The following is a 288,358-nucleotide window of genomic DNA, read 5'->3' on the forward strand; positions in this document are numbered from 1 at the left end:
ATTCCATCCATCCATCCATCCATCCATCCATCCATCCATCCATCCATCCATCCATCACCTAATCTTCGATAAAGGCCCAAGTCCATCAAATGGGGAAAAGCACTCTTTTTAAGAAATGGTGCTGGCAAAACTGATGTCCATCTGCAAAAAAATGAAACAAGACCCACACTTCACACCACATACAAAAAAAAATTCAAAATGGATCAAAGACCTAAATATAAAACCAAAACTACAAAGATCATAGAAGGAAAAATAGGGTCAACTCTAGAGGCTGTGATACACACTAACAGGATACAAATCCTAATTAACAATATACAAACACCAGAAGACAGAAGATAAGCTAGATAACTGGGATCGTCTAAACATTAAACACTTATGCTTATCAAAAGACTTCACCAAAAGAATAAAAAGAGAACCCACAGACTGGGAAAAAAATTTTGGCTTTGACAAATCAGACAAAGGTCTAATCTCTGAAATCTATAGGAAAATCCAACACCTCTACTGCAACGAAAAGACAAATAATCCAATTAAAAATGGGCAAAGGAAATGAACAGACACTTCCCCAGAGAAGACATTCAAGTGGCCAACAGACACATGAGGAAATGCTCACAATCACTAGCCATTAAAAAAAAAAAAAATGAAAGGGCTGACTCAAGACGGGGAGAGTAAGTGGGAGTAGGGAGTGAGATGTATGTAAACTTATATGTGACAGACTGATTGGATTTGTAAACGTTCACTTGAAGCTTAATAAAAGTTATTATAAAAAAAAAAAAAAAGACAAATGCAAATCAAAACCACAATGAGATACCGTCTCACCCCAACATTACTGGCACGAGTCAAAAAAATAGAAAATAACAAATGTTGGAGAGACTGTGAGAAGATTCGAACTCTTATGCACTGCTAGTGGGAATGCAAAATGGTACAACCATTTCAGAAAATGATATGATGCTTCCTTAAAAAGCTAGAAATAGAAATACCATATGGTCCAGCAATCCCCCTCATAGGACTATACCTAGAGAAATAAAAGCTGTCACACAAATAGACATATGCACGCTCATATTCACTGCAGCCTTGTTCACAACAGTGAAAAGATGGAAACAACATAGATGCCCATCAACAGATGAATGGATAAACAAACTATGGTACATACACACAACGCAATACCACATAATCATAAAGGACAATGATGAATCTGCGAAGCATGTCACAACATGGATGAATCTGGAGGGCATTATGCTGAGTGAAATAAGTCAATCACAAAAGGACAAATATTGTATGAGACCACGACTATAAAAACTCATGAAAAGGGGGCGGGGCCAAGATGGCTGACTAGGTAGAAACTACCACGGATCTCTCTTGCAACAAAGGCTCGGAAAAACAAGTGAATCAATCACATACATGACAATCTAAGAACGCTGACCATCAAACACAGAACTAAAGAGTTGACCTAAGTGACAGGGGAGCAAAAAGCCGCTCCCTGAAGCAGTGACTGCTTCTGGAACTGGTTTCCCGCTCCACAGCCTTGAGCCCTCATGGTTCCCCGGTGCCAAGTGGCAGGGCTGATTGCGGCTTGCTGAGGTGGGGCAGGCACGGGACACAGCCGTAACCCCTAGCCCCCTGGGGTAACCTTGGTAGAGACTCAGCCAGTGCAAGCAGCCTGCATACTGACACGGCTAATGAGAGAACAAGCAACCACGGGAAGCCTGGAGCCAGTGTCCCAGTCAGAAAACCTTGGCACTGGGCTTTGGACTGGGCACAGGGAAGCTGAGCACGGCTTCCTGACATGGCACAAGCACAGGACACAGCCCTAGCACCGTGAAGTGACCTCGGGGGAAACCCAGCCAGTGCATACAGGCGGAGCAACGACGCGGCTGACAGGAGGAGAACTCACAGGGAGGCAGTGACTGGTTTTGAAGCCTGAAGTGCGGTGTCCCAGCCGGGGAACCTTGGCGTTGGGCTTTGGAGTGGGAGCGGAGGAGCTGACCACGGCTTCTGAGACAGCACAAGCACGGGACCAGGGCCTGACCCTCGGGGGCAGTCTCGACCCAGCCAGTGCACACAGGCTACATGCCCCTCAGGAATCTCAGATAAAACAGTCATCACCAAGCAGGATAAGTAACTTTGTCTATATTCCTGGGTGCTACTCTCTCCTATCTATCTGACCCCTCCTCTCCCTGCCCCAGGCAGCTTCATTAACATTGGAATTTCCTGGGCCAGAGAGTGAAGCGCTCCGCGCGTTTTTTTTTTTCCTAACCCATTCTACTGGCCTGAGAGAAGCAGCTACTAACAACCCAGGGACGAAAAATCCTTCCCTGACTTCCCTACACTGGAATAAAAATACAGAACCAGCTCCAACCAAGCATATGAGATCCACAGTCTTGGGCTTTTATTCATACAGAGAACAAGGTGGCAATTATAATGAAAAGGCAATTCTGACAGAGATCTGACTGTAATTGTTTTAGCAGATCACTGGAAAGACAAGTTTTCCAGGTCTGATCTCTCTACCTAATAAACAGAGCCCTCACTGATCCACAGCGGGGAACTGAGTGCTGAAGCTCCACGCAACCTACGTAGCCACCTGCCAAAGGGGTCTGAGGATAGTGACGCCTACCAATCTTAAGAGGTACAAGCATTGGGTGCCTAAGGTACAGCTGCAGAGCCCACCCACCAAAGTGCTTTAGGAATAGAGACACATCTACCTCACTGGCATGTGGGGGAAGGCTGTCAGCATCCTGCCCCCCCCCGGAGTGTGACCCCCTGCTGCTACTAGAATCTGGTGCACACAACTATCACCACTACTCCTCTAAGTTAATAGGTGACAGTCTACACCACACACTTGGTGACCCAAAATCAGAACACCTAAGCTGATTCTATTCAAGAAGAGTGAATGGACTCTTAGGCTTAGATATCTGGTAACAGCCCAAACCAGCTGGTAATAGGACATAAGTGATTCAAAGGCTACAACAACCAAGACAGCGCATCTAGTAGCCCATCTGCGTATATTGAAACAAAACAAAAGAAGGTAAGACTCACTGAGCAAATATAAAATAAATCATTACAATATCTTATAGATGGCTCAGAGACAGCAGTCGATATCAAACCACATAAAGAAGCAGACCATGGTTGCTTCTACAACTCTCCAAATTAAAGAATCAAAATCTTTCCCAAATGAAGATATAATCCTGGAATTGCCAGATGCAGAATATCAAAAACTAATATACAGAATGCTTCAAGACATCAGGGATGACCTCAGAAATGAAATAAGGCAATCTACAGAAAAAGCCAAGGAACACACTGATAAAGCTGTTGAAGAAATCAAAAAGATTATTCAGGAGGCGGGGCCAAGATGGCGGACTAGGTAGACGCTACCTCGGATCCCTCTTGCAACAAAGACTCGGAAAAACAAGTGAATCGATCATGTACACAACAATCTACGAACCCTGAACAACAAACACAGATTTAGAGATGGAAAACGAACAAATACAGGGAAGCAGCAATTGTTTTTGGAGCCTGGAGCCAGTGTCCCAGTTAGGTAATTTTTGGCGCCCGACTTAGGGCAGAGCCCAGGGGAGCTGACGGTGCAAACAAGGGGCCCAGCCCTACCCCCCTGAACTCACCCCGGGAGGGGGCCCAGCCGGTTCGCGCGGGCGGCGTGGCGACGCAGCCGGTGGCAGAAGTCCCCGGCAGGCAGTGTCTGGTCTTGGAGCTGGGAGAGCAGCATCCCAGCCGGGGAATCATGCCGCCGGGCATTTGACTGGGCGCTGTCACAACACAAGCACGGGGAGCTGCTCCACTCCCCTGAACTAACACCAGGAGGGGGCCCAGCCGGTTAGCGACGGCGGCGCGGCAACGCGGCTGGTGTGACGAGAAGTCCCCGGGAGGCAGCGACTGATTTCGGAGCCGGGAGTAAAGCGTCCCAGCAGGGGAACCTTTACGCTAGGATTTGGACTGGCAGTGGGTGGCTTCAGAGGGCCAGACCCCCAGGGGCAATCTCCACACAGCCAGCACACTTAGGCGACATGCCCTGTGGGAATCTCAGATATAATAGTCATTCCAAGCAAGACAAGCAACTCTGGCTATATTCTGAGGTGCTACTCTCCTATCTCTCTGATCCCTCCCTCACCCTCCCCAGGAGGCTTCATTAATATTGGAATTGCCTGAGCCAGAGGGAGAACGGCTCCGGCTCCGAGACGGCTTTGCTTTCTCCCCCCCCCCCCTTTTTTTTTTCTTTTGGTCTTTTCCTAATCCACTCTTTCGGCCTGAGAGAAGGAACAAAAAAACAAAAACAAAAACAAAAAAACCCAGGGACCAAAAATCCACCCCTAATTGGACTAAAAACACAGAACCAGCTACAGCCAAGCATATATGATCCAAATCTCAGACTTTCATCCTTACAGGGAACAAGGTGGCGGTTATAATCCAAAGGCAATTCTGATAGGGATCTGACTGCATTTTTTTTTTAGTGGATTTTCTGGAAAAACTAGTTTCCCAGTGATGGCTCGGAGACAGCAGTCCATATCAAACCACATAAAGAAGCAGACCATGACAGCTTCTACAACCCCCCAAACAAAAGAATCAAAATCTTTCCCAAATGAAGATACAATCCTAGAATTATCAGATACAGAATATAAAAAACTAATTTACAGAATGCTTCAAGACATCACAAATGAAATAAGGCAAACTGCAGAAAAAGCCAAGGAACACACTGATAAAACAGTTGAAGAACTCAAAAAGATTATTCAAGAACATAGTGGAAAAATTAATAAGTTGCTAGAATCCATAGAGAGACAGCATGTAGAAATCCAAAAGATCAACAATAAAATTACAGAATTAGACAACGCAATAGGAAGTCAGAGGAGCAGACTCGAGCAATTAGAATGCAGACTGGGACATCTGGAGGACCAGGGAATTAACACCAACATACCTGGAAAAAAAATCAGATAAAAGAATTTAAAAAGATGAAGAAACCCTAAGAATCATCTATCTATCAAGAAGGATAACTTGCGTGTGATTGGAGTCCCAGAACAGGGAGGGAAGACAGAAAACACAGAGAAAATAGTTAAAGAACTCCTGACACAAAACTTCCCTGACATCATGAAAGACGAAAGGATATCTATCCAAGATGCTCATCGAACCCCATTTAAGATTGATCCAAAAAGAAAAACACCAAGACATATTATCATCAAACTCGCCAAAACCAAAGATAAAGAGAAAATTTTAAAAGCAGCCAGGGAGAAAAGAAAGGTTTCCTTCAAGGGAGAATCAATAAGAAAAAGTTCAGACTACTCAGCAGAAACCATGCAGGCAAGAAGGGAATGGGACGACATATAAAGAGCACTGAAGGAGAAAAACTGCCAGCCAAGGACCATATATCCAGCAAAACTCTCTCTGAAATATGAAGGAGAAATTAAGATATTTACAGATAAACACAAGTTTAGAGAATTTGCAAAAACCAAACCAAAGCTACAAGAAATACTAAAGGATATTGTTTGGTCAGAAAACGAATAATATCAGATACCAGCACAACACAAGGTCACAAAACAGAACATCCTGATATCAACTCAAATAGGGAAATCACAAAAACAAATTAAGATCAATTAAAAAAAAAAATACTCAAAACAGGGAATCATGGAAGTCAATAGGTAAAAGATGACAATAATCAAAAAGAGGGACTAAATACAGGTGGCGTAGAACTGCCATATGGAGAGTGATACAAGGCAATATAGAACAATACAAGTTAGGTTTTTACTTAGAAAAATAGGGGTAAATAATAAGGTAACCACAAAGAGGTATAACAACTCCATAACTCAAGATAAAAGCCAAGAAAAACGTAACGACTCAACAAACATAAAGTCAAACACTACGAAAATGAGGATCTCACAATTTGCTAAGAAAAACGACTCAGCACAAAAAAAGTATGTGGAAAAATGAAATTGTCAACAACACACATAAAAAGGCATCAAAATGACAACACTAAACACTTATTTATCTATAATTACGCTGAATGTAAATGGACTAAATGCACCAATAAAGAGACAGAGAGTCTCGGACTGGATAAAGAAACACGATCCGTCTATATGCTGCCCTACAAGAGACACACCTTAGACTTAGAGACACAAACAAACTAAAACTCAAAGGATGGAAAAAAATATATCAAGCAAACAATAAGCAAAAAAGAAGAGGAGTAGCAATATTAATTTCTGACAAAATAGACTTTAGACTTAAGTCCACCACAAAGGATAAAGAAGGACACTACATAATGATAAAAGGGACAATTGATCAGGAAGACATAACCATATTAAATATTTATGCACCCAATGACAGGGCTGCAACATACATAAATCAAATTTTAACAGAACTGAAAAGTGAGATAGACACCTCCACAATTATAGTAGGAGACTTCAACACACCACTTTCGGAGAAGGACAGGACATCCAGTAAGAAGCTCAATAGAGACACGGAAAACCTGCTTACAACAATCAACCAACTTGACCTCATTGACTTCTACAGAACTCTCCACCGAACTGCTGCAAAGTATACTTTCTTTTCTAGCACACATGGAACATTCTCTAGAATAGACCACATATTAGGTCATAAAACAAACTTGCAGAATCCAAAACATCAAAATATTACAAAGCATCTTCTCAGACCACAAGGCAATAAAACTAGAAATCAATAACAGAAAAACTAGGGAAAAGAAATCAAATACTTGGAAAATGAACAATACCCTCCTGAAAAAAGACTGGGTTATAGAAGACATCAAGGAGGGAATAAGGAAATTCTTAGAAAGCAACGAGAATGAAAATACTTCCTATCAAAACCTCTGGGACACAGCAAAAGCAGTGCTCAGAGGCCAATTTATATCGATAAATGCACACATACAAAAAGAAGAAAGAGCCAAAAGCAGAGAACTGTCCCTACAACTTGAAGAAATAGAAAGTGAGCAACAAAAGAATCCATCAGGCACCAGAAGAAAACAAATAATAAAAATTAGAGCTGAACTAAATGAATTAGAGAACAGAAAAACAATTGAAAGAATTAACAAAGCCAAAAGCTGGTTCTTTGAAAAAATTAACAAAATTGATAAACCATTGGCTAGACTGACTAAAGAAATACAGGAAAGGAAACAAATAACCCGAATAAGAAACGAGAAGGTCCACATCACAACAGACCCAACTGAAATTAAAAGAATCATATCAGATTATTACGAAAAATTGTACTCTAACAAATTTGCAAACCTAGAAGAAATGGATGAATTCCTGGAAAAACACTACCTACCTAAACTAACACATTCAGAAGTAGAACAACTAAATAGACCCATAACAAAAAAAGAGATTGAAACGGTAATCAAAAAACTTCCAACAAAAAAAAGCCCTGGCCCGGACGGCTTCACTGCAGAGTTCTACCAAACTTTCAGAGAAGAGTTAACACCACTACTTCTGAAGGTATTCCAAAGCATAGAAAATGACGGAATACTACCCAACTCATTCCATGAAGCCACCATCTCCCTGATACCAAAACCAGGTAAAGACATTACAAAAAAAGAAAATTATAGACCTATATCCCTCATGAACATAGATGCAAAAACCCTCAACAAAATTCTAGCAGATAGAATCCAACAACACATCAAAAAAATAATTCCCCATGATCAAGTGGGATTTATACCAGGTATGCAAGGCTGGTTTAATATCAGAAAAACCATTAATGTAATCCATCACATAAATAAAACAAAACAGAAAAACCACATGATCTTATCAATTGATGCAGAAAAGGCATTTGACAAAGTCCAACACCCATTTATGATAAAAACTCTTACCAAAATACGAATTGAAGGAAAATTCCTCAACATAATAAAGGGCATCTATGCAAAGCCAACAGCCAATATCACTCTAAATGGAGAGAACCTGAAAGCATTTCCCTTGAGAACGGGAACCAGACAAGGATGCCCTTTATCACCGCTCTTAGTCAACATCGTGCTGGAAGTCCTAGCCAGGGCAATTAGGCTAGACAAAGAAATAAAAGGTATCCGGATTGGCAAGGAGGAAGTAAAATTATCTCTATTTGCAGATGACATGATCTTATACACAGAAAACCCTAAGGAATCCTCCAGAAAACTACTGAAACTAATAGAAGGGTTTGGCCGAGTCTCAGGTTACAAAATAAACATACAAAAATTACTTGGATTACTCTACATCAACAAAAACAACACCAAAGAGGAAATAACCAAATCAATACCATTCACAGTAGCCCCCAAGAAGATAAGATACTTAGGAATAAATCTTACCAAGGATGTAAAAGACCTATACAAAGAAAACTACAAAGCTCTACTACAAGAAATTCAAAAGGACATACTTAAGCTGAAAAACATACCTTGCTCATGGATAGGAAGACTTAACATAGTAAAAATGTCTGTTCTACCAAAAGCCGTCTATACATACAATGCACTTCCGATCCAAATTCCAATGTCATTTTTTAATGTGTTGGAGAAACAAATCACCAACTTCATATGGAAGGGAAAGAAGCCTCGGATAAGTAAAGCATTACTGAAAAAGAAGAAGAAAGTGGGAGGTCTCACTCTACCTGATTTCAGAACCTATTATACAGCCACAGTAGTCAAAACAGCCTGGTACTGGTACAATAACAGGCACATAGACCAATGGAACAGAATTGAGAACCCAGACATAGATCCATCCACGTATGAGCAGCTGATATTTGACAAAGGACCAGAGTCAGTGAATTGGGGAAAAGATACCCTTTTTAACAAATGGTGCTGGCATAACTGGATATCCATTTGCAAAAAAATGAAACAGGACCCATACCTTACACCATGCACAAAAACTAACTCCAAGTGGATCAAAGACCTAAACATAAAGACTAAAACGATAAAGATCATGGAAGAAAAAATAGGGACAACCTTAGGAGCCCTAATACAAGGCATAAACAGAATACAAAACATTACCAAAAATGATGAAGAGAAACCAGATAACTGGGAGCTCGTAAAAATCAAACACCTATGCTCATCTAAAGACTTCACCAAAAGAGTAAAAAGACCACCTACAGACTGGGAAAGAATTTTCAGCTATGACATCTCCGACCAGCTCTTGATCTCTAAAATCTACATGATTCTGTTAAAATTCAACCACAAAAAGACAAACAACCCAATCAAAAAGTGGGCAAAGGATATGAACACACATTTCACTAAAGAAGATATTCAGGCAGCCAACAGATACATGAGAAAATGCTCTCGATCATTAGCCATTAGAGAAATGCAAATTAAAACTACGATGAGATTCCATCTCACTCCACCAAGGCTGGCATTAATCCAAAAAACACAAAATAATAAATGTTGGAGAGGCTGCGGACAGATTGGAACTCTTATACACTGCTGGTGGGAATATAAAATGGTACAAGCACTTTGGAAATCTATCTGGCGTTATCTTAAACAGTTAGAAATAGAACTACCATACAACCCAGAAATCCCACTCCTCGGAATATACCCTAGAGATACAAGAGCCTTCACACAAACAGATATATGCACACCCATGTTTATTGCAGCTCTGTTTACAATAGCAAAATGTTGGAAGCAACCAAGGTCTCCATCAAGAGATGAATGGGTAAATAAATTGTGGTATATTCACACGATGGAATATTACGCATCGATAAAGAACAGTGACGAATCTGTGAAACACTTCATAACATGGAGGAACCTGGAAGGCATTATGCTGAGTGAAATTAGTCAGAGGCAAAAGGACAAATATTGTATAAGACCACTATTATAAGATCTTGAGAAATAGTAAACCTGAGAAGAACACATACTTTTGTGGTTACGAGGGGGGGATGGAGGGAGGGTGGGAGAGGGTTTTTCATTGAATAATCAGTAGATAAGAACTGCTTTAGGTGAAGGGAAAGACAACACTCAATACATGGAAGGCCAGCTCAGTTGGAACGGACCAAAAGCAAAGAGGTTTCTGGGATAAAATGAATGCTGCAAAGGTCAGCGGAGCAGGGGCGGGGGTCTGGGGAACATGGTTTGAGGGGACTTCTAAGTTAATTGGCAAAATAATTCTATTATGAAATCATTCTGCATCCCACTTTGAAGTGTGGCGTCTGGGGTATTAAATGCTAACAAGCGGCCATCTAACATGCATCAATTGGTCTCAACCCACCTGGAGCAAAGGAAAATGAAGGACACCAAGGCCACACGACAACTAAGAGCCCAAGAGACAGAAAGGGCCACATGAACCAGAGACCTACATCACTCTGAGACCAGAAGAACTAGTTGGTGCCCGGCCACAATCGATGACTGCCCTGACAGGTAGCACAGCAGAGGACCCCTGAGGGAGCAGGAGATCAGTGGGATGCAGACCCCAAATTCTCATAAAAAGACCAAACTTAATGGTCTGACTGAGACTAGAGGAATCCCGGCGGCCATGGTCCCCAGACCTTCTGTTGGCACAGAACAGGAATCATCCCCGAAGACAACTCATCAGACATGAAAGGGACTGGTCAGCGGGTGGGAGAGAGACGCTGATGAAGAGTGAGCTAATTATATCAGGTGGACACTTGAGATTGTGTTGGCAACTCTTGTCTGGAGGGGGGATGGGAGGATACAGAGAGAGGGAAGCCAGCAAAATTCTCACGAAAGGAGAGACTGAAAGGGCTGACTCAAGAGGGGGAGAGCAGATGGGAGTACGGAGTAAGATGTATGTAAACTTATATATGACAGACTGATTGGATTTGTAAACGTTCACTTGAAGCTTAATAAAAGTTAATAAAAAAAAAAAAGAGGAAAAAGACCACCTACAGATTGGGAAAAAATTTTCAGCTATGACATCTCCCACCAGCACCTGATCTCTAAAATCTATATGATTCTGTTAAAACTCAACCACGAAAAGACAAAAAACGCAATTAAAAATTGGGCAAAGGACCTAATACAAGGCATAAACAGAATACAAAACATTACCAAAAATGACAAAGAAAAACCAGATAACTGGGAGCTCGTAAAAATCAAACACCTATGCTCATCTAAAGACTTCACCAAAAGAGTAAAAAGACCACCTACAGACTGGGAAAGAATTTTCAGCTATGACATCTCCGACCAGCGCCTGATCTCTAAAATCTGTATGATTCTTTTAAAACTCAACCACAAAAAGACAAACACCCAATCAAAAAGTGGGCAAAGGATATGAACACGCACTTCACTAAAGAAGATATTCAGGCAGCTAACAGATACTTGACAAAATGCTCTCACTCATTAGCCATTAGAGAAATGCAAATTAAAACTATGATGAGATTCCATCTCACTCCAACAAGGCTGACATTAATCCAAAAAACACAAAAGAATAAATGTTGGAGAGGCTGTGGAGAGATTGGAACTCTTATACACTGCTGGTGGGAATGTAAAATGGTACAACCACTTTGGAGATCTATCTGGCGTTTTCTTAAAATGTTAGAAATAGAACTACCATACAACCCAGAAATCCCACTCCTTGGAATATACCCTAGAGAAGTAAGAGCCTTCACACAAGTAGATATATGCACACCCATGTTTATTGCAGCTCTGTTTACAATAGCAAAAAGCTGGAAGCAACCAAGGTGTCCATCAACGGATGAATGATTAAATAAATTGTGGTATATTCACACAATGGAATACTATGCATCGATAAAGAACAGTGAGGAATCTGTGAAACATTTCATAACATGGAGGAACCTGGAAGGCATTATGCTGAGCGAAATTAGTCAGAGGCAAAAGGACAAATATTGTATAAGACCACTATTATAAGATCTTGAGAAATACTATAAACTGGGAAGAACGCATACTTTTGTGGTTACAAGGGAGGGAGGGAGGGAGGGTGGGAGAGGTTTATTTACTGATTAGTTAGTAGATAAGAACTACTTTAGGTGAAGGGAAGGACAATACTCAATACATGGAAGGTCAGCTCAACTGGACTGGACCAAAAGCAGTTTCCAGGATAAACTGAATGCGTCAAAGGTCAGCGGAGCAAGGGCGGGGGTTTGGGGACTATGGCTTAAGGGGACTTCTAAGTCAATTGGCAAAATAATTCTATTATGAAAACATTCTGCATCCCACTTTGAAATGTGGCGTCTGTGGTCTTAAATCTTAACAAGTGGCCATCTAAGATGCATCAATTGGTCTCAACCCACCTGGATCAAAGGAAAATGAAGAACACCAATGTCACATGATAACTATGAGCCCAAGAGACAGAAAGGGCCACATGAACCAGAGACTTACATCATCCTGAGACCAGAAGAAGTAGATGGTGCCTGGCCACAACCGATGACTGCCCTGACAGGGAGCATAACAGAGCACCCCTGAGGGCGCAGGAGATCAGTGGGATGCAGACCCCAAATTCTCATAAAAAGACCAGACTTAATGGTCTGACTGAGACTAGAGGAATCCCGGGGGTCATGGTCCCCAAACCTTCTGTTGGCCCAGGACAGGAACCATTCCCGAATACAACTCATCAGACATGGAAGGGACTGGACAATGGGTAGGGGAGAGAAGCTGATGAAGAGTGAGCTACTTGTATCAGGTGGATACTTGAGACTGTGTTGGCATCTCCTGTCTGGAGGGGAGATAGGAGGGTAGAGAGGGTTAGAAACTGGCAAAATTGTCACGAAAGGAGAGACTGGAAGGCCTGACTCATTAGGGGGAGAGTAAGTGGGAGTACGGAGCAAGGTGTATATAAGCTTATATGTGACAGACTGACTTGATTTGTAAACGTTCACTTAAAGCTCAATAAAAATTTTTGAAAAAAAAGACTACGAGGTGCAAAAAAGGTTATACAACTAAAGACAAATTCACGTCTGTGTCTTGATATAGAAAAATCTGCAAGTTTTAAAAAACAAAGTTCAGCAAGTGTGTAGAATATGTGCTTATCTGTAAAATAAGAAGGATATTATCAGGAGCTCCGACCTTGGCTCCTGATCCCATTCTCCAGTAAAATGAAGCAAGCCTCTTTGGAGAAATGGCTTAATCTAGGGCAGGAAATGTACGAGATGAGCCTAGAGCAGAAAGTTCAAAAAAGGAAAAAATGCTTCCAAAAACAGAACACATTGATGGGTTCACAAGAACCCAAGGGACACAAGAACCAAGTGAGAGTTCCCAATGCACAAAGCTGGAACAATTTAAGCAGCAAACTAAATCAAGGAAAGGAACATAAATCCCCACTCCTTAACTGTGGGCTGCAAATAGTGATTCCTTCCAAAGAGTACAGTATGGAAAGGAGGGAAAAAAAGAGTAACTTTACGGTGGAGAAACCTGACAACACTCCCTCAGCCAGGTGATCGAAGTCAACGTTAGCAGTGATAAGTCATGCTGATACTATGCACCTTGATATGATGTGATGGAAATGGCAATTTACCTCTGTGGTTTTCCTCCCTCAAATCCATAACTCTGGCTTAATCATGAGAAAAACATTAAACAAATTCTAATAGAGGGGGAGCCTACAAAATACCTGATCAATATTCCTCAAAACTGCCAAGGTCATCAAAAACAAGGGAAATCTGAAAAACTGTCACAACCAAAAGGAACCGAAGGAGACATGACAGCTAAACGTAATGAGGTATCTTAGATGGGATCCTGAAACAGAAAAAGACATTAGATAACACTAAGGAAATCTGAATTCAGTATGGGCTTTAATTAATACTAATGTATCAATAAAACGAACAAACCCCCCCCCCCGCAAAAAAAAATTGGGCAAAGGATATGAACATGCACTTCACTAAAGAAGATATTCAGGCAGCTAACAGATACATGAGAAAATGCTCTCACTCATTAGCCATTAGAGAAATGCAAATTAAAACTACGATGAGATTCCATCTCACTCCACCAAGGCTGACATTAATCCAAAAAACACAAAAGAATAAATGTTGGAGAGGCTGTGGAGAGATTGGAACTCTTATACACTGCTGGTGGGAATGTAAAATGTAAAATGGTACAACCACTTTGGAGATCTATCTGGCGTTTTCTTAAAATGTTAGAAATAGAACTACCATACAACCCAGAAATCCCACTCCTCGGAATATATCCTAGAGAAATAAGAGCCTTTACACAAATAGATATATGCACACCCATGTTTATTGCAGCTCTGTTTACAATAGCAAAAAGCTGGAGGCAACCAAGGTGTCCATCAACAGATGAATGGATAAATAAATTATGGTATATTCACACAATGGAATACTACGCATCGATAAAGAACAGTGAGGAATCTGTGAAACATTTCATAACATGGAGGAACCTGGAAGGCATTATGCTGAGTGAAATTAGTCGCAAAAGGACAAATATTGTATAAGACCACTATTATAAGAATTTGAGAAATAGTTTGAACTGAGAAGAACACATTCTTTTGTGGTTACAAGAGGGGGAGGGAGGGAGGGTAGGAGAGGGTTATTTACTGATTAGATCGTAGATAAGAACTACATTAGGCGAAGGGAAGGACAACACTCAATACAGAGAAGGTCAGCTCAACTGGACTGAACCAAAAGCAAAGATGTTTCCTGAATAAACTGAATGCTTCGAAAGTCAGCGGAGCATGGGTGGAGGTTTGGGGACTACGGCTTCAGGGGACATCTAAGTCAATTGGCAAAACAAATTCTAATAAGAAAACATTCTGCATCCCACTTTGAAATGTGGTGTCTGGGGTCTTAAATGCTAACAAGTGGCCATCTAAGATGCATCAATTGGTCTCAACCCACCTGGATCAAAGGAGAGTGAAGAACACCAAGGTCACGAGATAATTATAAGCCCAAGAGATAGAAAGGGCCACATGAACTAGAGACTTACATTATCCTGAGACCAGAAGAAGTAGATGGTGCCCGGCCACAACCCGATGACTGCCCTGACAGGGAGCACAACAGAGAACCCCTGAGGAAGCAGGAGAACAGTGGGAGGCAGACCCCAAATTCTCATAAAAAGACCAGACTTAATGGTCTGACTGAGACTAGAAGAATCCTGGTGGTCACGGTCCCCAAACCTTCTGTTGGCCCAGGACAGGAACCATTTCTGAAGACAACTCATCGGACATGGATTGGGTTGGCGAGAGATGCTGATGAAGAGTGAGCTACTTGTATCAGGGGGACACTTGAGACTGTGTTGGCATCTCCTGTGTAGAAGGCAGATGGGAGGGTAGAGAGGGTTAGAAACTGGCAAAACGGTCACGAAAGTAGAGACTGGAAGGAGGGAGGGGGCTGACTCATTAGGGGGAGAGTAAATGGGAGTATGTAGTAAGGTGTATATAGGTCTATATGTGAGAAACTGACTTGATTTGTAAACTTGCAGTTAAAGCACCATAAAAACTATTAAAAAAAAACTCATGAAAAGGTTTACCCACAAAAAGAAATAATCTTTGATGGTTATGCGGGAGGGGAGGGGTGGGAGGGAAAAACACTAAGTAGACAATAGATAAGTGGTAACTTTGGTGAAGGGTAAGACAGTACACAATACTGGGGAAGCCAGCACAGCTTGTCCAAGGCAAGGTCATGAAAGCTCCACGGACACATCCAAACTCCCTGAGGGACCAAATTACTGGGCTGAGGACTGTGGGGCCATGGTCTCGGGGAACATCTAGCTCAATTGGCATAACACAGTTAATAAAGAAAATATTCTGCATTCTACTTGGTAAGTAGCATCTGGGGTCTTAAAAGTTTGTGAACGGCTTTGGAGAGTGGTGTCTGGGGTCTTAAACGCTAGCAAGTGGCCATCTAAGATGCATCAATTGGTCTCAACCCACCTGGAGCAAAGGAGAACGAAGAACACCAAAGACACAAGGTAATTATGAGCCCAAGAGACAGAAAGGGCCACATAAACCAGAGACTACATCAGCCTGAGACCAGAAAAACTAGATGGTGCCTGGCTACAACCAATGACTGCCCTGACAGGGAACACAACAGAGAACCCCTGAGGGAGCAGGAGAGCAGTGGGATGCAGACCCCATATTTTCATAAAAAGACCAGACTTAATGGTCTGATTGAGATTGGAAGGACCCTGGTAGTCATGGTCCCCAGATCTTCTGTTAGCCCAAGACAGGAACCATTCCCAAAGCTAACTGTTCAGACAGGGATTGGACTGGACAATAGGATAGAAAATGATGCTGGTGAAGAATGAGCTTCTTGGATCAAGCAGACACATGAGACTATGTTGGCATCTCCTATCTGGATGGGAGATGATAGGGCAGAGGGGGTCAGAAGCTGGTGGAGTGGACATGAAAAGAGAGAGTGAAGGGAAGGAGTGTGCTGTCTCATTAAGGGGAGAGCAATTAGGAGTATATAGCAAGGTGTATATAAATTTTTGTATGAGAGACTAACTTGATCTGTAAACTTTCACTTAAAGCACAATAAAAAGTTTGTGAACAGTCATCTAAGATACTCCACTGGTCCCACCCCATCTGGAGCAAGGAAGAATGAAGGAAACCAAAGACGCAAGGGAAAGATTAGTCCAAAGGACTAATGGACCACAACTACCACGGCCTCCATCAGACTGAGCCCAGCACAACCAAATGGTACCTGGCTACCACCACCGATACAGGGTCCCGGACAGAGCTGGAGAAAAATGTAGGACAAAATTCTAACTCAAAAAAACAAAAAACAGACTTACTGGTCTGACAGAGACTGGTGAAACCCTGAAAGTATAGCCCCCGGATATACTTACAGCTCAGTACTGAAGTCAGTCCTCAGGTTCACCCTTCAGCCAAAGGTTAGACAGGCCTATAAAACAAAATGAGATTAGATGGGCACACTAGCCCAGGGGCAAGGACGAGAGGGCAGGAGAAGACAGGAAAGCTGGTAATGGGGAGCCCAAGGTCGAGAAGAGGAGAGTGTTGACATGTTGGGAGGTTGAGAACCAGTGTCACAAAACAATATGTGTATTAATTTCTTAATAAGAAACTAGTTTGCTAAATTAAAAAAAAAAATTATTGTCTGACTCACTTGTTAAAAAAAAAAATCTGTATATGTAGTATACCACATTAATAGAGCAAAGGAAAAGAGTAACTTGATCATGACAATTGATGCAAAAAAAAGGGGGATGGGCATTTGATAAAATCCAGCACCCTTTCTTCATAAAAACTCTTAACAAGACAGCAATAAAAGCTCCTTAACACAATTAAGCGCATTAATGAAAAACCAACAGCCAAGATTATACTCAATGAAGAAAGTTTGAGAAGTTTCCCTTGAAAACGAGAACTAGACAAGAATGTCCACTCTCACCACTGCTATTCAATATTGTCCTGGAAGACCTAGGCAGAGCAATGAGGTAAAAAAATAAATAAATAAAAGATATCCAAATTGGAAAGGAAGAGGTAAAACTACCTCTATTCAAAGATAACATGATCCTATATATGTAAAAAATCCCAAAAAATCTACTGAAAACCTTCTAGAACTAATCAAGGAGTTTAGCAAAATTGCAGGATACAAGATCAACACACAAAAATCAGTTGGGTTTCTATATACCATCGATGAGAAATCTGAAAAGGAGATTAAGAAAACAACTCATTTACAATAGCATCTAAGCATCTAAGAGAAAAAAAAATCTAGGAATAAATTTACTCAGGGATGTGAAAGACTTAACGTTTATTGGTGGTTACCAGGGATGGATGGGAGAGGGGGATTCACTCTCTATAGATAGTGGACAGTTGTTATAACTGGTGATGGGAAAGTAACACCTAATGAGGATGAAGTGTACACAGCTTGACGAAGGTAAATGATGTCACTAAAAAGTACACAAGAAAAAAGGACCAGTTGGCAGTACTATAAAAAAAAACTATAGCATACACAATTTTGAAACAATAGCAAAAACAGCCAAAAAATATATGTGTAGGTATATATGTATGTATGTAGGCATATACATATACAGGTATGTATATATAGGTGTATGCATGTGTATACGTACATGCATCTATGTGACTGTATGCACATACCTTCATATATATAATAAAGCACATAGAGGGCACAGATATGAAAACTTCTCAGACATAACCAAACACCTTACAGGATTGAAGGATTAGGACCATGGTCTCATGGGACGTCTCAGTCAGTTGGCAGAGTTCGTAAAGTTATGTTTTACATCCTAGTTTGGTGAGTAGCATCTGGGGTCTTAAAAGCTTGCAAGCAGCCATCGAAGATACAACCATTGGTCTCTACTCATCCAGAGCAAAAGAAGGAAACCAAAGATTCAATGAAGATGCTAGTCTACAGACAAATAGTCTACACAAATCATGGCCTCATCTACCCCGGAACCAGAAGAACTAGATGGTGCCTGGCTATAACTACCAACTATTCTAATCAGGGACACAATAAATGGACCCTGATAGAATGGGAGAAAAATATGGAACAGAATCTCAAATTCCTAAAAACAAAATAAATGAAAACAAAACAAAACAAAAAAAACAGACCTACTGGACTGGTTGCCCTGAGATACTCTTCAAACTTTGAACAGAAACTAACGCCGGAGGTCATTTGGTAGCTAAATAACTAATCGGCTCAAAAAACAATATCACCCATAAGTACTGTACTCCTTTAAAAAATTACCTATATGAGCCCAAATGGTCAACAACTACTTCAAAAGAAAGATAAGACTGTAAGGGGGGCAGGGAAACTAGATTAAATGGAAATGGAACAACGAGCACGGAAATAATGAGAATGGTCATACATCGTGGAGAATGTAACCAATGTCACTGTGTAGAAATTGTTGAATGGGAACCTAAGCTGCTGTGTAAACCTTCACCAAAAACACAGTAACATATTAAAAACAAAACAACAACAACAAAAAAAAACCTCCAGGGGAAGGCAGGAACCCAGAGACACCAGGGACACCCTGAATCCAGCTCTTGCACTGAGGGCAGAGACCATGAGCTTCCTTTTCAGGTCCACAGGGGGATAGAGAATGTCCAGGGCCTACTCAAGGTGAGGAGTTAAATAGGAGAACACAGCCCATAAAACTTGTATCATGAATAACCACTCTTCAGCTTAACAGTGAACTTCAAATGATCCATCCCTTAACCCACCAGTGGGCTGCAGGGAAATCTGTCTGCTTTGAACCTCACCACTTAATGGTCAACTCACCACTGAATGGGGCAAATTTGCCCATGATATTTGTAACCACAAGCAGTGAGGCTCACAGAGTTTTGTAATACAAATTCACACTGGTCCAAAATACTTCAAGCTGAGTTTAGTTTAACATGGCCCTGAACAGGTGGTACTGTCCCTAAGTCCTCAGCAGAAGCAAACATACTGACCTACATTCCAATTGAAAGTCTCTCCTAAAGCCAAAACCTGCTGATGTTGAGTTGATTCCGACTCATAGTGACCCTAGAGGACAGAGTAGAGCTTCCCCATAGGGTTTCCAAAGAGCAGCTGGTGGATTCTAACTGCCGACCTTTTGGTTAGCAGCCAAAAGTTCAACCACTGCGCCACCAGGGCTCTAGTAAAGCTGTGTCTAATTTATTAGATCCATCTGTTGGGTTTTTAAAATTCGATTATTGTAGTTTTCATTTCTAAATGATCTATTTGGCTTTTCCAAATCTCAGAAAGATTTGGAAAAGCCAGAATTGTGACCAGTAGTCACAATTCCAAAGAAATCATCAGAATGTAACATAGACAGAGCTGAAAAATATTAAACAGGTTAAGAGACAGAGGATACAAGCAATCCAACAGATATCAGAGCTACAGAAGGAAAGAGAGAATGGGGCAGAGAGTAGAAAATATTACAGCTGAGAATTTTTCAGAACCAATAAAAGACAACAATCCAAAAAGCCCAAAGAATCTCAAGCAGGCTCAGTAAAAATAACCCCGCCCCCCACAGACTTGTACTACAGCACAAAGATAAACAGAAGATTTTAAAATCATCCAGAGAAAAAGAAGGCTGATCACCTTCAAAGGAGTGTCAGCTGTTAAACTGATAGTTCACTTCTCAACAGAAAGCACTGAATCCAGGATGCGGTGGAATAATAATGTCAATATGCTAAAAGAAAAATAATTGCCAGGACAGAATTCTATGCCCTTCAAAATATTTAAAATGAAAGAAAATAAAGACATTTATAGATAAACTAGAGGAGCCCTGGGGGCACAATTGTTAAAGCACTTGGCTGCTAACCAGAAGGATCAGTGGTTCCAATTCAACAGGCACTCTGCAGTTTGCTTCTGTAAATAAGTACAGCGTTGGAAACACTATGATTATTGAAAACCAAACCGAACCTGTTGCCGTCAAATTGATTCCGACTCATAGTGACCCTAAAGGTCAGAGCAGAGCTGCCCCATAGGGTTTCCAAGGAGCAGCTGGTGGATTTGAACTGCCAACCTCTTGGTGAGCAGCTGTAGCTCTTAACCACTATCCCACCACGGTTTCCTCTACAATTACAGATAATCTAAACACTTTGTCATGAGCAGATCTTCACTAAAAGAAATTCTAAATGATTACGCTTTTATTCCTACTGCATACCATATACAAAAATTATTTTTAGATGAATCATAGATCTAAATATGAAAGGTAATACAATAAAGTGTCTGTCTTAGTTTCCTAGGGCTGCTGTAACAGAAATATCACAAGGGGGTGGTTTTAAAGAGCAGAAATTTATTTTCTTACAATTTTGGTCAGGGATTTCCTTAAAGTGACTAGTTTTGTGGGTAAGAAAACCTCAACATCAAAGCAAGATACCTGCTCTCAATCTCTTTGACAAAGGGAATACCGCCCCTCCCCGCCCCGCCCCATCCAACCCCAACAGCATTGAGGATGAATTTCCTGGGTGTAGTGTGTGAATTGGAGTCCTGATGGTAAAGAGCCCTGCTGCTAACCAAAGGTCAGCAGTTTGAATCCACCAGCTACTCCTTGGAAACCCTATGAGGCAGTTCTGCTCTGTCCTTAGGGTCACTATGAGTCGACTCAGCTGTAAATTTTTTTTTTTTTTTTTTTTTTGGTTTTTAGTATGTGAACTGGGAACCGTAAACTATGAATTGCTTGCCAGTGGCCCAAGAATGTGGCGAAAGAAGTTACTTTTTGCTGATTCCTACTGTGCAGTCAGAAAAATTCCTATCTGCCTGAGTGTATCAGAAAAACTGCTGAGAAACTAGGTACTCCCTTCTAGGTTGGACTAAGGAAAAACAAAAAAAGAAACAGCTTCTGCCTCCAGCCTCCATGAAACAAAGATTAGTTTAAACTTAACAACTGCATAACAATAGGTATCCAAGGGAGCTGAGAAGAACTTGTTTCTGAAGCCTGAAACTTAAAACACAAAGGTAGATAAGAAGGTAAAAAAAGTAGTTGAGATCAATTTAAAGCCCACAAAGGGCCTATGCAAAACCAAAAACCAAACCCATTGCCACTGAGTCAATTCTGACTCATAGGGACCCTATGGGACACAGTAGAACTGCCCCCAGGGTTTCCAAGGAGCACCTGGTGGATTCGAACTGCCAACCTTTTGGTTAGCAGCCAAACTCTTAACCATATCAGGTATATTAAAAAGCTCAGGAAGCCAACTAGACACTTAAACAATAAAGTGCTAGACAGAGAAAAATAGCTGCTCATCCTGCTTAGGTGAGCTAGTACACCAAGTGACCAGCACTCTGCACTCCTCAGCCCTAAAACAGAACAGCCAGTTGGCACCAGCGCAGGCAGTGGGGACCTTCTCTAAGGCTTGGGGCTCTCAGCGCTTGTTAAAAAAAAAAAGGCTTGGTCCAGTGGCACCCTGAAGCACCAAGTCAATTTGCATGATAAGGCCTCTCCATAACTGAGTCAGTGCCAACAGAATCAAAGGGTCAGATCAACCTCTAGTGGAACTTTGGAGGAAAAAAAAAAAAAAAAAAGATTGAAAACACACAGAATCACAATCCTTTGGGAAAGAGAAGATTCTGAGTTACAGAGATATCAAAATATCACACTCAAATAAGACATACAAGGAAGTAAGAAATGATGGCCCAACTGAAAGAACAATATGGAGAAAGAGAAGTCAGCCCTATGGAAGGAAGTCCAGATAATGTACAAAACAGACAACTATCAAACAATAACCTTAAATACACTCAAAGATTTTAAAGAACATACAGACAACAAACTAAAAGAAAGGGAAACAAAATGAGATTCTTAAGAATGAGACAGAAAAAAAAAAAACAAAGAATCAAAATCCAACAGCCTTCTTTATAGAAATGGAAAACTCAATCCTCAATTTTATATGGCATGGCAAGAGGCCCTGAATAGTTAAAGCAATTTTGAAGAAGAACAAAGTAGGAGGACTCACACTCCCTGATTCCAAAATACACCATAAAAACTGCTTGAACTGGTATAATAGACATATAGGCCAATGGAATATAATTTAAAGTCCAGAAATAATCCCGCACATATACGGTCAACTGATTTTTGACAAGGGTGCTAAGAGAATTCAATAGGAAGAAAAATCCTCTTCAATCAATGGTGCTGGGAAAATTGAATATCCGCATGCAGAAGAATGAATCAGGATCCATATCTCGAACCCTACATAAAAACCAATTCAAAATGGAGTAAGAACTTACCTCAATGTGAAAACTAAAACCATAAAGTTCTCAGAAGAAAATACAGGGACATGGATGTTGGGCCTAGCTTTTAACAAAGGACTATTGTCTGGATTGACATAATAACAAAAGCATGAACAGCAAAAGATGAAATACACAAATGGGATCTCATGGAAATTAAAAACTTTTGTTCATTGAAGGACTTTATCAAAAAAGTGAAAAGACAACATAAAGATTGGGAGAATATTTTTGGGAACCATATATTCTGCAAGAATCTAATACCCAAAATATAAATAAAACTTCCACGACTTAACAACAATGACAAAATCAAAAAATGGGCAAAGGACTTGAATAGATATTGCACCAAACAGGATTATTCAAATGGCCAACACACACATGAAAAGATGCTCAATGTCTTTAACCATCGGAGAGATGCAAATCAAAAGCACAATGAGACACCACTTCACTCCTACTACAGTCACTAAGAAAAAAAAAACAGAAAATAAATGTTGCCGAGATGTGATGAAATTGCTGGTGCAAATGCAAAATGGTACAGCTGTTGTGGAAAACTGTGGCAATTCCTTAAAAACTAAAAATAGAACTACCATATGACCTGGCAATTCCACTCCTAGGTATATAACCAAAAGACTTGAAAATAGAGACACACAGATTTGCACACCCATGTTCATTGCAGGATATTCACAATAGCCAAAAGGTGGAAACAACCTAAAAGCCCATCAACAGATGAATGGATAAGCAAACTGTGGTACATACATACAATGGAATACTACTTAGCCAGTAAGAGAAATGAAGTCTTGATACATGCTACAATATGGATGGAGCTTGAAGACAATATGCTGAGTGAAATAAGTCAATCACAAAAGGTCAAATATTGTATGTCTTCACTTACATAAAAAGACAAGAAAAGGCAAATATATAGAGACCAAAGTTTATTAGTAGATACCAGAGGCAGGAGGGAGGGAGAAAAAGAGGATGACTTCTTATGGAGTACTGATTTTCTGTTTACGGTGATGGAAAAATGCGTTAAGGGTAAGGTTGCACAGCCGATTACTGTAATTTCTGTCAATAAGTTGTACAACTGTAAAAAGATGAAGTGGCAAAAGTTGTGTGATAGATATATGTCTTAGCCATCTAGTGCTGCCATAACAGAAATACCACAAGTGGATGGCTTTAACAAAGAGAAATTAATTTTCTCAAAGTCTAGTAGGTTACAAGTCCAAATTCAGGGCATCAGCTCCAGGGGAGGGCTTTCTCAGCTGTGGAAGAAGGTCCTTCTCGTCAATCTTCCCCTGGACCAGGAGCTTTTCTGCACAGGAACCCTGGGTCTAAAAGACACACTCTGTTCCTGGTGCTTCTTTCTTGGTGGTATGAGGTCCCCAACTCTGCTTGCTTCCTTTTCCTTTTCTCTCTTGAGAGATAAAAGGTGGTGCAGGCCACACCCCAGGAAAACTCCCTTTACCTTGGATCAGGGAGGTGATCTGAGTAAGGGTGGTATTATAATCCCACCCTAATCCTCTCAACACAAAATTACAATCACAAAATGGAGGACAACCACACAATACTGGGAATCGTGGCCTAAACAAGTTGATACACACATTTTTAGGGGGACATAATTCAATCCATGACAACACATTAACAACAATGACCGAAAAGGAAAAAAAAAAGTAGCTGCTGAGGCTGCTTATGTACAACCAAACACCTCATGAGATTTGTTTTCCTGGTTCAAGATTTAGGAGCATGGTCTTATAGTACATTCCAGTCAATTGGTCTAATATCGTTTTTAGTCTTTCTGTTCTGCCTCCTAGTTTTTTGCATAAGGCCGGGGTCTTAAAACTTTGTGAGCAGCCATCTAAGGTACAATTGGTCTCTACTCACCTGGAGCAGCAAGGAAGTAGAGGCAGGGGTTGGAGGAGGAACTGGAATGCATATCTAAATGCCTTCCATGAACAACTGCCTCCTTTGCCATGAGACTAGAAGAACTGGAGGATGTCCAGCTACCATTACAGAACGTTCTGATGATAGATTCCACAGGAGAATCCTGATCAAAAGGGGGTAAAATGTGGAATAGAATTTAAAGTTCTCTGGGAATACAGACATTCTGGGATCACTGAGGTTGGGTGACTTGCGTTAATCTTCAAACCTTAAGCCAAAACTATCCCCTGAAGTCATCTTTAAACCAAACAATAAAATCCCCTGAAGTCATCTTTAAACCAAACAATAGTTTAGCTTAATTAGTAAAGAAGGTATGCCCTGAGGATTGTGCTGTTTTAAAGAATTATCTATATAGGATCAAAAGGACAACAGCAACTCCAACGGTTAGATGACAAGCTAAGGGGGCAGTGAGTTTATCTTAATGGCGGTGGAATAATTTGGCAAAGGGTAACAAGAATGGCTACACAACTCGAAGAATGTAATCAATGTAATTGTGTATGTAGAAACTGTTGAAAGGGAGTATGTTTTGTGTATATTTTTTACCAAAAAAAAAAAAAAAAGCAGCCTATGATGAAAAAAAGGAAGAAAGGGAAAAGACAAGCCACATTCTCAGAAAAGATATTTGCAAACATTTAACCAACAAGAGCTGGTATCCAGAATACATGAAGAAGTCCTATAAGCTGATAAAAATGGGCAAAAAAGGCCATAAATGCAAATTACAACTATAATTCATGTCTAGAATGGCCAGATTGGCAAGAATTAAATAAGCCTAACAACACTAAACATTGCCAAGGATGCACATGACCAATGACTTAGCATTTTACTCCTTGAGAAAAACCTGCATACTTGTAAGAGACACGCACAGTGGTGTTCATAACACTGCTTATAAAAACAAAATGAAGCAAACGATAATGGGGGGGGGTGGAATCACAACTAGAAACAACCCAAATATCTATCAACTGTAGAATAACAAAAAACTGGAAATAATTCAGACACTGTCAACAGTAGAATGAATATTGTAGTGTTCATACCGTGGAATACTACTTTTCTTAGTTGTCTAGTGTTGCTATAACAGAAATACCACAAGTGGGCAGCTTTAACAAATTTCTCAGTGGGTGGATTTAATGAAGAGAAATTTCTCATTATTTAGCAGAATTCTGAATTCAGGGTACCGGCTCTAGGGGAAGGCTTTCTCTATTAGCTCTGGAGGAGGGTCCTTGTCTCTTCAGCTTCTGTTTCTTCGTGATCTTCATGTGGTGTGGCATCTATATTTCCACATTTGTGCTTGCTTCTCTCTATGCCTAATCTGGTCTTTTTATATCTCAAAAGTGATTAGGTCCAAGAGACACTCTACATTGTTATGGCCTCATTCATAACCAAGAACCCTACTGCCAAATGGGATTATGTCCACAGGTACAGAGGTTAGGATTCCAACACATATTTTCGGGAGACACAACCTAATCCATTACAACTATTCAGAATAAAAATGAATTAATTTTAAGATTAACATGGTGAACCTGAAAAACAATACCGAATGAAAGTAAGTTAGGGAAAAATATATAATGAAATCATAATGTATATGAATTCAAAAACAGGCAAACTATATATTAAGAATGGATATATACACAAGTGGGAAAACTATGAACAAGAGAATAATCATCACAAATGTCAGTACAGTGACTCTCATGGACAGAGTGAGGGCATGTGATCATGAATGGGCACACGGGGGCCTGTCGCTAATAACGCTGGATCGTCATCTGGGTACTTGCTGCATTAGCGTTTGCTTATTATTCTTTAAAGTGTCCAATTATGTTACACATATTTTCCTGTATTTATGATGTTTTATAATAGAAAATAGAAAATTAACACATTTTCATTTAATATTTGGTAATAAAATACTTTATTGGTTCCATTTAAAGTCAAAGCATAATGTTTCCATTGCTTAATTTCCAACCTTCAATAAAAAGCTGGTTTGAGAAAATAGGAAAAAAGGTAAAATCATTTGATTCTGTCAAAAAACAAACTGCAACGTACCTTGCAAATAATTATTCTCTCACTTTAAATACCATAATTATCTGGTCTTTGTAATAAATAACAAAGGAAACCTTGTATATAAAAAAGGATGACTGCCTGAATAATTTTGTAGAGAACATTTTACACACCTTAAAAACATGCCTAAATGTTATCCCAATTAAAAGTTCTAAGAATAATTAGTAAGAATTATTATAAAATTGAACTCAAGTGGCACCCCCAAATTTGGAATTCATAATATTTCAAATGATATGATTTACTGAACAAAAAGTGTGATGTGTTTTCTTCTGTGAATTTTTAGAGGTTTATATACGAACGGAAGGAATTCAATACAGGTGTCTTTTAAAAGCCAAAGGTTCAAAAACTTACGCATGTCTTTGACTGTATCTCCAATTTCTGATTTAGGTAAAAGATCCACGTGTGATAAGTAATACAGTACAATCCTCTCTGAATATAATTATCCCCCTTATCTCACTAATATAATTTAAGCCTCAATTAAAACATTATACTATCTGCAAGCAAGACAATGTATTCCTCTAATCTGTAATTCAAATTTCCATACAGACTAGCTTCCCCCTCCTTGCCTTTTATTCAAATCAGTGATCTTAGGATATATCTCATTAATTTTTTTCTCTCCAGAGTGAAACTCTCTCAACTCAAAATATTATTACAATGCAAACATTTTCCCCACAGACATATCATATTAGAAAATAAAGGATAATATATATGAATCCATGTTAAATGAGACAATATAAAGCAAAACAAACCATGCTACGCTCAACTATTTTGAACTGCCATAAGAAGGCCCAGATGCTCCCAGATACAGCAGTATATGTCAACATAATCAAATGTTCTATTAAAAACATTTCCGTTTTTATGTTTATATTAATATTTTTATATCAATATATTTATATTAATCCTGAACATGATAATGTAATAACACATTTTCAACCAAGCCACGGGCTCTAATCTAAATATTTTCTACTATTACTCATCTGTTTAAGAACAAACATTCAGGGGGCCAAGCAACATTAGGTTAAGGGGTTTTGGCTTCTGCCTTGTCTTGGCTAGAGAGATTTCAGATGTGTCATTTGATTATCCTCAGCTTCAGTAAGAAAGGGATTCTTCAAGCCATTAAGCAAAGACGTTCGTTAAAAATTAAGCAGGCTTCCGAAGGGGGCAGCGCATGAAGAATATGCGTCCACTTCCTGCCCCTGCAGAACGCCGTCCTCTCGGGAGGATTCCATGCCCCTGGCCGCCATCAGCACTGCACGTTCAGTCAACCAGATGCAATCAGGACACACCCAGCACTCGACACACTAGGGCAGAAACAAACTCGAGGCTACTTTCGGGATAAACACCAGATTTCAGTATGTCAAGTATTCTATAGTGCAGTGTTCACAAAACAGAGGCTTTGTATTCTGAAACACTTGATTTTTCTTCTCATATCAAGATGAACTGGTAAAGACATGTCTGAAGGAACATGAAAAATACTTACTTCTTCCCTGAAAGAGGCACTGCATCTGGACTTGGAATTAAGGCTAAATAAACGGTGCTGGTTTGTGGTTCAGACAACATTGCGTTAACGACATCAACCAAGAGCTTCACTGTTGGTCCGGAATGCCTGTTTACGGAGGTGCACCTCTATCTCCTCCCTGAAGACCAGCATCCCCAGGTGGGAATGCGAGGCCTCATTCATAGCTTTGGACTGGATGCACATACGGTACTGCTCCGGAGTCAACTCATCCGCGCAGCGCTTCTCATGCCAGAGGTGGAAGAGACCAGGGACAGGGGTCCGAACCACAATCAGGTCCCCGTGTAAGTATTTTCTGTAAAGATGAACGTCTTCTCCACCCCAACCTTTGACTTCTATGTCAAATCCACCTGTAGGATCAAAACAGATACTATAAGTAACTGTAAGGAAGCTGGAACAGTGAAACACAATGAAGATTTAAATGTTGTGCTTCAAATGAGATGGCATGGAACAGCATAAAGACACTTGACTTAAGAGGAGTGATTTCCTAGATTGGAAGTCCAGTTACCACCTGACATTTCAATCCGAGGAGCTTAAGATAGGGTTGTTAAGAAAATCAAAATGAGATTAAATATCTGAGGTTGTTTTGTAAACTTCAGAGTTCTATCAAAATTCAAATAAAATAGAAGGAAATATAAATCACCCATACCCACCAACATTAATATTTTATTGTATTTTCTATCTTTCTTCTAGGCACAAGTTTTTCTGGATCACATACATAGACAAAGAAACTAACTAGAGGGGAAATCAGAAGAGCCAACATGGAAATAAAATTTGAGAACACACAAATGACTTAAATGTCAGGAATGAATGAAATTACTGAAAGAATTTAGAGGTCTAAACACTAAGAACTGCCAATATCTCAAGGTTAAACAGAGACAGAGCAGAAAAAGTCATTAAAAGAGAGGGACATGGCCCGAGAGGAGGAGTAGCCAAACGAAGAAAACATCTCAAAGAAGCAGTCAACTGCACGCGGCTCAATTAAGAATCAAGGGGACCTGGCAACATACACGTCATGATCTACCCCAAGGTAAATGTGACAGGCTGACACACGAAATGGGAAGAAAACTTGAGGCTATTTTAGAACTGGATTTAAGATGAACAACTTACTTTTTAAAGTATGAAGAAAACAGACCATTTGGAGTTTTAGTTTAGTTTTGTTTTTAATGTGCTAAAAACGTATACAGGCAGTCACTGTGTTACGAACAAAATCTGTTCCTCAGTGTGTTTCTATGTCAAATTTGTAGGTCAAGTCAGAGCAAATGCATACGGCTCTCATTTAGCCTTACTTTAGTGCAAGAGGAAACCCTGGTGGCGTAGTGGTTAAGTGCTATGGCTGCTAACCAAAGGGTCGGGGGTTCAAATCCGCCAGGCCCTCCTTGGAAACTCTATGGGGCAGTTCTACTCTGTCCTACACGGTCGCTGTGAGTCGGAATCGACTCAATGGCACTGGGTTTGGTTTTTTTGGGTTTAGTGCAAGAAAAGGCTCAAAGCCTTTTCAATGATTTAAAAGCTGCACATGTAGCAAGTGAAGGTGATCGTGATGAAGAATTTGCTGTGAGCAGAGGTTGTTTCAGAGCCCTGGTGATACAGTGGTTAAGTGATAAGGCTGCTAACCAAAAGGGTGGCAGTTCAGATCCACCAGGGTTCTTTGGAGACCCTATGAAGCAGTTCTACCCAGTCACTATGGGTTGAAAGGGACTCAGCTCAAGGGCAAGGGGTTTTTTAGGAGTTGGTTCAATTGTCTCAAAGTGAGGGCAAATTTACATAATATTAAAGGGGCAAGTATGAGCTGTCTGTAATTCTTTTGGTCCTTCAAACCTGGGGACTTGCTGTATAACAAAACATTTGGCATTTCAACATTTTTCACCTGTATGATTCAGTAACAAATACGTTCCTCATGTTGGGCAACCATCAACACTACCCATTTCCAAACTTTTCCACCACTTTTAATACAAACTCAGTGCTCCCTAAGCAATGACTCCCTCTTCCCCCTCCATCCTGCCCCTAGTGACCACTAATGAACTTTGGTCTGTCTACACTTGCCTATTCTGATATGTCATATATGTGGGATCGTATATTTCTTTGTGACTGATTTATTTCACTCAGAATCATGTTTTCAAGGTTCATTCATGCCGTAGTACGTACCAGGACTTCATTTCTCTTTAGAGTTAGGTAACAGTCTACCGTATGTGAACACATTTTGTTCATCCATTTATTTGCTGATGGACATTCGTTTCCACCTTTTGGCTACTCTAAGGAGTGCTGCAGTGATCATGGGTGTACCTGTTTCTGCGTGCATTCTTGTTTTCACTTGTTTTGAGGATTTACCTAGGAGTAGAATTACTGGGTCGAATGATAATTCTATGTTTAACTTTCTGAAGAATCCAAACTGCTTTACACAGTAGCTGAATCATTTCACAATCCCATAAGCAACAGATGAGGGAACAATTTCTTCACATCCCTGCCAACACCTGTCGTTTCCTTTTTTTTTTTGGACCATAGGCGCCCTAGTGGGAGTGAAGCAGTATTTCATTGTGGTTTTGATTTGCAGTTCCCTAAAGAATACAGACATTGAGCCATCTTTTCATGTGCTCATTGACCATTTGTATATCTTCTTTGGTGAAATGTTTATTCAAGTCCTTGTCCCCCACCCCCTTTTTTAAATTTAGTTGTCTTTTGTTAAGTTGTAGGAGTTCTATATATATTCTGGATATTAAACCCTTTTCTGATGTAGGTTATATCTTCATTTTGCTGTAAAGACATTCGTTAAACTATAGTTTTTATTTTTTAAGAAGTCCAATATATCTATTTTGTCTTCGGTTGCTAGTATTTTTGGTGTCAAATCTAAGAATCTATTGTTAAAAACTAGGTCCCAAAATCGTGCCCCCTTATGTTTTCTTCTACCAGTTTTGTGGTTATAGTTCTTACATTTAGGTCTTTGATCCACTTTAGGTCTTGATCCAATTTTTGTACATAGTGTGAGATATGAGCTGTTTCATCCTATTGCAAGTTGATATCCATTTATCCCAGCACCATTTATTAAAGAGATTATTCTTTCCCAATTTCATGGACTTTGCACTCTTGTCAAAAACCAATTGGATGTAGATGTATGGGTTTATTTCTGGACTTTCAATTCTATTTCACTGGTCTATGTGTCTATTATTACACCAGCACCAGGCTGTTTTGGTTACTGTAGCTGCATACTATGTTCTCAAACAAGGAAGTGAGAGTCCTCCTACTTTGTTGTTCTTCTTCAACATTGCTTTGGCTATTCAAGGCCCCTAGCCATTCAATATAAATTTGAGGATTGCTTTTCCTGAAAACAAGACTGTTGGAAATCTAATCAAGATTGTATTGAATCTATAGATTGCTTTGGGTAGTACTGACATCTTAACAACATTAAGCCTTCCAATTCATGAACACAGAGTGCCTTTTCATTTATTTAGGTCTTCTATAACCTCTTTTCAGTAATGTTTGATAATGTTCACTGTATATGTCTTTCACATCCCTGATTAAATTTATTTCTAGGTATTCCATTCTCCTAGATAGTATGAGAAATGGAATTAACTTCATTTTTAGACTGTTCATTTCTGTTGTATAGAAACTCAACAAATTTTTGTGTGTTGACCTTATACTCTGCAAAGTTGCTGAATGCCTCTATCAGCTGTAGAAGCTTTCTGTGGATTCTTTGCGATCTTCTACATATAGGATCATGTCATCTATGAATAGTGATAGTTTTACTTCTTCCTTTCTGACTTGGATACTTTTTATTTCTTTTTATTGCTTTATTGCTCTGGCGAGGGCTTCTAGTACAATACTGAAGAGCAGTGGTGAGAGTGGGCATCCTTGTCTTGTTCCTGATCTTAAAGCGGAAAGCTCTCAATCTTTCTCCACTGAGTATAATCTTGGCTGTTGGTTTTCATAAATGCCCTTAATCATACAAAGGAATTTCCCTTTTATTCCTAGAATCTTTTTTTTTCCTGTGTATTTTTTTTTTTTAATCAAAAAGGGGTATTGGATTTTATCGAATGCCTTTTATGTGTCAACTGAGATGACCATGTGGTTCTTTTCCTTTGTTCTATTAATGTGTTTTTTTTTTTTACATTGATTGATTTTCTAATGTTGAACTGCCCTGCATTCCTGGGATAAATCCCACTTGATCATGGTAATTCCTGTAATATGCTTTGGATTCTGTTTGCTAATATTTTGTTGTGGAATTCTACATCTATATTCATAAGGGATATTGATCTGCAATTTTTTTGTGGTGCTTTTGTCTGGTTTTGGTTTCAGGGTAATGCTGGCTTCATAGAATGAGTTAGGGAATGTTCCTTCCTTCTCTACTTTTGGGAAGAGTTTTAGCAGGATTTGTATTAATTCTTTAAACATTTGGTACCATTCCTGTGAAGCCACTGGTCCAGGACTTTTTTTGTTGTTGGGAGGCTTTTAATTACTGATTCAATCTCTTCACTTGTTATGGGTCTATTGAGATTTTCTATTTCTCCTTGAGTCAGTTTAGGTAGATTATGTGTTTCTGGGAATCTGTTCATTTCATCTAAGTTACCAAGTTTGCTGGCACACAGTTGTTCCTAGTATTCTGTTATGATCCTCATTTTTATTGGGTCAGTTCTAATGTCTCCACTTTTGTTTCACATTTTGGTTATTTGCATCCTCTTTTTCTCCATCTAGCTAGAGGTTTGTCAGTTTTACTGACCGTTTCAAAGAACCAACTTTTGGTTTTGTTGATTCTACTGTTCTTCTATTCTCTATTTCATATTTCTGCTCTGATCTTTGTTATTTCCTTTCTTCTGGTAGTTTCAGGCTTAGTTTTTTCTTTTTCTAGTTCCTCAAGTTGTAGAGTTAGGCTATTGATTTCAGATCTTTCTTCTCTTAAGATGTAATTGTAGACTCTATAAATTTCCCTGTTAGCACTGCCTTTGCTGTATCCAATTAGTTTTGGTACGTTGTGCTTTCATTTTCGTTTGACATTTTTTTTTCCTCCCTCTTGATTTCTTCCTTGAACCATTGGTTGTTTAATAGTGTGTTAATTTCCATGTACTTGCATGTTTTCCTCTTTACCTTCTGTTATCAATTTCTAGTATCATTCCCTTGTGCAAATACCTTGTATAATTTAAATCTCCTTAAATTTACTGATACCTATTTTGTGACCTCACATATGGTCTGTCCTGGAGAATGACTCACGTGCACTGGAGAATACGTACTGTTCGATCGTTGGGTGGACTATTCTATGTCTTTTAGGTCTAACTGGTTTATAGTGTTGTTCAAGTACTCTAAAACCCGTTGCCATCAAATCGATTCTGACTCATAGTGACCCAATAGGATGGAGTAGAACTGCCCCAGAGGGTCTCGAAGGCTATAATCTTTATGGAAGCAGATTGCCACATTTTTCTCCTCCAGAGCAGCTGGTGGGTTTGAACCACCGACCTTTCAGTCAGCAGGGAAATCCTTTAAAACTGCACCACCGGGGCTCCTCAAGTCCTCTGTTTCCTTACTAATCTTCTTTCTAGATATTCTGTCCAATATTGATATTGGTATGTTGAAGTCCTCAACTATTACTGTAGAGCTATTACTCCCTTCAGGTCTGTCAGAGTCTGCTTTATATACTTACAGCTTGATATTAGGTGTATATATAATTTTATCTTTTTGATGAACCAACACTTTAAACATTGTATAATGTCCTTCTTCATCTCTTAGAACAGATTTTGACTTGAAATCTACTTTTTCTGATATCCATATGGACACCCCTGCTCTCTTTTGGTTACTATACACATGGATTATTCTTTTCCATCCTTTCACTTTGGGCCTGTTTGTGTCCTTGGCCTAAGATATGCCTCTTACAAAAAATGGGACAGCATATATGGATGGATCATTATTCTTTATCCATTCTTTCACTGTCTGCCTTTTGCTGGGAGTGTTTAATCCATTTACATTTAAGGCAATTACTGTTAGAGACTTCTGTCATTTTGCTGATTTCATTTGTGTGTCTTGTACCTTCTCTGTCCCTCATTTCCTGCAATTTTGTCATTATTTGTTTGCAGTTTTTTTTTTTTTTTGTAATGAACTCTTGATTTCTTTCCTCCATGTACATTTTTTAGTTATTTCCCTTGTGATGGCCATGAAGATTATATTTAACAACTTACATTTACAGCATTCTAGTTTAACTTGATATAAATAAGATGCAAACAAGTAACACAGAATGTAACATGCAAGAAACTCTACTCCTATTTTGCTCTTTCCACCTCCCTGTTACCACTTACATCATATACCATAAAAAAATTTTTTTCATACCCATTTATAAACTTGTATTTCTTATGTATCTGTTGCTATAAAGCTTGTAAAACATAACTTAATTTGCCAACCAAAAATACCATAAATGGCCCTTTTATTTCCCCATGCCCATTACCTTTCCTGGAGATCACCCAACTCCCTCCCAGCGTACGACTTCAAATAGCTGTCTGGCGCCCTTTCCTTTATATCTGAAGAACTCCTTTTAGCATTTCTTACAAAGCAGATCTGGTGGTAACAAATACCCACAGCTTTTGATTATCTGGGAATGTCCTGATTTTACTTTTTTTTTTTTTAATTTTTATTGTGCTTTAAGTGCAAGTTTACAAATCAAGGCAGTCTATCACAAAAAAATTTACATACACCTTGCTACATAACCCCAACTGCTCTCCCCCTAATGAGACAGCCCACTCCCTCCACTCTTTTCATGTCCATTTCACCAGCTTCTAACCCCCCTACCCTCTCATCTCCCCTCCAGACAGGAGATGCCAACTTAGTTTCAAGTGTCCACCTGATCCAAGAAGTTCACTCCTCACCAATGACCCTCTCCAACCCATTGTCCAGTCCAATCCCCATCTGAAGACTTGGCCTTGGAAATGGTTCCTGTCCTGGGCCAGCAGAAGCTCTGGGGGCCATGACCACCAGGGTCCTTCCAGTCTGTCAGACCATTAAGTCTAGTCTTTTTATGTGAATTTGGGGTCTGCATCCCACTGCTCTTCTGCTGCCTCAGGGGTTCTCTGCTGCACTCCCTGTTAGGGCAGTCATCTGTTGTAGCCAGGCAGCATCTAGCACTTCTGGTCTCAGGCTGAGAGACTCTCTGGATTATGTGGCCCTTTCTGTCTCTTGGGCCCATAATTACCTTGTGTCCTTGGTGTCCATTATCCTTTGATCCAGGTGGGTTGAAACCAATTGATGTATCTTAGATGGCTGATTGCTAGCATTTAAGACCCCAGATGCCACTCTCTCAACTGGGAAGCAGAATGATTTCTTAAAAGATTTTATTATGCCGATTGACTTAGATGTCCCCAGAAACCATGGTCCCCAAACCCCCACCCCTGATACTTTGGCCTTCGAAGCAGTTTATTCAGGAAACTTCATTGCTTTTGGTTTAGTCCAGTTATGCTGACTTCCCCTGTATTGTGTGTTGTCTTTCCTGTCACCTAAAGTAGTTCTTATCTACTATCTAATTAGTGAATACCCCTCTCCCACCCTCTCCCTCCTCCCTCCCATAACCATCAAAGAATATTTCCTGTTTAAAATATTTCTCGAGTTCTTGTAATAGTGGTCTTATACAATATTTGTCCTTTTGCAACTAATTTCACTGAGCATAATGCTTTCCAGATTCCTCAATGTTAAGAAAAGTTTCACAGATTCATCACTGTTCTTTATAGATGAATAGTATTCCACTGTGTGAATATACCATTTTTTTTTTATTTATCCATTCATCCATTGATGGGCTCCTTGGTTGATTCCATCTTTTTGCTATTGTAAACAGTGCTGAAAAGAACACGGGCGTGCATATATCTGTTCAAGTAAAGGCTCTTCCTTCTCTAGGATATATTCAAAGGAGAGGGGTTGCTGGATCGTAGGGTAGTTCTATTTCTAGCATTTTAAGGAAGCACCAAATCGATTTCCAAAGTGGTTGTACCATTCTACATTCCCACCAGCAGTGTACAAGTGTTCCAACCTCTCTATGGCCTCCCCAACATTTATTGTTTTGTGTTTTGTGGATTAATGCCAGCCTTATTTGAGATGAAATCTCATTGTAGTTTGGATATGCATTTCTCTAATGACTAATGACCTTGAGCATTTCCTCATGTGTCTGTTAGCTACCTGAATGTCTTCTTTAGTGAAGTGTCTCTATCTTTGGCCCATTTTTTAATTGGGTTATTTGTCTTTTTGCAGTTGAGTTTTTGCAGTATCATGTAGATTTTAGAGATCAGGCACTGATCAGAAATATCATAGCTAAAAACTTTTCCCCAGTCTATAGGTAACCTTTTTACTCTTTTGGTGATGTCTTTGGATGAGCATAAGTGTTTGCTTTTTAGGACCTCCCAGTTATCCAGTTCTTCTTCTGCTTTGTTAGTAATGTTTTACATAATCTTTATGCCACGTATTAGGGCTCCTGGCGTTGTTCCTATTTTCTCTTCCATGATCGTTTTCATTTTAGATTATATACTTAGGTCTTTGATCCATTTTGAGCTTATTTTTGTGTGTGGAGTGAGGTATGGGTATTGTTTCATTTCTTTTGCAGATGGATATCCAGTTACACCAGCACCATTTAGTAAAAAGACTATTTTCCCCCCTTGACTGTTTTGGGGCCTTTGATAAATATCAACTGCTCATATGTGGAAGGATTAATGTCTGGATTCTCAATTCTGTTCCATTGGTCTATGTATCTGTTGTTCTACCAGTACCAAGCTGTTTTGACTACTATGGTGGTATAATAGGTTCTAAAATCAGGGAGTGTTAGGCCTCCAACATTGTTCTCCTTTTTCAGTAATGCTTTAATTATCCGGGGCCTCTTTCCCTTCCATATGAAGTTGGTGATTTGTTTCTCCCTCTCATTAAACAATGTTCTGGAATTACGTTAAATGTATAGATCGCTTTTGGTAGAATAGACATTTTTATGACGTTAAGGTTTTTTTTCTACTTATGTAGGTCTCTTTCGATTTCTTGCAGAACAGTTTTGTAGTTTTCCTTGTATAAGTCTTTTACATCATTGGTAAGATTGATTCCTAAGTATTTTATCTTCTTGGGGGCTACTGTAAATGGTATTGATTTGGTGATTTTTCCCCTCCAAGGTTTTTTTGGTGGTGTATGTTTATCTTATAACCTGATACTCTGCTGAACTCTTCTATTAGTTTCAGTAGTTTTCTGGAGAATTCCTTAGGGTTTTCTATGTATAAGATCACATCATCTGCAAACAGAGATACTTTTACTTCTCCCTTGCCAGTCTGGATGCCCTATATTTCTTTATCTAGCCTAATTGCTCTGGCTAGGACCTCCAGCACAATGTTGAATAAGAGTGGTAATAAAGGGCATTCTTGTCTGGTTCCCAATCTCAAGGGGAATGCTTTCAGGATCTCTCCATTTAGGATGATGTTGGCTATTGGCTTTGTATAAATGCCCTTTATTATGCTGAGGAACTTTCCTTCTATTCCTATTTTGTTGAGAGTTTTTATCATGAATGAGTGTTGAACTTTGTCAAATGCCTTTTCTGCATCAATTGATAAGATCATCTGATTCTTGTCTTTTGTTTTATTTATTTATATGATGGATTACATTAATTGTTTTTCTAATGTTGAACCATCCCTGCATACCTGGTATGGATCCCACTTGGTCAGAGTGAATTATTTTTTGGATATGTTATTGAATTCTATTGGCTAGAATTTTGTTGATGATTTTTGCATCTAAGTTCATGTGGGATATAGGTCTGTAGTATTCTTTTTTAGTGGCATCTTTACCTCATTTTGGTATCAGGGATGTGGTGGGTTCACAGAATAAGTTTGGGAGTATTCCGTCCTTTTCTATGCTCGGAAATACCTTTAGTAGTAGTGGTGTTAACTCTTCTCTGAAAATTTGGTAGAACTCTGCAGTGAAGTCGTCCGGGCCAGGGCTTTTTTTGTTGTGAGTTTTCTGATTACCTTTTCAATCTCTTCTTTTGTTATGGGTCTACTTAGTTGTTCTACCTGTTTGTTATGATCCACACAGTCAAATGCCTTTGCATACTCAATAAAACACAGGTAAACATCCTTCTGGTATTCTTTGCTTTCAGCCAGGATCCATCTGACTTCAGCAATGATATCCCTGGTTCCACATCCTTTTCTGACACTGTCCTGAATTTCTGGCAGTTCCTTGTCAATATACTGCTGCAGCCGTTTTTGAATGATCTTCAGCAAAATTTTGCTTGTGTGTGATATTAATGATATTGTTCTGTAATTTCCACATTCGGTTGGATCGCCTTTCTTGGGAATAGGCATAAATATGGGTCTCTTCCAGTCAGTTGGCCAGGAAGCTGTCTTCCATATTTCTTGGCATAGACGAGTGAGCACCTCCAGTGCTGCATCTGTTTGTTGAAACATCTCAATTGATATTCCATCAATTCCTGGAGCCTTGTTTTTCTCAAGTGCCTTCAGAGCAGCTTGGACTTCTTCCTTCAGTACCATCGGTTCCTGATCATATGCCACCTCTTGAAATGGTTCAATATTGACTAATTCTTTTTGGTATAATGACTCTGTGTATTCCTTCCATCTTCTTTTGATGCTTCCTGCATCGTTTAATGTTTTCCCCACGGAATCCTTCACTATCACAACTCGAGGTTGGAATTTTTTCTTCACTTTTTTCAACTTGAGAAACGCCGAGCATGTTCTTCCCTTTTGGTTTTCCATCTCCAGCTCTTTGCATATGTCATTATGATACTTTACATCTTCTCGAGAGGCCCTTTGAAATCTTCTGTTCAGTTCTTCTGCTTCATCAGTTCTTCCTTTTGCTTTAGCTGCTCGACTCTCAAGAGCAAGTTTCAGAGTCTCCTCTGACATCCATCTTGGTCTTTTCTTTCTTTCTTTTCAGTGACCTCTTGCTTTCTTCATGGATGATGTCCTTGATGTCATTCCACAACTCATCTGGTCTTTGGTCACTAGTGTTCAATGTGTGAAATCTATTCTTGAGATGGTCTCTAAATTCAGGTGGGATATACTCAAGGTCATATTTTGGCTCTTGTGGACTTGCTCTGATTTTCTTCAGTTTCAGCTTGAACTTGCATATGAGCAATTGATGGTCTGTTCCACAGTCGGCCCCTGGCCTTGTTCTGACTGATGATATTGAGCTTTTCCATCGTCTCTTTCCATAGATGTAGTCAATTTGATTTCTGTGTGTCCCATTTGGTGAGGTACATGTGTATAGTCGCTGTTTATGTTGGTGAAAGAAGGTATTCACAATGAAGAAGTCGTTGGTCTTGCAAAATTCGAGCATTCGATCTCTAGCATTGTTTCTAACACCAAGGCCGTATTTTCCACACACAAAAAATTTTTTTTGTTTTTTGTTTTTTTGATCCTTCTTAGTTTCCAACTTTCACATTTCAATCACCAGCAATTATCAATGCATCTTGATTGCGTGTTCGATCAATTTCAGACTTCGGCAGCTGATAAAAATCTATTTCTTCATCTTTGGCCCTAGTGGTTGGTGCCTAAATTTGAATAACAGTCATATTAACTGGTCTTCCTTGTAGGCATATGGATATTATCCTACCACTGACAGCATTGTACTTCAGGATACATCTTGAAATGCTCTTTTTGACGATGAATGCAACACCATTCCTCTTCGAGTTGTCATTCCCAGCATAGTAGACTATATGATTGTCTGACTCAAAATGGCCAATACCAGTCCATTTCAGCTCACTAATGCCTAGGATATCGATGTTTATGCGTTCCATTTCATTTTTGACGATTTCCAATTTCCCTAGATTCATACTTCATACATTCCAGGTTCCGATTATTAATGGATGTTTGCAGCTGTTTCTTCCCGTTTTGAGTCATGCCACATCAGCAAACAAAGTCCCGAAAGCTTTACTCCATGCACGTCATTAAAGTCGACACTACTTTGAGGAGGCAGCTCTTCCCCAGTCATCTTTTGAGTGCCTTCCAACTTGGGGGGCTCATCTTCCAGCACTGTATCAGAAAATGTTCTGCTGCTATTCATAAGGTTTTCACCGGCTAATGCTTTTCAGAAGTAGACTGCCAGGTCCTTCTTCCTAGTCTGCCTTAGTCTGGAAGCTCAGCTGAAACCTGTCTTCCATGGGTGACCCTGCTGGTATCTGAATACCAGTGGCATAGCTTCCAGCATCACAGCAACACACAAGCCCCCACAGTACGACAAACTGAATTCCAGAACACTTAATTGTGCTCATGAGGAACCTTTACACAGATCAAGAGGCAGTTGTTCAGACAGAACAAGGGGATACTGATTGGTTTAAAGTCAGGAAAGGTGTGCGCCAGGGTTGTGTTCTTTCACCATACCTATTGGAATCGACTCGATGGCACTGGGTATTTAATCTGTATGCTGAACAAATAATACGAGAAGCTGGTCTATATGAAGAACAGGGCATCAGGATTGGAGGAAGACTCATTAACAACTTGCGTTACGCAGATGACACAACCTTGCTTGCTCAAAGTGAAGAGGACTTGAAGCACTTACTAATGAAGATCAAAGACCACAGCCTTCAGTATGGGTTACACCTCAACATAACGAAAACAAAAATCCTCACCACTGCAGCAATGAGCAACATCATGATAAACGGAGAAAAGATTGAAGTTGTCAAGGATTTCTTTTTACTTGGATCCATAATCAACAGCCATGGAAGCAGCAGTCAAGAACTCAAAAGACGCATTGCATTGGGCAAATTGGCTGCAAAGGACCTCTTCAAAGTGTTGAAGAGCAAAGACGTCACCTTGAAGACTAAGGTGTGCCTGACCCAAGCTATGGTATTTTCAATCACATCATATGCATGTGAAAGCTGGACAATGAATAAGGGAGACTGAAAAAGAGTTGGTGCCTTTGAATTGTGGTGTTGGCGAAGAATATTGAATATACCATGGACTGGCAAAAGAACGAACAAATCTGTCTTGGAAGAAGTCCGGCCACAATGCTCCTTAGAAGCAAGGATGGCGAGACTGCGTCTTACATACTTTGGACATGTCGTCAGGAGGGATCAGTCCCTGGAGAATGACAACATGCTTGGCAGAGTACAGGGTCAGCAGAAAAGAGGAAAACCCTCAACGAGATGGGTTGACACAGTGGCTGCAACAATGAGCTCAAGCATAACGATTGTAAGGATGGCGCAGGACTGGGCAGTGTTTTGTTCTGTTGTGCACAGGGTCGCTGTGAGTCGGAACCGACTAGACGGCACCTAACAACAACAAACCTCTGTATTAGTTTAGGCAGGTAATGTGTTTCTAGGAATTCCACCATTTCTTCTAGGTTTTCAAATTTGTTAGAGTACAATTTTTGATAGTAATCCAATATGATTCTTTTAATTTCAGTCGGGTCTGTTGTAATATCACCCATTTCATTTCTTATTCAGGTTATTTGCTGCCTCTCCTGCTTTTCTTTTGTCAGTTTGGCCAATGGTTTATCAGTTTTGCTACTTTTTTCAAAGAACCAGCTTTTGGTTTTGTTTATTCTTTCAATTGTTTTTGTCTTCTATTTTATTTAGTTCTGCTCTAATTTTTATTATGGGTTTTCTCTGGTGCCCGAGGGTTTCTTTCATTGCTCCCTTTCTATGTGTTCAAGTTGTAGGGATAATTCTCTGATTTTGGCCCTTTCTTCTTTTTGGATGTGTGCATTTATTAGTATAAATAGACCTTTGATCACTGTTTTTGCTGTGTCCCAAAGGTTCTGATAGGAAGTGTTTTCACTCTCATTGGATTCTATGAATTTCTTTATTCCATCCTTAATGTCTTCTATAATCCAGTCTGTTTTGAGCAGGGTATTGCTCACTTTCCAAGTGTTTGATTTCTTGTCCCTGCTTTTTCTGTTATTGAGTTCTAATTTTATGGCCTTATAGTCAGAGAAGATGCTTTGTAATATTTCAATGTTTTGGATTCTGCTAAGGCTTGCTTTATGACCTAATATGTGGTCTACTCTAGGGAATGTTCCATGTGCACTAAAAAAGGAAGTATACTTGGTTGCTGTTCTGTGGAGTATTCTGTATATGTCTATGGGGTGAAGTTGGTTTACTGTGGCATTCAGATCTTCCATGTCTTTATTGAGCTTCATTCTGGATGTCCTGTCCTTCACCAAAAGTGGTGTGTTGAAGTCTCCTACTATTATTGTGGAGCTGTCTATCTCACTTTTCAATGCTGATGGTTTGTTTTATGGATTTGAAGCTGTCGTTGGGTGCATGTTTAACATGGTTATAGCTTCTTGGTATACTGTCCCTTTAATCATTATGTGCTGTCCTTCCTTATTCTTTATGATGGAGTTAACTTTAAAGTCTATTTTGTCAGAAATTAATATTGCCACTCCTCTTTTTTGATTGCTTGATTAATTTTTTCCATCCTTTGAGCTTTAGTTTGTTTGTCTCTCTCTAAGGTGTGTCTCTTGTAGGCAGCACATAGACGGATCTTGTTTTTTAATCCATTCTGCCACTCTCCATCTCTTTATAGGTGCACTTAGTCCAACATTTTGATGTCTTTTTTTATGTGTTGACAGTTTGGTTTTCCCATTTAATTTTATGTGCTGAGTAGATTACCTTTATATATTGTCCTTTCCTCCTATTCGTTGTTGTTGATTTTGTTTCTGCTGAGTCTCTATTTTTTTCTCGTATTTTATTTTGATGTGTAGGATAGTTTGTCTCCTTTGTGGTCACCGTATTATTTACCTGTATTTTTCTAAATTTAAACCTAACTTTTACTCCTTTGTATCACCTTATCTTCTTCTCCATATGGAAGATCTATGACTACATTTCTTAGTCCCTCTTTATTGTTTTAATGTTGTCTTCTTTTACATAATAACATCACTGCTATCCTGTTTTGAGCTCTTTTCTTTATCTTGCTTTGTTTTTTTTTTTATTTGTGTGTGTAGGTTCGCTTTTGATTGCTCAGCCCAGTGTTCTAGCCTTGGGTTGATAGCTGATGATATGGATTTTCTAACCAAAGAACTCCCTTTAGTATTTCTTGCAGTTTTGGTTTGGTTTTTATGAATTCCCTAAACTTCTGCTTATCTGGAAATGTCCTAATTTCACCTTCACATATACAGTTTTGCTGTATATGCGAATCCTGGCAGGCAATTTTTTCCTTTAATTTTTTAAATAAGTCATCCCATTGCCTTCTGGCCTGCATGGTTTCTGCCGAGTAGTCTGAGATTATTCTTATTGGCTCTCCTTTGTAGGTGACTTTTCGCTCATCCCTAGCTGCTCTTAAAATTCTCCCTTTATCTTTGGTTTTGACAAGTTTGATTACAATATGTCTTGGTGACTTTCTTTTATAATCTACCATATGTGGAGTTTGATGAGCATCTAGGATAGATATCTTCTCATCTTTCACGATATCAGGGGAGTTTTCCGCCAACAAATCTTCAACAACTCTCCCTGTATTTTCTGTTATCCCTCCCTGTTCTGGTACTCCAATCACTCGTAGGTTATTTCTCTTGATGGAGTCCCACGATTCTTAAGGTTTCTTCATTTTTTTAATTCTTTTATCTGAATTTTCTTCAAATATATTAGTGCCAAGTGGTTTACCTTCAAGTTCAGAAATTCTGGCTTCCACTTGCTCAATTTTGCTCCTCTTACTATTGAGTTGTCTACTTCTGTAATTTTATTGTTCATCTTCTGAATTTCTGATTGCTATCTATGGACTTTTCCAGCTTATTAAATTTTTCATTGTGTTCCTGAATAATCTTTTTAATTTCTTCAATTGCTTTATGTGTGTGTTCACTGGCTCGTTCTTCACATTGCCTCGTTTGCTTCCCGATGTCTTGAAGCATTCTATATATTAAACTTTTGTATTCTGCATCTGGTAATTCCAGGAATGCACTTTCATCTAGAAGATCCCTGGATTTTTTGTTTTGAGAGCTTGTTGAAGCGATCATCATCCTTTTCTTTATGTGACTTGATACTGACTGTTGTCTCTGAGCCATCTATAAGTTATTGTATTAGTTTATTTTATGTTTGCTTACTGTATCCTAGCTTCTTGCTTTCTTTTGTTTTGATATGCCCAAATGGGTTGCTTTAGTGAGCTATCTTGATTATTTTCACCTTTGGAACTCTGACGTCCTGTCGCCCAATGGCTATAGCTGTTATCAGTTGTATCAGTCTAGGAGTCCATTCACTTTTCTTGTATGAATTCAGCTCAGGTGTCCAGGTAGCTGATCATCAAGTATGTGGTACAGGCTCTGTCCTACAGCCTTAGAGGGGCAGGGGTGATTCATATAGGTACCGGTATCTGGTTGCAGCAGGGGGTCGCACTCTGAACAAGGCAAGGGGCTAGAATCCTCCCCCAAGTGTCTCTGAGGAAAGCGTTTCTCTGATCCCTAGTGCATACAAGTGGGTGGGTTCTGCAGATAGACCATGGGCACTCAATATTTTTGGCTGTAAGGACTGGGAGGTACCAGTTATCCTTGGACCCCTGTTGCGCGTGGCTGGTTAACCTGAGTGGAGCTACCAGTCCTTAGGCCCCCGATGTGGGTAGGTGAGGACCCTGGTTAGTAGGGAAAGCAATGTCAAACATCAAACACCCAACTCTCCACCAGAGAGCTGAAACAGTTGGGAGTCTGCCTACAAGGGCCTAGTCTCCTGAAATAGGCCCACACATGTCCGTGCAGAGGGGACAGGTACTCAAAGTTCACAGAGTGTTTTTGCCTGGACAGGAGCTGCTTCTGTCCTGAGCTCTCCCGGTTAATGGAGCTGGCAAATTATCTTCTCCCCCAATTACAAATTTCTTCTTTCTCCAAGGCCAGGAGGATGGCTCTATGCGCTCAACAGGGCCCATCAGGAATTCAGCCACTGAAGCTGGCTTGGGGGTGGGGTGAGGGGAGTGGTAAAATATACGCAAGTACTTAGCTTTCGCCGAGAGCACCATACTTCTCTGGTTCCACAGGTGTGCTTAGGCTGTGTGACTGGATGGCTCTCCCTGAGGAAACTGCAGCCGAACTCTAGTACCAGCCAGCCACTGCCGATCTGGGAATTGTGCCTGAGGGGTCCCCACGATTTAGGTCTGGTAACTCCTCTCCACTTCTGAACCATCTCTTCCTCTCCCTGCCCCTCTGTTCATTTTCTAAGCTTGCCTTTGAAGGTCAGGGCTCCTAGCTTCTCATAAATATATCATTTCACTTGTCTTTTCAGGTCTTTGTTGTAAAGAGGGCTCGCCGGAAGCGTCTGTCTATTCCGCCATCTTGGCTCCGCCTCTTTACCCTCTTTCTTAAATTTTATTTTTGGTGAAAATATTCACAGCAAATTATACCCGCATTGAACTATTTCTATTTGTACAGTTCAACAGCAATGGTTACATTCTTCAAGTTGTGTCACCAGTCTCACTCTCTCTATTTCCATTACCACTGACTTAGACTCACTGCCCCATAAAATACTCACCTATGCTTTAAGAGTTACTGGTGTTTGATCTGATATCGATAAATCTTCAAAAGAGTACAATGCTCAAGACAAACATTCTTTACTAACTCAGAAAAATCTAGTTAGTCTGAAGATGACTTCAGGGAATAGTTTTGATTCAAGGTTCAATAATTCTCAGGGCAACATATTCAGGGGTCCCTCAAAACTCAATGGGTCCAGTAAGTCTGGATTCTGTAAGAAATTTGAAATTCTCTTCTACAATTTGATTAGGATACACCTACTGAGACCTTGAAGAAAACATTCAGTAATGGTAGCCAGGCACTGCCCAGTTCTTTTGGTCTCGTGGCTAAGGAAGAGTTCTAGTTCCTTCTCCAATTCCTGGGTCTCCTCCTTCCTCGGCTGCTCCAGGTGAACAGAGAGCAATCATTTTATCTTGGATAGCCACTTGCAAAAAAAGACCCCACACAATACTCACTGAACCCTAAGGAGTAAAACAGAAACTCTAAAAACTGTTAGGCCAATTGGTTTTACAGTCCCACAATTTCATGACCCCAAGCCTTCAAACCAAGAGAACTAACTCATGAGGTGTTTGGTTGCACTTCAGTAGCATCAGCAACATCCTTTCTTTTTTTTTTGGTTGCTATTGTGGTGGTAAAAGTACACCACAACATCTACCACTCTATCCTCTTTCTAGTATACAACTTAGTGCTATCAGTTGTACTCATCAAGTTGTGCAAACATTACTTTTGATGCCAATTTCCCCACCACCATAAACATAAACCCACTACTTCACAGAGACTGATTTCTCTCTCCCTCCCCCTTCCCGTCCCAGTCTTTCTCCACTGACTATAATGTTGGCTGTTGATTATTCATAAAAACCAAACCCACCGTGGTCGAGCCGATTCTGACTCATAGTGACCCTATACGAGAGTAGAACTGCCCCACAGTTTCCAAGGAGTTCCCAGTGGATTCAAACTGCCAACCTTTTGTTTAGCAGCCATAGCTCTTAACCACCACACCACGAGGGTTTCCTGATTATTTATCATGCTGAGGACCTTCCCTTCTATTCCTCTTGCTGAGAGTTTTCAATCGTGAGAGGGTGTTGGATTTTATCAAATGTCTTTTCTGTATCTACTGAGATGATCATGTGGTTCTCTTTTAATCTATTAATGTGGTGTGTTACGCTGATAAGATTTTCAATGTTGAATCACCTTTACTTTTCTGGAATAAATCAAAGTTGGTCATGGTATAATTCTTTCAATACTGGTGGATTCTGTTTGCTAGTATTTTGTTGAGAATTTTTGCATTTGTATTCTATAGTTTTCTTTGCTGTAATGTCTTTGTCTGGCTTTGGTATCAAGGTAACACTGGCTTTACAAAATAAGTTAGGGAGTATTCCTTCCTCTTCTATATTTTGGGAGAGTTTAAGCAGGATTGGTGTAAATTCTTCCCCAGTGAAGCTATCTGGTCCAGGGCCTTTCTTCTTATTGTTGTTGGGAGGTTTTCCATTACTGATCAATCTCTTCTCGTTATGGGTCTGTTCAGATTTTCTGTCTTTTTGTGTTGGTTTAGGTAGGTTATGTTTTTCTAGAAATTCGTCCATCTTCTCTAAGTTTTCAAATTTGTTGGAGTACAACTTTTCATAAAATTCTGTACTGATCCTTTTTATTTCTGTTGGATCAGTCGTAATGCTCCAATTTCATTTCTTATTTTGATTGCTTCCTCTTGTTCTTTTTTGGTCTAGCTAAAGATTTGTCATTTTTTTTGATCTTTTCAAAGACCCAACTTTTGGTTTTGTTGATTGCTTTCATTGTTCTTCTAGTCTCTATTTCATTTATTTCTGATCTTTATTATTTCCTTTCTTTTGGTAAGTCTGGGCTTACTTAGCTTGCCCTACTTTTTCTAGTTCCTCAAGTTATAGAGTTAAACTGTTGATTTGAGATCTTTTAGTGCTATCAATTTCCCTCTGATGACTGCCTTCACTGTATCCCATTGGTTTTGGTATGCTGTGTTTTCATTTTTGTTTAACTGCAAGTATATATTTTTTATTTCACTCTTGATTTCTTCTTTGACCCATCAGTTGTTTAATACGTGTGTTAGTTTCACATTTAATGTGCTATTTTTCCTTGTATTATTAATTTCTAATATTATTCCTTTGTAGTCAGAGAAGATACTTTGCATCACTTTAATCTTAAAATTTGTCTAGGTTTGTTTCATGACCTAACATATGGCCTATCCTGGAGAATGTCTCATGTGTACTGGACAAAAATGTGTATTGTTCTGATGCTCAGTGGAGAGGTCTATATATGTCTACCAGATCTACTTTGCTTATTGTATTGTTCAAGTCCTCTATCTCCTTTGATCATCCTTCTCGAAGTTGTCAGTATTGACAATAGTGTAGTAAAGTCTGTTAGTATTGTCTATAGCTCCTTTCAGTTCTGTATTTGCTTTATGTATTTTGGTGTATTGATATTGGATACACATATATTTATGATTGTAATATTTTTTTGCCATGTTGTACCTTTTATTAATATATAATGTCCCTCTTCATGTCTTATAGTAGATTTTGACTTAAAGTCTATTTTGGTTACCCCTGGCTCTCTTTTGGCTATGATTTGCATGGAATATTCTTTTCCACCCTTCCAATTTCAGTCTGTTGATGTCCTTGGGCCTAAAAAGTGTCTTCTGTAGATAGCATATGGATGGGTCATGTTTTCTTACCCATCTGTCACTTATCCATTTACATTAATTATTGATAAGGAAGAATTACTTCTGTCATTTTGTTACTTGTGTTCTGGGTATCTTATACTTTATTTGTAGGAGCTCTGGTGGCACAAGTGGTTAAGTGCTTGGCTGCTAACCAAAAGGCCAGTGATTTGAATCCACCAGCCACTCTGCAGGAGAAAGATGTAGTCTGCTTCCATAAAGATTACAGCCTTGGAAACCCTGTGGGGCAGTTCTGCTGGGTTCTATAGTGTCACTATGAGTTAGAATTAACTCAACAGCAACAGGGTTTTTAGTTTGTATAGTTTATTTCTCCTATCATTTTTTACAATTTTGTCATTCTTTGTGTTAAGCTGCTATCTTGTGTTATGTTTATTTGGTTTCTTCCTTCTTACCTTCTGGGTGTATTTTCCAAGTATTTTCTTAATGGTTACCATGAAAATTACATTTGAGACCCTGCATTTACAATGATCCATTTTACCTACATACCAATGATTAATAAATAGCAAGTAACATGCAAACAGCAAGTAACATTTATAAAATATTAATATTCTTAAATTCTAATCCTAATTCTCTCCTCCCTCTCCATCTCTATTATTGTATCATTTTTTAATTAAATTTTATTGAGCTTCAAGTGAACGTTTACAAATCAAGTCAGACTGTCACATATAAGTTTATATACACCTTACTCTGTTCTCCCACTTGCTCTCCCTCTAATGAGTCAGCCCTTCCAGTCTCTCCTTTCGTGACAATTTTGGCAGCTTCCAACTCTCTCTATCCTCCCATCCTCCCTCCAGACAGGAGATGCCAACACAGTCTCAAGTGTCCACCTGATATCATTAGCTCACTCTTCATCAGCATCTCTCTCCTACCCACTGTCCAGTCCCTTTCATGTCTGATGAGTTGTCTTCGGGAATGGTTCCTGTCCTGGGCCAACAGAAGGTTTGGGGACCATGACCCCCGGGATTCCTCTAGTCTCAGTCAGACCATTAAGTATGGTCTTTTTGTGAGAATTTGGGGTCTGCATCCCACTGATCTCCTGCTCCCTCAGGGGTTCTCTGATGTGCTCCCTGCCAGGGCAGTCATCGGTTGTAGCCAGGCACCATCTAGTTCTTCTGGTCTCAGGATGATGTAAGTCTCTAGTTCATGTGGCCCTTTCTGTCTCTTGGGCTCTTAGTTATCATGTGACCTCGGTGTTCTTCATTCTCCTTTGATCCAGGTGGGTTGAGACCAATTGATGCATCTTAGATGGCCGCTTGTTAGCATTTAAGACCCCAGATGCCACATTTCAAAGTGGGATGCAGAATGTTTTCATAATAGAATTATTTTGCCAGTTGACATAGAAGTCCCCTTAAGCCATAGTCCTATTGTATCACTTTTTACACCACGATACATTCTGTGTCTGCTAGGATAACTTTGTACTTATTTCTTATACAGTTGATACGAGGCTTGTAGCACCTAACTAAATTTACCCACTGAAAATACCCTGAAACAAGCCATTTTGTTTGCCCGTGCCGTTACCTTTATTGGAAATCTCTCTCTTATTTTTTAATGTTCTTCCCTTGAACTAGATCAGATAGTTGTCTCGTGTTCTTTCCTTTCCGTTTGAAGGACATACTATAGAAGTTCTTGCAAAGCACGCCCGGTAATAACAAATTCCTACAACTTTTGCTTATCTGGGACTGTCTTTAATTCAACCCTTTTTTCCCTCACCTTCATTTTTGAGGAATAGTTTTGCTGGATTAAAAATTCTTGGTTGACAGTTCTTTATTTTTCAGTACTTTATATATATATATGTGTAATACACACACACATATATATTTCCATTGTCTTTTGGTCTCTGATGAAAAACCGGCACTTAATCTTACTGAGGGTCTCTTATTTTCTTATTTGTCATGCTGGGCTTCTTTCTTGCTGCTTTCTGGATTCTCTCCTTAGGTTTGGTTTTCCGGAGTTTGATTACAATGTGCCCCAGAATGGAAATCTTTTGGCATATTCTACTTGGGGTTTGTTGGGTTTCCTAGATTTGCAGATTCGGTTCCTTAAACAATTCTGGATCGTTTTCTACTATTATTTCCGCAGTCTTTCTTTCCCTTTCTTTCACTCCTTTCCTTCTGGGATAGCCATGCTGTGTATTTGTTTGATGGTGTCCCAGATTTTTATTCGGCTTTGGTCATTATTCTTTTCTCCTGTTTCTCTTGAACCTCAGTAAGTTTGACTACTTTGTATTCTAGTTCACTTATCTGTTCTGCCGGCTGAAATCTATTGCTGAATTCCTCCAATGTCTTTTTCATTTCAGTTATTGTATTCTTCCATTCCAGTATCTGGTTGGTAGTTTTTTTTTTTCTTCCTATCTCCTTATTAAGATTCGCATTTTTGCTTCCTGATTTCCTTTAGTTTGTTGTCCATGTGTTCTTTAAATTCTTTGACATATTTAATATTGTTGTTTGAAAGTCTTCCATTTTGCCAATTATTTGCGCTTCCATAGGGCTGACTTTTATCTCTTCGTATTCTTTTGATTGGGCCACGCTTTCTTGCTTCTTGGTATGCCTTGTAATTTTTACTGGACCTGGAACATTTCGATATTATACTATGGTAACTCTGGAACTCAGCATCTTCTCCTTTCCCAGGGGTTGTAAATAACTGCAATAGTCCATCTGCTCAGTAATCTCTTAGTATTGTCAAAAGGACTTTCCTCCAGAATTTGAGTAGATATCAAGGACTCTGATCCTTGTTTTCCTAGTGTATGGAAGAAGATTTTATTGCACTTCGGGGAGAAAAACAAACAGCAGAGTATAGAAAATGCCTGATTCTCCTACTTGTCAGTGATTGCTGTTAGCACTTGATGTACACTGTAGTCAATTGTTTAGTACCTTTTCCAAGCTACCTTTTTTATAGTGAGTTCCAATTCTATTATCTTTGCAGTCAGTGATCACGCTTATCCCACTACAGGACTCTGAGGCCCTCTGACTCTACCTGCAATGACACAGTGCTACAAAAATGCCAAAATCTCCACTCGTCTGAACGTTTCATAGCACTCCTGGACCAAACCTTCTCTACAAACTGCAGGTTCCTCCCTGCCTACTCTATCACCAGCCAGCTTGATCTGAGAACTCAGGCCACCATCCTCACCTCTGTGGTGGGGCTGAGGATTGGGGCATGTTTGCTGAGCACTTTGCTGGTTGATTTAAATATCCAATCTGCTTCCAGAGAACCCAAATAGTTGGAGGAGCTCTTCTGTGGGTAGTATATGATTTGGTGGAGAGGTGATTCTTAACTTTTAAATATGTCTTTTTGTTTTTTGAGTTTTAAGTTCTACATTAAACTTTCCCCTCCTAGCATAGGCCTTTCTCAGATTTCAGCCTTTGGAATGCCTATTGTTTGTACCTGTTACGGTAAACTGCTCACAACCGACTCATGGTGCCTAGAAGCACTGTAGATATTTTCTTTTTTTCTCAACAATTCTTCCAGAATACTGAGGTGGCTTTTCTGTGAGGATCCTGTCTCTCCTCAGTTTTTCTGGCTGCCCCTAAACAGATATGAAGAATGTGATACGACCACCCGCCACCAAAACCTAAGCCTATTCCCAATAGTCCAGGGCCAAAGGGGAGCATGGTTCACAAGTTGCAGTTCACAACCCATTGATCCAGGAGTTGCTGCTGCTGTGGAAGCTGGGAGTTTAAAGGATTTATACTACAGACAAACTTTCCTACCTTGTTGGCTTGTTTTTTGTTCAGCTTTCAGTTAGATGCCGTATCTCTGACTGGTTTCCAGAATTCTGAGTCCATTAGTTCTACATTGTTTATCTGTTTTATTTTTCTATAACTGTTGTGAGAGGATGGGAGTGTTCATCTGCTTATGCCTCCACCTTGCTCCAGTCTCCAATGTTAGTTTTTATTTGATTTCTTACATCTCCCTTTAAGAACTTTTGCTATCTTTGACTTTAAAATGAATTACTACCCTGAACATTTATTTCACATGACATGCTAATCACTTCATAGATATTAATAAAATGTAATCCAAGGAAAAAGAAACACTGCAAGGAAATGATTTCAGCATTAGTTTAAAGTAAGCGTACCAGTTTCCAGCTTCATTTCTGGCAAAATTGTTTTAATTCTCCTGGAATCCAGATTTTGGGGCTCAAGGAATTGGGGTGACTCAGCCAGGCCATCCACCTTTAGGTGTCCTTTTGAACCTTGAAGAAACTGGTTCCCTAGAATCACCTTCAGGTCAAACAATACCTTAGAGTTAGCAGCTTAGAAGACGGCGTTTTGTCTTAGGCATGAGGTTCTTTGGAAAATTATGAGCAGCCAGCTCCTAGAAACAGGAACTCCGAGGTCTGACCAGAGGTTGTTTTAGGATATGTGGCATGTCCTTAATGACTGTTTCTGTAACCTGCCCTGTGCTTTGATGCTATCTCTTGAAAAATTAATGTAACAATGAACTATATAACCTGCTTTCACTTTCCCCTCTTTGGAGTGTCTTCCCAATATGTTCGGGTGATGCTGTCTGATTCAAATCTTATCTACTCACGATAAAGATGCTATACTACCTATTGGTGTTTCCCTAAGCAATTTAGGTTTCAGGCAATTTTTGGCATCAGAAGTCAGGTGCGTAGCGGCTGACTGATGTCCCTCGGAACTCTCGCTGGACACAGGTGTGACTTCTGCAAGAGCCCTTTCAGCTTACTGTCTCCACAGAGCCTCTGGAGGCCACCTTGGTAAGCCCTCATGGATTCTTGAGCTCCACTCCATTTGCGTTTTTAGCTTGAATCCAATATTTATTGTGAGTTCGGTGAACTTATTGTTTCGTAGCACTTAGGACTGTCTCAAATGGGCTATGCCAAATCAAATAAAGCACTGGAATTTCCTAGTGGAACTCCATGCCACTACATGGCCAAGAACTACGAGTCTAGGTCTTGTTTGTATTTGGATTTTTGTTTGAACTTCCTAACGACAGTTTGGCAAATCAGTGGCCACTTTAGGATACTTTCTAATTGGAGAGACTAGTATATTTAAGGTTTAAATTAGACAATAAAAAATAGTGGTGTCAAAACCAAATAACAGTAATGGGATGCTTATTTTGATTGGTGTTCTAAATTTTCCAAATGTATTGATTCTAAAATAGTCTCTCTAAAAGACCGTTTCAAAAAAAAAAAAAAAATTACTGTAAGTTCTAAGAGACTACGTCTCTAGCCGGCAGAATTAACCAGGTTTAGAAAGAACAAACCTAAGTTTTATATGGTTGTTACAAAGGAATCCCAGGATTTTTTTAAGCCACAAAAATACGTGGGCATGAGTTTGAGCACCTTAAGAGCCTCTAGGGTGCTCACCACCAACAGAAAGACACTCATGAAAGGATAAGATGGAACATGAAATGGGCTAGAGCATTAGGCTGCCCATCAGCCACAAGAAAACTTTCACGCAACGGAGGTACACGGCAAAAGAAAACACTCACCAAACCCCATGGCAGACTCCCTGATAGGAATGACTCTGGGAAAACTGTTTCAACCTAAGGGAACAGGATCCTTGACAGCTAAGTGATGTGAGCTTGGAGCTCCCCTCTACCAAGATGCTGGTTTGGGGTTCATGCTCAAAAACACTATAAAGTAATTTGGAATCTCAGTGACCGTTTTGGGAAAATGAGTTCCCATCTGCTCTTTTTCCTTCTACTTTGGGAAAATGAGTTCCCATTTGTGTTGTTTTCTTTCCTCTTTGGGGAATTTTTGTTTGATGCTCAGGTTTTGTCAGAGGGTCTAATAGCCCTCCATTTGGGACGCTAGCAAGTTAATAACGTTTTGGTTGGTCTTACCAAAGAATTGCTGTAGACATTTTAAGAAACTAAGTCCCCTATTTGCTTTGTTTTATAAGCTTGGTTTATGAGCTGGCCTCACGGACTGGTATGTTTATGTGGTTCTTCTGTCTTGTTTTGTTCTGAGCTTGCCTCTGGTCTAGAGTGTTGTGTGTGAGTTTCTATCCTGTATCAGGTTGGAAGCCATGGCTGGCAGTTGCTCTTTTTTCATGAGGCCATCTTAAATCTGTTTTTTTTTTTTTTTTCCACTTTTATCCTGTCCATTAAGTGTGGTCTTTTTAGGAGAATTTGGGGTTTGCATCCCACTGCTCTCCTGCTCCCTCAGGGGTTCTCTGCTGAGTTCCCTGTCCCCTGTCAGGGTAGACATCGGTTGTGGCCGAGCACCATCTAGTTCTTCTGGTCTCAGGCTGCTGTAGTTTCTAGTTTATGTGGCCCTTTCTCTTAGGCTCATAATTAACTTGTGTCTTTGGTGTTCTTCATTCTTCCTTGCTCCAGGTGGGCTGAGACCAATTGATGCATCTCAGATGGCCACTTGCTAGCATTTAAGACCCCAGATGCCACTCACCAAAGTGGGACGCAGAATGTTTTCTTAATAGATTTTATTATGCCAACTGACTTAGATGTCGCCAGAAACCATGGTCCTCAAACCCCTGCCCCGCTTTGCTGGCCTTTGAAGCATTCAGTTTATTCAGAAAACTGCTTTTGGTTTAGTCCAGTTGTGTTGACCACTCCTGTATTGTGCACTGTCTTTCCCTTCACCTAAAATAAAACTTATCTACTATCTAATTAGTGAATACTCCTCTCCCTCCATCCCTCCCTCTCCCCTCTTTTAACCATCAAAGAATATTTTCTTCTCTGTTTAAACTGTTTCTCCAGTTCTTATAATGGTGGTCTTATACAATATTTGTCCTTTTGCAACTGACTAATTTCAGTCAGCATGTCTTCCAGATTTCTTCACGTTATGAAACGTTTCACGGATCATCATTGTTCTTTATCGATGTGTAGTATTCCATTGTGTGAATATACCATGATTTATTTATCAATTCATCCGTGGATGGGCACCTTGGTTGCTTTCAATTTTTTGCTGTTGTAAGCAGTACTGCAATGAACATTGGTGTGCTTATATCTGTTCGTGTAAAGGCTCTTATTTCTCTAGGATATATTCCAAGGAGTGGGACTGCTGGATTGTATGGTAGTTCTTTTCTAGTTTTTTAAATCTCAGATCTTTACTCATCCAAGAAAAACTGCTTCTGCGCCTCTCTTATAATCTGGGTTTTCAGTAGCTATTCTGAGAAACTTTGATATAAATTGGTCTATTTGAAAAGTGAACTGAAAAAGGATGGATTGTTTATTTTGATTGATATAACAATGCCTTAAAAAGGACAAATTATTCTAAATTGCTTTTCTAAAGAATTCTTTAAAGCACACAGAAGATACAGTTACGACAATGTAATAATTTCCTACCTCCAAATGGTATTATATTAGATTAGAACTTTATTCTGATCGGTTTAGTGATAAATAAGCATTTATATAAACTTAATAGGCCGAATATTTCCAGGAATTAAAGTTCATTTGTTCTGACAAAGATTTTTATGTTCTGTACTATGTCAATCTTTAAAGCAAACCCTTTCTAGGAACTTAAGCTAGATACTACATGACGTGTTTTACTTAGGGAAAAGGGAGCAATTTTTATTAGTTTCAGAATGAGAAGTGGGAGGCATAGGCCAAACCTAGAGAAGGTAAAAAAAAAAAAAAAAGCTAGCCAAGAACTGATGGATTTATTTGCAGACTTGCTAAAGAGCTTTGGTAGTTACTGGGCAGATAAAAGGTTGTGACAAAGGCAAAACTGCTTGCCAAGAGAATAAATCAAAAACCAAACCCAGTGCCGTCGAGTTGATTCTGACTCATAGCAACCCTATAGGACAGAGTAGAACTGCCCCCATAGAGTTTCCAAGGAGCGCCTGGCGGATTTGAACTGCCGACCCTTTGGTTAGCAGCCATAGCATTTAACCACTACACCACCAGGGTTTCCACCAAGAGAATAGTAATGGGTAAATGGAAAATAATTTGGCTATCACTTGTCTTTCTAAATACCCAAGCCAACCTAAACACATGTAAATGAACTGAGATTGATCCATTCTTTTCTTTGACAACTAGCCAGAGAGAAGGAGGCCAGGGCAGGATCAGGCGTCCTTGGCACACACCCCCTGAGGCCAATGTTACTCCATGGGATCTTCTTGAAGAAAGAGCCCCACCAACCAGGTGAAGACTTTTTAAGACAAAAGAAAACAATAATGCAGACACTGATGAAGTTTAAAATAAGAAAAATCCTGTCTTAATACAAATTATCAGAAATTGGGTGGATCATCATAAAAAAACTGTAAACAAGTCCTCTCTAATGTACAGGAATTTTAAGAAGCCAAATGACAGAAATCACAATGAGACACACCTGAAATTAAATGGTAAGGTGGAATAAAGACATCTTTTATACCAAAAACCAGTCAATAAAATCTAAAGTTAGAGGAGGATAACACAGGAAATGGTAAAGGTTTGAATGAAAACATAAGACTATTTAAACAAACTTTATTTCAACAGTAATTATGTTCTGTAGTATACTCATTGCTGTTGAGTACATCTCAACTCATAGCTACCCTACAGGACAGAGCAAAACTGCCCCATATGGTTTCCAAGGAGTGGCTGGTGGATTTGAACTGCTGACCTTTTGGTTTGCAGCCGAGCTCTTAACCACTGTGCCAACAGGGCTCCTTGTGATATATAGGCTTAAAATAATTTCCAAGATCTTTAGGTAATTTACTGATATTGAGTTCATAGATATTCATTTATAATTTAAGTTTATATACTTTTGTTTTTTATGCCACAGAAAAAGAAAAAAATATATATATGTATGTATGCATATATATTTGGGCCTACTGAGCGTGTTCATTTTTGCCACTTAAAGGGTTATACTATAAGACATATGTGACAAAAATAGAAAACTTAAAATATTTATTAAAAGGGAATTTATTTGATACGGTCAAAGTTTTCATCTACCATGGCTTAAGTCTGACGTGTTAATTTATAAGATTTTTAAGAGCTTTAGTGTCAAAAGCATATAAAGCAAAAAAAAAAATTGGGTTTCTTGCTAACAAAATTTTCTTTACTGAAGAACGGATTTATTTTTTGTGTAATCTGCCTTGAAAGCAAGGGTTCGGTGCCTCATTCTTGGGTTCATGCTGAGCCACAAGTATTGTTTCTTAGTGACCTATAATAAACTCCTGACAACTCTGAAACTTTGTGGAAAGCCACCAAAGATTTGTTTTTGGTTTATAAAGGGAAAAGTGTTAAAAGGGAAAGGTGTATTTAATGTGTTATGAGTTACACACCAAATTTTCTTGGGGTTAAAAATACGTCATTGATGTTTGTCTGATATTAGACAACACAAACGTAGTATTATCAGTCACAATTTTAGTTATTTTAATTGCAAACTCGGTCACAATTTTGTTCCTTTTGAATCTAACAATGGTTTTAATGGGCATTCATATCATTTACCCATGGACTTTTTTTTTTTAAACTATTCAGATGTTTACAGGCTTGATAATCTTGGTATATCCTGACTATAATCTGACACCTCATGATTATTATGAGTTATATCTGAAGCTCTTTGAAAACCTTCATCATGTTTAGAGATATTTTTGTAAGTTTTTTTTAATTTGACTTTATTTGCCTTTGCATTACTTTTGTAATTAACTCTCATCATTTCTTCCACTTTTAAGAATTATTATTGTAAGTTAATCATAGGCATATCAAGTTTTGTCATCTGCAGATAAGGTTTTACTTTGCTGACTCACTGAAAACGCCTCACCAAAATATTTCAACAAAAGACGGGCTATCTGGATAAGTAAAGCATTACTGAAAAAGAAGAAGAAAGTGGGAGGCCTCACTCTAACTGATTTTAGAACATATTATATAGCCACAGTAGTCAAAACAGCCTGGTACTGGTACAACAACAGGCACATAGACCAATGGAACAGAATTGAGAACCCAGATATAAATCCATCCACATATGAGCAGCTGATATTTGAAAAAGGCCCAGTGTCAGTTAATTGGGGAAAAGATAGTTTTTTTAACAAATGGTGCTGGCATAACTGGATATCCATTTGCAAAAAAATGAAACAGGACTAATATTGTTCTATCTCCTAGTTCATTATGTAGCCCATGGGTACTTAAAAGCTTGCAAGGGGTCATCCAAGGTGCAACAATTAGTCTCTGCTCCTCTAGAGCACCAGAAGAAAGGAAAGCCAGGGAGCGGAGGAACTAGACTCCATGTCTGATTACCTCCATTAACAGTTGTCTCACTTGCCAAGAGGCTAGAGGAATCAATGGTACCCAGCTACCATTACTGAACATTTGTGATCAAAGATTCTATAGCAGAATCATGATCAGATGGCAGGAATGACAAAATTATTTTGATTCTCCTGGAATCCAGATTACTGGGTTCACGGAACTGGGGTGACCTACCCAGGCCATGTGCCTTAGGTGCTGTTATGGACTGAATTGTGTCCCCCAGAAATACATGTATCAATTTAGTAGGCCATGATTCCCAGTATGTGTGATTAGCCACCATTTTGTCATCTGATGTGATTTTCCTACTTGTTGTAAATCCTGTCTCTGACATTGATGAAACGGAACTAGTGGCAGATATGGTAATGAGGCAAGACTCTATGTACAAAATCGGACTGTGTCTTGAGCCAATCTCTTTTGAAATACAAAATAGAGAAGTGAGCAGAGAGACACGGGTGCCTCATACCACCAAGAAAGCTGCACCAGGAGCAGAGTGTGTACTTTGGATCTGGGATCTCCGTGCCTTAGAGGTTCCCAGTCAGGGGAAGATTGAGGACAAGGACCTTCCTCCAGAGCCGACAGAGAAAGACCTCCCCTGAAGCTGGCACTCTGAATTTGGACTTCTAGCCTCCTAGACTGTGAAAGAACAAATGTCTGTGTATTAATGCCATCTACTTCTGGTATTTCTGTTATAGCAGCCCTAGATAACTAAGACGGATATACTTTTGAGCCATGAAGAACCTGGTTCCCTGGAGTCACCTTCAGGTCAAAAAACAGCTTAGCATGGAGCTTAGCACAGCACTTTTTGCTTTAGGAACTGGGTTCTTTAATTATGTCCAGCCAGCTTTGAGAAGTAGGAATGCCAGGGTCTGACTAGAGCCTGTTTTAGAATGTATGGCATGTCCTGGCGACTGCTTCTGTAACCTATCCTGGGCTTTGATGCTACCTCTTGAGAAATTAACATAACAATGACCTATATAACCTACTTTCACTGCCCCTCTTTGGAGCACCTTCCTGACATGTTCAGGTGATGCTGCCCAATTCAAGTTACATATACTCACAATAAATATATTCTGTTAAACTAATTTTTGGTGTTTTTCTAAGCAGTTTAGGTTTTTGACTATTCTAAAATTAAAAATGATAAAATGCAATGCCCATATAATTGTGTATAAAAATAATTTGGCTTTTGTAATATTCGTAAACGTACAAAATTCTAGCTTCCACTTTTGAATGGCTGTATGAAGTGCTCCTCAGACTCACCCACCACTGAAACAAACATAATAAATGAAAACTGTTTAAAAATCAACCATTTATAAGTCTCTGAAAATTGTCCTAAGAGCATATAGCAAATAAATATTTATGTAAGAAAATCAACTAAATTTCAGTAAGAACAGTGAGAGTTACTTCAGGCATGATCCACTGACTCCCCACCCCACACCCAATCGCAGCTCAGCATGATGAACACTCCCTCCTCTTAACTCCTAGTCAACGGATACAGTATCTCACGTTGAGGGAAGGCCACCAGCATTCCTCAAGCCTCCCACCCTGCTCCAAACTACAGAGACTAAATACCAGGATAGTGAAGTTCAGATGCTGGGGGCCCCCTTCCTCCTCATAGAGTGGAGGCTCCACCCCAGATGTGGCAGGCTGAGAATACTGGGGCTCCATCACTCTTGCCTCACCTTGCTCATAAGGCAAAGGTTCCACAGTGGGAGACGAAAGGCAAAAAGTCCAGAGGCTACTGTACCTACCCAGAAAGCTGCTCATAGGAGTATCACTCTGAGAGAAGCGTGGCACTGTCCTTACCCTTAGCTCTGGAACATGGTCTCAGAGATTTTGCCCAGGGGAAAAGGCAAGTCTTAAGAACCGGGAGCTTCAAAGTCATCCCCAAAGGAACTGACTTTATTGGAATCAGAGTGTGAGGAAGTTCAAGCCTAAAGGAGCTCTCAATAATAATGGAGACTTTGGTAGTAAGAAATTAAGAGGAGATTGGTAGCTCCATTAGAGCAACAAGATAAACTGTATCCCAACAAGTTAATCAGAGAAAACCAGGAAAAGAGGCAGCTAAGAAGAGCCCACCTGGGGGTAAAGAGGCCTGTAAAATAGTCAAAAACCTAAATTGCTTAGAAAACTCCAAAAGAGCTCCAATTTAACTGGGTTAGATGGTGAAGCAGTTTATGCTCCAGGTTATCATCAAAGACAATACAGCAATCAACCAGAAATTAATGGAACCTAACAGCTGGGAATTATGCCAACAGCGGTAAACAGCTTAACAGAGAAATAACAGAAGGAGACAAAGAAAGCTGTAGCCAAAATCACTGTCATACCACGCTGACGGTGCACATGTCCTAGGAGTGACATCAGGGCCTCATATTGCAGAGGGCAAGAGAGAAGATAAATTTCACTAAAATAGTCTAGCCAAGAGCCAAGTCAATAAATAAAAAAACAACCCACTTTCACTGTCCCCTCTTCAGAGTGCATTCCTGACATGTTCAGGTGATGCTGCCCAATTCAAGTTGTATATACTCACAATAAATATATTCTATTAAACTAATTTTTGGTGTTTTTCTAAGCAATTTAGGTTTTTGACTATTCCAAAATTTAAAATGATAAAATGCAATGTCCATATAATTGTGTATAACAATACTTGGCTTTTGCAATATTCAGAAATGTACAAAATTCTAGGTTCCACTTCTGAATGGCAGTATGAGGTGCTCCTCAGACTCACCCCCCACTGACAAGAACCATAATTGATGAAAAGTGTTTTTAAAATTCAACCATTTAAAGTGTCTGGAAATTGTTCTAACAGCATATAGCAAATAAGCAACAAAAAGAAGCCTGGGAGGGGGTCAGTATCCAGAATACATTGCCTAAAATGTCCAGTTTAAAAAAGAAAATTACAAGGCATCCAAAGAAACAGGAAAAGTGTGACCCATATGCTAAAATTAAGCAAGCAACAAAAACTGCCTGTGAGAAGGTCCAGATGTCAGACTTAACAAAGATTCCAAATCAGACATTATCAACATATGCAAAGAGCTAAAGAAACCAGGCTTGAAGTAAAGGTAGGTATGATGACACTGTCTCATCACACAGAATACATTAATGAAAAGAAAGACATTACGTTAAAAAGAACCAAGATATTCTGGAGTTAAGAAGTACATCACAGAAATAAAAAATTCATGGCAGGGGTCAACAGTAGATCTGAACTAAAAGAATCAGTGAATTGCAACACAGGTTCGTAGAGATTATAAAATCTGAACAAGAGAGGGAAAGAATGAAGAAAAACAAATAGTGCCTCAGAGAAATGTAGGGCACCAAAAAGCACACTAAAAAACACTATGAAAATACCAGAAGAGGATAGTACAAAAGGAGCATAAAAATATTCAAAGAAATAACAGCTGAAAATCTCCATATGTGAACAAAACACTAATCTACATATCAAAGAATCTAAAGGAACTCCAGAAAAGATAAAAGTAGTGATTCACATCCAGACACATCATAGTAAAATTACTGAAAGAAAAAATTTTAAAAGCAGCAAAGAAAAATGACTCATCATGAATAAGAGAAGCAAAATAAGATTAAACAGCTGACTTCTCATCAGAAACAATAAAGGAAAGAAGGCAATGAAATGGCATATTGAAAATCCTAAATGAAAAAAAATCTATCAGCCAAGAAACTATAGCCATCAAAACCATCTTTCAAAAATGAAGGTGAAATGAAAACATTTCCAGATAAACAACTGAAAGAATCTGTGTCCAGCTGACCTGCCTTTTAAAGCTGAAAGAAAGTATCCCCAGATGGCAATTCAAATCCACATTTAAAGAAAAAAGCCAGTAAAGGTAATTATATGATTATAAATACAGTATAAAAGCATTTATTCTTCCTTAACTATAACTTTAAAAGCAACTGTATAAAACAACATGTACATACAGCCCCAGTATGACGAACAAGTTCCATTCCTAAGTCTGTGTTTAAAAAAAATTAAAAAAGGGGGAGGCGGGGCCAGATGGCAGAATAGCCAGACACTTCCAGCTAGTCCCTCTTACAACAAAGACCCGAAAAAACAAGTGAAACAATTGTGTTTATGACAACATAAGAGTGCAGAACATCAAAGGAAAAGGTAGAAAACAGACTGTGGAAGATTCAGTACACAAGAGAGGAGCTGACGGACTTAAATCGCTGGGATTCCTCAGGAACAATTCCTGGGAGCAGCTGGGGCGGGTTGGTAGTAGCCTTTGGCCGTAGTTTCCTCAGGAAGCAGCCAGTTGCACAGCCTACTCACACCTCCAGAACCAGAGAAGAATGGTGCTTTTGGCAAAAGCTAACTTCTTGCTTATATTCTACCACACCCCCCGCCCCAAGCCATCTTAAGTGGCTATTGATTTCCCTGGGCCTCAGACAGGCCCTGCTGAGCACCAGGAGCCATCCTCCTGGCCTTGGAGAAGGAATAAATTTGCAATTGGGGGAAAAGATAATTTGCCAGCTCTACTAATGTGGAGGACTCAGGAGAGAAGCACCTCCTGTCCAGGCATAAACGGTCCATGGACTTTGAATACCTTCCCCCCCCCCCCATGGACCTGTGTGGGCCTATTTCAGGAGAATAGGCCCTTGCAGGCAGACTACAACTGTTTCAGCTGTGCAGTGAAGAGGTGGGTGTTTGATGTTTTAAACCATTTTACCAATTAAACAGGGTCCTCACGTACCCACATCAGGGGCCTAAGGACTGGTGGCTCCACTCAGGTCTCCCAGCCACCAACGACAAGGTTCTAAGGATAACTGGTACCTCCCAGTTCTTACAACCAAAAACACTGGGTGCCCACGGTCTGTCAGCAGAACCCACACACCTGTACACTCTAGGGAGCAGGGACACAATTTCCTCAGAGACACCTGGGGGACGATTCTCATCCCCATGCCTTGTTAACCGTGTGACCCCCTGCTGCAACCAGATACTGGAACCTACACCAATCCCCCCTGCCCCCTAATACTGCAGGACAGAACCAGTACCACACACTTGATGATCAGCTACCTGGACACCTGAGCTGAATTCACCTAGGAAAAGTGAATGGGCTCCTAGACTGATACACCTGATAACAGTTCTAGCCATCTGGGGACAGGACGTTTGAGCTTCAAAGGCAAAAATAATTAAGCTAGCTCACTCAAGCAACCCATTTAGGCACAGCAAAACAAAACAAAGCAAGAAGCTACGATATAGTAAGCAAACATAAAATAAACTAATACGATAACTTATAGATGGCTTGGAGACAACAGTCAATATCAAGTCACCTAAAGAAACAGAACATGATTGCCTCAACAAGCTCTCAAAACAAAGAATCAATGCATCTTCTGGATGAAGGTGCCTGCCTGGAATTATTGGATGCAGAATTCAAAAGATTACCATACAAAACTCTTCAAGACATCAGGAATGAGATTAGGAAACAGATCAGGAAATATGCAGAACAAGCCAAGTAACACAAAGATAAAGTAGTTGACGAAATTAAAAAGGTTATTCAAGAACACAGTAAAAAATTTAATAAGCTGCAAGAATCCACAGAGACAGCATTCAGAAATTCCTAAGATTAACAATAAAATTACAGAATTAGACAACTCAAAGAAAGTCAAAGCAGCAGAACTGAGCAAGTGGAAAGCAGAATTGGTGAACTTGAAGATAAAGCACTTGGCACCAATATATTTGAAGAAAAATCAGATAAAAGAATTTAAAAAATTGAAAAAACTTAAGAATCATGTGAGACTCCATCAAGAGAAAGAACCTATGAGTGATGGGAGTACCAGAACAGGGAGGGATAACAGAAAATACAGGGAGAATTGTTGAAGATTTGTTGGCAGAAAACTTCTATGATATTGTGAAAGATGAGAAGGTATCTACCCAAGATGCTCATTGAACTCCACATCACGTAGATTTCAGAAGAAAGTCACCAAGACATATTATAATCAAACTTGTCAGAACCAAAGATAAAGAGAGAATTTCAAGAGCAGCTAGAGATAAACGAAAAGTCATCTACAAAGGAGAATCAATAAGAATAAGCTTGGACTACCCGGCAGAAACCAGGCAGGCAAAAAGGCAATGGGATGACTTATATAAAGCATTGAAGGAAAAAATTGCCAGCCAAGAATCATATATCCAGAAAAACTGACTCTCAAATATGAAGGCAAAATTAGGGCATTTCCGGATAAACAAAAGTTTAGGGAATTTGTAAAAACCAAACCAAAACTACAAGAAATACTAAAGGGACTTCTTTGGTTAGAAGATCAACAATATCAGGTATCAACCCAAGACTAAAACACTGGACAGGGTACTCAGAGTACTCAACCCAGACAGGAAACTCAAAAAAATCAATCAAGATTAAAAAATGCTCAAAACAGGAAAACACCAATGTTATTACTTAAAGAGGACATTAAAACAATTGAGAGAATAAGAAATGTAGTCATAGATCTTTCATATGCAGATGAAGACGAGGCGATATGAAGAAATAAAAGTTAGGTTTGAACTTAGAAAAATACGGGTAAATATTGAGGTAACCACAAGGGAGACTAACTGTTCTACTCATCAAAATAAAATGCAAGAAAAAAAAAAATACTCAGCAGAAACAAAATCAACAACAACGAATAAGAGGAAAAGACAATATATAAACTTCTCAGCACAAAAAATTAAGCAGGAAAAAGAAACAGTAAACAACACACAAAAAAGACATCAAAATGACAGCAGTAATCTCATATCTATAATTACACTGAATGTAAATGCACTAAATGCACCAATAAAGGGACAGAGAGTGGCAGGATGGATTCAAAAAAGACGACCCGTCCATACGCTGCCTGCAAGAGTCACACCTTAGATTTAGAGACACAAAGTGAAGTTCAAAGGATGGAAAAAAATACAGCAAGCAAACAACAACCAAAAAAGAGCAGGAGTGGTAGTATTAATTTCCAACAAAATAAACTTTAAATCCACCAAAAAGGATACAGAAGGACAGTATATAATGATTAAAGGGACAATATACCAGAAGGATATGACCATATTAAATATTTATGCACCCAATGACAGGGCTGCTAGATACATGAAACAAACTCTAACAGCACTGAAAAGTGAGATAGAAAGCTCTACAATTATAGTAGGAGACTTCAACAGACCACTTCTGGTAAAGGACACGACGTCCAAAAAGAAGCTCAATAAAAACACTGAAGATCTAAATGCCATAATCAACCAACTTGACCTTATAGACATATACAGAACACTCCCCCAACAGCAGCCAAGTATACTTTCTTTTCTAGTGCACATGGAGCAGTCTCTAAAATAGACCACATATTAGGTCATAAAGCAAGCCTTAGCAGAATCCAGAACATCGAAATATTACAAAGCAACTTCTCTGACCATAAGGCCATAAAAGTAGAAATCAATAATAGGAAAAGCAGGGAAAAGAAATCAAACACATGGAAACTGAACAATACCCTGCTCAAAAAAGACTGGATTATAGAAGACATTAAGGATGGAATAAAGAAATTCGGAGAATGAAAACACTTCCTAGCAGAACCTTTGGGACACAGCAAAAGCACTGCTCAGAGGTCAATTTATATCAATAAATGCGCACATACAAAAAGAAGAAAGGGCCAAAATCAGAGACTTATCCCTACAACTTGAAGAAATAGAGAGCAACAAAAGAAACCCTCAGGCACCAGAAGAAAGCAAATAATAAATATTAGGGCAGAATTAAATGAAACAGAAAACAGCTGAAAGAGTTAACGAGACCCAAAGCTGGCTCTTGGAAAAAATTAACAAAATTGATAAACCATTGGCCAAACTGACAAAAGAAAAACAGGAGAGGAAGCAAATAACCTGAATAAGAAATGGGATGAGTGAAATTAAAACAGGCCCAACTGAAATTAAAAGAATCGCACCGGATCACTATGAAAAATCGTACTCTAACAAATCTGAAAACCTAGAAGAAATGGATGAATTCCTAGACACACACTACCTACCTAAACTAACACAAACAGAGGTAGAACAACTAAATAGACCCATAACAAAAGAGATTGAAAAGGTAATCAAAAAACTCCCAACCAAAAAAAAGCCCTTGCCCAGGCAGCTTCACCACAGAGTTCTACCAAACTTTCAGAGAAGAGTTAACACCACTACTACTAAAGGTATTTCAGAGCATAGAAAAGGATGGAATACTCCCAAACTCATTCTATGAAGCCAGCATATCTCTGATACCAGAACTAAAGATACCACTAAAAAAGAAAATTACAGACCGTATCCCCCATGAATTCATATGCAAAAATCCTCAACACAATTCTAGCCAATAGAATTCAACAACACACGAAAAAAATAATTCACCATGACCAAGTGGGATTCACAGCAGGTACAGAGAGATGCTTCAGCATTAGAGAAACAATTAATGTAATCCATCATACAAATAAAACAAAAGACAAGAACCAACCACATGATCTTATCAATTGATGCAGAAAAGGCATTTGATGAAGTTTAACACCCATTCATGATAAAAACTCTCAGCAAAACAGGAATAGAAGGAAAATTTCTCAACACAATAAAGGGCATTTATACAAAGCCAATAGCCAACATCATCCTAAATGGAGAGACCCTGAAAGCATTCCCCTTGAGACTGGGAACCAGGCAAGAATACGTTTTATCACCACTCTTATTGAACATTGTGCTGGAGGTCCTAGCTAGAGCAATTAGGCTAGATAAAGAAATAAAGGGCATCCAGACTGGCAAGGAAGAAGTAAAAGTATCTCTATTTGCAGATGACATCATCTTATACACAGAAAACCCTAAGGAATCCTCCAGAAAACTGCTGAAACAAATAAAAGAGTTCTGCAGTTTATCGGGATACAAGATAAACTTACAAAAATCAGTTGGATTCCTCTACACCAACAAAAAGAACATCGAAGAGGAAATCACCAAATCAATACCACTCGCAGTAGCCCCCAAGAAGATAAAATACTTAGGAATAAATCTTACCAGAAATGTTAAAGACCTATACAAAGAAAACTACAGTACACTTCTGCAAGAAACCAAAAGAGCCCTACATAAGTGGAAAGACATACCTTGCTCATGGATAGGAAGACTTAACATTGTAAAAATATCTATTCTACCAAAAGCGATCTATACATTTAATGCAATTCCGACCCAAATTCCAACAACATTCTTTAGTGAGGTGCAGAAACAAATCACCAACTTCATATGGAAGGGAAAGAGGCCCAGGATAAGTAAAGCATTACTGAAAAAGAAGAACAAAATGAAAGGCCTCACTCTACCTGATTTTAGAACCTATTGTACCGCCACAGCAATCAAAACAACCTGGTACTGGCACAAGAACAGATACATAGACCAATGGAACAAAATTGAGAATGCAGACATAAATCCATCCACATGTGAGCAGCTGATATTTGACAAAGGCCCCAAGTCAGTTAAATTGGGAAAAGACAGTCTCTTTAACAAATGGTGCTGGCATAACTGGATATCCATCTGCAAAAAAATAAAACAAGACCCATACCTCATACCATGCACAAAAATGAACTCAAAATGGATCAAAGACCTAAATATAAAATCTAAAACGATAAAGATCATGGAAGACAAAATAGGAACAACATTAGGAGCCCCAATACATGGCTTAAACAGTATATAAAACATTACTAACAATGCAGAAGAGAAACCAGATAATGGGGAGCTCCTAAAAATAAAACACCTATGCTCATCCAAAGACTTCACCAAAAGAATAAAAAGATTACCTACAGACAGGGAAAAAGTTTTTAGCTATGACATTTCTGATCAGTGTCTGATCTCTAAAATCTACACGATACTACAAAAACTCAACAAGAAAAAGACAAATAATCCATTTAAAAAATGGGCAAAAGTATATGAACAGGTATTTCACTAAAGTAGACATTCAGGTTGCTAACACATACATGAGTAAATGCTCATGATCATTAGTCATTAGAGAAATGCAAATTAAAACTACAATGAGATTCTACCTCACCTCAACAAGGCTGGCATTAATCCAAAAAACACAAAATAATGAATGTTGGAGAGGTTGTAGAGACTGGAACACTTATACACTGCTGGAGGGAATGTAAAATGGTACAACCACTTTAGAAATCGATTTGGTGCTTCCTTAAAAAGCTAGAAAAAGAACTACCATAGGATCCAGCAATCTCACTCCCTGGAATATATCCTAGAGAAACAAGGGCCTGTACACGAACAGATAAATGCACACCCATGTTCACTGCAGCATTGTTCACGATAGCATAAAGATGCCAGCAACCAAAATGCCTATGAACAGATGAATGGATAAATAAATTATGTATATTCACACAGTGCAACAGTACGCATCAATAAAGAACAATGATGAATCTGTGAAACATTTCATAACACGGAGGAATCAGGAAGACATTATGGTGTGTGAAATTAGTCAGTTGCAAAAGGACAAATATTATATTAGACCACTATTATAAGAACTCGAAAAATAGTTTAAAGAGAGAAAAGGATATTCTTTCATGGTTACGAGAGCAGGGAGGGATGGAGGGAGAGGGTTTTTCACTAATTAGATAGTAGGTAACAAACTATTTTAGGTGAAGGGAAAGACAACACATAACACGGGAGAGTTAGCACAATGGACTAAATAAACCAAAAGCAAAGAAGTTTCCTGAATAAACTGAATGCTTCAAAGGCCAGCATAGCAGGGGCGGGGGTTTGCGGGCCATGGTTTCAGGGAACATCTAAGTGATCTGGCATAATAAAATCTATTAAGAAAACATTCTGCACCCCAATTTGAAGAGTGGCATCTAGGGTCTTAAAACACTACCAAGCAGCCATGCAAGGTGCAGTAATTGGTCTCAACCCACCTGAAGCAAAGGAGAATGAAGAACACCAAAGACACAAGGTAATTATGAGCCCAAGGGACAGGAAGAGCCACAAAACCCAGAGATGACTACAGCCTGAGACCAGAACAACTAGATGGTGCCTGGCTATAACCAATGACTGCCCTGACAGGGAATACAATAGAGAACCCCTGAGGAAACAAAAACAGCAGTGGGATGCAGACCCCAAATTCTTGTAAAAAGACCAGACGTAATGGTCTGACTGAGACTAGAAGGACCCCAGAGGTCATGGTCCCCAGACCTTCTGTTAGCAGGAACTATGCCCAAAGCCAACTCTTTAGACAGGGACTGGAGTGGACTGTGGGATAGAAAACGATAGTGGTGATGAGTAAGCATCTTGGATCAAGTAGACACATGAGACTATGTGGGCAGCTCCTGTCTGGTGGGGAGATGAGTGGGCAGAGGGTGTTAGAAGTTGGCTGAGAGGACACGAAAACAGGGAGTGGAAGGAAGGAGTGGGCTGTCTCATCAGAGGGAGAGCAACGAGGAGTATATAGCAAGGTGTATGTAACTTTTTATATGAGACTGACTTAGTTTGTAAACTTGCACTTAAAGCACAATTTTAAAAATGAAAAAAAGTTTAATTAAAAAAAAAGTGGAATGGCTATGCTAATATCAGAGAAAACAGATCTAGAACAACAAGTGTTACTAGAGATAAGGAGGAACATTTTAAAACAATAATAGGGTCAATCCATTGGGAAGATATAACACCTATAAACAGATATGCATGTAACGACAAAGCACCAAAATATGTGAAGCTTTTCAAAAACTAATAGAATTAAAGGGAGAAATAGGCAATTTAACAAAAATAGTTGGAAACTTCAATATCCCACTTTCAATAATAAATAGGATAGTGCACATCAGCGGGTGAATGGATAAACAACTTATACTATATTCACATAATGGAATACTACGCAACAGTAAAGAACAATGACGAATCTGTGAAACATCTCCTAATATGGAGGAATCTGGAAGGCATTATGCTGAGTGAAATTAGTCAGTCGCAAAAGGACAAACATTGTATGAGATCGTTATTGTAAAAACTCAAGAAAAGGTTTAAACACAAGAAGACATTCTTTGATGGTTATGAGTGTAGGGAGGAAGGGGGAGGGTAGGAGTATTCACTAATTAGTAGGCAAGAATTATTTTCTATGAAGGGAAGGAAAACACACAATACAGGGGAAGTCACCACAACTGGACTAATCCAAAAGCTAAGAAGTTTCATGAATACAACCAAAGACTTCGAGGAACCAAGTAGCCAGGGCGGGGTCTAGGGACCATGGTTTCAGGGACATCTAGGTCAACTGGCATAACAAAGTGTATTAAGAAAACGTTCTGCATCCCATTTTGGTGAGTGGTGTCTGGGGTCTTAAAAGTAACAAGCAGCCACCTAAAATGCATCAATGAGTCTCAACCCACTTGGTGCAAAGGAGAATGAAGAACACCAAAGGCTCAAGGAAAATATGATCCCAAGAGAAAGAAAGGGTCACATAAACCAGCCTGAGATCGGAAGAACTAGATGGTGCCCGGCTACCACCAATGACTGCCCTGACAGGGAACACAATAGAGAATCCCTGACAGAGCAAGAGACAAATGGGATGCAGATCTTAAATTCTAGTAAAAAGACCAGACTTAATGGTCTGGCTGAGACTGGAGAGACCCCAGAGGTCATGGCCCCTGGGCTCTCTGTTAGCCTAAAACTAAAACCATTCTTGAAGCCAACTCTTCAGACAAAGATTAGCCTGGACTATGAGACATAAAATAATACTGGTGAGGAGTGTGCTTCTTAACTCAAGTAGACACATAAGACTATGTGGGCAGCTCCTGTCTGGAGGCGAGATGAGAACGCCGAGGGGGACAGAAGCTGGTTGAATGGACACAGACAATACAGGGTGGAGAGAAGGAGTGTGCTGTCACATTGTAGGGAGAGCTACTGGGGTCACATAACTATGTGTGTATAAGTTTTTGCATGAGAAACTGACTTGAATTGTAAACTTTCACTTAAAGCACACACAAAAAATAAGATAAAATAACGAATAGGATAACTAGGCAGAAGATCAACAAGGAAACAGATACCTTGAACAACTCTATAAACTAACCGGACCTAACAGACATCTATAGAACACTGCATGCAAAAACAGCAGAATATACACATTTTTCTCAACTGCACATGGAATATTCTTCAGGATAGACTATGTATGCTAGACCATAAAACAACCTCGATAAATATAAAAGGACTGAAATCATACAGAGTGTGTCTCATTCACAGTGGAATGAAACTGGCAATAACAGAAATTTGGGAAATTCACAAATTTGTGAAAATGAAAAACAACCCAAAATAACCAGTTAGTCAAAGAATAAAAAAATCACAAGGAAAATTAAAAATTACTTTGAGGTAAATAAAAATGAACACACAACGTATCAAAACTTACAGCATGAACCTAAGGCAATCCTTAGAGGCAAATTTATACCCATAAACGCCTTTATTAAAAAAGAAGAAAAATCCCAAATTGATAACCTAAGCTTTTGCCTTAAAATATTGAAAAAAGAAGTCCAAACTAAACACAAAGTAATCAAAAAGAAGTAAATAGCAAAGATTAGAGAGGAAATCAATGAAATAGAAAATACAAAAGCGACAGAGAAAAGCAATGAAAACAAAAGTTGGTTCTTTGAAAAGATCAACAAAGTTGACAAATCTTTAGTAGGAATGACCAAGAAAAAAAAAGACTGAAATTACTAAAATCAAATAATGAAAGAGGGATCAGTACTTACAGAAGTAAAAAGATTATGAGAGATTACTATGAAGTATAAATCAATAAATTAAAAAAAATAATTTAAATACATGGACAGATTTCTAGAGAGACAAAAAATACTGAAACTGACTGAAGAGGAAATAAAAAATGTGAATAGACTTATAACAAGAAAAGAGACTGAATTACCATTAAAAAAAAAAAATACCCACAAAGAAAAGCCTAGGTACAGATGTCTTCACTGGTGAGTTCTTAAAGAAGAATACCAATTCCTCATAAACACTTGCAAAATATAAAAGAGGAGAACAAATAAACCAGATATGTTAGACTAGAAAAATTCACTTAATGCAAAAAAAATCAGTAAAGCTCATTCTATGACTCTAGTATCACCCTGATATCAAAACCAGACAAAAAAAAATCAGAAGGAAAGAAAACAGATCATTGCCTCTTACAAAAAGAGACATAAAAATCCTCAAAAACAAAAACACCAACCAAATCCAGCAATATTAAAAGATTATACAATATGACCAAATGAAATTTATCCCAGTAATCCAAAGTGCATTTGATACCTGAAAATCAATTAATGTAATAGACCATATTAATGAAACAAAGGACAACAACCACAGGATTTTCTCAAGAGATGCAGAAAAAGCATGTGCCAAAATACACATATCTCTTCATGATAAAAACACTTGACAAACTGGAAACAGACAGGAACATCTTCAACTGATAAAAGGCATCAATGACAAACCCGCAGCTAACACCATACTTAATGGTGAAAGCCTACATGCTTTCCACCTAAGATCAAGAAGAAGACAAGGATGTCTGCTCTTGCCACTTCTATTCAACACTGTACTATAGGTTCCAGCATGGACAATTAAGCAAGAAAATGAAATAAAAGGCATACGAACACGAAAGGAAGAAGTAAAATGACCTCTATTCACAGATGCCATGATCATCTATATAGCAAATCCCAAGATTTGCTATATACATAGCAATAAACTAATAGAATAAACAAATTCAGCAAGATTGCAAGATAGAAGATAAATATACAAAATTCAATTGCATTTCTATGTACTTTCAATGAATGATCCAAAGATGAAATTTAGAAAACAATTCCATTTATAATAGCATCAAAAAGATATTTAGAAATAATTTTAACAAGTGTAAGACCTGTGCTCTAAAAACTACAAAATACTGAGAAAGAAACAATAAAAAGATGATAACGTTCTAAAAGGCCAAAATCAATCTCGTAAAAAAAACTCTAAATCTTGCTCTTGAGTGCAGAGTAACAATAGCAAACAGAAGAAACAATGAAGTAAAAGAGCTAAATAGAAGACTTTAAAGGGTGACTCAAGAAACCAAAGCATTATAACGAAATGTGCAATGACCTGGAGTTACAAACCCAAAAGAGAAGAAAAAGCTGAAAGAACTGAAGAAAAACTACAAGCCTAGAGTTGCAATATTGGATTTTTATGGACAAAAAGCTGAATGGCACAGGAAGCATCATAAGAAGATGGAAGGAATACATAGAGTCACTGTATCAGAAAGAATTGGTTGATGTTTAACCATTTCAAGAGGTAGCATATAATCAAGAACCAACGGTGCTGAAGGAAGACGACACTGGTGAAAAACAAGACTCCAGGAATTGATGGAATGCCAATCGAGATGCTTCAGCAAATGGACGCAACGCTGGAAGCACTTGCTCATCTATGCCAAGAGATTTAGAAGACAGCTACTAGGCCAACTGCCTGGGAGAGATCCATATTTGTGCCCATTCCAAAGAAAGGCGATCAAAGTGGCATGTGAAAATTATCAAACAATACCATTAATATCACATGCCAAGTAAAATTTTGCTGAAGATAACTCAAAAACAGCTTCAGCAAAACGTCGACAGGGAACTGCCAGAAATTCAAGCTGGATTCAGAAGATATTCAAGCTGGATTCAGAAGATGATGTGGAACAAAGGGTATGACTGCTGATGTCAGATGGATCTTGGCTGAAAGCAGAGAACACCAGAAAGATGTTTACCTGTGTTTTACTGACTACACAAAGGCATTCAACTATGTAGATTATAACAAATTACGGGTAACAGTGAGAAGAACAGGAACTCCAGAACACTTAATTGTGCTCATGTGTAACTTGTACATAGATCAAGAGGCAGTTGTTTGTACAAAACAAGGGGATACTCAGTGGTTTAAAATTGGAAAAAGTGTGTGGCAGGGTTTTATCCTTTTACCTTACTTATCCAATCTGTGTGCTGAGCAAATAATCCCAGAAGCTGGTCTATACAAAGAAGAATGAAGCATTAGGAATGGAAAAAGACTCATTAACAACCTGCGATATTCAGATGGCACAACCTTGCCTGCTGAAGTGAAGAGGACTTGAAGCACTTACTGATGAAGATCAAAGACTACAACCTTCAGTATGGATTACACCTGAACATAAAGAAAACAAAAATCCTCACAACTAGACCAGTAAACAACATCATGATAACCAGAGAAAAGACTGAATATTGTCAAGGATTTCATTACACTCCAATCAACAATCAACCTCCATGGAAGCAGCAGTCAAGAAAATCAGACAATGTATTTCACTAGGCAGATCTGCTGCAAAAAACCTCTTTAAAATCTAAAAAACAAAGATGTCACTTTAAGGACTAAGGTGCACTTGGCCCAAGCCATGGTATTTTCAATTGCCTCGTATGCATGCGTAAGTGGGACAATGAAAAAAGATCAAAGAAGAACTGATGTATTTGAATTACGGTGTAGGTGAAGAATACTGAATTCTGCCAGAAGAACGAACAAATCTGTCTTGGAGGAAGTGCATACAGGATGCTCCTTAGAAGTGAGGATAGTAAGACTTTGTTTCACTTACTTTGGATGCATTATCAGAAGAGACGAATCTCTGGAGAAGGATATCAGGCTTGGTAAAGTAGAGGGTCAGTGTAAAAGAGGAAGACCCTTAATGAGATGGACTGACACAGTGGCTGCAACAATGGGCTCAAACTTATCTACTATTGTGAGGATGGCACAGGATAGGGCAACATTTTGTTCTGTTATACATGAGGTTGTTATGAGTCAGAGCCAACTCGACAGCACCTAACAACATTCTAAATAAATAAATAAAATTGTGTATGGATTGGAAGACAATACTGTTAAGATGACAATAATAACAAAGCAATCGCAGATTCAACGAAATCCCGAACAAATTCCAATGACCTTTTTTGCAGAAATTGACAAGCTGCTCTTAAAATTGATAAGATTTTAAAATACATAAGAGACAAGGGATATGGAATAGTCAAAACAATGATAAAAAATAAGAACGAAATTGGAGGACTCACACTTTCCCATTTCAAAACTTAATACAAAGCTACAGTGATCAAGACAGTGAGGAATGGCATAAGGAGAGAAGTATAGATCAATGGAGCAGAATTGAGAGTTCAGAAATAAACCCATCTATCTACAGTCAGCTGATTTTTGACAAAGGTGCCATGATAATTCAAAGCGAAAAAATATTCTTTTTAACAAATGGTGGTGGGATGAGTGGATAACCACATGGGAAGGAATGAAGTCGGAATCCTGCCTCACATCATATACAAAAATTAACTGAAGATGGATTTGCTGTTGTTGTTGTCAGGTGCCATCAAGTCAGTTCTGACTCATAGCGACCCTATGCACAACAGAACGAAATGTTGTCCGGTCCTGAGCCATCCTTACAATCATTGTTATGCTTGAGCTCATTGTTGCAGCCACTGTGTCAATCTACCTCGTTGGGGGTCTTCCTCTTTTCCGCTGACCCGGTACTCTGCCAAGCATGATGTCCTTCTCCCGGGACTGGTCCCTCCTGAAGACATGTCCAAAGTATGTAAGACACAGTCTTGCCATCCTTGCTTCTAAGGAGCATTCTGGTTGTACTTCTTCTAAGACAGATTTGTTCGTTCTTTTGGCAGTCCATGGTATATTCAATATTCTTCGCCAACGCCACAATTCAAAGGTGTCAATTCTTCTTCGGTCATCCTTATTCACTGTCCAGCTTTCACATGCATATGATGCAATTGAAAATACCATGGCTAAAAGTATAAAGCTCTTAGAAGAAAATACAGGCATAAATCTTCATAACCTGATTAGGCAATGATTTCTTAGATATGACACCAGAAGAAAAACTACAAAAAAGACTGGATATCATCAAAACTAAAAACTTCTTTGTTTCAAAGGATAGCATCAAAGAAGTGAAAAAACAACTCATGGAATGGGAGAAGATGTTTGTAAGTCATGTATCTCATAAGAGACTATCTAGAATAAAAGTACTCTATTCTAAAAAATACAGATAATGGCATAAACTGGCAAGGATACAAAGAAATGAGAAGCCTCATTCACTGCTGCTAGGAAATGCAAGCTGATGCAGCCTCTATGGAAAACAGTGCAGCATATCCTCTAAAGGGTAAATACAGCTACTCCATGACCCAGCCGTTCTATTCCTAGGTATAAAACCCAAGAGAAATGGAAACCTAGGCCTACACAGAAACTTAAACATGAATGTTCATGGAAGCAGTATTCAGAACAGTCAAAACGTGGAAAAAACTCAAATGTCCATGAACTGATAAACTGAAAGAAAATGCAGTATAGCCATACAACAAACATTATTCGCTAATAAAAAGAAATAAAGTTCTGATAAATGCTACAACATGGATGAACCTTGAAAATATTATGCTAAGTCAAAGAAGTTAGTCATAAAATACCATATATTGTATGATTCCATTATTATGAAATATCTAGAAGAAGCAAATCAATAGAAGTGAAAAGTGAGTTAGTGGTTGCCTAGCTGTGAGTGGAAAAGGTGGATAGTGGGAAATGGAGTGACGGCTGATGGGTATAGCGTTTCTTCTTGGGGTGATGATAATGTTCTATGCTTGACTGTGGTGACAGCTATACAATTCTGTCAATGATACACCTTAAATAGGTGAATTTTAGGGTATGTGAATTATATCTCAATAAAGTTACTATTTAAAAAAAAGAAAGCGACAGGAATGCCAAGCATTCAAGATACTGCTAAAAAAAAAAAAGGCATAAAAATCTGTTTTTGAGGGATTCTGAATGCTTGCTGTTTCATTAAGCAAGAAATTGGGAAAGGGTCATTAGTTTCATTTAATGTCTTTTTGTCATTTGCCGATTCTCCATTATAGAAATATTACAATGATAAAGAGATAAAAGGAGAAGATTTCCAAAACAGATGGCCGATTATAAAAATGAATGTAATATGGATATAAAATGCACATAAAATGTATTCTATGACTTCTAGTATAATGTGGAAAGGTAGCCAGGGAATCAGGAGACCTGGAACCAGGTTTCAGCTCTGCTTTATCAAACTATTCTCTGACACTTTTTTTTTTGCCAGATAAGACTGAAGCTAGGGTGAGGAAGGGAGCTTAGACCAGGTTCTCTGGGCCATCTTTAGGCTTAGGTGAATGGACAACCAGTGGCATCACTAGAGAGATGCTAGGGGTGTGGAATGCACTGGGTCATGCTGTCAGAGGGGATGACACCAAAGTGACAATAAAACCTGTGTGCAGTGTTTCAGCAGAAATTTATTATTTTTTATAAAAATATTCCTGTAATATGAACAGGGACTTCACCAAAGAAGACATTCAGGCACCTAACAGATACATGAGGAAATGTTCATAATCATTAGCCGTTAGAGAAATGCAAAACAAAACTACAATAAGACTATCTCACTCCAACAAGGTTGACATTAATCCAAAAAACACAAAATAATAAATGTTGGAGAGGTTGTGGAGAGACAAGAACACTTATACACTGCTGGAGGGAATGTAAAATGGTACAACCACTTTGGGAATCGATTTGGTGCTTCCTTAAAAAGCTAGAAATAGAACTATCATATGATCCAGCAATCCCACTCCTTGGAATATATCCTAGAAAAATAAGAGCCTTCACATGAACAGATATATGCACACCCATGTTCACTGCAGCACTGTTTACAACAGCAAAAAGATGGAGGAAGCAACCAAGGTGCCCCTCAACGGATGAATGGATAAATTATGGTATATTCACACAGTGGAATACTACACAACGATGAAGAACAATGATGAATCCGTGAAACATTTCATAACACGGAGGAATCTGGAAGGCATTATGCTGAGAAAAATTAGTCAGCTGCAAAAGGACAAATATTGTATGAGACCACTATTATAAGAACTCAGAGAATAGTTTAAACACAGAAGAAAATATTTTTTGATGGTTACAGAGTAGGGAGGGAGGGAGAGGGGTGTTCATTAATTAGATAGCACACAAGAATTATTTTAGGTGAAGGGAAAGGCAACACACACTACAGGAGAGGTCAACACAACTGGACTAAACCAACAGCTAAGAAGTTTCCTGAATATGCCTGAACACTTCGAGGAACAGAGTAGCAGGGGCAGGGGTCTGGGGACCATGGTTTCAGGGGACATCTAGGTCAACAAGCATAACAGAATGTATTAAGAAAACATTCTGCATCCCACTTTGGTGAGTGGTGTCTGGGGTCTTAAATGCTAGCAAGTGGCCACCTAAGATGCATCAATTGGTCTCAGCCCACCTGGAGCAAAGGAGAATGAAGAACACCAAAGACACAAGGTAATGATGAGCCCAAGAGACAGAATGGGCCACATAAACTGGAGACTACATCAGCCTGAGACCAGAAAAACTAAATGGTGCTCGGCTACAACCAATGACTGCCCTGACAGGGAACACAACAGAGAATCCCTGATGGAGCACAAGAACAGTGGGATGCAGATCTCAAATTCTCGTAAAAAGACCAGACTTAATGGTCTGACTGAAACTAGAAGGACCCCAGAGGTCATGGTCCCCAGACCTTCTGTTAGCCCAAGACTGGAACCATTCCTAAAGCCAACTCTTCAGACAGGGATTGGACCAGACCATAAAACAGAAAATGATACTGGTGAGAAGTGAGTTTCTTGACTCAAGTAGACACATGAGAGCATGTGGGCAACTCTTGTCTAGAGGTGAGAGCAACTCTTGTCTAGAGGTGAGATGAGAAGGCAGAGGGGGACAGGAGTTGGTTGAATGGACACGGGAAATACAGGGTGGAGAGGAAGAGTATGCTGTCTCATTAGGGAGAGACCAACTAGGAGTACATAGCAAGGTGTATGTAACTTTTTGTACGAGAGACTGACTTGATTTGTAAACTTTCACTTAAAGCACAGTAAAAAAAAATTTAAAAAAAGAACAAACAAAAAAAATCCCTGTAGTAGGGTCGCTATGAGTCGGAATCGACTCGATGGCACTGGGTTTTGGAGTTATAACAACGAAAACATTTTTTGTAAGCCCAGCTTACATGCATCAATGTATCTATAAGGCTAAACCTCTAGTTTAATTTACTTTCTGAACCTTCTAATGCACCCCGGTCTAGCTGTCATCATTACCCAATTGCAATGATGCTTGGAACCATGTAGTTTCGTCTGCACAAGCTACAAGGACGTGCTGTTGTTTCTGCTTCTGCCAGTGTTTTTATATTTGCTGATTTTATCAAATTTTCTGGTGTTTGAGCTACAATATTCTGGTTAATTAGCATTTGTGAATCTATTAAAGGAAAAGATGGAATGATACACAGGAATTACAATTTACAAGTAACATCAGCACAGAAAAACATTACTAAGGATTCCGTATGGTCTGGCACAGGAGAAGGTCACTATGGACAATTAAGCAAGTATCTCAACCCTCACTCCAACTTCTACCACAGTTAATAGAGAAGCTCTTCTTTCATTTATTTTCAAAACTGAGGTATTGCATAATAGTTCAATAGACAATTAACGGGAGCTTCATTAAAAAAAAAAAAATTTTTTTTTTTTCTTCATCTCTACATAAAATGTAATTTATGAAAGCCCTGGACTAGATAATCCAGCTGTAACAATCCAGGTATATAATATTAAAGTATGTAGAAATCTCCTGTAAGCATACCCAAAACAATTGCACACATCGGTACAAATCAAATGAGTGTTTCTAAAAACTAGTGATGTTTCAATTTTAAAGAAAATGGTGTCAAGTAAATATTATATTTTTATCTTTCTGACCTCATTTTTGCTATTCAAAGACATTAGTTACAAACTCACTTTGTCTTTCCTATCACCAGACTCGTCTTTCTTTTCAAATAACCTCAAGCATTCATAATAGGAGAACACTCAAATCTGAGACCTAGAACAAGCATGAGAGATCCTGTCCTTAAACGTAAGGTATACTTACCAACAGTCAGGAAATCTGATCGATACTGACAAGTCATTCCAAAGCCAAAATCTCGCCAAAAGCCAGAATCTTTTTTGTGAACCTTAAAAAAAAAAAAAAAAGGCTTCAATTAATCCCTCAAGAACTAGAAGTTTTAATTAACAATGAAACAAATTAAAATATTTTCCCCCAATTTTTTCCTGCCATTTATGTGACTGCTAAAGGACCACATGCATTTGTTATTAAATCCTTACCAAAAGTATACTAATCCCCAGGAGCAAAGGATCCCACCACTTTCTCAACCCCTGCACAAGGTGGGTGATGAGGTTACTAATGAATCTATCTGGTGCCTGACCTCAGCAACTTGCATTCTAGGGAGGATGACCGTTACACAAACACAAACTGTAATACACTGTGCGAAGTTCTACACAGTAGGGCTTTCTTGGGTGCCTATCCAGCATCGATTCCCCAACAGTTCTTCCTGATTGTGTGCAGAATTTCATTCTGTTAATTACCTGGCCCCATGCAGCCCAGAGCTTCAGGGAAAGCTTTCACCCACAGCTTTAAGGTGGGTTAGTTCTTGGGTTACCAATGACCCACCTACTGACAACTCATCCTTGCCCTTTAATGTTATATAAATTTGCCCTCACTTTGAAATGATGAAATCAGCCCCTACTAGCAACAAATTCTTCATCACAATCCCCTTCACTTGCTGATGTGCAGCTTATAAATCAGTGAAAAGGCTTCGACCCCTTCCTTGCACTAAACCAAAAAAACCCGTTGCTGTCGGGTTTATAACCTCGGGAATGATCTGGTTTATAACCTCGAGAATGCCTGTACTTTACACCAGTGAGGGAGTCTCACCCCACTTGTTGTAGGAACTGATTCAGTAACAGGCACTAGACCCAATTCAGGTCAATAAGCTATAAGGGAAGGTTTGCTGGGAACTTTGGAAAACAAAGCCTCTTTGTTTTCGAGTTTCTGAATCAGACACTTGCTCTTTTAACATGGTGTAGGGCAGGAGTCAGCAAACTGGGGCCCACAGGTAAAATCCGGCCTGCAGCTTCCTTTTGTAAACACTTTTATTGGAACACAGTGACGCTCATTTTTTTACAGATTGTCTTAAGACTGCTTTCACCCTATGAGGCAGAGTAGTTGTGACATGGAATGAAAACATAAAATATTTCCTATCTAGCTGTTTACAAAAACAGCTTGCCAGTGTGTTACAGGGTGCAGGTATGAAGCTTCCAACTGCTGCAGTCCTTTTGCAACCATGAGGATAACCAGCTTTAAAACGAAGCCATAACCACAGCAGTCCAAGGAGAGAAGAAAAAAAGAAAATAAGGACTTGGATGACATTGAGCCACAGAATCAAGAAAAAGTTGAAGCCTGATAAATACCCTTTATTTTATTCATATACTCAACAAGTGTTTATTATCTGTTAAATATGGTTCCTGGAGCTGGAACAGAGCTGACAAACTCCCTGTCATCACACATAAATATGCATTTCAGATGGTGATACACGCCTTGAAGAAAAATGCAACAGGATGAGAAGAGAGCCTGACAGAGGGGCAGGCCTGTTTGGGATATAACAGCCACAAACAGCCTCTCAGACGGTGACATTTAAGCAGGCACCCAAAATAAATGAAGGAGTGGGCTATGTAAGGAATAGGAGACCACCTCCAGGCAAAGCAGCAGGAGCTTGAAGTGTTTAACAAGCAGCGAGGAAGCGACTGTGACTAGAGCAGTGAGCAAGGGAAGAACAGAAAGAATGAGGCCCAGAGGTCAAGAGAGGGCTTTCAGTATTTTCTAAAGGTAAGTCATATTACAGTGTGTTTGTTTGCTGATGAGAATGATCTACAAGAGGCAAAATGTTACGTCAGGAGAGAATAAGAAGGATAATTGGACGGACATCTTTGTTTAGGCACAAGGATATGAGCTCTAGTTTACAAAGGTCTGGGCTGGCCTTACAAAAAGGCATTCCCAGCTTCTCTCCTGCGAACAGAGAGAGGGCTGAAGCTACAGTTCAGAAGCACTGAATCTGACAGGTTTCATGACAGGAGAATAAGGAATTTATCTTCTAAGTGAAGTAAGATAAACAGAGAATAAGGAGTGGTGAGGGGGTGTTGGGAAGTATTAGAAGGCTAGCTGGCTTGGAAAATGGGAGAATGGGTGGACTAGATAAGGTGCAGGACTTTACGGCAGTGCCAGGGCTCTTGAGGTCTAAGGTCATAAAGTGAAACTGAGTAGTGGTGCTGTGTGTTTCTCACCCTCCACAGTCTGCCGCTCTAGGGCCTGGCTAACAGTTGCCCTTAGGCAGGTTGAAGGTTCTACAAAAGAAGGAGTGAGGGATGACAGGGGTACTATGCATAAAGCTGTGAATAATGACTGAACAGGTAGCCTGAAGTAGGTAACGAGAAAGTGAGGACCTGGACACAAGTGGGCGAATAAAGGAAATAAAAGTCCTTCCTGCATGAAAAGGAGAGGCACCTGACCCCAACTGGAGGGTCTGAGACAGCTTCCTCCAAGAAATGAAGGCTAAGTTAGAATCTGATAGATGAACAGGAGTTAGCCAAGTTATCTAGGGGAGGGTTCCTGGCAAAAGAAGAGCATGCGTGGAGGCCTGGAGATGGTCAGAGCATGTGGGCATGGATGGCGGGATTCAACACCAGAGTCAGAAGTAGAGGGTACCCACAAAGGAAGTGTGCCAGGGCTCAGCACATCATTCCTGTAACGGCCAGCTAGTAAATATTTTAGGCTTTGTGAACCTTACGGTCTTTATCAAAACTACTCAATCTTTGTAGTGTGAAAGGAGTCACTGACAATAAATAATCAAATGAACATGGCTGTGTCCCAGTAAATTTCCTCTACGGACACTGAAATTTGAATTTCATATAATTTTCATGTGTCATGAAATATTATCGTTTTTTTCCCCAAACATTTAAAAATGTAAACACCATTCTTAGCTTGTGGGCAGTACAAAACCAGGTGGCAGGCCAGATTTGGCCTGCAGGCCCCAGCTTGTTGATCTCTAGCCTAGAGAGACACTCAGGGCCCCATCACAGAGAACCACCTGTGCCTTGTCATGCAGGTGGGCTTTATCCTAATGACAAGGGGCATTCTTTGAAAAGTCATTCAGAGGAGAAATGGGATCAGATGATGTCTTGGAAGGCTGGGGTATACAGAAGAGATTAGGATGGAGGAGAAGGGAGGTGGGGAGGCAATAAAGAGACAACAGTTGCAACCTGGGCATAGGAAGCTAGTGCTGTATGCTATGATGGCATGTACGTACAAAAAGAAAGAAATGTGGGTAGATGTGGAAAAGATTTAGGACACAGAACTGACAAAAGCGAGCAAGTGACTGATGGGACTGGGTGGACGGGGGCAATGACAGGGAGGGATAACTCAAGAATGAAAGCCAAGTTTCATTCTTGACAGATGGTATATGGGTGCCATTCCCAAAGTCTAGAAGCACAGGAGAAAGGGCTGGCACAGCAAGACGGCGCAAGGAGGAGCTTGGTTCTGGGTATGAATCTGAGGTAATCTGTAGGGCAGTCACATGGAAATTCCTGAAGATAACAGGAATGTAAGGGTCTGTAGAGGTGGAAATTTTGAGGAGAGCAGTGATGGTCTGAAAAAGTTGCTGTGCAGAATGAGAGAAATGACTGGAAAAAACAGAATTAATCAGGTAGCACTGGGGACTCAATGAAGTTGGACCTGATAAATGAGGTATATATTTTCCATTTCCATTTTTTATTTTTATTGTGGGGAAAATATACACACAAAAACTTTCACCAATTCAACAATTTCTACATGCATTTGTGACCATTCCACTATTCAGCCCACTGAGTTTTATATTTTCACAATTTTTAGCTGATTTTTTAGCAACATATCTTGTTTACAAATTTAATGTTTTCTCTAATCTCCAGATGTTTCCTATCTATATTCATGTTCTCATGTGTTAAGTTTTGTTTATTAAAATTTGGTGCCTTTCTCAAAGTGCTGGCTTTCCTTAAATGTTTGGTTAGTCTTAGTTAACTGGTACTCATTTTTACTTCAAAAATCATTATTCAAAAATCCAAGGCTGTTGGCTACGATGACAAGGGCTTATCTCCAGTAACAATGGAAGAGGGGCAGACGTGGTCTCAGGCAGTATGCACCAGCAGCTCATGTTCTGAGTCCAGGGGTTCCCAGGACATCCTGCAATGCACTAGCTTCCTAGGATCCTGCCCTGCCTCTCCAGCTCCAGTAACCACACACACTGCCTAGCCTGGGAGTCGATCCCTGTGGCACCCGCTGCTCAGCACTCCCCAGAGAAGCACACAGACTCCATGGCTCCATCCCACTCCCAGTCTTCTATGAATTCAGAGGATGCAAAGCAGCCCCATCTTCACTCAGGGATCTGCACATGCTCCAGACTGTTCTCTTCTGCTTGCTATCCCTCCATCAGCTCTATGCTGTTTCTACCTTAGAGAAATTTCTCAAAACTACATCTGCTAAAGGCATTTCTCTCATTTTTTATACACTATTGTGGGTTTTCCTTTTTAATAATTCATTTTTACAAAGGATTCTGCATGTGAGGTAAGGCAGATGTGGGTGCTCAGTCTGCTATTTTGAGCCCCTTTATATTTATATTCCTAAGGAGCACTGACTACAGGTAAGTTAGAGGGGTGTGTGTACACACATATGTGCTCACATGCTTTGCCAGGTGTTTGTATCGAGATAATGCTGGTCTTAAGAAATATATTAAATAAATCCTATGGCACTAAGATTACCTGCTCTCTGAAAGTGTGGGGAAACTTGGTAAAATTTTTGATAACTTCTGGTCTCTTCAATGCTTCTATTTCTTCTTAGCTCATGTTAGTATTTTATAAATTCTCAAATCTTGTCTTGAATTTACAACTTTAAAATTTTATTATATATAATTAATTTCTCAGTGCTTTCATGTCTTAATTTCCAATGTTATCTTTTTATACCCTGAATCTATCCATTTAATGATTTAAATGAAAATTTTTTTTTGCACATAAAGAATTTTTGTTTCATTAATTTCTGTCTTTATGTTTGTTTTCTCCTTCTCTCCTGGGTTTTCTTATTTTTTTTTAACATATTAAATTTACTTCTTAGTTCACGCCATTCTTTATTCATGTTAACACCAAAAGATTATACTAAATGCAATGCGGTACCCTGGCCTGGAATCTGGAATAGAAAAAGGACATCAGTGGAAAAACTAATGAAATTCTAATAAAATCTGTAGTATACTTAACAGTAACATAAACAACAAAACCCACTACCATCTAGTCGATTCCAACTCATAGCAACCTGTAGGACAAGGCAGAACTGCCCCATGGGTTTCCAAGGCTGTAATCTTTATGGAAGCAGACTGCTACCTCTTTCTCACTAGGAATGGCTGGTGGATTTGAACCACCAGCCTTTGGGTTAGCAGCCCATCTGCTTAACCATTGCCTTCGAGTCGATTCCAACTCTCGGCAACCCTGTAGGACAAAGTAGAACTGCACCATGGAAGCAGACTGCCACATCTTTCTATGTGGAGCGGCTGATGAGTTTGAACCATCAACCTTTCAGTTAGCAGCCAAATGCTTAATCACTGTACCACCGGAGCTCCTTAACAGTAACATACCAATGTTAATTTCTTAATTTTGATGAATGTACAATGGTTATGTAGATGTTAACATTGATCAAACATGCACTCAAGATGCACTGGTGATTGGAATGTGAAAGCCAGAAACGAAGGATCTGTAGTTGGAAAATATGGCCTTGGGGATGGAAATGAAGCCAGAGACTGCATGATAGAACTTTCCAAGACCAACAACTTCTTCATTGCAAATACCTTTTCAACAACATAAATGGCGACTATACACATGGACCTCACCAGATGGAAAACACAGGAATCAAATCAATTACATCTGTGGAAAGAGATGATGGAAAAGCTCAAAATCATTAGTCAGAACAAGGCCAAGGACTGACTGCAGAATAGATCATCAATCGCTCATGCAAGTTCAAGCTGAAGGTGAAGAAAATTAAAACAAGTCCATGACAGCCAAAATTCAAGTTTGAGTATATTCCACCTGAATATGGAGACCACTTCAAGAACAGATTTGATGCACTGAACACTAATGACCAAAGGCCAGAAGAGCTGTGGAATGACATCAAAGACATCATACACGAAAAAAAGAAAAAGGTCAACAAAAAGACAGGAAGAAAAGACCAAAATGTAAGTCAAAAGAGAGTGACTCTAAAACTTACCCTTGAATGGAACGGAAGAATGAATGGAAGAAATAATGAAGTAAAAGAGCCGAACAGAAGATTTCAAAGGGTATCTCAGGAAGACAAAAGTATCGTAACGAGATGTGCAAAGGCCTGAAGTTAGAAAACAAAAAGGGAAGAACATACTCAGCATTTTTCAAACTGAAAGAACTAAAGAAAAAATTTAAGCCTTAAATTACAATTTTGAAGGGTCCTATAGGCAAAATATTTAACGAAACAGGAAGCATCAAAAGAAAATGGCCGAAGCCAACACTGCAGACATGAATTGGACCAGACAATGGGTTGGAGAGGGATGCTGGTGAGGAGTGAGCTTCCTGGATCAGGTGGACACTTGAGACTATGCTGGCATCTCCTGCCTGGAGGGGAGATGAGAGGGTGGAGGGGGTTAGAAGCTGGCGAAATGGACACGAAAAGAGAGAGTGTAGGGAGAAAGCGGGCTGTCTCACTAGGGGGAAAGTAATTGGGAGTGTGTAGCAAGGCATATATGGGTTTTTGTGAGAGACTGACTTGATTTGTAAACTTTCACTTAAAGCACAATAAAAATTATAAAAAAAAGAAAGAAAGAAAATGGAAGGAATATACACAGTCACTGTACCAAAAAGAATTGGTCAACATTCAACCATTTCGAATGGCAGCATATGACTAAGAACCGATGGTATCAAAGGAAGAAGTCCAAGCTGCACTGAAGGCAGCGGCAAAAAACAAGGCTCCAGGAATTCACAGGATGTTTCAACAGCTGAGATGTTTCAACAAACAAATGTAGCACTGGAGGTGTTCACTCCTCTATGCCAAGAAATTTGGAAGACAGCTGCCTGGCCAACTGACTAGAAGAGATCTACATCTGTGCCCATTCCAAAAAACGATAATCCAACAGAATGTGGAAATTATCAAAATTATTGCTGTCAGATGGATCTTGGCTGAAAGCACAGAATACCAGAAAGATGTTTACCTCTGTTTTATTGACTATGCAAAGGCATTTCAACTGTGTGGATCTTGGCAAATTACAGATAACACTGTGAAGAATGGGAATTCCAGAACACTTAACTGTGCTCATGAGGAACCTGTACATAGATCAAGAGGCAGCTGTTCAAACAGAACAATGGGATACTGTATGGTTTGAGATCAGGAAAGGTGTGCGGCAGGGTTGTTTCCTGTCACCGTACATATTCAATCTGCTGAGCAAATAATCTAGGAAGCCAGACTAAATGAAGAGATACATGGCATCAGGATTAGGGGAAGACTCATTAACAACCTGTGAAATGCAGAGGACACAACCTTGATTGCTGAAAGTGAAGAGAACTTGAAGCACTTAATCATAAAGATCAAAGACTAGAGCCTTCAGTATGGATTACATCTCAACACAAAGAAAACAAAAATCTTCACAACTGGACCAATAAACAATGAACAAATAAATCATGATAAACAGAGAAATATTGAAGCTGTCAAGGATGTCACTTTACTTGGATCAATAATCAACATCCACAGAAGCAACAGTCAAGAAATCAAACGATGTATTGCATTGCTGCAAAATCTGCTGCAAAAGACCTCTTTAAAGTTTTGAAACGCAAAGATGTCACTTTGAGGACTAAGGTGCACCTGATCCCAAGCCATGGTGTTTTCAACTGCCTCATATGCATGCAAAAGCTGGACAATGAAAGAGGAAGACCGAAGAAGAAATGACACCTTTGTATTAAGGTGCTGGTAGAGAATATTGAACATGCCATGGACTGCCAAAAGAACGAACAAGTCTGTCTTGGAAGAAGTACAGCCACAATGCTCCTTGGAAGTGAGGATGATGAGACTTCATTTCAGGTACTTTGGACATTTTATCAGGAGGGACCAGGCCCTGGAGAAGGACGTCATGCTTGGTAAAATGTAGGGTCAGCGAAAAAGAGGAAGATTCTGGACAAGATGGACTGACACAATGGCTGCAACAATGGGCTCAAACGTAGCAATGATTGTGGAAATGGCACAGAACCAAGCAGTATTTCACTCTGTTGTACACAAGGTTGCTATGAGTCGGAACTGACTCAACAGCACCTAACAACAACAAAGATGTTAACATCTGGGGAAACTGGGTGAAATACAGGAATTTTCTGCACTATCTTTGTAACTTTTTTATATAAATTTTAAGTTTGTAAAAAATTTTTTTTAAAGCTTATATAAATAAAGCTTTGGTAATAACTGCAAGCTTTGATATATGACATTCCCATTCCATGACTTTCTGAGTAATTTCCTATCATATTTTATTCCTCTTATTTATTAGAATAGTTCTGATTTCTAGTTAGTAGGTTTTTAATTAAATCTAAAATTTATTTTTATTACTACTAAAAATAAGTTCCCCATGTGTCTGTCAGTTTGTCATACCGTGGGGGCTTGCATGTTGCTGTGATGCCGGAAGCTATGCCACTGGTATTCAAATACCAGCAGGGTCACCCATGGCGGACAGGTTTCAGCTGAGCTTCCAAACTAAGACTAGGAAGAAGGACCTGGCAGTCTACCTCTGGAAAGAATTAGCCAGTGAAAACCTTCTTAATAGCAGCGGAACATTTGTCTGATATAGTGCCAGAAGATGAGCCCCTCAGGTTGGAAAGCACTCAAAAGATGACTGGGGAAGAGCTGCCTCCTCAAGGTAGAGGAGGTACAAGACTGGGCAGTGCTTCGTTCTGTTGTATGTGGGGTCGCTATGAGTCAGAACCCACTCGAAGGCACGTAACAATAACAACAAAAATAAGTAGGCAGAAATGATTGTACAATTTCCACATTCTGGAACATGAGGTTTTTCTTTGTGGCCTAGATTCAGAAGGACACTTAATTCTGAAACAGTAAGTATGAAAGTATTTTATGGGGGAAGAAGAGGCTACGGAAATATGTAAATAATAACTATAATTTTTTATTGAAATTTTTTTTCTACTTGTATAACAAACATGAAAGAATCTAGGAAAAGCCTTTCAAACTTTCCACAGTTGACAAGCACAAGTCTTACCAGTTGCTGCTCCACAGGTGGTGGCCCATCCTGATTGGCATAAACAACAGCAGGATTGTAAAGACTGAACACCACAGGGTAAAACACCTTTTTACCTATAAATTAAAATATATGTTTTATATTACACAAAGAAATTATAAAATGAAGGGCTGATCTTCAGTGTAATCTTTGTTAAGGCTTTATTAACCTTTCTTATCACCTATGACAATTTTATTTACAACTTGTCGATCCATATTTAGGCTACTGAGCAGCCTGTTAATTTGATGAACATGCTGATAACTTTGTAACTTATTAGTAGGTCAGTCCACAAAACTATAACCTTGCCAAAAATAAAAAATAAAAAACCCCAGAAAAACCAGATTAAAGGGTGCTCTACATATTTTCTACATATTTACTCCCTTTGACTATGAGGAGATACACTAGGGTATTCTCTCAGATATTTATTAGGTGAGCCATTCATTGCTCCTTATTTCATCTATCAGCAGTAACGGAAGGAAGTTAACCTCTGACAATTACCAAAAAATCCAGAGACTCCTGTTAAATACACCCTTCAAAATGAAGCATTAGAAACAGTAAATCCAAAGAATTCTGTACAATGAATAGATATGTAGTGAATAATTAAAATACAGAACTATAAACTGATTTGAACCAAGGTCTGGAAAAGTTAAGGGTTCAAAATGCCTGAAATGGTAAGCAGAAGCCCTTGTTATTAGCATTCAAGTGGCCAGCACTGAGGGGCCTGAAAGTCTAACTAGCTCAACTACCGCTCAGCAGAGAAGCCCTTTTCATGATTGGCCTCAATCAAACCTGGTCAGAGAAAGCGTCCGGTAACCTGGAGAGCACTGCGTAGGTAACGCAGTAGCATTTTTATTATAAGGATCCCAGCAGATGCTCATGTCACCTTCCTTAAAACCCACTTAGGGACAGGGAGCTCAAATTCCCTGAGGCAAACCTGATTTATTTCTGGATAGTAGAACATTTATTTTACATTGAGCAAATACCTGTCTTCTCCAACTTCCACATTTTGGATTTCATGCTTTCTGGAGTTACAAAAGTAAGCTTAAATCCTCGTTTACTCACCAGGCTTTCAGAGAATTCCCGGCAACTATCTCCAACCAAACTGACTAATAAAAAAGTAATCATTTGCATGATATGAATAGTCTACATTAAAAAAAAATTTTGCTATGAGATTCTTTAATACAGAACACTTCCTTTTCACGTTTAAAATAAAACTTGATTTATAAAAATGCCATTTGCTCATATATTAAATCTACGACATAAGCAAAGTATATATAGTAAGTCACCCCAAAATGCATACTTCTTGAGATCACGCAATTCATGTAGATTCTTGCATATGTGTCTGTAACCTTAGCCTGAAGTTGGACACTTCTGATTTGCACATATTTCCAAACCACCTGGACATCTCTTTTCTGACCAGTGAAGCTTCCTCCTTGTTAATTTCACACTTTTTATTCCTTTTTATTTATTTGGCTTTAAAGCCATTAGAATTTGGCCTCAAGAAGAAGGAATATGAGCTTCAGAGTGGCAAATTTTCTACTTAGTATTCCAATTAAATTGTGCCTAATATAATGTTAAAAGAAAAAGACAAAACAAAACTAGACTTTAATTAAAACTTCTTTTCCCTCAAATCAATCTGACTCAAAATATAGGGTATGCTGACAGTGTTTGAAATTCTAAACTCAGATCACCTACCAATGTTTTACGCACCTGGCTCAGCATTTAATCGGCAGCTGTTAAGGAACTCGGCTGAGAAATATATATCAACATCACAGAAAAACATCAAGACCTCTCCCTTGTCCCAAGCTCGGGCACCCACATTTAGTCCTCGTCCACGATTAAATTCTTCATCCAATGAGACCACGGTGTAATTGTGAAAATTAGACTCACTGTGAGGAAACAACATACAACAAACGATAAGTCCCACTAATTATAACAACTCTCTTCCTTCAACACAATTTACAAAATATGTTTTACACTTCAAACCTTTTTATTATGTTGGTTCTACATTCATAACAGGGAAAGGAAACCACCAGCTTCACATGTATAACCATCACCAGGGACAGACATTCACTAAACGCCCGAATCTGAGGTAACATGCTGGTGGTGTTACTATTTCTCTGCCCCTTCTTTGCTACCGGTGTTGTGAGGTTTACAGTGTTAAGTAATGGCCACTGTCCTTCAGGATCTTAAAAACCTACTGGGGAAATAAGAAATATCCACACAGGAAAAAACTGCCATGCTGTTGGTTAATAAAGAATGCAACTGCATGAATGATACGGAAAAAGAACACTCTTCACTCACGCCCTTTGATCTTTGGTCAAAGGTCCCCTAATCAGAGGGGTCCTCCCTGACTACCACATGTGAAGCAGCACTGGCCTATTTCTTTATTCAGCTTTATTTTCCTTAATACCACCAGATATGTTACATATTTGTTCATATGTCTCCCCTAACTGGAAGGTAAGCTCCATGAAAACAGGGATTTTGTTGTGTTCATTAGTTTGGACACACTATATCTCATAGAGTAGGAGTTCAATAAATATTTGCTGAATGAATGAATGAACAGCAGTACAGAGAAAAGAGATCATTTTTGCCTGGAGTAGTCTGAGAAGATGTTAGAAGTGGAACTTGAGTTATGCTCTGGTTAAAATCTTGAATTCAGTGGTGAGTGTACAGGTCATTGCAATTTTCTAATCATTCTAAAAGGCAAAGAGAAAGTAGAAAGCATTTAGGGAACAGGGATCATACAAATCAGGTTGGAAAAAAGTATGGAAACACTGTGAAGACCAGAAAAGGGTCAAACTGAATGCACCTTTCATGAGAGGCTTAAGAATTTGGCCAGTATCCTAAAGGCAAGGAGGTGTCAGCAAGGTTTTTCTGTTAGGGCAGTGGTTCTCATAGTTAGGTCCCCAAATCTGCAGCATCAAGTCCCCTTGGGAATGTGTTAGAAATGCAAATGCTCAGGGCCCACCCCAACCCGCTGAACTAGATGCCTAGGTGGGAACATCAGGTGAGGCTCAGGGTGGAGAACTTCAGGGTATAGCTGGATCAAAAAAGGTTAGTCTCCTAGTAGTACAGAATGAGTAATGGAGACACGGGAGCACAGGCTCAAATTATCCATGGAGTGGACACCGAGTAGTCAGGGCACCCATGACTCCTCTCCCCTTCTTCCAAACCAAACCTGTTGCTGTTGAGTCGATTCTGACTCATAGTGACCCTACAGGACAGAGTAAAACTGCCCCATAGGGTTTCCAAGAAGCACCTGGTGGATTCTAACTGCTGACCTTTTGGTTAGCAGCTAAGTTCTTAACCACTGCACCACCAGGGCTCCCTCCCCTTCTTTTAGACAACTGCCGATCACCTCCTCCTCACACCCCCTTATCTCCTACTACCCCCAGCACCAAGTAGAGGAACTGATCACAGAGTATTCCTCACTCTCTACCCACCCCAATCACAATAATCTTCTAGGGGTGGGGACCAGACTCAAGTTAGGCCAATCACAATACCCTCACCCCACCTGGCCATAGTGATTGGCTCAAAAGTGGGCAAAAAGTCCTTCCCTGAGATTTTCTCAACTGCAGGTGGGAGAAAGCTCTTTCTTCTCTGATGGCAAAGCTGAGAAGTTGTGAGCCCAGAGCCGCCAACAGCCATATCCCTCACCACGTGGAAGAAGCCAATCTGCAATAGGAGAATCAGGTCAACATGCAGAGAAAAACAGACAAGAAGATGACAAGAGAATTTTGATGGTATTCAAGTTTCTGGTTCTAGTTCCCTGAGATGCCAAAGCTGTTTTGTTATACTTTCAAAAATTTGGTGGAAATAATCCCTTTAATTTTGGGAGCTAGCCAATATTCTTCAGTAATGTTCCTATTTCCTTAAGAGAGCTCAAGGTAGGTTTCCATCTTTGCCACAGAGGAGCCCTGAATAATACAAGGATGAATTCAATAAACTAACGTAAATAAATACTTGGCACTAAGAAAGTGACTGAAAAATGGTAAAGAGAGGAGGAAAGGAAGAAATGGAGGGAGGAAGAATATGCACTAGGGTGGTTGGCAGCAGCAAGGAAAGGATAGAGAAGAGGTCCTATGAAGTAGGTAAGAACTGACTTATTAGTGGTATATGGCAAACAACGAGTAAGACTCTGACTCTCAGAGAATTCGTAAGAATGGTTTTACTCTGAACTAAAAGAGGGCTATTAGAAGGAGGAGCTGGTGTAAAGAAGAAGACAATGACCTGTGCTTATATATACCAATGCTGTCAGAGTCCCTTCAAGGTAGGAACAGCATCTCACTCATTTGTGCCCAATTTTCTTCTAGCTGCCCCAGTCAGATTCCAAAGGAGTGTACCTGGAACACAGCAGGTAGGACTCAACAAATGTTAGTTGGATGATTTAAGAAGAATGGCTTCTGAGAACATAGCCTCTAAAGGAATGGCCACAATGGGTAGGCAGGTAAAGAAGAAATTAAAGACACAGAGTTGGCAGAGTCAGAAAAGCTCACGTGCTACACTATAATAATCTTACATTAACGAAGTATTGACCTTTTACAAAATACAGAATGCTTCAAGGAGGAAGTATTGGTTAGGTGTCAAACACAAAAATGAGATGAAAAAGGATGATAAAGAGAAGGCTGAATTGGCAGCAGGCCATAACTTTGGGCCTACAATTTAGTGAAGACTGAGAAGCTACAGAATTCATAAGCATTAAGGAATTACTAATTTATTCATTCATTCAAACATCTGAGCACCTACTATGTGCCAGATACTATATAAGTTGCTTGGTTACAACATTACTATCTTGTGAGGTTTAGCTGTGAAAGGACAGAAATGTGAAAGTACTACTGGGTACTGGAGAGTCAGCTGGGGGTTCTTAAAGATATGGGAGACCTAAGCATCATTTGCAGGGTAAGACAGAAGAGCTTGGGAAAACAGAAAACAAACAAAGATGACAAGCAAGACAAAGGCTCAGATGATGGTATCAAAGAGAATTACACATAGAAAAAGGGAAAGAGTTCATCAGAAGAAAATAAACAATAAATGGAAACAAACATAAAAAGGTGGTGGGCCCTAGAGTGAGAGTGCCCTAATCATGCCAGGCTGTTTGCAAAGAGTTTAAGGGAAGATGAGTTATTTAGGGTTGCATGTGAAATCAGGAATTTATGATCACCACCATACACATGCTAAGCCAACTTCTAAACAGCAGTTATTCAAAATTATTAACTCATTAAATACAGATATTCTCATTCTTCTCATGTTAAATATCAAGGACTTCAATGTGGACAATGGCTCACCAACCTTGTGACAGATTCTAGGATAGACTTGACTTTAGACAGTCCTTCTTTACCAAAATACACCACTGTGAGGTGAATCCTCTTGTCCTGATGAATACATACATCCCTAACAGAATTGAAGAACAAAGTTTGTTCAAGAAAACATGTGAGGCACTACTTATTCAGAAAGCAATAGCGACGTATTACTCACTTAGAAACTCAACACAAAGCTTTAAGTGAATATAAAAGCGGCAATACTGCTGAAATGTTAAAGGCATTACAGCAAACGCATTCCAACAACATTGCCATGTTTCAAAATATTTTTGAAATTTTGGCTTTGGTATTGCCTTTAGAAGCAAGTTACAAGCTACTCAAATGAGTAAGTCCAATTAGTTCAGAACCAAATATTCAAGCTTTGGATTAAGAGTCTTTTGTCCTCAGGCTGACTAATTCCGGAAAGTGTATCTACTACCAAAGAATATATTTGCCATGACTGAGATTACTCAGCATTAAGAACAATATAGGCTTTGATGGCAATTCCAAGAAAGGCAGTCTAAAAAATGCTTTAGGAAATCAGGTCTCAAACAAACAATTTCAAATAGGTAAAACTCATTTGGAAGCACGGCTTTTTGATATTTTGCTAAAAAATAGTGCTAACTTTTATATCTAACAATTTCATTATGAGAATTAAGATCAGGATTACAAAGCATTAAAACTAGGATATTAGTCTAGAATACTTAGTTTGACATTTATAACACTTCGAAATACAAAAGGTCACTTAAAAAGCATTAACAGAAGAATAAGTTTTGTTTGGCCTACTTTTAAATATCTAAAAGTAATTGAAACATGGCAATTCTTAAATTAAAACAAAAAAGCAGTACTTTCCTCACTTACAAAAACCCAAACCATTGCTCTTAAGTCAATTCCAACTCACAGTGACCCCACAGGACAGGGAAAACTGCCCCAGAGGGCTTCCGAGCCTGTAAACTTTACGGAAGTAGACTGCCACATCTTTCTCCTGCATTCCTCATACAGTTACCTTAATAGTTATTAACTAACACTTCCACATTTTGAAATATACAAATTCAGTGACAAAAAAGTGAAAAAGTCTTTGCTTCCCAAGATGGAATAATTTCTTTCCCATTTTTAGCTGAATATTTGTCCTTCTAAAATTTATTTTAATTTTAAAACTCAATTTGTTCTGCAGGGAATTTTCTGGGGAGAGAGCAATGTTCTATACTTTGATTGGGATGCTGATTACATGAGTGTAAATATCTGCCAAAGGTCTGGGGACCTGTATACTTAAAGTGAATTTTATTGTGTGGAGATTATGCCTCATTAAAGTTAATTTTTAAAACTTTGTTCTAAAATGAGTTCACATATAATTGTAAAGGCCATCAAATTTAGTTTCTAATAGTTGTCATTCTTGATTTACTTCCAGATTCAAACTCTCAATAAAACAACATACTACTCATGTTTTACAATAAATGACAATATCAAAAATAAAAAAGTTCCCTTAAAGCTTATAAAATTATTCTGTAATTCTAAGTACCCAATAAAGATAAATTAAGTAAATCTGCACGAAATGTGACTTCTGGCAGGACTTAACCAAAGACTTAAGCCCTGAGAGTTACCTGAAGTTCTGCATGAACTGTGCAAATGCTTCAGTTCTTTCAGCAAGAGGCACAATGATATTAATGACGGATCTAGTGATGTCGATCATCTCGCTCTTTACTTTCATGAGAGGTCCAAAAGGGCGGAAGAGGGTCACATGTCTATATTCCACCAGGTCTGCTTTCTTAAAAAAGAGTTCGTACTGGGTGCCCTTATCTCTCTCAGTGCGATAGTAACCTACAAGACAGAGTTAGGAACAAAGATGCCTCCATGTCAAAATGTGTAAATCAATGGGAATACGGATTTTACTCAGTCAGAGTATTAAACCAGACCTGTAGGATATTTATTTATTTGTAAAAATAGATATCACCACTATACAGTCTGTTGCAACTATTCCTTAAAAGGAGAGGTTAAAAAAAAAAAAAAAAAAGTCACCGCTTTGCTATATTATCATTCAATCCATAAAATATGCTCCAAATTACTGTTTTTTATGTACTTTTTTTTTTTCATAATAAAGCCATCAACACATATTACAATCAACTATATTTCAAAGGTAAGGAAATTACTTCTAGTAATACTAAATTCTAGCTCCAAGAGTCGAAACATCTACTACTTGGTTCAATTCAACAAAAGCAAATACAGTGCCTTCGTGTCTGTCACTGGTGATATAAAGAAGCCTACTGATATGGTCCTGGTTTTGAAGAAGGGTCAGTCAAACAAGAGAGACAAAAATAAACAAATAGTAACAATACAGTGTTTTATATATATATGTATATATATATAAAATTAGCATAGATTTAAACACAGGAATTTGAGATGAGTTTGGGAGAAAAGTACAGAAGTCTACTAGGCTATCTGATTTTAAAGTGTGATCATCAAGAGACAGAAGATTAGACCACAAGACATAACGACTACTCCCAGTTAATATCTGGGAATAGTGGTGAACAACCCTCAGCAGGCTGCCCTCCTGATCTAACGGTCTGGAAGGAACTACAAATCAGTAAGTGGGCAATTCCATATAAAGCAACTAGAGCCCTGAGAGGGGAAGTAAAGATCAGTGACTTTTAAGAGCATTCAGGAAGCCCTGCTGTCTTAAATCTGCAGGGTTGGAGATGACTTCTTAGAAGTGACATCTAAGCTAAAGTCTGAAACACAAATAGCAGTTACTCAGTTGTTTGCTGTCAGTAATTATTAAGTGGCGGAGGGGAACGGCACAGTAGAAGGATAATGAAGGACAGAATATGCAGAGAAAAATCCTGTGAGAGAATCGAAGGAGACTGATAAGATAAGCAGAAGCTGCAGGACATAAAAGTGGCAGTTCTCTTTCTTTTTAGGCACAGCTGATGTGAGGGTAGTTTACACATGTTAACTAGTTACCTTATTTCCTCTGCAGCTTTCAATCCTGCCACAAGCTAGAATAAAAAGACAAAAAGCTGAGCCAGCAGAAACGTTAGAAGTTTCTAGAAAAACAACTGATCAAAAATGGCGGGATATGACAGCAGAAAAGAGGTCGCCACAGGGCGAGAATAGCTGAAATGCCACTGAAAAGCACAGTGCCCTCCCTGATGGCCTCCAAAGGCCTCAATCTATTATAGTACATTAAGCAATATTCATGAGAACTCAAGGTCAACAAAAACTACATGTGGTATACTTTTTATAGAATCAGGCAAAGAGAACTTTAAAAAAATGACATTCAAAATGGTTTTAGGTCTGCAATTTAATATCTACATCTAGCAAGGGGACTGTCTGTATATAATAGTGTTTGCAGAACATCCAAGTCACGTAATACCTTATTTCACAGAACATACCGTGGGCATTACGTGACGCGTGGCTGTATGTGACTCCCTGATGTTGGGACACGTACTTCTTCCTCCAAAATGAAGAATAATCACTAATCTAGTTTTTTCTTTATCAAATGGTTTTCAAATTTTGTGCCTTAGTTCATATTTTTTTAAAAAACATAAAACACAGAACATGAAGACCAGATAAGAGGAATGCAAGATATATACACAGCCCACAAGAGTCTGCTTCAACCTCAGTAATAATGGTATTACAAGCTTAAACCAAAAAAAACAAAAACAAAAACCCACTGCCGTTGAGCTGATTCTGACTCATAACGACCCTATAGGACAGGGTAGAACTGCCACACCGGATTTCCAAGGCTGTAAATCTTTACAGAAGCAGCTTGCCCCATCTTTCTCCTGTGGAGTGGCTGGTGAGTTTGAACCACCAACCTTACCATTAGCAGTTCAGCACTTATCCACTGCGCCACCAGGGAAATATACCCAAGCAATATAAGCTTAGATATATTATATTTCCCTGGTCCATATTCTCCATTTTATTATGATCTCATTGTAACTTTTTCTAAAACAAAATTAAAACCAAACCTGTTACCATCGATTCTGACTCACAGTGACCTTATAGGACAGAGTAGAACTGGCCCATAGGGTTTCCAAGGCTGTAAATCTCAACGGAAGCAGAATGCCACATCTTTCTCCCACAAAGTGACGGGTGGTTTCAAACCTCTAACCTTTCGGTTAACAGCCAAGCACACTTCAAATTCTTGGTGGAATGAAATGGGTAAAAGCTTAAATGTTTTTATACTGTGGATAATAACTGATATATTACCAGTATACAATATTAGCATTTTGTCATACAACTATAACTATAAATCAACACATTTCTCACATTACCTTCTATGAAGTCATTTTCATTAAATATCAGCTTCTCTCCAAGGGGATTATCCTCATCTTCCTGATCATCATCTTCATCAGGATTATTAATGACCTCCAACCCAGCTTCAATAACCTCTACCAATTCATCTCGCTTGTCCTTTCTAACTGGCTTTTCCTCAGGATGGCGAGTGAGACCCATTTCCAATTGGAATACTTTCATTAAGGTAAAACTCTCAAAGGGAATGACCCCATATTCACTTGGCAGTTTGGCTCCTATGCTAACTTCAGCTTTGTCAACTTGGGAATGAAGAAACTCTAAAAGATCAGTAGGTGCTAGTTCTTTGTTGCCTTGAAAGCCTATGCCATTAGTCCCTCCACTCTTCCTCTCTTGTAATGATCTCATCCTCTCGCTCATTTCTTGTAATTCCTGTTTCAGCTGGGCAATCTGGCGTTTCAGACTGGTTGCCCTGGTTTGATACTGTTCTTCTTGCTCCTGTAGGAGGGCTTGATAATACTCTTTACCATAATTCTCCCCAATAACACCCGGAAGAGATGCATTTCCATCAGTCTGGGGGGCACATTCCAGAAGGTACATAAATAATACCAAACTGCAGAGTAAAGCCAGGCCCAGCAGCAGCCAATGGGTCCGGGTCTGAAGGATCAATCCTCTTCTAGGCATTCTTATTAATGTATACTTGCCCAAAGAGGTAAGTTCTTTACTTGTTCATCTCTTTAGCAAAAGGTTATCAAAATTTAAAAAATTCAAATTTCCATAAAAGGTGCCAAGATAAATTCTCTCTTCAGTACTTTTCTGCAGTAGTCATAACTACTTGTAGAAATGAGAAATTATACACAGTTCCTGTGCTGTTACCATGACATCCAAAATAAAACAATCTGATCTATAGAATCAGATAAAATCCATTATATGGTGATGACTTACCTGAAAGAAACAGATCAGAATCAATCAGAATTTTGTATCTTAAATACATCAGACTGTAGACAGCTTCAGTAAACTGAGCTACGAGCACCATGAAAGCACTGAGAACACCGTGAGAAGTGCTAATAGAACCTAAAATATTCAGTAAATAACAGGAGGTAGTATTAAGAAAAATACCTCACAAAACACTAAAATATTATGCAAAATACTTTTAACCAGCATGTCTACACATTCATAACCTCCTGAATCAAAGAAACACTAAGATTATATTCACCATAGTTTGTGCAACATAGACTCTACTGTTGTCTAATTACCTAAAAATTATATTCCTTGTAACTATTAACATAATATTTTGATTAACATGCCATTTCCCAGCTGCAGCATATGACCATTTGGGAATTGAGTTTCTATAAATTATTTTTATTATATTAATAATGGAGAAAGCTATTTTCTTCAAGTTTATTCAAAGCAAGCATTCCACTTCATTAATTTCTATGCTTTAATCGGTTCAACTTAAAAATTGTCTTAAAATTAAGTGGAGAGAAAAAAAATTTTTTTCCAAGAGGTCACAGATATCTGGAAAGCACATTAAAATCTTTTTTTTTTTTTTTAATATCCAAAGTCCTCCATTAGATTATTTGAGCATTAGATCACATAACTGTTTCCATTGTACCACACAGCAACAGATTCCCTACAAGTCTGGGAACGCTGGGGGTCCTCATAAAGGAAAAAGATACATGTTTTAATGTTTACCTGGAGAGAAAAATATTAAAAAACTACTAGTGACTTACAAAATTATATACTATCTTTCATGAAACAACCTCCTGTGTGAGCTCTTCTGTGTCTCTTTCCAAACTAAGCAGTCTTAACTGTCGAACTAAAGGTTAAACTTAGGAGAAGGGGAGCACGGGAGGACTCCACTGGAGAGAGAACTTCTACTCTAACGAAGTGTTGGTTAGGAAGGGTATGTGACATGACAGTACATTTTTAAAATTGAACTTTAGATGAAGGTTTACAGAGCAAATTAGTTTCTTATCAAATAATTAATACACATATTGTTTTGTGACATTGGTTGTCAACCCCAAGACATGTCAACAATCTCCCCGTCTTGACCTTGAGCTCCCCATTACCTGCTTTCCTGTCCCCTTCTGTCTTCTTATTCTTGCCCCTGGGCTGATGTGCCATTTAGTCTCCTTTTGTTTTATGGGCCTGTTTAATCTTTGACTGAAGGGTGAACCTCAGGAGTGAGACTTCAGTACTGAGTTAAAAGGGTGTTCAAAGGCTATACTCTTGGGGATTCTCCAGTCTCTGTCAGACCAGTAAGTGGTTTTTTTTTTTTTTTTGAAAGTTAGAATTTTGTTCTACATCTTCCTCCAGCTCTGTCTGGGACCCTCTATTGTGATCCCTGACAGAGCAGTCAGTGGTGGTAGCCAGGCACCATCTAGTTGTGCTGGACTCAGTCTGGTGGTGGCTGTGGTAGTTGCGGTCCATGAGTTCTTTGGGCTAATCTTTCCCTTGTGTCTTTGGTTTTCTTCATTCTCCCTTGTTCCACATGGGTGACACCAGTGAAGTACCTTAGATGGCTGCTCACAAGCTTTTGAGACCCCAACTACAGTACATTTTTAACAGAGATGGTTTCTACCAGCAGAATCTATGGATGAAGATGAGGGAACATCCATCCTAGGAAAGCCTGGATGCCTTCTGTGGAAAATGCTGCAGTGAGTGTTTTTGTGGCAAATGTTTGTATGAAATGTATGACAGATTCAAACTTCTTATGGCTAAACCCGTTACCAAACCTGCTGCCATTGAGTCTGACTCAAAACGACCCTATAGGACATAGTAAAACTGCCCAATAGGGTTTCCAAGGCTGTAATCTTTTAGGGAAGTAGACTGCCACATCTTTCTCCTATGGAGTGGCTGGTGGGTTTGAATTGCTGACCTTTTGGTTAGCAGCCAAGTGCTTTAACCACTGCACCACCAGGCCTCTTTTTTTTACAGTTAGTAGGCCACAAATTAGAGGCTTTACTAGCCTTGGCCATTTATTGCTTTAGTAGCTAAATGATACCCAAGTGTCCTGAAGTTTTTAATTCATCACAAGCGTGTCTTTTATTATGACAGCATCTGTCTCACTAATTGTAAATCTTGTTTTATTTTTAAGTGATATAGGAAAAATGTGGGAAAATTTCAGTTTGAAGAAATGTTATCTAATTAAGAATAACGATGCAAATGCAACATTAGTTGCAAGATTTCACCACGCCTCAAAACTAAAATCCTTATCCTGAGACACTACTTGAATTTCATTACTTAAAAGATAAAACTTAGGAGCTTCTCTTTTTAATTATTTCCAAGTTATTACTAGCCCACCATTAGGGAAAAGAAAAGCTAAAACTGAAAATATGAAGACAATCTTCCATACTTATTAATAAAGGTATATGTCTTTAACCACATTACACCGAACTGTTTTGAAGTGAAACTTGACAGTAGAACTAGCAGTATGTAATGTAAGCACTACTAAACCTTCTATTAATATGGTACCTCGTAGTTTTTTCTTATATAGGCAATGTTTTTTAAACTGAGAGGTATAATTCACTAATGGGACCCATTAATTATAACTCTCAGCCTGAGCCCTGGTGGGGCAATGGTTAAGTGCTCAGCTAGTAACTGGAAAGTGGGTGGTTCAAGCCCCCCTCCCCGCCCCCGCCACTCTGCACAAGAAGGACCTGAGGATCTGCTCCCATAAAGGTTACCTGCTGCCATGGAGTTGATTCTGACTCGCAGCAACCCTACGGGACAGAGCTGTGATCTTATTGGAAGCAGACTGCCATGTCTTTCTCCTGTGGAGCAGCTGGTGGGCTTGAACTGCTGACCTTTCACTTAGCAGCTAAGTGCTTAGCCACCATGGTTCCTTCCCATAAAGATTACAGCCTAGCAAACTGATGGGGCAGTTCTACTCTGTCATTCAGGGCTGCTGTGAGTCAGAACCAACTCCACTGCACACAACAACAAACAAGAGCAACAGTTTATTTTCTGATTAAACAGAATAGAAAATATCAGTGTGTATCACATATTTTTTTTATCACATATAGCAGCAAGTTTTGAGCTGCAACTATATATAAACATACACATATATATACATACATATGCATATGTGTATGTATAAGATCTCCACAAAAAATGTATTTCTAAGTGGGTTGTGGTCCAAAAACCTTGAAAAACATTAGTTTAGTAAGTATTTTTATGCACATCCTATGCCATACTTTCAGAATAGTGCTGATATTATCTTCATCTCATAATAGGCTCAGAAGTGGAAACACTTAAAGTTATAAAACTATTAAGTGGTAGCATTAAAGCTAAAGTCTTCTTTCTCCTGCCTTAAGTAAACTATAGGTTTTAAGATCTCTTATATGCTATCGGGAAACCCTGGTGACATAGTGGTTAAGAGCTCAGCTGCTAATCAAAAGGGTCGAATCCACCAGGGGCTCCTTGGAAACCGCATGGGGCAGTTCTACTCTGTCCTGTAGGGTCGCTATGAGTCGAAATCAACTCGATGGCAACGGGTTTGGGTTTTATATGCTATTGGAAACCCTGGTGGTATAGTGGTTAAGAACTACAGCTGCCAACCAAAAGGCTGGCAGTTCAAAGTCATCAGGTGCTCCTTGGAAACCCTATGGGGCAGGTCTACTCTGCCCTATAGGGTCACTATAAGTCGGATAGCAATGGGTTTATTTATTTTTTATATGCTATTTAATATTACCGTTACATATTTCTTCACTGATATGAAAGTAAAGTTATTGTAATTACTTTAGAATATAAAGGTTAGCTACACAGTTCTTGGCTGCTAAAAATACAAGATTTCAATTAAAGTCTTACTTGCTTAGTTCCTGAAGGGAACTCTTTGGACACATCCTGGGAGAGCAGGCTATGATAGTTCCAAATAGATTAATAATCTTAGAGAAAATATCTACTTTCTGCTGTTACACCTCGACTGCCATCATTCTATGTAATGTCTCTGTATTCATAAATAAGGTTCATTGCCAACCCAAAGTTAATTAATTCCAACCAACTTTCTGAGCACAAACAGCAAATAGCTGAGTGCTGTGAGGAGACAAAGGGATACTGTGGAGGCAGGAAAATGAGATGTTAAAGGCATATAATGCAAAACGAAAATCTCAGAGTTGAAAGAAACCTTAGAACTATCAATTTTAAATCTCTAAAACAGAGTAAGGGGAGTCTGGCTTACAGTCAAGATGGAGGAACAGGATTTACTCTCCTGTGTGACACAAACAAAAAACAACAAAGTACATGAAGCAAGTGTTCAAGAACTGAACATCAGGTAACAAAGAACAGTGACCCCTAGAGAGAGAAGAAACAAACAACGACCCTTAGTTTCTAGGCCTTAGCGCATGTAGGAGAGCCTAAGCAGAGCCCAGCAGTCCCCCCGAGTTGATGAGATGGAGCCTAAGCGGTGCCCAGCAGTCCCCCCGAGTTGATGAGATGGAGCCTAAGCGGAGCCCAGCAGTCCCCCCCGAGTTGATGAGATGGAGCCTAAGCGGAGCCCAGCAGTCCCCCCGAGTTGATGAGATGGAGCCTAAGCGGTGCCCAGCAGTCCCCCCGAGTTGATGAGATGGAGCCTAAGCAGAGCCCAGCAGTCCCCCCGAGTTGATGAGATGGAGCCTAAGCGGAGCTCAGCAGTCCCCGCCAGTTGATGAGATGGAGCCTAAGCGGAGCCCAGCAGTCCCCCTGAGTTGATGAGATGGAGCCTAAGCGGAGCTCAGCAGTCCCCCCGAGTTGATGAGATGGAGCCTAAGCGGTGCCCAGCAGTCCCCCCGAGTTGATGAGATGGAGCCTAAGCGGAGCCCAGCAGTCCCCCCGAGTTGATGAGATGGAGCCTAAGCGGAGCTCAGCAGTCCCCCCGAGTTGATGAGATGGAGCCTAAGCGGAGCTCAGCAGTCCCCCCGAGTTGATGAGATGGAGCCTAAGCGGAGCCCAGCAGTCCCCCTGAGTTGATGAGATGGAGCCTAAGCGGAGCTCAGCAGTCCCCCTGAGTTGATGAGATGGAGCCTAAGCGGAGCCCAGCAGTCCCCCTGAGTTGATGAGATGGAGCCTAAGCGGAGCCCAGCAGTCCCCCTGAGTTGATGAGATGGAGCCTAAGCAGAGCTCAGGAGTCCCCCTGAGTTGATGAGATGGAGCCTAAGCGGAGCTCAGGAGTCCCCCTGAGTTGATGAGATGGAGCCTAAGCGGAGCTCAGGAGTCCCCCTGAGTTGATGAGATGGAGCCTAAGCAGAGCCCAGCAGTCCCCCCGAGTTGATGAGATGGAGCCTAAGCGGTGCCCAGCAGTCCCCCCGAGTTGATGAGATGGAGCCTAAGCGGTGCCCAGCAGTCCCCCCGAGTTGATGAGATGGAGCCTAAGCAGAGCTCAGCAGTCCCCCCGAGTTGATGAGATGGAGCCTAAGCGGAGCTCAGGAGTCCCCCCGAGTTGATGAGATGGAGCCTAAGCGGAGCTCAGCAGTCCCCCTGAGTTGATGAGATGGAGCCTTAGCGGAGCCCAGCAGTCCCCCTGAGTTGATGAGATGGAGCCCAAGCGGAGCTCAGCAGTCCCCCCGAGTTGATGAGATGGAGCCTAAGCGGAGCTCAGGAGTCCCCCTGAGTTGATGAGATGGAGCCTAAGCGGAGCTCAGGAGTCCCCCTGAGTTGATGAGATGGAGCCTAAGCGGAGCTCAGGAGTCCCCCCGAGTTGATGAGATGGAGCCTAAGCGGAGCTCAGGAGTCCCCCCGAGTTGATGAGATGGAGCCTAAGCGGAGCCCAGCAGTCCCCCCGAGTTGATGAGATGGAGCCTAAGCGGAGCCCAGCAGTCCCCCCGAGTTGATGAGATGGAGCCTAAGCAGAGCTCAGCAGTCCCCCCGAGTTGATGAGATGGAGCCTAAGCGGAGCCCAGCAGTCCCCCCGAGTTGATGAGATGGAGCCTAAGCGGAGCTCAGGAGTCCCCCCGAGTTGATGAGATGGAGCCTAAGCGGAGCCCAGCAGTCCCCCCGAGTTGATGAGATGGAGCCTAAGCGGAGCTCAGCTGTCCCCCCGAGTTGATGAGACGGAGCCTAAGCGGAGCTCAGCAGTCCCCCTGAGTTGATGAGATGGAGCCTAAGCGGAGCCCAGCAGTCCCCCTGAGTTGATGAGATGGAGCCTAAGCGGAGCTCAGGAGTCCCCCCGAGTTGATGAGATGGAGCCTAAGCGGAGCCCAGCAGTCCCCCCGAGTTGATGAGATGGAGCCTAAGCGGAGCCCAGCAGTCCCCCTGAGTTGATGAGATGGAGCCTAAGCGGAGCTCAGGAGTCCCCCCGAGTTGATGAGATGGAGCCTAAGCGGAGCCCAGCAGTCCCCCCGAGTTGATGAGATGGAGCCTAAGTGGAGCCCAGCAGTCCCCCCGAGTTGATGAGATGGAGCCTAAGCGGAGCCCAGCAGTCCCCCCGAGTTGATGAGATGGAGCCTAAGCGGAGCCCAGCAGTCTCCCCGAGTTGATGAGATGGAGCCTAAGCGGAGCTCAGGAGTCCCCCCGAGTTGATGAGATGGAGCCTAAGCGGAGCCCAGCAGTCTCCCCGAGTTGATGAGATGGAGCCTAAGCGGAGCTCAGGAGTCCCCCCGAGTTGATGAGATGGAGCCTAAGCGGAGCTCAGGAGTCCCCCCGAGTTGATGAGATGGAGCCTAAGCGGAGCCCAGCAGTCCCCCTCAACTGATGAGATGGAGCCTAAGCGGAGCTCAGGAGTCCCCCCGAGTTGATGAGATGGAGCCTAAGCGGAGCTCAGGAGTCCCCCCGAGTTGATGAGATGGAGCCTAAGCGGAGCCCAGCAGTCCCCCCGAGTTGATGAGATGGAGCCTAAGCGGAGCCCAGCAGTCCCCCCGAGTTGATGAGATGGAGCCTAAGCGGAGCTCAGCAGTCCCCCCGAGTTGATGAGATGGAGCCTAAGCGGAGCCCAGCAGTCCCCCCGAGTTGATGAGATGGAGCCTAAGCGGAGCCCAGCAGTCCCCCCGAGTTGATGAGATGGAGCCTAAGCGGAGCTCAGCAGTCCCCCCGAGTTGATGAGATGGAGCCTAAGCGGAGCCCAGCAGTCCCCCCGAGTTGATGAGATGGAGCCTAAGCGGAGCCCAGCAGTCCCCCCGAGTTGATGAGATGGAGCCTAAGCGGAGCCCAGCAGTCCCCCCGAGTTGATGAGATGGAGCCTAAGCGGAGCCCAGCAGTCTCCCCGAGTTGATGAGATGGAGCCTAAGCGGAGCTCAGGAGTCCCCCCGAGTTGATGAGATGGAGCCTAAGCGGAGCCCAGCAGTCTCCCCGAGTTGATGAGATGGAGCCTAAGCGGAGCTCAGGAGTCCCCCCGAGTTGATGAGATGGAGCCTAAGCGGAGCTCAGGAGTCCCCCCGAGTTGATGAGATGGAGCCTAAGCGGAGCCCAGCAGTCCCCCTCAACTGATGAGATGGAGCCTAAGCGGAGCTCAGGAGTCCCCCCGAGTTGATGAGATGGAGCCTAAGCGGAGCTCAGGAGTCCCCCCGAGTTGATGAGATGGAGCCTAAGCAGAGCCCAGCAGTCCCCCCGAGTTGATGAGATGGAGCCTAAGCGGAGCCCAGCAGTCCCCCCGAGTTGATGAGATGGAGCCTAAGCGGAGCCCAGCAGTCCCCCCGAGTTGATGAGATGGAGCCTAAGCGGAGCCCAGCAGTGCCCCCGAGTTGATGAGATGGAGCCTAAGCGGAGCCCAGCAGTCCCCCCGAGTTGATGAGATGGAGCCTAAGCGGAGCCCAGCAGTCCCCCCGAGTTGATGAGATGGAGCCTAAGCGGAGCCCAGCAGTCCCCTCGAGTTGACGAGATGGAACTGAGAGTCCAAGGAGACCAAGGCAGCTAGGATTCAAAGGCAAATAAACACCCTAGAGAAGACAGCTGCACAGAGAACTGCAGAGATCTGAAGAGGGCACCCTTTGGCCATGCAGCAGAATGCCGATCAGTGAATGCACCGAGGAAACTAACTCTGTCTAAGAAAGAACCACCCAAAAAATGAGAGGGTTAGAACCCAGAAAACCCTGGTGGCGTAGTGGATAAGAGCTATGTCTGCTAATCAAAAGGTCTGCAATTCAAATCCACCAGGTGCTCCTTGGAAACCCTATGGGGCAGTTCTGTTCTGTCCTAGAAGGTCACTATGAGTCAAAATCGACTCGATGGCAATGGGTTTGGTTTTTTTTTTTTTAATAGAACCCTGCATTCACACAGGGCCAGGAATTGGGCACCACAGACTGAAAAACCTCAAAATTCGTGGGACACTGGATAGAGTACTCAGCAGAGTCTTTTATCTGTACTGGGAAATAATTAGCTCTAGGCTAAAAAAAAAAAAAAAATTTTTTTTTTTTTTTTTTTAGGCTAAACGTGGAGCTAAGTGGTTAAGAGCTCCGCTGCTGACCAAAAGGTCAGCAGTTCATATCTATCTACCAGCTGGTCCTTGGAAACCCTATGAGGCAATTCTACTCTGTCCTATAGGGTCACTATGAGTCAGAATTGACTTGACAGCCCCTAACAATGACAACAACGACGACAAGCTAAACTTATCTTTGGCCCCATCTAACAAATCTTAAAAGCAAGGCCTGAAAGAATCAAATTGTTTTCAAGCAACTGAACTGTGTTACACGACAAACCTCAAATATGTTTATAGGAATATAAAAATATCTAGCACCCAACAAGGTAAAATTCAGTCTGGCATACAAAGAAAAATTACCAGACATGCAAAGAAACAGAAAAATATAACACATAATGAGAAAAATGAATCAACTGAAACTGACCTACAACAGATGTTGTTGTTGTTAAGTGCTATTGAGTAGGTTCCGACTCATAGCGACCTTATGTACCATAGAATGGACCATTGCCCAGTCCTGTGCCAACCTCACCACTGTTGCTATGCTTCAGTCCATTGTTGCTGCCACTGTGTCAATCCATCTAGGTGAGGGTCTTCCTCTACTTTACCTTCTCCAGGGACTAGTCCCTCCTGGTAACATGTTCAAAGTACTTGAGACGAAGGCTCACCATCCTTTATTCTAAGGAGCATTGTGGCTGTACTTCTCCCAAGAAAGATTTGTTCGTTCTTCTGCAGTCCATGATATATTCAATATTCTTCGCCAACACCACAACTTAAAGGTGTCAATTCTTCTTCAGTCTTCCCTATTCATTGTCCAGCTTTCCCATGGATATGAGACCATTGAAAATACCATGGCTTGGGTCAGGTGCACTTTAGGCCTTGTCTTAGAAATACCACAAGTAGATGGCTTTAACAAAAAGAAATTTATTCTCACAGTCTAGCAGGTTCTCAGCCCAAATTCAGGGCTTCAGCTTCAGGGGAAGGCTTTCTCTCTCTGTCAGCTCTGGAGGAAGGTCCTTCACCTCAATCTTCCCCTGGTTGAGGAGCTTCTCAGGTGCAGGGACCTTATGTCCAAACAATGCACTCTGCTCCTGGTGCTGCTTTCTTGGTGGTATGAGGTCCCCAACTCTCTGCTTGCTTCCCTTTCCTTTTATCTCTTGAGAGATAAAAGCTGGTGCAGGCCATACCCCAGGGTAACTTCCTCTACCTTGGATCAGGGAGGTGACCTGAGTAAGGGTGGTTACAGTCCCACCCTAATCCTCTCAACATAAAATTACAATAACAAAATGGAGGACAACCACACAATACTGGGAATCATGGCCTAACCAAGTTGACCCGTATTGTTTGGGGGACACAATTCAATCCATGTCAGTCCTCAAGGTAACATCTTGGCTTTTTAAACACTTTAAAGAGGTCTTTTGAAGCAGATATACCCAATGCAATACGTCCTCTGATTTCCTGACTGCTGCTTCCATGGACGTTGATTGTGTATCCAAGTAAAATGACAACTTCAATCTTCTGTCCATTTATCACGATGTTGCTTATGGGTCCAGTTTTGAGGATTTTTGTTTTATGTTGAGGTGTAATCCATACTGAAGGCTGTAGTCTGACCTTCATCATTAAGTGTTTCATGTCCTCTTCGCTTTCAGCAAGCAAGGTTGTGTCATCTGCCAATCACAGGCTGTTAATGAGTCTACCTCCAATCCTGATACCACGTTCTTCTTCATATAGTCCAGCTTCTCGGATTATGTGCTCAGCATACAGAATGAATAAGTATGGTAAACACTGCAGGCATAAGAATTCACAAAAAGGACATTAAAACAGTTACTATAACTGTATTTCATATGTTCAAAAGTGAAGTGGAGACACATGATATAAAAAAGATCCAAGCTGAATTAACAGGAGAAGAAAACCAATGTCTCAGATGAAAAATACACTGGTTGGAACTAAGCAGCAGACTGGATATCTTAGAAGAAAAAAGTAGTGAATTGAAAATGCAACAATAGAAGCTTGAGATGGAGCTGACAGTCCAAGGCAGCTAGGATTCATAAGAAAGTGTTCCAGAGAGAAAACAGCTGCATGGAGAGAGAGCTCCAGAGATTTGAAGTGGGCACCCTTTGGATATGCAGCAGAACACTGATGAGTGAATGCATCAGAAAGCCATGTGACAACTTCAAGCAGTCTCATATACACAAACCGCAGTCTCATATACAAGAACCGGAGTCTCCAAAGAAGGGGGAGGGGGCAGGAAAAATATTTAAAGAAATAAGGCCGAAAATTTTCCAAATCTGATTTAAAGTATAAACCCACAGTTTCAAAAAGCTCAATGAATACCAAAACAAGAACCATAACAAAAACTGCACCAGGGCCCATGATAATCAAATTGCACAAACCCAGCGATAAAGAGAAAATCTTAAAAGTGGTCAGAAGAAAAATACATTACATACAAAGGAGCAAAGATAGTAACAATAGCAGATTACTCATTTGAAACAATACAAGTAAGAAGACAGGGCAGCCATGTCTTTAAAGAGCTGGAAGAAAAAAATACGTCAACCAAGAATTCTATACATAACAAAAGCATCTTTCAAAAACAAAGGTAAAATACTTTTCCAAACATACAAAAGCTAAAAGAATTCATCACCACTGGATCCATGATACAAGTCCTTTAGGCAGAAGGAAAATAATACCAGATAGATATATGAATCTACACAAAGCAATAAAGAAAACTCTACTGTATGTATAATTACAAGATTTTTGTTATTATTGAAATAATAAAAATAAGATAGTTATCTCTAAACGGTAACTAAATGAAATGGACAAATTCCTAGAAAGACAAAACTACCAAAACTGAATTAAGAAATAGAAAATCTAAACAGACATATAGCAAGAGATTGAATTAGTAATCAAAAAATTACTAAGTCCAAGCACAGATGCCTTCACTGGTAAATTCTACCAAATACTTAAATAAGAATATCAATTCCTCACAAACTCTTCCACAGAAGAGAAGAGGAAGGAACACTTTCAAAGTCATTCTACGAGGCCAGTGTTACCCTGATACGAGAACCAGACAGTGACACTAACGGCACAACCTATAAAAGAACAAACTGAACTTCACGAAAGTTGGTAACTTGTGCTCCCTGAAAGCCACTGTTCACAGAATGAAAAGGCAAGTCACAGGCCTGGAGAAAATCTGTGCAAAGCATGCATCTGACAGAGGACTTGTACTACGAATACATAAAGGACTACCAAAATGCAAAAACAAATGCAACTCAATTTAAAAATGGGCAAAAGACCTGAAAAAACATTTCAAATATTCACATGAAAAAGAAGCTCAATATTGTTAAGTCAATAGGGAAATGCAAGTTCAAACCACAATGAGGTACCACTACACATCTATTAGAATGGTTAAAATTAAAAAGACTAACTTTACCGAGTGTTGGTGACCGGTGACCGTATGATGGAACTGAAACATTCACAATCTGTTGGTGGGAATATAAACAGCTCCTTAACAAGTTACTTTTGTTACCATTGGGTTAACGGTATATCAGCCACTTTTATGCCTCTGGACCTCAGAGGTTAAGGCATTATTCTCATTGTAATGCATTTAGCATCAAGATGGATCCCTTCTGAAATGCATGAAGCTCAGCAGACCTGAGTTGGAGCCCTAGGGTTGTATAGATTGAGCATTCTATTAGGTGATGCTTCCTGAATGTGTTAGTTTTGTAAACTTTTACCTTTTTTCCCTTTATTTCTGTGAGATAAGGCTTGTAAAGCTTAATTATCACTTCTCTGTGTGGTAGGGAGCGCTGGTGGTTTGTTTTTTCTCTGTCATATTTGGAAAACCAGAGGTTCCCCATGTAACCTAATGCCAAGGTGCCCTCAACAAATTATTTATATAGTTCTCATTGGTATACTGTCATACCACAGATCGGTAGTACCACAGTGCCACTAGCCTCAGGGATGGTTTGTATCACCAGATCATATTTCTAAAAATCCGTATTACCAACCAAAAATTTAAACACAATCAGTAAGCATGCATTCTAATTCTGAAGAAAAAAAAAATTAAGGAGAAAAAAAATGTAGGAACAAAAGGGTTATGTACGCCTACCGTATGATCCAGACATTCCACTCCTAGGCATTTACCCAAGAGGAACGAAAGCATATGACCACATGAAAACTTTTATACAAATGTTTATAGCAGCTTTATACGTAACCGTCAAAAACTGGAAACAGCCCAAATGCCCATCAACAGGTAAATGGATAAACGGTGGTATATCCATACAGTGGAATACTGCTCAGCAATAAAAAGGAATAAACTATAGATACACACTACAACATGGATGAACCTCAATAATTAAGCTGAGTGAAAGAAACTCAACAAAAAGAAGAGTACATACGGCTCCATTTATATAAAATTCTAGAAAATGCAAAGTAATTTGTAGTGACAGAAAGCAGGTTCATCAGGCAGATCCATGAGGATGCGGTGGGGAGAGGATGGTATGAAGAAGGAATTATAAAAGGACAGGAGGAAACTTTTGTGAGTGATAGATATGCTCATTATCTTGATTGTAGTGAATTGCACAGGTGTATTTTTGGGTTTTTTGGGATACATGTGTATACATATGTATACATATTCTGGAGCCCTGGCACAGTGGTTAAGAGCTTTGCTGCTAACCAAAAGGTCTGCAGTTCAAATCCACCAGCAGCTCCTTGGAAACCCTATGGGGCAGTTTTACTCTGTCCTATAGGGTCACTATGAATCAGAATTGACACGATAGCAATGGGTTTGAGTTTTTTTTTCTTATATATATATGCACATATTAAAACTCATCATACTGTATACTTTAAATATGTGTAGTTTATTTTTGTTCTTAGGTGCTGTCGAGTTGGTTCTGACTCATAGCGATCCTACGCACAAGAGAACAAAATACTGCCCAGTCCTGCGCCATCTTCACAATTGCTGTGCTTGAGCCCACTGTTGCAGCCACTGTGTCAATCCATGTTGTTGAGGGTCTTCTTCTTTTCCGCTGACCCTCTACTTTACACCAAGCATGATATCCTTCTCCAGGGACTGATCCCTCCTGATAACATGTCTAAAGTATGTGAGACGTAGTCTCACCAACCTTCCTTCTGAGAAGCATTCTGGCTGTACTTCTTCCAAGACAGATTTGTTTGTTCTTTTCACAGTCCATGGTATATTCTTCACCAACACCACAATTAAAAGGCATCAATTTTTCTTCAGTCTTCCTTTGTCACTGTCTAGTTTTCGCATGCATACAAGGTGATTGAAAACACCATGGCTTGGGTCAGGAACACCTTAGTCCTCAAGGTGACATCTTTGCTTTTCAATTTTCAACACTTTAAAGAGGTTTTTTGCAGCAGATTTGTCCAATGCAATGCATCTTTTGATTTCTTGACTGCTGCTTCCATGGGTGTTCATTGTAGATCCAAGTAAAATGAAATCCTTGACAACTTCAATCTTTCCTCTGTTTATTATGATGTTGCTTATTGGTCCAGTAAGGACAATTTCTGTTTTCTTTATGTTGAGGTGTAATCCATACTGAAGGCCGTGGTCTTTGATCTTCATTAGTAAGTGCTTCAAGTCCTCTTCACTTTCAGCAAGCAAGGTTGTATCATCTGCATAACGTAGGTCATTAATGAGTCTTCCTCCAATCCCAACACCCCGTTCTTCTTCATATAGTCCAGCTTCTCAGGTTATTTGTTCAGCATACAGACTGAATAAGTATGGTGAAAAGATACAACCCTGATGCACACCTTTCCTGGCTTTAAACCATGCAGTATCCCCTTGTTCTCTTCGAACAACTGTGTAGTTTATATTTCCTGTCAATCATACCTTAATAAAGCTGTTAAAAAGCAAAAAACTAGATTTAGTTTTAGTAGTAGCTCCAGTGAGGTATTTGGAAGAAAACTCCAATTTGTTCATTAAGAAGGCAAGTGTTAAGACTTGTCGATCACAGGTTTAGATTTAAAAAACAAACCTGAGTGGGGAAGGTGAAAAAAACAATGTAGAGTCCCTACGATTCTAAACATCTCTTGCTACATCACTTCTATTTGTCTTGTGATTTGAGGACAATATCAGAGTGTTGCTGGGAGTTGCTGTTGACTCATCTCCAACTTATTTCTAGAGACCCCATGTACAACAGAACAAAACATTCCCCAGTCGTGCACCATCATAATGATTACTGGTATGCTCAAGGCCACTGCTGTCGCCACTGTGTACTGCATGCTTTCCAACGTGGCGGGGGGGGGGGGGCGGGGGTAATCTTCCAGCACTACACTGAACAATATTTTGTTGTGAACCAGAGGGTTTTCATGGCTAAATTCTGGACGTAGATGGCCAGGACTTTCTTCCTAGTCTGTTTTAGTATGGAAGCTCCACCGAAACCTGGCTACTATACGTGACCCTACTGGTGTGTGAAATATTTGTAGCATAGCTTCCAGCACCATAGCAACACACAAGCCACCATGGTACAGCAAACTGGCTACAGCACTAATCTCTTACATATAACCTTTAAGCAGTTTCTACTCAATCTTTTGACTTTATAATTTCACCAAACTACAAATACATATTTTATGCATCATTTCAGGATATTTACAGTGTGCCAAACAAACTTCTGCAATAAGAGTAACCTACTGTCCTCTGCAAAATACAATCTTGATTCTACTTATCTTTAGAGTTTTATTCTGTATAATCTTCCTAAATTTTCTATACAGAATGATCTCAATATTTTCAAAAACAGTATTTATAGTCTTGAGTTCATTTTTACACAAACAGCAAACAAAAATAAGGTCATGAAATTATGTGGAAAACATATCCACTGTCAAAAATATAAGACTGCCCAGTGATTAAAGCAATCAACTGCTAACCAAAAGGTCGGCGGTTTGCAACCACCAGCAGCTCTGTGGGAGAAAGATGGGGCAGTCTGCTTCCGTAGAGATTTACAGCCTTGGACACTTACCAGGTCTCTGCGAGTCAGAATTGACTTGACTACAGTGGGTATCAGAAATATGAAACTAGAACATTATGAAGAATAAATGTTTGAGGAGGGGGAATTAGAACTTTTCATTTCTAGAGTACTTAATGAGTATTACAACAATACATGGATTCTTAAATGGGTTATTAGGTAAGTGGTTTGTGAATATTTAGAAATAAGAGTACTAACCACCAGGAGACAGCATTCGTTCAATAAATATTTGAGCACCTATTGTGTGTCAGGGACTGTGTTGGGTGCCAAGAACAAGTAATATCAGATGGATCCTTTTGCAAGTGTTTCTGGAGAAACACTTATTCATGGTACCTGGGTGGCAATACTGCTCATGATATATTTATAGGTAAAACAGGAAAATCTGCCAAAGGCAGCCTGTAACACAGTAGGAACAACTTAAAGAGCCAATTGTAAATAGCTACTTAATAGCTATGTAATCATGGGCACGATACTTAACTCTCAGGGCTTCATCTATACAATGAGATAGTTTCCCTGGATATCCAAGGCTCCTTCTGAGATATTTTGATTCCTTTGATTAAAAATATACACACACATGCATGCAAATACAAACACACACACACACAATTTGGAAGGTGTAACGGATTGAATTGTGTCCCCCAAAAATATCCACCAACTTGGCTAGGTCATGATTCCCTTATATGATTGTGTACCATTTTATCTTCTGATGTGATTTGCCTAGGTGTTGTAAATCGTATCACTAAGATGTAATAAGATGGATTAGCAGCAGTTATACTGATGGGATTTACAAGATTAGATAGTGTCATAAGCCAATCTCTTGAGATATAAAAGAGAGAAGCAGGCAGAGAGACATGGGAACCTCATATCACCAAGAACGCAGTGCCAGGAGCAGAGTGTGTTCTTTGGACCTGAGGTTCCTGTGCTGAGATGCCCCCAGACGAAGGAAGATTTAACACAAGGACCTTCCTCCAGAGCTGATACAGAGAGAGACGGCCTTTCCGGGAGCCGGTGACCTGAATTCAGACTTCTAGCCTACTGGACTCTGAGAGAATAAATTTTGTTTGTTAACGTCATCCACTTACAGTATTTCTGTTACAGCAACACTAGACAACAAGAGAGACCTGATAGAATTGGGGGAAAATGAGGAATAGAACCTCAAATTCCTAAGCTACAACAACAAAAAACCAGGCCTACTGGACTGGATGAGACTGGAGGACTCCGGAGGCTACTGCCCTGAGATACTCTTCAAATTTTGAACTGAAACTAACCCCTGAGATCACCTTGTAGCTAAATAACTAATTAGCTCAAAAAATAATATTACCCGTAAGTACTATGCTCCTTTAAAAAAACACCTATTATGTGACCAAATGGTCAACAATTACTTTAAAAGAAAGATGAGCATGTAAGGGGGCAGGAAAACAGAACAACCAGAATGGAAATAATGAGAATCTTCACACGCGTAAAGAATATAACCAATGTCACTGAAAACTTGCGTAGAAATCGTTGAATGGGAACCTACACTGCTGTGTAAACCTTCACCAGAACACAATAAAATATTTTTAAGGAAAAAAAAAAGGAAGACCTATGTTGGTTAAAATGTAATTTTCAGCCTACCCTATGACCCAGTTCTACTCTGTCCTATAGGGCTGCTCGACAGCAACAGGTTCCATGACCCAGCAATTCCACACCTGACAGAAATGTATACATTCACTGAGACATGTACACAAATTTTCACAGCATCGTTCATATCCAAAATTTATAACATGGAAAAGTCGGAAACTTGGATGCCTACCAACAGAAGTCTCATATTATACAATGGAATATTATACACCAATAAAAAAGGATGATAATGCAAAACAACACGGTTAAGTCTCAAAAGCAATATGCTTAGCATACTGTATGATTCCACTAATATCAAGCTCAAAATAGGCAAACCTAATAGATAACAAAAGTCAGACTACTGCTGTGGGACTGGGAAGGAATGAAGACAACCTCCTGGGAGGATGAAATGTTCTACAGGTGATCTAGGTGGTGGATCACAAATTAGCAAAAATGTAAAAATTCACTGAGTTCTACAACTAGGATTTATGTACTTAATGACTTCACTATATGTATTTTATACCTCAGTAAAACTTAAAGGAAAAAAATCTAATTTTCAAACTGTTTAGAACTAAAATTGTGCTTATTTAAGTCAAAATTGTCTGAGTCATAAGGATTAGAAATCCTCTTTATCATTTCTTTAGTTACACGTAACGATTTTAAACAAATGGTATCAGAATGAGAGTATAAAACGAACATTAACACCCCCAGTCATAAAATACTACAATTATAATACAATATTAAAAGACAGTATGATTTCCTCCAGAAAAGAAGGCCCAGTTCCTTAGAATATTCAATGATGGTTAAATGTTAAAACATTACATGTAGGAGGCAATGCAAGATGGTGGGGTAAACAGTCAATCCCATTTATCCTTGCAACTAATCTACTTAACAATAAAAACAAGCACAAACTGAGATTTCAGAGCTCTGAACTGCAGCTGAAACATAGGAGAGTTGCAGTGAGTCTAGAAACAGTGAAGAGGAGGAGCAGAGTCAGCACAGAAGCTAGGAGATTCTAGCCACTGGCATCAGGGGGACTTGGGCCATTACGGGCATTTTTGGGCAAGGACAGGCAACCACCTGAACAAAGAACACAGGATAGAAGCTAAACTGTGGAGGTGTAGTCTGATTAAGGTGGTGCACATTGGCTGTGGGAGTTCACAGGCCACGCACTTGGGAGGAGGCACAGGGAGGCCAGGGAGTATTACTGAATCTTGCTGAGACTCAAGGCTGATAGGCACTAGGATCCAGGTACACTGAAGAGCCCTGGGACCCATCCTTCAGCCAGGGTGAGAAAAATACATGAAACAGGCAATACAGCAAAAAACAATTGGCTCTTTGCCCATAATTGGTCACTGCAGGAAAGCCTGCACAGACTCGGGAGCAAGGGAAGGACATTAAGTACTCCCCACCCTCTCCTCAGGAAAGCTGAGGCCCACCACTTCCACCCACGAGGCCAGTGGAAAAGTCCCATGCAGGTACAATAAGCCACAGAGGGAAATCCATGCTACAATCCTACAAAGAGAAAGGAAGGAACCCAGCTTCAGGAGTGCATCCTGGGCTACTGCCAAACCCACAGAAAACAGAGGGCTCCTCGTACACCAGCAAAGTCAGTCACCTGTGGAGAACCAGCCAGAAAAAGCACTCAGAGTCTTAAAACTTTTCAAAACACTAAAAAGCTGTGGTAATAGATTAGGAGCCATGAAAAACAGAGATAAATCCTCAGACACTATTCTTGACTCAGCATTGGAAAAAAAAAAGCCTAAGGACAAGAGTGCCCTCTACTGGAACTCAGACAATGGAGAAGGTAAGTCTAAAAATTCCCTTGAAAACCAGAAAACTCCAAATATCAAAATATCACAATTAGATATTAAAATGTCCCATATTCAACAAAAAACATTAAAACACACAAAATCACAAGAGAAGGACCAATCAAAAGAAAACATGAAGAAGCGAACATTTCTCCTATTGAGACCAAAATAATGGAAAAAATAGAAGACTTCCAGACGATAGCGTTAAATATGTTTAAAGACAGCAAAAAACACACAGAAAATAAACTAACAGAGATCAGGAAACAAACTGAGGAACAAAATGAGAAACTCGGTAAGGAGATAGAAGATATTAGAGAAAAAAAAATTACTGGAACTGAAGAATAAAATAACTGAATTAAAAAACACAAAGAGAAACATTAACAACAGTTGAACAGACAGAAGACAGAATAAGCGAACTAGAAGACAGAGTATCTGAACTTATTAAGTATCAAGAAAAGAGAAATGAACAAGGAAAAGCGAACAAAGCCAAATGGAAATTAAGGGATTCAATTAAGAAATCAAACATTAGAATTATTTGAATTCCAGGGCACCATGATAATAATAAAGGCATAGAAAGAATCTTCCAGGACATAATCATAGAGAATTTCCCAGACCTGAATAGGCAATCAAGCTTGCAAATACAGGAATCTATAAACTCCGATTAGGAGAAATACAAAGAGAGCCAACCCATGTCATATTCTAATAAAATTCCTGAAAACCAAAGACAAGGAGAGAATTTTTGAAAGCAGCAAGAGAAAAACATATCAGGGTCCTTCATAAGAATTAATGAGGATTTCTCCCCAGAAAAGCTGGAAGCCAGAAGACAGTGGAGCGACATATATAAAATATTGAAAAACAACTGCCATCAAGAATTATTTACGCAGAAAAGTTCTCATTCAAAAATAGGGGGGGAAAAGACATTTCCAAATAAACAGAAGCTCTGGGACTATGCCACTACTGGATCAGCTCTGCAAGTATTACTTAAGGGACTTCTCCAAATGGAAATGAAAGAACATTAAACAAATACATGAATCTACGCATGAGAAATAAAAATGAATAAGCAAAAAAAAGAGCTCTCCAAATAATGCAACAGCATGGGCAAATATAAGAACAAAGCATATATTTTCAGGGAATAAGTTCAATATAGGTAGTCTCCGACTTACGATGGAGTTCTGTTCCAATGACTCCGGCTATGTCGGTTCTGGCAGAGTTGAACACATCTTTTTTTTTTTTTTTAGTTTTCATTATTATTGACTTTTATTATCTTTATAAATCTGATCTTCATTTGTCTTTGGGGATTGAAAACATTACATATAAACTTACAGACATATTTTAATACATACATAAAAAAAGTACACAAATCATAATAATTTACTCCAATGATGAAGAGTTGGGCAACGGCATTTTGTCAGCTGCAGAAATAACTTCACTTGTGGAAGGTTCTGCATCATCTGGATTATCCCTGGGAATGAGGATGGCATTTCTAGTCAGAAAATTAGTGAGAGTTGCCTGTATGGTTATTTTCTTTTTTCCTTCATACATTTCATGATAACATCTCACTGCTTTCCAAATCTGCGTATCGACTCTAGCAAAGCAATTGGCGTTTGGGTCCATGTCTTCAAGTTTAGAAAACTAAATCTATATGGTACTGTTTTGAACAGTAAATGATGAAATTGAACATTTGCAAGTAAACATCTGACAATGATAACATCAGCAAATTATGTGCTGAAACACTGTATGCAGGACATGTTACTGACGATAAGATTTACAAAGAAAAACCAAAATCAAAAACAAAAGATGGACAGGTTTAAGTGCAGTTCGTCATAACTCAAAAGATGTTTTAAGTCGCAACTACCTGTACTTAAGTTTCACAAGTAATACGACATTAAATGTATTAAGAAATAAATAGTAATTAAACCTATCAGATCTATAATGATGTCAATAGAGGCTCACCAACAGAAGAGCGGGAGAGAAGAGCAAAACGGGGATAGTTTTTTTTTCTTTTTTTAAATTGTGCTTCAGGTGAAAGTTTACAAGTCAAGTTAATTTCTCATACAAAAATGTACATATATATAGTTTTGTGGCATTACTTGCAATCACCACAGTGTGATAGCACACTCCCCCTTTCCACCCTGGGTTCCATGTCCATCCGACCGGTTCCTGTCCCTTCCTGCCTTCTCTTCCTGCCCATTTGGTCTCATGTATCTAACTGAACTAAGAAGCATACTCCTCACATGTATTCTTTTTTGTTTTATAGTCCTGTCTAATCTTTGTCTGAAGAGTAGGCTTCCGGAATGGTTTCAATTCTGGGTTAAAGGGGCGTCTTAATTATCTAGTGCTGCCATAACAGAAATACCATAAGTGTACGGCTTTAACAAACAGAAATTTATTTTCTCACAGTCTAGTAGGTTACAAGTCCAAACTCAGGGCGCCGGCTCCAGGGGAAGGCTTTATCTCTCTGTTGGCTCTGGAGGAAGCCCCTTGTCCTCAATCTTCCCCTGGTTAAAGAGCTTCTCAGGTGTAGGGACCCGTGTCCAAAGGACGCGCTCTGCTCCTGGTGCTGCTTTCTTGGTGGTATGAGGTCCCCAACTCTCTGTTGCTTCCCTTTCCTTTTATCTCTTGAGAGATAAAAGGTGATGCAGGTCACACCCCAGGAAAACTCCCTTTACCTTGGATCAGGGAGGTGACCTGAGTAAGGATGGTGTTACAATCCCACCCTAATCCTCTCAACATAAAATTACAATCACAAAATAGAGGACAACCACACAATACTGGAAATCATGGCCTAACCAAGATGATGCATAATTTTTTAGGGGATACAATTCAATCCACGACACAGGGCATCCGGGGTCCATAGTTTCAGGGGTTCCACTAGTAACTGTCAGACCATTAAGTTTGGTCTTTTATGGGAATTTGAGTTCTGCTCCAAACTTTTCTCCTGCTTCATCTGGGACTCTCTGTTGTGTTCCCTGTCAGGGTAGTCATTGGTGGTAGCCGGGCACCATCTAGTTCTTCTGGTCTCAGCCTGGTGGAGTCTCTGGTTCATGTGGTCCTGTGGTCTCTTGGGAGGAACAGTTTTAATATGTTAATGCATATTACTCGCCTGTATATTAAATGTTGCTGTAACTACAAGTTGTGTAATGTATTACATGTGGTAACCACTAAGAAATCACCTAGAAAAAATACACAGAAGCAGAGAGAAATCAAAATGGCTCATCATAAAAATGCAGCCAAACACAAAAATAACAGAAAAATGAGAATAAAAAGACAAATCTAAGACTCAAAAAACATAGAAAAATAAGCGAAGTACAATTTGTTTTCAGTAATAACCTTAAATGTAAATGGTCTAAACTCCCCATGCAAAAGGCAGAGAGTGACAGAACAGATTAAAAAACATGACCCATCCTTTGGCTGCCTACAAAAAAACACACCTTAGACATAGGACACAAATACGCTGAAAATAAAAACATGGAAAAAAACATTTCCTGCAACCAGTAACCAAAAAAGAACAGGGGTGGCCATACTTATATCAAATAAAACAGGCTTTAAACCGAAATCTATTACAAGAGATAAAGAAGGACACTGTTGTTGTTGGATGTCGTCAAGTTGGTTCCAACTCACAGCCACCCCAGGTACAACAGAACGAGATACTGTCCCGTCCTGCGCCATCCTCACAATTGTTGTTATGCTTGAGCCCAGAGTTGCAGCTATTGTGTCAGTCCATCTCATAGAAGGTCTTCCTCTTTTTCACAGACCCTCTACTTTACCAAGCATGTTGTCCTTCTCCAGGGACTGGTCTCTCCTGACAACATGTCCAAAGTACATGAGACAAAGTTTCACTGTCCTTGCTTCTAAGAAACATTCTGGCTGTACTTCCAAGACAGATTTGTTCATCCTTCTGGCAGTCCATGTATATTCAATATTCTTCACCAACAAGGACATTATATAATAATAAAAAGGTCAGTTTGTCAAGAAGACGTAACAATCTTGAACATATACGCACCTAACACCAATGCTCCGAAATACATAAAAAAATACTGACTAATGTGAAAAAGGAGAAACACACAACTCCATCATAGGGGACTTCAACACACCACTTTCAATTCTGGACAGAACATCTGAAAAAGATCAGTAAAGACACTGAGGACTTAAACTCCAAAGCCAATCTGACCTAAAGGACATATATAGGACACTCCACCTATCGTCACCTATCATTAGAATATACATTTTTTTCCAGTGCTTATGAATCATTTTTCAGACTAAGCCATATGCTACAACACAAAACAAGTCTCAACAAATTTTAGAAAGGTTGAAATCATGCAAAGCATCTTCTCTGACCATAATGGTATGAAGCTGGAGATCACCATAAATAAAAAATAAGGAAAAAGAAATTACATGGAAAACTAAATAACACACTGCTTAAAGACTATTGGGTCACAGAAGAAATCAAAAGTGAAATTTAAAAAATACTTAGAATCAGACAAAAACGAAAACATATCAAAACCTTTGGGATACAGCAAAAGAAGACTCAGAGGAAAATTCAAAGCAGTAAATGCCTAAATTAAAAAAGAAAGATCCAAAATCAATAGCTTAAACCAGTAACTTGAACAAATAGAAAAGCAAGAGCAAAAGAAGATCAAAGCTACCAGAAGAAAGGAAATAACAAAGATCAGAGCAGAAATCAATGAAATAGGAAACAGAAAAACAACAGAATCAAGAACATGAGTTGGTTTTTTGAAAGACCTTTACTGATTTTGTTATAGCAAATCACTGGCTAGACTGACAAAATAAAAATACAAGAGGCAAATAACCAAAATAAGAAATGAAACTGGAGACACGACAACAGATCCAACTGAGATAAATAGGATCATAACAGAACTCTATGAAAAACTGTACTCCAACAAACCTGAAAACCTAGATGAAATGAACATATTCCTAGAAACACAATACCTACCCAAACTAACATAAACAGAGGTAGAAAATTTAAACAGACCCATTACAAAAGAAGAGATTGAAGATGTCACCAGAAAACTGTCAACAACAACAAAAAGCCAAGGACCAGATAGCTTCACTGGGCAATTCTACCAAACATTTAAAGAGCTGGCACCAATTCTACTCAAACTCTTCAAAAACACAGAAAAGAATATTCCTTAACTCATTCTATGAAACCAGCATCACCCTGATAATCAGGCAAATATATCACACACACACACACACAAAAATTACAGACCAATACCCCTCATGAATATAAATGTAAAATTTTCAACAAAATTCTAGTGAACACAATTCCATAACATACGAAAAAAAATCATATGCCACAACCAAATGGCATTAATACCAGGATTGCAAGAGTGGTTCAACGTTAGAAAATCAATGTAATTCACCACATAAATAAAACAATGGAAAAGAGCCATATGATCATATCAATTGATGCAGAAAATGCATTTGCTAAAACCCAATATACCCTTTCCTGATTAAAAAAAAAAAAAACTCTCACCAAAATAGGAATAGAAGGGAAATTTCTCAACATAATTAACCACATATATGCCACACCAATAGCCAACATTATTCTCAATGGAGAAAGACTGAGAGACTTCCCCTTGAAAATGGGAATGAAGACAAGGATGCTCATTATCACCACTCGTATTCAATACTGTACTAAAAGTCCTAGCCAGAGCTATAAGGTAAGAAAGAGAAATAAAAGGTATCCAAATCAGAGAAGAAGTAAAACTATATTCACAGATGACATGATCCTATACACAGAAAACCCTAAGATTCCACAAGAAAGCTGCTGGAATTAATAGCAGAATTCAGCAACACTGCAGGTTACAAGTTCAACACACAAAAATCTGTTGGTTTCCTCAACATTAACAAGTATCCAGAAAAGGAAATCAAAACAACAGTACCATTTACAATAGCCCCCAAAACAATGACATACTTAGGAATTATTAACCTAGCCAGGTACATAAAAGACTTATTCAATGAAAATTATAAACTACTAGTAAAAGAGACCTACATTCCATGCTCATGGATTCAAAAACTTAATATAGTGAAAATGTGAATACTACTGTGATGATTAAGGTTGTGTCAACTTGGCTGGGCCATGATTCTCAGTGGTCTGGCAGTTATGTAATGATTTAGTTTGGCAGTTGTGTAATGATGCAATTTGGCAGTTATGTAACGTCTTAGTCATCAAGTGCTGCTATAACAGAAATACCACAAGTGGATGGCTTTAACAAAGAAAAATTTATTTCCTCACAGTCTAGTAGGCTAGAAATCCAAATTCAGGACACCAGCACCAGGGGAAGGCTTTCTCTCTGTTGGCTCTGGAGGAAGGTCCTTGTCATCAATCTTCCCCTGGACTAGGAGCTTCTCTGCAGAGGAACCCTGGGTCCAAAGGATGTGCTCTGCTCCCGGCACTGCTTTCTTGGTGTTATGAGGTCCAAATTCTCTGCTTGCTCCCTTTTCCTTTTATTTCTTGTATGACAAAAGGTGGTGCAGGCCACACTCCAGGAAAACTCCCTTTACTCTGGATCAGGGATGTCACCTGAGAAAATCACAAAATGGAAGACAACCGTGCAATACTGGGAACCATGGTCTAATCAAATTGACACATATTTTGGGGGGACACAGTTCAATCCATGACAGTAATGATGTAGTTATTCTCCATTTTGTCATCTAATGTAATCACTTCCATGATGTGATCTGATGTGATCAGCCAATCAGTTGTAAGGGGAGTTTCCTCAGGGGTGTGCTTCTGGCAAAGTTTGCTGGCTGTTGCCTACTCTGAATCCTGCATCTGCCCATCATTATTTCACCTCTGGTTCTTGGGACTTAAACTAGCAGCCTGCCGTCCAATCTGCTGATCTTAGGTTCATCGGCCTCTGTAGCTACATGAGCCACACACACACATATATAAAAATAAACCCACACCCACTGCCATTGAGTCGATTTAGACTGCCCCATAGAGTTTCTAAAGAGAGCCTGGTGGATTCAAACTACCAACCTTTTGGTTAGCACCCATAGAACTTAACCACTATACCACTACCAGGGCTTCCTGGTGTATGTATACATTTATATAAATATATACACACACACACATATATATACACACACACATATATGCACACACATACATATATGCTTCATTGGTTTTGCTTCTCTATAGAGAACCCAGCCTGACAACTACCTAAAGCAATCTACAGATACAAATCCAACAACATTCTATACAGAAATGGAAAAACTAGTGACCAACTTTATACGAAAGGAAAGACACCCTGAATAGCCAAAGCAAAATTGAAGAACAACAACAAAGTAGGAGGCCTCACACATGCTGGTATCAAAACATACTATACAGCCACCATAATCAAAACAGCCTGGTATTGGTTCAATGACAGACACATAGACCAGTGGAACAGAACTGGGAACCCAGAAATAAATCCATTTATGGACAGCTGATTTTTGACAAGGGGTCAAAGTCCATTCAACGAGAAAGAAACAGTCTCTTTAATAAATGGTGCTGGCAAAACTGGATATCCACTTGCAGAAAAATGAAACAAGTCCGATACTTCACACCATATACAAAAACTAACTCAGAATGGATCAAAGACCTAAATGGTAAAGATAAAACTATAAGGTTCCTGAAAGAAAACGTAAGGAGAAAGTTGTGGGACCTTATCTTTTGTGAAAATAGGATAACAAATCCACAAATAGCAGAAGACAAATTAGATGAATGGGACCTTACATAAACTGAAAAATTATGCTCATCAAAAGAGTAAAAAGACAACCTACAGACTAGGAAAAAATCTTCGGAAATGACATATCCGATAAGGGTCTAATCTCTAAAATTTATAGAAAAGTTCAACAACTCAACAACAAAAAGATAACCCAATTATAAAATGGGCAAAGGACATGAACAGAAACTTCACCAAAGAGGACAGACATTCAAGTGGCCAACAAACACATGAAAAGATGCTCACAATCATTAGCCATTATCCACTGCCATTGAGTCGATTTTGACTCATAGAGACCCTACAGGACAGAGCAGAACTGGCCCATAGAGTTTCCAAGGAGTGTCTGGTGGATTCGAACTGCCAACCTATTGGTTAGCAGCCATAGCACTTAACCACTACGCCACCAGGGTTTCCAAAATCAAACCTGTTGCCATCAAGTCGATTCCGACTCATGGCAACCCTACAGGACAGGGTAGAACTGTCCCATAGGGTTTCCAAGGAGCAGCTGGTGGATTCGAACTGCCAACCTTTTGGTTAGCAGCCAAATGCTTAACCACTGTGCCACTAGGACCCCATCATTATCCATTACAGAGATGCAAATCAAAACTACAAGATACCATCTCACCCCAGCTAAAATGGCACTGATGGAAAAAAAAAAAGGTAGATAACAACAAATGTCGGTGAGGATGTGGTGAGACTGGAACCCTTATCCACTGCTGGTGGGACTGTAAAATGGTACAAGCAGTATGGAAAATGGTATGGTACTTCCTAAAAAAGCCAGAAATAGAAACATCTTATGTGATGGTTAAGATTGTGTGCCAACTTGGCTGGGCCATGATTCTCAGCATTTATATTCATCACTCCCATGATCGAATCTGCTGTCAGTAGCCAATCAATTGAAAGGGAGTTTCCGTGGAGGTGTGGCCTGCATCTGAAAATAAGAAGACATTCTGCCGTTTTTGCTCACTCTGGATCCTGCAGCTGCCTCCTGTTTGTTTGACCTCTGGTTCTTGGGACTTGAGCTATCAGCTTATCTGCCAATCTTGGGATTTGTTAATCTTCACAACCTGTGAGCAGCAGCTCTGCTCTCTGACCTACCAATCTTGGGTTCCCCAGCCCCTGCAGCTATATGAATCAAGAAAAGCCTCTATACTGATCCACAGACTTGGGACGTTCCAGCCTCTACAATCGCGTGAGCTGTTTCCTTGATATAAAATCTATATATATATTTATACACTTTATAGCTTTTGCTTCTCTAGAGAACCCAGCCTAAGGCACCTTATGATCCAACAACCCCACTCCTAGGTATATACCCTAGAGATCTAAATAAAAGAGACATGGGCAGACACGCACACCTTTGTTCACTGCGATATTCACAATAGCAAAAAAATGGAAACAACCTAAGTGTCCATCAATGAATGAAGGGATAAGCAAAATGTGGTACATACATACAATGGAATACTATGCAACCACAAGGAACAATGATGAGTTCGTGGAACACATTATGCTATGGATAGGCTGGAGAACATAATGCTAAGTGAAATAAGTCAGCCACATAGGCACAAATATTGTATGATCCTCCTTTTATAAGAAGACAAGAATAAATATAGAGAGACAGACCAATGTTCACTGGTGGTTACCAGAGAGGGGTGGGGAGCAGGGGGAATCATGTTCTAGATCACAGATACTTGTTACTTTTGGTGATGGGAATAGTACCATGGAATGTGGGTGTAGCGAGCAAAGCCTGACGACAGCAATGTCATTAAGTGCTCAACAGAAAAGGATGTTTGTACTTAAGAATTTTGCATACATAATATGGCAACAACACCAACAATGCCCAAAACATAAGTGTATGGTCACATATGTATGTGTATAGGAATATAGGAATAAGGGTAGGTACAGGTGTATACCCACGTGTGTGCAAATACAAGTACGTCTAAGTACTGACATGTGTATGCAAGCATATATATTCACAGAAGACACAATTACAGATATCTCTCAGACACAACCAAATACCTTGTGTGACTGATTTTCTAGGTTTGAAGGCTTATGACCTTAGTCTCATACGGCAACTCAGTTAATTAACAGAATACAGCCCCTGGAGAAGGACATCATGCTTGGCAGAGTACAGGGTCAGCGGAAAAGATGAAGACCCTCAAGGAGGTGGATTGATACAGTGGCTGCAACAATGAGCTCAAGCATAACAATGATTGTAAGGATGGCGCAGGACCAGGCATTGTTTTGTTCTGTTGTGCATAGGGTTGCTATGAGTCGGAACCGACTCGACGGCACCTAACAACAACGGTTGAAAAAGTTGATGTTCTGCATCCTAGTGAGGTGAATAGCGTCTGGGGTCTTAAAAGCTTGTGAGCCACCATCTAAGATACAACTATTGGTCTCTACTCGTCAGGAGCAAACGAGAAATAAGGAAACCAAATACTCAAAAAAAACTACCAGTCTCCAGGGCTAATGGCCTACACAGGCCTCGGTCTCATCTACCCTGAGACCAGAAGAACAGTGGTGCCCAGCTACCACTACTGACGGTTCTGATTAGGGCCAAAATAGATGGACCCTGATAAAAAGGGAGAAAAACGCGGAACAGAACTCAAATTCTTATCAAGTCCAGACTTGCTGGACCAGTTGAGACCAGAAGACCCCCTTAGATATCGCCCTGAGATACCCTTTAAGCCCTGAACCAAAGCAATCCCCTGAGATCACCTTTTAGCAAAATAACAGAGTGGCACACAAAATAAAGGAAATTACCCATAAGTATGGTGCTCTACTAAAAAACCATCTATGAGACCAAAAAGTCAACAACTACTCTAAAGCAAAGATGAGAAAATAAGTGGAGCAGGGAAACCAGAGCACTGGAAACGGAACCAACACAACGCAATTAAAGAAAATGTTGACACACTGTGAAAAATGTAACTAATGTCACTGAATGATCTGTGGGAAAATTCTCAAATGGGAACTTAATGTATAAGCTTTCACCAAAATCTCAATAAGAGATTTTTTTTTAATTGCCTGCGTATCTAAAAACCAGGCTAAGAAAATACGTCTAAGTTTATCAAGTCCAGGGCTTAAGAATAGTTCAAGTTTAAGATTTACAGCAAAATTTTCATTCTGCCAATAAGATCATCACAAATAAAAGTATTGCTACTGTTTTACAAATTATTCCTCAGTAACGTGTTAAAGGAAGAGTGTAATTTTCAAAATGAATTCTCTGAACAACAGGGGATGGGGGAGATACTACAACTCTATACTTTTTGCACAATTTTTTTTCTGTAAGCCTAAAACTGCCCTTAAAAAAAAGTCTATTAAAAAAAAAAGATCTAAAAATGCAAAAGGCTCCCCGTCCCAGCGTCTCATCGCCGACGAGACGTACACATAGGAATGAATGCATCTTTTAAAGACGTTCTGCGTGCTGGTTTGGCAGAATCAGAGGATGCTATCAGAAAACACTTTTCTAAAGCAATAAAGAGGTAACAGCTAACTAAAAGCTTGCCCACGGAGAGGAGCAGAAAAGGTGTGAGCTTTTCTTTTAAGTGATAAAAATAAAACACTGACACACAAACCAACAGTCTGGCTTCACCGTTCTCGAAACAAAATTCAAGCCCCGACAACCTAAAAGCTTCTCCCTGAAGCCAGAGCAGATTCCGGTGACAGAACCTGCCAGCCCGGCCCGCGCCCCGCGCCCCGCGCCGCGCTGCCCAGCCAAGCCGACCGGAGCCGAGGGCGAGGCTGGGCGAGGATCGTGTCGGCCGGTACTCACCGTGTCCACCGGCGCCGAGCAGCGCGGGCACACCCCGCCGGCGCCACCGCCGCAGCAGCCTCTGCCGCCAGCCTCCCCGAGCACCGCCAAGTCGACAACGGCCACTTCCGGCGCGCGCGAGGAAACGAGGCCGCCGCCCCGCCGCGCTCGCCGTGCCTGGCTGCGCCCCGCCCACGCCTCGCCCCCGTCCCGCCCGCGCCCTGTCTCCTCGCCCTGTCCGCCTGTGCCACGCCAACGTCACGCCCAGTACGCCCATGCCCCGCCCAGCGGCTCGCCCGCAGCTGCTGGCGCAGTGGTTCGGAGCTCGGCTACCAACCCAAAGGCAGGCAGTTCGAATCTACCAGCCGCTCTCTTACAATATTGATGAATCGATTATCTGCTTAAAATGTGTGTGTGTGTGTATGCGCGCACTTAAACCTTTGTGTGATGCCTAAAAGGATGTGTGAGACTGAATGGCGGGTGGCCAGCAGATGTCGGAGGCAGGGCGCTGATCCTGCCTGCATCGTGGCGGGAGTGACTGGAGAGTAGGCGAGCACCGCTCTGCCCACATGCACGCCAAAATAAGCGCAGGTGACCAGGCCCAGAGGAGCCGTGAGAGGTTAAATGGTCCCTCGCCATTTAACTGCTTATCCCTGGGCTGTCCCCAAGGTACTGACCCAGGTGAGCCACATCTGCCCTCCAGCAGGCAGTCCAATGCCCAACCTGTCTAGGTGGAGCTCAGTGGTGCTAAGAACTGGTGCTCCAGGGCCTGGCGGCCTGCTTCAGCCCAGGCCTCTTCTCCTTCCCAGCTTCTCCACAGGGTCTCTGGACTTAGACTCTCTAAACCTGTTTCCTCAGCTGTGTTCTGGGAACAGTAAAAATAGTATGTGCTTCATAAGGTGGTTGTGAGGTTGCAACTTTGTATTGGAAGGTCTGAGGCTGTGCCTGGCAGGTTGTTATCATTACTAAATGTCTTAGTTAGAGCCAAAGGCTGGGGTTTCTGTGGGTGCGTTCCAGGACTGTACTATAGGGCGGCTTTGAGTCGCAATCAACTCAACAACAACGGGTTTGGTTTGGACTTTAAGTGTTTAAAGCAGCTAGCAACAACAAGTGTTCAATGAAAGTGAGTTGAATTGATTAAGAATGTGTAAGGAACCCTCCTTTGCCGAGCCAGAGTCTGTCACCTGACCAGCTCATGAGCAGATGGCATGCCTGATTAAATTTACTGCATGTCATAATTAAACTTTTCATTTGATTGGGTGGATCTGTTCTCGCCTGGAGATTAGTCTGTGCAAGCTTGGTTAGTGTAAATCGCTTCTCTAGTGTCTGAACCTACCGTGATTGTTTATCCTGCAAGTCTGAGGATCCAATTTGGGGGCATGGATTAAATTGTGTCCCCAAAAAATGTGTGTATAATTTGATTAGACCATGATTCCCAGTACGTATGATTGTCCACCATTTTGTCATCTCATGTGATTTTCCCATGTATTGTAAATCCAGAAACCCTGGTGGCGTAGTGGTTAAGTGCTACAGCTGCTAACCAAGAGGTAGGCAGTTCGAATCCACCAGGCGCTCCTTGGGAACTCTATCGGGCAGTTCTACTCTGTCCTATAGGGTTGCTATGAGTCGGAATTGACTCAATGGCAGCAGGTGGGGTTTTATTGTAAATCCTGCCTCTATGATGTTAATGAGGGGGAATGGGCGGTAGTTTTGTTAATGAGACAGGACTCAATCTACAAGATTGGATTGTGCCTTGAGCCAATCTCTTTTGAGATATAAAAGAGAGAAGTGAGCAGAGAGACAGGAGGACCTCATACCACCAGGAAAGCAGTGCCAGGAGCAGAGCGTGTCCTTTGGACCTGGGGTTCCTGTGCAGAGAAGCTCCTAGTCCAGGGGAAGATTGATGACAAGGACCTTCCTCCAGAGCCAACAGAGAGAAAAAGCCTTCCCCTGGAGCTGACGCCCTGAATTTGGACTTCTAGCCTACTAGACTGTGAGAAAATAAATTTCTCCTTGTTAAAGCCATCCACTTGTGGTATTTCTATTATAGCAGCACTAGATGACTAAGACAGAGCATGAATGAAAGGTGAATTATTCTCTCTTGGGAGAATTAGAGTGAGGAAATTGGCAAATAGTTCAGGGCATAGAATCGGTCAATTTAAGAGAATAAAACAGAAGTTTTTTAAAAGTACTTTTAAGTCATTCTTTCAAATATAAATGGCAGATCACTGAATTGTGGTGTTGGTGAAGAATATTGAATATACCATGGACTGCCAAAAGAACAAACAAATGTGTCTTAGAAGAAGTACAGCAAGAATTATCCTTAGAAGCAAGGATGGCAAGACTTCATCTCACATACTTTGGACATGTTATCAGGAGGGACCAGTCCCTGGAGAATGACCTACTGGGTAAAGAGTCAGTGAAAAAGAGGAAGATCCTCAACAAGATGGATTGACACAGTAGCTGCAACAATGGGCTCAAGCATAACAATGATTATGAGGATGGCGTGGGACCGGGCAGTGTTTGGTTCTGTTGTATATAGGATCGCTATGAGTCGGAACCGACTCTACGGCATCTGAAAACAACAACAACTGAACTGTCATGGAATTATGTCTCCAGGTTGGAAGCTTTGAAGTTCTAAATCTAAGTCTGTCAGATGTTCCTTACTGAAGATACTGTAATTCCAGCCTATACCTACCCCCTGCTGATGGTCATTAGGAAGTCTACAAAATGCAGGGGCATCTAGACCTTGTCCTCTAGCCTCATGTCCAGTAATGGCAAATGCTTAGGCTGTTCTCTCCTTCTGCTGTCATTACACACTTTAAGTTGGACAGGACGGTCTGCTCCATGAGGACAGGGACATGACCTCTCCTATTCTCTCTGGCATCCACTCAGCCAGGCACTGTACCTGACCCCTTATGGTGCTCCCTGCGCATACATTCAATATGTGAATGAATGAGTGCTTGTAAACCCTACAGCACTAACTTTCACAGAGTGGAAACCAAAGTGAGAGCAAAGATAACTCTGTATCTCTACTCAACCAAATTCGAAACAGCCTCACCTCCTAATGTGTTGCAGGACACAATGGAGGTACTGCCCTGTATGTTAAACATACTGTTCTTTGTCTTCCTTAGCTAGCCCTGCAAACACTGAATTTCCTTTTTATTTCTAGCATTTGTGTTTCTCTCCATATCCTACTTCTTCCTTATTGCTCATACCTTGTGGACATAATTCTGACATGTACAGGGTATGCACTTGGCAGTAGGCACTGCTTCTAACACGCTCTTTGTATTAACCCTCTTAATCCTCCTAATAGCCCTATAAGGTAGGTTACGATCCTCAGTTTACAGTTAAGAAAACGGAAACGCAGAAAGGAAACTTCCAGGGGCTTTTCCAGGACAGGGCCTAGCGTGAAATTGAAGCAGCAGCGTTCATTGTCATTTTTTCTAAACTACTGTTTGAATCCTCCATTAGAACAGTTGTTTTTATAATGTAATTGAGGTCCTCCCATCAATGGGTTTAAGTTGTTAGCTTTTTAGTATTTTTTAACAGCGAGTCAAATAATAAATGTATGTAATTTGAATTTAGAGAGAAGATAATGCACAGTTCATGTGCTGTGGCGGGTAACTGATGATATACTGGGGATCATAAAACCAAGTAGTTGCTTTGGAGAAAATTCTAAAGTACACCTGTGGTATGTGCAATATCAAAAGAATGTAATTAAAAAACAAACAAACAAAACATTAACTATTTTTCCCCCAACAACCTCCAATTAGGATATACCTGAAGCCTTCCCTTTTTTTCACCATAAAGCTTTCCTACTCCCCTGCCTGCCTTTGGTCTTTGTCAAATGCATGCGATGGTACCTAACCCTTGGGTAGTGTTCGTTTATTTCCAGTTTTCCTGGAGGTCCCACCAAGACATAGTCTGCACTGCCCATCGCAGCAGACTCCAGCCTTCAACTGTGTGCAGTACCCAAAGAGGAGCCTCTGCTTTGTTTGAAGCTTGTCAAGACCTCAACAATGTGGTAAGTTAGCACCAGGTCTGAACTCTGCTCTTTTTGCATTGAGCTGCTGGGATGTTTTCTCAGTTTGGTCCCATCAGTGTAGAGTCAGGCCATTCTTTTTCACTCTCTTTTGTGTTTCTGTTTTGTGTTGTAGTGTCTAAAAGTGCTGTTTGTCATAAGAAGGAGAATCACAGGGTAGCACACAGCACTAGGCCTATAAACCATGTTCAAGCCATCCTCACAGATCATTTCTTCTCATTTCTCTCCTTCTGCACCTCCATTGACTCCACCCTCCTCTTCTCTGTGTCCAGACCTTTACCCAAATATTCTACTAGGACACCAAAATGCTAGTTTCCTGTAAAGATTCATCCCTTCTATGAACCAGGTGACCAGGTATGTAGGCAACTGTAGAATTTAAATCTTGGACTTGAGCTGAATTAAGAGCTATAATTAAGAATTTCCCTAAACCCAGATAAGACCAGCAACTATTCATAGAAGAGCTTAAGATTATTTTGGGTGCATACAACCTAAGGTTACCTGACCTATATAAACTTGTGTGCATGTTAATCAGAACCTCAGATGCTAAATTCTGTATGACAAAAACTGATTGGACTGACCTGGAAAAGGACCTACAGGATCCCTCTTCTACAATAAACCTGAGGGTTAAAAAAAAAAAAAAAGGCCTGGAAAGTGGGGCAAAGTGCTCTAAAAGCCATACTTGAAACATTTCCAATAGAAATTGTTTGAACCATAATTCAATAATGCAAATGGAGAAAATATGAAACTATAGGAGATTTGGGGGATAAACAAAAAATACTTTGACAATTTTTGGAAGTTAAAAAAGGTGCTGATTAGAACAAAAGTAGAAGACTCATGCTTCCTGATTTTAAAGCTTCCTACAACCTTTTACAACCCCAGGAAGATAAAGCACTTAAGAATAAATCTAACCAGGGATGTAAAAGACCTATACAAGGAAAACTACAAAACACTACAGCAAAAAAACAAAAGAGACCTACATAAGTGGAAAAACATACCATGCTCATGGATAGGAAGACTCAACATTGTGAGAATGTCAATTGTACCCAAAGCTATCTATAAAAAATAGATACAATATAATCCCAATCCAAATTCCAACAGCATTTTTTAACAAGATGGAGAAACAAATCACCAATTTTGTATGGGAAGGGAAGAGGCCCTGGATAAGTAAAGCATTACTGAAGAGGAACAAAGTGAAAGGTCTCACACTACCTGATTTTAGAGCCTATTATACTGCCATGGTAGTCAAAACAGCCTGGTGCTGGTACAACAGACACATAGACCGATGGAACAAAACTGAGAACCCAGACATAAATCCAACCACCTATGAGCAGCTTGTATTTGACAAAGGCCCAAAGTCCATTAAATGGGGAAAAGACAGTCTCTTTAACAAATGTGCCACTGGCATAACTGGATATTCATCTGTAAAAAAATGAAACGGGACCCATACCTCACACCATACACAAAAGCTAACTCAAAATAGATCAAAGACCTACATATAAAATCTAAAACAATAAGATCATGGAAGAAAAAATAGAACGCTAGGGGCCCTAATACATGGCATAAATAGTATATAAACCATAACTAACAATGCACAAACACCAGAAGAGAAACTAGAAAATTGGGAGCGCCTAAAAATAAAACACTAACGTTCATCAAAAGACTTCACCAAAAGAGTAAAAAGAGAACCTACAGACTGGGAAAAAGTTTTTGGCTACAACATATCCAATAAGGGTCTAATTCCTAAAATCTATAAGATACTGCAACACCTCAACAACAAAAGGACAAATAATCCAATTAAAAAATGGGCAAAGGATATGAACAGACACTTCCCCAAAGAAGACATTCAGGAGGCTAGCAGGAGGAAATGCTTACAATCATTAGCCATTGGAGAAATGTCATCTCACCCCAACAATGCTGGCACTAACCCAAAAAACTCAAAATAACAAATGTTGGAGAGGTTGTGGGGAGATTGGAACTCTTATGCACTGTTGGTGGGAATATAGAATGGTACAACCATTTTGGAAAACTATATGGTGCTTCCTTAAAAAGCTAGAAATAGAAATACCACATGATCTAGCAACCCCGCTCCTTGGAATACACCCGGGAGAAAAAAGACCCAGCACATGAATAGACATATACACACCCATGTTCACTGCAGCATTGTTCACAATAACAAAAAGATAGAAACAACCTAAATGCCCATCAACAGATGAATGGATAAACAAACTATGGTACATACACACAATGGAATACTATGCAACGATAAAGAACAATGATGAATCCGCAAAACATCTCACGACATGGATGAATCTGGAGGGCACTATGCTGAGTGAAATCAGTCAGTCACAAAAGTACAAATACTGTATGAGACCACTATTAATAAGAAAAGGTTTACACACAGAAAAAAGCATTCTTTGATGGTTACAAGGGTGGGAAGGGGAGAAAGGGAATCACTAATTAGATAGACAAATATCAACTTCGGTGAAGAGAAGGACAACACACAATACAGGGGAAGTCAGCACAGCTGGACCAAAGTGAAAGCAAAGATGTTTCCTAGACACATCCAAACACTTGGAGGGACCGAGTAGCTAGGGCTGTGGCCTGGGCACCATAATTTTGGGGGACATCTAGGTCAGGCATAACATAGTTTATAAAGAAAATGTTCTACATCCCACTTTAGTGATTAGTATCTGGAGCCTTAAATGTTTGTGAGCGGCCATCTAAGATACATCTATGTGTCCCATACCGCCTGGAGCAAAGAAGAATGAAGAAAACCAAAGGCACAAGGAAAAAACGAGCCCAAAGGACTAAAGGACCAGATAAGCCACAGACTCCACCAGCCTGAGACCAGAAGAACTAGATGGTGCCCAGCTACTACCAATGACTGCCCTGACAGAGAACACAACACAGAGTCCCAGACTGAGCAGGAGAAAAATGTAGAACAGAATTCAAATTCACGTAAAAAGACCAGACTTAATCGTCTGACAGAGATTAGAGGAACCCCCGAAACTGTGACCCCCACATGCTCTGTTAACCCAGAACTGAAACCATTCCTGGAGCCCACTTTTCAGGCAAAGATTAGACAGGCCTATAAAACAAAAAATAGTACACGTAAAGACCATGTTCCTTAGTTCAGTCAAATATATGAGACCAAGTGGGCAGCTCCTGTCCAAAAGCAGGGTGACAAGGCAGGAAGGGACAGGAACTGGATGAATGGACCCAGGGATCCTGGAGTGGAAAGGGAGAGTGTGCTGTCACATTGTGGGGATTGCAACTAATGTCACAAAACAATATGTGTATAAATTTTTGAATGAGAAATTAACTTGAGCTGTAAACTATCACCTAATGTACAATTAAAACAACTTCCTACAAAGCTATAGTAATCAAAACAGTCTGGAACTGGCATAAGGATAGACATAGATAGCAATGGGATAGAATCAAGGGACCACATATAAACCTATACAACTATTGAAATTGATTTTTGACAAGAGTGCCAAGTTCATTCAATGGAGAAAGAATAGTCTTTTCAATAAATTGTGCTGTAACAAATAAATTTACACGTGCAAAAGAATTAAGGATACCTCCCTCACATCATATACAAAATTTAACTCAAAATGGGTCAACAACCTAAATATAAGAGCTAAACCACAATGAGATGCAACTTTACACCTACTAAGTTAGTTATAATTAAAAAAAAAAAAGAAAAGGAAAATAGCGAGGGTTGGCAAGAATGTGAGAAATTGGAACATTTGTCCATTGCTGGTGGGAATGTTAATGGTGCAGCCACTGTGGAAACTGTGGAAAATAACTTGGTGGTTCCTCAAAAAGTTAAAGATAGAATTACCATACCCAAAACCAAAACCAAACCCAGTGCTCTCGAGTCGATTCTGACTCATAGCAAATTATCATATGACCCAGCAATTCCACTCCTAGATATATTACAGGAACTCAAACAAATACTTGTATGCCAATGTTCATTGCAACATTACTTGCAGTTGCCAAAAGGTAGAAGTAATCCAAGTGCTAATTAATAGATGAATGAATAAACAAAATGTAGCATGTCACACAATGGAGTATTATTCTGCCATTAAAAGGAATGAAGTTCTGATACATGCTACAATATGGATGAACCTTGAAAATACGCTATGTGAAATAAGCCAGATATAAAAGGGCAAATAGTGTATGATTCCATTTATATAAAATATCAGAATGGGCAAATTCATAGAGATAGAAAGTACTTAGAGGTTACCATAGAGACAGAAAGTAGATTAGAAGTTACCAGGGACTGGGAGGAGAGGGGAAGGGGCAGCTATCGCTTAATGGGTACAGATTTTCTGTTTGGAGTGATAAAAAGTTTTGGAAATAGATAGTGGTGATGGTTCACAGTATTGTGAATGTAATTAATGCAACTTGGGCCATATGATCCAGTGGATCCAATAGCAGTCGAAGTGTCATTGGCAGATAGATCTGCTGTTTAGAGCCCTTTGCAGATCCCTATAGGAGAATCACAGCACAGACCCTTAGCATTTTGGAGCAAAGCTCTTCCATCCTCTGCAGATAACTGCTCTCCTTTTGACAAGCAGCTTCTGGCTTGCTACTGAGTCTAGTAGAGACTGAACCTTCAATCATGAGCTGCCATGTTACTTGTGACCTGAGTTTCCCATGTTGTCTGGCCCAACAAGCCATAACATTGGGCATGCAATGTAGCACTCCATTATCAAATGGAAGTGGTGTATATGAGATTGGGCTCAAGCAGGCCCTGAAGGCACAAGTAAGTTACATAAGGAAGTGACCCAAATGCCTGTGGTCCCCACTCCTGCTACATTATCGTTTCTCCCCCAGCCTGCATCTATGGCCTCATAGGGAGTTCCCTACGATCAGTTGACTGAGGAAGAGAAAACCTGGGCCTGATTTACAGATGGTTCAGTGTGATATGTGGATACCACCGAAAGTAGACAGCTATAGCACTACAGCCTCTTTCTGAAACTTCCCTGAAGGACAGCGGTAAAGAGGAATCCTCCCAATGGGCAGAACTTCGAGCAGTGCAACCTGGTTGCTCATTTTCTTGGGAGGAGCATAGCCAAATGTGTGATTATATACCAATTCATGGGCTGTGGTACATGGTTTGGCTGGATGGTCAGGGACTTGGAAGGAACATGATTGGAAAATTGGTGACAGGGAGGTCTGAGGTCTGTGGATATACCTTAAAAAAAAAAAAGTAAACATATTTGTGTCCCATGTGAATGCTTACCAAAGGATGACCCCTGAAGAGAATACTTTAATAATCAAGTGTACAGGATGACCTGTTCTGTGGATACCAGTCAGTCTCTTTCCCCAGCCTTCCCTGCATGTAATGATTCTGTCAAAACTACCGTTCTGGATTTATAGAATGCCTTATCCACTATTATAGTATTCCACACACCATTGTCTTGGATCAAGGAACTCACTTCACAGCAAATGAAGTGCAAAAATGGGCCTGTGCTTATAGAATTTATCAGTCTTACTATATTCCTCATCATCCTGAAGCAGCTAGCTTGATGGGATGGTGGAATGGCCTTCTGAAGACTCAGTTATTAAGAGCCGGCTAGCTGGCAGTACCTGGCAGAGCTAGGTTAATGTTTTCCAGAAGACCGTATATGCTATAAGTTACCATCTATGGTAAAATGATTTCCTTTATACGAATAAGAATTGCCTTGATTCTTTGGAAAAACAGCTTGGGAGAATTTCCCCCAAGCCCTGAGGAGTCCTGGTGGTACAATGGTTAAACACTCAGCTGCTAACTGAAAGTTGGGTGGTTCAAACCCACCAGTGGCTCCACAGGAGAAAAGAACTGGAAGTCTGCTTCTGTAAAGATTATAGCCTAGAAAACCCTATGGGGCAGTTCTATTCTGTCCTATAGAGTTGCTGTGAGTTGGAATGGTCTCTATGGCACACAACAATAATTAACAAGCCCTGAGGAGATGTTACCTTTACCCTAGTTCTTTGGAGAAACTATTTGGGGGGGCATCTCCCAGGTTGCTTTCTACCTCAAAGGTTGTTACTTTTGACCAGGGAAGAAGCTAGTTTCTCCTGGCAGAAAATGTTACTTTTGTATAAGACCTGAGTTGATTGACATCTCATGAGGTTGTGATTCTCCCAAAATGATTGGCTGGGCCACAATCTTGCAAGGAATTGGTTGATTTGTTATTCAGACAGTGGCTTGAAAATCCATCCAATAGGACTCAATGACTTACACTTCACCAAGGGAATTGGTCAGTTTGTGGTCCTGCTGGGAGGGCCATGCCTTGAAATTGATAAGGTGTTTGCTTATACAAGTGGCCAATCCCACAGAGGAAAAGAGAAGAGAGGCAAGGAGGTGTCTTAGTCATCTAGTGCTGCTGTAATAGAAATACCACAAGTGGATGGCTTTAACAAAGAGAAGATTATTCTCTCACAGTCCAGTAGGCTACAAGTCTGAATTCAAGGTGTCAGCTTCAGGGGAAGGCTTCTCTGTTGGCTCTGGAGGAAGGTCCTTGTCATCAGTCTTCCCTTGGTCTGGGAGCATCTCAGCACAGGAAACTTAGGTCCAAAGGACACGCTTTGCTCCCATCACTGCATCCTTGGTAATATGAGGTTCCCAACTCTCTTCTTGCTTCTATTTCATCTCTTGAGAGATAAAAGGTGGTACAGGCCACACCCCAGGGAAACTCCCTTTATATTGGATCAGAGAGGTGACCTGAGTAAGAGTAGTGTTACAATCCCACCCTAATCCTTTTACTGTAAATTACAATCACAAAATGGAGGAGAACCACACAATACTGGGAACCATGGCTCAACCAAATTGATACACACAATTTTGGGGGGGACATAATTCAATTCATGACAGGAGGGAACCTTAAGACCAAGAAAAGCATGGTGCAGAGTGGTCTGGGTCTAGAGTTCCCGTGAAGGGAACTTCCTAAAGAGAGCTGTAATAGGGGTCAAGGGTTTTAACACTGAAGATGAGGAGGAGCCCAGAAGGGGCCCAGTGGGAGTGAGCCAGCGGCAAGAGGCCCAGAAGGGGGCCTGACACCAGAGCCAGTGGTGACGTTGGAAAGCTACTGCTAGGAATGCAGCTGAGAGAGCTGAGCAAGCTGCTACACTGGCTATGAGCTGGGCCAGTCAACGGAAGAGAGGCTGACAACAGGGAGGCTGAAAGCAGAGAGGCTTGCACACTAAGAGGGGGCGTGCATAGAGTCAAGAGAGGGCCTGCCTGCTTGCACAGTTGAGAGGGGATCTTCTTGTTTGCACAGCCAAGAAGTTGGCCTTCCCACTTGCATGGCCGAGAAGGGCCTGCTTGCATGGCTGAGAGCAGCTGAGAAACTGGAAGCTGTCCTTAATTGAAGAAGGGTGGGATGTGCTTTCCACCTTGGGGGAGCCTTCCAAAACGTCATCTGTGTGCTTCTTGATCCCGATCTCCAGTTGTTCCTGTTACTTCCAAGTTGATCCTGGTCCCGAGCTGTAGCCTGTTACATCCCTAATAAACCACATAGCCGTGAATATGATCTGTGAGCTCTGTGTGGCCGTTGCAATGAATTATTGAATTAGGCAGATGAGAGTGTCACGGGGGGAACAATTAGTGTCAGGACTGGTGAAAAAGTTGGAGAGTGGAGGCATCTCTGACCTCTACTTCATAGGAACCAGCTTTGTACTAATCCTGGGGGAACATCATATTACAGCATCCAATATATGGTGCTGTTTCCCCCATAGCCAGGATTCTAGGTACAGGAATCAAGGAGTGAAATGGAAGGGCCGTCACTCACTATTGGCCCTAATAATTCACTAGCAAAATTTTTCCTTCCCGTCCTGTGACCTTATGCTCTGCTGATCTAGAGGTCTTAGTTTCAAAAAGAGGAATACTCCCAACAGGAGATACAACACTGATTCCATTGAACTGGAAGTTAAGACTGCTACTTTGGGCTCCTCATGCCTGTGAATCAACAGGCAAAGAAAGGAGTTACTATACTGGCTGGGGTGACTGATTCTAATTACCAATATTGGACTGCTCTACACAATGGAGGTACTGAAGGGTACGTCTGGAATCCAAGAGATCCCTTAGTACTACCATGCCCTGTGATTAGAGTCAGTGGAGAACTACAACAACCCAATTATAATGGGAGAACTTTCTTGAACACCAACTGAAAGGACAACCCTGGCTATAAGAATCAGCACTGTGCTGGTTCCTATGAGGCAGAGGTCAGGTATACTCCTATTCTTTGACTTCTCTACCATTTCTGACATCAGCTGTTCTTCCCACAGAACTCTTTCTCTATTGGGTTCAATAATTCATTGGAACAGTCACAAAGAACTCATGGAAACATTAGAACTACAATAACAACTTTTAATAACAGACAATGATATAAACGATATAAACAGGAATGGAGATATACAAAGGACAAGGTTTGGGAGGGGTCCCAACATGAAGCCTCAATGTCTAAAAGGAGATCTGCTGTAACAGAAATACCACAAGTGGATGGCTTTAATAAACAGGAATTTATTTTTTCAGTTTAGGAGGCTAGAAGTGTGAATTCAAGGCACCATCTCTAGGGGAAGGCTTTCTCTCTCTGTTGGCTCTGGGGGAAGGTCCTTGTCATCAGTCTTGGTTTAGGAGCTTCTCAGAAAAGGGAACCTGGGTCCAAAGGACATGCTCCGATCCTGGCTCTACTTGCTGGGTGATAATGAGGTCCTTCTCTTCCCTTTTCACCTCTCCTTTTATATCTCAAAAGAGATTGACTCAAAATACAACCTAATCCTATAGATTGCATCCTGACTCATTAATATAACTGCCTCTAATTCTGCCTCATGAACGTCATACAGGTTAGGATTTACAACACATAGGATAATCACATCATATCACAAAATGGTGGACAACCACACAATACTGGGAATCATGGCCTAGGCAAGTTGACACATATTTTGGGGGGACACAATTCAATCTATAACACTGCCTTACATCTCATAGGGAACCTGCTTATCCTTCCCAAAAACCAATGTTCATTCTCACCCATCTGGAAACTTTCAAACAGGAAAGTCAGTGATATCACTTGGCAGGCTTGGCTATTGGTCACTCCTCTCAGCTCTCGGCCAGGGTTCAGTCTTCCCACTCTGCTGCTACTGTCTGGGTCTGCTTGTTGTCTCCACTTCTTCTGGTACCACCACAGCCACTCCCTCCATTGCCACTGCAGGCTTATTTGGTCTGGGAGGGTCATAGCACAGGGCCTCATGTCCAAATGACGTGTCCTCTCCTGGCTCTTGTTGATCAGGAAATCCTATCTGGGTCTCTGTGTTCTAGGGTTTTTAATCAATTGCTTCTTGGGCCACCAACCAATCCCAGTGAAGATCAACTACTGGTTGAGGCTTTGGAACCAGGTCCAAAAGGCCAATTTTTTTTTTTAAGATATTCCATACCATGCACCAATTCAGGCAGGACTACTAATGGCACAGTACCTTCAGGAATGATGGTTTGGGTCACCTCACCAGGCAAAGAACCACAGCCAGCTGAGGTGCTTGCTGAGGGCAAGGGGAATTTGGAATTGGTAATGGAATTACCAATAGCTATAACCATGTAATCTGTTGAAAAAATGAGGACTGTAATTATTATTATTTTTCCTTATTTTGTTTTTAATGTTTGTGTGTGTATTTGTTTTCTTCCCTATCCCATCCCCTTATTATATAAGATGTACTAGCTTTACATCATAGTATTTAAGTATGTTAAATTTACATCATAGTATTTAAGTTACAGGATATCAAGGAGAAGAGTAAACATCACCTAAGGACTTTGCATCCTCTTCTGGGGAAAGGGTTAGTGCATTATCAGTTGTATGCTGGGTACTTACATCATGTTAAGTGGAAGCATGATTTTGTAATTCTCTTCATTTGCACATTAAGTATGATTTAAGGAAATATGTATGGGTACCAAGTTAACAAGGGTTGAATTGTAATGGTTAATTTTAATGTGTCAACTTGGCTAGGCTATGGAGCCCAGTTGTTTGTCAAACACTAGTCTAGATGTTGCTGTGAAGGTATTCTGTAGATGTGATTAACACAATTAGTTGACTCTAAGTAAAGGAGACTGTTGTTACTATGTGCCATCAAGTCAATTCCAATTCACAGTGAACCTACAGGAGAGTAGAACTACCCCATGGGGCTTCCTAAGCTGCAATCTCTATGGGAGTAGATCACCGTCTTTTATGTATATATATACACACACATATATAATTTTTATTGTGCTTTAAGTGAAAGTTTACAAATCAAATCAGTCTCTCACACAAAAACCCATATACACCTTGCTACACACTCCCAATTACTCTCCCCCTAAGGAGACAGCCCGCTCTCTCCCTCCACTCTCTTTTCATGTCCATTTTGCCAGCTTCTAACCCCCTCCACCCTCTCATCTCCCCTCCAGGCAGGAGATCCCAACATAGTCTCAAGTGTCCACCTGATCCAGGAAGCTCACTCCTCACCAGCACCCCTCTCCAACCCATTGTCCAGTCCAATCCATGTCTGAAGAGTTGGCTTCAGGAATGTTTCCTGTCCTGGGCCAATAGAAGGCCTGGGGGCCATGACCACCAGGGTCCTTCTAGTCTCAGACCATTAAGTCTGGTCTTATGAGAATTTGGGGTCTGCATCCCACTGCTCTCCTGCTCCCTCAGGGGTTCTCTGTTGTGTTCCCTGTCAGGGCAGTCATCGGTTGTAGCCAGGCACCATCTAGTTCTTCTGGTCTCAGGATGATGTAGTCTCTGGTTCATGTGGCCCTTTCTGTCTCTTGGGCTTGTAATCGCCTTGTGTCCGTGGTGTTCTTCATTCTCCTTTGATCCAGGTGGGTTGAGACCAATTTATGCATCTAGATGGCTGCTTGCTAGCGTTTAAGACCCCAGACACCACTCTTCAAAGTGGGATGGAGAATGTTTTCTTAATAGATTTTATTATGCCAATTGACTTAGATGTCCCCTGAAACCATGGTCACCAGACCCCTGCCCCTGCTACGCTGGCCTTCGAAGCATTCAGCTTATTCAGGAAACTTCTTTGCTTTTGATTTAATCCAATTGTGCTGACCTCCCCTGTATTGTGTGCTGTCTTTCCCTTCACCTAAAGTTGTTCTTATCTACTAATTAGTGAATGCCTCTCTCCCACCCTCCCTCCCTCCCCCCTCACGTAACCACAAAAGAATGTTTTCTTCTCAGTTTAAACTATTTCTCAAGTTCTTATAATAGTGGTCTTATACAATATTTGTCCTTTTGCAACTGACTCATTTCACCCAGCATAATGCCTTCCAGGTTCCTCAATGTTATGAAATGTTTCACAGATTCCTCACTGTTCTTCATCGATGCGTAATATTCCATTGTGTGCATATACCATAATTTATCCATTCATCCGTTGATGGGCACCTTGGTTGCATCCATCTTCTTGCTATTGTAAACAGCGCTGCAGTAAGTATAGATGTGCATATGTTTGTGTAGAGGCTCTTATTTCTCTAGGATATATTCCAAGGAGTGGGATTGCTGGATCGTATGATAGTTCTATTTCTAGCTTTTTTAACGAAGGGCCAAATTGATTTCCAAAGTGGTTGTACCATTTTACATTCCCACCAGCAGTATATAAGTGTTCCAATCTCTCCATAGCCTCGCCAACATTCATTATTTTGTGTTTTTTGGATTAATGCCAGCCTTGTTAGCGTGAGATGAAATCTCATTGTAGTTTTCATCTGCATTTCTCTAATGGCTAATGATTGTGAACACTTCCTCATGTATCTGCTAGCTACCTGAATGTCTTCTTTAGTGAAGTGTCTATTCATATCTTTTGCCCATTTTTTAATTGGGTTATTTGTCTTTTTGCAGTTGAGTTTTTGCAGTATCATTTAGATTTTAGAGATCAGGAGCTGATCAGAAATGTCATAGCTAAAAAATTTTCCCAGTCTGTAGGTAGTCTTTTTACTCTTTTGGTGAAGTCTTTGGATGAGCACAGGTGTTTGATTTTTAGGAGCTCCCAGTTATCTAGTTTTTCTTCTACATTCTTCATAATGTTTTGTATACTGTTTATGCCATGTATTAGGGCTCCTAACATTGTCCCTATTTTTTCTTCCATGGTCTTTATTGTTTTAGATTTTATATTTAGGTCTTTGATCCATTTTGAGCTCCTTTTTGTGCATGGAGTGAGGTATGGGTCTTGTTTCATGTTTTTGCAGATGGATATCCAGTTATGCCAGCACCATTTATTAAAAAGACTGTCTTTTCCCCATTTAACTGTTTTGGAGCCTCTGTCAAATATCAACTCACCTAGTCTTTTATCCAACAGAGCAGCTGGTAGGTTTCAACCACCACTGAGCTTTCAATTAGCAGCTAAATGTTTTCTCTTAATAATGTAGATAGGCCTCATACACATTATCTTGATAATGTGGAAGGCCTTAAGAGAAAAACCTGAGGTTTCTGGGAGAAGAAGGAATTCTGCTTCAAGACTGTAACATAGAAATGGTGCCTGAGTAGCCAGCCTGCCACCCTGCCCTACAGATTTCATACTGAAGACTGTAAGAGCTAACATAATAACCAAAATATATATAAAACTTTGACAACTAAACAACAAAAAGACAACCCAATCATAAAAGAAAGAAAAAACAACAAATGTTGGTAATGATGTGGGAAAACTGGAACCCTTACCCATTGCTGGTGGGAATGCAAATTGGCACAGCTTTTGTGGAAAACAGGGTAGCAGGTCCTCAAAAAACTAAAAACAGAATTACCATAAAAAATTACCATATGAGCCAGCAATTCCACACCTAGGTATATACCCAAAAGACTTGAAAGTAGAGACTCAAACAGAGACTTGCGCACCAATGTTCATTGAAACACTATTCACAATAGCCAAAATGTAGAAACAACCTAACACCCATCAACAGGTGAATGGATAAATAAAATGTGGTACAATGGAATATGACTTGCCATTAGGAGAAACGAAGTCCTGGTACATGCTACAATATGGATAGATCTGGAAGACATTATGCTGAGTGAAATAAATTAATCATAAAAGGACAAATATTGTATGACCTCATTTATATAAACAAACAAGGAAAGACAAACACAGAGAGAACAAAGTTTATTAGTGGTTACCAGGGGTGGGAGGGAGGGGGGAAAGAGGGAGTTAATGGTGATGGACATATCACATTGATTAAGGGTACAGTTGCAAAGCCGATTATTGTAATTACTGCCCATAAGTTGCACACCTATAAAAGTTAACTGGCAAAAGTTGTGCTATATATTTAATGTAATGATAAAACAGTAACTGTTGAAGCTGATTATGTATAACCAAAAACCTCATGGGATTTGTTGTCTTGGTTTGGAAGTTTAAGGTCATAGTTTCATGGGCCATACCAGTTAACTGGCCTAGTAACATGTTTAGTGCCTCTGTTCTACCTCCTAGTTCGATGCATAGTGCCTGGGATCATAAGAGATGGCAAGTGGCCATCCAAGGCACAACGATTGGTCTCTATGTGCCTGGAACAACAGAGGAAGGAAAGTCATCAATAGGAGGAGAATGTGGGATCTGAAGCTAACTGCCTCCATGAACAGCTGCCTCCTTTGCCATGAGGCCAGAAGAACTGGACGGTGCCCAGCTACTATTACTGAATATTTTGATCAAAGAGTCTACAGAAGAATCCCGATCAAAGGGGGGAAAATGCAGTACAGAATTTAAAAATTCTCATGGACTCTAGACTTTTTGGAACCATGGAAGGTAGAAGAACCCTTGAAACTACTGCCCTCAGAATTTAAACCTTAAACCAAAAATATCCCTGAAATCATCCTAAAACTGAACGGTCTCTCCTAACAGACTAAAGACTATCCAAATGAATCCTAGGCCCCTCACAAAATGACAAGCGAGAGCATTTATAGATTTAACACAGACAATGGAGGCCAAATTTTTCTGAGATTGAGACACCTCTTTATGAAATGACTGTCTTCAGCAAGAGACCCTCTCCTCTGTGACTCCAAACATGAGCAGGCCATCTGTAACCTGAAAAAGGATCTTCAGTGGCTTCCTTACTTAGGTATCTCTAGCTACAGAAAGCCTTTTTGTCTACTTGTGCAGGAGCTATCTGGACAAGCCCTTGGACTTTTAACTCAACTTGACAGGAACCATCCAAGACCCGTTGCTTACTAGCGCCTGCTCTTGACCCAGGTGCAAAGGCTTATTCCGTTTTTCTTGGATCAACAGCTGCCACTGCAAAAACTTGTCAGTGCTTCTGCTAAACTAGTTGTAGTCTTTCTGCTTGGGCTCGTGGATCCTCACGTGATACAGACGTTACTACTATCATGGGTTGAATTATGTCCCCCCAAAAATGTGTGTATTAACTTGGTTAGGCCATGATTCCCAGTATTGTGTGGTTGCCCTCCGTTTTGTGATTCTAATTTTATGTTAAAAAGATTAGGGTGGGATTGTAACATCACCCTTACTCAGGTCAGGCCCCTGATCCAATGTAAAGGGAATTTCCCTGGGGTGTGGCCTGCACCACCTTTTATCTCTTAAGAGAGAAAAGGAAAGGGAAGCAAGCAGTGAGGGACCTCATACCACCAAGAAGCAGCACCAGGAGCAAAGCATGTCCTTTGAGCCCAGGGTCCCTGTACCTGAGAAACTTCTCGACCAGGAGAAGATTAAGGACAAGGATCTTCCTCCAGAGCTGACAGAGAGAGAAAGGCTTCCCCTGGAGCTGACACCCTGAATCTGGACTTTCAGCCTACTTTACTATGAGGAAATAAATTCTTCTTTGTTAAAGCCCTCCATTTGTGGTATTTCTGTTATAGCAGCACTAGGTAACTAAAACAACTACTGAGAACATATAGCACTTTTTAGCAGCCAATTAACCTCTTAAAAGATTTCATTAACTCTCTCTCTCACGTTACTATTCACTGTTGCAACGCCCTGAAACCTGCCACTCTCCTGCCCAGAAGGGCAACCTCATCATTGTCTTACCTCAGTTAGGGCAATTTCGGTACCTTGCTCAGATTCATTAGTGACTCCTATTGAGAACCCTGACCTTGTATTATTTGTTTATGGATCATACCTCAAAACTGAAAATTATCAAGCAGAATATGGTATTCCTAATCTAAGCTCTCCTTTAGCATATATTCCTCTACCTGAGGTAAAAACCAGCTCAGATGGCAGAACATATTTAATAAACCAAAACCCACTGCCGTCGAGTAGATTCCAAACTCCATAACCTCACAGGATTCCCAGAGCTGTAAATATCTATGGAAGCAGACTGCCACATCTTTCTCCTGCAGAGCTGCTGGTGGTTTCAAACCACTGACCTTCTGGTTAAAAACCAAAAAACCAAACCCGTTGCCATTAAGTGGATTCCGACTCAGAGGTTAGAGCTTGTTAATTAGCCAAAGACCAGAAAGTAAACATATATACTGACATGAGGTATGTTCCTGAAGTAGTAGATGACTTTGGAATGCTTCGAGAACAATGACGGTTTCTCATCTCTACTGGAACTCCTACCAGAATGGACAGCAAGTTAACAAACTTTTAGATGTACTCTTACCTCCTAGATAGATGGGTATTTAAAGATTGAGGCCCAAGCAAAAAGAGAGAATACGGAAACTAAAGGAGATGCTCTGGCAGATCATTGTGTCAGACAAGCAGCCTTAACCAAAGTCATGATCCTAACTAAACCCTCTAAGGATAAATCTCTGGAAATATTCAAAGAGACCTTTATAAAGTGTCATTTAGTCCCTGATTCTGTACAGGAAGAATGGAAAAAATCTGGTTATATCCTTCATTCACAAGAAAGCTACTTATTGGCACCAGACGATCTCAAATGGGTATTAGCTAAATTTCTCCATGAAGCTACTGATAAAGTACAAATTTATTATTTTTTTAAGTCAACATTAGAGAGGAAACTTTAAAAAGACAGATGAAATTATTTTTAAGTAATGTGTCACCTGTCAACAACACGATCTTGGAAAAACCGTAAAGGTAGGATGTGGCTAGGAACCAAAGCTTCAAGGCCCTTTAAACACCTTCAGATAGATGTTATCCATCTTCCACCCTCCATGAGATTTGAATATGTTTTAGTTATCATATGCCTGTTTTCAGGGAAACCATGGTGGTGTAGTGGTTAAGTGCTACGGCTGCTAACCAAAGGGTGGACACTTCGAATCCACCAGGTGCTCCTAGGAAACTCTATGGGGCAGTTCTACTCTGTCCTATATAGAGGCACTGAGTCAGAATCAACTCGATGGCACTGGGTTATTCCTGTCTTCAGGATGGTCGAAGCCCATCCCCTTACTGAAAAGACATCCCTTATAGTAACTGAAAAGCTTTGTTTTATATTTCCAACTTGGGGCATCTCAACTTTTTTATCAAGTGATTGAGGCACACATTTTATGGGAACTATTATAAAAGAACTCTCTCAGACATTACCCCTTACTGAAAAAACTTAGCACCCACAGTCTTATGGAAAGGTTGGAAGGACCAATGGCATCCTTAAATGAGCTAAACTTTCAGAAGTCCTTGAACTCCTTGGCCAAAGGTACTTCCATTACCTCTTATGTTCTACTCTCTCGAGGTTATCCTCCTATGAGTTGGTAACTAGAAGGCCCATATATTTAGAGATTTCATCAGCCTGGGAAACCAAACCACGACTTCTGCAGAATGGTCAGGAAGTCATTGAAAAGTGATCAGTGATCAGGGACTGCCAGCTTCCCTATTTTTTTTGCCCCAGCTTCCAACTCAGGACCAAACCAGAGAAAGCCAAATATATTCTCCAAACCAATCACATAGGATGCCCTACTTCTAGTTAACCCACCTCCAGCTTCCCCAGGCTAAAAGCCTCCAATCAGGGCATAACTGAAGCCTTCCTATTTTTTGCTATAAACTTTTCCCACTCACCGCACCTGCCTTTGAGTCTCTTTCAAAAACAAATGGTAGCTGATTCCCTTGCTACAGGAAGCTCTGAATAAATAGCTCCTGCTTGTGTTTATTTGAGTCATAAAAAAATTAAATTAAATTAAAAAAAATTTTTTATTTTTTATTTTCATTTCATTGCCACTATGGTAAAGATTATAAATAATTGTTTGGACACCGCTTAAAAGTAATTTTCTACCATAGCACTTCTTTTACTTCTTCCAATAGCTATTGTGTGAGAGAATAGAATCTTTCCATCCTCTGTGTCTTTTCTATTCTTGAAAGTCACTTCCTATCTTCTCACTTTTCCTTTCTAGATACTGATGAAGCCCTCCAACCCCTCAGTGAGTTTCTTTACCCTGGATGCTGAGCAATCTGAGAGCTTCGGCTTCTCAGGCCCTGTGACCACAGAGTCTCCAGAAAAATTTTCAAGCTCTTTAACTTTTTCAAAATCAAGGCACAGAGCATGGAGCAAGCCTTCTGCCCTGGGTTAAAGGGGACACTCCCAAGGACACAGCTGTGGATGGACGGGCACCAAGGGGGCTCCCTGCAGGCCTTGGCCAAAGTCCTTGCCTTAGTCAGTAAAAGGTAACCTTATATTCTTCCTCTGGACTGGACACTTCCTAGCCCATACAGACACTCTGCTCTACAGGGGAAATGACAAGTGTAGAAAAGGACAAGTGTAGAAAAGGACAGGAATATGGATGAGAAAGAAAAGCAGTCAAAAATTATTCATTTGCCCTGTTACTGTTCACAAAAGTAGCATGGGTTTCTACACATATGGAGGTGAAGCCTGGAGGAAATATCTGACCCTAGAAATTCCATTTATTTCCTGAAGTCTGGTCAGAAAGAGAAAGCGGATGGCAGACCCGGCACCGCAGGCCAGGAGGTGAGGCACTGCAGGCCCCTGGTGGCCAGCAGCAGAGCGTTGGTGTACGTGAACACACGCTGTGTGCACACCCTCGAGATGACACAGGCCCTCAGGTAGGCAATGCACAAGACCATCCCCAATCAGCTTATGTTGTTAAAAGCTCACGTTCACTACTGACCCACCTGCTCCTTCTCAAGGTATCAGAAGACCTCTCAGAATTCCCACGCAACCCAACAGGAAGACATGACACATCTGCACTTAGTATTTTAAGCTTCACAGGGGTTCAGGGCAAATTTTTTCTTCTGTCTTCTGATGGAACTTCACTCATGACTACACATTTTACGTTCTCTCCTCCACAACTCTCCAACTCCATCTTCAAGAAATAAACAGCAAGCAAATTACTAGAGAACTGTGAACACCTGAACTCAACATGGCGGTTGCTCTAGTCTAGGGAAGGGGGACTTGAAGGAAGGAATCCCTTGAATGACAGGATTAACTGAGTTTTTAATAGTTGCTATAAGTGTGCATACTCACATACTTTTTTTTAAAAAATAAGTCAGTAATATCATCAAGAGCCTTCTAGCCCTTCCATCACGATTAATTCCCCAGTGGTTACCATGATAGATTCTCTTGTTATATTTTAATCTTTGTATTGAAACTTCAAAATCTGAAATCTGATGTTTCCAACTAGGAAGTTAAGAAGAGAAAGTAAGTTTACACATTTCATGATACATGATTTTATTTACATAATTGAAATTGTTCTCTTAGTCACCTTGATTACAAAAACAAATTACCTTCCACAGATAGGTTTTACAACTTTTAATAAATGAAACATTGCTACTAATTACTCAGTAATATTTAGTACTTCTATAACTTCTGCATATATGCCTATGAAAAGTCTGCCTGATAGGACTGATACATATGGGTATGTTTACAACTTAGAAATAGATAACTAGATTATTAGTCGAGGGCTAACTCCCCATTACTGGGTCAGCGGTAAAGACATGGGGTTTCCACCTCACTAAGAACAAACCTGCTGCAGCAATTCACACTCACTTAGTAGGCATTTCAAATAATTTCAGAGAGTTTATCATTATTTCTGCATTTAACAAGACTGTCATTAAACACATCTGAAAACCAAAAGTTTACTACAATTGTAGGTATTTGTAAAAGAACTATCACAGTGTATCTCAAAAGTGGTTGAAACTAAAGCCATGTTGCATCCCCAGTAAGTATTTTCCACCTCTCTGGCCATGTGTGCATGCACACATGAGTCTCCATCACATATTCATCCAAGTCTTCCTGCTTTTGTGAAACGTCTATAAAATACAGCAATTCAGTAAAACTATTTTAAGTCCTATCACAGTGCTTTAAATTTGAAGATCAGGCAGTGTTTTGGTAACCCAACCCTTTCCTGCAGAATTACAGAAAGGAGCAGGCTGTGTGGACAAAGGCAGGGCTCCTGAGACTCCCTGAAGGCCACCCCACAAGACTGAAGTGCGTGTGACCACTAGCAAACCCTGAAGAATAACAAAAAGCATGTGGTCATGGTCAGAATCTAAGAAACAAAAACCTCTGGCTATAGCAGCAGTGAATTACAAACACAGGAGGAGCTAATACATATGCCTTTTCATACAAGCTCTCTAAGAGCCAAAACATTGTCTTTTCCACGTCAGAACTGTGATCACAGGTATAGCAATCCTTGGTCGCTGTTAATGCTACTTCTAACAACTAGCTGAACTGTCCCTTTTAAAACGCAGTTGATGAGATACAAATTACACTGAGCCCAGGCCCCACCTCCTCCTCAGGTACAGAATGTGCCACCACTTTTGGAGGCTGGCAGCCAGCGAGCGGAAACCTGATGAGGATGGGCTGCTGTCAGCGGTTCTCAGGAGGCCACTCTGCTCACACGCCCACTTCCCCCATGCCGTCCCCGGGCCAGGGTAATGGTCACTAGTGCTGAATATGCAACGATGCTGCAGTGGTCTAATTGGGACAAATGCATCTTGTGAGCCCTCTCCTCATGTCAGCCTGTCTGAATAGTAAATACGGTATCAAATCTCTCCATTGTGCTAAATCTATGAATCATTTTAAACATGATCAAAATCAAATGTCTTCCTAAGATAAGGTGACATGATTTTTAAAAAAAATCACCTTCAAGATATCAAACGTTGGGGCGAGGACTGTCCTGAGGTTCCCCTTATCCTCTCCATCCTTGGCAAGGCTTTGACACCACTATTAAGACCTTGCTGGGTTCTGATTCTGAAACGAGTGCAGGACATTTTGGCCCGTTTTTTTCCTGCTGCCTTTTTGAGAGTGTGCTTCACGGTTGAATCTTGTTGCCTTGTTTGGTGGCAACCAGAAAAATCAAACAGTTCAGGTACATATTTTTAGACAAGGGACAAACCCAAACACTTATAAGTGTGAAGTGTGTGGTCTCTACTGATAAACACATAGCAACCCTGGACTCTGCGGGGAACTGAATAAGAAAGAATAAATAAACACTTGACTTAGAACTCTTATCCAGTTTGATGTGTTTCCCAGGAGGGAAAATTACCAGCTATCATAAGTAATGCCACTTTGGAAAGCAGTTAAAACAAACTACTGAAAACGAGTTTGCCACCTTGGAAATTAACGTTGGCTTTTTTTAACCAGCTTGAATGCACAAAGAAGGAGCCGGTGGCCTCTCCATTCCTGGCATGTTGCATCCCCTTATGAGTCCATCACCTTTCACAAGGAAACGTTAACTATCAAACTTGTCCATTAATTTTGCCGCTGAGGGTGAAACCATCCAGTTAGCATATACACTATCATTTGCATATCTTGGGAACACAGTGTTAGTGCCATCGAATCTTGTGAGTGGTAGAGGACTCTCTTCAGGCCAGTTCGGGTCTGACATGCCTAAAAATGAAAACAGATAATTTGTTCTGCACTGAAGAACCAAAACTCCATTGTGCAGACAGTAAGGCCTTGGCAAAACTCCCTTTGATGTCCAAACCAAACTTCTAGTTTCTGTGCCAATGACATTAACGATTGCGCTCCAGGTTTCCAAAACACTGTTACATTTAGGGGAAATAGCAAGTGCTCTCTTAGTAAAAATGTAAACTGAACAGGAACTACCAAATTTGACTTTTATGGGCTTCAAACTCTCATATCTGTTGTCTCTTCGTTGAATTATTTTCTTCTGTTTCTAAGGCAGCGTAAAGTTTCAGCACACTGCTGTACTAAGTGAATAACTGCAACAGGAAGCTTCTGCACTATTGAAAAATCCTATAACTTAAAGGAGCCTGCTCATCTGCTGTCCATGTCTACCACGGTGAGAGGACCTTCCCAATCGAGGGCACATGCAGGCAAGCCCGCAGCATCCTTAGACAAATGCAAAATAGCACTAGACCCACAGCCAGCAAGTAATCACTGATTCAGGAGGCATGCAGAAAGGAACAGTCTCTGCTGAAAAATAAACTCCAAGATCTTAAAACAACTGATGAAAATAGGAAAAAATTCAAATATGTAATCGAAGACAAAAGGAGGAGTTTTGGCAAGAACCGTATTTACTGTCCATCTCACAGCCACAACACCACAGACTACACTCTTTAAAAAGCATTTGCTCCAGCTGTCAGCACTGATTTCACAGACGGCAATCATCATGACAGTGGGTGATTCAAAGGATGTGAAAACGGTAGCATGTGTTTGTCCTCCAGAGATCCTGCTTACCGCCCCGCAGTGGACATGAGGCCAGGCCAGGCTGCTGCTCACCTAGCACAGGGCACCATGCCCTTGGTGCAGGCCAGGTGGTTGCTTCTTTTGTAAAGAAATGCCTCCCCAAATCTGGCAAATTTATCCAAGTAGTTAAATTAGAAGTGCGTGCACTTAATACCACCCAGAAGTGATTCAGTCATCATTTTTTCAATATCCCCTGAGAGTTCTGCCCTGGTCTCTTTCTCCTTGATCGTCTTAAGTTTCTGGGTGTTGTGGTATTTACACTTATTTTCACATCCTTTTTTAAAAAACGTACTTGCAAAATGCCTAAATATAAACTTGATGCAAAGTCACACATTTACAAATGAAAAAGCTTCAGAGTGGACTTTGGCTTCATTCAGACCAGAAACACTCTCAAAAAAGCATCACAGAGTATAAGGATAGTGCAGAGGGAAAACGAATCGGGTTTGGTGTTGCTAGAATCTAGTAAATGCATGTGAAATTCTACCATAGAGTTTGTTTTCAATCCATGTGGAAGGGAGGGTTCGAGGGAGGGGAGCATTATTACAGTCCACGAGGGGCGTCTCCTCTTCCGAGAGGCTGTCGTCATAGAGCAGTGCATCAGATGGGGTGGATGCAGCAAGATCCAAGTAGTCCTGTGAAGACAGGGGCGCCAGTCACTGCAGCCCTGGACCATTCTTGGAGCCGTCCCAGGGTAGGAGCCCTGCTCCCCTTCCTGCCAGGCCACCTTCCAGTGTCCCCTCAGACCACGCCCACACCGGTGAGGGCCTCCCAGCCCTGTGCCCACCACTTGCCCTGCCCCCAGTCCTTATCACTTCTCCTGCATGTCTCTATCTCTTCCACCAGAAAGGCACCTGCCCAGGCCAGGAGTGTACCCCTTCACTGGCCAAAGCAAAAAAACTAAGCTAGTCAACGCTGAGTCGATTCCAGCTCGCAGCACCCCCGTGTATATCAGAGTAGCACTGTGCTCCACAGGGTTTTCAATTGCTGATTTTTCGGAAGTAGACCACCAGGTCTTTCTTCTAAGATGCCTCTGGGTGGACTCAAACTGCCAATCTTTCAGTTAGCAGCCAACTGTGTTAACTGTGCCATCCAGGGCTCCCTTCACTGTGAGGGCCCCCAAAAAACAATGGGTATGGGGGCCTAGCCAGGCTGGCCCCATGCTCAGTGTGCCCCGTCTCTATCAACAACTGGTAACTCACTATTTAAAGAAACTCTCAGGTTCCAGGGAGCTCATTGCCTCCTACAGCTCACACTGAAACATGGCTTGGCAAGAAGTACATGGCCAGCACCCCCAGATCTGCAGGACACTTCAGCTTTCCTTGAAGGCCGTGCCATCTAGAACACCGTGGCAGGATCTAGGAAGCTTATGAAGTCAACGATGCTGGTCTTACACCTGGCGCAGTGACTGACTCTGGTGTCCAAGCACATGGATTCCCATATACTACAAATCACAAGGCTCAAAATGACAGGAAACAGCTGCAAATATGCATTAATAATTGGAATGTGGAATGTAAGAAGTATGAATCTAGGAGAATTGATGTCATCAAAAATGAAATGGAACATAGGAAGATCAAATTTCTAGGCACTAATGAGCTGAAATGGACTGGTATTAGCCATTTTCAACTGGACAATCATATGGTCTACTATGCCTAGAAGGACAAACTAAAGAGGAATGGTGTTACATTCATTGTCAAAAAGAACATTTCAAGATCTGTCCTAAAGTACGGAGCCCTGGTGGTGCAGTGGTTAAGAGTTACGGCTGCTAACCAAGAGGTCGGCAGTTCAAAGCCACCAGCTGCTCTTTGTCCTATAGGGTCACTATGAGTCAGAATAAACTCAATGGTATTAGGTTTCAATGTGTAATCTTGAAATACAATGCTGTCAATGATAAGATAATATCCATATGCCTACAGGGAAGACCAGTTAATATGACTATTATTCAAATTCATGCACCAACCACTAATGCCAAAGATGAGGGAATTGAAGATTTTTACCAACTTCTGCAGTCTGGAATTGACCAAACATGCAATCAAGATGCATTAATAATTACTGGTGATTGGAATGCAAAAGTTAGAAACAAAGAAGAAGGATTGGTAGTTGGAAAATATGGCCTTGGTGATAGAAATGACGCTGGAGATCATGTGATAGAATTTTGGAAGACCAACGACTTTTTCATTGCAAATACCTTTTTCAACAACATAAATTGCAACTATACACGTGGACCTCACCAGATGGAATACACAGGAATCAAATCGACTACATCTGTGGAAAGAGATGTTGGAAAAGCTCTATATCATTAGTGAGAACAAGACCTGGAGCCGACTGAGGTACAGACCACCAATTTCTCATATGTAAGCTAAAGAAAATTAAAACAAGCCCATGAGAGCCAAAGTACGACCTTGAGTATATCCCACCTGAATTGAGAGACCATCTCAAAAATACAGTTGATGCATTAAACACTAACGACTGAAGACCAGTAGAGTTGTGGGATGACACCAAGGACATCATGCATAAAGAATGCAAAAGGTCATTAAAAAGGCAGGAAAGAAAAAAAAAAAAAAAAAGAACAAAATGGTTGTCAAAAGATACTCTGAACCTTGCTCTTAAATGTAGAGTAACTAAAGTGAATGGAAGAAATGATGAAGTAAAAGAGCTGAACAGAAGATTTCAAAGGATGGCTCCTGAAAACAAAGTACTATAATGAGATGTGCAAAGACCTTGACTTAAAAAACCAAAAGGGAAGAACACTCTTTGCATTCCTCAAGCTGAAAGAACTGAAGAAAAAATATAAGCCTTGAGTTTCAATATTGAAAGATTCTACAGACAAAATACTGAATGATACATGAAGCATCAAAAGAAGATGGAAGGAATACACAGAGTCACTGTACCAAAAAGAATTGGTCGATATTCAACCATTTCAGGAGGTAGCAGATGATTAAGAGCCAATGGTATTGAAGGAAGAAGTCCAAGCTGTACTAAAGGCATTGGTGAAAAAAAAAAAACAAGGCTCCAGGAATTAAAGGAATATCAATTAAGATGTTTCAACAAAGAGATGCAACGCTGGAAGCCAAGAAATCTGGAAGACAGCCTCCTGACCAACCAACTGGAAGATTCATATGTGTCCATTCCAAAGAAAGGTGATCCAACAGAATGTGTAAATTATCAAACAATATCATTAATATCACACACAAGTAAAATTTTGAAGATAATTCAAAAATGGTTACGGCAGTACATCAACAGGGAACTACCAGAAATTCAAGCCGGATTCAGAAAAGGACATGGAATGAGGGCTATCACTGCTGATGTCAGATGGATCCTGGCTGAAAGCAGAGAATACCAGAAAGATGTTTAGCTGTGTTCTATTGACTATGCAAAGGCATTCGACTGTGTGGATCATAACAAACTATGGATAACACTGCAAAAAATGGGAATTCCAGAGCACTTAATTGTGATCATGAGGAATCTATAGGTAGACCAAGAGGCAGTTGTTCAAACAGAGCAAAGGGACACTATGTGGTTTAAGATCAGGAAAGGTGTGTGGCAAGGCTGTATCCTTTCACCATACTTAATCAATCTGTATGCTGAGCAAGTAACTTGAGAAGATGGACTATATGAAGAATGCCGCATCAGGATTAGAGAAAGACTCATTAACAACCTGTGATATGCAGACGACACAACCTTGCTTGCTGAAAGTGAAGAGGACTTCAAGCACTAATGAAGATCGAATACAGCCTTCAGTATGGATTGCAAGTCAACATAAAGAAAACAAAAATCCTCACAGCTGGACTGATAAGCAAAATCATGATAAACGGAAACAACACTGAAGTTGTCAAGGATTTCATTTTACTTGGATTCATAATCAGCACCCACAGAAGCAGTAGTCAAGAAATCAAGGGACGTATTGCACTGGGCAAATCTGCTGCAAAAGACCTCTTTAAAGTGTTAAAAAGCAAACATGTCACTTTGAGGACTAAGATGCACATGTCCCAAGCCAGGGGTATTCTCACTTGCCTTATATACACGTGAAAGCTGGCAAATGAATAAGGAAGACTGAAGAAGAATTGATGCCTTTGAATTATGGTGTTGATGAAGAATACTGAATATGCCATGGACTGTCAGAAGAATGAACAAATCTGTCTTGGAAGAAGTACAGTCAGAATGCTCCTTAGAAGCGAGGATGGTGAGACTGTTGTCTCAGGTACCTCGGACATGTTATCAGGAGGGACCAGTCCCTGCAGAAGGACGTCATGCTTGAGGGTCAACAAAAAATGAAAACCCTCAATGAGATGGATTGACAAGATGAACTGCCTGCAACAATGGGCTGAAACATAGCAATGATTGTGATGATGGCTCAGAACTGGGCAATGTTTTATTCTGTTGTACGTAGGACCGCTGAGTCGGAACTGACTTGATGACACTTGAAACAACTCATATGGCCCTAGTTTAACCTACAGAGAATGGTCTTAGTGTTGTTCTGGGTGCTTCTCGTCAATGTTCCGTGAAGGCCAGATCTCAGCGTTGGCTGTTATTTTTGCTTAGGGTAACTCTGCATTCATAGGACCCATAGGTTTTGCTCAAGCAATCTACTCATGTTAAATGTCATTACAAGGCCTAGATCATGCATCGTGCTTTTTGTGTTTGAAGAAATGACAACCTTTAGTCAATATGCCAATGTTAAAATGAGGCATCTATGTAAGTATGACAAGGGCTGGTTGATCCTGTCTTGTTTACTTGTAGCCCCAGAGTCTAAGACAGGATACACAATATGGTATATGGCTGTTGCTCAAAAAATACTATTCAAAAATTTATTGACTTTCTCTCTCTACAGAAATGTGAGCTGGAGGTATACAGGCTGACTGTGGCCCCAGATACATTTTTTTTTGGCTCACACTGGGGTTTTAAAATTTTTGATGAGTTGCTAACATTAAAAACTGGGCAACTTAACATAAACATCTCTTAAAATTCAGAAGTTCTGATCTCACATTCTCATAGGCCACATGTGGCTATAGGTGCCCTTGAGAAGGGGTGCGTGCCAGTCTCCACCACTCCCTAATCACTCCCACTCCAGCCTGGCTGCTCAGGGTGTGAATTTATGATGCCTGCTTCCACTCTATTCCATCATGTTCTGTTATTGACACAGGTTCACATAGCTGTGGAATACCTTCTCTCATACATGCTTGTGGAGTGCTCTTCCCAAGGGTCAAGCTAAGAATCTTGCTTTCCTGGAGTAGGGTTCAGTCCGCTGCCTGCCCTTAGGGAACGGCATGCCAGCTCCCTCTGCAGGAGTGTTGGGAAGCCTCGGCACTAGCTCTGCCTGCACACTGGGAACTCCCTCTGTCCAAACCTACTGCCCCTCCCCCCCCCCCCGGGTGATGCTGGACTCCCTGGAGTGCCATGCTCAGCCCACAGGAGGCCAGCTCCTGGGGTTCGGCTCAGGAACTCACTCTGCTCTTAACCATCATCTTCTCCAGGTCTTTGCTTATGTCGGCAAACACCGGCCTCTTGTCTGGTTCCTGCTTCCAGCACTGCAACATCAGACTATACCTGGGGGGCAGAGCAGATGGAGAGTTATGCAACGCCCAGCTGGCCACGGCCTTGAGCCCTGGCCCCAAAGCTGCCTCTGCACTGAGCTCTGCTGAGTAGGTACCAGGCCAGGTTCTGAGGGCCGGGTCCCAGAATCCTGTAAGCTTCCTTCCCTCTAAGAGGGGGGTCTATTTTACTTCCCTTTCAAAGACACTGTCAGCAGCTGGTCAGATATATGCCCACTACTGTGGCTGAGGTAGAAATGTCAGTCCCTATAACTCTCAAAAAGGATAAACCGACAAAGGAGTTTTAGGTGTGGAAAGAAACAAAAACACAAAAAGAAAAAAATCTTTTTGCAAATCACACCTGTGTTTTACATGATTGGCACCTTCCTTGTGGGTTTCCTGGCATGGCTTACTGGGCCTCCAGGGCTGCTGTGTGGATATGCGATGGGCCATCTGGCCTCGGTCTCTGTGGTGCCACTGTGGCCCCTCACCTTCACACTACCCTGCCCAGCCCTGGCCTCCCACCTTCTGGAATGGAGGGGCCCAGGCTTCTCTGCCTTCGAGTAGCCCTTTCTAACCTCCTCTCAACCTGGCCCTTAGAGCAGTCTGTAAAGTGTGTTGCTTTTGGGCCAGAGCCCAGGTTCCTTAGCATGGCCATCAAAGCCCTGCTGGCCCTTGTGTCTCAGCTTGGCACGAGCCAACATGTACTACATGGGCCATTCTGAACCACCTGCCCTTCCTCAACATATCCTGCCTGAAAGTCAGGGTCCCACCCTTGAGTCCTTCCCACTGACTTACCCCTGGTTCCCCATCCCCTCCTCCTGTTCATCCTGAGGAGGGCTGGGTCCTCCTCAGCATCCTCTTACTTCTTCCCCATTAGACTCTGCCCCCACCCCCAAACTGCTTGGGGGCATGGAGTGCAGGAGTGCACATCTTCCCCGAGCCCAGCACGCCCAAGGCTGGACCAAAGCAAGCTCTGCTCACATCTCCTCGCTGCAGTTGTCGGGCCTCTCCATCCGGTAGCCTGTCTTCAGAAGGTTAAAGAGCCGCTCTGGGGGGATCCCTGGGTAGGGGTTCCCCCCCAGGGTCACAATTTCCCATAGTAGGACACCAAAGGACCACCTGCAGAGAGCACGGGAGAGTGAGTGGCTGTGCCTGAGGCCCATGTGCTCTCTGCTGGAGACGCCATTCCATCCACCTCCCTGTCTGACCCCAAGCGAAGACGGCAGCGGTCAGCGCCCCAACAACCTGTCCCCCAAAGCTTGGTCAGCAAGCTCCACCTGGGTGTGAAAGTGTGGGTAGATGCAAAATGGAGTTGGAGAAAAAGGCCTCCACCTGCTCAGCCCCTCACTCCTGCCATGGCCAGGAGGCATGTTCCAGCCTCTACCCCTGTCCACACTCCCTGAGCACCACCTCTACACCCACAGGGGCGCAGCAGAGCAAAGGCACTATGGACACCTAATGTGACCGAGTCGTGCGACAGGACGGACAGAAAGATGGGCAAAGTGTGATCAAGTATCACATGCAGAATCCAGGCCAGCGGCTTCGGGGGTTCCCTGTACAACTCTTTGACCTTTTCTCTGTGTTTGAAATTTTTCATAAATTCTTAAAAGAAAAAAAAAAAATGCAGTACTACTGAAAATATTTGACTCTGAGGGAAAACTTACTGTTCCGTGAGAACAAAATCACGTCACAAAACAGGCTGTATGAACAAGCCTCAGAATGGAAATAGAAGTATACAGCATAGCATGGAACACGGTGCCTTTCGGCAGCAGCAGTCATGACTTGAGTGTGGTGTGGTGCAAACGATTCTTAGTCTCTTCTGCTTTCCTCTGCATTTCCCAATTCTCCTACAGCCAACACCCACATTACTTCCGTAATCTGGAAGCAGCTGTTTAAAATTAAGAATTGTCTCTCACAACCCACATTATTCAAGATACGCTCATCTGTGGACTGCAGAGCACTTCAGAAACAAGTTGGTGGTAATTTTCAAACAGTTCAGGTCTTGTCACTCAACCGTGAAAACCAAGTTCTGGTTCCAGCCCTCAAGTGGTTTGGGGTGTGGTGGCCCACAGACCTCCACACAGGCTATCTCTGGAGCCCAGTGTTCCCCAAGGCGGGCTGGAAATAGTAGTGCCCCGCGCTCAGGGCCCCCTAGAGGAAGGGTTCGGCTGGGAGCCCTGGTGGGACAGTGGTTAAGAGCTCAGCGGCTAACCAAAAGGTCTGCAGTTCAAATCCACCAATGACTCCTTGGAAACCCTATGGAACGGTTCTGCTCTGCCCTATCGGGTCACTATGAGTCTGCAACTTGACGGCAACGGGTTGTTTGGTGTGTCACTAAGATGCAGGGTTGGTGGGGAAGAAGAGAAAGATGAATCCGAGACCAGCCACTCCTTGTTCACACGTTCCACCGCAGTAGGGACCCTAGCCACGTGCTCCCTTGGCTTGGGGGCCGCTTCAAATGGTGGCCATGAGCCTAAAGGTACCCAGGGCCAGACCGGCCCCACAGCCAAGCTGCAGATCCACACGCGCATGCACACACTCAGCCTCTGCGTGCTGTATCTCTGTGACCGCCCTGGGGAGGCCACACCCACACTTACACGTCACTTTGGGTGGTGTAGATATGATCAAAAAGGGACTCAATTGCCATCCATTTGACGGGGATCCGACCCTAGACAGAGAGCGGTAAAAGAGAAGCTATTAAGGCTGCTCTAATGGAATAAGAATGTCCCAGGAGCCACTGGGGAGTGGAAGGCTGATGCAGATGACTGGAACAGTGTTCTGAGCACAGCTGGTTCAGGGATGCTGAGTCCTGGTACCCAGAACGCTCTAGAGCACAGAACTGTTGTAGCCTCTCTGAGATGTCGGGGGTGAGAGGTGGCTCACAGACAGCAGGGGAAGCCTGAGGAGCCACACCTCTGCTAGGAGGCAGCCACAGGAAGCAGAACTAGACCGGCCCCAGCCCAAGGGAGGGCCTCCATGAGGGCCCAGTGGTACCCACTGTGGCCAAACTCACCTGTCCAGCCAGATGGCCCTCAAACAGCTCTGGGTATAAATGTACTTGGAACTCAATCTCCTTTGTCTCTAACCTGGAGACTTCTGATACAAACTGCCCCCACAGGCTCTGCTGAGAGGCCCTGGGGAGAGCCTTGTTGTATGTCCTGAGGCTAGTGTTCTTGCCTGTTTCATTCCCTTTTGCTCAAAGCTGCCGGGCTGGCCCTCGGAAGTGCTTCCCAATGCAACTTGAAAACAACTTTTTAATAGGTCTTAAGATGCTACTCAGTATGCATACACATGATTGTAGAACAACATTTACTGTATTTTCTTTTGCTTAGAAATGTTTTGTCGGGTTTGTCCTGTCTCTCTGAGCTCTGTGCAGAGCTATGCGGGCTGGGCTCTTTGTGCGACCACACCAGCCCTTGGCAATGACCATATTGCAGCCCTCCATGCTGCAATATGGTCATTGCAATATGACATAGACGGCCCCTGAGGATGGGTGTCAACAGGAAAGCTTTCCCACACCCTCCTCGGGTGGGGGCCAGGGCAGGGGCCCCCTTCACTTCCCCTTCAGTGGCTCTGAGTTCTGCAGCCACAACAGAAACGCCAGGAGAAATGAAATACCATCCTCGCAACTTGTAGCAACAAAGCACCGCTTCTCCTGCCCCTTAGAGCATATGAATCATGCACGGTCATGTATTTTTTGAGCAACCATCTTGCCAGTGCAAGTGTCTGCTTGGAAGGCCCGAGGGCTGGGACTCAGAATGGCTGCAGGAGCTGGCCCTGTCCATCCTCGTCCTCACAGTGACACTGCAGGAGGGACAGAGATGGGCCACGAGGCCAAGGGGGTCAGGGAACACTGGGGAGTCATGCAGGTTCCCGAAGAGCCACCAACCACCTATCACAGACCTCATGAGAACCCCTGTGAGCCCTGCACTCACGGCTCCTCTGGTCCTGTCTCCGGATGCTTCCCGGGCCCCTTCTGCACCCACCCCCAGACAGCCACCTGCAAGACAGCTCATTACTTCCTGCAGAGAATGACGAATGACTGCCAACCCCAGCTTATTTCACTTCCCCTCTAGTTTGCAAAATGAGATAACACAGACAGGAAGCGGTGGCTTTTCCCCAGCAGAAGCAGGAGGAACCACTGCGGGGAGAGGAGGGCTATTTCCACAGTCTTAGGTGACTTTCAGAAGTGTAGTGACTAAACACAGGAAGAGTGGGGAGCCCCCTCGGCAGCAGGAGGCCCTCTCACAGCAACACTGAATGGGCACCTCTGCCCTCTGCCCTGGATTGGGTCTCGGGTCAGAAAAGGTGGTAGAAAGGTTTGGGATGAGGGCGAAGGAGATTTAGTATTTTAAAACTCTGCTTTACACACTGTTCCACGGGAGCAGCTGTGACACCACCCAGCCCTCCAGGAGCCGCCACCCACCAGCACCAGGCACTGCGCACCTTGCTCCTCTTGACGTAGGAATCCTCTTCATAAACATCTCGGGACAGGCCGAAGTCTGAAATCTTCATCTTCCTCCCTTCGGCTACCAGAACATTTCTGGCTGCCAGGTCACGATGGACAAGCTATGGGGAAAAGAACCACAGGATCCCCTCAGCCAGGACCCAGCATGGTGTGGGAGCAGGCAGGCGGCACGTCCCTGAGATGGCACACACCTTCATCTCAGCCAGGTACTGCATCCCCCGGGAGATCTGCCAGGCAAAGGAGATGAGATCACCCATGGTCAGGGCCCTTTCATCTGGGTTGTCCAGGTAGCTGGAGTTGCGGCTGCCACCGCTGCCCACGTAACTGGGCCCCACCTTGCGACTCTCCCGGAGGAAGCCCCGCAAAGAGCCATATTTGGCATACTCCACGATGAGGAAGAGCGGCCCTGGGGCAGGAAAGAAGGACAGATGGAGGGTGGCCTCCCACAGGGGCAGAGTCCCCCAGGGCCCTGGGTGCTCCGGTGGAGGTGGGGCCAGCTCTGGGGCAAGTGGCCCTGGAAGCACAGGGGAGGGGAAGCTGTAGGGTCTTGGGCAGGCTCTGCCACCCCAGGAGAAAGTCACAGAGGGGCACACCCCTGTCTTGTACGGTGAGTGGCCTGAGGCACCACAAAAGCACAAAGGCGTGAGAGACACACACACACACACACACACACAACCAGCTGCCACTGAGTCGATTCTAACTCACGGCGACTCCATGTGCATCAGAATAGGACCAAGCTCCATGGAGTTTTCACTGGCTGTGACCTTTTGGAAGTAGATCACCAAGCCTTTCTTCTGAGGCACTCTGGGTGGATTTGAACTGCCAACCTTTTGGTTAACAGCACAGCACTTAACCATTTGCACCACATGGTGAAGTGAGTCACACACACAAAAAAAAAAAACCAAACCCATTGCTGTCGAGTCATCACAGCCACTCTTAAACCACTTTCACTCTATCTTGGACTGAGGGGCCAGCGTTGGTGCCTTGGGCAGTGAGCCTGGACTTCTCCTAGGATGCCCCAGGCAAGGGGCCCGTTTATGGTCAGCACTGCCTGTGAGGCACCCCCACCCCTTGCTGGCAGTGCAAGCCACAGTCCAGGTGGTGACTGCCAAGGGAGGAATGCTGTGGGTGCTGGACCTGCACAGGGCTTGCAGACCTGAGGGCCCAGCCCAGGGCCTGCTCTGCCCAGGCCCCCGCCTGCATGCAGCCTGCTCCTGCATCCCCAACACCAGGTCCTCTGCTTTTGACAGCTTCTCAGGCTCCATCCTGCCCTAGGCCAGCCCAGAGCTCTGCCATGGGCTGACCAACATCCTGCAGCCCTCTCTGTTGTCCCCTGTGATCCTGGGGACAGCAGAGCAGGTTTGGATAGCCAACAGACCAGGCTGGTTAACATGGTCTCTGACTCCCGTACCTGTATCTGAGTGTGGTGACAAGGCCCTGCCATGCAGGGCTGGGGCCTGGGCATGGGGGCGGGGGGTCACCTGAACACAGTGGGCGCTTAGGGAGCACCATCCACCCCTGAGCTCCCCTGCTCTGGACACCTGGCCCGGGAGGGTGCTCTGACAGAGTAAGCCCTGAGCACAGCCCTCTCCAGGGCCTCTCATGCAAACCTGCCACAACACTAAGTCAGAAAGGCCACCTGCAGGAGCCACCTCTGGGAGGAGGAGGAGGCACTGGCCCGGTGGCATGGGAGGAAGCAAGCTCAGGCTGGGAGCGGAGCTAGGATGATGTGGACGGGAGGCTGAGGAGGGAGAGGGAGAGCTGGGGTTCCCAGGGCCCCTGCATGCATACCATCCTGGCTGCAGGCCCCATGCAGCTTGATGACGTGGGGGTGGTTGACCTGCTTCAGGAGGTTGAACTCTGACAGCAGGTCCCGCAGCTCACTTGGGGAGGCATTCTCTGAAACGCAGCACACACAGGGTGGGCTCACGTGGGTCCCTCTGGAGTCCTGCCCACCACTGCCCTGGGCTGGGGACAGACTCCTGGCTGTTTCTGTCAGAGGTGCTATACCAAGTCCACACAGAGGCCCCCCAGGATCCAGCTGCTGAAGCTCCTCCTAGCCCCCGGGCTGACAAGGGCCCTGTCGCCCTCCAGGGAATAAGGCCCTGGGGAGCAGATTTCTGCATGGCAGGCTGGACTATGTGTGTAAACTGTCAGTGTCTTTAGGAAGACAGCAGTTACCAGAGACCCCCCGCCCTCACCAGCTCCAACACCGGATGACCAGGCACTCAGCAGTGGGATGGGCCCTGAAGGAGGGTGAAGAGCAACCAGTGAGGAGCCCACACAGCCCTGCCACAGGCTCCTGCACCCACATGAAGGTCTAGGATCCCTTAGCCTATGTGAAGCACCTACGGGGGACAGGGACACCCACACCGGCGCCTACAGTGTCTGTGCCACACGCTTAGCATGGCCGCTGTTTGCTGTGCACTGGCACTTGTGACTGACACTGGGGCTCCTGAAATGAAGCAGATTGCCATTTAGCGGCTACCGGTCACTCTGTGTTGGAGAGCTCAGCAAAGTCTCAGTGCATTTGGCACTTCATGAAGACGAGTGTCCCTCACCGAAGGATTCCACCTCAAGCCAAGCCCAGCTGTACTCTGGCGCTCGCCACACTCGAGCAGAGCTGGTGACTGACAGCTCCTCCTTGGTCCACAGAGACCCTTCCCCACAGTTTTGTCCCACCCTGACATCTCTGTCCCATGGAGTTGTGGTCTGGAAGCTAGGGGACAGCTGGAATTGGGATCCCTTTGGGGCTGGTTCTCAGGCCACCCTGGGGACCTGGGGTCTGACAGGTGTAGGGCGACCAGTCTGGGGTCCCGGGTAAGCGTCTGGAAGCCCCGACTGTCTGCACTGGAGCTTGGTGTGCATGACTACCTCACTGTACCGAGGCCGGCCTCACCCCGCGGCGTGCCACGTGCAGGCAGGCAGGTGGAGAGCTGGACTGCAGCATGAAGAGTTCAGGCCCACTAGATGAGGACTGTCCTTACAGGCAGTCTGTCAGACCTTGGAGTCGTGAAAAGCAGCAGAGAGGGTCCACGGGACTTTTGGCCCCAAATCAAAAAGGCTTTTAAGTTTTTTAAACTCAAACATTATCCAGTGTTGGTGGTGAAGCAGCACCACTCAAGAGCCTTCCAAGAAGGAGAGGAACACCCTTGTCCGCTTCTCTGGAGACCTGGCCCCCCAGCTGGGTGTCCTCACACTGGCTGTCAACAGCAGCAGGGGACTCTTTAAGGGGCCCCACAGTATGCAGCAGGGCCCATTGGGTTCATTAGTGACCTCATCCAGACGCAGTGGCTGACCAGGCCATGACATCCCAGGTGTGCAAGAGGGAGGCCCACGCCCATGCCTGCGACAGGTGTGCACATCAAAGCCCCGCAACCACAGCCACAGGGGACAACTGCGCATAAGGGAACCCCACACCCACACCTGCGCCAGGACAGGTGTGCACGAGGGAACCCCACACCTATGCCCGCGCCAGGACAGGTGTGCACGAGGGAACACCACACCTATGCCTGCGCCAGGACAGGTGTGCATGAGGGAACCCCACACCCACTCCCACACCAGAGCAGGTGTGCATGAGGGAACCCCACGCCCATGCCTGCCCCAGGACAGGTGTGCAACCAGAGCCCTGCAACCACACCTGCAAGGGAAAGGTGTGCTTGAGGGAACCGTGCACACACGCTCACATGGCGATAAGCACCTTTCAGCATCTTCACAGCCACGGTTGTGTAGCCTGCTTTGCCTTTGAGTCGGAAGGCTGTTGCCTTGACCACTTTTCCAAATTCACCTTCTCCCAGAGTTTTTCCGAGAACCAAGTTCTTCCGAGGAAATTCCCACTTTGGGTCCTCCTACATTGAGGTTGAAAGGAATTGAGAAGAGCAGAGGGCAGGGAGAGGTGAGCTCAGGTAAAAGAACAGGAAGAAGGCAAAGCCTGTAAACGAGTCATCTGTGGACAGGCCCAGGGTCCAGGGAGCTGATCATCATCCTGGTCCGCACACAGTGACCACCACCTCTGGAGATGGTGAGACCTGTAGCCAGTTCCAAGGGTCAGGAGGGTCACCCCTGTCAGGAAGGCAGGAGCTGCCACAGAGTGACCTGAGCTCCGGATCAGGCCCATCCTCCCTTGTCCCATGGTGGACCGAGCCTGCCCTGGACCACTCCAGCCTGCTTCCTGTCACTCCAGCAGCTACACCCATTGCTGTGCTCAGAGTGGATGGCTCAGGCACACCAGCACTTGTGGGTCTCATGCCAGCGTTGCTTCTTCCTGAGACAGTCCCGACCCTCTCAGTGCGGCCTCACTTGGACACCAGGCCCAGAGCAGCACACACTGCCTCCTGCCCAGGTTCCCAGGAGGATTGAGTCTTTACCCATGGGCCCACAGGTGGGGATGCCACATCCCCCATGCTCCCTGCTCTCCTATAAAACCCTGTCCACTCTTCAGACCTGCTCAGGACCCCACTGGGCACCTCCCCAGGCCCCAACTCCTCCTGCCTTCTGCTCAGTCTGAACTCCCACTGGGATGCCAGTGCCTGTAAGGACTGAGCCACCCTGACCAGGTGTGGGTGCAGCCTCCACGCTGTCTACCAACCTCCTCCTGCCGCAGAGGTGGCACCAACACAGGCCTGGGATCTAAACCTGTCCTTTCTGACACCTGCTTGTGCCTCCTTTCAGCAGGAGGGCCATCAATGCCTTCTAGTTTGTACCTGGTGTCCCCAAGAACCCACAGTCAGGGCATTGGCTATGGGTCGGCACTGAAATGCGGCCACCACCTCCATGGTGGGCATCCAATAAGCCCTTCGCACATCAGAGATGCACCAAGCAGGGGCAGGAGCATCAGCTAAAATGTTTAAAATGACATCCTCCCCACTTCATATACAAGAACACCGAGGTCGAAAGGCTAAATCATAGGTCTACAACCTCAGAGTTGGGGAATATAGACCAATGGTGTCAGCCAGGGCCCTGGGCGGGAGCCACACGGGGGCCCAAAGGGTGCCTCCACCCAGCTCAGCCTCCTCCAGACAGTCCCTCCTGAGCAGCCGGTCTCCATACCAGAACCAAGCCTGCCGTGCGAGCTGAGTTACTGCCAAGTGGATGAGTCAGACCTACAGCCACAGAGCAACTTGACCAAACCAGGAAGCCTAGGGACCACAGTGGCCACCACCTCTGAGCACTCCCTAAACAGCCTAGGCCCTCACTAAGGCATGGGGTGTCACCCAAGCCAACCCCTACGGTGGCCCGAAAAAACAGGGCCAAGGCCCGAGTGTGAGCACACTGGGTGGGGCACCTCCTGCAAGTCCTCAGCCTCCTCTCAGTTCCCATCTGTCCAAGCCCAAGGGCGCACACACACACCACACGTGCATAAACATACATGCATGCACACACTAGTGTGCACTGTGTACACGCACGCATGTGCACATACCTGTGCACATACCACATACGTGCGCACACACACACACCCTAACCTCTGAGCATTTTCCCTGGTACCCCCAGAACCCGAGGGCAGAAGGGGGCAGGTCGTCCCATGCAGAAGGCAGAGGCTGTCCCGCATGGGGCCAAAGCATGGCCAAGGAAGACAAGGAGGCCCCTGGTGGATGCCCCTCCCCAGCCTGACTCTGAGGGACAGGACTGACCCACAGGACCTTGAAACCCCCACAGAGGAGAAGGGTGTCAGAAGCTGAGGCTCCCCCTCCCAGTAGGCCTGCACTTCCTCAGCTGCCCTTGAGGCCTCCATGCTCTATGTTGCGGGAGGCCTCTGGGCTGGAGCAGCACCCACTCAGGGTGGCCTGACCACTGAGGGAGCCCTGGTCGAGCCCTTGGCACCATCTCTTGTCTGAAGCAGGGCAGGGGTCCCATGATGGGGTCCCCACTGCTGCCCCAACCCTACACTCTCCTTGACAGAGTGGACTGCTGAAGTGCAGGTGGTATATGTCCCTCCTCTGTTACCCACCCCCCAGGGACTCCAACCCTTCAGAGAATAATATCCAAATGCCTCCTCAGGACCTGGCATCCTACAGCCTTCTTCCTCCTAGCATTTGGGGCACCCTCCCTGCCATGGATTGAATAATGTCCCCGCAAAAATGTGTGTATCTACTTGGTTAGGCCATGATTCTCAGTATTGCATGGTTGTCCCCCATTTTGTAATTGTAATTTTATGTTGAGAGGATTAGGGTGGGATTGTAACACTACCCTTACTTAGGTCACCTCCCTGATCCAATGTAAAGGGAATTTCCCTGGGCTGTGGCCTGCACCACCTTTTGTCTCTCAAGAGATAAAAGGAAAGGGAAGCAAGCAGAGAGTTGGGGACCTCATACCACCAAGAAGGCAGCTCAGGGAGCAGAGTGTGTCATTTGGACATGAGGCTCCTGCAATGTTCCCAGACCAGGGGAGGACTGATGACAAGGACCTTCCTCCAGAGCCAACAGAGAGAGAAAGCCTTCCTCTGGAGCTGGCGCCCTGAATTTGGACTTCTAGCCTACCGGACTGTGAAAGAATAAACTTCCCTTTGTTAAAGCCGTCCACTTATGGGATTTCTGTTACAGCAGCACTAGATGACTAAGACATTCCCCAAGACTCCTCAGTCCTTTCCCTGCTTCACTGGGTTTGGCCTCAGCTCTAAACCGGCACCCGTCTCCACCCTAAACTGCCTCCGTGCCCCTAAAGCTCGGAGAGGCGTCTCCTGCTGCTGGCGCTGAGTGCACTCTTCCTGAAGCTTGGTTGCCTGTGGGCTGTGGGCTGAGCCCCTTACCCAGGCTTTGAGTGCATGCTCACAGTGACAGGGAGGCCTGCAACGATGATCAGAGGCTAACTCTGCTGCAGGCCCACAAGGAAGGGCCAGCCCAGCCACAGTGACCAGGCCTCTCCTGGGGGAGCCTCACCGGGATCTTGAAGGCATCCACCGAGACCTGGTTCTCCATGGAGTCTATCGAGGGTCGGCGGGTGGCAGACGAGGAGTAGCTGACTGGGAAGGCTTGGGCAGGCCGGCGGAAAGTCATCTCAGCTGAGGCGATGGGTGGTTTATGGGCGTTCTTATGGTAGCGATGGATGCAGAAGGAGGACAGAAGCACAGAGACGACGAAGGAGAAGAGGACAGCTGCCGCGATGACTGTGCGGCAGAGCTCGTCACACAGTGCCTCTGTGGGCAAGGCTGTGTGAGACTGCAGCCAGGGCCCATGGCCAGTTGCAGGAGCCAGCCAGGCACTCGAGAGCGCTCATGGGGCTGCCTGGAGAGGTTCTCAGCAGCCCGGCAAGGGAGCATCGCTGACTTGAAGGCAGTGAGAATAATGTAAATACGCTGACTGAGTGCACCATGCTGTATGTGTGTGTGTGTAGGGGGGGTCCTTACTGCGGTCACAAGCCACCAGTGCCCCTCACATGGGGGGAGGCACAGGACCCCCCCCCCAACAGAGACTCAGCCCTTCCTCCCTACCAGGCCCTGCAGGGCTGGGAGGGAGGCGTATGCTTTTCTCTGTGTTGCAGATACCTTTGGTATTTTCTTTTTTGTAAAGATAAGGGAAAAAAAAAAAAAGTGGCGCAGAACCTAGGCCAAACAATCACAACCCAAATACCAGGAAAACGTTGCTGGCCTCAGGGCAGAAGACCCCCATTAGTGCGGTCAGCTTAGGCTGGGGGCCAGGGGGTGTCAGAGGCCCTAGATGCGACCCCCAGCACTGCAGCCCTGGGACTGCCTTTGAGGCTCTGGATGCGGCAGGTCCCTGCTGGACAGCCCACGGAGCTATTCAACAGAAGTGATATCACAGAGCCATGGCCCTGGAAGACACTCTATGGGGCAACCTGGACCAACTCCCTGGTTGCACTACTGGGGAGACAGTCCCAGTCTCAGTCTCACTGAGCTCCCACAATTCCTCCCTCCCTGAGGCCTCCGAACTGCCGATGTGAGTCCTCCCTGGGGCTCAGGGAGATGTGGGATCACAGCATGGGGTCCTGGTCCTTGCCCAGCCTGGCCAAGCCCCCAGCCTGGCCTGGCCCGCCACTCACCCTGGCTGTCTTCTGGCTCACAGAAGCACTTCTTGTCCTCAGGGAAGCAGTTACAGATGCCATAGCCAGCTTTAATTCCCCGCCGCTCCCCTGGCTCGTGGCCACCAATGATGCTGCCTCCCCCTGGAGATTCAAACACAGCCACATCAGCCTCCTGCCCAGGCTTGCCAGCCCTGGGCCCCCAGAGCTCGCATCTGAGGTGCACGGAAAGACCCATGTCAGCACTCCGGGCCGGAAGAGAGTGCTGCACGGAGCTCGTTCCCATGGGGGCTGGGGGCACAGACTGTCAAGGGGCTTGCTGGGGTCCCAGAGAAGGGACAGAAGGATGGCTGGGCAGGGAGGCATGGCCAGGGAAGCCAGCAAAACAGGAGGGTTGTGTCTAATCAGCATGTTGGCAGGTGTGGAGCACCCTGGCCAGGCACCAGGCTCCACACTTGGGACCGAGCCCACTGCCTCAACAAAAGTTAGGGCCCCACAGATACAGCAGAGGAGTGGCCACCGGCTGGATCCACATTTGCCTCCTCCCACCTTGGCTGTGCCCCCGTGGGGCTCTTACGGAGGCAGTCCTGGGGACAAATGTGTAAGTCTCTACTTTCCACAGCGTCACAGTGGCCATCAGGGCACGTCCTGGTGCTGGGGGAGCAGGTTGAGAAGTTCCTGGTGATCCCTGTGACACACAGCAAGCTGGTCATCACTATGTCACATGTCTCCTCTCAGGCTTCTAGAAGGCGCCCTGCGGAACGCACCCCCCACCTCCCACAGCCTGGTCAGGGGCCTCCCCAATCAGCCATGCCCACTAAGAAGGAAGCTGAGGCCTGGGCAGAGACAGGCACAGGCTGTGCCCTGAGTGCATGGAGGCCAGGCAGCCTGGACTGAGCCCAGGGGAGAAGGGTGTGGAGGCCAGATGGGCTGGGCCTCCAAAGGCCTCAACTGCATGGGAGCCCACTGGTGGTGGAAGAGCCTCTGCGTCTGCGCAGGGAACATGGCGTGAGCCACGTGGGGAGACGGCACTGGGGAGCACCAGAGTGCAGACAGCCCAACACAAGGCTGCCGGCCTATGGGGACCCCAGCTGCAAACAGCCCCTGGCCTCTGGGCCCCTCCCAAGCATGGCTGCATGGGGCCTACCTTTGCCATCGCCCTGTCTCCACTCACACCTGCCGGTCAAGGAGCCCAGGCCACCACACTCCTCGCACTCGGGGCGCCGCTTGCTGACCGCACAGGACAGGGGGCAGCCAGCTGCCTCGGCCACATCTGGGAGGGCAGACAAGCAGGGTCCCATGAGGTTGGCCAGCACTGCCGACAGGAGAGGCACTTGCTGGGCTGCCTGGCAGTCAGGCCTGAAGCCACGACTCAGCACTAGGGTAGCTGAGCTGGTGAAGGAGCACAGGGTCCTGGCGGGGCCTGGGATGGGGCGCTCTCCATACAGGGATGGGTGCGGTGCCTGCCCATCACAGTGCACAGTCAGAGGGGAGCACAGAGGGGAGCGAGGACAGGGAGCCAGGGAGGGAGGCCAGACTCAGCACATCAACACACAGGATGCTCGGTTAACTCTGAACTTCAGATAAACAGTGAACGGTAACAACAATGCAAGGGACATACTTGGAAGTTTGTCTTCCAGATAAACTACGACATCTGCAAACACTGCACGGGATATAGTCATACCAGAAAACTATCTGTTATTTATCTTTAAATGAAATTCCCATTTAACCAGGGCCCTAAATCAAGTGTGTGTATGAACTACATCAAAGGCAGTGGGGGCAGGGAGGGAAGCAACAGAGGCTCCAAGGCAGTCCCTTGGGGTGGAAGCTACTTCATGCTACTCCCCTCCAACCCTTCCCACTGCGAGGTGAGTACTATTGCTCTAAATGTATGGGGAGCAGACACTACCTGGGGGGATTTCCAAGGGGTGCGTGGGGAAGTCGGGACTGCAGGGTGAGGCTGCTCCACGCCCACCTGTGCTCTGTTCTGCTAAAGCCCTGCCCAGTCCCCCACTTCCCGGGCACTCACAGGTTCCCACCACCGTGACGAGCAGCTGGACCTGGGCCTGCCTGCGCGTCTGCCGGTCAGCGGCCACCACCATGTACTGGAGCTCAGCACATTCGGGCTGCCGCAGAACCTCCGGGTCACTCACAAACAGGGTCCCAGTGGTGTCCTCTGCTGAGGTGACCACCCCCAGAGTGCTGCAGTTGGCCCCAGAAGGCTGTAGTTTATACTGGACGAGGATGCCGCTGAACTCCAGGCAGTGCTCCACGCAGACCTTCCCGACCTAGGCAGAAGCATAAGCGTCTCAGCCAGGTAGGTGCTGGCAGGCTACGGCCCCGCAGGGGACAGGGGACCCGCCCCCCCAGACAGCTCCTGGCCTGGTGCATCAACTCAGCTGGGGGTCAGTGCCTCCCCCAGAACTGCCATCCTTCTGCCCCCCTGCCCACCTGATGCACAGGCCAATCATGCAGACGGGTACCAAGCCTCCTTGGGCTGACCATGCTGTTCAGGCCCTGGTACCACCCACACTGGTCCTGTGAGCCAGGGGAGCAGAGAGGAACACGGGGCGCTGAGGTTTGGCTTGGTGGCAGGAAAGGACCCAGGCAGGCCATCTAGGGAAGGGTTGACTCCCTCCTCCCCTCATTCCTTCATTCATTCAAACAACAGAGGCTGATGCACACCTCCTGCGCCCTAGCCCCTGCTCAGGGAGCTATGTTTAGTGCTGGATGAAGCCAACCAAGGTCTTGAGCTCCTGGAACTCATTCATGGGATGAACTGCCCCTTCCAAAAGCAGATAAAGATGTAAATATATCCCCTGTCAGGCAAAGGGTAAGGAGCGACAGGTGGGGGGTATTTTAGACAAGATGATCAGGGAAGGAGCTCTCTGAAGGTGACACGAGTGAAGCTCTGAAAAAGCCAATTCTGGGTAAAGAAGCTTCCAGATAGAGGAAACGGCAAGCGCAAAGGCCCCAGGGCAGGATGGCTGAGCATGTCTGAGAAACAGCCGGTGGTACCTTCCGGACCCCGCACACCCCCGCTGCTTCTTGCTTCAGATCTCCCTCCTCTCAGGACACTGCTGCCTCTCCAGCTGGTTGGGGGGAGTCACGAGCCTGGCAGTGGAGTCAGACAGCCCAGGGCAGCCACCTGGCCCACGGCAGGCTCTGCATCCTCATAGTAAGGTGTGGAAATTTGTGATATGTGAGACCAGAAAATCCGGACAAGCCCCAAGCAGCTGTGGGTTGGGGTGGGGTGCTCAGCCATATGGGCGCCTGTCCAGGTTGTGGACTCTGAGGAGTGTCTGAGAGGCTCAGAGGAAGGACCTGGCAGTGGGGCAGGGGCTTTGGGCTGAAGCAGGTGCCGAAAGGTAGTAATCCGGAGCCTAACAGGGCACGATGTGGCCCCAGGGGTCTCCATGGCATGGTGGCCTCTTACCCACTGTCCTTCCTCACTCCTTCTGGCCACGGGTCTTGATGAGTCCAGCTCTCCCAGGGCCACTCAGAGCACTGCCCCTTGGCCATGGGACTTGTCCTCCAGTATGGTCTCCTATCCCATGCTATGCCAGGGAGGCCCCGGGACTTGGGCCTTTCTTCCCAGGGTTTCTAGGCTGACTGCCACCAGAGGATAGCCCACCCCTGCTGACCTGACCTTGTAGGCCCTGGAGCCGTAAGACTCCACTTTACAGGTCTGTAGCTCCCCTCTTACCGCAGCCACCCTGGGGTGAGGCTGCCATGGTGGGAACTAAGGCAAGGCAGGGTGAGAAGTCCCTGGTCTGCAGCTGGCCCAGCCCTGCACGGACCTACCCCAAAGCAAAGCCAGGCTGGGCTCCTCCAAGCTCGCGCTTGACGTTACCACAAAAATGGGTGGGTACATAGCACTTTCCCCGTCCACAAAGCCAGGGCCTTCCCACTTCCTCAGCTCATCCTCAGTACTGCCCAAGGTCACTACTCTTAATTCACAATTTAACACCCGGGGAGGGAGAGGGTGAGCAGCCACTGTCTGCTGAGTCTTTGGAGAGTGCAATTAACCCACCTCCAGCACTGCATGCCCCAGCCCTAGTCCAGCCCTCTGCGGAGACCTTCTCCACTCTGTCTTGTCAGCCCCAGGCCCCCAACCCACCCACAGGGATGCCCAGAACTTTACAAGAGGCCAGGGTCAGCAGCAGGTGGGCTGGACACAGGCAGCCACCAGGAATGGATGGGGTAGGGGAACCACCCACGGGGACATGGTAACACCACAGGGCAGGAGGGTGTGGCCAGTAACATGGTCTTCCAAAGAGGACTGATCCAAGTGCTGCTCCATCAAGAGAACTTGGGGTGCTAGACCAGGTGCGCACTGCAATTGCAGCCAAGCAGAAAAGTGTTGGAGAAAAACTTGCTACAAAACATTGCACCAAAGTGCTCTATACTGGATATTCCTCCATATTCTTCCTCTTCTTTAATGAGCATTTATTACTTTTTTAATTTTCCACTTCCGTTATTTTCCAGTAACAAATGCAATATAAGCTCTCTAGAAAATATATTTGCAGGAGGTAAAAAGCGGAAGCCCCTGCCTTTCCTCCAGAAGCAGCCACTGTTAATTGCTGTTTGTGTTCACGTACTTGCAAATTCCCATTGATGAAGACTTGTTTTTGCACAAATGAAGTCACATGAGACCAACGGTTCTGCAAACTACTTTTTCCCTTAAGGAACATCTGAGTCAGGATATGGCCCTGCTCTTATATTAGTACAAAACATGTCTTAGAGATGCCCAACGAAGGGAAGGAGCAAAGAAAGAATTGCCCAAGAACCTCACCAGCCCTGCCACTTTGGCCCTTCCAGGTCTTCTCTGGCCCTATGTCTGGGCTACAACCTGGCCAGCTCCATGCACTGGCTGGGCAGGGGGTGGAATGGCCCATACCCCAGCCCTGCTTTTGACCTGCTAATCGGACACCACAGAGCACCACCAGAACCTCAACTCTCCATACCCCCCAGGCAGCTGACGCAGTATGGGCTCACCTGGGCAAAGCGGCGGGCCCTCCTGTTCACCACGAAAGAGTAAGTGCTGGGGAAACGCAGGCTGATGGGTAGCACAGAGACATTGAAGTGGAGGAGGAGAGCACCGTCCCCGGCACCCTGGAAATCTGAGTCATTGACCAGCACGGTCAGATGCAGGCTGCGACTCTCTGAGATGGAGAGGCTGCGGTTCAGCACAAGCCCTGTGACAGGTGGAGGGGAGGGTAGCGATGATGCCTAAGCTGGCTCTGGGCCAAGGGCCACACCCCATGCCCCCTGCGCACCTCCTCCCAGATGCACGCCCCTGCGCTTACACACAGCCCAGTACACAGGGGACAGGCCTGGGGCCCTGCCAAGTTAGAACTAGTGCATAAATTTCCACCACCAGGCTGAACTGGGCACCCAAAGAACCCTTTCTGGCCAGGAAATGACCTGTGTGTGTGTGACAGTGTGAGTGGGCTGTGTGTGCACGTGAATGGGGTTAAGGCACATGTGAACCTGGACTCCTCCTGAAACAGATCCCAAAACAAGGACCGAATCGCAAATGGTTTGTATCTGGAAGGTGATCCCAGGACACACAATCAGGGTAGGAGAGTTAGGGTGCGAGGCAGGGAATGAAAGGCCATTTTATATAAGCTGCCCACTGAGCATGTGAGTACTGTGGCCACATGGAGCTTAACCTGCTGGAGCATTCCGGAAGCCTACATAGGACAACCACCTCAGAATCCCCCACTCAAGGCATGAGAGGTGGCTACTGTCCACCACCTCCTGTTAGTACGGAGCTGCAGGTGGGGGTGTGTGCACGCTTCTGTGTGTATGTGTCACAACTCCCTGGCACCTCAGGCCACCCTGGGGGTGACAGCAAGTGACAGCAGGGACACATGCGTCTGTGTGCATGGTGGGCACAGGGCAGCACGATGGGCCCGTAGAGCCTAATGTGGGCTTTGGGGAAAGAGAGTAGCATGTAAGACCCCATAAACACAGGGAGGGCTGAGGCAGACGGGCGGGCATGAGCGCGGGTAGCTGTGACCAGGATAGCCCATCTTACTGTATTCGTGCAAAGTGGCCCGCACGAAGCTGCCGTTGCCTGGGGCCAAAGTCTCATTGGGAGAGTGCTCCACGCGGAAGGTCTGGCGCGCCCAGGCGTCCCCGGGGAGCAGCGTGCTCGTGTACCGCCTGGGGAGGTCCCCGGATGCAGGGACCACATCTGCATCGAAGACCCGCAGCGCGGCAACCACAGTGCCCTATGGAGGGGAGGGTGCCACGTCAAGGTGGGTAGCAGGGCCCCCCACTGCCCCTGAGACCTTGTGAGGGTGTGTGTGTGTTCCACTGCAGCCCACAGGGTACCCAAGCATGTGGGTCTCAGAGTACAGGCTCTGGGGACAGGTTGACTTGGGCTGAGAGCCCAAGGGGCCTCCCAATACAACAGGTAGGATAAGAACCCCTTCAGACTTCCCACCAGGCTCACTGGGGCAGATGCCACGCAGCTTTGCTTACACTCTGCCCCAGGGAGCTGGGCCAACTAGGCAGGGTCAGCCTGAGGCCACATAGTGGCAGGACCTAAGCCCCATGAATCCCAGAGGGCCCTCCTCCCAGCTCCCTTCCACACCAGGCTGGAGAGTGTCTCCGGGGAGGTTCAGAGCATGTCTCTGCCCAAGAGACCCCCCTTTCTTTACAAAACATGCTTTATTCCTGCTCTCCCCACCTGCCACACCTGCTCTGGGTGCCCAGAGAATCAAGCAGAGGTGGCACAGCACGAGGGGGTCCTGGCCACCCTCCTTCCTGCTGCCCTGAGCTGCAGGTCTGGCTGCAGGACTGTCCAAGGCCCAGCAGAGGACAGTCAAGCTCCACCCTTTGTGGTCAGAGGGGTGGGTCATATAGCCAAGATCTCAGAGAGATCCAAGGACCACCCTGTCTCTCTCCAATCCCCAGCTTCCTCTGCTGTAAGCCTCTGCACCCCCCTTCCTGTAAGGACTGCAGAGGTGGAACGGGATGCTCCTCAGGGAGCAGGGCTAGGCTGTGTGAGCTCAGGCACCCACAGACGTGCCCGAGAGCCTCACCCTCTCCCCCTCCTCTTCCCCTGCCTTGCAGGCTGGCAGTAAACTCAGACAGACAGATGGACAAACACGTGGCTAGATGGGCAGCGGAACAGACAGAGGAATAAATGGATGGATGGAGAGACAGACACTCGAAAAGGCAGAGTGACAGAAAAACAGACAGATATAAGGGCAGACAGGCACCTCCTTCCGCTTGAACTCCACCACAGCGCTGGCGGTGTCAAGGCCCCCAGGGAAGGTGGGTGGCGAGTCGTCCTCATCATACACAGTCACAGGAAAGGGCACCATGACCTCCTCCTCACGGGAGCCAGCCCGCACTGTGCATGCAGCCACCAGCTCGTACTTCTCTTGCTGCTCTCGGTCCAGGGCCCAACGTGTGCTCACCTCCATGCTGTCTGGGCTGCAGTGGAAGGGCAGGTGCTCACCTGTGATCAAGCAGACCAGCAACTGGTGACCAGGATAGGACAGCCGAGGCAGGAATGGGCGAACTGCCTTCCTTGCAGAGAGGGGTCTGAGGTCAGACCGGGGTGTGCTGGTTGGCTCTCCTGCCTGCTGGCCCCATGCCTGCCTCCTGGGTACCACAGTGTAGTGTTATGGGAAGGGCCGGACAGGAGGCCTGTGCTGAACAACCAGTGAGGCGACCTAGGTGGGCCTCTATGAACCAGTGCTGGGTGTCCAAGGCCTTCCAGGGCCTGCACCACCTGTGCCCTTGGGGGCCTTGGACTGGCAGCAGTGAAGGGTGGCAGCTGCTTGGGAGTAACTCTGGCGCAGGCCAGGCTGCAGGCCCACAGACTCCCAGTCATGGGCTTTTGCTGTTATTAAAAAATAACGTTGGGAATTTTTAAATTATAGAAGCACTATGGGCTCATTTTAGGGAATATGGGAAACAAGGAAATCAGCCACAATCCAGCACTAGGAAACATGCAGTGGATGTGTGTACCATCTGACAGCACCAAGGCACACCCTCTCCTCGGCCTGAGCGTTTGCACCTCAGCTTCCTCGTCATGCAGTGGGGTGATGGTGGCCAACGTCCCTGTTTGGACCTGCTCTGCTGTGTCTGCTGACATCCAAGGACCCCACCACCAACCGCAACACACCTTCCACCAGAGCCCTGCCTACAATCTACCCTCAGGAGAAAGCTCAGGAAAGGTGCAAGATTGGATGTCTGGAGGTCACACTGATGACACAGCCACCCACAGTGGGGGCAGCCTCAACTCTGCTCCCTGGACACGTGCCCTTCAGAGCCACAGGTTACACAGCAACCTGGGATGCTTACCACATAATGTTTTCCTCTACTCTTTCTGAACATAAAGTACATGTTATGCATAATTTAAATGTGTACGTTTTAGGGGAAAGGGCAGCATGTAAAGCCACGTGCTGTGCCGACATCTAGCACAGAGATCCCGAACCAGGGAAAAGGCAAGAGGTGAAGGACATGCAGGCGAACGCTCTTCCAACTCCACTTAGGATTTCTGTAACACCATCACCAGGTTCTCGGGAGGAAAGCCCGGTGTGGACCTGGTTCCACAGCTCTCTAGCAGTCCAGCCTCTGACCCCTTTCAGCTTCAGCTCCTCAGCCGCCCTCTGTCCGCCTCCACTCGGATCCACTCCAATCCCTCTCCCCAGCCTCCCTGTCCTTGCAGCTCCTTAGGCAGAATCCCTGGAACCAGGCTTGTCCTCTTTTTCCCTCATCACCCCATGTCAACCCACCAGGAAATCCAGCTGGCTCTCCCTTCCAAATGTGCCAGAGGCTGCCTGCATCTCCACTGCACTGCTCCCACCCTCTGTCCTGCCTGTCTTCATGCACCCAATTTCTCAGCAGCCTCCTAAATGCCTCCCTGCTTCCTCGTGAAACCTGCCCACCCAAATCATTCCCAACACAGGAACCAAAGCCCTTCTCTGTCCCTCAGAGAGGCAGCCCTGACAGCCTCCGTGGCCCGCCCTCTCCCTGAATGTTGCCGCCCCTGTCCCTGACCCCAGTTTGAAGTAGGTTCTCCACCTTTCCCATGCCCTCCCCAGGACGATGTCCTCTTTGTCCCCAACAGAAAGAGGCTCCAGCAGGCAGGGTCTTTGCCTGCTTTGTTCGTGGTTGCACCCTAAGCCCCTAGAACAGAACTTGGCCCGTGACAGACCTTTCTGGAACATCAAGGGAATGGATGGCGTGGTGGTGGAGTGGACACAAAGGCCTGGCCAGGCCTGTGGGCTGCACTCACCTCCCAGGAGCCGGTAAGCCACGCTGATGTTGGGGCAGAGGAACTGCACAGGCAGCAGGCGGAACTGGTGAAAGGTGCCCGGGGGCCTGTTCTCCCGGATGCGGAAGGACAGGCCTGTCTCTGGGAAGCAGAGGTCCCTGGGTTTGAGGGACCTACAGGTGGGGAAGGAGGCGTTGATGAAGGAGAAGTACACACGGGCGCAGCCTGGCCACTGGCACTCACCCTCGCGCAGGGATGCAGGCGAGAGGAAGACCTGGAGGTGGACGGTGAGCAGTGGGAACCCGCCATCTGCAGAGAAAGAGTCAGCAGGGCCTGTGGGGACCAGGCCGACGGCAGCAGGTTGTGGGCTGCTGTAAAACTCAGTCCTCAGGGTGGTCCAAGGGCTCCACTGAGCTGACCACCCTGACCCAGTGCTCCCTACTGCCCTCCCCTCACCTAACTCTACCCCAGCCTGCACCTGGGACCCAGTTTCTCCCTCAGAGTCCTGGGACCCTGGCTCCCTGTGCGTAAGGACCAGTGCCCCATAGGCCACCTGCTCTGGTCACTCAGACCCTGCTCAAATGCACCCCGAGCTCTGTGCTTAAGTCCCCCCATGTTCCCCGACTCCTGCTACATCACTGCTCCCCAGAGGGCTGCCCTGAGCGCTGTGTCTAACTCTCCCCATGTCTCCCACCACCCTATCACATCACTGCCCCACCCAAGAGGTGCCCTGAGTACCCCGCAGCCTCATTTCCTGCAGGTGGGTAGCTTTTCCAGGGCCTGCTCCTGCAGTGCACAGTGCATGCCCGCCCCCTCCCCATGAAGCCTCTTCTGAGACACAGCCCCATGGACAGGCGTCCCCAGCACTTTCACCAGCGCTGTACTACAGCACCAGTGAGGTCTGAATCTCCACTGAGAGCTCTTCCTTGGCCTGCCTCAGCCCTGGGGAGTGCTGCTCCACACATTTGCTGCTTCTACATTCTTCAGAGTTCTCTTTGCTTCTTGGTAGCCCATGCTTTGTTGCCTCAGTTCCCAGCTGCAGCTAATAATTCTTTATATAAACGTTTCCTGTCCAAAATTAAGTGTAGTTTCTCTCCTGATTGGCCCCTGATGAATACAGGGGCTCTCGCATCACAACCACGGAATAGGGCTCCCGTTGAACACAGGCCCATGCACTCTGCTTCTACAGCAAACGCCATTCAGGTGTCCGCCCCAGAGAACTCCAGCTCCTTACGTGTCCCACTGGGAGCTCAGGGTGAGGGCAGCAGGAACTGGGTGCTGAGCCTAGATCCATCTCAAATGTCACCTCCTCAGGAGGCCCCTGGAAGGAGGGCTACACCTCCTCAGGCCCTCCCATCTTGTGGCCCCAACTTTACTTGGCACAGGGAGCAGTCATTCTGCTTAGGCAGGCAGTCGCCTCCCTTGTGATCACAGCAGGTGGCCTGCCTCCCGTCTTAGGACTGCTGCAAGGGCAGTGTGAGGTCACAGCAGCCCCATCAGGTACGGAAGGGGTGCAGCAGGTAGACTATATCACCCTGTCATGCCAAGAGGCAGGACCCTGCTCCGTCCACTCTGCCTGGTACCAGAGCCACATGTGGCTTGGATTCCAGCTGGATGCGTCCACGGTCTTCCTGCCTCCCTCTCCTCAGCCTGGCTAAGTCCCTGCCAGGCCCCACGTGCATGCTGTTGTGGCTGGGAAGACAGGCACTCCACGGGAACTGCTGCTTCTCCAGCACGTTCAAGGTCACTTGCTAAATTGATACTGTAGAGTTTTCCTAGCTCTTTGTAGCCCCACTCTCAAAACCCCCAAATCCTTCTTAGCCCTACTGGAAAAGGCCTCTGTATCTGGCATGTAGAGGGCCTCCAAATCATGCACATGGTTCTCCAAAAATCCCAACAGCCTCAGAGAGCCAAGGGCCATCAGCAGCCCCCAGACTCATTCTGGCCCCCTCATCAGGCTGGACACTGGCAGGCCAGCCTCACTTGGCCCCTTATATGGCAAGGCTTATAGGGGAAATGCTGTAACATGGGGTGTGCTGATTCCCCGGGTTTCAGGGTGGAGATGGCGTGAGGCAGAAGCAGAGGGAGATGGCAGTGAGTAGGAGGGGTGTGATGGGTATAGGGTAGGGTAGTGGAGTGGGGTGAGGTGGGGGTTGCTCACTTACTGCGGGAGCTGAGCTCCTCCCAGGTGCTCTGGTCCAGGCTCTGGTTCAGGTAGAGGAGGCCCATGTCCTCCTGAATGCGGATCCAGTCATTCTCGTGGAGCCGTGAGCGGTAGGCACCATAGAGGTGCTGGCCCAGGCGGAAGCTGGGCACCTCGCCAGGCAGGTCTTGAAGCGTGTGGACATACAGCAGTGGTGTGCCAGCTGGCTGGTCCACGTACAGCTTCTCCCAGTAGGCATCTCTCGAGAAGTAGAGGCCCAGCGTGGCTGCGGAGGCAGAAGGGGTGTAAGCTTTGGGAGGTGAGGACACTGCCCTCCTGGAGCCACATTTAGTTGTCTGGGGGAGCCCCATGCCCAAAGCAGCCTCCCAGCCAGGCCACCATTCCCACAGAAGCTGTACTTCATGCTATGACAAAGGTTTCTTCCTGGACAAAAACTCAGCAATTTAAAGTTCTGATCCTAACAGGAATTTCTCATCTTTAGTCCTAAGTACATTAAAACACAATTATTTGTACAAGTAAGCCATGCCTGAAAATGTACCAAAACTGCTTTATGAAAGAAAAAGTAGGGAGAAGAGAAGATTATAAGATGACTACAAAATCATTCTAAATTACGCAAATTTGATAAACACATGAGCCATGCACAGGCTGGAGGTCACACATGCTCAAAACAATTCACCCAGGCAGACAGGCAGGGAGGGTACGTGGGCAGAAAGAGAATGTAACAATTTCTAAGACAGTCAGAACTTTTTATCCCAAAGCTAAACACACTCCTATAATGATGTTGTTGTTAGCTACCGTCAAGTGGGCCCTCAACCCCACACGTGACAGAATGAAACACTGCCTGGTCCTGCACCATCTCCATGATGGGCTGTGGATCAGGCCATTGTGATCCATAGGGTTTTCACTGGCTGCACTTCCTTTCTTCCTAGTCCAGCTAGTCTGGAAGCTCAGCTGAAACCTATTCAGCATCATAGCAACATGAACATCTCCCCTGACAGACGGGTAGTGGTTGCAAATGAGGTACACTGGCCAAGAATCCAAGCTGGGTCCCCTGCATGGAAAGCAAGAATTCTACCACTGAACCACCACTCCTGCCAGGCGACTCACCAGTCCCACTCCATTCATTTCTGAGAAAAAAACATGTACCCACAATGACTTACTTGTAAATGACAGAAACAGCCACTACAACTGAGAAGGAACATGGTGCAGATGCACTCCCACGATGACAGATACATAAACAGTGGTGTGTCCCTGGCATGCAACCATTCAGCAGTGATGAGAACAACCTGCAACAACCTGATCTCATCGACATCAGGCCAAATGGAAGGAACTAGCACAGGGAAAGAATGCCTAGGCACAGACTTTCTTCAGGAGATAGTCACAATGGTTGCCTGGGGGGTGGAGAGGTGGGAAGGGGACAGAAAAGGGCAGAAGGGAAATTCCCGGGGAGATATAAAGGTTCTCCATGTATCATGATGGCGTATGGGCCACAAGGGCATATTCATTTGTTAAAACCGTATAGCCCAGTTAAATTTCACCTGAGAAAACTGAACAAATAATCATTGAGGAGCGTGCATAGAGAGGTGTAAGCAATACAAGATAGGCAGAATGGGGACTGTCTTAGCCATCTAGTGCTGCTAAAACAGAAATATCACAAGTGGATGGCTTTAACAAAGAGAAGTTTATTCTCTCACAGTCTAGGCTGTTGTTGTTGTTAGGTGCCATCGAATCAGTTCCAACTCATAGCGACCCTATGCACAACTGAATGAAACACTGCCCAGTCCTGTCCCATCCTTACAATCGTTGTTATGCTTGAGCCCATTGTTGCAGCCACTGTGTCAATTCTTCCTCTTTTCCGCTGACCTGGTACTTTGCCAAACATGATTACCTTCTCCAGGGACTGATGCCTCCTGACAATATGTCCAAAAAACCTAAGAAAGCAGTCTCACCATCCTTGTTTCTAAGGAGCATCCTGGTTGTACTTCTTCCAAGACAGATTTGTTCGTTCTTCTGGCAGTCGATGGTATATTCATTGTTCTTTGCCAACACCACAATTCAAAGGCATCAACTCTTCTTCAGTCTTCCCCATTCACTGTCCAGTTTCACATGCATATGACGTGACTGAAAATACCATGGCTTGGGTCATGCGCACCTTACTCCTCAAGGTGACGCCTTTCCTTTTCAACACTTTAAAGAGGTCCTTTGCAGCAGATTTACCCTATGCAATGTGTCTTTTGATTGCTTGACTGCTGCTCCCATGGCTGTTGATTGTGGATCCAAGTAAAATGAAATCCTTGACAACTTTAGTCTTTTCTCCAATGATCATGATGTTGCTCATTGGTCCAGTTGTGAGGTTGTTTGTTTTCTTTATGTTGAGGTGCAACCCATACTGAAGGCTGTGGTTTTTGATCTTCATTAGTTAGTGCTTCAAGCTCTTTTCATTTTCAGCAAGCAAGGTTGTGCCATCTGCATAACGCAGGTTGTTAACGGGTCTTCCTCCAATCCTGATGCCCCGTTCTTCTTCATATACTCTAGCTTCTCGGATTATTTGCTCAGCATACAGATCGAATAGGTATGGTGAAAGGATACAACCCTGACATACACCTTTCCTGACTTTCAAACAAACAGTATCCCCTTGTTCTATCCGAATAACTGCCTCTTGATCTACGTACAGGTTCCTCATGAGCACAATTAAGTGTTCTGGAATTCCCATTCTTTGCAATGTTATCCATAATTTGTTATGATCCACACAATTGAATGCCTTTGCATAGTCAATAAAACACAGGTAAACATCCTTCTGGTATTCTCTGTTTTCAGCCAGATCCATCTGACATCAGCAAAGACATCCCTGGTTCCACATCCTCTTCTCAGTCTGGCCTGAACTTCTGGCAGTTCTCTGTCAACATGCTGCTGCAGCCGCTTTTGAATGATCTTCAGCAAAATTTTGCTTGGCTGTGATATTAATGATATCGTTCGATAATTTCTACATTCGGTTGGATCTCCTTTCTTGGGAATAGGTATAAATATGAATCTCTTCCATTCAGTTGGTCAGGAAGGTGTCTTCCATATTTCTTGGCATAGATGAGTGAGCCCTTCCAGCGCTGCATCCCTTTGTTGAAACATCTCAATTGATATTCCATCAATTCCTGGAGCCCTGTTTTTCACCAATGCCTTCAGTATGGGATGGACTATTTCCTTCAGTACCATCAGTCCCTGATCATATGCTACCTTTTGAAATGGTTGGATGTCAACTAATTCTTTTTGGTATAATGACTCTGTGTATTCCTTCCATCTTCTTTTGGTGGTTCCTGCTAAGTTAACATTTACCCCTTACAATCCTTCATTATTATAACTCGAGGCTTGAATTTTTTCTTCAGTTCTTTCAGCTTCAGAAATGCCGAGCATGTTCTTCCCTTTTGGTTTTCTATCTCCAGCTCTTTGCACATGTCATTATAATACTTTACTTCGTCTTCTCGAGCAGCCCTTTGAAATCTTCTGTTCAGTTCTTTTAGTTAATCATTTCTTCCTTTTGCTTTAGCTGCTCGATGTTTGAGAAAAAGTTTGAGTCTCCTCTGACATCCATCTTGGTATTTTCTTTCTTTCCTGTCTTTTCAATGACCTCTTGCTTTCTTCATGTATGATGTCCTTGATGTCATTCCACAACTCATCTGGTCTTTGGTCATTAGTGTTCAACGCATCAAATCTATTCTTGAGATGGTCTCTAAATTCAGGTGGGATATACTCAAGATCATATTTTGGCTCTCGTGGACTTACTCTGATTTTCTTCAGTTTCAGCTTGAACTTGCATATGAGCCATTGATGGTCTGACAGCCCCACGTGTCCATCAGTTTGTGGTACTGTGGGGGCTTGCGTGTTGCTGTGATGCTGGAAGCTATGCCAACGGTATTCAGATACCAGCAGGGTTACCAGTGGAGGACAGGTTTCAGCTGAGCTTCCAGGCTAAGACAGACTAGGAAGAAAAACGTGGCAGTCTACTTCTGAAAAGAATGAGCCAGTGAAAACCTTATGATGATGCCGGAAGATGAGCCCCCTAGGTTGGAAGGCACTCAAAAGACGACTGGGGAAGAGCTGCCTCTGCAAAGTAGAGTTGACCTTAATGATGTGGATGGGGTAAAGCTTTGGGGATCTTTGTTGATGACGTGGCATGACTCAAAATGAGAAGAAACAGCTGCAAACATCCATTAACAATCAGAACCTGGAATGTACAAAATATGCATCTATAAAAATGGGAAATCATTAAAAATGAAATGGAACACATAAACATGGACATCCTAGGCACTGGTGAGCTGAAATAGACTGGTATTGGCCATTTTGAATCGGGCAGTCATATAGTCTTCTATGCTGGGAAAGACAACTTGAAGAGGAATGGTGTCGCACTCATCATCAAAAAGAACATTTCAAGATCCATCCTGAAGTACGGTGCTGTCAGTGATAGGATAATATCCATATGCCTACAAGGAAGACCAGTTAATACGACTATTATTCAAATTTACACACCAACCACAAAGGCCAAAGATAAAGAAATTGAATACTTTTATCAGCTTTTGCAGTCTGAAATTGATCAAACATGCAATCAGGACGCGTTGGTAATTACTGGTGATTGGAATGCGAAAGTTGGAAGTAAAGAAGGATTGGTAGTTGGAAAATATGGCCCGGTGATAGAAACAATGCCAGAGGTTGAATGATACAGTTTTGCAAGACCAACGACTTCTTCATTGCAAATACCTTCTTTCACCAACATAAACAGCGACTATGCACATGGACCTTGCCTGGTGGAACACACGGGAATCAAATTGACTACATCTGTGGAAAGAGATGATGGAAAAGCTCAGTATCATCAGTCAGAACAAGGCCAGGCGCCGACTGTGGAATAGACCATCATTTGCGTGCTAGAGGTTCGCAAATTAATACAACAAAAATTCAGATGAAAGGCGGAGCCAAGATGGCAGAATAGACAGATGCTTCCGGCGAGCCCTCTTTACAACAAAGACCCGAAAAAACAAGTGAAATGACTATATTTGTGACAAGCTGGGAGCCCTGAGCATCAAAGGCAAGCTTAGACAACGAACTGAGGAGCAGGGGGAGGAAGAGACCATTCAGAAGCGGAGAGGAGTTACCGGACCTGAATCGTGGGGAGCTCTCAGGCACTATTCCCGGGGCGGCAGTGGAGGTGGTGGGCTGGTACTAGCATTTGGTCGCAGTTTCCTCGGGGAGAAGCAGCCAGCCACACAGCCTACTCACACCTCCGGAACCTGAGGAGAACGACGCTCTCGGCAAAAGCTAAGTACTTGCGTATATTTCACCATGCACTCCCAACCCCAAGCCGGCTTCAGCGGCTAAATCCCTGGGCCTGATAGAGGCCCCATTGAGCACCTACAGCCATCCTCCTGGCACTGGGGAAGGAAAAAATTTGCAACTGGGGGGAAAAGACACTTTGCTTGCTCCATTAACCAGGGGAGCTCAGGACAGAAGCAGCTCCTGTCCAGGCATAAACTGTCCACGGACCTTGAGCACCTTTCCCTCCTGCATGGACCTGAATGGGCCTATTTCAGGAGAATAGGCCGTTGTTGGCAAACTCCAACCATTTCAGCTGTGCGGTGGAGAGGTGGGTGTTTGACATTTGACATTGCTTTGCCTATTAAACAAGGTCCTCACCTACCCATGTCAGGGACCTAAGGACTGGTAGCTCCACTCAGGTCACCCAGCCACCCGCGACAGGGGTCCAAAGATAACTGGTACCTCCCAGTCCTTACAACCAAAAATTTTGGGTGCCCATGGTCCCTCTGCAGAACCCACCCACCAGCACGCTCTAGGGAACAAAGATGCATCTTCCTCAGAGACACTTGGGGGTCGGTCCTCAGCCCCCTGCCTTGTTCAGAGCGTGACCCCCTGCTGCAATCAGATACTGGTATATACGCCAATCACCCCTGCCCCTCTAAGACTGTAGGACAGAGCCTGTACCACATGCTTGATGATCAGCTACCTGGAAACCTAAGCTGAATTCATACAAGAAAACTGGATGGACTCCTAGACTGATATACCTGATAACAGCTATAGCCAGCTGGGGACAGGACGCCAGAGCTCCAAAGGCGAAAATAATCAAGCTAGCTCACTCAAGCAACCCATAGGGGTATACCACAACAAAACAAAGCAAGCAGCTACGACACAGTAAGCAAGTATAAACTAATACAATAACTTATAGATGGCTCGGAGACAACAGTCGATGTCAAGTCACATAAAGAAACAGATCATGATCACCTCAACAGGCTCTCAAAACAAAGAATCCAGGGATCTTCTAGATGAAAGTGCACTCCCAGAAATACCAGATGTAGAATACAGAAGTTTAATATACAGAACCCTTCAAGACATCAGGAAGGAAATGAAGCAATATGCAGAACAAGCCAAGGAACACACAGATAAAGCAACTGAAGAAATTAGAAAGATTATTCAGGAATATAATGAAAAGTTTAATAAGCTGGAAAAATCCATAGGCACACGGCAATCAGAAATTCAGAAGATTAACTACAAAATTAAGAAGCAGACAACTCAATAGAAAGTCACAGGAGTAGAACTGAGCAAGTAGAAGCTAGAATTTCTGAACTCGAAGATAAATCATTTGGCACTAATATATTTGAAGAAAAATCAGATAAAAGAATTTTAAAAAAATGAAGAAAACTTAAGAATCATGTGGGACTCTATCAAGAGAAATGACCTACGAGTGATTGGAGTACCAGAACAGGGAGGGATAACAGAAAATACAGAGAAAATTGTTGAAGATTTGTTCGCAGAAAACTTCCCTGATATTGTGAAACATGAGAAGATATCTATCCAAGATGCTTATCAAACTCCACATAAGGTAGATGTAAAAAGAAAGTCACCAAGACATATTATAATCAAACTTGCCAAAACCAAAGATAAAGAGAGAATTATAACAGCGGTGAGGGATAAACGAAAAGTCACCTACAAAGGACAGCCAATAAGAATAAGCTCGGACTACTCTGCAGAAACCATGCAGGCAAGAAGGCAATGGGATGACATACTTAAAAAAATTGAAGGAAAAAAATTTCCAGCCAAGAATCATATATCCAGCAAAACTGTCTCTTAAATATGAAGGTGAAATTAAGACATTTCCAGATAAACACAAGGTTAGGGAATTTGTAAAAACCAAACCAAAACTACAAGAAATACCTAAAGGGAGTTCTTTGGTTAGAAAATCAATAATATCAGGCATCAACTCAAGACTAGAACACTGGGCACAGCAACCAGAAGTCAACCCAGAGAGAGAAATCCAAAAAAACAAAGCAAGATTATTAAAAAAAAAAAAAGCAAGCCAAAAACAGGATAACAGTAATGTTATTATATAAAAGAAGACAACATTAAAATAATAAAGAGGGATTAAGAACTGTAATCATACACCTTCCATATGGAGAGGAAGATACAGCAATACAAAGAAATTAGAGTTAATTTAAAATTTAGAAAAACCTGGGTAAATACTAAGGTAACCACAAAGGAGACAAACTATCCTACTCATCAAAGTAAAATACAAGGGAAAAATACAGACTCAGGAGAAACAAAATCAACAACGACAAACATGAGGAAAGGGCAATATGTAAAGAAAATCTACTCAGCACATCAAATCAAGTGGGAAAAAGAAACTGTCAACACACAAAAAAAGACATCAAAATAATAGCACTAAATTCATACCTGTCCATAATTACCGTGAATATAAATGGACTAAATGCACCAATAAAGAGACAGAGAGTGGCAGAATGGATTAAAAAGCAAGATCCGTCTATATGCTGCCTACAAGAGATACACCTTAGACTTAGAGACACAGACAAACTAAAACTCAAAGGATGGAAAAAAATACATCAAACAACAATCAAAAAAGAGCAGGAGTGGCAATATTAATTTCTGACAAAATAGACTTTAAAGTTAAATCCATCAAAAAGGATAAGGAGGGACACTATATAATGGTTAAAGGGACAATACACCAAGAAGATATAATCATATTAAATATTTATGCACCCAATGACAGGGCTGCAAGATACATAAAACAAAGTCTATCAGCATTGAAAAGTGAGATAGACAGCTCCACAATAATAGTAGGAGACTTCAACACACCACTTTCGGTGAAGGGCAGGACATCCAGAAAGAAGCTCAGTAAAGACACGGAAGATCTAAATGCCACAGTCAACCAACCTGACCTCGTAGACATATAAGGAACACTCCACCCAACCGCAACCAACTATACCTTCTTTTCTAGTGCATATGGAACATTCTCTAGAATAGACCACATATTAGGTCACAAAGCAAACCTTAGCAGAATCCAAAACATTGAAATATTACAAAGCATCTTCTCTGACCATAAGGCCATAAAAGTGGAAATCAATAACAGAAAAAGCAGGGAAAAGAAATCAAACACTTGGAAACTGAACAATACCCTGCTCAAAAAAGACTGGATTATAGAAGACATTAAGGATGGAATAAAGAAATTCGTAGAATCCAATGAGAATGAAAACATTTCCTATCAGAACCTTTGAGACACAGCAAAAGTGGTGCTCAGAGGCCGATTTATATCAATAAATGCACACATCCAAAAAGAAGAAAGGGCCAAAGTCAAAGAATTATCCCTACAACTTGAATAGAAAGAGACCAGCAAAAGAAACCCACAGTCACCAAAAGAAAACAATAAAAATTAGAGCTGAACTAAATGAAATAGAAAACAGAAAAACAATTGAAAGAATTAACAAGACCAAAAGCTGGGTTTTTGAAAAAATCCACAAAATTAATAAACCACTGACCAAACTACAAAAGAAAGAGAGGAGAGGAAGCAAATAACCCAAATAAGAAATGAGAGGGGTGATATAACAACAGACCCAACTGAAATTAAAAGAATCATATCAGATTACTATGAAAAACTATACTCAAACAAATTTGAAAACCTAGAAGAAATGGATGAATTCCTAGAAACACACTACTTACCTAAACTAACACAGAGGCGGAACAAATAAATAGACCCATAACAAAAGAAGAGATTGAAAAGGTAATCAAAAAACTTCCCCCAAAAAATCCCTTGACGAGACAGCTTCACTGCAGAGTTCCATCAAACTTTCAGAAAGGAGTTAACACCACTACTACTAACGGTATTTCAGAGCATAGAAAAGGACAGAATACTACCAAACTCATTCTATGAAGCCACCAAATCCCTGATACCAAAACCAGGTAAAGACACCACAAGAAAAGAAACTTATAGACCTATATCCCTCATGAACACAGATGCAAAAACCCACAACAAAATTCTAGCCAATAGAATTCAAACACATATCGAAAAATAATTCACCATGACCAGGTGGGATTCACACCAGGTATGCAGGGATGGTTCAACATTAGAAAAACAATGTAATCCCCCACGTAAATAAAACAAAAGACAAGAATCACATGATTTTATCAACTGATGCAGAAAAGGCATTTGACAAAGTTCAACACCCCTTCCTGATAAAAAGTCTCAGCAAAATAGGAATAGAGGGAAAATTTCTCAGCATGACAAAGGACATTTATGCAAAGCCAACAGCCAACATCACCCTAAATGGAGAGAGCCTGAAAACATTCCCACTGAGATCAGGAACCAGACAAGGATGTCCTTTATCATCACTCTTACTCAACATTGTGCTGGAAGTCCTAGCCAGAGCAATTAGGCTAGATAAAGAAATAAAGGGCATCCAGATTGGCAAGGAAGAAGTAAAAGTATCTCTATTTGCAGATGACATGATCTTATACACAGAAAACCCTAAGGAATCCTCCAGAAAACTACTGACACTAATAGAAGAGTTCAGCAGAGTATCGGGATACAGGATAAATATACAAAAATCAGTTGGATTCCTCTACACCAACAAAAAGAACATTGAAGAGGAAATCACCAAATCAATGCCATTTACAGTAGCCCCAAGAAGGTAAAATACTTAGGAACAAATCTTACCAGAGATGTAAAAGACTTATACAAAGAAAACTACAGTACACTTCTGCAAGAAACCAAAAGAGACTGACATAAGTGAAAGAACATACCTTGCTCGTGGATAGGAAGGCTTAATATTATAAAAATGTCTATTCTACCAAAAGCGATCTATACATTTAATGCAATTCTGATCCAAATCCCAACGACATTCTTTAATGAGATGGAGAAACAAATCACCAACTTCATATGGAAGAGAAAGAGGCCCCGGATAAACAAGGCACTACTGAAAAAGAAGAACAAAGTGGAAGGCCTTACTTTACCTGATTTTAGAACCTATTATACTCGACGGAACTGGGTTTTTTTGTTTGGTTGTTTGTTTTATTATACCGCCACAGTAGTCAAAACAGCCTGATATTGGCACAAAAACAGATACATGGACCAATGGGACAGAATTGAGAATCCAGACATAAATCCATCCACATATGAACAGTTGATATTTGACAAAGGCCCCAAAACAGTTAAATGGGGAAAAGACAGTCTTTTTAACAAATGGTGCTGGCATAACTGGATATCCACCTGAAAAAAAAAAATGAAACAAGACCCATACCTCACTACATGCACAAAAAAGAACTCAAAATGGATCGAAGACCTAAATATAAAATCTAAAACAATAAAGATCATGGAAGAAAAAATAGGAACAACATTTGGAGCCCTAATACATGGCATAAACAGTATACAAAACTTTATGAAGAATGTAGAAGAAAAACTACATAACTGGGAGCTCCTAAAAATCAAACACCTATGCTCATCCAAAGACTTCACCAAAAGACTAAAAAGACTACCTACAGGCTGGGAAAAATTTTTTAGCTATGACATTTCTGATCAGCTCCTGATCTCTAAAATCTACATGATACTGCAAAAACTCAACTGCAAAAAGACAAATAACCCTATTAAAAAATGGGCAAAAGATATGAATAGACACTTCACTAAAGCAGACATTCACGTAGCTAACAGATATACATAAGGAAATGTTCACAATCATTAGCCATTAGAGAAATGCAGATCAAAACTACAATGAGATTTCATCTCACTCTAACAAGGCTGGCATTAATCCAAAAAACACAAAATAATAAATGTTAGACAGGCTGTGGAGAGATTGGAACACTTATACACTGCCGGTGGGAATGTAAAATGGTACAACCACTTTGGAAATCGATTTGGCCCTTCGTTAAAAAGCTAGAAATAGAACTATCATACGATCCAGCAATCCCACCCCTTGGAATATATCCTAGAGAAATAAGAGCCTCTACACAAACATATGCACACCCATGTTTATTGCAGCACTGTTTACAAGAACAAGAAGATGGAAGCAACCAAGGTGCCCATCAACAGATGAATGAATAAATAAATTATGGTATATTCACACAATGGAATGCTACACATCGATAAAGAACAGTGAGGAATCTGTGAAACATTTCATAACATGGAGGAACCTGGAAGGCATTATGCGGAGTGAAATTAGTCAGTTGCAAAAGGACAAATATTGTATAAGACCACTATTATAAGAACTTGAGAAATAGTTTAAATTGAGAAGAAAACATTCTTTTGTGGTTACGCGAGGGGGAAGGGAGGGTGGGTGGGAGAGGGGCATTCACTAATTAGATAGTAGATAAGAACTACTTTAGGTGAAGGGAAAGACAGCACACAATACAGGGGAGGTCAGCACAATTGGACTAAACCAAAAGCAAAGAGGTTTCCTGAATAAACTGAATGCTTCGAAGGCCAGCACAGCAGGGGCAGGGGTCTGGTGACCATGGTTTCAGGGGACATCTAAGTCAACTGGCATAATAAAATCTATTAAGAAAACATTCTGCATCCCACTTTGAAGAGTGACGTCTGGGGTCTTAAAGGCTAGCAAGCAGCCATCTAAGATGCATCAGTTGGTCTCAACCCACCTGGATCAAAGGAGAATGAAGAACACCACGGACACAAGGCGATTACAAGCCCAAGAGACAGAAAGGGCCACATGAACCAGAGACTACATCATCCTGAGACCAGAAGAACTAGATGGTGCCTGGCTACAACCGATGACTGCCCTGACAGGGAACACAACAGAGAACCCCTGAGGGAGCAGGAGAGCAGTGGGATGCAGACCCCAAATTCTCATAAAAAGACCAGACTTAATGGTCTGAGACTGGAAGGACCCTGGTGGTCATGGGCCCCAGAACTTCTGTTGGCCCAGGACAGGAACCATTCCCAAAGCCAACTCTTCAGACATGGATTGGACTGGACAATGGGTTGGAGAGGGATGCTGGTGAGGAGTGAGCTTCTTGGATCAGGTGAACACTTGAGACTATGTTGGGATCTCCTGCCTGGAAGGGAGATGAGAGGGTGGTGGGGGTTAGAAGCTGACGAAATGGACACGAAAAGAGAGAGAGGAGGGAGAGAGTGGGCTGTCTCATTAGAGGGGAGAGTAATTGGGAGAGTGTAGCAAGGTGTATATGGGTTTTTGTGTGAGAGACTGACTTCTTTGTAAACTTTCACTTAAAGCACAACAAAAATTATAAAAAAAAAAAAAAGAAAAAATTTAGGTGACTTCCACCTCAGTGAAATACGTAGGGGTGCATTGGTGTGGGGCATGTCAAGATATTCCTTCTAAAGTGAAGGATAAGTTATTGCACCTGGCCCCGTCCACAACTAAAAAGGAGGGACAATGCCTAGTTGGCCTCTTTGGATTTTGGAGGCAGCACATCCCTTTCATTTGGGTATGCTACTGTGGCCTACTTATAAAGTGACTTGAAATTTGCTAGTTTTGAGTGGGACCCAGACCAAAAGAAGGCTTTGCAACAGGTTCAAGCTGCTATGCAAATGGCTATGCCACTTGGGCTATATGAGCTAGCTGATCTAATGGTGACTGAAGTGTCAGTGGCTGATGGAGATGCTATCTGGAAGGCCCCTACTGATGAGTCACAGGACGGACCCTTAGGATTTTGGAGCAAAGCTCTGCCATCCTCTGCAGATAGCTACTCTCCTTTTGAGAAACAGCTTTTGACTTGTTACTGGGCCTTAGGAGAGACCGAATGCTTAATCATGGGCCACCAAGTCACCATGCAGCCTGAGCGGCCCATCATGAACTGGGTGTTGTCAGACTCACAGAGCCATTAAGCTGGACATGCACAGAAGCACTCCAGCATTAAGAAGAAGTAATATATACGAGATCAGGCCCAAGCACAATCTGAAGGCACAAGTAAGTTGCTTGAGGAAGTGGCCCAAATGCCCACGGTCTCCACTCCTGTCCCACTGCCTTCCATCTCCCAATCTTCACCTATGGCCTCATAAGGAGTTCCTTTCAGTCAGTTGACTTTGACTATGGAAGACAAAACTTGTACCTGGTTTACAGATGGTCCTTAGTGATATGTAGGTACCACCTGGAAATGGACAGCAGCAGCATTACAGCTACTTTCTGGGACCTCCTTGAAGGACAGTGGTGAAGGGAAATCCTCCCAATGGATTTGAGCAGTGCATCTGGTTGTTTACTTTGCCTGGAAGGAGAAATAGCCAGATGTGTGACTGTATACTGATTCATGGGCTATGGCCAACGGTTTGGCTGGATGGTCAGGGACTTGGATGGAAGGAACATGACTGGAAAATTGGAGATAAGGATGTATGAGAAAGAGGTATGTGATTAGGTCTCTTTGAATGGGCCAAAGAAGTGAAGATATTTGTGTCTCATGTGAACACTCACCAAACGGTGACCACAGCAACGGAGGATCTTAACAATCAAGTGTATAGGATGACACGTTCTATGGAAACCAGTCACCCTCTTTTCCTAGCCACTCCCATCATTGCCCAGTGGACTCATGAACAAAGTAGCCATGGTGGCAGGGATGGAGGTTATGCTGGGGCTCAGAAACATGCATTTCTACTCTCCAAGGGCCACCTGGCTACAGCCACTGCTGAGGGCCCAATCTGCCAGCAACAGAGACCAACACTGAGTCCCTGATATTGACACCATTCCTTGAGGTGATCAGCCAGCCACCTGGTGGTAGGTGGATTACACTGGACTGCTTCCATTATGTTAAGGGCAGTGTTTTGTTCTTACTGGAATAGACCCTTCCTCTGGATAGGATTTGCCATCCCTACATGCAATGCTTCAGCCAAAACAACCATCCATGGGCTTACAAAATGCCTTATCTACCATTATGGTATCCCACACGATTGCCTCGGATAAAGGGACTCACTTCACAGCAAATGAAGTGCAGCAATGAGCCCATACTAATGGAATTCACTGGTCGTACCAAGTCCCCCATTATCCTGAAGCAACTGCCTGGCTAGAACAATGGAATGGCCTTCTAAAGACACAATTACGGTGCCAGCTTTAGGTGGCAATACCTTGCAGGGTTGAGGCAACATTCTCCAGAAGGTTGTATATGCTTTAAACCAGAATCCAAAATATGGTGCTGTTTCTCCCTATGGCAAGGATGCATGAACCCAGAAATAGAAGGATGGAAATGGGCGTGGCACTACTCACTATTACCCTTAGTGACCATTTGCATAATTTTTGCTTCCTGTTCCCACGACCCTATGCTTTGTGGTTCTAGAAGTCTTAGATCCAAAGGGAGGAATGCTTCCACCTGGAGACACATCACTGATTCCACTGAACTGGAAGCTAAGAATACACCTGGCCACTTTGGGCTCCTTGTGCCTCTGAATCAATAGGCAAAGAAGGGAGTTACCATGTTGGCTGGTGTGACTGATCCTGATTACCAAGAGGAAATCGGATTGGTATTACATAATGGAGGTAAAGAAGAGTATGTCTGGAATGCAGGAGATCCCTTAGGGTGTCTTTTAGTACTGCAGTGCCCTGTGGTTAAAGGCAATGGAAAACTAGAGCAACCCAATTCTGACATGACTACTAATGGCTCAGACCCTCCTTCAGGAATGAAGGTTTTCATCCCACCAGGCAAAGAACCACGACCAGCTGAGATGCTTGCTGAGGGCAAAGTGAATGCGGAATAGGAAGTATAAGAAGATAGTTCTAAAAACCAGTTATGACCACGTGACCAGTTGCAGAAATGAGGACTGTAATTGTTATTTCTTCCTTGTACATGCGCATCAATTTTTTTTTGTTTTTTTCACTTATAATATACAAGATGCAAACAGGGCTAGTGAATTTTTGGTTGTACACGTTAGTCTTATCATGTTATGCACAAGTATGACTTCATAATTGTCTTTATTTAGAGATTGTGTACAGTTTAAGGAGATGTATATAGGTGCCAAGTTAACAAGGAGTGGACTGTGATTGTTAAGGTTGTGTGTCAACTTGGCTGGGCCATGATTCTCAGTGGTTTGGCAATTATGATGTAGTTTGGCAGTCGTGTAACGATGTAATCGCTTCTATGATAAGATCTGATACGATGTGATCACTTCCATGATGGGATCTGCTGTGAGAAGCCAATCAGTTGAAAGGGAGTTTTCTTGAGGGTGTGGCCTGCATCCAATATAGGTGGACTTTCTGGCAAAGCTCATGGGCTTTTGCTCACTCTGGATCCTGCAACTGGCTGCTGTTCATCTGACCTCCAGGTCTTGGGACTTTGGCTAGCAGCCTGCCTGCCAATCTTGGGATTTGTCAGTCTCCATGGTCTGGATGTTGGTTTTATCAGCCCCTGCAGCTATGTGAGTTGGGAGAAGCCTCCATCCTGACCCACAGACTTGGCCTTTCCGGTCTCTACAATCGCATGAGCCATTTCCTTGATATAAATATCTATCTACCTAAGTATATGCCTCACCTGTTTTGCTTCTCTAGAGAACCTGGCCTAAGACAGATGGACAATTAGGCAAAAAAATACTTTAAAACCTGCAAATGTACTCTAAAATACACGTACAAAAAAATATCAACGCACAAAGCCAACATCAGAAATAAATTTATCTTTCCAATCAGTTTGTTTTCTACTAGATCCCAGCTTCTCCCACAGTATCCTGAGGGGCAGTCTCAGACCTTCTGAAGCGCCATACGAGGACACCCCTACTTATGGCAGCCTGGCTCCCCTGAGAACAGACGTGAGCTTGGGAAACAATCAAATGCCAATTGAAGTCAAGTGAAGAGAACAGGTGAGATTGTTTGGGATCCCCAAAATCTAAAACTGTAAGGAAACAAGGTATCTCTCACTAGGGACTGTTTCAAGGCAACTGGCTGGGGAGTGCTAACACTGGGGGGAGAGTGCGCTTGCCCCCCAAGTGTGAGGGTTACCCCACCAGATGTCCCGGACCAAGCAGGAGACAGACAGACAGACAAGAAGAGAGGGAAAGAGAAATAGAGGAGGGAGAGAGATGTCCTGGTGAGGACTGCACACCCCACACTCACCACAGAGGTGGAGGAAAAGGGGTTGTACCCCTGCTGCTGATGTTCCAGACCTTCTGAATGCCCATTCCGAGGAAAGACAACTGGCCTTGGAAGGGAACCTGAAATGACTGAGTCCCCTTACTGTCCTTGTGGCCTCCTGATGGAAGGGACCCTCGTCAGAGAGTCACCCCACCACCCAAAGTGTGAGGAAGTCACATTACGGAATTCTGGGGAGAGAGCACTACGACCATGACCCTCCCTGGGGTATCGCTGCAGAGACCCAGGCAGGAGGTACTCACACGTTTGGAAAGCTACCCTTCTCCCCACAGCCCTCTCCCTGGCCAAGCAGGACAAGGGCTCCCCCCAGATGCCACATCAGTCCTTGATCTCCTGGCATTTGGCAGAGACTGGTGTCTGGCAGCTCAGAAGCTATGGCAGCACCAAAGGCCCATTTGGCCCATGCCAGCTTCCCCCTGCTCCCTGACATGAGGCACATGGATGCTCAGCTGCAGGCAGGTCCTGTTCAAAGGCAGCTGCGTGGCACTGGCTCAGAGCAGGCCCCAGTGTGCAGCAGGTCCACGTCAGTCCCCACACAGCGAGGACCTATTGCCAGGAGGAAACCCCACACTCCAACAGTCTGTGGGCCCTAAGCTGTACCTCAGGCCACCACTCATGGCCACTCCTGGCTTCAGGCCCTTGGGGTGCTGCCAGAATGCCTCCTGCTACTGTACCCTGCAGCTCAATCTGCTCCTTGATGGGCTTCACAGCCTCCTTGATAGTGTGGTGCTGAGCCAAGTCCCCACTCATGCTGGGTAGATTAACACAGCCCTCAAACCTCGCTCACAGGAAGCAGAGGGTCCCTAGCCAATAGCAACACCCCTGCCCAGTACCAGCACAGTAGACCCTCTGGAAGACGGTCCGAGCAGGGCACAGTGCTGGAGCCCACAAAAGTCCCTCACTCCTCATCATGACCCTGAGGGGACTGTCATGAGCCCCACTTTTGCAGAACGAGATGAAGCCATCTGCTGGGGGTCACACAAATAGAAAGCAAGAGTACAAAGATTTGTAAAGTGGCCTCTCCAAAGCCACACTCCTAACTATGCATGTAGTTGGGTCACGGTGTGTGGATCCCAGGGGCCACAACAGCATCTGCTGGAGCCTGGTGCTCAGGAAAGATGCCACCACCCCCTCCAGCAGGACTTCCTGGCAGTGCTCACTGGAGGTTAGGACCCCTCTCCATGAACCTCAGTGGTATAGGGCAGTCTCTGGAGACCCGTCTCTCTGGGGAGCTTTAGCATTGGCCACAAAGATGACAAGGCTGTAACTCTCAGTGACTTCAATAAGACAGTGGCCCCGGAGGTGCGCAGAGTGTGACGCCATGCAGGGTGGGGGACCCACCAGCTCCCAGGCAGAAGACTACATGAATCGAAAGATGATCTGAGGCGCTGCCAGATATGCTAACCAAAGCCCCCGCAGTCCAGGCCACACGTGCCCCAAGATTGGGGGAGTCCCAGGGAAAACAGAAGGTGGCACACAAGCAAGGAGGTGGACTGATCCTCCAAGGATGGCTGCACCAATCTCTATCCCAGCCTACAGGTGACTTGGACACTCCTCCATTTTTTGTCTCAGGACACACACCTTTGGCCCTGGCCTGCCCACGGAGCCACCCTGCTGTGGAGGCCCAGGGGGTAGGGGACCACACACAGCCTAGCCTAAGATAGGCGTGCTGCCTGGGGCCTGTGGAGCAGCTGGGGGGCAGGGGGACACATGCTGCAGGCCTCAGAGGAGCTGACATGCCCACCTCTGGGGAGACACCCTGCCCAGAACCCTCATCTGCCTACCAGAGACCCAGAAAAGGGACACATGTCTGTGCAGGGATCCAGCAAGGCACCTCCTTAGGGGAGGCCTCTGCCACACACTGGACTTTTCAAGTGGCCCAGGGTTGGGGGGAAGATGGGACAGACTCCCTGGAGGTTCCCCACATCCCCACAGGGCAGGATCCACTTGGACTCAAAAGGGATTTGTAGGCTGGGCAATGACTGTGAGCAGAAGCAGACTTAAACAACGCAAATGTCTCCCAGTTGGTCCCTGTAGCAGGACACGGCAGCCTTAGTGTGTCTCCTCATCACAAGATGCCTTTTTGATGGAAAAACACACGGTCCAAGGGAAAACCCAAGAGATGCATGCAGCGCCAGCCTCCTGTGTGCAGAACTTGGGCAGTAGCACGGGGTCCCGTGCTCAGGTTGAAGTCTGCTATCACCGTTTTGAAATTCGTCTCCATTTTTGAGCAAGGGGCCCGGCATCTCCATTTTTCATTCAGTCCTGCAAACTGTCCAGCCAGTCCCAGATGGATGTATGGCGGAGCCTGGAAGGAGCTGCTGGAGTCAGGCTCCATTGGTTGTGCGGCCTCTGCAGAGTGCTGGCCTTCTCTGGGCCTCAGTTTCTCCAACTGTGAACCAAGGGAGGGGGTGCTGGGGAGCGGGGAAGCACCCCACGCAGGTGAAGACAGGCCCTTGTGTTTGTACAGGTATTAAGCATTAGGAACCTTTCGGATGAGATTGACACCTGCTGTGTGCAGTCCCCTTCACTGCCCACTTCACAGGGTAGGACATGAGGGTCCAGCAGCTGGGCTGCAGTGGGCTCTGTGTCAACAACTAACGAAGCAGGAATTTGCCACCATGCAAAGAACAGACGCTAAGCCCACTGGGGAGCTGGGGGCCTCCAGTGCCAGCACCTGCCTACTGAGAACTGCTGCCTAGCCTGTGGGCTCAGACACATCTCTGGTTGTGGCAGGTGGGTGAGAGCTGCTGCCCACAACACCTGGGCAGAACTTACAAAGCCTTTCACGCCCCATGCCTTTGGTTCCCAAATGCGCCTCTCCACTTTGATCCTACACGTTTTTAACAGGCTTTGCCCTTGGGGCTCGCCCTGCCCTGCACATTCATGCCCTGCAGCCGCACCCTGGCCTACACACACCACACCTGCCCACTGTGCAACTGTGCCAACTGAGGAATCCAAGAGGGGTTCCGAGTCGTCCCTCACCAGACCACCCTGTGGTTCTTCTGTTTCACTCCAACTGCATGCCCAAAGAATGCAGTTCCTCTGTGCCGCCATGGCCCGCTGAGCCCAGCAGTCGCCTTCCTGCAGCCCCCCAGACGGAGACACCCTGGCTTCAGGCCCCATGCCTACAGCATTGCCTGACACTCTCTGAGCCTGGAAGCTGCCTTCTATTTGGTCAGTGGCTTTGGACCAGCTCTAGAACAAGCAATCCAGCAATCTTCACACACAGCAGGCTGCTCCTCCCACGGTGTCCGGCCCTGTGCCCTTCCGTGGGTGCTCTCCCACAGCCCTTGGGGTCTGTAGTGTTGTCTCAGGTCTTACAGTTACTCTTTTATCCCAGCTGAATCATTCTTTGCGATGCTTCTCCTGCTCAAACTACAGTGTGGTATCTGTCCCCTACTGGACCCAGAGTGATGCACACATCTCTCACACATTCTTTCTCTTACACACACTCATCCTATCTCACATGTTAAACTCTCCTTCTCACACACGTTCTTCATCACACACATTGTTACACTCACACACAAGCACACGTATTCTCTCACATATGTTCTCACATTGTTACACACTATGACGCACAAGCACATGCGCTCTCATACACACAGCCTTTCTCAGTTACACTGTCACACACAAGTACACATATTCTCTTGCATACATTGTTACACACTCTTTTACACAAGTGCACAATTCTCTCATCACATACTTTCTCACAAGCACGCACATTCTCCCACACACAAGCACATTCTCTTTTGCAGTTACACACTCACACATGCACACACATTCTCTCACACACATATTTTCTCACAAACACACACGTTCTCTCACGCCCATATTTTCTCACATTCTCTCACACACATATTCTCACACACAAGCACACACATTCTCTCTTGCACAGTTACACACTCACAAGCACACACATTCTCTTGCAAGCATTGTTACACCTCACACAAGCACACACATTCTCTCATGTACATATTCTTTTTCACACACATTCTCACGCATATATTCTTTCTCACACATAAGCACACATATTCTCTCTTGCACACACTGTTACAGTCTCTCACACACAAGCACACCTATTCTCTCTTGCACACGCTGTTATAGTCTCTCACACACAAGCACACATAATCTCTCGCCCTTGGTGCAGAACTGGACTGGGCTGTCCTGAGGCAGGACTCACAGGGTCCTGGACAACCCTGGCTGTCCGGGGCACATGGAGCTCCCCTGAGGATCCTTCTACTTCATCCCTAATCCTCTGTGGTTGATTTCTGACCACACTACGAAAGGGAGACCTCAGTAGACACAAGGGCAGACACTCACTGGCTGTGTGCCGTTGGTCTGTCACTCATGTTCACACAGAGGGTTGCTGAGGCCACACACACCACGCACACACCAGACCTGCCACAGAAATGCAGATAAGCCCCAAAGAGAAAGGGTATGACTTATCATTTTACCCAAAACAACTAAAAGTCTCCTCAGGACTACAATATGGATTCTGGGCTCCCAAGAAAGAATCAAGTTCTAAGAACGGTATGAAGCAAGAGCCACTTGGAATGGCAGCAGCACAAGCACCTTGCCTGCGGGGCAGGGCCTTTCCAGCAGAACCCACTTAAAAAAGCACCATCGTGGCTCCGGCACTTCACCAGTGGCAGGCAGGCGATGCAGATGACATTTTTATTACGACCAGCAGAATCTCCTTAACAGACGATTTCCTAATGCAATCATCTTCACTGGGAATGGGAAACAGGCCCACTGATTCTTCGCCAGGGGCTGAGGGTGGGGAGGCAGCCCCTTCCCCTCCCCCCACTAAGCCAGCTGCCCCTGTCAGAGGTCCCTCCAACCCCAACCCAGGCCAGACATCAGGCCTTGCTAGGGACCCCCACACGTGTGAAGATGTGACCCATTCACCCCTGCAGCCCTTCTTGTGCCCCACCCAACAGCCATCTTGTTTTCTCTTTATTACAGTTTAATATTTGGGTGGTGCAAATGGCTAAGCACTCAACTACTAACAGAAAGGTTGGCAGTTTGATCCCACCCAGAGGCATCTTGGAGGACAGGTCTGGCAATCTGCTTCTGAAAGGTCACAGCCTTGAAAACCCTACGGAGCAAGTTCTACTCTGCATAGGTGAGTTCGCCATGAGTCAGAATCGACTCAAAGGCAACTAACAACAACAATATACGGAGAATACATTTTACATATATAAGTCCCTAGGTGGTGCAAACAGTTTGTGATAAAGGTTGGTGGTTCAAAGTCACCCAGCAGTACCACAGAAGACAGGCTTGATGATCTGCTTCCATTAAGATTATATCCAAGAAAACATTACTCTGTAACACATGGGCTTACCATGAGTCAAAATCAACTCAACAGCAACTAACAACAACAACAACTCATGGAGTGTAATAGTAAGATGAACTTGTAGGACTCCATCACCTAACTTACCAACTAGACGTGAGAGGCTGCTGACCCCTCCTCCGTCCCGTGCACACTAAGGTAAGCCAGGTCTACTAGTCCCTTGCCTTCTTCTTCAGTTTTACCTCATTCTTGGGAGGCCCTTTTGCTGGGTAAAGATCCTGTATGGGCAGTAACCAACCCAGCGCCGTCGAGTCGAATCCGACTCATAGCGACCTTATAGGACAGAGTAGAACCGCCCCGCAGAGTTTCCAAGGAGCGTATGGGCAGTACTTTCTCTTGATACTTTAAAGCATGATTCCATTGTCTTGTTTCCACTGCTGCTTCTGCGAGTCTATACTTACTCTAATTATCATCACTTTTCTTTTTATTGTGATTTAGGTGAAAATTTACAGCTCAAGCTAGTTTCTCATACAAAAATTTATACACATATTGTTATGTGACCCTAGCTGCAATCCCTATAATGTGACAGCACACTCCCCCTTTCCACCCTGCATGTCCCTTGTCCATTCAACCAGCTCCTGTCCCTTTCTGCTTTCTCATGCCACCTCTAATCTTTGTCTGAAGAGTTGGCTTCGGGAATGGTTTTGGTTCTGAGTTAACAGAGTTCGGGGGCCATGTCTTCTGGGGCTCCTTTAGTCTCAGTCAGACCATTAAGTCTGGTCTCTTTACATGAATTTGAGTTCTGCATCACACTTTTCCCCTGCTCCATCAGGGACTCTACACTGTATTCCCTTTCAGGGAGGTCACTGATGGTAGCTGGATATCATTGCTTATCACTATTCTATCTCATCTCTCTGGCTGCTTTTAAGATCTCCTGTCTTTAGTGTTTCAGAGTTTCATAACAATTTTCCAACAGAAGTTCCTCAACCTCTTTTGCTGGTGTCCTTGTCCTTGGCGCCCTGGGCTAGTCCTGGGCCCTGTTCTCCACATATGTTCTCTCCAAGGAAGCCACAGCCAGGCCCAGGGCTTCAGGTACTTCTCTATGCCAATGATCCTGGCACGCAAATCATCTGCACCAGACGCACCACCAAGCTCCTTGCTACACTCACTCTTATGTCTTGGTCTGGCTCAGAGGGTTACCCACCCACCACCCAAACCTGTCCCTCCCACTCTTCCCCATCCCAGCGATGGTATCATCATCCTCCCAGCTGCTCAGGCCAAGCACCTCAGTCACCCTGAGTGCTCCCCTTCCTGCACTCTCACGCCCAGTTCGCTGACTCTCACTACCCTCGCCCAGCCCAGGCCACCATCCTCCCTTATCTGGACAACCTCCATGACCTCTCCACCAGTCTTCCTGTTCACTCTTGACCCCACAGACTATTTGCCAAGAAAAGCCAGCGTTGGTCAGATCACATCACTCTCTGCTTAAATCCCTAATTGTCCATGGCTTGCAGAATAATGCACCACCCTTCTCCAGGGCCTACAGGGCTGAGCACCATCTGCCTCCTCAACCTCCTCTCCTCTCCTCTCTCTTCAGGTACCCACTTTCTGGCCACCCTGCAACTTGATGCATGAGTGGAAAGAATGAACGAGTAAACAAATGAGTGCAATACTCAACAAATGAGTTAATGAACAAATGATTTCATGTACAGTGGTGTGCTGGGGCCAGGAGATGGTCAACACTGGGGAGAGGAGAGGTGCTAAGGCCAGTGGGGTCAGCTCAGGCTACAACAACCTGGCTGGACCTTATAGGCATTGGGATTGAAATGAACTGTGAACAGCAGGACAAGGCAGACAGAGCTGTGTTGGTCACCCTTCTGTGTTCACAAGACCAGGTGGGAGCACTCTATGCCCTCCAGGAGACTAACAGGCTCAGTGAGGCTGGCTGCTCACAGCTGAACAAACAAGCCATTAGGCTGAGAACAAAACCATGATCCAGCTCAGGGAAATGATTCTTCGGTGGCTGAGGATCATTACCAAACAGGTGGGATCACCTGCAAGCAGTTTCCAGACCCTGAAATTGCTCCTCTGTCTCAGAAGAAGGCTGCTTCTGCACAGGGCTGTGATTTAACATTGCTTTAGGGGAAAAGCACAGATCAGGTTAAGTTTTACCGCAAATAAGAAATTGGGGTGGCTGCTGGGAAAGAATTCCAGTTTAAAGATGAACCCACAGCTAAATCTTTAGCCAGAACCAAGGCCAAATAGAACCACTAAGTCACTAAGTGCTTGGCATCATCTGACATCTCATCAATGCTGCCCTGGTTGCCTGACTGGAGGCGAGCAGACAACTAGGCGTGGCTGCCTCTGCAACGGGCTGCTCCTGGCTGTCAGGGACTCATGGGGCGCTAGCATCCAGGGACAGAACGGAGCTGCTCCTGGCTGTCTGTCACTCATGGCGCCCTAGCATCCAGGAACGGAAAAGACTGAGAGAGTCACCATCAGAAGGGTGAGGATGGGGAAGGCTGCGGGACACACAGCCCTGGCCACTTGCACCAACCCCTCAGTGTCAGGGTTGAGAGGACAAGGAGGCTGTGGAGGAGGAAACTCTCCTGTGACAGGTACCAATGGCATAGCAGGCACTGCAGCTGGAGCCTGATCATTTTACAGCCCACAAAAATGTTTTCTTTTAATATCTTTTAAAATTAGAAAGTAAATATAACAATAAGGAATATATAATAATTATCGCACCTGGATTAGATTCGTCTTTATACTAACACAGTCATAAAATACATTTAATTTTTTTATGGAAGAAGGGCCTATGAAGGAGAAGTGCTTGGGCCCACAGAAGTCAGTGTGGCCCTGGATACACAGCCATCATCACGTGGATGCCTCCGCCTCCCAGCAGGACGAAGCTCCTCGTCATGCCCATCTGACCCCTGAGCCTACAGCTTCAGGAAAAGCAGGGGCCCTGCAAGGTCCTAGCAGGTAGAGCACAGCTTGAGGTCAGTCTGTTTCTGATCAGAGCCCACCCCCACCCGCTGGGCCACGGTTCCTCCCTACACAGGCTAGGGCAGATACCAGCACTAGGTTCCCTATGATGGGCTTCCTGCAGATCCCTCTGCCTTCCCTGGCACCTCAGAAGTTCAGCAGCTTCCCAGCCTAGGGCAGCTCCCAATCGTCCTCTGTGCCCTTCATCAGGCCCTGGCCTGCCCACAGATGTCTACCACTCCCCTCCAGCCTCTGTCCTCCAAGGCCTGCATGTCTCTCACCCATCAGATCCCTCAGCTCCAGGGCCCTGGGTCACGCTCTTCCCAGCCCTGCTGACAGACTCCCAGGTGCACAGCCCTCCTCTCCTCGAATCGCACCCATTGTTCCCGGCAAGCCTCTGCCCCAGCCCAGACCTCTCCCAACGTCCCCCCACCCCCCTCGCTGGCGTTTTGCTTCCTTTGTCTCAGAGCTCCAAGATAGTGCTTGAGGACACTCTCTGCATCCGGCACCTGTATGATCTTACTCCCTTGTCACACCCTCCCTGGCTACTATCGCTAGACAATTTTGTGAACTCGGGCAGTTCAGTGACCCGCCCAGGTCACACAGCCAGGGGCCACAGGGCAGGTGTCCTCTCAGGTGCACACTGGTGCCAGTGCTGCTTTCTCACAGTCGGCCCCAGCCACACGGTGCTGGAGCACAGACCCACCTTCATGCTTGTGCTGGCATGAGACAGTGCAGACTGCCCACATACCTGGCACTGCCCTAGGTGGGTGGCGTGTCCACAGTGGGGTGCAGCCTTGCCATGCTGCGAGGCTGGTGCCCCGCCCGTGGCAGGAGTACCTGTGAGGGGGCCAGAAGAGGCGTTGAGCAGCAGGCTGGGGTATGTCTACTGCCTCTCACCTTGCTCAGCTGTAAAATGGGCATAACAAAGCCCCACATAGCCCTGGGAAAATCCTGAGCACACCCGCCTTACGGGAGAACAGTGCGCCTACAGGAGAAGGTAGCCTGGCATGTGTTCTGAGTTCTCCTTGAGGAACAAAAGCTGTTCCTGAGCTGCATGCTGACCCCTGCCACACACCATGGCTCAGGGGCAGCTCACATGCAGACCGAGGAGACGGTGCCCTCAATGGACCAGAACGTCTCTTCCTGACAAGTGGCCCCAGCTTTCGAGAGGTGTACGTGTTGATCTTACAGTTGGCCATGCTGAGACATGCCCACCACCCCTGGTGGGAACACCAGAGAAGCCAGCTCTCAGGGAAGCCAGGGTCTTCATGTGCTGTGGGCCTAAGTCCTCCCATACCCTTCTGTCCAGCTGGTGGGGTATCTCCCTGCCCACACCAGATGCTCCATCTGAAAGGACCTCAGCCCTGTGAGGAAGGGGCTGAGGGGATCCCTCACTCAAACCCCACCAGCTCCTGAGGGGTGTGGGAGGGGGAACCTCCATGCTGAGCACTCTCGGGGACTAGCGCTGTGGGGAGAGTGACACTAGGATACTGTTGTTGGTCAGAGGATGCTGGCCCTGAAGGCACAGAGATAACCCCTGAAGTATCCTCCATATGCAGGCCAGGGTCAGCAAAGCCAGGCACAGGCAAGGGGCTGGTGGCTGGGCAACGCATTGCAGATGGCACATCCCTGATGGGTCTGGCAGAGGAAGGTGGAGCTCCAAGGCCCGGAGGAGACCTGTGCCTGGGGGCTATGTGCACCTGTGCGCATGGTGTGCAAGGAGAGTGTGGTGTGTACATGCACAGGCAGGTGCACGTGTCGTGTGTGGGAGGACATGTGCCTGTGCGGTGGTGGGAGGCTTGCCCCTCCACCTAGCTGGTTCTGCACAGCACTGTGGTCTGTGTTTACCAACTGCTTTAAAAATAACCCTTTCACTTGAGGGCTCATGCTGACCTAAGCTGTCCCTTCTGAAAACACCTGAACTGAGAAGCAGTCAGCAGGGCTGGGGTTCAGCTGGGAGGCCCTCAGAGATGGGGCCTTTCCGGGTTAGCCCACTGGGCTGGGGTTCGAGTCAGGTCCCTAGGAGGCTATGCCTTCTGAACAGGGCATATTAGACTATCAAATTCGCCCACTCCAATTGCACTATGGTGCAGGCATGTGGGGCACCGCCAGACACAGCAGAACATAGGACCGAGGAGTGACTCACTGACCCTCAGCCCATCGCCCAGGGCAGGAAAGCAGCCCAGTGCCATACGGGGTGAGGATAGCTGGGGCGGGTGGGGACAGGCAGGTTGGTCTTGAAAGCAGAGGTGAGTTAAAGCCACAGGAAACGGTAAAGACCATGCAACAGAGAGCATGGTGTGAGCAAAGCCTTGGAGGCAGGAAACACAACTGCAAACCAGGAGTCCAGCTCTGCAGGGCCAAGGGGGCAGGAACCCTGGAAGGTGCGGTGAGCCAGGGCTTTACTGGGACAGTGGAGACACCACAGGTTCATGGGGACAGACAGGCAGCACCTGGGCAAGTGACACAAGTTTTCTTCCCCCATATCCAAGGAGAATAAGTGCTCCCACCTCACAGGGCTGTTGGGAGGCCACCATGAGTTAATGCACCTGAAGTAGTCAAGCTAGTACCTAGTAAATAGTAAACAGTGACAGCTGGCTACACCACCATCACCATCAGCTCCATGGCTGTCGCCACCACGATCCCCACCACGACCACCACCACCTCTACTACCACCTTCAACTTAACTACCACTGTCTCCACTGCTACCACCATCTCCACTGCCGCCTCCGTCTTCACTACCTCCACCACCTCCATCGCCACCTGTCTCTACTCCCTCCACCTCCACCTCCATCTTCACTTTGTCAGCATCCAGAGGCATCAAAATAAAAGCAGCTTAGCCAGGTTTGCCCCATATTAACTGCGCTGTGAAGACCCACGGGACCAGCACTGGGGCTGCCTTGCTCACTGCTGTACCCCAGAGCCTTGCCTAGTGCCTGGCCCAGAGCAGGTGCTGAGGAACACCTGGAGCAGGTTCTAGCACTGCCATGTTCTGCTGGTACCTCACTCTGGGAGCCAGCTGCCCCAGCTCGTGGCTCCCTGTACCCAGCTATATTCACAAATAAGCCAATGCCTCCTTTACTGAAAATCTGACAACTTACCCTAAACTTGATGCCCTAGTTTATGCTTCTGTCTACAAAACCATCAAGAAGCAGCCTCTGAAGATGTGCGCAACTGAAAGACAGTTCAGTGCACACCCTGGGTGCTCAGTAAATGTAGGAGAGGCCAAAGGAAACGCTAGTCACCACCAGGACAGTACAGCCTCAATCCCATCCTTGAACTTTTCTTCCTACATCACAGTCAGCGGCCCTCAGCAGGCAGCCCACACTAATGCAGGTGACAAGGCCCGGTGGGCTTCCCAGGCTGGCCTGGATAGCAGTGAGGGTTAGCCCTCCATACCTAGCATGCTTCCCAAGCTGGCCTGGGCCTGGCACCCAGGAGAGGGCTCCCTGAGGTGCTCCTCACCAGAGCCCAGGGCTCCTGCCCAGCTGGGAGCCCCACACATGGCACAGGTCTCAGGCACTTAGCATCCTCACCTCCCCACCTGAATACCCATGTGTGACCCTGGGTGGGGTAGAGGCCCCAGTGTGGGTAGAGCGTCACCTGGGAGCTGGCTTGCTGGGCCCCGGGCTGGGCTAGAGATGGAAAATGACAGTGGGTGGAGGATGGAGAGATGGGGGGAAGCCCAACTCAGAGCCCCCATCCCAGCAAGCACACCTCCTGCTTCCATTAAATTTCTGGCATGCATATCTCGCACGACTTTCCATTGAAGGGCAGAGACACCACTATTTCCACTTAACCCTGGGAAAGCCAGGGGCCAAGTCTCCTGACAGCCCCTGCACTGTGCAGCCCTCTGCCACGGGCGGGGCAGGGTGGCGCAGGGCATGCCTGATGGTTTGGGGAGTGAGGTCATCGGCCAGGACCCTGGTCCTCTATGCCAAGCATGCACCGATGGCCACCACCCCACTGCAGCCCCCAACAGACCAGCTGCAGCAGCCTCATTGCAGGGATGATGGACGCTCCTGCTCAATGTGATTTCCCAGCTGCTGCTGAGTTAATCACCAGCCTTTCAGGCAGTTCCTTCCGGCATCTTTGCAAAGGAAACTGCCAATTAGGGTTACAATTAATTTTCTTTCCCTGGGCAAGGTCTGGCTGCTAAAGGACTGGCCACCCAAGTGGCCTGCTGGTGATTGCGTGAGCATCACCAGGCCCCCGGGGCTCCAGTGCCCGAGACCTGCACTGTGTGCCTGCTCTGGCCTGGAGGGATGGACAGCCAGGAGATCAGCTGTGACTTGTGCCTCTGGCCTGGGCCGCCATTCCCTATGAACCCATCAGGGCGCCGTGACCTAGAGCACGTCCACGGTAATCTACACCCTGGTCTCTTGAGCCCCATGAAGCGAGAGATGGCCCTGTCCATTTGTGCATTCCTGGCACCCTTTTTGCCCGCCTTTTTTGCTAACCCAGGAGAGGTGAGAGGCACTGCACTCTCTGCAGAAATGGAGGCAGAGATGGGCCACATAGCTTGCCCACGTCCGCAGAGAGAAAGGCTAGAACTTTAAGCCAGGGGTATGGTGCGAGTCAGAGCAGATCCCTGTGCTAAGGGCCCTTCACAAAAAGGGACAAAAGCATGCCCACCTGCAGGCAGCCCAGGCCTGCAATGCCCCACAGAAGCCATCTGCAGTCTTCCTCATCCTCGTCTAACACACAAAGGCCATTGTTTCCTCACACAGACTTAGTCTTTAATGTGTCATTGCCACAGGGGTGGGACCCCTGAGAACAGGGGGACGTGGCCCAGCAGGAGACAAACCTCTCCAACCACACACAGTCAACAGAAGGCCATTTCAGACCACAGAGCCTCTCCTGCCTGCATCACCCCTCACAGGGATGTCACAAGCCTCAATCTGAACAAGAAATTTCAGCGTGGCATGAGAGGGCAGAAACAAGGGTAGAGCCAGGCTCTACCCAGCTCCTTCTTTGCTCTCTGTGCAGTTCAGCCTCTTGGGGCCTGAGTCTTCCAGGCAGCTAGAGAGAGGGACTCCCCCACTAGATGCACTGCTGAGCACAGAGCAATGCTGATGAACGCCAGTCCTCTCTGCTCTCCCTCCTCCCACTGGGGAATCAGAACCCAGGCTGAGAGCAAGGAGGTCTAACCTCCCAGAGGGCTAGCAGATGCTCCCACTGCCTCTGGGTGCTGGCGTCTGCCCCCATGCCAGCCCTGGCTTTCCTGCAACTTTTGGGTGTCAGGATCAGGCCAGGGCCAGGACAACCTGCTGTTGCTGCCCCCACCCCCACCCCAATACACAAATGCGGTACCACCCCAGCTTCCCAGCACCCTGAAAGGCCTGGGAGGACCCAGTGTGGCAGACACTGGGTCTGTAGAAGCCGCCAGGAGCCTCCAAGAATGGGGGATCAGAGCCTTGAGGGGCCAGCGATGGAGAACTGCAGCCTGGCAGTCTTCAGAAAAAGGTTCTAAGGGACAGCAGCATGACATCACACAGTTGTGATTATCGTAATCAAGTTACACCTGCCTGATCCTTTTAAGAGTCTGGATCGGGAAGTAGCAAGAGAGTGCAGCCCCTGGGTTCCAACGCTGCAGGGTGCCACCTTGTCAGATGGAATGGCTGGGTCCCCAGCACCTTCTCTTGTCTTTCTTGGGGAGCTTCCTGGGCATTGCCACCCCACGTACGAGCTGTGACAACATCCTCTTCTGGGGCATTTGCGCTCAATGCAGCTTTAGGATCCAGACCTTCTGAGGACATCCTCAGGGTCCCAATGGGGTCAGTGGTGCCCTGATCCCCACACAAGGACAGTGGTTGAACCCACAGGTGAGGACTGGCCAACCAGACCACAGGAAGGACCCACTGCCACTGCTCCGGGACCTGCTCTTAGCCGCTGAGCCCTTCAAACTTCACTGGCCAGGAAAATGTGAGGAAGAAACTCCGTAACTCCTCACCCCGGACTCAGATGTTTACCCCACACTCGCTCTACCCCCCTCCTAGTCCCACCCCACCTTCCCTCTATGTCCCTCACCCCTACCCCCACTCTGAGCCCCTCACCCACCCCACCCGTCCCTCTGAGCCCCTCACCCACCCCACCCCTCCCTCTGAGCCCCTCACCCAACCCACCCCTCCCTCTGTACCCCTCACTCAAACCCTCCTGCCCCCACTGCCCACCCCCCATCTCAAGTCCCAACACACAGAACATACATCCTCCTCAGCATCTTCTAGACCTTTAGTTAAACTTTAGGAAATTACATTTTTTCCTTTTCCCTTCCTGGAACAAAGGTTGAGAATCATTAGAGGTTTCTGGAAATCACAGAGGCTTTTGGGGAAATGGAGACAGTTCTGGTGACCATCTTCCTGCCAGGAATTTTGACGTGATTCAGCAGTGGAGCTCCAGAGGCTGGGGCTAGAGCAAGGCGAGCTGGGCTGGGAGCCTTGCCTCCCTGCCTCCTGCCTGGCCACAGGGCTCCTCGGGGCCTTCCTTGGAACCTGGGCTTCTGCATCACAGACAGGTGCCCAGCACCCTGTGTCACAAAGAAGCAGAGGCCTAGGACCACATGAGTTACAGCGGCCAGCACCCACACGCAGGGGGAGGGCGCAGCCCCCAGGACTGGCCCTGCAGGGGTGCGGGCACCCCCTTGAAGGCACTAGAGGAGGGTGTAGCTTCCGGGCCCTCCCTTCCCAGGGCACCCCAAGCTCCATTTTAACAGATACTATAATTTTTAATTTGTTTTCTCCTCCTCAGGCTAAGAGGCCATTAGCTCCCCATTAGGTGAACACATCCCATTTTCTTTACAGGACCAAGGAAACAGTGATTGACTTAGCCATCCTTAAAGCAATTCCACAGAATAAAGGCAATTTAGTGAATGGGCTCAATAAATGCCCCTGTTTGCTCTCAGCTCAAAGGCCCCACCCTCAGGAGCCCACCAGCTGGCCCAGGCCTTCCTGTCCCTGGGTGGCTCCTGGGGGCCAGAGGGGGCTCAGCGGGCTGTAGAAGAGGAGAAAGGTCTGGAGCCAGGCCCTATTTGGGGAAGGGGCCATGTATTCCACTAGCCCCTGGCCCAAGGAGACGGGAGGGGCCACAGGAGAAAGGAAGAATCACACTTGGGGTGCCTGCTGATCACTCAGAGTTGGGATCCAGGCAGAGGCAGGCATCCAAAGCCCCATAGCAGAGAGGGCCCTGTCAGGTCATGACAGTCTTCCCCTCTCCAGTGCCTGGGGGAGGCCCAGGGGTCTGTGGGCAGAGAGGCAGGTCATTACTTGCAGCCAGAGGTGCTGGGCACAATGGGACCCAAGAAGCCAGGCCACAAAGCAGCAATGAGGCCCTTGGAGTAGCTGTGGAGGTCAGGGAGGGGCTATCAGGTAAGGGGTCGGCAGGGGGCTGCAGGGTGAGCCCTGAAACCTAGGACTGTTTCCTCATTTGTACAGCCGTGAAGACTGTGCCTGTGTTGAGCAGGAAAAGGCAGAAAACTTTTAAGGACAACTTTTGAGTTGAGGTCCCCCAACTCTCGTTGAGGAGACCCAGGCTGATGGGCCCTGCCCTGAGTGTACAAGGAGGCGAAGGCTGGGTGACCGTGTGTGTACTTGGAGGAAGGGGCAATGTGTCTATCAGTGGCTGGGAGAGGGCTGGGTTCACTGTGTGCCTGGTGAGGGTGGGGCTCTGAGGGGTCAGGCACACAGGGGAGTGTGTGTGAGTCCCAGGCCTGAGAATGTATCTTCTCAAGAGCATGTGAGTGTGTCATGATCATGGCTAGATATGACTGTGACATGTGCTGGGCCTGTTTCTGTTCCATGGCCCTGCTCTGGGCAACCCCGGACCCCAGAGGGGTCCGCCCCTGCCATCCCTGAGGCCATGCTGCTCCTTCCAGTACACTCTAGTATGGGTCATTATTCTTTACCCGGGCCACCCACCCTCCTCCCCTACTTCACCTCCCACTTCCACAACCTCCCACTCCCACGACTCCATCACCCAACAAAGAAGGGAGCTTCCTACCTTGGAGAGGAGTCATCCCCTAGAGACCCAGCCCATCCCCCAGGCAGCAGTCCTGCAGTGCTGGCCACTGGCGACTGCATCCACCAGAGGGCACCCTGAGGCCAAGCCTTGGTCCCTGGGTTGTTGGGTTGGGGCTAGCCAGTGTCTATCTGGAGGAACTCAACAAGAGCAAGGATGGGCTGCTCCAACATGACTGCTGGTAAAGAATGCTCAGCACTGCAAGCTTCTCCAAGGTCCATCTGTGTCCAATGTGTGCAAGGTCACCTCTCCAGTCCCACCACCACCAATCCTGACTTCTTGGTCATCTGGGCACACAGAGGGGGCTCAGTTTTTCTGGACTGGAGAGACTGTCTGCGGCCACCCTACTCCATGAGACCAAGGTCTCAGGGCAGGGAGCCACTGCATTCTTGCCACGTGCCAAGGTCCCTGCTGCCTGGTCCTGCAGCCTCACTGGTCCATAGAAGGGCAAGGAGAGGTCCCTGTAGGCTGCCAAGGCTGGTGCCGGCTGTCCAACGCACAAGCGCACAACCGGCTACTCACCCAAAACTACAGTTACAACCAAGATACACAAAGGAGCTTCAAAACACCCATGTTTACTTCTGCCCCATATGTCTGCCCTATGAGGCCAGCCTGAGCCTATCTTCCCTCCCCAGGACTGAGACCCTAAAGTCCCAGGACTGGAGTCAGACTCCCTATCATTCTCCAAGGCAGGAGGAAAAGGGCTTCTCCTCTCCTCCTCCCCACAACTAACTCCATATGGCCTTCTCCTATTCACTCTGGCCTCAGTACCTGCCCTGGGCAGGCCTGTGAACCCAGATTCTGTGCAGGGACCAGGGCTAGAGCCAATGCGACCTCTTCAGTTCCCAGGCACCCCAGGGAGAAAAAACCCTTTATAAAAAAGTGGGGAAGGGTGGCCTCGCTCCTCTCTCCAGAAGGGAACTTGGAGTGCACATAAGCACTGGAGGGGATCAAGTAGGTGGTAAGTTTGAGAGTCACTGAAAGGGGGCTAAAGATTCTACAGCCTTGGGGTTCATCCTGTCATGGTATGAGGGTGGTAGCGGTGACCAACCTTTGTAGGACCAACCTAATGCTGGGATCCTACAGAGGTTTCACAACGTCCAGCACTAAAGGCAGCAGCACGGACCACCCCCCCCCCGCCCCAGCCCCCATACACACACTAAGCAGCTGCTCAAAGGCACTTGGTAAAGGTGGCCCTAAGCCTGCCGGGTGGGACTCGGACCACGGCATGACCTCAGTCAGTGGGACTGGCCAGTTGGAGCGGGCCCTCCAGGTGCACTTCTCCAGTAACCACAGGCTTTTAGGTTTTTAAAGGACAGCAAAACGCACCAGAGCAAGCAACCTTTTATAAAGAGCCGATCCTCTCTGCACCCCTGGCGGGCCAATGCGTATGAGTGGAGGGCCTTAAGGAGCGCGAAAAGGCAACCAGGAGAGCGAAATCTTCTGCAGAAATTCAAGTCCCCGCGCCAGTCGCGGGCTTTCAGGACCACACTCTGGCGTACCGAACCCGCCGCCGGCGCGGAAACTGCAAGATCCAAACTGTTAGCTCCAGGGCACAGACGCAGCACGAGGCGCAACGAAGCTGGGACGCTCGGCTGCGGCTCTCGTAGGCCCCGGCCCCGCCCGCGTCCCCAGCTCTGGCCGAGACCCCGACCCCTTTCCCTGGGGCGCCGCTCAGCGCAGTGAGGAGGCGAGCGCAGCCCCACCCGCCGGGGCTCCGCAGCGCCGCGCCTAGGGCCTCCGCCGCCGCTGGCCCCATCCACCGTCGCTCCCAGCGAGGCCGGGCGGCGAGCGGTGGCGAAGCCGGTCCCCAGCGCAAGCATAGGTGTTTCCGAGCGGGTCCGGGGCGCTCACTTAGAGAGCGGCACCAACTTCGTCCAGGCGTCTGCAGGGCGGAATCCCTGGTGGGCGGCAGCAGGACTCACCTTCGCCGAGCAGCGGCAGCAGCAGCAGCAGCCGCAGCCCCGAGGAACCGGCCGTCGCCTTTGCCATCGCCGTGCGCTCCCGGGCCGCGGCTAGAGGTACAGCGACTCGGGCGGGCGGGTCGAGGCGGCTGGAGCGGCGCTCAGTCCGCCTGCCCCATGCCCGCCTAAGGGAGCGGCGGACGCGGCAGACTGCGGACACTGCGCGTCGAGGCGCTGGCAATGGGGCGCGGACACCGGGGCGTTCTCTAGTGCTGCGCTGCGGGATCGTACTCTGGACTGAGGCGAGGCGGGCGCCGGCGGCTGGTCGGGGATGGGGGGGCAGAGGGGCGGGAGAAGCGGGGCGGGGCGGGGGGCGGGGCGCGGGCGGGGCACGCGGTGCGGGACTGTGAACCCGGACGCAGGGCACGGTGCGGGCTGGGCTCCGGCAGGGTGCGGACGGGGCTTGGGTAGAAACGGGGTGTAGATGAAAGCGGAATGCGGGCCCAGGCGGAGTGGGGTGCTGGGTCAGGGCGGGGCAGAACGTGGGTGAAAGTGGGATGCAGAACCCGGCAGGGTACGAGCCAGATCCGGGGCGGGGGGCGGGACAGGGTGCGGACTAGCCGCAGCCCGGATTCAGGTGCCTCCCAACGCACAGCTACTCTTTCCCACCCTTTGAGCCCGCTCACGTTCCCTGAGTCTCCCTTTTCCCTGGCCAAGGCGGGAAGGGAGCCCATGCGCCTTGCAGGATTTGGCCAGACAGAGACTAGGGGTGCGTCCGAGCGGACCCGAAGACAAGGCGGGCGCCCCGCCTCCAGGCTCTAGGCGCGGAGCGCATCCTCCGCCATTTCTCTGAGGCAGAGGCACGGTGGGAACTCGGCCTTTCCTGCAGCCGGAGGTGGGAGAAGAAGAGGCTTCGCTGGGGAAAGGGGGCAGAAGCGCCTTCAGCGCCCTCCTGGGGAGGACCCAGCGTGTGGCTTACAAAGTCCAAGGTCAAAGGTCGCGCTTGGGTAGAGGATGGGTCCTGTCGGGCTTGTTTATGGTCCCTACTCTTTACTGCTGGTCCAACCAACGGGAGCAGTGGTTGTAGGTACACCTTTCAAAGAGACCTGGTGCTCTGGCTGCCTAATGGAGTGCTTGGGGGGGTGGGCGCCCTTACCTTTCTCCAAACAGGAGAGTTTTTAGGACTAACAGGGTGGGAGATAAGTAGCAGGGAGGAACTGTGGCAAACTCCAAAGAAATCCATTTTTCTGCAAAAGAAAGGATGTCCACGAAGATGATGTCGTTAGGTGCCTGCCCTCCAGTCGATTCTGACTCATAGAGACCCCATATGACAGAGCAGAACTGTTCCTCAGCGTTTCCTAAGCTGCAGTCTTTACAGGAGCAGATCACCAGGTCTTTTTTTACTCTGACTGCCTGGTTGGTTCCACTGTCTACCTTTTGGTTAGCAGCCGAGCTCTTAACCACTGCATCACCTTCCCCGTAAACATACCCACCTCTAAACAGGGGAAGGCTATGGGTCAGTAATGAGGGATCCTTGGGTGAGGTTGGGAGTGGGCTATAGGCCCACTGTTTGCTCACCCTCCAGCTGCCTTTTGAGATCTGGCCTCCCTCCACCCCTCAGGCACAGAGAGATGGAGGAATGGGGTAGGGTCCCCATTGGATGGGGCAGAGGTGGTGGCCTGGGAAGGTTAGGCCAGCGCCCCTGCTCCAGCTCCTCTGTGGGCTGTCCACAGAGCTCCACTGCACTCAGGTCAGGGCTGAAGAAGCGATTTGCTTATCACTCTGCCTCCTCTTCGAGGTCCGCCTTCTCCTTTCTTTCATCCAGCACATAAACCATGCTAGTTGTACTACTCTGGGTAACTTATGAAGTACTTCCTGGCCTCACTTTCCTCATCTGTAACCACACTGGGTGGTGCAAATGGTTTGTGCTCAAGTACTAACCTAAAGGTTGACAGTGCCAACCCACCCAGTACTGCAGCAGAAGAAAGGCCTGGCAACCTGCTTTCATAAAGATTACAGCTAAGAAAACCCTATGGAGCCGTTCTCTCCTGCAACACATGGAGCTGCCGTGAGTCAGATTAGACTCGATGGCAATGTTTTTTTGTTTTTTTACTGCCTTGCAATGTTCTTTTAATGATAAAACCAAAGAGTGCATTGACAGGCTCAGCACAGTCACCACTCAGCAGACGAAGGAGGGACATTTTTCTTGCTCCTCTTCCGGGGTTCTCCAGGAAGCACTTTGGTGGTGGACTGGGAGGCAGGGGTGTGGTACAAAGATTACCTATGTGCTCCAAGTTTGCGTCTTGGCGCTGGCTCTTGTCTCCGGGGACCCTGGCAAGCTACCCAGCATCGCTTCCTTGTCTGTGAAGTGGGAAAACAGAGCTCTTCTTCCCCTAGGTTGCCACAAGGATCAAGTGAGTCAGTCTTCACAGAGGCCTCAGACAGGGCCATACTGCAGTCAATGTGAGCTATCTATCATCACTTCTTCCCATCAGCTGTAGAAGCTGAGGCCAAAGAGGTTGCAACTCACACCCCTGTAGGGATGGCAGCCAAAAGTGAGCCCCATCGCAGGAGCACACACCTGTCTTTGCGCCCTGGGCCACAAGTTTCTAGCCTTCCCAACCAGGTCGCAGCCTTCTTGGTGGAAGACGGTGGAGGAAGGAGAGAGGGCCTTGAACCCCACAGCATCCTCTTTGCTGGCAGGCAGGCAGCAGAGTGTGTCTCTGAGTTTGTAATTAAGCATTTGGCAGTGGCTTTTTATGGCACTAGTTTTTTTTTTTTTTTTTTTTCCTTCAGAGCTTGGAACAGATTCGTTCTGGTTTGAACCCCTGCTGAGAATTTGCATTTCTAATAAGTTCCACAGAAGTTGTACGTAAGAGTCACCTGGGGAATCTTGTTAAAATATAGATTCTGATTCAGTATAAAAAGGTGGAAATGCAGATTCTCGGCAGGGGTTCAAGCCAGAACCAAGGGGATGGAAGCCCTGCTCTGCTCAGGCTGCTTGCCTGCACCTAGTGCTGCAGGAGGCCGGCTGTGGCATGGTGGGGCCTCCTGCGGCCTTGAGAGCACCTGCATCTGTGCGCCATGGAGAAGGCCTGTCCTCTGGTTCACGAGGAAACTGGGAAACAGCAGGGAGCGGGAACCAGTATGTCCGGCAGTGTGGCCTGAAGGCTTTTAGAAAGACATCTCCCAGGGCAACGTCATAATCTGCCTTGTAATGCAGATTTAGACAACTTTTTGAGAATGTGCTTTCTAAAATAGATCTTAATGGATCCTTTGCAGTAGTTACAGTCCATTGTGTAAATGCAAACAGAAGGCTTTTTGAAAACATGTATTATTGATCAGAGAGGCAGCAGCAATTAGAAGCCCGTGTGTCATACTGTTCAATATGCACTTCCTATTTTTTTTATACAGCCCTGCTGTACTCACTTGTAACTTTTTGACAAATTGTCCTGTCACAAGGAAGCCCTTTCTTTTCCTTTTTGCTTGTGGAAGCAAAGGAGCGCCTCCATCAGCTATTAGCCAGAGGCCAGTGAAAAATAAAGCTTACCTTTGCCATCACAAAACCTATTTACAACTTCTCCTTGGGTTTCAAGACTAAAATGGCAAAGCCTCCTGGCGAGATGGATGATACATCTCTCTTTGGTCTCTGGCACACAGTGAAGAAACTGGTGAGAAGGCAGGTAGTGTGTGAGGGCAGGTGGATTGTTGGGAAGCAGCAGCAGCAGAACCATAGGGTCAGCGGAGGCCCAAGGGGCTGCCTGCTTGGAGGGAGGAAGGGAGACACTGTGGCGGAGAGAGAGAGGGGTGTAACCGGCCAGGGCGCCTCCTGTCCCCGCCCCCGCCCCAATTTAGAGCTAAAATTATCAACTGAGGATAAAGTCAAGTGTTATTTTAGCCCCCAAATGTATAGGCGAACCTACATCTCTCCCAATCCACACATTTCCCACTTGCTCTTCTTCTTAAAGAAGTTCACTAATTTAATATTTACTGGCCACTTACTGTGTTCCAGGTACCACATTTGGCAGTAGAGCCGCTGCAGTGAACAAAATAGCAGCCTCTGCCTTTGTGGTGCTTCTCACAGAAATCACCAAAATATGAGGCCCCCATGCGTGCATCACAAAGTGATCTGAGACAGCTGAGTGGGGGCAAGCAGGGTGAACCTGGGGCAGGGTTCCTGGAGGCATCAGGGCTGCAGGGGATCTGCAGTTCCTCTACCGCCCCCCATGCAGACCATGGGCCATCCTTCACCTTTCCCCTGAGAGCTGCCTCAGCAGCCTCATGCCCGCTCTCTTCCCTCAAGGCTCCAGCTTTGGCCTAGAGAGGATTTATGGCCTGCGGGGTGTGCAAAGTGCAGACAGCCAGGGCATGCGTGTGGAGCTGAGCAGACATGATGCCTGGCAATGGCTTCTGCAGGCAGCTCTTCCCCAGGCCTGAGCTGGGCAGGGCTGGCTGTGTGGGTGCAGGCCTTCTGGGCTTTACCCATGGGCAGCTGCTGTGTGAGCAGAAGGGGAGAGGGTGGGAGCCGATGTCCTGCCCACAGGACCCCTCTGCCCACTGTCCCTGGGTGCAGGAGTGTGGGGCACACCATGCTTACAGACAGGCCCAGGAGCAGGGCAGGTACTTGTGCCCCTTGCTTGCCTATGGCAGACCCACAGCCTCATGCAGCCCTCGCTTAACTGTTTCGGAAGCCCTGGGTTGCCTCTGGAAACCCTGGTTAAGAACTACATCTGCTAACCAGAAGGTCAGCACTTTGAATCCACCAGCTGCTTCTTGGAAACTGGGGCGGTTCTACTCTGTCCTATAGGGTCGCTATGAGTCAGAATCGACTCGATGGCAACAGGTTTGGTTTTTTAATTTTTTTGGTTGCCTCAGAGTGGCACAATTGGTTAAGTGCTTAACTACCAACTGAAAGGTTGGTAGTTTGAAAACCCACCCAGAGACAACTTGCAAAAAAGGTCTGGTGATCTGCTTCTGAAAGATCACAGCCTTTGGAGCGCAATTCTGTGGAGCACAGTTCTACCCTGACACACATGGGGTCGTCATGAGTCAAAATCAGCTCGATCACAGCTGGGGTTTGGTTTATTCAGCTGGATAATCTCAGGTGGATCACAGGGGTCCTCACTGCTTTCTCTCTGAGGCCTGGCCCTGCCATCCTCACAGAGGCCTATCTGGCTCCCAGAGCAATAAACCTGGGGGCATTGTGCGGGTAGCCAGCCTTGCTGCAAGCCTCTCACTCTGCTCACTGAGAAGCTGCCTGCCTGGCCACTGGACTGACGCATCCAAGGGAACTTCCTGCCATGAGGAAAACGTTCTGCTCTGTGCAGTCCAGGAGGATGATCATCAGCCAAGTGTGGCCACTGAGCACTCAAAATGTGCCTAGTGTGAATGGGGGACTGAATATTTAAATTAAAATAATGTAAATTTAGATAGCCACATGAAGCTAGTAGACATATCGGGCAGTGAAACTCTAAGAAACAGCTCCCCAGAATGAAGGACACAAGGTAATTATGAGCCCAAGGGACAGAAAGGGCCACATGAACCAGAGACTACATCATCCTGAGACCAGAAGAACTAGATGGTGCCCGGCTGCAACCAATGACTGCCCTGACAGGGAACACAACAGAGAACCCCTGAGGGAGCAGGAGAGCGGTGGGATGCAGACCCCAAATTCTCGTAAGACCAGACTTAATGGTCTGACTGAGACTAGAAGGACCCTGGTGGTCATGGGCCCCAGACCTTCTGTTGGCCCAGAACAGGGACCATTCTCGAAGACAACTCTTCAGACATGGATTGGACTGGACAATGGGTTGGAGAGGTTACTGGTGAGGAGTGAGCTTCTTGGATCAGGTGGACACTTGAGACTGTGTTGGCATCTCCTGCCTGGAGGGGAGATGAGAGGGTAGGGGGGTTAGAAGCTGGCAAAATGGACACGAAAAGAGAGTGGAGGGAGGGAGCGGGCTGTCTCATTAGGGGAAGAGTAATTGGGAGTACGTAGCAAGGTGTATATTGGTGTATATAAGTTTTTGTGTGAGAGACTGACTTGATTTGCAAACTTTCACTTAAAGCACAATAAATATTATATAAAAAAAAGAAACAGCTCCCCAGTCCCTCCTTCCAGCTCCTGGAGGAGGAGGGGGCTTGTGACACCCCCTCCCTTCCACCCCTACAAATGAAAGCAGAGGCCGAGCCTGCTGGAGTCACACGCCTGGGGCCTGTGCAGGCCCTGTCTGGACCCAGTGGACTCTTCATCCAACTAGCTTTCACTCTGCTTCCTAACTTCCCACTAGTTTGAGGCTGACACAGCCTGAGCAGAAGGGTGCATGACTAGGGCACACCCTGGCACCCCACTCTTGTCCTCAGAATCTTCTGCTCCTCTCCAGGCTTCCGTCCCGGGCCTCACCACACTTCCTGAAATCCCTCTCCCTGCTGCAGGCAGACCAGAGCAGGGCTCAGCCTTTACAGGGCCCTGCTCTCAGGGGCCTCTTTGGAAAGGGGCTGAGGAACTCATTCATATTAAAACACTGCGATGAAGGGCTGTCAGGGGACTGTGCTGCAGCCTGAGATCCAAGGGCCTGCTCTGTAAGCTAGGATCTCAGCACCAGGCCTCTCTCACGGTCCAACCCTCAGCTCTTGCCTGGAGTCCCTGAGTCCCCAGGCCTCTAGGCGCTCTCAGAGGCAGGGCCTCCACCAGCTATTCCTTCTGTCTGGAAAGTTCTTCCCAACTCCTCCCCAGCCCCCCTGGTGTGCAACCCCTATGTGTCACGCAGAAGTCAGCCCTCCTCCCAACCTGTGCTCAAATACTCAATATAGACATGACACCAGTTGCCTATTAGGGCTGGGTGGGGGGCCCCTGGGTCTTCCTGTCATTGCATGGACCTCTTATTGGCACCACTTGCCTGGCCTGACGGCCCGCGCAGGACAGTGGCTTGTTTGCTGCTAACTTCCAGTGCTGGGGTGCGGTGAGGGTGAGGGATCACAAGATGCTTGTCAAATGTCCTACTCTGGGAAATGGTGCTCAAGACAGGGAATAGCCTGGGCAAAGGCAAGCACATAGGCTCAGAAATAGCAGCAGTGGTGAGGTCACCTGCTGAGACACCATTAGTACTTGTTCCCTCTGGCTCCACAGCTCCCCTACCCCACCCTCATATAGGCACACCCACTTTGTGATCTGTCACCCCCATGAGAATGGGGTGTAAGCTGGACTAGGGGCATGCCACAATGCAGCTCCAGCTCTGAAGGAACCAGACAGGTAGAAAGAGTAGGAGCTCCAGCCACCTGCCCACCTGCCCACCTGCAAGCTTTCCCCCTGCACCACTCACAAGATTGTGAGCACAGACACACTCATTCACACACAATCCTCACATACACAGTCACACCTCACACACACACATACACATGCTCACTCACACATGCCCACATACATGTGTTTCACACATGCATGCTCTTACATGTTTTTACACAGATGCTCACACAAAATCTCACATGCTCACACACACATACTCTCATGGACACTGAAATGCACACACACGCTCACACTGTTGCATACACGGAGGCACACGCACACACGTGCACATGCATCTCACAGGTACACATGCACACATGCTCACACACACACACAGGCACACACGCATGCTCATGCACATGAACTCCTCCACACCTTGTCTCCCTGCAGGCTGCTTTTCTCAGTGTGAACTGAAGCCGTCTATAAAAGTTGACAGAAAGAGTGACATGACAAGGTGTTCAGCTGGAGAACAACTCACAGGGATAGAAAAGGGAGCCCTGAATAAACCACTTGGGGATTGACATTTGAAGTGCTGGAGTTTGAGACCAAACATAGATGCCCTTTAGATAAATACCTTTTTGAGAAATGTTCCGCAGGAGAAGTTTATGACTTTAATAGGTTTTTAGCGTTAGATAAGCTTCGGAAGTGTTTCATTGAGAGGCTTTCTCTAAGAAGCTCAGAGGTGTCTTTTCCTTCTGCCCCTTTAAACATAAGGGTACAGCAATCCCCCAGCAAGGGAGGGTCCTGCTGCAGGTTCCCTTGTGATTTTCCCAGGGCTGAGATTGCTCAACAGAGGAATGTCCAGGAAGGTGCTGAAGACCTCGGGGCTCCAGGCCAGATACGGGAGTCTCAGGAACCTGGTTTAGCAGTGTTTCTGCTTGAAGCAGCCTCCTTGCTGCCCGCTGCCCTGGGAGAGGACCTGGGCCGTGTTAGCTCCTGGATGAGAGGACCAACCTCTGAGGCCTTGAGAGATTGGCTGTTTCCTATGGACTAGAAACTTCACAAAATGTCTCAAGCCAAAACCCAGGAGTGTGAAAGCGCTGAGCTCATTGCAGGCCCCCTGCCAGAGACAGGAGACACAAGGAGGTCAGATGCAATCATGTCCGGAAGCTTCTTCCTTTTGGCTTCAGTACAGACCCCACCTACTTGTCCTGGGCTCTGTCACACTAGGACTTGCTGCCCAGGGCCTCCAAGGAGCCCTGGCTTCTCCAGCTACCCTCTGCAGCTCTGGCCAGCTCTGGCCTCGGTAGCAGGTAGCCATGCATGGGACTGGTTCCACTTCTCATGTGTGTGTTGCTTTGCCACCCAGAACAGGGACTGCACCATGAGGGGCTTGTATCCCCCTTGAAGTGCAACCCCACCCTCTAGTGGGGCCAGCACTGAAGAACCATAACCAGGTCCCCTGTGCTGTGGCTCTGGGCATGTGGAGGGGAGGAAAGTGGGCATTCCCAGGTGGCCGCTGCCAGGTCCAGCTGGGTGGCACAGACTTGTCTTCCAGCACAATGGGTGTAGGTGGGCAGGGGCACATAAAGGCCCGGCAGGGGCAGGAGGGGTACACCATTGTCCCAGGACGTGGATCACAGAAAACACGCAGGCTGTAATGAGAGGAACCCCAGGTGGTGGTGTAGTGGGGAGCTCCCAGAGCCCAGGTGTGTGCCTGCCAGCACAGCTGGGGGCCGATGTTTGGGAGAGAAGGGATGGTGTGTCTGCACTGTTTTGGAGGGCAGGAGGCAGAAATGTCCTAATTCATCAATATGCCAGGCTTAATGTTGCTTGCAGAGAGGGGCTGAAATGAGTCAGTTCCTCAGAGCTCCTGTCTCTCCAAGTAACTCCTGTGGGCACCTGGGACCAGGTTTCCAACAGCACCAACTGCTGTGACCAAGAGAAGCTCTGTCTTGGCTTCTCCATTTCTGGTGAGACCAACACTGGGGCTGGGGAAGCCAAGGTGGTGGGGAGGTCGGGGACCCCCGGACAGCAGTACAGGTGACATCTCACACAGGTGACAGCAGTGGCACAGAGACCCCGAAGCCTATGCATCATTGTTTCCAAAGACTGATTCTTTGGAGCAAGGGAATTTTCATGGTTTCATTAAAACCTTGCAGCAAGGGGAAGCTCCCAGCTAAATGACTGATACTCAAGGAGATAAGCACTTCTCAGAAATGTCGCCTAGTCAATGAAGAAGAGATAACAGTCGGTGGAGTAAAAATTAATCTGGCCACCATAGGAATTAGAATAAAACCATCAGATGCAGGACTTATAAGGGATGCCACCTCCAACAAACCCTCCTGGGTCAAAGGCCCTGGGACGCTGATTTATACTCTGCCAAAGGCTGGGCCCCTGCCATCGATCAAGAGGGATGAGAAATAGGACCAGCGGCTGTGCCCACCCAGGTGAGTGAGCGGGGGCGGTGCACAGCTGCTGCCTGCGGGGTACTGTGACCAGGCCCCATCCAATCCTGCCCATCTTCTCTCTTCCCTTTCCTCTGCCTCCTTGGTAGGCCTGTCTTGTAGTAAGTTCCGGGGCACAGTGCTTATTGTGGCTAGGATCTCAGGGGCTGGGTGCTGGTGCCCTCTCACTGAGCCCCCCCCCCACCTTCTCTACCTGTCCAGGTCTCTAGGAAGCCTTCCCTAGAGGAGCAGAGGCAGGTGGTTGGGGCAGGGGCTGCAGAGCTGGCTTTGGAAACCAATGGGATGAATGCCCTCCTCACCCCAGTTACTGGGCACAGGTTCCCTCCAGAAGTCATGCTGCATTTTGCTAAATCACATACACCAATCTTGGCTCTGTGTGAATTGCTGGTCCAAATGCACAGACGAAACTTGCCTGAGCAACTATTAATGACCACCATACCTGACCTAGGATCTGCTGTTTCCTTGGAGGAAATGTGAGCCCAGTCTGGGTACTCCTGCAGGGGCTTCAAGCTGGGGGTCACATACACATGCTGATGGGCCTCACTACAGCTGTGGTGCTGGTGAACTTCAGGTCAGCCCCCTCCCTGCTCAGGGGCCGGGCTGTCACCACTCTGCCCCCTGCCTCCCACAGAGTGCCTAACCCACTGACCCTGCTCTGCCCTGCTCCCACCTGCCCCTGGAAGGCCCAAGAGCTCACTGACACCCAATCCCTGGTCCCCTGAAGGCCCTGGAGGAGGCCAGAGGAGGCAGGACTGGGTGCTTGTCCTCAGCCCCTGCCCTGCCAAGGCCTGGCTCTGCAGCCAGCCCTCCCCACAGCCATGGCTCTCTCAGCATCCCCTGAGCTTAAGGCAGGGGAGGTGGGGGGCTCTGTGGCTCTGGGCATGTGGGGGGAAAGTGAGCATTCCCACATCCTGCCCACACCTCTGTTCCTACACTAAACTCTGGTCTTTGCCCTTCTGGGCGCGCCCTTGGCTTCTGCCAGTCTCTAACCATATAGCCGCAAGCAAGACTCCCTGCAGAGCTAGTACATGTGACCTGTGTAGAGGGTTAGTCCTCTGTTTTTGAGGACCCTGGCCCTTCTGAGGCACTGTTGATGCCTCCTTTGTGTGACCTGTACTGAGCGGTCCCCAGAGGACAGCTGTGTGACCACCCCCCAACTCCTACCTGCACATACCCACACTGGGCAGATCTCAGGGCAGACCCCATGCTGGTCATGGCCTAAAGCCAAGGACAGGGTACAGATGGACTCTGAGTTGTCTCAGAGATAGAAAAGTCCTAAGGGGCTACACAATCCAAGCCCCTAACACAGATAGGGAAACTGAGGCCCAGAGACCTGCCAAGGTCACAGAGCAAATCAGGCCACCCTCAGCTTGCTCAGACCTTGCCAGAACTGCTGATGATGTTGGTCTGGGCTACGATAAAGTCATACTAAATATTTCTGAGACGTAAACAAACAAACTCAAATATTATCCTTTATGCCACAAAGAAATGCATTAAAATGAACTTAGAACACTATTGGTTTTGTTTGTTTTTTTATTTTGGGGAAAGGTTGGTGTAATGCATCAGGACTCCTCTAACATCAACACAAAGCTGATTCCTATGAGATGGAAGTCAAACATAGCTCTACTCTCCAACCTTTTTACCAATTGCGACACCAGCTGTCCTCCCCATGGTACTCTCTACTGCTCTTATGGTGGCCACACAGAACTCACAGGCCATACTCAAAATTTTGTGGTTTATTAAGAAAATAAAATTCAGGATCAACTTGGAAGTAACAGGAAAAACTCAGGAGACAGGAGACAGATTGTCAATCAGGACAGCTTCCAACCAAGACAGCTCTCAGCTCCTTCTTGGCTGTGCTAGCTGGCAGGCTGGGCTCAGGCCTCTGCTGCCAGGCCTTGCTTAGGCAAGCTCTGTTGGCTCTGCCGTTAAGTGCCTGGAGGCACCCCACTCTGCTAGCAAGCCTCCTGCTTGAAGGTGCTCAACTCTCTCGTCCCATGGCTGGTAAACACACCCCAGCTGTCTTGCGCCTGTCTCCTGCTTCCTGCTGTCTCTCGTTACAGCCCTTCATACCACTGCCATGCCATCTCTCACTTTCTTCAGTGTTAGACAGCTCTGTCTCCTGGATCTAGGAAGTTCTCAGTGCAGGGACACCAGGTCCAAAGGATGCACTCTGCTCCTGGTTCTTCTTCTTCCCACCAAGACCAATTCCCTTGGTAGGCCACAGTCACCTCATTTGCATAGTAAACTGTCCAATCCCTTTGCAAGATTGTGGCCTGGCAAATCATCTTGGCAGAACTACAAACCCAGGGCCAGAAAGGCCATATGAGAAGAGAAACCCATGGCACTACAGTTGGTGTCTCCAATGTTCTTGGTGCGTTTTGTTCATTTAGTTTGTTTTGTTTTGGTGGATCCACAAATTGAGATTTATATATTAGCACTCAGAGGTTCATTTTAAAAGGACAGACTGAGGGGAAAGACTGCTGGGAGCTATGTACAAGGAGCAGCTCCTAGGGGCTTTGTTCCAGGTCCCTGGAGTGGAGTCTAAGCACCAGCTCTGTGGTGGGCTTGGGGACACCATAGCCCCATCTTCCCACTGAGGACAAGGCTGTAGCAGAAGACACATTGCTGCAGTCAGCTGTCTCATGGTGAGTGCTGGAGTTTTCTGTCCCTGTTGGTGGCAATGGCATTGATCAGGAACCCTCTTGGTGGCCAAATAGGGCATCACTGTCCAGCCAAAGAGATGGAGGGTGAGCTGCCATGTGCTGCTTTGTCCTGTCACATAATAGCAGACCAGTGCTACTTAATGAAAAGAACTTTGTGAACATTACCTGTTTAGGGGTGTCACTGTGTTATTTAATGGCCTGTGGATCCCCTGGCTCAGTGCCAATTTGCTCTCTTCATTGATGCTACTTCTGCTTTTTCAATGGAGACTTAAAAAATAGCAGTTTCTCTATAGGCCAGAACTCTGCCTTCTACAAATTCACAGGAGGCATTCAGAGACCTCACTGCTTTTGGAAAAATGTAGTTTTCCCAGATTTGGAAGGCTAATACCTAACATTTTGCTACTATGAAAACAGTCCCCATTAAATCCAAACCAAACCCACTGAGGTCAAGCCAATTCCAACTCATAGCAACCCTATAGGACAGCGCAGAACCACCCTATAGGGCTTCCAAGGCTGTAAATCTTTACAGAACCAGACTGCCACATCTTTCTCCCACGAAGCATCTGGTGGGTTTGAACTACCAACCTTTTTTTTTTAGCAGCCATTAAACAGGAACCCCCAATAGGGCTGCCAAGCAGGTGGCGCTTTCCCCTCCCACGTGCCCTGCAGACCCCAGTAATGAAATACAGCACCCACTGACATGACTGACTGGCTTGCCAGGTCCTGTCCATGGACCCCATGAGCCGCTTTCCACAACTTGGAGCTAGCCCAGGACGCAGGACCATCACTACCCTCTGTCTCTAGCCCCGTGTCCCCCCTGGGATCCTCAGTCAGTTATCAGCAGAGACCAAGGACTCTTCCATGGCCACATCCTGGAACACACTTAGGGCACTGATCTGCTTATCTATTACTGAATAACAAACCACCCCAAAACTGAGTGTCTTAAAACAGCATCTTTTTTAAAAATTATTTTTCTGTTGTGGTTTAGGTGAAAATTTACATAGCAAATTTGTTTCTCATTAGACAATTAATACACAAATTGTTTTGTGACATTGGTTGCCAACCCCTTGATATGTCAACATTCTCCCCTTCTCCACCCTGGGTTCCCTGTTTCCATTAGAACAGTTTTCCAGGCCCTTCCTGCCTTCTCATCTTTGTTTTTGGGCTGCTGTGCCCATTAGTCTTGTATACATGACTGAACTATGAAGCACAGCTCTCGTGTGTGTTATTGTTGGCCCTATAGATCTGTCTAATCTTTGGCTGAAGGGTGAACCTCAGGAGTAACTTTAGTAATGAGTTAAAAGGGCATCCAGGGGCCATACTCTCAGGGTTTCTCCAGTCTGATCTACGTTTTTCTCCCACTCTGCCCAGGAGCAACATCATTTCTTTTGTTCGTGACTATGCAATTTAGGCAGAACCCAGGTGGGATAGCTTATCTCTTCTCCACTCTGCAACAGTTAAGGTGGCTTGAAGGCTGCCAGTTGAGATTCACCTGAAGGCTCATCGATTCACACGTCTGGTGGCTGATACTGGCTGCCAGCTGAGACCTTACCTGGAGCTGTCAGCTGGGACACTTATACACAGTCTCTCCATATGATCGGGGCTTCCTAACAGAATGGCGGCTGGATTCCAAGGGTGTCTAAGAGAGAGCAGATGAAAGTCATGCTTTTATGACCTAATCTCAAGTCACCCAGTATCCCTTCTGCCACATTCTATTTGTCAAGCAGTCACAAAGCTCTGCCCAGTTTCAAGGGGAGGAGAAACAGGCTCTACCTTTCGGTGGGGAGTAGCAGGATTCTGACAGAGCATGTGGGCCTGTCCATGCTCCTCTGGTCCCATTCCCATCAGCCAGACAGAGACAACGTAAGGTTGTCTCGAGGCTCCTCCAACTTGGACTAACTATGATGCTGGGACTCTCCCATTATGAAATTAGCCATAGTGGATTCTCCTTCAGGAAATGACCCACTCAAAGGGAGCATTTGTCATGCCTGAGGCATTTTATAAATCTTTTCTCCAACGCCTGGCAAACTCTAATCCCATTAGTAACAGCCAGGCAGCAGGAAGGATATCATCAGGACTGATGATCTGATAAAAGATAAGATGTGCTGAGGAGGACACACTGAGGGAGATGTGGCTGTGCTTGTCCCCCCTTCCCTGAGAGAGGCCCCTCAGAGCCCAATTGCCCCAAAGTGCTAATCGTCAGTGGCCCCTAGGACTCAGGGTATTTGGTTAGGGTAGAGGGCAGGTGTACAGTGCAGGGTGCCGCTCAGCAGGCATGTGCTCCAGAGGAGCACATGGTCACCCCTCCCCGGTCTCTTACACAGATGGTACACACAGCTGTGTTCTCCTCAGGCTGCCCCTGCCCACTGCACCCCACAAATCCTCACTGCCCTCCTCACCAACTCAGACTCCACAGCTATCCTTGCAATTGTGCCCTCCTTTTCCCTCCATTCCCTATGTCCTACTTGCCTGGCAGAACCTGACCTTGGGCCCCCAGGCTGGAGAAGGCAGTGTTGCACTTCCATTCCTGTGTCCCCAGTAGCCCCCCACCACAGCCAACTGCATTTCCCAGGTCCCAGCAATGCTGACAACCCAGTGCCTGCTCCCCCACACCCCACGTGTCCTCTCTGTGGGCACCCTCATCTCCTCCTCGGGAAACAGAGGCCTTGGAAGAGAAGCACTTAGTCTTTCCCAGGAAGTCCCCAGTCCACTCATGTCTGTGCCCACTCTCAGCCACTGCTCCTGGACAAATGTCCCACCAGCGTCCCCACCTTGGGCTCTAGACTCCACCCTGTGCCTCCCCACTGGCTGGGCTCTTGTAAGTACCTTTGCACTTTGCTGGATCAGTCCTTGCAGAATGTGAACGTGCTGTAATACTCCTCACCTGAAAACAAAACCCTGACTCCCCAGGCTCCAGGTCTTTCTCAACTTTACCTATTTCTCCCTTTACAGAAAGCCATGAAAATGTTGTCTTTGTCGATTGTCTCCTTTTCCTCGCCCTGCCCTCCAGCCAAGCATTTGTCACCCTCCTGGAGTCAGCCCGCCTACTGCACCAAGGACCTCCACGTGGCTGTGCCCGAGGTTACATCTCCAGCCACACTTACTCAGCCTCTCTGCAGCATTTGACGTACACCCTCCCCCCGTTCCTTCCCTTGGACACAACCTTCTCTGCTCTTCTCTTTCCATCTGTATGGCTTCCTCTTCCTTCTTCTCAACCCACGCCAACACCTTGGCCATCTCACCCAGGCCCAGGGTTTGAAGTATGGTCTGGGACTCCCCCATCCACCAGCCCATTTCTCCCTCTGGGTCCACTTATAGAACTGCTGCCCTCACGGCCCTCCACTTGACACCTGGTAAGCATCTCATGTTTAAGGCCTCCAAAACAAAGCTTCCCCAAATCTTGCTTCTTTCCTGGTTTTCCCATCTTAGTAAAAGATGCCATATTCACAAAAATGAGTCATCTGTATCTCCTTTCTTTCTTTCAAACCCCAAATCTGATCCAATAGCAAATTCTGCTGGTTCTCTCTTCAGGACATCTTCTGAACCTCACCCACCCGCTCCTCCAGCACAGCAGGCTGGCCTCGAGCTGCCACCCTTTCTGGACCTGCCTTTGCCTGGGCCCCCTTCTCTTTGTCCTCCTCACAGCTCCTGAGTATGCTCACAAACAACTAGGTCAGTCAATTGCTCCTCTCCTCAACCCTCTAGTGGCCCCTCACACCAAGCGTATAATGGGGTCTCCACCGTGCCATGGCTGGATTGTCAAGGGAGCAGTGAGGAGTCACCACAGGGAGGAGGACTCCGGGAGGGCCTGGGACACAAGTGAGGAAGGTGTTTCCAGGAGGAGGGAGTGGGCTGTCCAGTTACCAGCAGAGCTGCTGGTGGGTCAAGTGGATAAGTCCCAGAATGACTCTTGGTTTTAGCATCATGAAGGTCAGAGGTGGCCCCACAAAGGCAGCTGTAGGAAGGGATGTCACGTGCAGGGTGGAATCAAGACAGGGACAGATCCAGGAAGCAGATTTGCAGCAAAGAGGAGCAAGAAAATGGGCAGGAGCTGAAGGAAAACGTGAGTCAGCTAAGGGAGCTTAGAGACAGAAGAATGAAGCACACTGGAGTGAATGCTGAGGGGGTGGATTAGGGAGAGGGCAGAGCTGTGGGAACAGGGGAGCCAGCCAAGCAGGGCTGAACATCAAAGCTTCTGGTCCTTAGGAAGCCCTGCGGCGTGCAGGCGCCCTGTGCCGTGCCGGTCCCCTGCACATCCTCCGCAGGTGCACGATGGCTAGGGCTGCCCTCGTGGAAGGGCTCCCGGGAGTGAACGTGAGAGCCGCAGTGCTGGGAGACCGTGTAGAGCACTTCCTGACTTGGATGAGGTTCAGCCTTTCACCTCTTGCTGCACCTACATCGTTGTTTTATTTGGTTTGCAAAAAGCTGAAAAAACTAGGTGATAAGCTCTGCAGATGGGAGGAGGTACAGTGGCCGGTCACTGCTGAAGACTCTGCTCGGGTCCAGGCTCCAGCTGCAGGTTTCAGGCAAGTGAGGGCCTTTCCAAGCTGTGGTTCCTCTACCTGAAAATGGAGCCAGCACAGCCTCACAGTCTGTGTCAGGAGCAGCTTGAGGGGCTCACCGTTATCATCTTGTTGAGATGACTGTGCCCACCCCACAGACCAGGAAGGAGACCCCTGCCCAGGACAGGGGACAAGGTGGCAGCAACATCATGGAGAGTGCCCTGGGTCATCAAAATATCTTTCTGTGTGTAGGCCAGGATTACTATGACAGCATAAACTTGCTACTGAACTGAGGAAAAAAGACCTTTGTCTGATGCAGCTTCTAGTTCTCTTCCTTGTTATCTGGGCCCAGGAGGATTTGCTGCCTAGCGATGGCCAAGAAACTCAGGTAGTAAAAGCAGGATTCTAGGGCCGGCTGTCTCAGCAAATTGAATTCTCTCTCTTCTCTAGCCTCTTAGGAGATATATGATGTCCTCCATTGATGCAAATGTGTCCAAAGTACACTCCTCACAAAATCAGCAATAATCCAGCAGCTTTTCCTCTGAGGCCAGGACAGCATGCACTCAGCCTACCTGTGTCAGAAACAGGTGTGTGAGGTTGTGGCACAGGACCCTAGCACCCACTCTGCCCTGGGAGCAGCATCCAGCCTTGCAGAGCCTAGGCGCTGTGAAGAACAGGCCAGGGAGACCTGGGGGTGCGGGGTGGGGTGGGGGGGGGCGGTGGGGCGTGGTGGTGAGGGCAAGTGCCCACTGAGTGCATACAGAGGAAAGCAAGCCCAGGAATCTTCCAACCTGTCCTCTTTGCTCTCCTGATGAGGAACAGGGAAGGCAATCCAGTTGCCCAGGGCACGCAGTGAGTGGCTGGCACCATGCCTACTCTCCCCTCTGTCATCCTTTTCAGGCCAGCTCATTTCTGGGAAGCAGCAAGGGAACCTCTGGGTTTAAGCCAGGAGTTGGTTTTTGTTAAAAGAGATGAAAAAGGCAAAGCTGTTATCAAGAAGGAGTATCTGGGGTCTCAGTTCACTGCGAGGTCTCAGGAACTAGATACCATCACCCAGCCTGCCCAGTGGATATGAAGGAAGGCAAGAGTCACACATGGGAGCTGCTTGATTCCCAGCCAGCCTGTGCTTCCAGAGCCGGGAAGATAGAAAAGAGATTGAATGGTCCAGGAGGAAATAGCCAGAGATGTCTTTGCTGCCCAGGGCTGGGTCTAGCAAACTGTTTCTGGCTCCCCCCAATACCCAGAGCTGACAGCAATGGACAGAGAGAGGTGACCAGGTTTGGAGGCTGGATCCAGGGGCTCTGGAAGCTCTGGATCTGCTTCAAGGCTCTCAGGTTTGCTAAGTCCCCAAGAGGATGTTAGCTGTCAGCTGGCACCCATACACAACATTCTGCTTCTCTTTCACAACTGGCAGGCATCTACTAGTAAGGATCCCAAGAGTGACCATCCATTGCTGAGGAAATATTTGTGAAATCCACCAACCATTCCTGATACACTAAAACATGGGTCACACACATTTTTCCTTAATGGGACTAGTTGCAGGCTTTGTGAGGTCATTCTCAATGTCCTTTTCCCTTGCTACACATGTTCCCACCCTGCCTCCAGCTAAGTGTGGTAAATGACGCAGTTCTGGGTAGTGAGACACAAATGGAAGTCAGTAGGGGCTTTAGAGACTTGTTGCGGTTGCTTGTTGCTGTTGTTAGCTGTCGTCCAGTCGATTTTGACTCATGGCGATCCCACGTGTGCAGAGTAGTGCTACTCCATAGTGTTTTCAAGGCTGTGACCTTTTAGAAGCACATTGCTGGCCTGTCTTCCGAAGTGCCTCTGGGTGGATTCGAACTGCCAACCTTTCAGGTAGTAGTTGAGCACTTAACTGTTTGTGCCAACCAGAGACTCCGGGTTTTCCTGATAAAAGGGACAATTGTGGCAGATACTTTCCATTTTCTATTTCCCTTCTTCCTACCTTGAAGATGGACGTAATGTCAGGATCTAGGCAGCCATGTTGCAACTCTGAGGCAGTAAACTTGAGAGACCAACAGGCTTTCTTAGACAAAGCTCTGGCCTGGCTGAGCTGCTGAACCTGGGCCAGCAGCTGCCTACTTACAGACCTCTTGTAAACTGCGGCAAAACAAACCTCATTTGCCTAAGACACTGTCTGGAATTCTTGCAGCTGAAAGCATTGCTAGCTGACGCATACCATTATAGCAAACCATCTGCCCATGTCATACATAACATTGAAATCCTAGCTGTATTCTCATCACATTCTGACAGAAGACAAGGGCATGCCCACTGTCACCACTAGTGATGATAACAATACAAATAACATGTTTTGCCAGCTACTGTCTTAAGCATGGAAACCCTGGTGAAGTAGTGGTTAAGAGCTACGGCTGCTAACCAAAAGGTCGGCAGTTCAAATCCATCAGGCACTCCTTGGAAATTCTATGGGGCAGTTCTACTCCGTCCTATAGGGTCATTATGAGTCAGAATCGACTTGACAGCAACAGGTTAGGTTTGGGGTTTTGTCTTAAGCATTTGGCATATGCACTCATTTAATCTTCACAACAACCTGATGTGGGCAGTTTACAAATGTCAAAACTGGGACCCAAGGAAGTGGAGGTAACTTGTCCAAGCTGGTAAAGCCAGGCTGGGAATTGAGGAAGCCTGGTTCCAGAATCGGCCTTCCTACTCACATGCAATACTCTACGTCCATAAAGTCACAACCCAGATGTAAAACGGTAGGAGTAGTGGTAGCATTAAAAGCTTCCGGTGGGGGCGGGGGGGGGGTGGTTACCGACCAGGATCAGCCCAAAGCTGAGTCCCACGAAGTGGAGGTCAGATGGATCTCCACTTTCCAAACTTTTTGCCAATTCTGACGCCGGCTCCCCCCTTCCCCTGCAAAGTCTACTTCTCTTTTGGGTTCAATAACCTGTTGCAAAGGCCACACAGAACTCACAGAACATACTTACAGTTAAGTGGTTCATGAAGGAAGTAACAGGGTGTAACTCAAGATCAGGATTTGGAAGCTTATAGGCAAGAGCTCCCTTCCTCAGCGCAGGACAGGCTCCCAGTTCCTCCGGCTGTGAAGGCCTCTCCTCATCTGCCGTCTGTCACCACCGACTCTGCCGCAGGGCCTCTTCGGGCGGGGCCTGTCACTGTCTTCAGTGTCACTGCCCTTGACCCTCGCTACAGCTCTTTTAGGAGATTCCTTGCCTCCTCTTTCTCTGCTCCTTCTCTCTTCCTTCTGCTTCTTCCTGCTGCTTCCCTTTCTGCTTCTTATTGTCTAAAAAAAAAATCCGTGGAGCTAGCTGCGTATATACACAATTCCTTGTCAATTTCAAGGCATGGCTCCTCCCAGCGGGGGGCCACGTGTGGACCAATCCCCGGTGGGTAGGCCACAGACACTTGGCTTGCACAGTAGGCTATAGACACTTTATTTGCATAGTACATTGACCAATTCCTGCAAGGTGCATAAAATAGACCAGTCACAGGACAGGCTGCAGACCAGACCCCAACCCCCATTGCTGTTGAGTCAATTTCAACTCATAGCGACCCTATAGGACTGAGTAGAACTGCCCCATGGAGTTTCCAAGGAGTGCCTAGTGGATTTGAACTATTGACCTTTTGGTTAGCAACCTAGCTCTCTAATGAGTATATACAGGGTTTTTACCTGCAGCCCAAGGCCAGACAAAAAGTATCAAGCCAAGCTGTTTGTAGCTCACCAGGAAATGTCAATCAACCTAGATGCATGTAACAAACCCTCTGGGGGAGAAAACTAGGGCAAAGGTAACTCCTCAGGGCTTAGGGGAAAGATCTCTCAAGCTGTCTTTTCCAAGAGCCAAGGCAAAAGGCCACATAAAGGAACACATTTCAGCATACCAGATCTGAAGCATTTTGTTTTGTGCCTTGTAGCTACTGCATTGCTTTCCCTACCTACCACTCCGGGGAAGTCAGTCACCTTCTGAAGGAGGAGGGGTACCGGGATCAGAGCAGGGAGCCAATACCTGGAATATTCCAGAGCCTCAGGATGGGAATTCCTGCTGTGGAGAGTCCTGACCTTGGGCCAGGGCCCCTCCTCAGCTCCAGGGCCTGTGAGTAGACCCTGTCAGGATTTTCTCTTCATTCTCTTCTCCCTCTGCTTTCAAGGCTGGTTGACCCGCATCTGATGAACACTTTATTTTTAAAGCCACTTGAGTACATTTCAACAATACTGGGAAGCCTTGCAGGCTGGGGAGCTCGGATATCTCTTTCTGACTTTAGCATTTCTTTTTTTTTTTTAAATTACAAAAGAAATAGCGTCTCTATAAAATCTTCAAACAGTTCAGAAGTATATAAAATAAAAATTTTAATTTTGCACTCCCACTGTCTCAGCCTCCAATTCAGAGGGATAACATTGCTTAGGAGATTGCTGTGTGTCCGTCCAACGTTTTCCCTGTAAGCACACTAGCGTCTGTAAGGTACACCCATACACAGTTTATTTTAAATGGAAACAAGTCAGACTCTGCAAGCCATTCTGTAAATTACTTCTTCTCCAATAACAACTTACAGACTTAAACGTATCTGGCTCCTTATTTTTAACATGTGCTGAGTATTTTTGTAGTAAGGATACATTCTAATGTGTTTAACTAACCTTGTGTCGATGGACACTCTTTCCATGTGTTACTGTTGTGCACTCCTGTATTAGTCTTTGTTGGACAGATTCCAACAAGTGGCCGGCCCTGTCCTAGTGTGCACGTGTAAACATCCCATCAGTTTGACCAAACTTCCCTCCAAGCTCCCTGCACAGGTACTCTCCCACCAGCTAAGAATGAGACTGCTCATTACCCAGCACCTCACCAATCCTGCATAATTTCAGTCTTCAAAAATGGTTGCCAACAGCCAAGTAACAAGGAGTACACAGTGCCAAATCTTGGTTTCTAAATACTATCTCCACTAAAAGGCACCAAGGCAGGGGCAGGGGCAGGAAGAACAAAATAAGTTTAGGACATCTTGCTGTAAGAGAAAGGAAGTGCTCAAAGAATAATTGGGACATGTCAGAGGGACAATTTGAGCATCAAAGTGGATATTAACAAGTGAATCAAAAACATTGAATAAAATTAAAATCCATGCATCCATCTGGTATTAAATAAAAAGAGAAGGAAAAGCTTTTCCTTAGAATATTAGACAATAAATATAGATGGCCTTTAGAAAAATCATCATTTGGCAACAATTATAAGAATCAACTAAGAATCATCAACATACACTAAATTTGAGAGTGAAAATTTGATCAGAAACAGCAGAATCACATAGACTCAAAGTATCTACCCACGAAAGTACATTTTTATTACAAAATAATAACTTCACAATTGAGAAACCTGGTGAATATTGGCTTAACCGAATGATCAAAGTTCATATCATCCACAATGAAAAAAACTGGTTTGTGCATTTGGGTGATGCACTGGGTAGGACACACATCACCTCTGAAATATTCTTGCTAAAAATGCATAATCTGAATCTATACGTAAGGAAACATCAGAAAAACCCAAACTGAGGCACATGCTACAGCATAATTGGCTAGTTCCCTTCACCAACATCATTGTCATGAATGTAAAGAATAGTGGAGACTGTTCCAGGTCAAAGAAGACTAAGGGGACATGGTACCAAATGTAATATGTGATCCTGGGCTGGAAAATGTGGTTTTAAGGGACAGTATTGGGACAGTTAGGAGTCCCTGGGTGGTGTAAATGGTTAAGGGCTTGAATACTACTCAAAACGCTGGCTGTTCGAACCATCTAGAGGTGCCTGGAAAGACAAGCCTGGCAATCTGCTTCCAAAAGATCATGGCCTTGGAAATCCTATGGAGCAGTTTAACTCTCCATATACAGGGTCTCCATGAGTCAGAATTGACTGGATGGCAACTAACAACAACATTGGGACAGTTGACACAATTGGAATATGACTGAACATTAGATAATTGTATTACATCAATGTCTACTTTCTTGCACTTGATAGATGTACTATGGTTAAATAGGCAAATGGTCCTGTTATTAGAAGATAAAGGCTTAAGTATTCAGGGGTATGGGAACATTGTCAAATGGTTTAGAAGAAAATTACAAATCTATCTACCTGGAGTCCCTGGATGATACAGTTAACATAGTTGGCTGGCTGCTAAACGAAAAGCTGATGGCGGCTGGAGTCCACCTAGAGGCGCCACGGAAAAAGGCCTGGTGATCTACTTGCGAAAAATCAGCCATTGAAAACCCTGTGAAGCACAGTTGTACTTTGACACCCATGGGGTCATGATGAGTCAGCATGGGTAGCAGCTGGTATCCCTCTCTCTCTCTACCTACCTACCTACCTGTCTGTCTGTCTGCCTATCTATCTACCTAACATCTATTGAGAAAATACAAATGTGGCAAAATATGAACAGCTGATGAATCTGGGTAAGCAATATGGGAGTTCTTTGCACTATTCTTTAGCTTTTCTATAAGTCTAGAATTATTTTCAAATAAAAGGTTTAAGAAAAGACTGTTTTTACCAGTTACATACAAAATGATATGCCACAGGTGTTATAATTTGCCTTCACGTCATCACTAGTGATACTTTCACATATTAGCCATTTCTCATTATTTTTGAATTGCCCATTCATAACCTGCTCATTTTTCTATTAGATTGTTTTTGTTTTACTTATTGGAATGCTTTCTGAATTTGTATTAACTTTTCTATTTTGTATGTGGCAAATTTTTCTCCCATTCAATCATTTATCTTTTAATGTTTACAGTGTTTTTAGCTCTGCAGATGTTTTAGATTTTTATCCAGTCTTTCCCTCTAGTTTTCTTAGAAATGTGTAAGGGAATATTAAAATTGAAGGTTGCTGAGAAGATCTGAAGTGGCCGACTTGAGTTTTGAGTGTGACTCCTCTGTGCTTAGCTGTTTCCCCACTAGCAACGGCTATTATCTGTGCAGACATAATCACGAAATTAAGAAATGCCTGGCAATAATGATGTAACTACACTGCGACTCCCCTGAGGAATGTACGGTAATGATGACATAACTACCCTGAGACCTCCCAACCCCAAATACTCTTATGATTACCACGTTGTCACTAACCTAAGAAAGATTATATCCTTTTAAGCCAATCACCTTACAAACTTCTGCTAAAGGAAGTCCTGTCTTATGAGTTCCTGACATAGAAAGTCCGACCTTAGAATGATCTACAACCAATCAAGTAATGTCTTTCAATGATCTTAGTTTGTAAATACCAATCAAATACTACATGTCTTTTGTTTCCCCCTTATAAAACGTCATTGCTGAGTAGCCATATTGGATTTCTGGGTTCCACTGCATGGAATTCAGTCTATCTCTGGCTCAAGCTGTCTCTTTATTTTCAATAAATCTCTCTATTTTACATTAATCAGAGTACACATGATTCAGTGGCATAGTCAGCAGGATTCTGAAGGAATATTTATTTTCAGCGTTCTCAAGAAGTCACAGAGAAGGTTAGCCCTGTTACCAGCAAAGGCCGTTTGTGCCCAGAACCGTCTCCTCGAATTCTTGGGGTCCCTCTCAGATTGAAGTCTCCAATTATTGCCAAGATGGCTCTATCTTTTCTGTATACCTTCATTTTTTGCTCATCTCCTGAGCATCTCACTGGGTTTATTACTAAACTCTTTCTTTCTGATACACTGTTAAGTTTTTTATGCACATTTAGGTCTTTAATACTTCCAAGGTTCTCAGTAAGATTAGGAATGCTACGTCCAAGGCTGGGGCAGGGCTCCCTAATGGGACTCTTGCGGCTCCTTCTGGCCCTCGTTCAGTCTTGCATTCGGGCTGATGGCATGCACTTGCTGACGGAAATTTAAAAGACGAATGACAATTGTAGGGGTCATTTAATTTAACTAAATTAATCTGCACAGTAGATTAGAAGCTAAGGACTCCCATGTCAAACAAAACTAATTGGAGGCATTTTATTTATTTATTAGTACTTGGAAGCTTCCAAAAGAAATCAAAATATTAAATTTGCCTCCTTACAGGAGACCATTTCAAAACAAGCTAACAAATTAAAAAGTTACAATGTCACAGCTTTGTAACCTCACCAGCTATCTACCCGGCCACAGCTCCTATAGACTTCCCTTTCCCAAAATGGCAGAGTCCCAGGTGTCTATGATTCACCCCTAGGCTCAGTGGAGGTGGTTAAGAGCTCAGGCTGCTAACCAAAAGGCTGGCAGTTCAAATCCACCAGCTGCTTCTTGGAAACCCTATGGAGCAGTTCTATTCTGTTCTATTGGGTCATTATGAGTGGAAATTGACTGGAGGGCACACAATAGCCTCAGACGCCTTGCTTCCTTCCCCTCCCTTTGCTCCTCCTCTTTATCCACTTTTACCATCCTACCCCTCTCCTGAAAATACCTTATCTGAACTCTCATACCTTCAGAAGAAGAAAAACACTTTCTGAAATGCCTTTCAAAATTAAATACCAAGAAGAGGGTGAAGAATCTTCTCATGTTACATTTATCCTATGGTTCTAAAGCGGAACTGTTACTGGACCTCTAGGCCTCGCTTGGTGCAACACTGAGGCACGAGTCCAGCAAAAGAGAAAGAAGAAAAACTTTATTTGGTTGGACAAGCAAAATGAGCTCCCCGAGACCTGTGTCACCAAGATGGCTCTCTGATAGGCAGGCAGAGGGGTTTATACATGGGGAGAAAACAGAATAGGGGCAAGCTCTTCTTCAGGGCATGTTCAGGGGGTGGTGTATCAGGATTGGTAGACAGCTCCTGTGATGATGCCGACATCACAGGGTTGATGCAGTCGCACTGGGGCTATGACAGAGGGGAAATGGTGGCTCCGCTCTGCCCAGCCACCATCTGGTGGCTTCTGGCCTCACTCCCCCCTTTTCTTTTCAGGATTTGGATCCTGTATAAGGTCCAAATCCTGGCCAGATGTGGACATGGGCTGGAGGTCATTCTTCTGTAACTACTTCATTCTGGCTAGGGGGACTGGGTATGGCTGTAACCGGTTTGGGGGAGATGGGGCAATATCCCTGTTGTAACATCATCTGTAGGTGGAACTTCTGGAGCCTGGAAGACACAAACTTTACTAAAAGGTTAAACAAACAAGGCCCAAATACAAGCAGCAGGATGACCACAATCAAGGGTCCTAGAAGGGGAAGAAACCACTTTAAGCTTGGAACTGCAGCCTTTACCGCATCCCAGATATCCTGTGAATTTGGGCGTTCTTTGAACATGTATAGGCATTTTTTTGTAGACTTTTTTTACATTTATTTCCACCTCTCCTGAGGTGTTGGCTACTGCACGAATGCCTCCTTGTTCAGCTAGCAGGTAGTCCAGAGCAATATGATGGTCTAAGACCACCCTCGCCAGAGAGTTCAAGGCTCTTTTGTTGATTTTCGATGGATCAAGCAGTGGCCTACGCAATATTTTCTATGGACAGAGCCAGATTACAGAGGGTGGCTTCATGATAGGCAAATCCTCTCACGGGGCCAGTAGCCCTATTACTGTGCCTGCCTCAGCCAGAATTAAACCTAGTGTTCTCTTTTGTCTATAATTTGAGAGGTTCGGTTGGAGGTCTGGTATATTTCGACACTGGTGCCTGAGGGGGACAAAAATCCTAGGTAGCATTGACCAGTGGTAATGATAGGGTCGATGCAAGGGGTTGCCCACCCATTGCTTGGATAGCGATAAGCTGGGCTGTGGCTATTTGGGTATCAGCTGGATCTGCATAACCAGACATATCCATTGGGGGCATATAAAGATTCAGTGATGGTGCAGTTACTGAGGGTGATGTTAGCTTGCTTGAGCTAAGTGGTGCTCTGCACGTTCCGGGCCAGAGGACCATAAAGTTCAGGTCAGTATACTCAGCATGCGGGGCTTTGATATTCTCTCTTGTGGCATTGTAAATATGTTTTGGAGGTAATGGAGTACGCCTGGGGGTGTAGGCCCCATGTGGTAGGGCAAGCAATAGTTAGAGAGCATACAAAAAGTTCTTGGGAAATTCCTGGACACCTTCCCTCGGTAAACACCCCTGTGTAACAGATTTGGTTGGTCAGATTGGTTTGGATACAAGTTGTCTCATTCTAGTTGTCTGGGGTTTTAGCATTGGAGTCAGTCAGACTCTGGATAGTCTGTTGAACAAAGTCGTTATTGTAATTAGAGGAATCAAACTCTTGGTCAGTGGGTTGCGAACTGATAGAGAAGGTTCAGTTCTCAACCCCGGAAATGTTAATCCCCTGAATGGAAGTGAATGAAAGATGGGCCCAGAGGGAGGCCCATCACATGGGGAATGTGGTGGAGTTTTTAGTAGGTGGAGGTATTTGGGTGTAATTGATGACCGTGACTGTTCTATATTGTCTTTAGTTCTGGTGGGAGGTGGGGTGGGTGAAGCAGACCCAGCAATCTTCTAAGTGGAGAGCATTTGAGGTACTTATGAGATAGTTATCTTGCCATTCTGGAGGCTTTGCCTCTCTCTGAGAGAGACACAGGAGATAAACAGGATATAAGGCTGCATGTGGGAGGCAGTATGCACACCCCAAAGCATGAACAGAGTTATGAACAGAGCTAGTTGGCAGTCAGTCATTGCGCCCAGCAGGAAATAAGCACCAGATCATACAAAGTCAGAAAATAACTGTCAATAAGGTTAAAACAACCCGCACAGCCACTAGGGGATGACAATCAACTGGCACAATTGTCTACATTGCCTGCTTCTTCTTAAACACCCAATTCGAACTCTCTAAAGGCTGACTCTCCCAATTATCACTGACTTGCCAATTCTTACTGTTTTGCAGTTTGTTCTTCGATATCGGAAGTGGGAGCCCGTTTGATGCTAGAGTGGTAGATCTACACTCCCTTTCTGGTGATCTTGACTGCTGTGAAGGTTGACACCAACATCTCAAAAGGTCCCTTCCATTTTTCTGCCAGGTCTGCAGCGTTCCAGGTCTTGACATATATTCAGCTACCGGGCTTCAAAATGTGGAGAAAGACTTCGGTTGAAGAAGAATCTGCTACAATGCATACCTTAAGTTTGGTTTGAGGTGCAACTCTAATCCTGAACACAGTCAAGGGAAGGGCCTTAACCCAAGTAAATTCGGTCTCCTGGCAAAGTTTGGCCAGATGGATTTTAATAGTCTGGTTCATTCTGTTTTTTGTTTTTTTTTGTTTTTTTACTAGATTGGGTCTCTGTGCATTGTGAAGATGCCACTTAATCCACAGCTGTTGGGCTACAAGTCGTGTGACCTGAGCAGTAAAGTGTGTTGCATTGTCACTCCCGATGGTTTGGGGAAGGTCAAACCTGGGAATCCCCCACATGTCTATCAGTTTGTCATACCGTGGGGGCTTGCATGTTGCTGTGATGCTGGAAGCTATGCCACCAGTATTCAAATACCAGCAGGGGCACCCACAGTGGACAGGTTTCGGCTGAGCTTCCAGGCTAAGACAGACTAGGAAGAAGGACCCAACAGTCTACTTCTAAAAAGAATTAGCCAGTGAAAATGTTATGAATAGCAGCGGAACACTGCCTGATATCGTACCAGAAGATGAGCCCCCCGTAAGTTGGAAGGCACTTAAAAGACGACTGGGGAAGAGCTGGTTCTTCAAAGCAGAGTCGACCTTAATGACATGGATGGAGTCGAGCTTTCAGGACCTTTATTGCTGATGTGGCACAGTTCAAAATAAGAAGAAACAGCTGCAAACATCCATTAATAATCGAAACCTGGAGTATACAAAGTATGAATCTAGGAAAATTGGAAATCATCAACAATGAAATGAAACACATAAACATGGATATCCTAGGCATTAGTGTGCTGAAATGGTCTGGTATTGGCCATTCTGAATTGGACAATCATATGGTCTACTATGCCAGGAATGACAAGCTGAAAAGGAATGGCATTGCATTCATCGTCAAAAAGAACATTTCAAGATCCATCTGGAAGTACAATGCTGTCAGTGATAGGATAATATCCATAATCCTACAAGGAAGACCAGTTAATATGATTATTATTCAAATTTACGCACCAACCCCTAAGGCCAAAGATAAAGAAATTGAAGATTTTTACCAGCTTCTGCAGTCTGAAAATTGACTGAATATGCAGTTAGGATGCATTGATAATTACTGGTGGTTGGAACATGAAAGCTGAAAATAAAGAAGTATTGCTAGTTGGAAAATATGGCCTTGGTGACAGAAACGATGCTGTAGATCGAATCATAGAATTTTGCAAGACCAATGACTTCTTCATTGCACATACTTTTTTTCACCAACATAAATGGCGACTATACACATGGACCTTGCAGGAATCAGATCGACTACATCTGTGGAAGGAGACGATGGAAAAGTTCCATATCATCAGTCAGAGCAAGGTCAGGGGCCGACTGTGGAACAGACTATCAATTGCTCATATGCAAGTTTAAGTTGAAGCTGAAGAAAATTAGAACAAGTCCACGAGAGCCAAAGTCCAGCCCTGAGTATATATATAAAAAAAAAGTATATCCCACCTGAATTCAGAGACCATCTCAAGAATAAATTTGACTCATTGAACACTAATGACCAAAGACCAGATGAGTTTCGGAATGACATCAAGGACATCATACGTGAAGAAAGCAAGAGGTCATTGAAAAGACAGGAAAGAAAAAAAGACCAAAATGGATGTAAGAAGAGACTCTGAAACTTGCTCTTGAATGTCTAGCAGCTAAAGCAAAAGGAAGAAATGAGGAAATAAAAGAGCTAAACAGAAGGTTTCAAGGGTCGCTCAAGAAGACAAACTAAAGTATTATAACGACATGTGCAAAGAGCTAGAGATAGAAAACCAAAAGGGAAGAACACGCTCGGCATTTCTCAAGCTGAAAGAACTGAAGAAAAAATTCAAGACTCGAGTTGCAATAATGAAGGACTCTATGGGGAAAATACTAAATGACGAAGGAAGCATTGAAAGGAGATGGAAGTAATACACAGAGTCATTATATCAAAAAGTATTGGTTAAAAGATACAGGGTAATTATGAACCCAAGAGACAGAAAGGGCCAGATAAACCAGAGACTACATCAGCCTGAGACCAGAAGAACTAGATGGTGCCCAGCTACAACCGATGACTGCCCTGACAGGGAACACAACAGAGAACCCCTGAGGGAACAGGAGAGCAGTGGGATGCAGACCTCAAATTCCCGTAAAAAGACCAGACTTAATGGTCTGACTGAGACTAGAAGGACCCTGAAGCTCATGGTCCCCAGAACCATTCCCAAAGCCAACTCTTCAGACAGAGATTGGACTGGACTATGGGATAGAAAATGACACTGGTAAGGAGGGAGCTTTTTAGATCAAGTAGACACATGAGACTATGTGGGCAGCTCCTGTCTGGAGGAGAGATGAGAGGGCAGAGGGGGTCAGAAGCTGGCCGAATGGACACGAAAATAGAGAGTGGAAAGAAGGAGTGTGCTGTCTCATTAGGGGGAGAACAGCTAGGAGTATATATAGCAAGGTACATATAAATTTTTGTATGAGATACTGACTTGATTCGTAAACTTTAACTTAAAGCACAATAAAAATTAAAAAAAAAAAAGTATTGGCTGACGTTCAGCCATTTCAAGAGGCAGCATATGATCAGGAACCGATGGTAATGAAGGAAGAAGTCCAAGCTGCACTGAAGGGATTGGCAAAAAACAAGGCTCCAGGAATTGAAGGAATGTCAATAGAGATGTTTCCAAAAGGATGCAGTGCTGGAAGTTCTGACTTGTGAATGCCAAGAAATTTGGAAGACAGCTACTTGGCCAACCGACTGGAAGAGATTCATATTTATGCCTATTCTCCAGAAAGGTGATCCAACCCAATGCAGAAATTATCAAGCAATATCACATGCAGGCAAAAATTTGCTGAAAATCATTCAAAAGCAGCTACAGCAGTGTATCGACAGGGAACTGCCAGAAATTTAGGCCATATTCTGAAGAGGACTTGGAACCAGGGATATCATTGCTGATGTCAGATGGATCCTGGCTGAAAGCAGAGAATACCAGAAAGATGTTTACTTGTGTTTTGTAGACTATACAAAGGCATTTGACTGTGTGGATCATAACTAATTATGGATAAATTGTAAAGAATGGGTATTCTAGAACACTTAATTGTGCTCATGAGGAACCTGTACATAGATCAAGAGGCAGTTGTTAGGACAGAAAAAGGGGATACTGCGTATTTTAAGGTCAGGAAAGGCGTGTGCCATCAGGGTTATTACTTTCACCATACCTATTCAAATCTATATGGTGAGCAAATAGTCAAAGAAGCTGGACTATATGAAGAAGAATGGGGCATCAGGATTGGAAGAAGACTTATTAACAACCTGTGTTATGAAGATGCCACAACCTTGCTTATAGAAAGTGAAGAGGACTTGAAGCACTTGCTGATGAAGTTCAAAGACTATAGGCTTCAGTGTGGATTACACCTCAACATAAAGAAAACCAAAATCCTCAAAACTAGACCAATAAGCAATATCATGATCAGTGGAGAAAAGATTGAAGTTGTCAAGGATTTCATTTTACTTGGATCCACAGTCAATACCCCTGGAAGCAACGGTCAAGAAATCAAAAGACGCATTGCTTTTCATCCGCAAATCAGCTGCAAGAGATTTCTTTAAAGTGTTGAAAAGCAAGGATGTCGCCTTGAAGACTAAGGTGCACCTGATCCAAGCCATGGTCTTTTCAATGCATCACATGCATGCGAAAGCTGGACGATGAATAAGGAAGACTGAAGAAGAACTGGTGCCTTTGAATTGTGGTGCTGGTGAAGAATATTGAAGATACCATGGACTGCCAAAAGAATGAATAAATCTGTCTTGGAAGAAGTACAACCAGAATGCTCCTTAGAAGCAAAGATGGGCGAGAGTGTGTCTTACATACTTTGCACATGTTATTAGGAGGGATCAATCCCCTGAAGAAGGACATCATGCTTGGTAAAGTAAAGGGTCAGCAAAAAAGAGGAAGACCCTCAATGAGATGGACTGCTACAGTGGCTGCAGCAATGAGCTCAAGCATTACAACTGTGAGCATGGTGCAGGACCAGGAATTGTTTTGGTCTATTGTACATAGGGTCACTATGAGTCAAAACTGACTCAATGGCACCTAAGAACAAAAACAACAAACACCTGGGAACGATGTCTTCTAGCAGTGTTTTGGCAACTTCTGTGGCCTTTTCAGTCCTGAGCTTCGACTCAACTGCAAAAGGTGTCTATAAACACTAGCAGATACCTGTAACTACCTGGAGCCGGGGGCATCTCAGTGGAGTCTATCTGCCAATCTTCTCCTGGCGCATATCCTTGATACTGGGTCCCTTCTGGTGTCTCCAAGAAGGTCTTAGGGTTGTTTTTCTGACAGATGACACATTGTCTAGTAACGTCTCTGATAATAGCTCGCAAATTCTGGCCGACAAATTGTCTCTTTACCCAATCATACATCGCTTCCCACTTGTAGCGGGTGGTCTTGTGTAGGTGCTTTAGGATGCAAGGCTTCCTGTGTTGTGGAATGAATAGCCTCCTATCTCTTGTGCAGAACCACTTATCCTTTTTCTGGAGCTGCCACTGATAGGCCACATAAAGGTCTTTTTCACTTTAACCAGGGTCTTCTGTGGCTTGTGGCAAGCTAGGGTGTGGAAAGAGGGCAACAACTATCACTGGGGTCGTTGTTCTTGCCAACTGCTTGGCCTCTAAGTTGACCTTTCAGTTGCCCTGGGCCACTGCTGTATCTCCCTGCTCATGGGCCTTGCAGTGTACCACAGCCAGAGCAGCAGGAAGTAACACCGCCTCAAGAAGTTGTAAAATCTGTTGGCTGTGTTTGATTTACTGGCTGAATTCAAAAGCCCCTTTTGCTTCCACAAAGCCCTTGTGCACATGTAAAACTGAAAATACGTACTTCAAGTCCGTGTAAATGGTCACTTGCTTGGACTTGGCCAGCTGCAAAGCCTGGATCATTGCAACCAGCTTGGCCTTTTGGGCCGAGGTCCTGTTGGGAAGCGTTTGCTTCAAAGACTTCGGTGTGGCTGACAATTTTGTAGGCCGCCCTCCATTGGCCATCCTCTACGAAGCTACTCCTGTCCGTGAAGATCTCCAAGTCAGCATTAGCTAGAGGTTGATTTTGTAGGTCTGGTGGCTGGCATAGCCCAGGTCCACCATCTGGACACAGTCATGGTGGATGGGGTCTCCCAGGGGCAGAGTGGGGAGAAGAGTGGCTAAATTTAAAGCAACAGCAGATGGGACCAGCACGTTGGGATTATCAACCAGAGAGGCCTTGTATTGAGTATTTAACTCTGGGTTAGCCAGTGACTCCCCCTTTGTTCCAGTATAGTGAGTACCAAATGAGGGGCATGAACTGGTTAGCTTTTTGGCTACCTTCAGGATCTGTACAGTGGTTGCTACCACTTTAAGGCACACTGGCCACCCATGGGTGACTGGGTCCATAGTCTTGGAGAAGTAAGATACCAGTTGTCTCTAGGAGCTCAAATTTTGGGTGAGGACTATCAGCTATGCCCTGATGCTTGTGCACAAAGAGATCAAAAGTTTTATGCAAGTATGGGAGTCTTAACGCTGGGGCCCCTGTTGTTGTTGTTGTTAGGTGCCACTGAGTCACTTCCAACTCATAGTGACCCTATGCACAATGGAACGAAACACTGCCCAGTCCTGCACCATCCTCACAATTGTTGCTATGCTTGAGCCCACTGTTGCAGACACTGTGTCAATCCATCTCTTTGAAGATCTTCCTCTCTTGTGCTGACCCTCTACTTTACCAACCATGATGTCTTTCTCCAGGGACTGATCCCTCCTGACAACACGTCCAAAGTATGTGAGATGCAGTCTCCCCATCCTTGCTTCCAAGAAGCATTCTTATTCTAATGAGCATTCTGGCTATATTTCTTCGAAGACAGATTTGTTCTTTTGGCAGTCCATGGTATATTCAACATTCTTTGCCAACACCACAACTCAAACACATTAATTCTTCTTCAGTCTTCCTTATTCATCATCCAGCTTTCCCATGCATATGAGGCCGTTGAAAACACCATGGCTTCGGTCAGGTGTATCTTAGTCCTCAGGGTGACATCTTTGCTTTTCAACACTTTAAAGAAATCTCTTGCAGCCGATTTGCCCAATGCAATGCATCTTTTGATTTTTTGACCGCTGCTTCTGTGGGTGTTGACTGTGGATCCAAGTAAAATGAAATCCTTGACAACTTCAATCTTTTCTCTATTGATCATGATGTTGCTTATTGGTCCAGTTGTGAGGATTTTGGTTTTCTTTTTGTTGAGGTGTAATCCATACTGAAGGCTGTGGTCCTCGATCTTCATCAGCAAGTGCTTCAAGCCCTCTTCACTTTCAGCGAGCAAGGTTGTGTCATCTGCATATCTCAGGTTGTTAGTCTCCTTCCAGTTCTGATGCCCCATTCTTCTTCATATAGTCCAGCTTCTTGGATTATTTGGTCAGCATACGGATTGAATAGGTATGGTGAAAGGATACAACCCTGACACATACCTTTCCCGACTTTAAAATATGCAGTATTCCCTTGTTCTGTCTGAACCACTGCCTCTTGATCTACGTAGAGGTTCCTCATGAGCACCATTGCGTGTTCCGGAATTCCCATTCTTCGCAATGTTATCCGTAATTTGTTATGATCCACACAGTTGAATGCCTTAACATAGTCAATAAAACACAGGTAAACATCCTTCTGGTATTCTCTGCTTTCAGCCAGGATCCATCTGACATCCGCAATGATATCCCTGGTTCCACATCCTCTTCTAAAACTGGCTTGAATTTCTAGCAGTTCCCTGTCGATATACTGCTGTAGCTGCTTTTGAATGATCTTCAGCACAATTTTGCTTGCCTGTGATATTAATGATATTGTTTGATAATTTCCGCATTCGGTTGGATCACCTTTCTTAAGTACAGGCATAAGTATGAACCTCTTCCAGTCATTTGGCCAGGTAGCTGTCTTCCAAATTTCTTAACATAGACTAGTGAGCACTTCAGTGCTGCATCCATCTGTGGAAACAACTCAATTGGTATTATGCCAATTCCTGGAGCCTTGTTTTTCACCAGTGCCTTCTTGGACTTCTTCCTTCTGTATCATCAGTTCCTGATCATGTTACCTCCAATTCTTTTTGGTATAGCGACTCTGTGTATTCCTTCCCTCTTTTGATGCTTCCAGCATCATTTAATATTTTCCCTGTAGATTCCTTCACTATTGCAACTCAAGTCTTGAATTTTTTCTTCAGTTCTTTCAGCTTGAGAAATGCTGAGCCTGGTCTTCCCTTTTGGTTTTCTATTTCCAGGTCTTTTCACATGTTATCGTAATACTTTGTTTTCTGGAGCCGCCCTTTGAAATCTTCTGTTCTGTTCGTTTATTTCATTATTTTTTTCCTTTTGCTTTAGCTACTTGACATTCAAGAGCAAGTTTCAGAGTCTCTTCTGACATCCATTTTGGTCTTTTCTTTCTCTCCTGTCTTTTTAATGACCTGTTTCTTCATGTATGATGTCCTTCCACAACTCGTCTGGTCTTTGGTTATTAGTGTTCAACGTGTCAAATCTATTCTTGAGATGGTCTCTAAATTCAGGCGGGATATACTCAAGGTTGTACTTTGGCTCTCGTGGACTTGTTCTAATTTTCTTCAGTTTCAACTTGAACTTATATACGGGTGATTGATGGTTTGCTCTGCAGTCAGCCCCCGACCTTGTTCTGACTGATGGTATTAAGTTTTTCCATCATCTCTTTCCACAGATATAGTCGATTTGATTCCTGCATATTCCATCTGGTGAGGTCCATGTGTATAGTCGCCATTTATATTGGTGAAAAAAGTATTTGCAATGAAGTCGTTGGTCTTGCAAAATTCAACTGTGGAGTCTCCAGCATCATTTCTATCACCAAGGCCATATTTTCCAACTACTGATCCTTTTTCCTTGTTTCCAATTTTCATGTTCCAATCACCAGTAATTATCATTGCATCCTGATTTCATGTCTGATCTATTTTTGGACTGCAGAAGCTGGTAAAAATCTTCAATTTCTTTATCTTTGGCCTTACGGGTTGGTGCGTAAATTTGAATAATAATTGTATTAACTGGTCTTCCATGTACGATTATGGATATCATCCTATCACTGACAGCATTGTACTTCAAGATGGTTCTTGAAATGTTCTTGACGATGAATGCAACGCCATTCCTTTTCAACTTGTCGTTCCCGGCATAGAGGATTGTCTGATTCAAAAATGGCCAATACTAGTTCATTTCAGCTACCTAATGCCCAGGATATCCGTGTTTATGCATTCCAGTTCATTTTTGACAATTTCCAATTTTCCTAGATTCATACTTTGTACATTCCAGGTTTCAATTATTAACGGATATCTGTAGCTGTTTCTTCTCATTTTGAGTCATGCCTCATCAGCAACTGAAGGTCCTGAATGCTTGACTCTATCCATGTTATTAAGGTTGACTCTACTTTGAGGAGGCAGCTCTTCCCCAGTCGTCTTTTGAGTGCCTTCCAACCTGGGCATTTCGGGCGGGGGGGCGGAGGGCTCATCTTCTGGCACTATATCAGACAATGTTCCGCTGCTATTCATAAGGTTTTCACTGGCTAATTCTTTTCAGAAGTAGACTGTCGGGTCTTTCTTCCTAGTCTGTCTTAGTCTGGAGGCTCAGCTGAAATCTGTGCACTGTGGGTGACCTTGCTGGTATTTGAATACCGGTGGCATAGCTTCCAGCATCACAGCAACACACAAGTCCTCATAGTATGATAAACTGAAAGGCACATGGGGGCTGGGGCCCATAGTAGAGCCTTTTTAACCTGGTTGAATGATGTTTGTTCTTGTTTGGTCCAAAGAAACAGGTCTGTCTCTTTTCCTTCTTTTAGGAATGGTGTAGAACACAACAGTAAGCATGCTTTCCACCCCTGTTCTACTGGAACTTCAACATGCATCTGTCCCTGGCTGAAGTGTATTTCAGCCTATAATTTATTTAAAAATCTTGGCCCAACAATGGGACAGGGCAATCGGGTATATATAGCAAAGAGTGAGTCAGAGTTCTCATTTTGCCAGGGAGGGAGCATATAAGGGGCTGAAGAAATGGGGGGTGTCCTCCTTACCCACTACCCCAACTCCTGGGATGTTATGCCTGGACAGAGGTCTGACTGGTTTGGTGAGGACCAAGCGTATAGCTTCAGTATCAACTAAAAATCGAATAGGTTTTCCCTCCACATTCATTATAATCAGAAGTTCAGGTGGCGGTCCTGCCTCTGGTCATCCCTAGTCAGAGTCTTCCTCCAGAATGAGGGCTGGCAAAAGAGTTGCTCTTGCCTACTCTTTTTCTTGCGACACTCTTCCAGTGGCCCTCTTCCTTACAATATGCACACTGGTTCCTTCCTAGTGTGGGCCAGGTTCAGGCCCTGCTAGGGCCCTCAGGTCTTCTCCTTCTGGGAGGCCTAGCTTATACTGCTGCTGCTAGTAGGGCACCCAGGCTTTCTGTCTTTGTCTTCCCTGTCATTACAGGCCTTGAATACCATCTCAACCAGGTATCTGATACTCATAGTTACTGCCCAATGAGTATCGAAGTTACGAAGCTTTTTCCCCAATGTCTGGGGCACATTATCCTATAAAAATACTAGTGACTATCTGAGCATTTGCTGGGTCCGCTGGATCCTGATCAGTGTATTGTCTAAAGACTCTACAGTTCCTTTCCAGGAAAGCTGAAGGATCCTCATCTTTATGCTGTTTAATCTTATACACCTTATTCCAATTTAAGAGTTTAGGTACTCCATCTTTAAGACCCACTAAGAGACAGTCTCAGTAACGGTGACCATACCTTACTCTGCCATGTGACTGTGATCCCAGCTGGGATCTTGAAGGGGGAAGATGTCATCAACTGCATCTCTGGTTGGCTGAGCGTCATGTTGTCTCTGGGCTTTCTCTCGGCCCTGCCTAGGGCCATCCGCCTCTCTTCCAGGGAGAGGAGGGTGCTTAAGAGAGATTGACAGTCTGCCCATGTGGGATCAAAACAGTTAAAGACGGTAGTAAACAGTTCATACATTTTTATCAGGTCCCTGTGATATCCCAGGGTGTAATTCTTCCAGTTAGTCAGGTCCACTGTACTAAAGGGAACATGAGCCCAAACCAGGCCCCAGTCTGCCACTGGAGTTTGGCAGAGGGAATACCGGCTGGAGGCTGGCCCTCCTTGTTGGCTCTGTCTTAGCTCTGCAGCATCCTGGGCCATATATGTCCCTTGATAGGGTGTCCCCCCCTCTTATATGGTGGTGACAGGGGAAGATCTCAGGACATTTGGAGGAACCTGATTTCCCATTCGGTTCTCCACCCTCCCCCCAAGGCTCCAAGAAAGGACGGTCACCAGCCTGCTTTTCTCTCCGCTGGCTGCCCCTCCCCCCCAGTGCAGTTCCCAGAGGAGAGCCCTGTGCACTGCAGAGGGACTCCCCAGCAGCTGGGGCAGGAGTAGGAAAAGAGGGTAAGGTGGTGGAGGCTGTGGTGGCCCCAGGGGATCGAAAGGGTCATCTGCCACTAGCACTGGCAGCAGCTCGGTGGGCTTTTTCTTTCCTTTTGTACACAGATCTTATAAGCCTTCTGAGTTTCCTTATCATCATACAGTGACATGAAGGCTTCCACATGATGTTTTTCGTCCCACTTACCATTTCTTCTACAATATAAATCTAGCTGAAGGATGGTGTTGTGGGCCAGTGATCCGTTCACTGAACACCCTTCTTGGTCCCCTAGACAAAACTGAAGTCAGGAAGTATTACATAAGAAAATTAATTTCTTCTTTTTATAGGATCATAGCCGAATTTATGCCAATTCTTTAAAATACACCCTAAGAGTGAACACTAGGTATACTTTTAGTATTACCCATGTTCTTACTCCTACACGCTCACACAAAGACAAACATACAAGGGACACCAGTTCCAGATGCACTCAGACAGAAACACGTCCCCTCAACCCTGAGGGGTGCCCACCAGAAGGACGTTCCCTCAACCCAGAAGGATGCCCACCAGATCGCAGGGGTCTAGTCCTATCTTCCACGGACCATGGACCTGCCAGGATTCGAATCCACTAAAAATAGCACTTACCTGGTTATTGTAGATTTCTTCCCTTGCTTTCTAGAGTCGCAGTTGGGTTTGGAGTGCATCTGCCCAGGGTCCAAAGAGGGGCCTAGACAGAAGAAGCAGTTCTGTTGCCGGCTGCTGAGGTCCTCCTTGGGTCTGGACCCCTGTGCGCCAAACACGGAGCAGAGCTCCTGACTGGCTCGCCAAAATATGCTACCGGACTTCTAGGCCTCACTCTGCTCCACAATGAGGCACAGTTAGACTAAAGCAAAAGCAAAAACAAAAACTTTATTTGGTTGGCCAAGCAAAGGAGCTCACTGGGACCTGCATTGCCAAGATGGCTCTCTGATAGGCAGGCACAGGGTGTATGTAGAAGGGGAGGAAACGGAACAGGGTTGGGCCCTTCTTAGGACGTGTGCAGGGGCCTGGTCCATCAGGATTGGTGGACAGCTCCTGTAACGATGCCAACTTCATAGGGTCTGTGACGTGGCACTGGGGCCATGACGGAGGTGCAATGGCTGCTTAGCTCCACCCAGTCGGCATCCAGAACTTCGTGCCCTTGTAAAGAATTTTCCCAATTCACGCGAAAATCCCCACAAATTAACCCAGGAATTAAAAATGTTAGCTGAAACTTATGAACCTAGCCCAATGGATTCATAGAATTTAATAAATAAACGTTAAACAGACCAAGTAAATGCATGTTTCCTTTGTCCCACCTCCTAACCAGCCTGCTGATTAAGCCAATAGACAGTGTCCTGGAGAGAACCGTCTCAGCAGCTTGTATGTGCTCCAGGTGGAAACCACTGCCAGGTGTGACAGCGTTCGGCAGGCAGAAGGGAAGGAGGCGGCAGGAAGGCTGTGCGCGGCCGCTTCTCCCCTGCCTCGGCCCTAGGGGGCCTGCATAGGCAAGTTACGCACAAAGGCTCAAGCCCAGGTGGCAGTGGCGGTGGAGGTGCTGGCTGGAGGCAACGCCACCTCCTCTTCCTAGGGCCAGCGGTGGTAAACAGCTGTAGCCCCAATAAAACTGTTTGCAGGCTGGCCGTGCCGGAGCCTGGTGTCAGTGTGACTGGCACTGCAGAGTCCACTCACCCACTCACTGTACATAAACATAACAAGTGGTCCAGGTAGGTTGGCAGCCCCAGGCCTCAAGACGAAAATAAATAAACTCTCCAGATAAGGGGCCCAGCTGGGGCAAAGATCCGGGCGGGGCCGTAGCAGCGCCGTCTTCCTGCACTCACCCCAGCTATTATGCCAAGCGGCATGGTGGGAGGGGACCCAGGCCCTCGCCCTACCGCCACCGTCCCTCAGAAAGCTTTCCCCACAGCCCCAAGATGCCCAGCTCTAGGCCCGTGGTGCTTTTTGTTGCCCAGCCTGGCCAGAGAACAGCCTTCCCTCTCCCACCCCTACCCCCCGGCCGGATTATGGGCGTCCAGGAGGTAGGTTAATTCCTATCATTTTATTCTTTTTCAAAACCGTTTTAGCTATTTTACTTGTTTTGCTTCTCCATATAATTAAAAAATAATCTTTTCTGTATCTCAACCAGATGGATTAACACAGTGGCTGCAACAATGGGCTCAAGCATAACAATGATTGTGAGGATGGCAGGTGCAGGGCCGGGCAGTGTTTGGTTCTGTTGTAGGGGGGCCACTATGAGTCGAACCCACTCAATGGCACCTAATAACAATACCTATAAATTTTTGTTGATTTTTTTTCTTTTTTTTCCGGGAATTGTGTTAAACATGTGTGCCAATTTGAGGAGAATTTCAATCTTTAATGTTTTTAAGTCCACCAATGCGGTATGTCTTATTCAGAATAACATTTTTTTTTAATCTTTCATCAGTGTTGTATAGTTTTCAGCATACAAGTCCTATGCGTGTTTTGTTAGATTTAAACCTAAATATTTCATTTTTGAACAAATGTAAATGCCCTTGTATTTTAAATTTTGGTTTCCCTGTGCTCATTGCTAGTATATAGAAAAAAATTTTTTTTTAAATGTTATGTGTTCTACAACCTTGCTGAACTCAGTCGGTTTTCTTGTAGAGTCCTTAAGATTTTCTATGTAGACAATCGTATCATCTGCAACTAGGGACAGCAGTTTTATTTCTTCCTTTCCAATCTGTAGGCCTTTTCTTTCTTTTTCTTGCCTTATTGCACTGACTAGAACTTCCAACACAGTGACGAGTTAAGAGTAGTCAGAGCTCACATCCTTGCCTTGTTTCTGATCTCAGGGGGAAGAGCTTCAGGCATTTACCACTAAGTATAAGGGTTTTTTTTGTTTTTTTTTATAAGGGTAGCTGTAGTTTTTGTTTTTTTGTAGATGCTCTTTATCAAGTAGAGGAAGTGCCCCTCTATTTCTAGTTTGTTGAATGTTTTTTAACAGAGAAGGGCATTGGATTTCGTCAAATACTTTATCTGCAGCAACTGATATACTCATGTGATTTTTCTTTTTTAGCCTGTTGATGTGGATTACATTGATTTTCAAATGTTGAACCAGCCTCGCGTCCCTGGGATAAACCCTACTTGTTCATGGTGTATAATTCTTTTTCTGTATTTCTATATTGGCTATTCTGTTGTTAAGGATTTTTACATTCATGTTCATCAAGGATATTGGTTTGTAGTTTTCTTTTCTTTTTTTTTTTGTACTGTCTTTTTTTGATTTTGTTATCAGGATAATACTAGTTTCCTAAAATAAATTGGGAAGAATTCACTGCTCTTCTATTTTTTAGAAGAGGCAGTGTAGAATTGGTGCTAATTCTTCTTTAAATGTTCGGTGGAATTCTCCAGTGAAACCATTTGAACTGGGGATTTCTTTCTGGGAGTTTTTAAAATTACAAATTCAATTCCCTTAATAGTTATAGAACTGTTAAAATGATCTGTTTTATAATGAGTGAGCTGTGATAGTTTGTGTTTTTTGAGAAATTGGGTCATTTTGTCTATGTTGTCAAATTTACGTGTGTAGATTTATTCACAGTATCCCCTTATTATCCTTTTGACGTCTGCAGGGACTGTAGTGATAAAATATATATATATATATATATATTTTTTTTTACCCCTGTTTTATTTCCTAATATTGGTAATTTGTGTCTACTCTCTTATTTTCTTTGTCAATTCTGTATTTAACTTCCACTTTTTTTTCTGGGATCTTGCAGTGAGAATGTAAATTATTTATCTGTACCTTTTCCTCTTTTCTAGTATATGCGTTTGGTGCTATAAATTTCCCTCTCGTTGCCACTGTAGCTAAGTCCCACATTTTTGTTTGTTGTATTTTTATTTTCATTCACTTCAGTGTATTTTTTTTTTTGTATTTCCCATGAAACTTTCTCTTTGACTCATGGATTGCTTAGAAGTGTGTTATTTAATTTCAAAGGGTTTGGAGATTTTCTGTTATTGATTTCTTGTTTCATTCCATTGTAGTCAAAGAAAACACTGTATGATCTTAAAAAAAAAAAAAATTTTTTTTTTTTTTTTTGTATGATCTTAGTTCCTTTAAATTTGTTGAGAGTTGCTTCCTGGCCCATTACATAATTCAAGAGCTATTTAGAAAGCTTTTTTTTTTTTTTAAGTTTTGAAGCAGATATATTATTGTTTTGTTTGCCTATTCCTTTATTATTTAAATTTTATTTTATTGCTATAAATAGTAATCTTAGGGATTCTGATATTTTAGAACTTAATAGGAATCTGTTTGAGGCTTAATTTATGATATTTGTGAACGAAACAAATGTGAATTCTTTTTGGCAAAAGTTTATTTTTTATGTGATTAAGTTTATCATAATTCAAAATTTTTTCTCTTATCTGTGGACCTAAACTTTCCCACGGTGATTATCAATTTCACAATTTCTGTATTTCAGTCAGTGAATTTGACTGTAAAGCTATGTTATTAAATATATAAACATTCACGACTATTACATTCTTCTGGTACACTCTAGCACGATTCTCTCCCATAGGGATGCAGGCCATGCCCCACCAGCACCACCTCCTCATTTTGAATTAACAGCTTGCTGTGATTGCTCACCACAAATGTCACCTCCTATGAGCAGTAGCCATACAGCTGTTACTCTGGATACTCCTCCCAGGGCTAAAGCTGTCTCAGTCACACCACAAAGCTCTTCTCCCAGGAGCACCTGCTGTGCTATACCAGCCTCAAAGTCCTCACCTGGAAGCAGCAGCTGTTGCCAATTCACCACATGCCCTGAGTGTTTATGTATTCCAGTCTGTACTGTACTCACCTGGTTGCTTCTTCCCAGGACTCCAGAAGTCTGGCTTGTACTACGCTTACCACTGTGTCCCAGGTCTGTCCACCCATGTGTTTTGGCCTATGCTGCATACGGTGCAATGGATCACAGTTTTTTTTTTTTTTTTTTTTTGACATTATGGCATTTATGTTTATTGTGTGACTCATAGGTTTCTTTTTTTTTTTAATAATTTTTATTGTGCTTTAAGTGAAAGTTTACAAATCAAGTCAGTCTCTCACATATAAACTTATACACACCTTACTACATATTCCCATTTACTCTCCCTCTAATGAGTCAGCCCGCTCCCTCCTTCCAGTCTCTCCTTTCATGACCGTTTTGCCAGTTTCTAACCCTCTCTACCCTCCCAGCTCCCCTCTAGACAGGAGATGCCAACACAGTCTCAAGTGTCCACCTGATACAAGTAGCTTACTCCTCATCAGCATCTCTCTGAAACCCATTGTCCAGTCCAATCCATGTCTGATGAGTTGTCTTCGGGAATGGTTCCTGCAATGGATCACTTTTGTGTGGCCTTTCTATCCGTGGTCTTGTAACTTCCACCCAAGTGACTGAGCAGGACTGTGTGGTAGGGTAATTGTGGCCTGCCAAGGGGACTGGTTAGTTTTGCCATCCCACTGGGCTTGAAATGAGCCACCCCAGAGGTGGGAAAGAAGAGAAGACCTCACCACCACCAAGGAAGAACAGCCAGGAGCCAGCATGTCCTTTGGATCTGGGATCCCTGCGCTGAGAAGATCCTGAACCCAGGAGACAGAGAGTGAGCTGTAACCCTGAAGAGGGTGAGAAATGGTGACAGGAGAGACCTGGCAGCAGAGACCTGGCAGGATGAGAGGGCATGGTGGGCTTCCTGGCCCACAGAGTGAGAAAGCTGAGTGCCATTGGACAGTGGCCTAGGATAAGGGAGAGGCACACCTGCAAGTGTGGCTGGGAGGAGACTGTCCTGATGGAAGAACTGTATCCTTAAGTGTTTCTGAGCTCAAATTGTAATCTGTTACTTCCCTAATAAACCCCATAATCGTGAGTATGACCTGTGAGTTCTTTGTGGCTATTGCAATAAATTATCAGATCCAGTAGAGGAGTAGAGAGTGCTGTGGGAGGGACGATTGGTGTCAGAATTGGTAAAGATGGCAGAGAGAGGAGGCATGTCTGACCTCTGCTTTGTAGGAATCAGTCTTGGGCTGTCGATCTTGATTCTCCTTCCACCTTGTGAAGTTAGAGGAGGTCAGATACTGCACCACCCCCTTCCTGTTCCTCTCCAACCTCTGCCTGACTGCTCGTGCACCACAGCCTGCATTGTACTCACTGTGCCACTTTTTCCCACCAAGGCACTCTGTCCCAGGGTAACCCCCTCAGATGTCATGGCCCACAATGAGCCCCCTGCAATGCTCGGTCTCAGTGCTCCTGTTTGTGTACTATGACCTGCACTGTGCCTGCTGTGTTGTTCTTGAGACTCATGGTGAACTCCCACCCAGGTTGTGGTCACTGGGCCTCTCTGTCCACTCAGGTGTCTCTATCTGTGCTGTACTTTCTGAGCCCCCCGTACCAGGCCCACCTGTTCATGTTCTGAGGCCTGTGCCAAACCTGCTGCATTGACTTTTTCCAGAACTCACAGAAACTCCTGCATGGGTTATGCTCACTAGGCTTCTCTGTCACAGGTTTGCCTGCTGAAGTGTCTTGGTTGGTGCTGCACCCTCCGTGCCTCTCTCTTGCAGCCACCTGTTTATGTTCTGCAGGCAGCACCGCACCTAGCATAATGTTCTCGTGGGGAACTCTTGCCTGAGTTGTGGTCAGTGGGCCCCTCTGTACTAGGCTGCCCTGCTCAGGTATGTCTGCCATGCTGTGCCCTCTGTGCCTCTGTCTTAGTTTTGTCTGTTAGTGTGCTGTGACCTGCTCTGAGCCTGCTGCATTTTTCTTTCCTGGGACTCATGGAGCTCCTGCCTGTGTTGTGATCACCAACAGCCCTGTTCCAGATCTGATGCCCTTTGTGATCTCCATTCTGCTTCAGCCCTGGGCTCCCTGTGCAAGGATACCAGCCAAAGCCACCTCAAGATGACTGCACTGAACCAGGGAGAGGAAAGGGGTGAAGATGTGCGAAGAACTTCTATTCTCCTGTCGTCTCTATGATATCTTTTTCTTGATTCAGTGTCCACTTTGGTCCTCCAACCTTTTAACTGTTGTCCAGAGTTCCAGGATGATAGATTTAATCAGGCTTTACTTGTTTTCTCTGGATTTGTTGTAGGGAATGTGTGCAACTGCTCTGCTGCCAGCTTGCTCCACATTCCCTACTATCTTATTTTATATTGACTATGCTTTCTTCTTTCATTTTCTAGTATTTCTTTTTTTTACGGTTTTCGCTCAGCCTTACCAGGACCTAAAACCCAGTGAACCCACCAACTTTTCCCTGTCCCTTCACTGTTCAGGTTCTTGTTTTCCTCCTCAGGCCTTTGCTCCTGGCATAGTCTTCATCCTGGTTAAGCCCACTCCTCTGCCTACCTGTGTCTGGTCCCCATAGCCTAACAGGCTGGAGAAAAGCATGCCACCATGGGCTAACTTCACTTTAAATTCATGGTCCCTTACCTCAAGGGGCTCACAGAGTTGTCCAGCTGTTACACTCTCTCTGATTTGTTCCCTCTCTCATTCCCCCAGATAGATATATTATACCTTCTCTACTTGAAAGACCGAACTTCCAGTGGATGCTGTATACCTTGCGTTACATTTCACAAAAAAAAAAAAAAAAGCAATTAGGAGAGAATGTCAATGAGTTTTACCCTTATCTACGCACCCATCTCTCTGCCCCCACATACCCTCCTCATTTGCTTCTGTGAATAATTGGTCTTTGCTCCTAGTGAGATCCCTTATGCACTAGACCTCAACATCTCATGTCTACTCAAGTACAGTTATTCTCTCCTGCATCAAAATTTTTTCCCTTTCTACTGGATATATTCCCAAAACATACAAATGGCTATTTCTCCCACCTTAATTTAAAAAGCCTTTCTTGACCTCCTTTATCCCCCTAGCTTCTTCCTTTAGAGCAACAGCCCTTAAAATAGTCACATTTGCTTTCATCCCCACTGTTCCATCAAAATTGCTGTGGTCAAGGTCACAGTGGTATCCATCTTGCTTAATCCAATGGTCAATTCTCAGTCTTTGTCTTATGTGACCTCTCAGCAGCATTTGACCCAGCCGAACACCCCCTCCTCCTTAAAACACTTTCTTCACTTGGTTTTCCTTCTACTTCATTGTCTGCTGCTGCTCATTTTCTTGCTGGCTCCCCCATCTTACCGCCTCTTAATGTAGACGTGTCCCAGGGCTCAGTGCTTGGGTGTTTTCTCTTTTTTTATCTGTACTCCCTGCCTTGGTGGTTTCAGCCAATCTCGGGGCTTCAAATACCAACTATACACTAATGATTCCCCAATATCCATTTCAAGCCCACAGTTTCTACTAAACTCCAAGAGGAAGTTTAGGGAAAGGTATAGCCCACTGCTTACTTGACTTGGGATAAACCCAGAAAAGCCAAACCCAGTGCCATCGAGTTGATTCCGACTCATAGTAACCCTATAGGACAGAGCAGAACAGCCCCGTAGAGTTTCCAAGGAGTGCCTGGTGGATTTGAACTGCCAACCCTTTGGTTAGCAGCCATAGCACTTAACCACTACACCACGAGGGTTTGACTTGGGATAGCTAATAGATATTACAAACTTTACATGTTCAAAGGTGAATTCTTAATCTTTCTCCCTAAACCTGCTTCTTTGAATCCTTCCCCATTTCAGTAAATGGCAACTCCATCTGTCCAATCAGTCAAGTCAAATGTTGACTCCTTTCTTTCTGCCTCTCTTTTCTTTCTCCCTTCTTTTACAACTTATATTAATTATTTATCGTTGTGGAACAAATTACCCCAAAATTTATCAGCTTGAAACAAAAAATATTATCTCATTATTTCTGTGGGTCAGAGGCAACTTAGCTGGGAGGTTCTGGCTCAACCTCTCTTATGCAGTTGTAGTCAAGCTATTTGGCTGGGGCTGAGTGTGGTCTCATCTGAAGTCTTAACTGAGGGAGGATCCACTCCCAAACTCACATAGTTGTTGGCAGGTCTCAGTTCTTTGCTGGCCTCTCCATAAGCTTCCTAAGTGTCCTCGTGACATGATAGCTGGCTTCTTCTGGATGAGTGACCCAAGAGATAAGAGCAAGTGAGATCATCCAAGACAGAAGACAAAGTCTTTTTATAATCTAGCCTTGGAAGTGACATATCATCGCTTGTAAAAATTTTGCCCTCTAGAAGTGAGTCACTAAATTCAGCTCACACTCAAGTGAGGGGGAGTAACCCAAGGATGTAACTATCAGGACACAGGGACAATTGGGGGCCATCTTAGAGGCTGCCTACCACACAGCTTTTACTCAATCTATCAGTAAGCCCAACACCTCTGCTTTCTCTTTGATCTCATGTCCTACCACTGCCCTCCTTGGTCACTCCATTTCAGCCACACTGACCTACTTGTTGCACCAGTGAAGCCCCCACCTCAGAGTTTTATCTTATTCATTTTGTTGTTGTTGAGAATATGCACAGGAAAACATACATCAATTCAACAGTTTCTACAGGTAGCATTTAATGACATTGATTACATCCTTTGAGCTGGGCAACCATTCTCACCTTCCTTTCTGAGTTGTTTCTCCCTCATTAACATAAATTCATTGCCCCCTGAGGTTCTTATCTGATCTTTGAGTTTCTGTTGTCAATTTAATCCCATATAGGTAGTTCTTAAAAGAGCATAATACTCAAGGTAGACCTTTTTTACTAGTTAAGCTAAACTATTGTTTGGTTTGGAGCCCAGGTGGCACAGTAGTTCAGAGTTCGGCTGCTAACCAAAAGATAAGCTGTGTGAATCCACTCCTTGGAAACTCTATGGGGCAGTTCTACTCTGTCCTATAGAGTCGCTATGAGTCAGAATTGACTTAGCAGCAATGGGTTTTATTGTCCAGTTTTAAGATGACTTCAGGGCGTATTTCTGGCTTAAGGTTTAAAGATTATTTTGGGGCAATAGATTCAGGGGTTCATCCACCCTCCATGGCTTCAGATAGTCTGCAGTCCATGAGGATTTGAAATGCTGTTCTGCATTTTCCCCCTTTTGTCCAGGATTCTTCTATGGAATCTTTGATCAAAATGTTCAGTAATGGCAGCCAGGCACCATCCAGTTCTTCTGGTCTCGTGGCAAAGGAGATAGGTGTTCATGGAGGCAGTTAGCCACACATTCCATATTCTCCTCCTATTCCTGACTCTTCTTCTTCCTCTGAAGCTCCAGACTAATAGAGACCAATTGTCGTGCCTTGAATGGCTGCTTGCAAGCTTGTAGGACCCCAGACACTACGAGACAAACTAGGAGATAGAAAAGAAGCACTAAACACATTATTAGGCCAATTAACTGGGATGTCCCATGAAATCATGACCCTTAACCTCCAAACCAAGGAACCAAATCCCTACCTCAGACTTTTCACACTTCCTATTTCTCTGCCTAGAATACTCTCCCCTCTGATTCCACATGATTTGTTTCTTCCTTCCTCCAGGTACGCCCTCACACTGAGGACTTTTCTGACCACTCTGCCTGTCTCAGTTATCTAGTGTTGCTATTTCAGAATTACGACAAGTGGATGGCTTTAACAAAGAGAAATTTATTTTCTCACAGTCTAGTAGGCCAGAAGTCCAAATTCATGGCGTCAGTTCAAGGGGAAGGCTTTCTCTCTCTGTTGGCTCTGGAGGAAAGCCCTTCTCATCAATCTTCCCCTGGACTAGGGGCTTCTCTGTGCAGGAACCACAGGTCTGAAGGGCACACTCTGCTCCCTGCACTGCTTTCTTAGTGGTATGAGGTCCCCAAACTCTCTGCTCGCTTCCCTTTCCTTTTATCTCTTGTAAGATAAAAGGTGGTGCAGGCCACGCCCCAGGGAAGTTCCCTCTACATTGGATCAGGAATGTGACTTGAACAAGGGTGTTACATCCCACCGTAATCCTCTTAAACATATTCCAATCTTGCCTCATTAACCACAGGCAGATATTAGGATTTACAGCATATAAGAAAATTATAAGGAATAGTGACCTAACAAAGTTGACACATTTTTGTGGGACACAATTCAATCCATGACACTGCCTAAAGCTGCACACTACCTTTGTCACTTCCTACCCAGCCCCTTTTGTTTCCATAACATTGGTCGCCAGCTAATATACTATATGTGTACTTATTTATTTTGATTATTTTCTGTTTCCCTCACAAGGATGTAAACTGTATGAGGGCCAGGAATTTTGTCTGTTTGTTCACTGTTGTACCTTCAACGTCAGTGCCTGGGACATACAGAGTCCTTGAAAAATATCTGAATAAATGACTGTGGTTCAGTGAATTGCTATTCTATGGTATTTCTAGCCATGGTCTTGAAACTGCCACGAAATCATTGAATGGTGCTATGCAAATTCAGTGACTTATGGTCTACTGAGGGGACTGGTCATTTTATGGTCCTACTGGGAGGACCATGCCTTGAAATTGACAAAGAGTAGGCTTATATAAGGGCCAACTCTACAGAGGTTTGGGGGACTTCACTAGCATTAGGAGCCCTGGTGGCACAGTGGTTAAGAACTCGACTGCTAACCAAAAGGCTGGTGTTTGAATTCACCAGCCACTCCTTGGAAACCCTATAGGACAGTTCTACTCTGTCCTGTAGGGTCGTTATGAGTTGGAATTGACTCGACAGCAACGAGTTTGGTTTTTTAGGGGTAAGTTTTCAGTACCATCAAGAAGACTCTGGAGTGAAGCACATCCTTTGGACCCAGAGTCCCTGTACTGAGAACGTCCTAGACCCAGAAAAAGAGCTGTAACACTGTCAATGGTGAGAGATAGCAGCGGTGGGCTTGCCAGCTCATATAGGGAGAGGTGAGAGTCTTCAGGCAGGAGTTTTGCTGGCAGAGCTAAAAGAGCCACGGTACTTGCTGGTGCAGGGCAGAGACCTGAGTGTGCCCTGTGCAGGGTCTGCACACCTCCTCCCCTGGGCATCATGGGCTTGGGTGATGTGGCAACACCAGAGCCCCACAGGCCCGGGTAGCAAGGCAGGAGCTGACAGCAGAGGCTAGGGAGGCCCAGCAGCAGAGCAGAAGCCTCAGGAGCCTTGCAGGCTCCTGAGCAATGTGGTGGTAGCCAGAGGCAGTGGTGACATGAACACAGCATATGACCTGAGCTACAGTGTGTCAGCCCAGCTGCTAAGAATGAACATGGGTAATTTGGGGAAGGATAAGCAGTTTTGTTTTTTTTTTTGAGAACCTGTTGTTATTGTTTACAGTTTCCTTTCTATAAATAATAATAATGGCTTTCACTTTGCCAACACTGTGCAAGTTTCTCATGTGTCCACCTCAATCACAGATGAACGTAGCACCCATGGAATGGTGTAATGATGCAGGTGGCTGTATGTGTCTCATTCCTAGCAGTCTTATGCACAGCCTGTCTGCATGTGCAATGCAGATAGATATGTACAGACAATGAATTAATTAAATTTTACTTCCTTTAATGTTTCCTTGGTGCAGTGGTTCAACGTTTGGCTGCCAACCAAGAGGTTCACACTTCGAATCCACCAGCCTCTCCTTGGGAACCCTATGGGGCAGTTCTACTCAGCCGTATAGGGTCGATATGAGTAGGAATTGACTAGATGGCAAAGGGTTTTTTTTTGTTGTTGTTGTTGTTACTAAAACTACCTATTCTATTTTTTTCCCTCCTTGGTAGCAATTACTCTAATTTTTTTTTCATTTTATTTATTTTGTTGTTGTTGTTGAGAATATACACAGCAAAACATATACCAGTTCAACAGTTTATACATATTCCATTTAGTGACATTGATTATATTCTTCGAGTTGTGCAGCCATTCTCACTTTCCTTTTCTGTGCTGTTCCTCCCCCATTAACATAAACTCACTGCCACGTATGCTTCTGATCTAATCTTTTGAGTTGCTGTTGTCAGTTTGATCCTGTATAGATCTTAAAAGAGCACAATGCTCAAGGTAGACCTTTTTTACTAGTTAAGATAAACTATTGTTTGGTTTTAAGAAGACTTCAGGGAATATTTTTGGTTTAAGGTTTAAAGATTATCTCAGGGTGTAATGGATTGAATCGTGTCCCCCCAAAAGATGTATCAACTTGGTTAGGCTATGTGTGGTTGTCCTCCGTTTTGTAATTTTCATGTGTGTTATAAATCATAATCTCTGCCTGTGGTTAAAAGGATTAGGGTGGGATGTAACACTCTTACTCAGGTCACCTTCCTGATCCAACGTAAAAGGTGTTTCCCTGGTGTGTGGCCTACACCACCTTTTATCTTACAAGAGATAAAAGGAAGGAGAAGCAAGCAGAGAGCTGGGGACCTCATACTACCAAGAAAGCAGCACTGGGACCCGGGAGCCCTGTGCCTGAGAAGCTCCTCCACCAGGGGAAGATTGAGGACAAGGACCTTCTTCCAGAGCTGACAGAGAGAGAAAGAATTCCCCTGGAGATGGCACCCTGAAGTTGGACTTCTAGCCGACTTTGCTGTGAGGAAATAAACTTCTCTTTGTTAAAGCTATCCACTTGTGGTATTTCTGTTATAGCAGCACTAGATGACTAAGATGCAGGGCAATACGTTCGGGGGTTTATCCAAACTTCATGGCTCAGGAAGTCTGGAGTCCGTGAGAATCTGAAATTTTGTTCTGTATTTTCTCCCTCTTTTAATCAGGATTCTTCTGTGGAATCTTTGATCAAAATATTCGGTAATGGTAGCCGGGCACCAACCAGTTCTTCCGGTCTCGTGGCAGAGGAGGCAGTTGTTCATGGAGGCAGTTAGCCACATATTCCCTACCCTCTTCCTATTCCTGACTCTCCTTCTTCCCCTGTTGCTGTGGGTGAATAGAGACCAATTGTGCCTTAGATGGCAACTTTCAAGCTTTTAAGACCTCAGGCACTATGGAAAGAACTAGGAGGTAGAAAAGGAACAGGCTATTAGGCCAATTAACTGGGATGTCCCATAAAACCATGACACTGAACCTCTAAACCAAGAAACCAAATCCCATGAGGTTTTTGGTTGTATGTAAGCAGTCCCAGCAACTACTTTTTTTTTGTCCTTGTTGGTAATATATCTATGATACAACTTTTGCCAATTGAACTTTTTACAGTTGTGCAGTTTATTGACAGCAATTAACAATAATTGGCTGTGCAACCCTGCTCTTAGTACATGTGATGTTTCCACCATTGTTAACCTCCCCCTACCCCCTCCCTGCTGCCCCTGGTAACCACTAATAAGCTTTGGTCTCTATACATCTGCCTTTTCTTGTCTTTTTATACAAGTGAGGTTATACAACATTTGTCCTTTTGTGATTAACTCATTTCACTTAGTATAATGTCTTGCAGCTCCATTCTACTCCTACATTTTAATACAAATATTTATATTTTTCTATCAAGTCTGAATTTAATCAGAAGCGACAGTCTCCTCTCTGAAGAAACAAGCATCTTTCCAGGCTTCTACACTCCGTCTTGCAACCATCGATGTTGCAACGATCTGGGATTTTAATTTCATTTACTTCTTCATTTTTTCATCCTTCTTTTGTTCAACCAATAATTTACTAAACATCTACTAAGTTTCAGTTATTTTTAGCAATTAATAATTGTTTAAATCTTATTCTATATCTTGTCAACGGGGGCACCCATTTGTTGAAATTGTACAGCTAATACTTGTACATCCTAATGTATGTAAATTTTACCTATAAAAATAATAACTGAATAGAGGTGAGAAATCGGTGGAGATTTAGATGATAAAAGAATAGCAGAAGATTGATAAATGTTGGAGTTGAGGGAGTCATTTTACTATTGTTGAAGTATATGGTGGCTCATTTTACTATTTGGTTTACTTTCTATATGTTTGAAAATTACTATACTAATTTTAAAGGCTTAAAAATTATTTAAATGTAAGCACCACTGTTTCTGTCATCCTACATCTTTCTTGTAGATCAGTTCTTTTGTTTACTGAAACTCATTCACTTATTTAATCAGAAGAGATGCATTGAATGTCTACTGCCTGCAGGCGCGCTCTGAGCAAACCAGGGTGTGTCCTACTCTTTGGGAGTGTGTATTCTAGTGGGGGGAACTGTTGTCATCTCCTTATTAGCACAGGTAGAGGGGGATAGAGAGTAACAGGGTTGGCGCTTGGCGAAGGCTATGGATAGGTTGACTTTTGAGCTGAGACCTAAAGGATGTTGAGAGGGGAACCAAGTCGCAATAGGAAGAAGAATATTTCAGGCCAGGCCCTGAGACAAGATGCAGATGGCAAAGACCTCAGTGGCTGTGTTTCCATTCACAGCTGTGGGACAGCTCTGAGCACTCCAACTCTCTTCCACCCATAGTGTCCCATCGCAGGCTGCGCCCTGGGTCTTTCCACTTTCTGCCTGTGGCCCTTCCTAAGGCACAAGTGCAGGCTGGAGGTGCAGGAAGGTAAAGCCCAGGCAGCCCTTAAGCAGTAGGGTGGAAGTGTGGATAATGCCTCTGCTGCGAGTCCTCCCAGGGTGATTCTGGAAGCTTCTTAGGAGGGCGCAGCAGACCCCAGCACCATCGATGACACACCCCTGCTCTTGGCTTTTCTCATCTTGCTCTCCTGGTTCCCTCACTCCTGCATTCTGGAGACAGCTCTCGATAATGTTCCCGTACTAAGCCCTTGTTTCAGGCCTTGCTTTGGGGAACAACACACTTGGTGGATTCACAGAGCGGCAAGGAGATCATCCTGACTAGGGTACAGGGGGTCTGTAGGAGCATTTGGGAGATAAGGTCAGTGATGGGGCAGCACTAGATTCTGTGGGGCATTGTAGACCACAGGAAAGACTGTAGACTTTAACTAGAGTGAGATGAGAAGCCATGGGAGGATACTGAGCAGAGAACTTAACGATGCAGCTTAGGCTTTTTCAGGATCACCTTGCTGAAAACAGTCTGAAGGGACCAAGGGGGGTGGGGAGCCAGTCAGGAGGCAGGCATAGTGGTCCAGACCAGAGCTATGATGACCCAGACCCCAGTGGATACTGGGGAGTTTGCTGATGGGGGGGGGAACATCAGTGTGGGACAATGGCAGAGTCCTGATGGGAGGAGGCCACTGTGTTGAAGGTAGATCAGGAGTTCCTATAACTTACACTTGAGCTGTCTTTTAGATGTTCAGAGAGGTCTGTGTGGGAATATCAGCATATACATGGGGTTGAAACCACAGACTGGATAAGATCAGTGAGGAGGGAATGTGGAGAGAGAAGAGGGGCAGGGGTGAAGATCTCTGAGACATCCCAAAGCCCAAACCTCAGAATGAGAAGGAGGAGCCTCAAAGGAGACTGAAGGGGGAGAGCAGCAGGTGCAGAGGAGATATGCCAGGGCTCCCTCCACCGCAGCCCCTTATACTCCCGGGCACCATGAGGAGCTGAGATGTCGCACCAAGTGGAGGCTGAGATTGATTCCCTAAACTAGCTGCACAGGGAAGAGGGTGCCCACAGACATACAGGGCCCAGAGGTGCCGGCCAGGTGCCCTCCTGGCCCTGGCATTTCTAAAGTTTCTCCACTTTTACCCCATGTCTTTAGCTCACAGTGAAGGAGAAAAAGGGATTTTTTTTCTTTATGGTTTTCTACTTCTCAACCTTCTGCTTTGGGCAGTGAATTTTATTTTATTTAGGAATAGAATTAGGTTCCAGAGATAGCACAGGTACAAGTTTGGGACCAGCCTGACTCCTGACTCCCCCAGTCTAGGGGTCTCACGCTTAGGTGAGGGCCAGTCACCTGGGCACTGGTCAGCAGGTCTGGGTTGGGCAGAGGCATCTACAGTTTTTTAGACTCCCTTGGAGAAGCATCATGCAGCAGGCAAGGAGATTGAGGACCTCGGAGGGGAAGCATCGTGGCATGGCAGGCCAAGGACTGGGCACCCTCTCCTAGGTATGTGCCCTTGCTCAGCACACTGTCCCCCCCCCCCCCACAGTCCCTGCCAAGCCCCCTGCCCCTCCCTGGTGGCCTGGCATTGTCCCTGCCCTCAGTGGCTCCCCATGGAAGGCAATCCCACTATGTGGCCCCTCCACAAGACAGGCTGATCTGACACCATTTGCAAACACATCTTTAAAGGTCATTTCAGCCCAAAGCTAGATCTAGTCTGACACCAACTTGGTAAACCAAAAACAGAAACAAGTCAGCCCTCCACTGTGTTACTGTGAGTGCTTTTCCCTGGGCTGTGGGTCTGGGTAGTTCCTGTGGCAGCAGGTCTTTCAGGCCTTGGACCCCTGGGAACTTGGAGTAAGCGCTGCAGACTGTTACGAGCATCACCATTACCCGCACTTGTGGCTGCCTGGCCCCAGGGAGAGGAGTCCTCTGCCAGTGTTTCACCATATTTGCCTGACTTTTGCATATTTTACACAACAGATGAGTTACTTTTATAACTTAAAAAAACTTTTTGCTAAAATGGAAAGGAATGTTTACAGTTTATTTTTTAAAAAATGGAAGCATCTCTGGCTGCATCTATGGCTTGTGTCAGGCCTGTTCCCAGGGCTGGGATTGGGAGCAGGGCCCAGCCCCAGGGGCTGCCAGCCCAGGCCAGAGAGTCTCTCTGGCCAGAAAGCCTGACCTACCACCAATGCCTCTGAATGTTCAGCTGTGCAGATGGGCCACCCCAGGGGAGCTGTGTTGCTAATTAATTTATTCTAGTGTCTCTCCTTTGGGCTTATAATCTTCATGGCCTCTGGATCTCCCCTGTTCCTGCCCTCTGCCATTCTTCTTCCAAAATGACCACAAAGAAATACAACTTCCCATTTAAGTAAAAAAATTATTCGTCTAAGTAGCCTTTTAATAAAAAGAGAGGCTCTCATCTGATCAAAAAATCAATTAGTCAGTGGAGAATTTTATTAGTCAATCATGTAAGTAATTAAAAATATTGATTTGTGGGGCAGCACATGGCTGAGAGTGGTGGGGCCATGGCTGGCATGGGGGTGCTGGAAGTGATCTAGAATGATGGCCTTTAAATTGTTCCCAAGTGTGCCTATTCTGCGGTCAAGCAGGAGACATTTCTATAAGATACATTCAGTCTATCTTGGAGTCTCAGTTTTCTCATGTGAAAAATAACCATCCTGATCACACTTGAGTTCTCATGAGCCCTAAATGAGACAAAGTTTGGACAGGCAGAGGTGCAGCTAATCTCATATCCCTGAGGCTATTTCCCTGAGGGTTAAGGAATTCCAATTCCACAGCTGGCCTTGTTGAGGGCCTCAGGCTGGGAGGGACACAGAATGGTGACTCAGGCCTCCTGAAGCAGGCCTTTGTGTGGGAGTTAGAGGCTGATGAGAGATGAAGTGAGTGATGTTGGTGCTCAGCTTCCCTATGCTTAGCACTCAGCCAGGGGGGCCTGGGAAAAAAGGCCCAGCTCCAGGATGCTGATGTTCTGTTACCTCTCCTTGCATAATAAACCACCCCAAAGCTTGGTGGCTTAAACAGTAATGTTGATTTTACTCATGACACTGCAAACCGGTCAGGGCTTGGTGGGGACGATGGTTTGTCTCTGCTCCCCTTGGCATTAGCTGATGTGACTCAAAGGCTGGGGATGGAATCGTCTGCAGAGTCCTTGATCACAAGTCTATAGTGAATGCTATTGCCGTAACCTTAGCTGGGGCTGTCAGGCAGAACATCTCCATGTGGCCTCTCCAGGAGGCCTGGGCTTCCTTACAAAATGGCAGCTGGTTTCCAGGGGTGAACCTCCTGATAGAGAGGATGAGACAGAAAACAGATTGCGTTATATGACCTAGCTCCAAAGTCTCACAGTGTCACTTTTGTCAAATCCTATTTTTAAAGGTCCCTGTCTGCCACCCCTAACCCTGCTCCAGATTCAGGGGGGAGGGATAGACTCCCTCTTGGAGGGGAGTGACAAGGTTCTGAAAGAACATGTAGAACTGAAAATACTTTTGTGCCATTCTAGAAATACAACCTGCCAAACTGGGCACTCACCCCAAAGGCCTGGCAAGAATGGCCTGCCTTGGCACCTGCTTAGGAGATATGGTGAAGAAGACAAACTCCATTGTGCCCAGCTCGATGCCTGTCACCCAAGCACGATATTATTCTTTCCTCCTAACCACATGTGAGACAGACATCATTTCTCATTTCACAGATGAAGAAATGGTGGCTTAATGGGGGGTCCCATGAATTACTCGGCCAAGGTCACCCTGGTGATAAGGGGCAGTGGGGATTCAGTGCTAGGCCCGTGGGACTCTAGAGGCCCTGCTCTGGTGAGGGGAGCAGCCAGAATTGGCATTGGTCTTAGCTCAGCTCTGACCCTCACAGATCCTGGGAGGCCATGCTTGTGGTGACAACAACCAATCTCTAGCCCCTAGGAACAAGTGAACAACTTTGTTCTGGCCTCACTTCTGAGCAGCTCTACCCTGATCATCAGTGGCAGAGCCTGTACCTGGGAAGCTTGGCTGCGCTTGCTGAGGCAGCTCTCCTGGACCAGGCTGAGACACTAGCTCTTCTCTACGTGGCTCTTGCCTGGACACAGTTCACAGAGGCCAGCTGAGCCCACAAAGGGCCCAGTACCCCAAGAACCTTTCTCAGCTGTGGAGGCAGCATGGGCTCTGCCTTCAACCACTGACCCATGGCTGGAGCTGGACCCTCCTCACCGAGCGGAACGTGGGCGTCCCAAGAGTGACATTCTGTGCAGGCAGCCAAGACTGCCTGCTTGTACCTGTACCAGGCCCTGGGGGTCCCTGCAGCAGAGAAGGAAGTGAGACATCTTCCTCCTCCAGTGAGTCTGGATGCTGTCTGGGACTCAGCCATAAAGCCCACCCCACCCCTCCAGCAGCCATTTGGGCCCAGGCCTGAGTTTCTCAGGCACAGGTTTCAAGTTCTTCCCCCTTCTGGGCTCACAGTCCACTGCACCCTGGAAAGCTCCCCTCTAGGCCAGACTGTTCTGACAAAGTTATGGACCAAGGAGGAAGATGGAGCTCTAGGAAATGGGCTCCTGGGGGGAGGGAAGGAGAAAGGGAACAGCCTGCCTGAGGGGAGCCTCTGAGGGAGGTGTCTGCTGTGAACCTCCCCACATCTCCCTTTGCCCAAGGGAATGTGCACCACCCAATGTCCCCATGCCCCTTCCTTGGAGACCCTAACAAGCTCTGCCACCAGGAATGTTTTCCTGCCTTTGTTTCTGACACAAAATTCTCCAGAGCCACCTTGAAGAGTAGGCCCTGGAGGCCTTGTACACAGGTTGCCCGTCCTCTAAAACATAGCTATTTGTTCAGATTTGCTGACATTTCCATAGTCTTTTATTAAAAACAAATCCTGGGGAGAAGGCAGGATGTTTGCACAGAGCTTATGACTGCTGCCTCTGGGCCCCAGCACCCAGAGCCTGGCTGGGCAAGGAGCTGAGGATGAGCAGAGTTGGGCACTGCAGGGATGCCGGACCTCTTCCTTTCCCTCCCCTTGCAGGCACAGGGACCCTCCAGTCCTGCTTGTCCCTGTGTCGGACCCTGAGGGGCAGGACAGGTGGTAGAGAGTGAGGTGAGACACCTTCCTTCCCTAGGGGGGGCTGCATTCCATGGGCCAGAGCCATGGGAAACCTAAGCTGGCCCACCCAGGGCTTCACCCAGCTCTGTCTCCCTTGGTCTCTGGTGTGAGGTACACATTCCTCTTCTTGGTGTCTCTCTGTCACCAACGTGTTTATGAGCATCTGGGAGGGGACCTGGCAGCCAGTGGGGAGAGGGCAGCAGGTGGTGAATGGCCTATTGAGCTAGCTATCATAATTATTCTTTAGGATCCACTCAAAGGCCACTTCCTTCCTAAAGAAGCTCACCTCCATCAGCCCTCATACAAGCACTCCTGGGGAGGGGTGACTGCGCTCAGGGAGTTGCCTCATTCCCACTATTCCTCCTGCACTAGATCTTGGTGTCACAGTCACACTGACTGCAGAGTGTATCCCAGCTCTGCCACTCACTGACTGTGAGACCTTGGTGAGACCCTGTGAAAACCAGTGTGCCATGGGAGTGAATGAATGGCTGCATGTGAAGCCACAGTGCGTGTTCAGTGCTCCATGTGTATTGTCTGACCCTCCCAGGACAGCACTGTCTCTGAGTTCACCCTCGATGTGCCAGGAATGGAGTCCAAATGCATGACTGTGGAATGGGGCCTGGCAAGCAGGCAGAGCAGCTGGACGCATTCCCGAGGGGGTGTCTCACGTTAGTGTCGTGGAGAACAGGAGAGAATACCTCAGCATGGAGAGCCAAGGACTGGATGATTTGTCCTTAATTAATAACTTCACAGGCCCCAACTTGCTGAAATTAATTGCTTTCACTCCTGTATGCTTGGGCCATATCTCTGTGTATCTGTGTAAACATCTCCACATCCCCTACTCCAGAGCTGCCTGCAAATCAAGGGACGGAGTCTCTCTTTAATTGGTCAAGGTTCCTGTTGTGACATTTAGTCAACATCTTAACAACCACACAAGAGCTACATGCCCTGCAACGGGAGTCCTGCTGGGAAAGCCCCAGAGCTGCCTCGGTGGGCTGCAGTCAGGGGAGGTGGGGGTGGGCTGGGGAGTTGGCCAGGTGGCCAGGACGTGCACTGTGAGCACTTGCAGATGAGAGATCAGGTCCAGACACCTTTGGCACCTTCAAAGGATGGAGGGAGCGTGGGAAAGAGGGAGATTGGCAGGCATCTGCCTGGATAGCGCTGAGCGAGGAGGGACTCTGGCAGCCCAGTGCCCATTTTGCCCTCCTTGCATGGGCTCTGTCTCCCTAAGGAAGCTGGGGAGCCATCGACGTCTCCGATACAGGGAAAGAGGCTAGGCGGTGGGCAACGGGAGACACCTCAATTCTTTTTTTTTTTCTTTCAATGATATTTTTTTTTTAAATTGTGCTTTAGATGAAGGTTTAGAGAACAAACTAACTTCTCATTAAACAGTACACGTATTGTTTTATGACATTGGTTAACAACCCCACAACATGTCAACGCTCTCCCTTCTCGACCTTGGGCTCCCTATTACTAGCTTTCCTGTCCCCTCCTGCCTTCTCATCCTTGCCCCAGCGCTGGTGCGCTGTTTTTTACTCACATTTTGTTTTACGGGCCTGTCCAATCTTTGGCTGAAGGGTGAACCTCAGGAGTGACTTTATTACTGAGCTAAAAGGGTGTCTGGGGGCCATACTCTAGGGGTTTCTCTGGTAAGTGTGGTCCTTTTTTGTGAGTTAGAATTTTGTTCTACACCTTTCTCTAGCTCTGCCTGGGACCCTCTTTTGTAATACCTGTCTCAGCAGGCACTCATGGTAGCCGGGCACCATGAGTGGCACTGGATTCAGTCTGGTGGAGGCTGTGATAGTTGTGGTCCATTAGTTCTTTGGACTAACCTTTCTATTTTATCTCTAGTTTTTTCTTCATTCTCCCTTGCCCCCGAAGGGGTGAGACCAGTGGAGTTTCATAGATGGCCACTCACAGGCTTTTAAGATCCCAGACGTTACTCACCAAAGTAGAATCTAGAACATTTTCTTTATAAACTATGTTATGCCAATTGAGCAAGATGTTCCTGGAGACCATGGTCCCCACAGCCCTCAGCCCAGCAATTCTGCCCCTCAGGGAATTTGGACGTGTCTGTGGAGCTTCTGTGACCTTGCCTTGTACAAGGTGTGCTGGCTTCCCCAGTATTGTGTACTGTCTTACCCTTCACCAAAATTATAACTTATCTCTTGTCTATTTAATGTTTTTCCATCCCCATCCCTTCCCTTCCTTGTAACCGTCAAAGATTGTTTCTTTTTGAGTGTAAACCTTTTCATGAATTTTGTTAGTAATGGTCCCATACAATTTTTGTCCTTTTGTGATTGACATATTTCACTCAGCATGATGCCCTCCAGGTTCATCCATGTTGTGAGATGCTTCACAGGTTCATCTTTGTTCTTTATCATTGCACAGTACCCCATTGTGAGTGTATTTACCATAGCTTGTTTATCTATTTATGGGTATCTAGGTTGTTTTGCTATTGTGAACAATGCTGCAATGAACATGGGTGTGCGTATGTCTATTTATGAGATGACTCATTTCTCTAGGATATATTTCTAGGAGTGGGATTGCTGGATCATATAGTATTTCTATTTCTAGCTTTCTAAGGAATCTCTATATTGTTTTCCAAAATGGTTGTATCATTTTGCAATCCCATGAGCAGTGCATAAGAGTTCTAATCTCCACGCAGCCTCTCCAACATTTGTTTTCTGTTTTTTTGTATTCATGCCAGTAATGCTGGGGTAAGATGGTGTCTCATTGTGGTTTTGATTTGCATTTCTCTAATGGCTAGTAATCTCAAGCATTTCCTCACGTGTCTGTTAGCCACCTGAATGTCTTCTTGGGTGAAGTGTCTGTTCTTTTTCTTCGCCCATTTTTAAACTGGATTATTTGTCTTTTTCTTGTAGAGGTGTTGAATTTTCCTATAGATTTCAGAGTTTAGACCTTTGTCAGATCTGTAATAGTCAAATTTTTTTCCCCAGTCTGTAAACTCTCTTATTACTACTCTTTTGGTGAATTCTTTTGATGTGCATAAGTGTTTAATTTTTAGAAGATCCCAGGTATCTATTTTATCTTCTGGAGTTTGTGTGTTGTTATTTATGGTTTGTGGCTTGTTAATGCCATATTTTAGGGTCTGTAGTGTTGATTCTAATTTTTATTCTGTGATCTTTATAGTTTTTGGCTTTATGTCCGTTTTGAATTATATCTATTTTTTATCCATTTTGAATTAGTTTTTGTGTATGGTGTGAAGTATGGGTCCTGTTTCATTTTTTTTTTTTTGGTGATGGACATCCAGTTTTGCCAGCATCATTTGTTAAAAAGACAGTCTTTTCCCCATTTGTTGGATTTGGACCCTTGTTGAAGATCAGGTAAACATAGGTGGATGAATTTACATCTGGGTTCTCAATTCTGTTCCACTGGTCAATGTATCTGTCATTGTACCAGTACCAGTCTGTTTTGACTACCGTGGCTGTGTAGTATGTTCTCACATCAGGTACAGTGCATCCTCCTACTTTATTCTTCTTCAATAGTGCTTTACTTATCCGGGGCTTCTTCCATCTCCATATAAAGTTAATGATTAGTTTTTCCATCTCTTTAAAAAATGTTGTTGGTATTTGGATCGGGATTGCATTATATTTGTAAATCACTTTGGGTAGAACTGTCATTTTCACAATGTTGAGTCTACCTATCCATGAGCATGGTATGTTTTTCCATTTATGCAGATCTCTTTTGGTTTCTTGCCGTAGTGTTTTGTAGTTTTCTTTGTATAGGTCTTTTACATCCCTGGTTAGATTTATTCCCAAGTATTTTGCTTTCTTAGGGGCTATTATAAAAAAAAAAAAATTTTTTTTTCTTTAGGGGCTATTATAAATGGTGTTGTTTTCCTGATTTCATCTGAATCTTTCTCTTTAGTGGTGTATAGGAATCCAACTGATTTTTGTATGTTTGTCTTTTATCCTGCAACTCTGCTGAATCTTTCTGTTAGTTCCAGTAGTTTTCTTGTGGAGTCTTTTGGGCTTCCTATGTATAGTATCATATCATCCGCAAATAGGGACAGTTTTACTTCTTCATTACTAATTGGGATGCTTTTTATTTCTTTTTCTTGCCTTATTGCTCTAGCTAGAACTTCCAGCACAAAGTTAAATATGAGTGGTGATAAAGGGCATCCTTGTCTTATTCCTGTTATCAAGGGGAATGTTTTCAGCCTCTCTCCATTAAGAACAATGTTGGCTGTTGGTTTCGTACAGATGCCCTTTATTATGATGAGGAATTTCCCTTCTAAAGCTCTTTTATTGAGAGTTTTTATCAGGAAAAGTTGTTGGACTTTGCTGACTGCCTTTCTGTGTTGAATGAGATGATCATGTGATTGTTTTCTTTTATTTATATGGTGGATTATGTTGATCGATTTCCTAATGTTGAACCATCCTTGCATACCAGGTATGAATCCTACTTGGTTGTGGTGTATTATTTTTTTGATATGATGCTGAATTCTATTCACTTTTTGTTGAGAATTTTTGAATCTATATTCATGAGAGATATTGGTCTACAATTTTCTTTTTTTTTTTTTTTTGTGGTGTCTTTGCCTGGTTTTGTTATCAGGGTTATGCTGGCTTCATAGAATGAATTCTAAAGTATCACTTCCTTTTTTATGTTCTGAAATAGTTTGAGTAGTACTGGTGTAAGCACTTCTTTGAATGTGTGGTAGAATTCTCCAGTGAAGCCATCTGGGCCAGAGCTTTTTTGTTGGAAGTTTTTTTTTTTTTTTTCAAGTTACTTTATCAATCTCTTCTCTTGTTACGGGTCTGTTCAAATTTTCAACATTTTTGTGTCAGTTTGAGTAGGTAGTGTGTTTCTAGAAATTTGTTCATTTCCTCTAAGTTTTCAAATTTGTTGGAGTATGGTTCTTCATATTACTTTGTCGTGATCCATTTTATTTCAGTTTAGTCTGTTGTAGCGTCCCCCATTTCATTTCTTATTTGGATTATTCGCGTTCTCTCCTGTTTTTCTTTTGTCAATTTGGCCAGTGGTCTGTCGATTTTTATTGATCCTTTCAAAGACCAACTTTAGGTTTTGTTGCTTCTTTCTATTGTTTTTCCATTCTCTATTTCATTTATTTCTACTCTGATCTTTATCGTTCCCTTTCTTATGGTGGTTCTCAGATTCTTTTGCTGTTCTCTTTATATTTGTTTGACTTGTGTAGGTAACGTTTTGATTTTGTCCCTTTCTTCTTTTTTGATGTGTGAATCTATTGCTATAAATTGACCTCTGAGAACTGCCTTTGCTGTGTCACAATGGTTTTGGTATGATGTGTTTTCATTCTTGTTTGATTCTAGGAGTTTTTTAATTCCATTTTTGAGTTCTCTTACCCAGTGGTTTTTAAGCAGGGTGTTATTCACTTTTAATGCAATTGGTTTTTTTTTTTTTTTTTCCTTGCTCTTCCTGTTGTTAGTTTCTACCTTGATGACATTGTGGTCAGAGAAGATATTTTGTATTATCTCAATGTTTTGGATTCTGTTGAGGTGTGCTCTGTGACCTAGGATGTGGTCTATTCTGGAGAATGTTCCATGTGCACTGGAAAAGAATGTGTACTTTGCAGCTGTTGGGTGGAGTATTCTGTACATGTCTGTGAGGTCAGATTGGCTGATTTTGCTCTTTAGCTCTTCTGTATCTTTGTTGAGTTTCTTTCTAGATGTTCTGTCCTTTACTGAGAGAGGTGTGTTGAAGTCTCCTACTATTATTGTGGAACTGTCAGTTTCTTTTTTCAGTCCTGTTAGAGTTTGTTTTCTGTATTTTGGAGCCCTGTCATTGGGTGCATAGATGTTTATTACGGTTAAGTGTTCGTGATGGATCATCCCTTTAATTATCATATAGTGCCCTTTGTTTGTTTTTTATGGTGAATTTTGTTTTAAAGTTGATTTTATCTGAGATTAGCATTGCTACTCCTGCTCTTTTTTGGTAGTTATTTACTCGATATATTTTTTTCTTCCTTTGATTTTAATGATTTTACAACTTCTAAGATGTGTCTCTTGTAGACAGCATATGGATGGATCCTATTTTTAATCCATTCTGTCACTCTGTGTCTCTTTAATGGATACATTTAGTCCATTTACATTCAGCGTAATTATTGATAGGTGTGAGTTTATTGCTGTCATTTTGTAGTGCCAACATTTTCTTTGTTCCTATTACTTTTCTGTGTTGAGTTCCTTTTGTTTGTGGATTCCTTTTGTTTTTCTAGATTTTGTTTTTATTGAGACTTTGTTTTTCGTCTTAATTTTGATGAGTAGTTTTATTGACTTTCGTTGTGTTTACCTTGAAATTTACCCTTATTTTCCTAGGTCTATAACTGAACCAGTGTATTAATACTTTGTATCACCTTGCCTTCCTCTCCATTAGAAAGTTCTGTACCTACACCATTTAAAAAAAATTTTTTTTTCCTGGCATTGTTGTCATTTTCAGATTAACCTCTCTGGTTCCCTGTTGTAAATCTTTTGGTTTAAAATAGTCCTTGAGGGTTTATTTCCAAGGTTGGTATCTGGCTGATGCAATCTTGTGTCCTAGATTAAGGCTGTGGTCTGATATTGTTTGTTCTCAAACTGAAGGATTCCCTTTATTAATTCTTCTAAGTTCGGTTTGGTTTTTACATATTCCCGTAATTTCTGTTTTTTTTTTTTTTTGAATGTCTGAATTTCACCATCATATTTGAGGAAGAGTTTTGCAGGATATATTATTCTTGGTTGGCAATTTTTTTCTTTCAACCTTTTATATATGCCATTGCATTGCCTTCTTGCCTGCTTGGTTTCTGTTGAGTAATCAGAGATTAGTCTTATTGTTTCCCCTCTGTATGTGACTTTTTGTTTTTCTTGAGCTGCTCTCAGGATTCTTTCTTTGTCTTTGGTTTTAGCAAGTGTGATTATGATATGCCTTGAAGATTTTCTTTTGGAGTTTATCCTATATTGGGTTCATCGAACTTCTTGGATGGTCAGCTTTTCATCTTTCATGATATTAGGGAAATCTTCTGTCAGTAAGTCTTCAATGATCCTCTCTGTGTTTTCTCCCCCTGTTCTGGAATCCTGATCACTCACAAATATTTGCTTTTGATTGTATTCCATGTAATTCTCAGGGTTTCTTCATTTTTCTTTGTTCTTTTTTTTTCCCCTCAAACAAAGTTGTATCCAAGTATTTGTCTTCAGTTTCACTGATCCTGTCTTCCCTTGTCTCAAACCTGCTCCTCAGTCCTTCTGTGTACCCTGTCCATTTCTGAAATCTTCTGTTTATCTTTTGGATTTCTAATTGTTTTTTTCTATGATTTTTAGTTGCGAATTTATTTTGTGATGTTTTGTTCCCGTATTATTTTCCTGAATTCTTCCATTTTTTTGTCTGTATTTTCCATGAATTTGGTTTTTTCCATGAATTTGTCTATTTTTTCCTCATTTTTGTCTTCTTTTTGCTTCAACTCTTGGGCAGCTCTGAATATTAAAGATTTGAATTCCTTATCAGGTATTTCTAGTGCCTTTTCTTCTAGTGGAAAGTCATCTTATGTTTTATTTTGGATGCCTACTGGCAACATTCTTTCCTTTTTTTTTATTGTATGTTTTGATATTGTCTGTTGTCTTCAGGACATTTAGTAGTTATTTTCTTCATTTATTGACCATAGATTTCTTTGTTTATCCTGCCTTTTTGTTGTATTTGATTATGTCTGAGCAGGCAGGCTGTGTGTTCTTTGTTGTTTGCTCATCTGTAGGAGTGATACTATTCACCTCCTTGTCCAATGGGCAGGGCCAGTCATTCAGCTATGGTGCAGCAGGGAAGGTGCAGCTGAAGGGGAGGGGCTTGGATGGGTTGTTTGTGGCATGTACTGCAGCCAACGGGGTGGGCTGGGGGTCAGTGCAGGGCAGGTTCGAGTAGGCCATGCCTGTGCTGCTTGGGGGTGTAATGTTCAGCACATGGTGCAGGTAGGTAGGAGGGAGTGGGGAGGTTATGATGTGTGGAGCTAAGATGAGTATGGGCAAGAAGAGAAAAAGGAGAGAGAAACAGGGCCAAAACAAACAAAAAAAAAAGTTTTGAGGGTGCTTGCCATTGGAGTGGAGAGGTTAGAAACCAAGAAGTGAAGAAAAACAAAAAGGAAAAAAGTAAAGAGGAAAAAAAAGAAAAGAAATACATCCAGAGATCCCACTGGTGACTGGGGAAGTGGCTCCAGCCCCTCTAGAAGGGGCAGAGATGGCACATGGTGCCAGGTATTCAGAAGACAGGGAAAGAAGAAAAGCACAGAGAGATGAGAAACTAAGAAATTAAGAAAAACAAAAAGGAAAAGAGAAAAGGAAAAATAAACAAATAAATAAAATTTAAAATGACATCCAGGGATCCCACTGGTGTGTTTGCTCAGACTGGGGAAGTGGGTCCCAAGCCACGCAGTATAGCCAGGTTAGAAGAGGCAGAGATGGCACACAGCGCCAGGTATTCAGGAGATAGGAAAAGAAGATAAGTAGAGAGAGATGAGAAACAGAGAAATGAAGAAAGGCTAAAATGAAGAAAAAGAAAAAAGAAAGAAAGAAAGCAATGCCCCCAGGGATCCCACTGATGCAGCTTTGCAGACTGGGGAAGTGGCTCCCAAGCTGCACAGTACAGCCAGTCTAGAAGGGGCTCCCAAGCCAAGAAAATACAGAGAAAACAAAATAAACAAACAGAAGAAACTAACAAACAAACGGCCCAATGTGGCGGTGTGTACCGGGGAAGCACTTCCCCGACCAAGCTGCGCTTCACAGCTTGTCCAGAAGAAGCAAAGATGGCACACAGAGTCAGGTGTTCAAACGAAAGGGGGAGGAGGAAGTAAGAGATAGGGAAGAAACCATAAGAAGCTGAAAAAAGCAACATCAGCAACAATGGAACGGCACTGAGGGAGCCAGCAGGTGTGTGCAGGGTGAATCCAAGCGGTATGGAGCTTGTGCCTCCCGGGCCGAGGTCACTCATTCTGTTGGGAAGCAGGGGAGGGTGAGCAGGGGGAATAAAGGTCAGGGTGAGAAAGCAGGTATTGACAGTTACTAGGTGCTCTGTCCCCTGCGGGGATCTCCATTAAGCTGCTTTCCCATACTTCCTGCCTGCCAATCACTGACAGTAGCCCAAGATCGTGAATTTGTGCTGCGTTAGCTGATAGAGGACCTCTGCTTGTATCTCTCCTTGCTGTTTGTTCTCTGTCAGTTTCTTATTCCATTTGGTGCTTGATTGAGTTCTTTATCTCTTCATTTGATGCTTAGGGTTCCAGGATTGATATTTGTCTCTGTTTTACTTAGTTTTTTGGGTCTTTGCTGTGGAGGGATGGTGTGGTGCTTCTGTCTGTAGTGCCATGTTGGCTCCATCTCCCTTTAATCACCACCTCAATTCTGAAGCAGCCCCTCGAGTTTGTGTGCAGACTGCACCAAAGAAAGCAAGCACAGGGGCTGAGGGGCCTCCGCCCCTGGGTATCAGGTCCTGGTTAGGTCTGGAGATTTGCTAGGAGCCAGATAGTGATGGCTGAGAGGGAGGAAGCACAGAAGGTGCAGATCAGGGGTTCAGGTGAGACCCCAGCCTCCAGCACTATTGCCAACCCCCAACTTGTAAGTAAAGTAGCATGAGCCACCTTCCCTTCTAACTGGTTTCTCCAGATTCTTTTTAGGCAATTGGCCAACTTCCTGCCCAAGATAAGAAAAACAAGAGGCTGGGGTCTGCAGACCATAGAACCAGTTAAGACCAAATCTTTTCCACCTGACACACACAGAACCGTCAACTCTGTCATCTGGGTGACCCTGGAACTTTTCTCCTGCTGGATGGAACCAAACTTTAGTGGCCTAAGAATAGGGGAAGACTTTCAGAAGTGAGAGGTCCTAGCCTAAGATCCAGTTTCAGAGACCTCTCTTTTGGACTGAGCAAGCGCAGGCTATGGAACTGCCCCAGAAACATCTTTTTTTGGGCCAGACCAATCAACG

At 44.3% G+C, this 288,358-nt stretch overlaps 2 protein-coding genes and 1 long non-coding RNA gene across 28 annotated transcripts; 1 reads left to right on the top strand and 2 right to left on the bottom strand.

The window, feature by feature from the left end:
• Positions 1-26,317: 26,317 nt before the first annotated feature.
• CSGALNACT2 (chondroitin sulfate N-acetylgalactosaminyltransferase 2) lies at positions 26,318-99,693 on the bottom strand. 9 transcript variants are annotated; one of them, XR_775977.3, is made up of 8 exons: positions 99,024-99,693; positions 96,351-96,567; positions 94,742-94,843; positions 91,160-91,338; positions 89,432-89,526; positions 80,182-80,263; positions 27,977-28,362; positions 26,318-27,797 (listed from the first exon to the last, which is right to left on the bottom strand). XR_775977.3 is itself a non-coding variant. In XM_003418582.4 (7 exons), the coding sequence occupies exons 1-7, from the start codon at positions 99,682-99,684 to the stop codon at positions 28,070-28,072; spliced, it is 1,629 nt and encodes a 542-aa protein (XP_003418630.1). In that variant the 5' UTR covers positions 99,685-99,693; the 3' UTR covers positions 26,318-28,069. The 9 variants fall into 9 exon arrangements, 4 of the variants coding, with proteins under 4 accessions (XP_003418630.1, XP_023414322.1, XP_023414323.1 ...); XM_003418582.4 differs by having other exon boundaries at positions 26,318-28,362; XM_023558554.2 differs by lacking the exons at positions 26,318-27,797; positions 27,977-28,362 and adding an exon at positions 28,369-50,846.
• Positions 99,694-101,232: 1,539 nt separating this feature from the next.
• RET (ret proto-oncogene) lies at positions 101,233-220,004 on the bottom strand. 12 transcript variants are annotated; one of them, XM_064290331.1, is made up of 24 exons: positions 219,744-220,004; positions 185,144-185,407; positions 183,000-183,311; positions 180,970-181,211; positions 179,778-179,973; positions 178,733-178,932; positions 176,186-176,272; positions 175,764-176,022; positions 174,882-175,007; positions 174,312-174,422; positions 173,756-173,878; positions 172,636-172,892; positions 169,461-169,608; positions 167,552-167,659; positions 165,952-166,166; positions 165,739-165,861; positions 163,890-163,960; positions 162,274-162,411; positions 161,206-161,305; positions 156,246-156,393; positions 152,221-154,939; positions 119,885-125,268; positions 108,753-110,110; positions 101,233-101,643 (listed from the first exon to the last, which is right to left on the bottom strand). In XM_064290331.1, exons 1-21 carry the CDS (start codon positions 219,808-219,810, stop codon positions 154,782-154,784), a joined length of 3,453 nt encoding a protein of 1,150 aa, XP_064146401.1. In that variant the 5' UTR covers positions 219,811-220,004; the 3' UTR covers positions 101,233-101,643; positions 108,753-110,110; positions 119,885-125,268; positions 152,221-154,781. The 12 variants fall into 12 exon arrangements, with proteins under 12 accessions (XP_064146401.1, XP_064146400.1, XP_064146403.1 ...); XM_064290333.1 differs by lacking the exon at positions 101,233-101,643 and having other exon boundaries at positions 109,851-110,110; positions 119,885-121,782; positions 124,981-125,268; XM_064290332.1 differs by lacking the exon at positions 101,233-101,643 and having other exon boundaries at positions 109,851-110,110; positions 119,885-122,839; positions 124,981-125,268.
• Positions 162,742-182,115, top strand: LOC111752985 (uncharacterized). Of its 7 annotated transcripts, none has more exons than XR_010322809.1 (3): positions 163,056-180,000; positions 180,821-181,024; positions 181,661-182,115. It is a non-coding gene; the product is annotated as an uncharacterized LOC111752985 (long non-coding RNA). The 7 variants fall into 7 exon arrangements; XR_010322811.1 differs by having other exon boundaries at positions 181,737-182,115; XR_010322808.1 differs by having other exon boundaries at positions 163,056-175,602; positions 175,731-180,000; positions 180,821-182,115.
• Positions 220,005-288,358: the final 68,354 nt, after the last annotated feature.

This window comes from Loxodonta africana, chromosome 8, assembly GCF_030014295.1.
Source record: "Loxodonta africana isolate mLoxAfr1 chromosome 8, mLoxAfr1.hap2, whole genome shotgun sequence".
Taxonomy (NCBI): Eukaryota; Metazoa; Chordata; class Mammalia; order Proboscidea; family Elephantidae; genus Loxodonta; species Loxodonta africana.

Bases quoted from the DNA above. Each gene is read 5' to 3' on its own strand.
- CSGALNACT2 (XM_003418582.4), bottom strand. From the start codon at position 99,684: ATGCCTAGAAGAGGATTGATCCTTCAGACCCGGACCCATTGGCTGCTG. The intron at 96,568-99,023 runs GTAATGTGAGAA...TCTGTCTTGTAG, and splicing joins TGAAAATGACTTCATAGAAG to GTTACTATCGCACTGAGAGA. The intron at 80,264-89,431 runs GTAAGACTTGTG...TTTTTTTTTAAG, and splicing joins CACCTGTGGAGCAGCAACTG to GTTCACAAAAAAGATTCTGG.
- RET (XM_064290331.1), bottom strand. From the start codon at position 219,810: ATGGCAAAGGCGACGGCCGGTTCCTCGGGGCTGCGGCTGCTGCTGCTG. The intron at 181,212-182,999 runs GTGAGTGCAGCC...GCTTGATCACAG, and splicing joins GGCTTACCGGCTCCTGGGAG to GTGAGCACCTGCCCTTCCAC. The intron at 176,023-176,185 runs GTGGGCAGGGGG...GCTTCTGCCTAG, and splicing joins ATGATTGGCCTGTGCATCAG to GTCGGGAAGGTCTGCGTGGA.